General features: G+C 42.2%; 4 protein-coding genes across 8 annotated transcripts; 2 read left to right on the forward strand and 2 right to left on the reverse strand.

The window, feature by feature from the left end:
• Positions 1–15,133: 15,133 nt before the first annotated feature.
• Positions 15,134–53,286, reverse strand: slc39a13 (solute carrier family 39 member 13). Of its 3 annotated transcripts, none has more exons than XM_061670515.1 (10): positions 53,092–53,282; positions 46,194–46,556; positions 35,870–35,977; positions 33,342–33,484; positions 29,031–29,135; positions 25,240–25,329; positions 17,942–17,992; positions 17,649–17,781; positions 17,472–17,571; positions 15,135–17,392 (listed from the first exon to the last, which is right to left on the reverse strand). In XM_061670515.1, the coding sequence occupies exons 2-10, from the start codon at positions 46,516–46,518 to the stop codon at positions 17,317–17,319; spliced, it is 1,131 nt and encodes a 376-aa protein (XP_061526499.1). In that variant the 5' UTR covers positions 46,519–46,556; positions 53,092–53,282; the 3' UTR covers positions 15,135–17,316. The 3 variants fall into 3 exon arrangements, with proteins under 3 accessions (XP_061526502.1, XP_061526499.1, XP_061526498.1); XM_061670514.1 differs by having other exon boundaries at positions 46,194–46,523; positions 53,092–53,281; XM_061670518.1 differs by lacking the exon at positions 29,031–29,135 and having other exon boundaries at positions 15,134–17,392; positions 46,194–46,523; positions 53,092–53,286.
• A 21,617-nt stretch (positions 53,287–74,903) lies between these two features.
• Positions 74,904–79,880, forward strand: spi1b (Spi-1 proto-oncogene b). The gene is made up of 5 exons (XM_061670519.1): positions 74,904–75,069; positions 75,557–75,644; positions 76,662–76,858; positions 77,484–77,634; positions 78,923–79,880. Exons 1-5 carry the CDS (start codon positions 75,028–75,030, stop codon positions 79,234–79,236), a joined length of 792 nt encoding a protein of 263 aa, XP_061526503.1. The 5' UTR covers positions 74,904–75,027; the 3' UTR covers positions 79,237–79,880.
• Positions 79,881–86,222: 6,342 nt separating this feature from the next.
• On the forward strand, positions 86,223–135,717 carry mybpc3 (myosin binding protein C3). Its single transcript, XM_061670520.1, has 31 exons — positions 86,223–86,280; positions 90,072–90,341; positions 91,791–91,925; positions 93,636–93,713; positions 94,416–94,564; positions 94,793–94,910; positions 95,049–95,097; positions 98,831–98,890; positions 99,540–99,563; positions 100,648–100,811; positions 100,890–101,022; positions 101,126–101,128; positions 101,221–101,345; positions 101,436–101,541; positions 106,883–107,049; positions 108,199–108,364; positions 108,437–108,543; positions 108,661–108,690; positions 109,370–109,509; positions 112,953–113,112; positions 113,265–113,369; positions 113,485–113,673; positions 120,405–120,539; positions 124,061–124,228; positions 124,334–124,422; positions 124,606–124,801; positions 125,019–125,158; positions 126,978–127,137; positions 127,272–127,408; positions 131,394–131,580; positions 135,524–135,717. Exons 1-31 carry the CDS (start codon positions 86,256–86,258, stop codon positions 135,550–135,552), a joined length of 3,744 nt encoding a protein of 1,247 aa, XP_061526504.1. The 5' UTR covers positions 86,223–86,255; the 3' UTR covers positions 135,553–135,717.
• Positions 135,718–138,196: 2,479 nt separating this feature from the next.
• On the reverse strand, positions 138,197–223,998 carry lgr4 (leucine-rich repeat containing G protein-coupled receptor 4). Of its 3 annotated transcripts, XM_061670521.1 has the most exons (18): positions 223,261–223,998; positions 200,819–200,890; positions 184,362–184,433; positions 177,326–177,397; positions 167,173–167,388; positions 166,221–166,292; positions 165,495–165,563; positions 160,585–160,656; positions 160,353–160,424; positions 152,739–152,807; positions 152,585–152,656; positions 152,409–152,474; positions 152,210–152,281; positions 152,002–152,073; positions 151,789–151,914; positions 149,587–149,678; positions 143,159–143,212; positions 138,197–143,069 (listed from the first exon to the last, which is right to left on the reverse strand). In XM_061670521.1, exons 1-18 carry the CDS (start codon positions 223,443–223,445, stop codon positions 141,661–141,663), a joined length of 2,934 nt encoding a protein of 977 aa, XP_061526505.1. In that variant the 5' UTR covers positions 223,446–223,998; the 3' UTR covers positions 138,197–141,660. The 3 variants fall into 3 exon arrangements, with proteins under 3 accessions (XP_061526505.1, XP_061526506.1, XP_061526507.1); XM_061670522.1 differs by lacking the exon at positions 184,362–184,433; XM_061670523.1 differs by lacking the exon at positions 167,173–167,388.
• Between the last annotated feature and the right edge of the window lie 64,360 nt (positions 223,999–288,358).

A 288,358-nucleotide genomic window follows, 5' to 3' on the forward strand; every position in this document is an offset into this window, starting at 1 on the left:
GCTGAAGAATGTATCCAGAGTGAAGCCTTGCATGTACTGCACCAAGCAGACCAGGAGAAGGTCATCAATGCTTTTATCTCAATTATCTCAACTGACTGGACTGCCCCAAAACAGCATTAAACAGCTGCAGCTCATTCCGAATGCTGCAGCTCGGGTTATGACTAGAACAAAGATCATAACATTTTACTCTAATTCTCTACACTGGCTCCCAATCAGCTACTGCTGCTACTGATCTATATACCACTAAATGGTTTAGATGCTGAATAAATTAAACACCAATGTCTCTCATCAGTCAGACTGCACACCCATTATGATTTCTAACTTCATAGTTTACGTCATGCTGGATGCAAAAGAGTGAAGTAATATTCAGAGAGTTGCTAGTTTTATTTGGCACGTTTGTTAATTTTATTACAAATGAATCCTAAACTCAGAGAGAGTTTTTTGTGTTTAATTTTGGACTTTAACTCTGTATTGCGAAGGGCTGTTCTGCCTTTTATCAGAAAAGGTATTTTTTTCAAAATTATTTGTAATTGTGTTGATTGAAATTTTTTGTAGTCACTCATGGTCTAGGTGTGCATTCGCCTGACTTCGGTGCAGGCAGGGTGGGTTCAGTTTCCACTCAGTGATGGTGTGAATGTGAGTGCGAGTGGTTGACTGTGTCTACTGTATACGTGCCCTGTGACTGACTGGCGATCAGTTCAGGGAAGCTCATGGGATAGGCTCCCTACACAGGATAAGCGGAATTGAGATTGAATGGATGGATGAAATTGTATGTATCAAAAGTACTAATGGTATTGGTACTTGGTATCGGTAAGTACTCAAGAGTAGAGTACTTGTACTAGTATCAGTCTGAAAAAAAGTGGTGTCGAACATTCCTACTAACAAGAAACTTTGTCATTGTAACAAGAAAGTTTTCTCCCACAAAGTTTCTCATTAGGATGAAAAACTTTTACCTGTGAGCACTCCTACCTGTAGCTTCCTGCATTCGGGTAGCCATAGTTTTCTGTGAACAGTAGCTTATTTACAACTTGTTTCCAGTGCTTGTCAGCTGAAAAATTGGCAGCAGAAGAGGACTAACTTTCTTTCCTCAAAGTAAACCTGATAGTAGTGATTGTGGACTTCATGAGGCATCCTTCGCCACAGCTGACCCTCACACTGTCCAGCTGCCTTGTGTCAACCGTCGAGACTTTCAAGTTCCTGGGAATTACAGTCTCTCACGACTTGAAGTGGGAGTTCAACATCAACTCCATCCTCAAAAAGGCCCAGCAGAGGATGTACTTCCTGCAGCTTCTGAGGAAGCATGGCCTGCCACCGGAGCTGTTGAGGCAGTTCTACACAGCAGTCATCGAATCAGTCCTGTGTTCTTCCATCACTGTCTGGTTTGGTGCTGCTACAAAAAAGGAGAAACTCCGACTGCAATGGACAATCAAAACTGCTGAAAAGATTGTCGGTACCCCCCTACCCACCCTTGAGGACTTGCACGCTGTCAGAACTAAGACAAGAGCATGCAAAATCCTCTTGGACCCTCCACATCCTGGTCATCAGCTCTTCCAGTTCCTTCCCTCAGGTCGGCGCTACCGAACAATGCAAACTAAAACTAGCAGACATTCCAACAGCTTCTTCTTTCTTGCCATTAACTTCTTAAACAGTTAACTTACAATTCCATTGCAACATGCTGCCAATTTTCTGTCTTGAGTTTGTTGTCACATTTCTGTCGGTCCAATTTTACATTACTCGTGCAATCACTGTAGTAGTCTCGCCACGCTGCACTATTTGCATATCTGTTGTTGACCAATACTGGCCACTCATGTGTCTGAGGAGCATCTGCACCATTTGCACGATCGACTGATTAGGATCTGCAACATTTGCACAATCGACATTGTCCCATATTATCGCACTACTAGTCACTTTAAACTGCATAGATTTTTTTAAAATCTCGGCACCCTTTGCACAATGGTCATTGCACCGGACTATTGCTCTATTAGTCATTCAAACTGCTCTAATTGTTAGAGGATTCTGCATCCTTTTGCACAATTGTCAAAATTTTTTAATACAAATTGTACCGGCATTACCAGATTACTAGCAACCTTTTATTGCTCTGTGACTGTTTTTTTCAATGTGACTGTGTTTTTATGTCTCAAAAGTATTCTCTGTCAATTGACTGTCTGTTGTCGTACTCGAGCGACTCCAACTACCAGAGACAAATTCCTTGTGTGTTTTTGACATACTTGGCAAATAAAGATGATTCTGATGGAAATGAGCGTAGCGATGATTGGATTGGACTGTTTTTCCTCATTTGAATATGGAAAACAGCTTTGCTCTGATTGGTCCTTGGTGATATCACGGTGTCTTGTGACTTGTTGCGGTCTAGTGCTCATCGCGACATTGCGCTTGGATCCTTTGATGTGGGGTCTTACTATTATTGTGAAACAGAATTCCTCAAGTGTTGGCCCACTAATAGGGAATGTCAACTGAAAGATGACATTGGTGAAAATAAAGAGAGGGGGATGTTCTGAGGTTAGGCTCGTCCTTCAGTTCCATTCACTTGAATGCAACCGGTGTTGCAGAAAAATCTGTAAAATGTCAGAAATTGTGACCACTCAATGATTTCGGCCATGAACAGGTGGCGCTGTCAGTTGGCAATATTGTATGAGCTGTGGCTGTACCTGCGTGCTTGCATTAAAAATTGCAAGTGCAAATCGATATCTCACTCTCTGTATAAGTCATCTATTTATCTATCCATCCATCCACCCGTCTATACCCATCCATCCATTTTCTTCCGCTTTTCCGGGGTCAGGTCACGGGGCGAGCAGCTCATGCAGGGAAACCCAGACTAACACCGCTGGCTTCTCTGGGCCCGAGCTCATCTAAGATGGACTGATGCAAAGTGCAAAAGTGTTCTGTAGCGGAAAGAGGTGAACTTCACCCCATCTTTGCTTGTGAATGACTGAGCAATACAGGAAAGCTCCTTTTATATCCAATCATGGCACCCACCTGTTCCCAATTAGCCTGTTCACCTGTGGGATGTTCCAAACAGGTGTTTGATGAGCATTCCTCAACTTTCTGAGTCTTTTTTGCCACCTGTCACAGCTTTTTTTGGAACTTGTTGCAGCCATAAAATTCTAAGTTAATGATTATTTGCTAAAAACTAAAGTTTATCAGTTTGAACATTAAATATATTGTCTTTGAAGTGTATTCAATTAAATATAGGTTGAACATGATTTGAAAAGACCCCTAATGATGACGACAAACAATGGACTTCATTTTCCCTTGCCCGGACGCAGTGTCACCGGGGCCCCCCACTGGAGCCAGGCCTGGTGGTGGGGCTCGAAGGCGAGCGCCTGGTGGCCGGGCCTGCACCCATGGGGCCCGGTTGGGCACAGCCCGAAAGGGTAACATGGGTCCCCCTTCCCATGGGCTCACCACCTGTGGGAGGGGCCATAGGGGTCGGGTGCAGTGTGAGCTGGGCGGTGGCCGAAGGCGGGGATCTTAGCGATCCGATCCCCGGCTACAGAAGGTGGCTCTAGGGACGTGGAATGTCACCTCTCTGGCAGGGAAGGAGCCCGAGCTGGTGTGTGAGGTCGAGAAGTTCCGACTAGATATAGTCAGACTCGCCTCCACACACAGCTTGGGCTCTGGTACCAGTCCTCTCGAGAGGGGTTGGACTCTCTTCCACTCTGGAGTTGCCCACGGTGAGAGGCGCCGAGCAGGTGTGGGTATACTTATTGCCCCCTGGCTCGGCGCCTGTACGTTGGGGTTCAACCCGGTGGACGAGAGGGTAGCCTCCCTCCGCCTTCGGGTGGGGGGACGGGTCCTGACTGTTGTTTGTGCCTATGCACCAAACAGCAGTTCAGAGTACCCACCCTTTTTGGAGTCCTTGGAGGGGGTGCTGGAGAGCGCTCCCGCTGGGGACTCCATTGTTCTGTTGGGGGACTTCAATGCTCACGTGGGCAATGACAGTGAGACCTGGAAGGGCGTGATTGGGAGGAACGGCCCCTCCGATCAGAACCCGAGCGGTGTTCTGTTATTGGACTTCTGTGCTCGTCACGGATTGTCCATAACGAACACCATGGTCAAGCATAAGGGTGTCCACACGTGCACTTGGCACCAGGACAGGCTGCCCTTTGTCACTGATTCTGTTCATAACTTTTATGGACAGAATTTCTAGGCGCAGCCAAGGCATAGGGTGGGTCCGGTTTGGTGGCCTCAGTATTGCATCTCTGCTTTTTGCTGATGATGTGGTTCTGTTGGCTTCATCAAGCCGTCTCACTGGAGCAGTTCGCAGCCGAGTGTGAAGCGGCTGGGATGAGAATCAGCACCTCCAAATCAGAGACCATGGTCCTCAGTCGGAAAAGGGTGGCATGCCCTCTCCAGGTCGGGGACGAGATCCTGAGAGATTCAAGTATCTTGGGGTCTTGTTCATGAGTGAGGGAAGAATGGAACGAGAGATCGACAGGCGGATCGGTGCAGCATCTGCAGTGATGCGGACTTTGCATCGGTCCGTTGTGGTAAAGAAGGAGCTAAGCCGAAAGGCGAAGCTCTCAATTTACCGGTCGATCTTCGTTCCTACCCTCACCTATGGTCATGAGCTGTGGGTCGTGACCGAAAGAACAAGATCCCGGATACAAGCGGCCGAAATGAGTTTCCTCCGCAGGGTGTCCGGGCTCTCCCTTAGAGATAGGGTGAGAAGCTCGGTCATCCGGGAGGATCTCAGAGTAGAGCCGCTGCTCCTCCGCATTGATAGGAGCCAGATGAGGTGGCTGGGGCATCTGATTCGGATGCCTCCCTGACGCCTCCCTGGTGAGGTGTTCCAGGCACGTCCCTCCGGGAGGAGACCCCAGGGACGACCCAGGACACGCTGGAGAGACTACGTCCTTCGGCTGGCCTGGGAACGCCTCGGGATCTCCCTGGAAGAGCTGGATGAAGTGGCTGGGGAGAGGGAAGTCTAGGCGTCCATGCTAAAGCTACGGCCCCCGTGACCCGACCCGGATAAGCGATAGAAAATGGATGGATGGATGGATGGATGATTTGCAAATCATTGTATTCTGTTTTTATTTATGTTTAAAACAACTTCATTGTAATTGGGGTTGTATTTAATCATCTTTTTTACTGTAACTACATTAACTCACGGGCCTTGGGTATTGAAGGGACCCCGAGACTGTGGGTGCATGGGATGTTTTGTGTTTGTGTCTTTATCATTTGCCTTGTAAACCATTTTGTGTTGCTTTTTAAGTATGAAATGTTCTACACAAATACAAGTTTGATTGATTGATTGAAGCATTTTTTTTAATATCAAGTTTGTTGTAAATGTAAAAGGATTGGGCAGTGTCTTTTTTTCTTTTCTGTTCGCCTCCAAACTTGTATATGTCAATCTTTTCATTTATTTAATTTCATTGGATGATTCACGTGTACCCCTCCTGGAGCCGTTAACTCATCTTGGTGAGGTGGTTTGTGTGTCCCAATTATCCTCGGAGCTAAGTTGTCAGGGGCTTTATGTCCCTGGCAGGGTCAACCATGGCAAACAGGTCCCTCACGACTACACAAAGCACAGCTCAAAGACCCCATATGAAGATAAACACTATTGAATCTCGTTTTCCCTTGCCCGTACGCAGGCCACTGGGGCCCCCCTCTGGAGCCAGGCCTGGAGGTGGGACTCGATGGTGAGTGGTTGGTGGCTAGGCCTACACCCATGGGACACGACTGGGCACAGCCCAAAAAAGCAACGTGGGTTCCCCTTCCCATGGGCTTACCACCTGTTAGAGGGGCCAAGAGGGTCGGGTGCTGTGTGAGCTGGGCGACCGCTGAAGGCGGAGACCTTAACGATCCGATCCCTGGCTACAGAATCTGGCTCTAGGGATGTGGAACTTCACTTCTCTGACAGGGAAAGAGCCTGAGCTGGTGTGTAAGGTCGAGAAATTCCAACTGGACCTCGTCGGGCTCATCTCAACACACAGCTTGGGCTCCGGTACCAGTCTTCTCGAGAGGGGTTGGACTCTTTTCCACTCTGGAGTTTCCCTTGGTTAGGGAGTGTAGGAGAGCGCTCGCGCTGGGGACTCCCTCATTCTGCTGGGTGACTTCAAGACTCACGTGGGAAATGACAGTGAGACCTGGAAAGGGGTGACTGGAAAGAACAGTCTCCCATTCTTCAGAACCCAAGCGGTGTTCTGTTATTGGACTGTGTCCACATGTGCACTTGGCACCAGGACACCCAAGGCCGCAGTTCGATGATCGACTTTGTGGTTGTGGCATCGGAGATGCGGCCACGTCTTGGTGAAGAGCTTTGGGTCTGCCAGTGGTGAGTTGGCTCAGATGGTGGGGAAGATGCCAGTCTGACCTGGCAGACCCAAACGTATTGTGAGGGTCTGCTGGGAACGTCTGGCAGAATTCCCGTTAGAAGGAGTTTCAACTCCCACCTTCAGCAGAACTTCACCCACGTCCCGGGGGAGGCAGGGAACATTTAGTCCAAGTGGACCATGTTACACACTTCCAGTGTTGAGGCAGCTGACCGAAGATGTGGCCGTAAGGTGGTTGGTAACTGTTGCGGCGGTAATCCCCGAACTCATTGGTGGACACAGCAGAAAGAGATGCTGTCAAGCTGAAGAAGGAGTCCTATTCGGCCTTTTTGACCTGTGGGACTCCTGAGGCAGATAATGGGTATCGGCTGGCCAAGCAGAACGCAGCTTTGGTAGTCGCTGTGGCAAAAAACCCAGATATGGGATGGGTTCCATGAGGCCATGGAAAATGACTTTTGGACGGCTTTGAGGAAATTTTGGTTTTAGGAGGGGGAAGCGGTGCACTATCAACACTGTGTATAGTGAGAACGGGGCGCTGTTGACCTCAACTCGGGATGTTGTGAGTCATGGGCCAAATATTTCCTCCTCAATTCTACTGACACACCTCCCAGGAGGTAGCAGAGTCTGGGGTTGCTGAGATGAAAATCAGCACTTCTAAATCTGAGACCATAGTTCCCAATCAGAAAAGGGTGGAGTGCCCTCTCCGGGTGGAGGAAGATATCCTGCCCCAAGTGGAGGAGTTCGAGTGTCTCGGCGTCTTGTTCACGAGTGAGGGAAGAATGGAGCGGGAGATCGACAGACGGATCAGTGCAGTGTCTGCAGTGATGTGGACTTTGTATCGGTCCGTTGTGGTAAAGAAGGAGCTAAGCCGAAAGGGGTGTCCAGGTTCTTCTATTTTAAAAATAGTTCTCCCCGTGCCTGAGTGGGTTTTCTCCAGGTACTCCGGTTTCCTCCCACGTCCCAAAAACGCTTGACTTGAGATCTCATGCAACGTGACTTGCCAAGTGCCAAACAGTTACTTTATTTTGTAATTTTATGTTATTTTCAAGACATAAATGTAAAGGGGGTGCCAGTGGGTGTCACGATTTTTTTATGACTTTATTTAAATATTTTTTCCAGAGGAGGAGGGCGTTGGCAGTGCGCCCCTCCAACAGATGGCGCCCTAGGGGACCGCCTATGTCGCCTACGCCCAGGGCCGGCCCTGTTGAGACTGTAAGCATATGAGGTAAGCATATGAGGCAAAATGTTTGTTCCTGTAAGCAAAACACTAACTGTGCTATGTGATTGCCGCAAAGAAATAGACTCATCCAAAGTTCCAGCTGAAGTAGTTTTCAAATGAAGAAGGAGCTACATGGACAATAGTTATTACTGAGCAAGAAACAAGTTCTCACCTGTTCTCAGAGAAACCGTACACATTTTTGCAGGAAGAAGGAAAGGCTCATGATGATCTCAAACAACTACGCCATCCTTCCCCTTCATGGAACCAAAATCCAGAGTCAGTCATTTGTGCGGTAAGTGATGCATTGCAACCAAGCAGGATAAACAATAACAATTCACACACACATCTAAGGACATTCTCTTGAGTCAACTCCACTCCATCAAGAGAGGATAAGTAGCAAAGTTCATGACTGAGGAATACAAGTATCCAAACCAGGAGAAAAGAATGAATTGTCTAAAGTATCAAAGGACTAACTTTGGAAATCATTCAGGCTGTACACGTCAAACTCATGTCAACGCAACCCGTCGCAAGTCATATGGATTACATACAAGCCCTGGACAGAACTTCCGGAACTACAGAATCAGGACAAGAACTGTATCTCACATTAAGAGAGCTTCACAAAAGATCAAGTGTATGTCAAACTTTTTGCTCAGAATGGCACACTTAACAAGGTCATGCAAAGAGGAGGCCTACCAGTCAGTGACGCCAATAAAGCAAAACTAGAGCAACTAATCAAAAGGTACAACTGAGTCAGATCTCATGGTACTTCGACCTCAATCTCAGAGAAAGGTGAGACAACCCCCCACCATTCTTAAGCTTGCTCAAATAGATACGGGAAGAAGAAGCACCTGAGGCAGCCAGACAAAAGTTGAAAAGGCCCACAAAACAATACGGATGTGTGGCACAGTGCAATCAACTGATGCACAGTAAAAAAAAAAAAAAAAAGTCAGACAAATGACCTCCAAAGTGAAGTGAAGTTGAAAAGTTCAAAGTAAAGCTAAAAGCCTTGAACAAGGAGTCTACGCAGAAATAAACTGGGAAAAAAAGGCTCCAAAGAAAGGAAAACTGCCAAACAAGATAAAAGTGATGGCTTACGACAGCTGAGAAAAGAGGTTAAAAGCACTTCAAATTCACATAAGTGGGTTGTCAGTCAAGTCAAAAGCTAGTTTTAGAGATACTGGTCATTACCCCAAATACAAAACTGCGTACAGTTCCAAGTCTGCTCAGTTGAAGCCCAAGAATCAAAAAGAGTCTATTTCTGCTACAGATGTGGAGAGAATGAACATAATGGTCCTCAATGTACAGCTCCTAAAAACTTGCAAAAGTCATCCAAAAACTCATGAGACAAGTGTGAGGGGGAAATGAAGAAAAAGAGAGCACAAAAGATAAAAGAAGACAACATTGCCCAATACAGCCAGTGTACCTGAAGAGGCCAAGCCAAAGCTTTAGGCCACTGAGATGCTGAACCGGAGTTTAGTAATTGATGCGCAATTTGTTCCAGATATTGATGAATGACAGTTAGTGACAAACTTGCCCATTGAACACACAGTGCATTTATCATCTTGTACATCCTTCACATTCATCATTCAACTCCAATACGTTTCCAATAACTTAAATGAATGAACATAGAAACGGCAGTGAGAAGCTGTTACAGGTTGACAGCTACAGCGGTCAAAAACTGTTTACTATTTCCGGTTGGAACAGCTGCTGAGGCAAAGAAAGCTTCCTATTGAAATAGAATTTACCACAAATCAACCACTGACACTCAGCACCCTGTGCAACACCATAAACACACATTTTCTGCTCTTACACACAGGCCCTTAATTGTTATGGCAGGAAAACATAATTTAATGCAAAACAATAGGAGCCTAATGTGAACCTTAATTGCCACACAAATAACTTCTAATTAAAATTATTAAATTTAGACCTCCTGTAGCAAAAATACTTTATCTTAGTTATAGGTCTCTTCGTAATGTTTTTTAATCTGTAGCTTGACTGAAGGCACCATGCACTTTCCCGAGAGGCCAGGAACCGCATGGAGCTAAGGAATTCATGATGACAATGACATCTCCAATTGCTCGACTGCACTCCATCATTTAATATCTCAATATCCTGGTCGGGAGTTGTGACTTTCAGGCTCATTGCACAGTCAACTTGTAGAATCCTTTGGGCTTCCTCAGTTTCTTTCAGCTTCTCAGACAGTTCCTCGGGATCCCCTGATAGCAGGAGATAATTGTGCAGCTGAACTCTCAGTGACATTTCTCTCAAATCTGCAGAGCCCCACCTGATAAATTAATCGGCCAGAAGTCTGTGCAGAAAATTGAAACACCCACAGCCTCAGACAACACCAGTGTCGCCTGGTTGTCATTGTTCTTTCTGTGAAGCTCAAGAAATTTCAGCTCACAAAGGTCATTCTGCAGTTCTGTAACTAGCTTCTCCTTGTTGGCTCTTTCAATCAGCCCCTTCTAGGTTGTAGGCTCTTGACAGTTTCCATGTACTCCTCCTTTTCCTGGACACTCTTCTGGATCTGGTCCAAAGTCATCTGATTGACAGTCAAATCAGAAATCTGTGTCCGCAGATTCTGAATCTTTGCCAACAGCGAGATGTTGGTATTGTGCCATGCCATGTTCGTTTTTCTACTTGTTTCGCTGCTCTGTTCGGCATTAAAAAAAAAATTCCAGGCACTTCCTTTGCCACTTCCTCTCAGTGAGTAGCATATGTAGCCCCTCCTGCTGCATCTTGCCGTTGCTGTCCGCCAACTTTATTGTGGCACACTGCTCTTGCGACATAGCTTCCACCCGGCCCATCTTCTGCTTCGAAACCTGGAACTACTGGCTGAGTTGTTTGACTTTATCCATGGCAATGGATGCCTCCTCTTGAAGAATGGTTGGGAGACACGCTTTTTCCTGAGCAGCCGGATCAGATTTAGCAGACAATTTATGCCAGGTATCCAAAGCACTTGGGCTTTTCTCTTGAAGGACAGTCATCAAGGTGACAGCCTCAGCTTCAGACAGGCTGATGGAGGACAGACCTGAGAACAGCTCTTTTAGCTTCACCTTTTTGTTCTCTTTGCCTCATTCTTCTGTGTCTTTCTTATAGAAGGCACATCGTTATTGTGGGCCGCCTGGTGGTTGGTAGAAGCTGCTGTGTCTGTCAGAACATGGGTCAGTCTTCTGATTCTGGTATCTTAAAGGGTAACTGAAAACAATACCTCGTATCCTGTAGAGTTGCAGAGGTTTCCATAAATCAGATTTCTTCTTTTTCCTTTGAAGCCTTTTGATTGAAGTCGTGACTGTACTGATTTTTCAGCTTCAGTTACGAAGTCATACACAGACGTTCTATTTACCATAACAGAAGGAGCTTCATGTCACCAGCTCGTCCCATTTAAACGACCATTGATGACCCAGCCCAAAACTGTTCTTATAGCGAATGGGCCATCTCCACAGCAGTTGACCACTTCCTAAGGCTCAAATATCTTGGGACCTTTTCCATTAAGACTTGACACCTCTAACCCAAATAAAAAGTGTGCCTGAACAACCTTTCCCTGTCCCATTGTTTTTAAGATTTTTAATTGTTTTTAATTGTTTAATTAGATATTCAGAAGCAGAATGTAGCCATGCTACCAGGATCCAAAAGGGCATACATTTGTACAACCTTGTTTTTATTAATGGACTTTACGCGATGATGAATGATCGTTGTACGTTGACGTTTGGGAAAGAGCTGTTAACTGAACAGTGATGAAACTGTGATCAGAAATGCCATTTTAAGTAATGAGCAAAGTAACGCATTGCTTTTCCCGGAAAACTTGGGGCCCATGCTGCTGCATTCAGGACCTGTTTCCTCCTCTTCCCTCTCCCCGGGGTGTGTGGGTCCCCGGCTGACTTGGGCCTCATGGTAGGATCTCGAGCCTCCTGCCTTGGTTGGGTCCACCTTCTGTGCCCTGTTCTGGTCACTGGGCTATAGTTGGTTGGGGCGAGGGTCAGAATTAGCTGTAGGGTGGGGGGTGTAGGGTTTTAGTACTCACACTGTACATACTCCATACATTGGGCACAATCACATCCCGTTCAGGGTCCCCTGGGGGTTTGGCACTTGGCATAGTGGGCTGGGTGCCGGGCCGGGTGCTGGTACATCTGTGCTGGTTTCCGATCTGTCCCCCGGCCCTTCTCTGCTCTGCCGCTTCTCCAGTTTTAATGCATCCTACACCCGTCTGTGGGGGGAGGGCAGGGTCGGGCTGGGGAGGGTACTTGGCCAGGTGTCCTAGCACTCTGGCCTATTCTCTGGCCCACCATGCTATTCCCCGCAGATTTTTAATGCACCACATACATTCGCACATCCTTTGGGGAGCTGGTTGGCCTGTGACCGTCTCGCCTCACCACCACCAGATTCTCCAATTTGAATGCACTATACCCCCACCACACACAATCACGGGACAGGGACAAATGATGGGGATCATGGGGATGCATGTAGTGTATATGGGGGTTAAATCAAAATGTAATTAATCTGGAAAAAGAAAAAGTCCTAATTACGCTTTAACATGAGAATCAAACTAATTTGTCTCGTAAAAAAACAAAAAGTTCCCAGGAAGGGTGGCCGCAACCTCCAAACTTCATTGGAAGTGGGGTTGTATTTTCATTTTATTTTAAACGACATTTTGGAATAAAATGAAAAAGGTAAGTTAAACTCATCATATACCAAGTAATGCTACTTAACAGAATTATAGTTCTGATATGTGAGGCTATTCACGAAGTTTTGAAATTTTAAAAGTATACTTAGAGGCAGAGGGGTAGGAAAGTGCCTTTACTTCTTACCAGAGAGATGAACAAATCGCTTGATTTCCTCATTGAGCAAAGAAGTGAGGAAAATGACATTTTGAAGAGTAAGGTGTATGTCTTTGCAGGACATGATTCTGCACCCCATCTCCAAGGTTCATACTGTTTGAGAAAATATGCAGCTGCATGTGGTGCAAAGCCTGAAACTTTTACATTAACACACTTGAGGAAACTAGTGGCTACAATGAGTCAAATAATGATCCTGAAAGACAATGAGCTAAACCAACTTGCCAAATTCATGGGACATGATATTCGTGTTCATCGTGAATATTAGCGACTAACAGACACGCTTGCAATAAGCAAACTCCTCATGGCAATAGAACTCGGAACTGAGGTCTACAAAGGTGAATCACTTGATGAGATTGATTTAGACTTTGAGGATAAGTATGACCGTCTTCCATTTAGTCGTATTTGTAATTTGAGTATTTGAAACGTACGTATTTGGTGTGGTTTTTTTCAACTATACTTTTGCATCTGTGTTCCATCAAAACATTTCATCTTCAAAAGTGGGAGCAGTGCAAGAGTCACAAGTTGGTGGAAGTGGTGTGGAGGTCTTTGCTAAAGACTTAGATGGAATGAAGTTAGTTGGGCTGTAACTGATTCATTTGCAGATGTTTTTTAAAAAAAATTATTATTATTCAATGATTGTTGTCTCTGAACCTCATTGTGTGGCCTTTTCTTCATTTGGTATTTATGTATTTGACAGTAGGATGAACTGAATTTGATATCTTTTTAAGCAGAAAAATGAGATATTCTGACTCAAAAGACCTCTACTCCTACAACCCCAATTCCAATGAAGTTGGGACGTTGTGTTAAACATGAATAAAAACAGAATACAATGATTTGCAAATCATGTTCAACCTATATTTAATTGAATACACTACAAAGAAAAGATATTTAAATGTTCAAACTTGTAAACTGTATTGTTTTTAGCAAATAATATCATCTTCATGTGGTGATATCCTTTACACATTGATGTCGGTTTTTGATGCAGTGCCGCCTGAGGGACCGAAGGTCACGGGCATTCAATGTTGGTTTTCGGCCTTGCCGCTTACATGTAGTGAATTCTCCAGATTCTCTGAACCTTTTGATGATATTATGGACCGTAGATCAGTAGTCCCCAACCACCGGTCCGCGGACCGGTACTGGGCCGTGAGGCATTTGTTACCGGGCCGCAGAGAAAGAATGACCAGTTTATATAATTTCTGTTGTATTGCAATTCACGTGTCAATGTGTTTTATTCTGAAAATTCTTCTCCGCCGCACCAGCTGCGCGTCTCAATTGACACGTCGAACTCGAACGCTTCAGTTTCTGGTCCGAGCGGGCCTGGCTAACAGCGGGAGAGCTCAAAGAACGAAATCATTTCATAAACCGCCCCCCCCTCCACCCATATCTAATGTGCTAATGTGTCATTGTTTGAGCTTTGTCTTTTGTTGTCTTCTTTTCTCACTCCCATCTAGAAATTTTGTTCTGTTCGACTGATAGACTGATTCTCTTTTTTTTTTTATTTCTTTTTTTTGTCCTGTTCGGCTGTTAGGTCAAGCAGAATGGAAAATCTGTATCCCTTTTATGCCGGAACAGTTTTACTTGGTCACAGTGGAGAGAGACTTAGATTCTCAATAAATAACCATTAAAATATTAAGAAAACCGCAGCGGCATCTTAAAAACTCCACTGTGATACAGTAAAACGGTTCCGGCAAATTAGTTCACTATTACATGTTCAACCGGTTCTACCTTTAACAACTACATTTCCAATGTAATCTTCCCAACACTTAATTATATTATCAATATGTTTCGTTTCTTTATGAACACTATAATTAAAAGGCTGTTTTGCAGTTTGTCTGTGTCCCTGATATTTCATTGGAAAATAAAGTGTTGTTGAGCTAAATACTGTATGTACTGTAAGACAACTAGACTTTAGACCGATTTGATCGGTATCGGCCGATATTTAACATTTTATGCTGATCGGCTTTAATGTCATAATTCGCCGATCTGATCAGTGACATCATTGATCGACTCCGCAAAAGACATTTAGTCCGCGTCGCCGCGTGCACATTATATTTGAATCCAAAAGCTAGTTTATTTTTTAGCCTTGTCACGTGTCTTTTGACGTAGTACTGTAAAATCTGATGGCCAAAGAAGTTATTAAAAAAAAAACAAGAAAAAAAAACAGACAACACGTCGGAGACAGGCAACACGTAATGTCCGGATCAAACTACAAGACACATCTGCTCTTTCACGATTGCACTGTCAGACTACTACAATAAAATATTATATTCCGATACCCCCGCATCCCGTTTTCTACGATCATTGGGCTTTATCTTGTCAACTCAAATGCGACCGGATACACTCGTTACCATGGCGACGACAACAAGAGTGGAGCGAGCCGACGGTATTATAAGGACATGGGGGGACAAAATGGGGGGGAAAAAACGTGTGTTGGTGATCACCGGTGGTCAGGAGAGGAGAAGACGTTCGTTTTAGGTTTGCTGAGGTATGTTCACGTACTTTTAATACGATGCGGCTCACAAGCAGGCAATAAAATGTTATGTAGCCTAGCAAGCTAGTGGTAGCACGAACTGTTGGACGTAAACATACCACCGTTCTGTCGAATCATTTAATTACAGTAACTTAGCACCCATTATTTCTGTCATGTAATGTTGGTTTGACCTGACGGATTAGAATACACAATCTGACTTTTTCAATTTTACAATTGAAAAATCTCACGGCACACCAACAAACAAAAACGTCACAAAAAGTGGATACATTCATTACTGTATTTACTTCCTGCCATCTAATAGAAGACCATTCATTTATTCTGTCTGTCACTATGGCTCATTGGCATAGAGGAACAACGATACATTATTTATTGTAATTAAGTACACAAGTATATACAGTAAATGAACAGGTTATTTAAATAGACACATTCCTCCATCTTGTGATCGGTTATTGGATTTTTAAACTCGCTGATCGGCTCCAAAAATCCTGAGCGTGTAAAGCCTAAAACCTGTACTTGCTATACAGAAGGTTGGAAGTCTTGTACTCAGTAAGCTTGTTTCCTTAATTGCAAGTAACTGATACATTGAATGTGTATTGATAATTCCAGTATTGTCTGAATTTTAATCAATGTAGCGTGCCTTAATTATTCCCTTATTTTATAGTTGACAACTTTATGCACGCTAAGCATGATGTGCCACCACCAAATTACCCCTGGTCTCAATCCGGGCCACACCACCGAATATTCTTTGGCTCCGCCCCTGTGTCAAACTTTAACCAGGTCACAGACGCATTGAAAAACATTGGCTTTTGATGGCATGGGACCTTTGGGGTGGGGGGGTCATTTCCCAGACACTTACAGTATGGATCTAACTTTAATTTGACCAGTCATAGAAAACACCTAAATAGAATATGGTCATTAATGTACAACTGAAAACTTTTCAGCTGAGACAAAGGCATTTGAAGGGGGAAAAATATGTTGTTTTCACATCGCTTGATAGCAAAATTATAACAAGCGTCTACAACTTTACACAATTGTTTTAATAATTACCAGTTAAGACAAATGCTAAACAATGGTTTGGGACAATCATGTTGTAATACAGATAAGGTAGTAACAAAACATTCCTACATCAATTGTTGAGAAAATACATTAGTGCATGATGGGAACAAAGCAACTCGTCATTGCTTATCACTGCTATTATTTTTCATGCTCATTTGGCACCATAATCTCTCATGTTGAGTGTTTGTTTTCCTTGTGTACCGTGACTGAAAAGCCTTCCACAGACAATAGGCACCTCACAACCTGCAGTCGAGTTGTTATGGCAACACATGCTTGCCAAACATGCCGTACAAAAGGGACCAGAGTGAACACACCATCTCAATGTCTCCTCCCTTAATTTCCATATGACACTTTAAACATAGGCTCTTAGTAGCATTGACATATGCTGGACAATAATTTCCACAGCAAACCAGAGTGAATCTAGGTATCAGGTTCTTCACCTTGTGAGCCACACTGCAACTCAGCTTCATACATAGTGTAGGTGGGTGCATATCATAACTGTCTCCAAGCAGTTAATGCCAGAGTGGTATTTTTTCAACATAGCATTATGTTGTAAATAAACAGCAAATTATCTTTATAAAGATTTACAAATTATCACCTCCAAGAACAAATGATGGGTCAGGGGAGTTGGGTGAAGCATGAAATCCTGCATTCATCCATTTTTTACACATTTTTACAGGACACGTTTTAACAAAGAAGAATTCACACTCACATTCACACCAATTTAGTGTCTTCAGTGAACCTAACACGCATGGTTTTTGGAATGTGGAAAGAGGCTAAAGTACCCGGAGAAAACCCATGCAAGCACGGGTGGAACATGCAACCTCCACACAGGAAGGCAGGAGCTTGTATTTGAACTCCCAGTCTCAGAACTGGGAGGCGGATGTGCTAACCATTTGACCGCCGTGCCTTCAAGAAAAAAAAAAAAAAAACACTATAAAAAATCCTCTATAGTTCATCAATAGCCTTTTTAGAAGACTGATAAATCATGCTCAATAGGTGCAATTACAATCTTAATATTATGAGAGTTTGTTGGCATGTAAAGAGATGTTCTTGGGTTAAATACAATTTAAACAAGGCGGACTCTACTGAATTGGACTGTACCAACATTTTATGTGCAAAAGAGGATTGTCTGATATATGTATATTTGATGACAACTTGGTAACAGAAATCCATACAAATCAACTTTCCCTTGGTAATTAGAGCTGGCACATTGTCCAAAATTGTCAAATAAAAATGTCCCATCTCAAGAGTGAGTTCGTCATTGATTCATAAAGTGCAATTTTTGTTCGACATTTGTTTCAGTATACCATGACGCATGACAATATCCAGAGGGGTTAATCTGGCTATCAAGATGGATTGTAAGAATTCATGAAGGTCTCTGTTTGGTACTATAGCAAGAAAAGCCGCTTTCAATGTTCATAAAGCAATAGTTGACAGGAGAGCCATGACTGCCACACCACAGAAAATGAGTAGGGTCTGAAGTATGGAGTGCCTGTAAAACAAAAGCTTTAACACTCAGATTCAGAGACAAATAATTATTCTATTCATGATCAATGTAGTATGTAGCTTGCCTCAAACTGGATTCCTCGAGCAGGTCAGGAACTACATTCACCAAGGCAATGTACAGAAAGCCTCCAGAGGTGAATGGAAGTATCCAGGAAGTTGCATTTTCTGGAAACGGTAGATCACTGCTGTAGTTCACAGGATATTTGATGGTATGGATTCATAAACCAACAAAAGATCGTTACCTGTGCCTTTTGGTGACTGAGCACACAAAGCAAAGCAAGCCCCCAGGACACCAACCAATGCAGTGGACAGCTGCAGACGAGCAGCACTCCACCGGTCGAACCCGGCTCGCAGCAATATGGCAAAGTCACCCACCTGTGAACAATGACGTTTCATATGACTGCAGTGGCTAAATGTTCAGCGACTTCACATTCCAGTTTGGGGCAATCTAAATGCTCCCTCTAAATTTAAGGCAAATGTGAGCTAACAGACAAGACATTCATTTGTCAAATATATTTAGGTCCAAGAAATTCACCTCATGTGGGATTTCATGGAGCAAGATGGCAAAAGTGGTAAGAAACCCAACCTGTAAGAAAAGTATCATTATTAGTGAAATCCCCTTCCCTAATCTGTATATAACAAAAAATAAAGAACATTTAAGATCCATATCATTCATGTATTTGTCATTGAAATAATATGCCCAAGAGCACCAGTAAAATGGCATGTGCGTGCGAATGTATGCTTGTTTGCGACATCTAGCTAACTTCCTCTCTGGCACATACATCCATAGTTCCCGCTGGTAGCCTTATGCCTCACCAGCTGGACCCTCCTTCTTCCTCCTACAATATATAGTCATCTACTTAATGGATACAAGGGCTCGTTTCTGTACAATATTTGCATTTTGTAATTTAAGACTTAAGTACAAGAAGGAATCTGTATTAAATTTGAGTTTAATTTATTTTCAAAAACTTTTTTGTCTCATCTGTGTGTGGATCTCTGTCTGTCGGTCTGTCTGTCTCGCTCTCTGGTGTGTGTGTGTGTTTTTTGTGTCTCTGTCTCCTTCTGTGTCTGTGTCGTGCTACCAATCAGAGCAAAACTGTTTTCTAAATTCAAATTACATGTACTCAAATTAAGGATAACAGCAATCCAATCGGAGCAAAGCTTTTTTACTTATTAAATTTAATGAGAAATCCAGCCATCTCATCTGCCAGGCTTTTTGGAAGAGAAGAATAACTTCAAAAAGGGCATCGCGAGCATATCCAATCCAAATTTACTTGCAAACCTGATAAAAGGACATCAAAGATTATGGAAAATAAGTGTTTCTTGGGACCTTTAAGAAAGAGATACCAATTTTGGCACATGTTAATATCTGAATTTTTTTTTTAGAAACAATCAAAGTTTGAATGTGATCCAAATAAAATAGTGTTCTCCACAAGTCACTGTTGGTTCCACTGACTGAATAAAATCAATATGTCTACGACAGTGTCATTTTAAACAGACCAATTGAATTTATGGTGTGTATTAGATCACAAGGGTGGCATTGTGGCTGATTGGTTATCACATCTGCCTCACACTTCTGAGGACCCGGGTTCAATCCGGCCTCACCTGTGTGGATTTTGCATGTTCTTCCCGTGCCTGCATAGGTTTTCTCTGGGTACTCTGGTTCCCTCCCACATCCCAAAAACATGCATGGTAGGTTAATTGATCCATCTATCCATCCATTTTCTGTACCGCTTATACTCACTAGAGCCGCGGGCATGCTGGAGCCTATCCCAGCTATCTTCGGGCGAGAGGCGGGGTACACCCTGAACTGGTCGCCAGGCAATCGCAGCAGTAGGTTAATTGAAAAGTCTAAATGAGTGCGAATGGTTGTTTGTTTTTATGTGCCCTACGATTGGCTGGTGACCAGTTCTGGGTGTACCCCGTCTCTCGCCCAGAGTCAGCTGCGATGGCTCCAGCTCGCCCGCGTCCTGAGTGAGGATAAACTGTAACTGTACCTTTTTCGAAATCTATGTCCATGTTATCTAATTCTGAAGTTGATCAGATCTTCCATGCTTTTGCCTCCTCACGTCTTGACAACTTCATTTTCTCTTCACCTATCCAATCCATTTTCTGAGCCGCTTCTCCTCACTAGGGTCGCGGGGGTGCTGGAGCCTATCCCAGCTGTCATCGGGCAGGAGGCGGGGTACACCCTGAACTGGCTTGCCAGCCAATCGCAGGGCACATAGGAACAAACAACCATTCACACTCACAGTCATGCCTACGGGCAATTTAGTGCCCACGCAGGCACGGGGAGAACATGCAAACTCCACACAGGCGGGGCCGGGGATTGAACCCGGGTCCTCAGAACTGTGAGGCTGACGCTCTAACCAGTCGTCCACCGTGCCGCCTTCTCTTCACCTATTTCAACAAAACTAGGATACTTCGGATTACGCCAGACCTAGGCAAATTCCACAGTCTGAGCTACCAATGTGACAAGATTTCTCAGAAATGACAGTCTGTGAAAATGCCAAGTGCGCTTGGAATGGCCACTACAACCAGAGTACAATGGACCAAGAATTCTGAAAATGGGATGATGGATGATGGGTTCTGGAGAATTAGTTTTTTGTATGGAAAAAAAAGGGTCTTTTTGAAGAATCTTTTTGTGTGATATTGCCTACAGAAAATCTGTTCAAAAACACCTTCAAATTTGAGTATAACAGTATGACCTGATTCTTCCTCAACATATCTCCTTCACTCCATTGGTGTTTCATCTGCTACTCGGGGAACCCCTTCTCCTATTGGCTGACAGGTTAAGTTAAATGCTGTAAATCCACCTATAAACTCATACGGGCCTAAATTCTAGGGGGTTCTCCTACTCGATGCATCCAAATTACCATGACGTTTCAAACGCCGTCATTGCCCTAAAAACTCAACCTAAATAGTGCAAATGGAGCATTATTCGTGAGAAGAACACTGTGGGCAGTAGAACATTTACTTTAGACAATTGGTTTTTGGGGAATATATTTGTTATGGAGGATTTGAAAGGCCTTTATAGTGCTCATTCCATCCATCCATCCATCCATTTTCTTCCACTCATCTGAGGTCGGGTCGCGGGGGCAGCAGCTTGACAGCAGGGAGGCCCAGACTTCCCTCTCCCCAGCTAATTTGTCCAGCTCTTCCAGGGGAACCCCGAGGCGTTCCCAGGACAGCCATCTCTCCAGCGTGTCCTGGGTCGTCCCCAGGGCCCCCTCCCGGTGGGACGTGTCCGGAACACCTCACCAGGGAGGCGTCCAGGGGGCATCCTAACCACAGATACCTGAGCCACCTCATCTGGTACCTCTCAATGCGGAGGAGGAGTGGCTCTACTCTGAGCCCCTCGCGGATGACTGAGCTTCTCACCCTCTTTCTCAGGAAGAGCTCGGGTGCACCCTGCGGAGGAAACAAATTTTGTCCGCTTGTATCCGCGGTCTTGTTCTTTCAGTAATGACCCACAATGCGTGACCATAGGTGAGGGTAGGAACGTAGATGGATGGGCAAATTGAAAGCTTCGCCTTTCGGCTCAGCTCCTTTTTCACCACGACAGACTGATACAAAGACCACATTACTGCAGACGCTGCACCGATCCATCCATCCATTTTCTGTACCGCTTATCCTCACTAGGGTTGCGGGCATGCTGGAGCCTATCCCAGCTATCTTCGGGCGAGAGGCGGGGCCACTCGTCACGTTGACTGACCAGTCCTCACAGTGTTGATAGTCAAAATAATATGTAAAATATGCAGTACTTTTTATTTTTTTTAAAGCAATTTTTTTCTTTTTTTCCTTTTTAACGTGTACGTGCGGTGCAAATGACCAAGAGCTACAACTCCTGCCTTGCTAACTTAGCGACATTTTCGCTATATTTAGTGAGCAGGGGCGTCGGTGGCAAATGAGTATTTTGGTACAACTCCCGAACGGCCGGTCCATTCCAGGCCTGGCTAAACTTTTTTTTTAAGGATAATTCCAAATACACACAGCCATCTTTTAACAAAACATAATTACAGACGACTATTCAACAAATACAAGACGACCTATAGGTAGCCGTATGTCAACCGATGTGGTCGTGCATGCCAAGCCGATTATCCTGGCCGCCGGCTAGAGTACCGGTATAGATTATAGCTTGCAAGCTGGAGAATGTGTTTGACTGATGACTTCGTCAGACCCTTGCTGTTGTGCCGTGCGCGGTGTGACCAACAATTGGTGTTTAGCTGCAGACAAGCCCTAAGCTGGTTGTCTCCGCCTCCCTACTCCCACACCAGACGTGATGCAAAATGTGCAGAGACTGGAGTCTTTGAAAATTCAACTGACAGCCTGGATGAATATACAGACACTGTGGCATCCAATATCAGTTTCTGTGATGAGGTGTGTGTACCAAAAAAGTCATTTCGCACGTTCAATAACAACAAGCTGTGGTTCACTGCCAAACTTAAGCAACTTCTCCAGGCTAAAGAGGACGCATATCGAAGTGGAGATAGAGCCCTATATAACTGCACTAGAAACCAGCTGAATAAAGAAATTAACATCGCAAAGTGAAATTATGCAGTAAAGTTAGAAAAACAGTTTACTGCTAACGACGCAAAATGAATCTGGTATGCATTACAATCACTAACCAATTACAAGCTGTGAACAATAAAGGACACTTTATTCCTTTGTAACATGCTGCCAATTTTGTCTTGAAATTGTTGTCACATCTCTGCCGGGCCAATTATACATTATTTGTGCACTCACTGCAGTAGTCTCGCCACCCTGCACTACTCTGTTGTTGACCAATCCTGGCCACTCGTGCTTGAGAAGCATCTGCAGCATTTGCACAATTGACATTGTCCGGATTATCGCACTACTAGTCACTTTAAACTACATACATTTCTTGAAGTCTCTGCACCCTTTGCACAGTGGTCATTGCACCAGACTATTGTTCTATTAGTCATTTCAACCTGCTCTAATTGCCACATTACCACATTACTGGTAACCTTTTATTGCTTAGTGACTGTGTTTTTATGTCTCAAAGGTATTCTCTGTCAATTGACTGTCTGTTGTCGTACAAGAGGAGCTCCAACTACCAGAGACAAATTCCTCGTGTGTTTTCTACATACTTGGCAAATAAAGATCATTCGGACTCAGATGGTACATTCCTTCCACACCATGACGTGTGTGTGTGTGTGTTGGAGGGATGGGGGGGAGCTGTCGATTTCAAAGGGCGTTCCAAAGGCAATTAGTTATCTACCAATTGTTACAAAATGGATTGATATTACTGGAATTGATTGCCAGTTTGATTTTCTTGATCAAAAAATACATAAAATCAACATATTAGTGAAATATGGACTATTATGACCCACAGTCCCTTGAATGTCCCTCACACAAAACAAAGAACTGGTGATTATTTAAATAAAATAAAATAAATAAATACAAGTGATACAGCCTTGCAGTCCATTGGCACCAAATTGTGGAATGCACTTCTCTTTGAGCTAAGAGTTGACTCTTTGGTCAATACTGAGGCCACCAAACCGGACCCCCTCTACGCCTCGGCTGCGCCTTGAAGTTCTGTCCATAAAAGTTCTGAACAGAATCGGTGACAAAGGGCAGCCTTGGCAGAGTCCAACCCTTACCGGGAACGAGTCCGACTCACTGCCGGATATGTGGATCAAACTCTGACTCCGGTCGTACAGGGACCGAACAGCCTGTATCAGGGGGTTCGGTAACTCATACTCCCGAAGCACCTCCCACAGGGCTCCCCGAGGGACACGGTCGAACGCCTTCTCCAAGTCCACAAAACACATGTAGACTGGTTGGGCGAACTCCCATCCACCCTCGAGGACCCTGCAGAGGGTGTAGAGCTGGTCCACTGTTCCACGGCCAGGACGAAAACCACACTGCTCCTCCTGAATATGAGATTCAACTTCCCGACAGACCTTCCTCTCCAGCACCCCTGAATAAACCTTACCAGGGAGGTTGAGGAGTGTGATCCCCCTGTAGTTGGAACACACCCTCTGGTCCCCCTTCTTAAAAAGGGGGACCACCACCCCAGTCTGCCTATCCAGAGGCACTGACCCCGATGTCCACGCGATGTTGCAGAGGCGTGTCAACCAGGACAGACCCACAACATCCAAAGCCTTTAGGAACTCCGGGCGAATCACATCCAACCCCGGTGCCTTGCCACCGAAGGAGCTTTTTAAAGACCTCGTGACCTCAACCCCAGAGATAGGAGAGCCCGCCTCAAAGAACAGACTCTGCTTCCTCATGGAAAGGTGTGTTGGTGGAATTGAGGACGTCTTCGACGTATTCTCCTTACCGACACACAACGTCGTGAGTCGAGGTCAGCAGCGCCCCAACCCCACTATACACAGTGTTGGTGGTGCACTGCTTTCCTCTCCTGAGACGCCAGATGGTGGACCAGAATTTCCTGGAAGCCGTCCGGAAGTCTTTCTCCATGGCCTCACGAACTCCTCCCATACCCGAGTTTTTGCTTCACCGGCCACCAAAGCTGCATTTCACTTGGCCAGTCGGTACCCATCAACTGCCTCAGGAGTCCCACAGGCCAAAAAAGCCCGATAAGACTCCTTCTTCAGCTTGACGGCATCCCTCACCATTGGTGTCTACCAACGGGTTCGGGGATTGTCGCCAAGACAGGCAACGACCACCTTACGGCCTCAGCAATGGAGGTACGGACTCAAATTCCCCAGCCTCCACCGGAACATGAGCAAAGTTCTGTCGGAGGTGGGAGTTGAAACTCCTTCTGACAGATGTTCCCAGCAGACCCTCACAATACGTTTGGGTCTGCCACGTCGGACAGGCATGTTCCCCCACCATCGGCGCCAACTCACCACCAGTTGACAGCTCCACCACTCTCTTCAATGAGTGTCCAAGACATGCGGTCGCAAGTCCGATGACACGACCACAAAGTCGATCAAACTGCGACCTCGTGTGTCCTGGTGCCAAGTGCGCATGTGGACACCCTTATGCTTGAACATGGTGTCGTTCGAACATGGGGGCCGTTCCTCCCAATCAGGCCCTTCCAGGTCTCATTGTCATTGCCCACGTGAGCATTGAAGTCCCCCAGCAGAACGATGGAGTCCCCAGCGGGAGCGCGCTCCAGCACCCCCTCCAAGGACTCCAAAAAGGGTGGGTACTCTGAAGTGCTGTTTGGTGCATAGGCACAAACAACAGTCACCCGAAGGCGGAGGGAGGCTACCCTCTCGTCCACCGGGGTGAACCCCAACGTGCAGGCGCCTAAGTATACCCACACCTGCTCGCCGCCTCTCACCGTGGGCAACTCCAGAGAGAGTCCAACCCCTCTCGAGAGGACTGGTACCAGAGCCCAAGCTGTGTGGAGGCGAGTCCGACAATATATAGTCGTAACTTCTCGACCTAACACACCTGCTCGGGCTCCTTCCGTGCCAGAGAGGTGACATTCCATGTACATAGACCCAGCTTCTGTAGCCGGGGATCAGATCGCCAAGGTCCCTGCCTTCGGCCACCGATAATTTAATCTATTATTTTTCTATTTATTCCTTGTATTAACTACAAAATGTGAACCTGTAGGACTGTATTCTTTAAAGCACTGAGTCCTCTCTGAGAAGTGCTATACTTGTATAAATAAAATGGACTTAACATTAAATTATACAAGTGTAGATAATACTGTGACCGACTAGTGTCTATCTAGAATTGTTTACAAGCAGTTTACAAGCATGAGACAAATGACTGTGGGGGGAAGAAGCATCTGGAAACTTGATAATTTCTAAAGCTCTATGTATGTGGCCAAAATAATGCAAGCGGTTAACCTCCATATTTTGGGATAGTATGCACACAGTTACTCACCTTTTTGCTGACAAGAAAGCTCCCTGCAACAGCCAGTCCATGTGTAAAGTTGTCAATGCAATTGGCCAGTAGGTTGAGGTAGCCCCTTGTCTGAAAACATAGTACAGGTATTTAGGTCATATTACTGTATTAGGATATACATTTTTAAACGAGAATTTTTCTCTGAATTAAAATGAACTGCTGACAGTTTTCTGTTCGCTGTTGTGGTGGTAAAGCCATCTCTAAAATGTGACCGGTACACTCTTTATGGCTTGGACAGCAGAAGCTTTAGTTCTAATGAGATGGATTACTTAAGTGATCCATGACACATGGATCTAAGTGCAATCTTGTTTTAACTTAATTTCTCATTAGGCATTTGTGTTAGACTTAATGAATGCTCGTACTAATTATCATTTAACATTTTATTTGTAAATGAGTGCACGGTGGCCGACTGGTTAGCACATTCGCCTCACAGTTCTAAGGACCCGGGTTCGAATCTGGCCTTGCCTGTGTGGAGTGTCTGCATGGGTTTTCGCCATGTACTCCAGTTTCCTCCCCCATTCCAAAAACAGGCATGGTAGGTTAATTGAAGACTCTAAATTGCACGGAGGTGTGAATGTGGGTGCAAATTGGTTGTTTGTTTATATGTGCCCTGTGATTGGCTGGCAACCAGTTCAGGGTGTAACCCGCCTCTCACCCTAAGATAGCTGGGATAGGCTCAAGCACGCCCGCGGGCCTCGTGTGAGTATAAGCAGTACGGAAAATGAATGAATGAGTGCACTCTGGTTAATCCTTGGGTGTGGAATGAGAAAAGTGAAGTTGTATTAAAAAGCACCCTGTATAAATAATAAATAATAACTACCTTTAAATCAAATAAAATGAACTTGGTGCTTAATGTACTGAAGACCAGGTTTTTGCTAGTTTGTTGCTTCAAGACGCAAGCATTTTTGGCTATACCATAGCAGGGTGATGACAATGCGCGTCACTACGCCTCATTTAATGATCAGCACACCTCCAGGTGTGTATTTAAATGACGCCAGGAAATAACTGGGTGAGGCCGAAAAGAGCACTCATTGCTTGCATTTTAAGCTGATGCTCATTGAACAGTTGGTAACTTTGCATTCTTTCTTGACTTTTGTGGCTAACTGGAAATTTAGAGACAGTCGTGTTCTAAACTGTACCTGTATTTGTCTAACGGTGATTCTGTGTCTGTGAACCTTTTCTGTACACTCTCTAAAACGTATTTCAATGCACATTTTTTGCAGATGAAGTCATCACCATTTAAAGTTGGATAAAGTTACACTTTTTCGGTTATTATGTTTTACTTTCAGAAAATCTAGCCATGATGCGTGACGTCATGAGAGATGTCAGCATTATGGTGCGAGACATCAGTTCGAATCAAAGGAATAATTATTTATTTTGCTTTTTCAACACTTAATTCAATAAGATGGAACTTCAACAACATGCAGGACGTCAAAATCTGTAGATCTCAGCGTATATTATGGGAGCTTTAACAAGAAAATAAAATGAGAAGGATATACATTTGAATGTATGTAAAGAAGTGGACTCATTGTTATCAAAGTTGAATAACAGTAAGAATAAAACATTGCCTCTACAGTAAATAAAGGTTTTATGGCGACAGTTTGACTCTGAAACCGATTACAGGAAGTCCTCGAGTTACGACGTACATCCGTGCCTCGTCCGCCATTTTGTCCCCAGCACCATAGTATTTCTGCTTAGCTAGTGCATAGTGCTTGTCTGTGCGCCGGGAGTATTTTTGCCTTTTTCGCCCTCGTTTTTTCACACTCTCACCAGTAATGGTAAGTACAGCAACTTCTTTTTTTATTTTAATGTATTTTAGTTTCTCTATACGGAGTGTTAACCTTTCCTGCAACGGTCACCTGACCGTGGTCGGGAGACACATGGGAAACACCTTCTCCAGGGCCGAGGTTGTCCTCCTCAGGGTTAACTCCCTTCTCTCGTTGCACAGCTGAGCTGGGTGGCGGCAACAATAAAGGCACGAAGCACCAATTTGCTGCTTTAATGGCTTTATTAGCTCCTCTGCACATTCAACGTCAATGGGTCCTCTGCTAATCGCTACTCTTCCCCGGTCGCCATCACTACACTTGCCACTGTACACACTCGCACCTGCGCGCATGCCTTCCTCCTTCACAGTCCCGCCGGAGGACGCCTGCGCAGTCCCATCTCACTCACACATTGATGCACACGCCCACACACACTGAGCTTGCTGTCACAATCACGTGGGACAATACCCGTAACAGAAGTATTTCGACGTAAATTTCGACTTAAACAGTGAAATCCGACTTACGCGGAAATTTGGGTTATGTCGCCAGCGTAGGAACAGAACTCCTTCGTAAATTGAGGACTTCCTGTATTTCCATTTTGATTATTACCGATATGATATTTTGTCTTCAAAACACTAGCAAATCAGAGACACTGACCAGTGTCCCCGGATGGATTGTGTTTGACCTTTGAAGTTCCATCATACAGTATATATATACCAGTTAACTGTAACATACAACCCCAATTCCAATGAAGTTGGGATGTTGTGTTAAATATAAATAAAAACAGAATACAATGATTTACATATCATGTTCAACCTATATTTAATCGAATACACTAAAAAGACAAGATATTTAATGTTTAAACTGATAAACTATTGTTTTTAGCAAATAATCATTAACTTAGAATTTTATGGCTGCAACACATTCCAAAAAAGCTGGGACAGGGTCATGTTTACCACTATTTTACGTCACCTTTTCTTTTAACAACATTCAATAAACGTTTTGGAACTGAGGACACTAACTGTTGAAGCTTTGTAGGTGGAATTCTTTCCCACTCTTGCTTGATGTTCAGCTTCAGCTGTTCATCAGTCCGGGGTCTTCGTTGTCGTATTTTACACCTTATGATGCGCCACACATTTTCAATGGGAGACAGGTCTGGACTGCAGGCAGGCCAGTCTAGTACCTGCACTCTTTTACTACGAAGCCACGCTGTTGTAACACGTGCAGAATGTGCTTTGGCCTTGTCTTGCTGAAATAAGCAGGGGCCCCCACGAAAAAGACGTTTTTTGATGCAGTACCACCTGAGGGATCGAAGGTCACGGGCATTCAATGTTGGTTTTCGGCCTTGCCGCTTACATGCAGTAATTTCTCCAGATTCTCTGAACCTTTTGATAACATTATGGACCGTAGATGTTTAAATCTCTAAATTACTTGCAATTGTACGTTGAGGAACATTGTCCTTAAACTGTTCAACTATTTTCTCACGCACTTGTTCACAAAGAGGTGAACCTCGCCCCAGCTTTGCTTGTGAATGACTGAGCAATTCAGGGAAGCTCCTTGTATACACAATCGTGGCACCCACCTGTTCCCAATTAGCCTGTTCACCTGTGGGATGTTCCAAACAGGTGTTTGATGAGCATTCCTCAACTTTCTCAGTCTTTTTTGCCACCTGTCCCAGCTTTTTTGGAACGTGTTGCAGCCATAAAATTCTAAGTTAATGATTATTTGCTAAAAACAAAGTTTATCAGTTTGAACATTAAAAATATGTATTTGTCTTTGTAGTGTATTCAATTAAATATAGGTTGAAGATGATTTGCAAATCCTTGTATTCTGTTTTTATTTATGTTTAACAACGTTCCAACTTCATTGGAATTGGGGTTGTATTATGATGCAGCATTTGTTCACCTACTGTACCTAAAACACAGGCATAATCTTCATCATTATCATTTGTTTTTAATTTATTGGTTTTATGTACACTGCAAACGTTTGGTTCTCAGAAACGCATACCTTGACTGTTCCCTGCAGACTCCGATGCGTAGAGGATTTCTGTGACTCAGTCTGGGGCCCATTTCCATGTAACACAACAGCCTTTCCACTGCAAAGTGAACTTGACTGTGTGTGTGTATGTGGGGGGAGGGGGGGGGGGAGGGGCAAAATTGATCATACCACCCTTTGTCATAACATCCACCACAATGAGGAAATGAAATGCCATTATTTTGAGGGTAATATTCCATCAGCAACATTGAAAATAACTATCAACTAGTTCGTTTTTGGACCGGTGAGATCAAAGTTTTGAATTATGAACTACGAACTGAACTGGTTTATTTTTGGAATGATGAACTGAACTTAGAACTCGTTTGTGGAGAAAATTAACTCTCTCAACACTGATCCTGTACATACTAGGATTTACACGATCAGGATTTTTGGGGCTGATCACTGATCAGCGAGTTTAAAAAAAAGACCGATCCGATCACATGATAGAGGAATGTGTCTATTTAAATTACCTGTTCATTTACTGTGTGTGTACTTGTGTACCTAATTGCTAAAAAAAAATGTAGTTACAATAAATAATGTATCTTTGTTCCTCTAATTATGCCAGTGAGACATAGTGAGAGACAGAACAAATGAATTGTCGTCTATTAGATGGCAGGAAGTAAATACAGTAATTAATGTATCCACTTTTTGTGACATTTTTGTTTGTTGGTGTGCCGTGAGATTTTTCAATTGTAAAATATGTTCTTTGGCTCCATAAAGGTTGGAAATCACTGCTCTAATCAGATAATGTATTCTAATGAGTCAGGTTAAACCAACATTACAACATGACTTATTGTAATTACTTTTTTTTTGTAATTAAATTACTTCCCCCACACCGAAACTTCAGAGCCTGATTTGACAGAACGGCAGCATGTTTACATCCAACCGTACGTGCTAGCAGTAGCTTGCTAAGCTACATAACGTTTTGTTGCCTGCTTGCGAGCCGTATCGTATTAAAAGTATGTGAACATACCTCAAGCAAGCCTTAAACGAACATCCTCTCCTCTCCTGAGCACCGGTGACCACCAACACACGTTTTTCCCCATTTTGTTTTTACAAACACACGGCGCGATAGACTCTTGTTGGTAACCGCGGTAACGAGTGTATTTGGTCGGATTTGACTTGACAAGATAAAGCCCACCGATCATAAAAAACGGGATGCGGTGGTATCGGAATACAAGGTTTTATTGCAGTAGTCTGACATAGTGCAAGCGTGAAAGAGCAAATTTGGCTTGTAGTCTGATCCGGATATTACGTGTCTGTCTCAGACGTGTTGTCTGTTCCACACCGGCAAATTTATTTTTTTTAAATAACTTTATTGGCCGTCAGATATTTACAGGTCTACGCCGAAAGACATGCAACAAGGCTAACAATAAACTAGCTTTTGGATTCAAATATACTGTGCACGATGGCGACGCAGAGTAAATGTCTTTTGCGGACATTGATCGGATCGGCGAATTATGACATTAAAGCAGATCAGCATAAAATGCTAATTATCGGCCGATACCGATTAGGCTGATAAAATCGGTGTAAAGTCTCGTATATACACTGTATTATATGATCCTGCATCACAATATATATATCACAAGTTTAAAAAAAAAACTGTCATTTTTTTACAATAATGGCAGCCCAAAGAAAACAAATACACTAACCCACAACATGTACAGTGGGTGGAAAAAGAATGTGAACCCTTTGGAATTCCTTAAATTTCTGCATACATTTATTATATAATGTAGTCTGATCATCTAAATCACAAGAATAAACAAACGGAGTATGTTTTAATATTTTTATTAAAAATAATAATTTCACAAAGACGGAGGATAAAGTAAATGAACACTTAGATTTCATAACTGGTTGACCTTCTTTTGGCAGCAATAACCTCAACCAAGCGTTTTTTGTAGTTGCACAATGATCAAGATGAATTTTGGACCACTTGTCTTTATAAAACTGTTGCAGTTCAGCAAGATTTCTGGGATGTCTGTTGTAAATAGCTCTCTTGAGGTCATGACACAGTATCTCAAACCCAGAACACTTCTTTTCTTCTTCTGAAGCGATTCTCTTGTTGATTTGCTCCTCTGTTTTGGACTGTTGTTTTGTTGCAGCAGCAATCCTATTTTGAGCTTCAACTGATGGACAGATAGCCTCAAATTCTTCTACAAAATATCTAGATAAACTTGTGAATTCATTTTTTCAATTGATGAGTGCAAGCTGTCCAGACCCCGAGGTTGAAAGGACACCCATACCATGATCCTCCGTCCATCATGCTTCCAAGTTGGGATAAGGTTTTGATGTTGGTGTGCTATGTCAATTTTCCTCCACACATGGCATTTTGTGCTTTCGTCCCAAACAATTTAACTTTTGTTTTATCCGTCCACAGACTATTTTGACAGTTGTGCTGTGGAACATCAGAGTGCTCTTTAACAAACTTTGAATGTGCAGCAAAGTTTTTTTAGACAGCAACGGCTTCTTCAAAGGTGTTGTCCCATCAACCCTATTCTTGTTTCATGTTTTACATATGGTAGATTTGTCAACAGAGATGTGAGCATGTGCCAGTGATTTTGTGAAGTCTTCAGCTGACACGCTCGGGTTCTTTTTTACCTCCTTAAGCATTCTGCGCTGTGCTCTTGCAGTCTTCTTAACAGGACGCCTGCTCCTTGGAAGAGATGCAACAATGCTGAACTTTCTCCATTGGACAGAGCAGCTTTAAGCCACACCTCCAATCTTGTTTCATTGATAGGACTCCAGGTTGGATCACACCAATTCTTCTTGGAGAATCTATAACCTAGAGGTGTACTTACTTTTTCTCCGTCCTTTGAACATGTGTTATTTTCAATAAAAATATTAAAACATAACTGTTAGTCTCGTATTAGTTTAAAGGTGCCGTTCCATCAGAATACATTTTTTTACTACCGTTTCTTGAATACAATAGGTGAATATTAGTCTGTGACATGGTTTGAATGTAAATTGTATGTAAAGCTGATAAAAACATAAGGCTTCCAAAATGACCGGATCAGATTTTCGTGTATTTGTGAAATCAAAAGTTAAATCATTATTCAAGTACCAGCCTAATTTGTGGTTGGTACCTACCCACTCAACTCAGCTGAACCGCAACACGGCATTTCCGAGTTTTAAGCGAACAAGTTTCAGCTGCTGCCAAGCCATAGAAATAGTCTATAAGGCATACATACGTTGTGTTTTACAAAAACAAGTATATTCATTTTTTAGGATGTAACAGTGGTGGATGAAATAGCAAAGCTTGCATTCATTGTTGGCAGTCATGATCATTGCGGCAGATTCAATTCCAATGAATGGGAGCGGATGATGAGCCTCAACCTCCAACTATCCGCCTCTCTTTTTATTTTTAATCCACTTCCCCTTTTACATCATGTTCCCTATTAGTGGGCCAACAATCCAATGCTCAGTGAATTGTGCTTCACAATAATAGTAACGTTGGACAGGCGCCCGGGGCTGAAAAGGGGATTAAAAACGAGGAATAGAAGAAGAAAAACTAACTAACTAAATAAATAAATAATCAAATGAAGCTAACCGTGGCCACTTCACAGCACATCTTTGCCGGACGCAAATTAGTCGTATACATATCAATGTGGCGCAAATGAAGTGAATCTGCTATCAAACTCTTAAGAGGGACGTGAGTTTGAACGTTGCATCGAAGGACGCGATGTCACTATGAATGCTTGGCTGCCCCAAGCTTCTAGGCTGGCAGACACTGATATGGAACTGTCAGATCCAAGCTGTTTTCCATATTTAAATTTTGGAACATGAGTGATCCAATCAGAGCAAAACTGTCGCAAAACTGTCGCAAAATAATGAGAAATCTGAACGTTTTAAATGCCAGGTGGAAAAGACAAACTACAATAGCTTTAAAAAGGCCATTTTGGGCATTTCCAGCCTAAATTATGCTGCAAACCCAATAAAAGATCATCAAAGATAAAAAATAAAATAAAATAAATGTTTTGAAGTGCACGTTTAAGCAGACTCAGTTTATTCTTGTGATTTAGATGAAGATCAGACTTCATTTTATAACCAATTTATGCAGAAATTTAATGCATTCCAAAGGTTTCACGTACTTCAAAAGAATGAGACTTTGAAAACAATACATTTACCATTGTGGAATGAATTTGCAGTGATGTGATGGAGGGGTAAAATAAAAGCTTTTAGCTAAAATATCAACTCATGGATTTTCTCACATCAGATTGTGTGGGTGAGTGCCTTTGAATGAGTATACTGACGTGCAATGCATTGAGGGGGAGCTACAGAACTTACCGTACAGTTAAAATTTAGGTCTGAATGTGATGGTGAATCTTCGTGTCCATCTTGGTCTGAGAATATCTTCTCTAGGAGAAGGAATGCAAGTAGCCCAGTGATTACCCACAAGCCTTGTGTCATGTAGTGTTTTTCTTTGCTGGCTGCAGAAAGAGATGAGAAACTTTATTTTTAGTAATAGAGTAGCTACAGGTTAACACTAGGGCTGCAACAACAAAATTAAGGCTAGGAAGAATGTATTCGCCAATCGAATCAATTTGAGAATATCAAATTAAAATTTTGACATTCGATTAGAAGCGAATGAACACGCGTATCTTATTCTGACAGGAGTCAGAATGAATAAAGTCAACCGGCCACTTACTGCGCGCAGTTTTACAGTAGCGTATAATACGTAACGTATCATGGAGCAGTCTCCCCTGAGACAAGAATCTCCACGGAACAAAGCGTCCAATGAGGAGAAGCTGCATGAATGTTCATGGCAGACTGCGACCACGGCAGATGAATTGGATAAAGTTATGCAAAATGCATTCAACACATTGTGGCAGATGATTGATGAGCGCTACCGCTAACTAGAACCTAAGCTAAATCGCTGATAATAGAATATGTGGCAAGCCAATGTTGAGTACGCATGGTGGGGGATCATGATGATTAAATGAGGAATGCTCAGGGAGGACTGTGTCATGCGATGCACTCTGCGGTAAAATGATTGATTTAAAAATAAAAAGTTTAGTGTTAGGAATGTTAGACGAGTAGACGAGTCTATGTAGAATCTCAGTCAGCCAAAATCATGATAATCCGCAGAGGTTGAATTGAAGCAACTGGACTGTTCTTGTTTGTTGAAGACAGGCTTCAGTGGGTGTGTTCCCTGGGGGTGGTCAACAAAAGGGTGTTGTTGTTTTTGCCCAATGTGGTTAGTGAACGACCGTCCTGCATACTAATGAGACGACAAGTCAACTAGGGTTTCCACAGGATTTTTGGGGCCAATCACCGATCAGCAAGTTTCAAAAAACCATAACTGATCACCGATCCGATCATAAGATGGAGCAATGTGTCTATTTACATGACTTGTTTGTTTATTGTATATACTTGTGTACTGTATATACTGAGTACCTTAAAGTATTCTCTAGTATAATGTATTCTCATTTTAGACAAAAGTTAAAACATCAATGACCTCTAGGATTGGCATTCGAGGATTGGCCACTGACATAAGTTTAGGTCAAATCAACATTACAGAAATAATGGGTGCTAACTTACTGAAATTAAATGACTTTATTTAAATTAAATTACCTTAACAAATACTGTTAATGCTTACTCCAACTTTCTCACTGTCCCGGCTGTATGGAGGGGTGTTATCCTGAGTTAGCGTCCGTTTTCCTTCTTTTTTTTTTTTTCCTCCCCATGCTGCATTGCTGGAATGCGGCATGCTCCTCCTTGCGTACATTCTTCAGGCAGCCGATCAAATTTGTTGTTTTGAAGCATTTAGATGATGTTCCCCATGACGTGCTTCGGTTGTGCACATACTGCAATTAACTAAATAATCCCACACCGACGACGTGTTTCTTTCACCGACAAGATTGGAAACACTTTATTGGCCGTCAGATAGTTACAGTACTACGCCACAAGACACGTGACAAGGCTAAAAATAAACTAGCTTTTGGATTCATACGCGACAGTCTTTTGCGGAGCCGATCGATGACGTCATTGATCGGCTTGGCGAATTATTACATGAAAGCCGATCATCATAAAATGCCAATTATCGGCCTATAGCGATCAAGCCGATCAGATTGGTGTAAAGTCTAAAGTCAACATTTTGTTATTTTTTTCATTATTTACAATTTATTACTTTAAGTCAGTGATTCTCAACCAGTGTTGTGGGCACATTAGTGTGCCATGAGCGCTCGTCAGGTGGGCCGTGGGAAATTATAAAATTTAATGTAATTGCTCAAAAAATTATTTATTTACTTTGTTCATCTATTTATGCCAGTGAGGCATAGTGACTGACAGAACAAATAAATGCTCTTCTATTAGATGGCAGGAAGGACATAGAGTAATTAATGTATCCACTTTTTGTGACATTTTTGTTTGTTGGTGTGCCGTGAGATTTTTCTAAAATATGTGCCTTGGCTCCATAAAGCTTGGGAATCACTGCTTTAAGGGGGCTGGGATTTTCACACAGCAAACTGTTTGTGCACTGTAGTGCACTGTCAATTTGAAATGTGCTGTTTTTGAGTAACGGGACGGAAATTAGTTTTTTTAAATCTGATTAATCGATGATTGGAAAAAAATATCGACCATCAATCAATTATTAATATAATTGTTGCAGCCCTAGTTTACACTAAAATAAGTATAAAGGGTACTGAAACAAAACAAGAGCTATTTCATTAGGCATTGTTATATGTTAGAAGACATTGATATTAACTTAATATTTTGGCATATGATAGATAAATGATAAAAATCTGATTCAATATTAGGAATGATCGAATGTGTTAAATAGTTGACATACGGGTACTGATGGAAAGGTGACCCACCTGAAGAATCAGATTCCGCCCATGCTTCAGGGAGAAGGTGAAGAAATACATCACCAAGAAGACCACCGATAGCGAAGCTCAAAAGCCTTTTTAGCTTCTGGCGTCCAGCTGAGAATAACAAAAGTGTCAGATTAATTATACAGCAGGATGGTAGGAAAATTAACATAATTTAATTTCATTACCTTTATTCTCATTCATTATCTTTCAAATTAAATCATTATTTTAACTAATAAAATGTGATGCATTTAAGATGAGCATCTCTGGCTCAGCTTTAAAAAATTTAAATGAATGACTGGAAATGGTATTTAATTATGATCTGCACAAGACTACAACAGGTTACAAACCCACTAGTTAGAAGCTTGATTAGATCATCACAACAGCAGATGTTCATGTTTGTAAATGGAATACAAAATAACCATCAATTGCGTCACCTGAGGACAGGAGAAATGAGGGATGAGCAGCATAGAAAACAGGAGGTGCTTACTAGCAGTCTCAAGGGGGTTGGGACTACATAAAATAAGTCATCAAGAGGTCTTTCAGCCTGACACTGACCCTCAACATCTGGCCAAGGCCACAAAGGAGTTTGTCAATAAGAACAGCAATAATGTCCTAAACCTACAAAACACCTCTGGATGGATGTGAAACTTAAAAGGTACCAAGTGACAGCCTTTAAAACATGAAGGATTTATAGAGGAGCTGTAAAAAGGAAGGGACAAACATCGCTCTAGATGTGCAAATCTGGTGAACAACTACAAGAAATGTTTGACCTATGTGCTCGCTAACAAGGCCTTCAGTGTCAAGTACCAAGTAATGTTTTGCTTGGGGCTCAAATACATACTGTATTTCCCTCGATCAAACATGAATTCAAAACCTTCATATAAGGTGATTTTTTTTTGTTGATATTCTGTGTCCCTTAACAGAAGAAATAGACAAATAATTTTTCTGCGGGTAAACCTATTTCCCCACCACTGTATTATCTGTTTGTAGCTCCCCGGGAAATTACTAACTTCCAGTCAGATGTCACTAGAAAACCAAAGGCCAAAAATATATTTGTGGTACTATGGGAGGGGACACTGAAGAGGCCACACGCTTCAGTCTAATTTAGCTTGGGTCTGATGAGGAAATATTGAGGTTGCTGACGGACGCTGATTGGGTGAAACAGTCAGTCATTCGCGTCACAGCTTTGTTTACTTTTCACATTAACAAAGCCGCCATTACCGGGTGGTGCATGCAATTTTACGACACGGCTCAAAATAAGTCGATTTGCATCACAATTTGCGAGTGAAAATGTCCATTTTGCACCTGATAAAAGAATACAATGAAAAGCCAAATATTTTCTGTCGCGCATGGCGGAGCAGGAGCAGGCTGGAGAAATTCGGTGCTCGCCGGACAGCACACCGGCGGCTTGGCCTCAGTCGCCGGGCTGAAGCCAGGCAAGGAGTGGCCGCCGATGAAGTGGCAGGGTCCGCAGGAGTGCGGCCGAGTCTCGGTCTCGCTAAGAAGCGGGCTGGCCGGCTGGAGGGGGGCGACCCCACACAGGCGTGCGTGCTCTCCTCGGCCATGTTGGAGGTGACACCACGGGCCGGAAGAGCCGTCCGATGGCGGATCATCAATGCAATGATTTTTCAGATCCAGCAGTAATGAGCAACACAGGACATCATTAGTTTCATTTGGTTAAGGTACCCTAAACTAATAGGTACGGTAGGAAAAACAAACCACATGGGCCACAGGAACCTTTTGCTTCCAGGAACTCCTGCTACCAGGAACTCAAAGTTCCTGGGTTGGTTGGTGGAAAAGGAGCTTATTTTGACCTAGCTTTACACTGTGCTGGCGTACTGCCATTGTGGACAGGGAAATGCAACCAGCTCAATATCAGCTGATGTTTCATGGTCAATGTGCACAGTTTCCAATGCTATGCACCCATGCTGACAGTAAAAACATGTTTTTAAATGTCTGGAAATATCGCATCCACAAGGACAAAAATAGTGGTAGACAGAATACAAATGGTCATTACGGAAATTTAGAGGCAGCTAAACATAGATAGGGAAGGAGTGCAGGGATTCTTGGGGGTTCAACTATCCTTGAGAATTGTTCTTCCCACTAGAAGGGCAGCTGTGGCTCAGTGGGTAGAGCGGGTCGTCCAGTGACCGAAGGTCGCTGGTTTGAATCCCAGCTCCGACTGTCGCTATGTCGAAGTGTCCTTGGACTAGACACTAAACCCTAATTTGCTCCCAGTGTGCCTGGGACCGCCTTGCATGGCAGCAGCCGCCCACTGGTGTGTGAATGGGTGAATGTGAGGCGTTGTAAAGCGCTTTGGGCACTGTGATAGTGTAGATAAAGCGCAATATAAGTGTAGTCCATTTACCAAGTCATGTTTAAGTGTCACGCAATGTGGATCTATATACCACTGTGCCAGCAGCAGGGTATACAACAATGCAACTAGTTTTGTAACTATTCATGTTTTGGTTTCTATTTGGCATTAAAACCAAATTCTGTTGCGACTCACAGTGCATTAAGTAAATAGAATTAAGCAATGGTTTGACAGGGCTCGAGACAGGCGGCTTTGTGAATGTGAAAAGTAAACTAAGATGTGACGCAAATGACAGACGTCTGTGTCAACCAATCAGCGTTCGTCAGCACAGCCCGCCCCTCGAAACATATTTTGCAATTGGCAGGTGATTGGCAATCCAAACAAATAACAGTTTCATCATGTATGACTAGTAGTGGTGGGTTTTGATCCAAACATCGATAATATTGATACCAACTCAGGATTGGTATCGGATCGATACTAGCTTGAAAATATCAATACAGTGGTTTCAGTTTCGCTCTTGCAAGCACTGCTTCGGTTTCGTCAAACAAGCGATGCCAGACTCCCCGTTTTTATCTCAGCAGGGAGCAGGCACAATTTGCTCTTCCTACCCCCTCTTGTAGTTTGATGTTGTGGCGGCTCATGACTTGGTAGCACAAAGCAAACAAGCAAGCAAACTGCCGGCTCGGGTCGGCCAGCCCACCAGCAATTAATTTTCAAAGTGAAACTGTCCATTTGTCACGTTAACCAATTTAAAAAGTATAAATTATGGTAAAACCTTGATGTAATACATTAATCCCAGGGTTAGGGTTAGTTATCAATGTTATTTCAATAAATACTGGAATTGAATTACTGGAAATGTTTTACAAAACATATCCAGACATGACGATGGGGAAAAATTGTTTTATTACTGTCCTCTTGTTTCTGAATTAAAATAAAGTATTATATCTTTACCAATAAACTTTTTCCTAATTTTGTCCTGGGTTTCAACTATCCATCCATCCATTTTCTGAGCCGCTTATCCTCACAAGGGTCGCGGGAGTGCTGGAGCCTATCCCAGCTATCATCGGGCAGGAGGCGGGGTACACCCTGAACTGGTTGCCAGCCAATCCCAGGGCACATACAAACAAACAACCATTCGCACTCACATTCACACCTACGGGCAATTTAGAGTTGTCAATTAACCTACCATTCATGTTTTTGGGATGTGGGAGGAAAACCGGAGTGCCTGGAGAAAACCCGCACAGGCATGGGGAGAACAAGGAAACTCCACACAGGCGGGGCCAGGGATTGAACCCCGGTCCTCAGAACTGTGAGGTAGTCGGTCACCGTGCCTGATTAAATTTGTATTTAAAACAATTGAAGTTAGCATGTTTGTGTGGCCTTCGACTGTTTCTCACATGGCCCCTTCAAAATATTAATTGCCCCCCTCCCCTGAGTCTGGACTCTGCTTTCGCTAGTAGAAGCAGGCAGAAGAGAAGGCCAAAGGTGCCGCCGGGTTTCAACTATCCATCCATTTTCTTGAACGCTTATCCTCACGGGTCGCGGGCTGCTGGAGCCTATCCCAGTTATCTTCAGGCGCGAGGCGGGGTACACCCTGCACCGGTCGCCAGCCAATCACAGGGCATATAGAAACAAACAACCATTCACACTCACATTGACACCTCCGGCCAATTTAGAGTCTTCAATCAGCCTACCACGCATGTTTTTGGGATGTGGGATGAAACCGGAGGGTTTCAACTATTTAATAATAAAATAGAAAACCTCACAAAAAACACTTAACGGTCGTAAAAATGTATTGAGATTTAGCAATTTGATAATGCATTTACCTTAATTACTGAAAAGTATCGGTATCTTTATTGGCGATACTGTCCCCTGTATCGGATTGATACCAGTATCACACACCACTAATGATTAGTGTTGATCAGGTCGGCATTTTGTTAACAATTCATTAGATTTTAACCATGATTTCACAAACCTCTGTACTTCTCCAAAAGCAAATAATAATCCATCTGTGGTACTCTTCTTAGGCATGAAACCATACTGCTGCTCACAAATACTCACTTTTATCCTGAGTCTAGCCTGCACTACTCTTTCCCATAACTTCATTGTGTGGCTCATCAACTTTATTCCTCTATATTTGCCACAACTCTACACATCGCCCTTATTCTTAAACATGGGCACCAGCACACTTTTCCTCCATTCCTGTGGCATCTCCTCAGTCTCTAGAATTCTGTTGAACAACCTGGTCAAAAACCTCGCAGCCACTTCTCCTAGATGCTTCCACATCTCTATAAGTATGTCATCAGGACCAACTGCCTTTCAATTTTTCCATCCTCTTTAGTGCCTTTCTAACTTCCCCCTTACTAACCACTGCTACTTCCTGGTCCATCACATTTGCTTCTACTTTTCCTTCTCTCTCATTTTCCTCATCCACTTCTCAAAGTATTCTTTCCATCAATCCAACACACTACTGGTTCCAGTCAACACATTTCCATCTCTATCCTGAATCACCCTAACCTGCTGAAAATCCTTCCCATCTCTATCCCTCTGTCTGGCCAAAATGTATAGATCTTTCTCACCTTCTTGACTGTCCAACTTGGCATACATATATCATACTACGCCTCTTTTTTGGCCTTTTGCCACCTTTACCTTCACCCTACGTCGCATCTCAGTGTATTCTTGTCTCCTCAGTCGTCTCAGTGACCCACTTCTCAGCTAACCCATTTCTTTACATGCTTTCATGCACTTTAAAGTTTCACCACCAAGTCTCCTTCTCCCCTCACCCTACCAGAAGACACACAAGGTAAATCTGCCATCTTCTTTTTTTGTTTTTATTAGGGATGCACGATAACCATCGGACCGATAATTATCGACCCGGTATTGGGAAAAAATTGACATCACAATGATCAGTATGATATTGAAAAAACTGTACCGATAACATGAGCCACCTTATGAAGCTCGGTGCTGGTCGGCAGTGGCTGCTGTTGCTGCATTGGTTGTGACAATCACAGATATTGTGACCAAAATTATTCACCTACGACACCAAAAATAGTCAATAGGCACAGTAAATTAGCATCAGAGGTGGGTAGTAACGCGCTACATTTACTCAAGCAACATTTTCCATAAACTGTACTTGTCAGAGTACTTTGAATGCACCATACTTTTTACTTTTACTTGAGTATTTATCTGCAGAAGGCTCGATACTTTTACTCCGTTACAATCAATCATCGACATGCCGTTCGCTACTTTTATTTATTAATTCTTAACTCATTCATACCCTTTACTTGAGTAGTTTTTTCATTAAGTACTTTCTTACTCTTAAGTAAATATTTGGATGACAACTTTTTACTTTTATTTGGTTCATATTATTCTAAAGTAAGAGTACTCTTACTTGAGTAAAATATTTGGCTACGCTACACACCTCTGATTAGCATATGATCGCCAGCACTTGCTAAAATTACAATGATCTGGTGACTTTGTGTTTGTAACTATGATGTTCACGATCGTTTACATCCTTTGGAGCACAGCTCACGGGAAGACTCAGCGGCCTACGAAGCAACAGGCTCACTTAGCAGCTCAGGCCAACAGAGGAGCAAGCGGGGGCGGTTTGTCTGCATGCAGAAACACGGTTGTCACGGTGGTCTAACAGCTAAGGTGAAAGCTAATCCTGCAGAATGCCGCTCTTATACATCCTAATTTCCAACTTTCGCTCACTGGACAATACATTTAATTTACCCACAAATTGAATTTACATAAAACACACTACGGCCCTCCTTCATTTGGCAGGGCATGCGCGAGCATGCATCCAATAATGACGCACGTCTGGCGGCTTTATCAGAACCAACACCCCCTCCTGCCCACAGCATTCTTTGCCCAGCCACAAATTAAAATGTCTTAAAATAATCATTAACATTAATAACCCTTCGGTCTTATATTGTTTAAAATATTTTAAAAAACATGAATAGTTCAAACTGTGTATTATTCAAGTTTTTGGGAAAAAAAGACATTGTTATTCATACCATAGTATTGACTGCACAATAACAGTACATTTATACTTTTTATTTAAGTACATTTATACATCGCATCTCATTTGAATCTCATTGTACTTGTGTATAGAACAATAAAAGGGCATAATTTTACTCTTATTACATTATATATGTTATATATTATATATAATGATAATAAAATAATGATATAATATTACATTTATATGAATAAAAAAGGCATTCTAGTATGTGACGAGTTTGATCCATCCATCCATTTTCTACACCGCTTATCCTCACTACGGTCGCAGGTATGCTGGAACCTATCCCAGCTAACTGCGGATGAGACGCAGAGTACACCCTGAACTGGTCGCCAGCCAATCACAGGGCAAATATAAACAAACAAGTAGTCGCACTCACATTCACACCTACGGGCAATTTAGAGTCTTCAATCAATCAACCTACCATGCATGTTTTTGGGATGTGGGTGCTACACAGGCACGGGGAGAACATGCAAACTGCTTGATTTGAACTCCGGTCCTCAGAACTGTGAGGCAGATGTGCTAACCAGTCATCCACTGTGCTGCCGACCAGTTTCATATAGAACATAATTATATTCAATATAATTAAGTAGGGGCGGCACGGTGGCCGACTGGTTAGAGCGTCAGCCTCACAGTTCTGAGGTGCGGGGTTCAATCCCCGTCCCCGCCTGTGTGGAGTTTGCATGTTCTCCCCGTGCCTGCATGGGTTTTCTCCGGGCACTCCGGTTTCCTCCCACATCCCAAAAACATGCATGAATCGGAGACTCTAAATTGCCCGTAGGCACGACTGTGAGTGCGAATGGTTGTTAGTTTCTATGTTCCCTACGATTGGCTGGCAACCAGTTCAGGGTGTACCCCGCCTCCTGCCCGATGACAGCTGGGATAGGCTCCAGCACGCCCGCGACCCTAGTGAGGAGAAGCGGCTCAGAAAATGGATGGATGGATGTATAATTAAGTAGGGGGCCCCTCGCTCCAGCTTTCCATCAGTTGGGTGGCACTAGGGCTGGAAATTGTTTAAGACCCCTCATATAAACCATAAAAAAATATATATATTGCTTATTGGTATCAGTTTGGAGAAGCAGAAAGTTATCGGAATCGGTGGCAACACACAGTTATCATGCATACCTAGTTTTTATTAGGGATGTCCCGATCCAACTTTTTCACTTCCGATCCAATACCGATAATCATACGTACTTAACTTATTTTGTAGTATGGTACTTTAGAAAAAGCTTGATCAAGTGATATTACTCAGAGAGCAATAATTAGCAACAGTAGGTACGAGAAAAATTTACCCATTTATTATTAACCAATGGGTTACACAAAGTCATTTTAAACATGGGAATGTACTACAATTGAGTAAAACAAATGTAAAAAATATACTAGAAAATCCTGAAAAATAAATTCAAATCCAAAAAAAAAAAAAATTTAAATTGCAACAGAACCACTGCTTAACTTAAAATATTCTAAATTTCAATAGATTGAATAAAAAATAAATTAGAAAACCATGAAAAATAACCTCAATAAATAATAAATACAAATTATACTTTTACAACAATTAAAATTCAATGCAGTTGTTTTTTACTGTCAGTATATGGTGGGAACAGCATTTGCTTTCTCCACATGTGCGGCAATATACTTTTTAACTTCTTGATGCAAATTGGGTTTAGTTTTATTGACAATGTCGTGCTGGCTGGGAATCATGTTATAAGTGAGGTGCTTAGCTGTCTCTAAGTGTGCCTTTTTGGGCGCACAGTTCCTGCTGTGCACGTCTGACCTCTGAGGGGCATGCAAAAAAATACACACAGTGACAAAGAAAGGAGCAGAAGTCACAATCTAATATTGTTAATATAACTTGTTTTTCACAGAGTTTGAAGAAAATATGCGAGAGAGTAGTGTTATTAAGTTTCCCACATAGTTTCCAGGCACGACATGCCCCGCTGCAACTTGACTGGTTCCTGAGTCGCGGGAAGGGCAGGCTACGCAGATGTGACGAGATGACCATCCCAAACGTATCACTTTGTACAAAATAAAAACAAAGTTTGGTATGGTTACTGTAGGTTTAGAGCAAGGGTTGGGGCTTAAAGGTCAGTGGGTCCACCTCCTCCTCATATTCCAACACACAGCTCGCCATTGCATGTAGTGTGTAGCGCGCTGTGTTGGTCGATTGCAATGCCACTTCTAGCAGCCCTTGTGGTGGATATAGTAACCACACCCCGGTGTCTTGAGCTTCGGATATGTTCGGAGTGGGCTCAATATGCGTCATAAAAACCTAGTTTTTAGCTAAACTATGGTTGAAAACTTGCTGGAAGTTACCTGCATGTATTACATGACATATAAACAATGCAAATATGAATTTTAACTGACCCCATAATATCTTTGTCATCTGACCTTTAAGGCGGTTTAGAATGGGTTAAGGTTATGATTAGGATGGGTTACGGTTAGTTTGAAACATTAACCTCGCCACACTTAAGTCACATACTTCTTTTCCCATCTGGAAGTAGTCTGGCGTGTTCTACCGGGATACAGCAGCCAATCATAGTGTAGCAGCGTGTGTCATGGAGCCGGTAATATTGGAGCAGGGCGTGTCCTGCTTGGAAACTATGTGAGAATCCTAATAACGCCAGACAGTATTCATATATTGCCTGTTTGTACTTGCTTGAACGCTGTTTGTGTACCAATATTTATAATTTTGAGAGAGAGAGAGAGATAAGTTCACTGCTAATTTTCGTTAGCTCGTCTATGGTGTTTTTCATTCATTGTGTGTTAGCTTTGAGCTAGCGATTTTTGTGTATAAAAACGAAGAAAGAAAAAGTCTGATGTACAGTATTTGAACATTAGATAGGTGTAATTATTTTGTTGTGTGAGTTTAGTTTTACAGTGAACTTCAACTGGAGTGTCAATAAAATTACTTTAAGCAAGCATTATTCACTCTTACTCCTTGCTTCTTGTGATTACGTGGGATCTGTATTCCGTCGGGGCGCTGCTGGATAAAAGTGCTGGAACACAGCATGGAATGGACTGCTTGTATGAGAGTGGTAAAATCGGAGAGTTTAGATCCAGTCCGATTCGAACCGTTACTTTTGCTGACATCGGACCAATTTCTGATCTCAAAGATCGGACCGGGAACCCCTAGTTTTTATTATTCGTAAACCATCTTGTAGTACCCTTTAAAATCATTCCATAAAATGAATGTGTTACTATTATTATCCATCCATGCACTTTCTGAACCGCTCATCCTCACTAGGGTCGCAGGTATGCTGGCGCCTATCCCAGCTGAGTTCGAGTGAGAGGCGGGGTATACCCTGAACTGGTCGACAGCCAATCACAGAGCACATACAGACAAACAACCTATCATGCATGTTTTTGGAATGTGGGAGGAAACCGGACTAGCCGGAGAACATGCAAACTCTACACAGGCGAGGCCAGATCCACTGTGCCTTATTTTTATTATTTATTATCATTATTATTCAAATAAAGCACATTTTCATCACAATTGCAAGAGGCAATGGTACTTGGTATCGTCGAGTGATCAAATATAAGTAATTGTATCATACTCTAAAAAACCCGGACGCCTCCCTGGTGAGGTGTTCTGGGCACGTCCCACCGGGAGGAGACCCCGGGGACAACCCAGGACACGCTGGAGAGACTACGTCTCTCGGCTGGCCTGGGAACGCCTTGGGATCCTCAGAAGAGCTGGATGAAGTGGCTGGGGAGACGGAAGCCTGGGTGTCCCTGCTAAAGCTACTGCCTCCACGACCCGACCTCGGATAAGCGGTAGAAAATGGATGGACGGATGGATGGACTAAAAAAAAAGTGGTATTGGTGCATTTCACAATTACAGGGCAGATGGAGACAAGAGTGTAACACAGTAAAAACATTGTAGTATCACATGACATATTTTGCAAATGCAGATTATAGAAATCCAGACTATAGAATCATCTTGCTACCTACAGCAAAATAATATAAGTAATTCAGGTTAAAGGTCCTACCTTCAGTTTTAAGGGCTGCTCCAGCTTCAATTGGAATGATGAGCAGGGGGAAAATCCCACTGAGGCCTACAACCACTGAACCCGCAAGGGATAAGAGCCAAACATGACCATGCTCACTAGCTAGGAAGTCTGCTATCGCCTGGAGGCCTTGGAGGTCATCAGTCAATTTAGGGGCTGGTCTTGCAGCCGTGGCTGTAGCATGTGCCATGGCTGTTTGAGTCATCTTCTGGCCTAATACCACCTCGGAGGTCAGCATCAGCAGGGTGACGATGATAAAAAGAGCAGATACAGCCCAGATGGGCCTCTGACAGCCTTCAGCTTTCATCCGTCCTGTGGGCCAAAGAACACATGTAACCGGAAATCCTGTAAAAATAGGAACATATCATATACTATAGGTTAGCAGAATATACAGTATGTAAATTAATTTATCATTCCAAGAATATTCCGGTAAAACATACTTCAGGAAACCAGGTGCTATCGGAAAAAAATAGAAATATGGGAACATCCTGTCATAATGTGGTAAAACAAAATGCATACAAAATATTCTGGTTTATACATTTTGTTCAGGAGCAGAATACAACAGTGCCTGACCTCCCTTTGATGACCATATTGGGGGGGGAAATCATTTGTTTGCAACAAGTTATGTATGCTACATTTAGTTAAAAAAAATATAAAATAAAATAAATTAAAAAAGTAAAATAGTTACCAGTCAGAAAAGACAACTGCAAGGCACCCTGATTACTCAAAAAACACACAGTACATAACAGCATTGCTCAATCGAGCAGCAGGCCAGGTATGTACCAACAAGGAAGGACACTGAGAATGAGCCATGCTATTCAAACAGTCAAAAATGGATTTTTCTGCCCTGCAAAAACTTGTGACACAGACGAAACTGAATGCTCTAATAGGCAGGTGTGTTGCTGTGGACATGCTCTCATTGTCAACTGTTGACTCAAGACTCCTTGCCCTAATTGCTAAAATCAGACATGCAAACACACAAGGCATGAAAAAGGTGACAAAAAATATATATATATTTTTTAACATAAATTAAACAATCTGGAAGACTGAAGAGTACAATAAGGCAAAATCAACACATTTTCTTCACACAGAAAAACATTTACACCACTCAATTACATGTTGAAGGACAAATTTAAAGTAAACTCCGATTGAAATGACAAATACATTTAATTTGACTACTGACCTCTAATATTGAAATACAGTGGTATACATTTATAAATTATTCCTATAAGTTAAAACAATGATTTTGTTGAGACCATAATTTGATCAACTGTCGCCGCCATGTTTAGCGTGCGCAAAGAATTCAGGGAATTATGATGTAGAATGGCTGTTGTAAAATTGTTTCGTTGCTGCTCTCTGCAGAGCTCAGCTAGCCACTTGTGAACAACTATTATCCTCAGTGAAAATAGTAAAAAAAAGAAAACGGTGCGAGGATGTGGCTGGAATTGTTGAGCTGCCGCAAGATCCCCAGTTGTTCGAAGCCTTTGATCACCCCCAGCTCATGAGACAGCTCACCGGTGTGTCTGGGTATAAACTACAGCTTAAATCCAATGCAGTGGCGATGATCTTTCCTCACATGGAGCCTAAACGGCCGCGTGTGACAAGCGATATCCGAGCAAAAAGACACGAAAGACAGGAGGCGCTGGCCGCTTACCTTGATCTGCTCACTTTAGCAGCAGCAGCTGTTGTAAACAAACCATCGCCACCGAATACAGAGTTAGTAGTGAAAAATAGTAAAATAGGTATGCATGTAACTTTACTCTCAGTTATCACTGAATACATTTATAACATCAGGCAAAACGAACAAGTACCATGAGCAGCGGCAAAAATGAAACAGAGCTCTTTTCAACAGATACTCTCTTTCTTAGTCGGTATTGGCAAGCAGTAGCTACAAATACACCACTGAAAATGACCAACGTGTTTCTTCCCACCTATCTTCTTCATCCTCATTTCTTGTTTCTTCCTCTCTCTCCTCATTTTCCTGATCACGCTCTGGTTCGAACTGAAATGGCTGAACTGAATGGCAGCCTATGCTGAAATTACGATTTGTAAAAATATATAAATCTGGAAATGATTATCGAAAGTTGTATCTTATTGTTATGTGCCTCAAGTCGAAAGTGATCATATATACCAAACATGTCATTGTAATCGAAGTTCACTTTAAGATTAAAAAGCTGTGCAACATGAATAACATCTTCCTCTTTAAGCACTCTTATTCTGGAAAAGAATTGACTAAAATCATTGTCTGTTTCATCTCATTTTTCACTATTACCAACTTCAAAAGCTAATCCCAAATGCATCCTCCAGGAAAATATTAAGTACAATATTTTCTATTTTTATTGGACATTTCTGAATTTGAAGGGAGTTCATTCTGTGTTCTGACATAATCCTAAACATCCCTCCGTCGATTAATACATTTAACATTAACATCCGTAAACTAATTAGTTAATAGTAGGTGTGTTTCCTTTTTTTGTTTTGTTTTTAATGTCCCATTAGGTCAAGCAGAATGGAGCAACTGTTTCCCTTTTATTCCGGAACAATTTTACTGTGTCACAGTGGAGTTTTTAAGATGCCACTGTGGTTTCTTAGTATTATCATTGATGTTTATTGAGAATCGGAGTTGATCAGTCGAACGGAACAAAGTTTCTAGAGGGGAGTGAGAGACGAAGACAAGAGACAATGCACTAATTGTAAACAAGATCAGAAAAGTAAAGACAGGACAGGACAAGGACAGGAGAAGAAGCATGCAGGACAAGGGTTGTGAACCCGGCTGGACAACTGAAGTGTGGTGGGAGTGACTATGTAAATTATAAAAGTCTATAGGAGGTGAGTGTGAGTGAGGGGATACCCAAGTAATTCACATATTCATGAGTTACTTGTCACAATAGGTGAGTGGCCCCACACCCAGCGAAAAAGTCCCAGGGGTGTGTGCCTGTAGACACATGCAAGTGAATTGACACCGTTTCGCTTGCATAATGACTGACAGAAGTGTCCCGTAATTGCTGTGCCTGCACCGCGTAGGCTGAGGACTCCACCCAATTAATTCAGGGGCGGGATCGCTTTTTCCAGAAGTGGTGTGTAATTTAGATTGGTTAGCGCTGTGAGTTTTGGCAAAATATTAATACCTAAATACTTAATGTTTCCTATAGCAATGGGGTAATCTGGGATTTGATCTGCAGGAGTCCATGGGTTTGCCATTATTGTGAGTATTGTTGATTTTGTCCAGTTGATAGAGTAATCTAATATTTTTGAAAATGTTTTAATGAGATTGAAGACTGCCTGAAGAAGACTTGGGTTCCTGTAAATAAAGAAGACTATAATCGGCATACATATTGATTTTGTGTTCTGTCACGAGCGAGCAGATACCTTTAATATTAGCATTCTGACGTATAGCGTGTAGGTGTGTACTAGCAGATCAGCTCTTGTCGCCGATGTTACGAGTGCTTCGCGGTTCCGCTGGGACCACAACCAGTGCCACGAGCCGCAGCACCTCAACGCGAATATACAAAAGACCAGTGCGACAAATACGACACTGGCTGATCTAATGAGCAAAAATGTTGCTTCATCGTAAGAGTAGGAGTAGAGGATGTCTGCTCCAGAGGTGAGTAGAGTAGCCAAACATTGTACTCAAGTAAGAGTACTGGTTACTTGACAATAATATGACTCAAGTAAAAGTAAAAAGTAGTCCTCCAAAAAAATATTTGCATGAAAGTAAAAAGTACACAGTGAAATAATTACTCAAGTACTGCCTAAAGAGCACAAACAATATTTAAAAAATATATATAATAATAACATTTGCAATTTACTGTACGGTGTTTTCACAAGTTAGCTGAAATATCCACATTTGGGCAGACAGTGCCAGACAAATCCTAAAATACGTTTTTGTTGTTTTTGTTTGTCTAAATGTAAACAAGAGTAGCGCGCCTTTGCCTTCATGGTCACAATGACCTTTCCAAAACGGTGGCCATTCAGGCACGACGATGAGTCAGGCGGTTTTATCTAGTGTCAATACCTATGCTCGGGAAGCCCAATTGAAGACATTGTGTGAGGTCATGTGACTTTCTTTTGTCGTTTGATTGGTGAACTAGACTGAAACGTCACGAGCGCTTAAATTAGATTGTCACAAACAGCACCCAACGTGGAAGTCAAAGTCATAGTCTCGCGCATTAAATAGTAGATAAATAAGCAATAATTGATAAATAAAAGTAGCGAGCGACAAGTAGAGTTACCACTAGCTGTCAGTGTTCAAGGAGTACGAAAAAGCCTATGATGACAGCGATGGCGACCCCCCCCCCCACCCCCCATGAGGATTTTAGAGGGGAAAAACTTGATCAGATCTATATGATTCACATAAATGGCCTATTTTGAGTTATAAATGGCCATTTTTTAGGTCAAAACGGCAAATTTCGCCAAATGGCGTCTGATTTGCATGTATGTAAAATACCTGTGATAGGTTATTAAAGTTATTTTATGTCTATACTACTGCTGCCAAAGTATGGACGACGCACAACAAAAGATATCTTGGCGTGGGTGCACATTGGATAGACCCACCTAGCATGGAACAAAGGAAAGCAGCCCCAGAGTTTAAACATTTCAAGGGATATCACAATTATAGTAAAATAGATACTAGACAGTACTGCAGCTGAGCTTGACAACATCCTTACACCATAACTCACCAAAAAAAAAAAAAAAAAAACAACATCACCAGTCATATAAAATAGCTTCAATGTCATCAAGATCTTTAAAATGTCCCAGCCGGGGAGGAAGATGAATCTGATGACGGTGAAGTGAAGTTTATGGAAAATTATATTTTTCAAAACAGTGGTGGGAAGGAGGATGATGATCATGATGATGGTGTTGCAATTACTTTGCTACCGCATTGAAGATGTGCATCACACACGCTAAACCTGGTTTTCTGTACTGATGTTGACAAGTGGTTACTGTCAAGACCAAAAGCAAAGCAATACACAAGAAGTGCCACAGCAAAATACACAGCCTTATGGAACAAGGCTGGTTCCTCAACAGTGGCTGCAGAGTCAGTGGATGTAATCGCAAGGAGGTTTCTAGTCCCTTGCACTACCAGATGGAATTTCCAGCTGAATCTCCTCCATGTATTACTTAAAAACCATCACATAAAGGGAGCATTATTTCATTAGGAAGTATTATGCGAGGAGGAAGTCTATAACTGACATGGTCCAGGGAGAAGACCACCGTTTCCACAGCACATTCCTACCGACACTGACACACGAGGCCCTGGAACAGAAGAGTGGCCTGGAAATCCTCGTTGACCTTCTAGAGGCCATTATCACGTTAAGAAATAAATACAGACGCGTAATGGAAAAAAAATATATTCAGAGATGAATTAATTCATTCATTTTCCATACCGCTTATCCTCACCAGGGTCGCGGGCAGGCTGGAGACTATCCCAGCTATCTTCAGGCGAGAGGCAGGGTACACCCTGAACTGATCGCCAGCCAATCGCAGGGCACATATAAACAAACAACCATTTGCACTCACATTCACACCTATGGGCAATTTAGAGTCTTCAACTAACCTACCATGCATGTTTTTGGGATGTAGGAGGAAAACGGAGTACCCGGAGAAAACCAACGAAGGCACGGGGAGAACATGCAAACTCCACACAAGTGTAATATGTAGGCCTAATGATGTGATGTGTGTGTAGAGATGATCAGAAGGCCTATTATATATTTGCATTATGCATCAATTAAGGATGTCGTCTTGGCTGCTCTCCTCAGGCTTAAACTACACTGGCTGCTGACACAGGACAGAAGGACCAGGCCAAAACATGCACTTATTGCTGAAACCTTTAGTCGTGAAGAAAAGATATGAATTAAGGCCTACAGAAAACCATAAAACATTTACTGACTATGTTAATACAATCCACCAGAATGCTCTCAACACTGTCTGAGAGTGTACCGTCAAGGTATAGTTAATTCTGTAATGTTGCAAGGTTAACGAGCAGAAACTAAGAAGTTACTCATCATAAGAATAATGACTAGATGCAGACGTTTTGTAGGGCAGAACGCAGTGATTCCAAAGCAGGGTGCTATGCCACTATTTCGCCGTGAGAAATCCTCAGAGGTGCTGCGGGATACTATCCAGTTACACACAATATTATTTATTTATTAGAAATATATCTTCATTGACATATAGTGACGGGCAGAACAATTAAATTATCTTTGCTAGATGGCAAAAGTTACAATAACTCTATGCATCCACCTGTTACCATAAGTCATGGCTCCCTAAGCGTATACCACCGTTGTGTACTATTAAACAAGCCCAGATTGCATACTAAATTTATGTGTGAGTAAATTGAGTATTCATACCTTTTGTTAGATTATTTTAGTATTCATACCTTTTGTTAGATTTTTGTTTGGTGGTGTGCTGTGAAACTTTTCTCATGTAAAATGGTTGGAAAACACTCTACCTGCCCGAACGCGAATGAAGTTGCTCTAAATTGAAAACTATATTTAGCTTCCATGTGGCATTTGCCTGGAATATAAATGCTCGTTCCTCTTGGAGTTTCAGGAAAAAAATAACATAACACGCTGAAGATTCTTCATCCACCAATACGTAAGAACAACAAATATACATTCATAGTGAGTCAAACATCCACTGCGCCGTGTTTAAGTGTTTATTAGCTTAGTGTCACTTTTCTGTCAGCGTCAGTCTAAACTAGCTCCGACTCATGCACTTAAAAGTTAGCAAGCTAACGCTAGCACCTGGGGGGGGAGGGGGGGGGGAACAAAACACTTGGAAGCAAAAGTCATGTGCGTCGACACATGAAATCAGTACTATCACGAGCATCAGTTTCACTAAGTTAGTGTCGTGGCATAAAGCCCATTTTATAGCTCCATACCTTATGATTTAAGCAGTCTTTGCACCAGAGTGTCCCTGCCATCCAGGCCAGCTTAACGGAGGCTGCCTTGCGCCGCACACTGAAAGGATCCCCAACCGGCAGCCCACGACAGGAATGGTGCGGCTGGAGCTGCCTTCAGTGAGCAGAGCTTTTTTTTTTTTTTCCCCTCTTCCTCCAAGAGCCACGTATGAGGATCCTCGAGGGGAAAAAGCTAGCAAACGAGAAAGGAAGTCAAGTAAGAGACGTGGATGATCACGCCCCACAAAACAAAACACTTCATTACGTAGTTATTAGACAAGGCGTGTGCTGTTTTTAATACGCAAGTAATTATTTTATTAGACACATGGCGCCGGGTTTAAGTACAATATTGTCACGACAACAAAATGAGCAATCAAGTGTTCAGTAAAACCAAAATATCCGTGCGATGGTCGGTTACAAACTTGCACAGATTTAACATCTGCGGAACAGTATGAAATGTACGTTATATTACTTTAGAAATATTTGCAGATCAATTTGCACATTATTTGTATGTACTTTCAGGAATGTCTGCACATTTACCTCTACCATGGTTAGATTGAGATTTAAATTGTTGGATTGTAAGTAAAGAACGAAATGAATGGTTCCGTCTTCACAATTGCCACAAACAAATCAAAGTGTTACATTTCTTATCTCCTTCCAGTTCATAAGCATCAGTGCCTTATATAACACTTGTTCATGGATTGTATATTTAAAACAAAGTATTCAAACACCTTTTAATTACAAGATACTGTATATGCATCGGGCGGCATGGTGGAGGGCTGGTTAGAGCGTCAGCCTCACAGTTCTGAGGACCCGGGTTCAATCCCGGCCCCGCCTGTGTGGAGTTTGCATGTTCTCCCCGTGCCTGCGTGGGTTTTCTCCGGGGATTCCGGTTTCTGTCTCTGGTGAGTAACAGTACAGAAAACCAGGTTTAAAGTGTGTGATGCGCATCTTCAATGCGGTAGCAAAGTAATTGCAACACCATCGTCATGATCATCATCCTCCTTCCCACCACTGTTTTGAAAAATATAATTTTCCATAAACTTCACCTCATCGTCATCAGATTAATCTTCCTCCCCGGCTGGGGCTTTTTAAAGATCTTGATGACATTGGAGCCATTGTATAAGACTGGTGATGTTTTTTTTTTTTTGTTTTTTTTTGTGAGTTATGGTGTAAGGATGTTGTCAAGCTCAGCTGCAGTAATGTCTAGTATCTATTTTACTATAAGTGTGATATCCCTTGAAATGTTTAATCTGCCGTTGAAAAAGACTTGTGAAAAGAGAAATTTTATCTTGCAGTAGGTGTTTTTTTTCCAAGACTATGCAAGGGGCGCTGCCATATTTTTCGTCTTCAGAAATCATGCAATCTCTCGCATTGTCACAACATGCTCTCGCATCTGACTGATTGTCCCGCAAAGACCAGTCATATTAAGATCATGGTCTCTGATAAGATCATTGACTAGCAAAGCCTTTGAGAAAAAGTGCTGTTTGCCAAGAGAGTATTCATAGAAGTAATATTACTAAGATTGAATCGTCTAGACCTGTAATATATTTTGAGTTGCTGTGGGCGCGTCGAGAGATTAATACTGCAGGAATGTGGTAGTTACATGTATATATATACAGTGGGTACGGAAAATATTCACACCCCCTTACATTATTTTCACTCGTTTTTATATTGCAGCCATTTGCTAAAAAAGTTTATTTTTTCCTCATGAATGTACACACAGCACCCCATATTGACAGGGAAAAACGGAATTGTTGAAATCTTTTCAGATTTATTAAAAGAGAAAAACTGAAATATCACACAGCCATAAAAATCCAGACCCTTTGCTCAGTATAAAAGTACCCTTTTATACTGAGCAAAGTCTTTTTGGTAATGATGCAACACGTTTTTTTCAAACTTGGATTTGGGATCCTCTGCCATTCCTCCTTGCAGATCCTCTCCAGTTCTGTCAGGTTGGATGGTAAACTTTGGTGTACAGCCATTTTCAGGTTTTTCCAGAGATGCTCAATTGGGTTTAAGTCAGGGCTCTAGCTGGGCCATTCAAAAAACAGTCACGGAGTTGTTCTGAAGCCACTCCTTTCGTATTTTAGCTGTGTGCTTTGTCATGTGTGTGTGTGTGTCTGTGTGTGTGTGTTCCAGGTTTTGTCATCCTCTTCCTCGTTTCTCACACATCTGCTCCTGTGAGCATCTTCACCACCTGTGCCTCGTTCATACCTAATTACCGATTGTATTTAACCTCGGGTCTCATTCCCTCTCGTCGCCAGTTCGTTGTACCTTGTCGTCACGTTCCAGCATTCCTTGTCGCAGACTCACAGTAAGACTTTGACCCCGTTCCGATTATCAACCTTGCCTCTTTGCCTCATGTTCTTGGATACTGTTGCCTTTCTTGGATTGCCTGCCTGTGTACCGACCTATGCCCGTCTATTAAACCTCTCTTTTTGGAAACTGTCCATTTGTTTTGGAGTCGTGCATTTTTGGGTCCTATCCTCTGTTCCGTTCATGACATGCTTAGGGTCATTGTCCTTTAAGGTGAACCTTCGGCCCACTCTGAGGTTCGGAGCACTCTAGAGAAAGTTTTCGTCCAGGATATCCCTGAACTTGGCTGCATTCATCTTTTCTTCAATTGCAACCAGTCTCCCTCTCCCTGCAGCTGCAAAACAGACCCACAGCATGATGCTGCCACCACCATGCTTCACTGTTGGGACTGTATTTGACAGGTGATGAGCAGTGCCTGGTTTTCTCCACACATGCCACTTAGAATTAAGGCCAACAATGGCTATCTTGGTCTCATCAGACCAGAGAATCTTATTTCTCACCATATTGGAGTCCTTCAGTTGTTGTTTTTTTTAGCAAACTCCATGCGGGCTTTCATGTGTCTTGAACTGAGGAGAGGCTTCCGTCTTGCCACTCTGCCATAAAGCGCCGACTGGTGAGGGCTGCAGTGATAGTTGACTTTCTAGAACTTTGTCCCAGCTCCCGACTCCATCTCTGGAGCTCAGCCACAGTGATATTTGTGTTGTTCTTTACCTCTCTCACCAAGGCTCTTCTCCCCTAATTGCTCAGATTGGCCGGACGGCCAGCTCCAGGAAGGGCTCTGATCGTCCCAAATGTCTTCCATTTCAGGATTATGGAGGACACTGTGCTCCTAGGAACCTTAAGTGTGGCATAATCTTTTTGTAACCTTGGCCAGATCTGTGCCTTGCCACAATTCTGTCTCTGAGCTCTTCAGGCAGTTCCTTTGACCTCATGATTCTCATTTAATCTGACATGCACTGTGAGCTGTAAGGTCTTACATAGACAGGGGTGTGACTTTTCGTGGGAAGTATTCGAGTGAAAAGCATGGCGACCGCGAAAGCAAAGAAGAAGGCGACGGAGGTCTGGCTCATCGGCCAGCCGAATCCCCAGCTGATGATGGGGAAGCAGGTGCCCTCCATGAAGGAAGTGCTGTCTTACACTTCCACAATTAAGAAAAGAAGACGGTTAAGGAGGCGGCGAACCTAGTGGTGTAGGAGGTGTTCTTGTTCTGGGAGAAGGCCAAGATCTCCAGGAAGGAAAAACACCACGCAGCTAAAAAGGTGACAAATGAGTACGATCTGTGGCGTGCGCTGGGAAAACACAAGAGCCGCAAGTCCCCGACGGAGTCAAAAAAGCGTGAAGAATTCGTGACCCGCCTCGACCTCCTCTTCGACGTAGGAAGAATTCCGTACCGGATCGGTCGTGACCCAGGTTAACAGCGCCCCACAAGTTGACGCCGCCGGTGGAAATTCATCTACTGTGGGTCGAAGTCGAAGAAGAAGAAGAGGTGGAAAGCGAGTTCTTCGGCAGAAAGAGAAAAGGAAAGCACAGAGCCTAGAACTGAATGTGGGGACTTTGAATGCTATGACAGGAAGATCTCGGGAGTTGGTTGACATCATGATTAGGAGAAAGGTTGATATATTGTGTGTCCAAGAGACCAGGTGGAAAGGCAGTAAGGCTAGAAGTTTAGGAGCAGGGTTTAAATTATTTTACCATGGTGTAGATGGGAAGAGAAATGGAGTCGGAGTTATTTTAAAAGAAGAGTTGGCTAAGAATATCTTGGAGGTGAAAATAGTATCAGATCGAGTGATGAGGCTGAAACTTTAAATTGAGGGTGTTATGTATAATGTGATTAGTGGCTATGCCCCACAGGTAGGATGTGACCTGGAGGTGAAAGAGAAATTCTGGAAAGGAGCTGGACGACATAGTTCTGAGCATCCCAAACAGAAAGTTGTGATTGGTGAAGATTGTAATGGACATGTTGGTGAAGGAAATAGGGGTGATGAAGAAGTGATGGCTAAGTACGGCGTCCAGGAAAAGAACTTGGAGGGACAGATGGTGGTAGACTTTGCAAAACGAATGCAAATGGCTGTAGTGAACACTTTTTTCCAGAAGACGCAGGAACATAGGGTGACCTACAAGAGCGGCAGTAGAAGCACGCAGGTGGATGACATCTTGTACAGACGATGTAATTTGAAGGAGGTTACCGACTGTAAGGTAGTGGTACAAGGGTGATGTGCAGAACTGTGGGAGGAATAGAGGAATAAAGTTGATGAGCCACACAATGAAGTTATGGGAAAGAGTAGTGAAGGCTAGACTCAGGATAAAAGTGAATATTTGCGAGCAACAGTATGGTTTCATGCCTAGAAAGAGTACCACAGATGCATTATTTGCCTTGAGGATGTTGATGGAAAAGTACAGAGAAGGTCAGAAGGAGCAACATTGTGTCTTTGTAGATCTAGAGAAAGCCTATGACAGAGTACCTAGAGAGGAACTGTGGTACTGTATGCAGAAGTCTGGCATGGCAGAGAAGTATGTTAGATTAATACAGGACATGTACAAGGGCAGCAGAACAGTGGTGAGGTGTGCTATAGGTGTGACAGATGAATTTAAGGTGGAGGTGGTGATGGATAGGCTGACAGATGAGGTTAGACTGGAATCCCCGTGGACCATGATGTTTGCAGATTACATTGTGATTTACATGGAAAGCAGGGAGCATGTGGAGGAACAGTTAGAAAGATGGAGGCATGCACTGGAAAGCAGAGGAATGGAGATTAGCCGAAGTAAGACAAAATATATGTGCATGAATGAAAGGGGTGGTGGGGGAAGAGTGAGGCTACAAGGAGAAGAGATAGCAAGGGTGGAGGACTTTAAATACTTGGGTTCACAAGTCCACAGCAATGGTGAGTGTGGTCAGGAAGTGAAGAAATGGGTCCAACCAGGTAGGAACGGGTGGAGGAAGGTGTCAGGTGTGTTATGTGACAGAAGAGTATATTGGTAGAAGGATGATGAGGATGGAGCTGCCAGGCAAGAGACCTAGAGAAAGACCAAAGAGAATGTTGATGGGTGTCGTGAGGGAAGACATGAGGGCAATTGGTTTTCGAGAGGAGGATGCAGAAGATAGGCTTACATGGAAAAAGGATGAGCGGCACGGTGGACGACTGGTTAGAGCGTCTGCCTCAAAGATCTGAGGACCGGGGTTCAGTCCCCAGCCCCGCCTGTGTGGAGTTTGCATGTTCTCCCCGTGCCTGCGTGGAGTTTCTCCGGGCACTCCGGTTTCCTCCCACATCCCAAAAACATGCATGGTAGGTTAATTGACAACTCTAAATTGCCCGTAGGTGTGAATGTGAGTGTGAATGTTTGTTTGTTTGTATGTGTCCTACGATTGGCTGGCAACCAGTTCAGGGTGTACCCCGCCTCCTGCCCGGTGATAGCTGATATAGCCCGCGACCCTCGTGAGGAGAAGCGGCTCAGAAAATGGATGGATGGATGGACTTCAGATGGTTTCTTATTTGAATGTTTGTTTCAGAAGCACATATCGCTGATTTACTATTGTGTTTGAATTATTATCCCATATAACTGGCCCTGTGAGCAAGTACACAGGGTAATTTGGTCTGGTCATTCACACCACAAGAGAGCCAAGATTGTTGCTTATAATGAAGAAAACGTCAACTCAACTCAGTAAGAACATATTGCAGAAGGCCCATGATGATTGCCGCCATGGTTAATTTGTCTCAGTTTGTCTGGCCACTAGATGGTGTATGCAATAGCACTTCACTGCACTATGTGATCATTGGACTGCAGGCAGACAAGAAAACACCATCATTATGCACAATTTCATTCAAATAAATCATTAAAAAAAAAAAACAAGTAATAGAAACTTTATACAACATAACATGCAACTTACTGTTGTTTTGCCATTGCACTTATACAATACGATACAATATAACAAAATTGAAAACAATAAATCCGTTACATTCTGACTGTTGGCATATATATATATTGTATATATTTATGTGTTTTTAATTGTGGGTGTTTTCAAGAAACTTCTCTTTTTTCAAAAATAGATAACTGCACCTGACTTGGTATAGTGAGATATGAAGATTTAAATAAAAAAAAAAAAAAATCATGATTAATATCTGCACTGAGTCATCCTTGTCTGGCTTAAGCAACATGAAAAAAGAGGAACTTGATTGTTTGGTGGGATAAGGGCTGAAAGCCTTATATGGTATGCATTTCTAAATGTGATTTTTTTATTTTAGTTGTTGCAAGGTGACCATCCAGTAAAAATTAAACAAATGTGTTTAAATAAGTTAAAAAACGTATTGGAACAGAAGTCTATACTTTTTCTACTAAAGTTTTTGATTAATCTCGTTTTGTGTTGTGTGCGTTAGTCATTGTGTTTGTCCATGTGCCTTGTGATTCACGCTTGTCTAATAATACCCACGGCCTTGGCTGAGGGTTGGTGTTGTGGATTCCGGAGAAAATGAGGAATCAGGAATAAGAAGTGAGAGAGCTGGATGGTCCCCGGCACGCATGTCAGGCAACTGTTCCATGTCATTGTGAAACACACAATGGACACTGAAACCTCTGATGACTGTCAGTCAAGAAACAACGGCCTACTTTGTGCACTGTCGGTCTATAGAAATGAAATAATGTATATAATTCTATAATATTTTTGCAAGTCTAAAAAAGAATCATATTTGAACTAAAAGGTATTTTAGTCCATGAACCAAGTCAGTCTTGGTACCATTTTTATGGCAATACAACCTGCTGGATCACTTTGAAAGTTACTACTACTACTTTTACTACTAATAATAATGATACTGGTGAGAATTACATTTACTTTCTTTCTGCTGTATCATTTAATAATTTTTAATTTCTTTATGAACTGGAAAATACGTGCCATATCATGAAACTATCATCTGTTTCACCAAAAAATATTGAAATTTTCAGTTACAAAAATACAAAAACAAATGTTGCATCAAGTGCATTGACAGTATATGCGTATTATATGAAGTTTTGTTTTGGTTTAGTATATGACGCTATTTAAAAATAGAATATACTGTGTATATATATATATATATATATATATGTAGCTCGTGTAATAAAGTTAAAAAAAACAATAATCCTGTCTGAGGTTCAGTGTGGACAGAGAGCTTGAAAAAAACACGTTCTGTCGGACGTTTGTCACCTTCTTGTTTTAATAAGGAAGAAGAAGAAATAAGAGAAGAAGAAGCTTTATGGTGCTCAACCTAAATTGGCAGAATTAAGGAAGTTTTTAGTTCCCCTGCAAATACACAGATATATAGAAAGCTGCATCTTTCAACCACCTTTGGCAATTTGCTTCCAGTTGTTAACAAAGTGACTTTTCTGGGAATGTATCAGCTGTACGCTGGATGATTTACACAGCAAACTGGTAAGACCAAATAACTTTTGTTCATTAAGAGAGACGGTGGGCGTTACCTTGGAGGGACAGACCGATCTTTTAGTAGCTTATTCACTTTACAACCATTTACACTATTTCTCTACACAATTTTATTTTTCATATTATATATATGTTTCATTTGCACATCATACTCTTAGTGACTACTAACACCCTGTTCAAGATTATATGGTTGACAATTTTAGGTACAGTCAGTTTAAAGTCACAGTAGAATTTAATGTTCAATTCGAAAGGAAATGCTAAGTGTATAAATACACTGGTTTGCCAAATACTGTACCGTTGTTCAAAATAAAACAAGAGCTTATTTCATCCTCACACACCGTAGTGGAATAAAACCATACTAAAATGTCACTGCATTAAGATAGTGATAGTGTCACAATGAGCCATTTTTCCAATTGTTTAAATATGTTTGGTGTGGGTACACTAGAACAACTATAAAAGTGTTCTATAAAGGTCTAATGGTAAATTGATGTTAACCCAGTTTTTTACATTTGTAGGTGCATTCAACTGACAAAAGTTTGTTTTTTTCTTTTTTTTTAAACTGTGTTTCTTAAGAAAAAATATAGAGCGAAGGTGATTACGAAATATGTGCACTACCACAGGATTTACAGAGTTTGGACATCAACCAGCACTGAGTCTGGCTAAACTGATGTTCGGCAGAGGAGGAGCGCAACACTTCCTGTTGCGACGTTGCCTGTATCCTGTTTTCCACAGTCAGTGGTCATGCGTGTCATTCCCCTATGCAAACCTGTGTCGGCACTATCTCGTGATCCTGTGCTGTGAGGCTTCTGAAAGTCCAGTACGGGAGACTTCAACTGTCCGTGATAAAAACTGTGGATGTCAGCAACATGGGTTTTGCAACACAACAAATTGTCAGTTGACAATTACACAGTGATGGTTTTGAGAGCCATTACTGCATAAGAGGCCTCAAAAGAAAAAAAATGTAGATAAGTGATGGAAATTAAATGTTTGTATGACAAATGACGTTTCAATTGGTCTGGCTCAAATTGTAATTTGACAAACCACGTCAGCTACTCATCATCACTAAATTTCAAAACTCTGCAGCTTTGTGAGTTATATCAAGGCTCTACTACAATACAGTATATGTAGAAGTGGGACCTGTAAGTCTCATTGACATTGTTCAACCATAGGTGTGAACTCAAATGATTTGAGATTGGTCTCATAATCGTGTTTTCTGTCACATTCCTTCCTGAGATGTTCTAAAAATTAAGGATTTATTGGAATGAAAATGAAATCATTGAAAAGTAGAACCACTCCCCCCCCCCCCTCTACTCTCTGATACCAATTGTTGCATTGGCTACTCTGATTCACCCTCATGCTTTTCGGAACCACCAACCTTCCAATGGAATATGGTGCCTTTAACAAAGGGACGAAAAGTATGGTGGAACCTCTAAAATAGACTACAATTTGCTGTCTGATACTGGTCATTTTCCATTTCTTTCTTATACCAAAACAATTCAAAGTCATCCATTCATCCATCCATCCATTTGGACCACTTGTTAAAATCAGCGTCATGGGTGTGCTGCAACCCATCCCAACTGACTTTGTGGGCGCGGTACCCCTTGTGGTTACCCAGCGTGCATTCGGTCGCGGGCGTGCTGGAGCCTATCCCAGCTGTCATCAGGCAGGAGACGGGGTACACCATGAACTGGTTGCCAGCCAATCGCAGGGCAGAAAGAAACAAACAACCATTCGCACTCATGCCTACGGGCAATTTAGTGTCTCCAATTAATGCATGTTTTTGGGATGTGGGAGGAAACCGGAGTGCCCGGAGAAAACCCACGCAGGCACTGGGAGAACATGCAAACTCCACACATGCTCATCACGGATTGTCCATAACGAACACCATGTTCAAGCATAAGGGTGTCCACACGTGCACTTGGCACCAGGGCACCCTAGGTCGCGGTTTGATGATCGACTTTGGGGTCATGTCATCGGACTTGCGGCCGCATCCCTTGGACACTTGGGTAAAGAGAGGGGCCCAGCTGTCAACCGATGAGTTGGCTCCCATGGTGGGGGAAGATGCGGGTCCAACGTGGCAGGCCCAAACGTATTGTGAGGGTCTGCTGGGAACGTCTCGCAGAGTCCCCTGTCAGAAGGAGTTTCAACTCCCACTTCCGACAGAACTTTACCCACGTCTCGGGGGAGGCGGGGGACATTGAGTCCGAATGGACCATGTTCCGCGCCTCTATTGCCGAGCCGGCCGACCGGACCTGTGCCCTGTCGTGGCGGCAATTCCCGAACCCGGACACAAACGGCAATTCCCGAACCCGGACACAAACGGTGAGGGATGCTGTCAAGCTGAAGAAGGAGTCCTATCGGACCTTTTTGGCCTGTGGGATTCCTGAGGCAGCTGATGGGTACTGGCTGGCCTAGCGGAATGCAGCTTTGGTGGTCGCTGAAACAAAAACTTCGGTGAGGCCAATGAAAAAGACTTCTGGACGGCTTCGAGGAAATTCTGGTCCACCATCCGGCGTCTCAGGAGGGGGAAGCAGTGCACCATCAACACTGTGTATAGTGGAGATGGGGTGCTGCTGACCTCGACTCGGGACATTGTGAGTCGGTGGGTGGAATACTCCAAAGACCTCCTCAACTCCACCTTCCCATGAGGAAGCAGAGTCTGGGTTTTCTGAGGCGGGCTCTCCTATCTCTGGGGTTGAGGTCACCGAGGTCGTTAAAAAGCTCCTTGGTGGCAAGGCGCCCGGAGTTCCTAAAGGCTCTGGATGTTGTGGGGCTGTCCTGGTTGACACGCCTCTGCAACATCGCGTGGACATCGGGGACAGTGCCTCTGGATTGGCAGACTGGGGTGGTGGTCCCTCTTTTTAATAAGGGGGACCGGAGGGTGTGTTCCACCTACAGGGGGATCACCACTCCTCAGTGTCCCTGGTAAGGTGTATTCAGGGGTGCTGGAGGGGGTCTTGTTCACGAGTGAGGGAAGAATGGAACGGGAGATTGACAGGCGGATCGGTGCAGCGTCTGCATTGATGCAGACTTTTTAATGGGTCGTTGTGGTAAAGAAGGAGCTAAGCCGAAAGGCGAAGCTCTTGATTTACCGGTCGATCTACGTTCCTACCCTCACCTATGGTCACAAGTTGTGGGTCGTCACCAAAAGAACAAGATCCCGGATACAAGCGGCCGAAATTAGTTGGACAGGAAGTGCCTGGGGAGACGGAAGTCTGGGCGTCCCTACTAAAGCTACTGCCCTCGCGACCCACCTCGGATAAGCAGTAGAAAATGATGGATGGATGGATAATAATAGTCATTATTATTGTGATCCATCCATCCATTTTCTGAACTGCTTAGCCTCACTAGGGTCGCGGGCGTGCTGGAGACTACCCCGACTGACTCTGGCCGAGAGGCGGGATACACCCTGAACTGGTCGCCAGCCAATCGCAGGGCACATACACTGTAAACAAACAACCACATTCAGACCTACAGGCAATTTTGAGTTTTCAATTAACTGAGCATGGGTGTTTTTGGGATATGAGAGGAAATCGGAGTACCCGGAGAAAACCCACGCAGGCACGGGGAGAGCATGCAAACTCCACACAGGAGAGCCCGTATTTGAACCCGGGTCTCCAGAACTGTGAGGCAGACATGCTAACCAGTCAACCACTGTGCCGCCAATTCTTCTTCTTATTATTATTATCATCTATCTATTCTCTGAACTGTTTATCCTCACGAGGGTCGCAGGTCCGCTGCTGTCTATCCCAGCTGACTTTGGGTGAGAGGCAAGGTACACCGTGAACTGGTCGCCAGCCAATCGCAGGGCATTATTATTATTATTATTAAGAAATTTAAGTCATCCCACAGCTATAGGGGGGCACACAAACAATCAGGGGTGGGGATAGATACATGAAGTCTGCAGACATATTTAAGTTTTCACATTTGTCTGTTGTCACATCGGCCAAGAGCAGTCAAAATATTCCACTCACGCACAGATTATGCATTATAGATATCTAGCATGTCTCCAGATGAGACTTTCATTGCACCACATTTAAAGTAATGAAAGGAGCCTCTATGATTGGCCATGAATGAAGTTGGCTGTACACACACCCACAGTGGCGCAGCCCGCCCACTCTCGGTTCCACCGAGGTGCACTGATGTACAAAATTATCAACACCAGTCTAACCCGCCCCTGGGACACAGTTACACCGCACCAGACTTACGCCGGTCACAAAAATAGGGCCCAAATGTTTTGTCACTCGTCAATACTTACATTTGCTGTATTGCACATTTATTCCTGAGAAGATGTCTGACGAATGGAGGAAAAGTGTACTGGTGGCCATTTTTGAGGAAAAGGGTGATGTGCAGAGCTGTGGGAACTGTAGAGGAATAAAGTTCATGAAGAAACAGGTCCAAGCAGGTTTGAGCAGGTGGAGGAAGGTGTCAGGTGTGTTATGTGACACACCTGACACACCTGTGTTATGTGACAGTAGAGTCTCTGCTAGGATGAAGGGCAAAGTTTATAAGACAGTGGTGAGGCCAGCCATGATGTACGGATTAAAGACAGTGGCACTGAAGAGACAACAGGAAGCAGAGCTGGAGGTGGCAGAAATGAAGATGTTGAGGTTTTCCCTAGGAATGATCAGGTTGGATAGGATTAAAAATGAGCTCATCAGAGGGACAGCCAAGGTTAGATGTTTTGGGGACAAAGTTAGAGAGAGCAGACTTCGATGGTTTGGACACGGCCAGACGAGAGAGAGAGAGAGAGAGAATATAATAGTAGAAGAATGATGATGATGGAGCTGCCAGGCAAGAGAGCTAGGAAAGCCAAAGAGGTTTATAGATGTTAGAGATGGGGATGCAGGAAATGGGCTTTAACTGAAAACGATGACGCGCTGTGGCGTGCCTAAATGGGACAAGCCGAAAGGAAAAGAAGTATTGTGTTTGCATTTTTAAAATCCATGTCTTTTGAAATTGCAAGCACTAGCTACATTTCAATATGTTACCATTCAACAGCAATCTTTTTCTCAGCTGCTAAGTGTTGCTCTGAAATAATGTGAAAATTGGGAGTAGTGAGTCAGTGGACTGAGCTATACAAGAATGCTGCCAGTCTTATGCAAACATTCAGTTGAAATGGTTAAAATTATATGCACTCGTAACATTGCAAGTGGACTGCTTTTTAGCAACAGAGGAGAAACTCCCTAATATATTATCTAACAGGAATAGGCTGTCTTTGTTTCTCAATCCACTGTAGCTTGCTGTTGTACTGAGGGTTAGATGTTGCAAAACTGGCTTATTTTCCATATCTACAGTATCTTTGTGAGATGCAGTGTTGTGGCCCAACTTGAAGACACAAAACAGAGTCCTTCTGAGGTGCAAAAGCCAATGCTACCGTTCACACCACACCGACTGTATGTCAACAGTTGAGTGAAACTAATCAAACACAATCTATTAAGAAAAAATATGTCATGTCATGTTCGTGCAGCAAATGGTCCCACAGGCCACTACTTGCAAGTGGGCCCCACTTTTAGAATCTACTATTAAAAGTAACACATACCATGCATACAGTATGTAACTCGTTTCTTGACAGACACATGGCCTGGAATCAAGACACAATACATACACAAGTAACTACATGTGTATGTATTGTACATACACATGTAGTTACACATGTATGTACTACATTTGTACAACACTGCATAGATAGCTAGATGGATGGATTGATGGATAGATAGACAGAACGTGAAAGTCACGGTTTCAGTTGTATCCACAATTAAATTTATGAGGCAACAAAGGAATGCCAAACTACTAGTAATATTAAAAATAAAAATATATAAATACAAAAAAGTATCTTTACAAACCTTCTTTCTTTTTGGATACAGAAATAAAATGTATAGTTGGACAGAGATGTAGAGGTTGACCATGACTAAAATAGTTTGCTATATTTATCTTGATGTTGATGGCACATGGGCTTGACGAGTTGATGTAGTGGGGTGAAATGGAAACATATTGTTACTTTAAATGTCATTAGCTGTGACCAGTGTTAGGAAGATTACTCTGGATATCTCGTTGGTTACAATTACAAGTTATCCTGTTGAAAATATAATAATAGTGTAACCCAACCCTTCTCAAACTAATATAATTCATGGCATTTGATGACATTTTGATTTTCTTAATTTTGAATGGAAACATCAATAGGACATTTGGATGGAAAAATAGTGGAATAAAACTATACATAAATTTTTTGGAATTAACTGCATATTTGTTCTTTATGCAAATAATATCCATCCATCCATTTTCTGAGCCGCTTCTCCTCACTTGGGTCGCGGGCGTGCTGGAGCCTATCCCAGCTGTCATCGGGCAGGAGGCGGGCTACACCCTGAACTGGTTGCCAGCCAATCGCAGGGCACAGTCATGCCTACGGGCAATTTAGAGTCTCCAATTAATGCATGTTTTTGGGATGTGGGAGGAAACCGGAGTGCCCAGAGAAAACCCACGCAGGCACGGGGAGAACATGCAAACTCCACACAGGCGGGGACGGGGATTGAACCCCGCACCTCAGAACTGTGAGGCTAACGCTCTAACCAGTCGCCCACCGTGCCGCCTATGCAAATAATAAACATGATGAAATTTTAATACATAACAAAAGTTGTTTGTTGCATTATATGTGTACAGCATGTGAAAACCACCCTAGCATACCATACCATTCCATACCATACCATACCATACCATACCATACCATAGCATACCATGTCGACCTAATGACAAATGTGCACAATTTGTTTCATATCACTTCATATGACAAACAGATAAGAGAATGTTCCATAAACACAAAAAGTCCCAAATTATAAAGATGAAACTGTTCAAAAGTCAGTGATCTTTTATGTGTTCGAAAGTGTAGCTGAGTCTAACCTTTTAAAAATCTCAGACAAACTAATATATTACACCACAAGGTGGCACTTGAAAGTAAAACTTTGGAAATGTATGTCATGTTTGAGACTACCGCGAAATGACCTGTGACAGCCAGTCACAATAGTTGGCTTTAGAAGGAAAAAGTCATATGAAAAAGAATGGAAATGTAAAGCTTTTGCGGCTATTTTGCACGTGACTAAAATTGTTACTAAAATTGTTATCATGGAAATTTCCAAAAGCAACTGTAATTTAATTAGACAGTTTCTACTGGTAATGTAATGGATAACAATTAAAAAAATATTAAAATTAAATTACATAATCTAGTTATATGCAATTAGTTACTCCCCAATACTGGCTGTGACTGAACAAATGTGTCTGGACTGTGCTTCTCACTGCATATTATCCATTCATCCGTTTTCTTCCGCTTATCCGAGGTCGGGTCGCGGGGGCGGTAGCTTTAATAGGAAAGGCCAGACTGCCCCCCCCCCCAGCCACTTCAACCAGCTCTTCCGGGGGGATCCCGAGGCATTCCCAGGCCAGTCAGGAGACATAGTCTCTCCAGCGTGTCCTGGGTCTTTCCTGGGGTCTGCTCCCGGTGGGACATGCCCGGAACACCTCACCAGGGAGGCGTCCAGGAGGTATTCTCATCAGATGCCCGAGCCACCTCATCTGGCTCCTCTCAATGCGGTCGAGTAGCAGCTCTACGCTGAGCCCCTTCCAGATGACCGAGCTTCTCACCCTATCTCTAAGGGAGAGCCCGGACAACCTGCGGAGGAAACTCATTTCGGCCGCTTGTATCCAAGATCTTGTTCTTTCGGTCACCAACTGTGGGTCGTAACCATAGGTGAGTTTCGGCTTAGCTCCTTCTTCACCACATCAGTGCAGATGCTGCACTGATCCACCTGTCGTTCTCCTGTTCCATTCTTTCCTCATTGTGGACAAGATCCCATGATACTTGAACTCCTCCACTTGGGGCAGGATTTCATCACCGACCCGGAGAGGGCACTTCACCCTTTTCCGACTGAGAACCATGGTCTCAGATTTGGAGGTGCTGATTTTCATCCCTGCCGCTTCACACTCGGCTGCGAACCGCTCCAGTGAGAGTTGGAGATCACGGCTTGATGAAGCCAACAGAACCACACTGTCTGCAAATACCAGAGATGCAATACTGAGGCCACCAAACCGGTTCCCCTCTACACCTCGGCTGCGCCGAGGAATTCTGTTCATAGAAGTTATGAACAGAATAAGTGACAAAGGGCAGCCTCGGTAGCCTCGGTTTTTGTCCTGAGTCCCACAGGACAAAAAGGCCCGATTGGACTCCTTCTTCAGCTTGACGACATCCCTCACCGTTGGTGTCCACCAACGGGTTCGAGGATTGCCGCCATGACAAGCACCGACCACCTTATGGCCACAGCTCTGGTTGGCCGCCTCAGCAATGGAGGCGCAGAACATGGTCAACTCGGACTCAATGTCCCCCGCCTCCCCCGGGATGTGGGTGAAGTTGTGCCGGTGGGAGTTGGAACGGCTTCTGACAGGGGATTCAGCCAAACGTTCCCAGCAGAGCCTCACAATACATTTGGGTCTGCCAGGTTGGACCGGCATCTTCCCCCACCATCGGAGCCAACACACCACCAGGTGGTGATCAGTTGACAGAAGTCCAATAACAGAACACCACTCGGGTTCTGATCGGGGGGCCGTTCCTCCCAATCATGCCTTGAAGGTCTAACTGTCATTGTCCACGTGAGCATTGACATCCCCCAGCAGAATGATGGAGTCCTCCATCTGGTTTCTCAGGAGTGGGAAGCAGTGCACCTCAACTGGAGGAGCAGTGTGGTTTTTGTCCTGGGCATCAAACAGTGGATCAGCTCTGCACCCTCAGCAGGGTTCTTGAGGGTGCATAGGAGTTCACTTAACCAGTCTACATGTGCTTTGTAGACTGGGAGAGTCCTGTGGGGGGGGGGGGGGGGGGGGGGGGGGGGCGGGGGGGGGGGGGGGGGGGTCCTGTGGAGGGTTCTCTGGGAATATGGGGTTCCGGGTCCCTTAATACAGGCTGTTTTTGTCCCTGTACGATCGGTGTCAGAGTTGGGTCGGCATTGCCGGCAGTCAGTCGACTGAGGGTTGGACTCCGCCAAGGCTACCCTATGTCAACGGTTCTGTTCATTACCTTTATAGACAGAATTTCTATGTGCAGCTGAGGCATTGAGGGGGTCCAGTTTGGTAACCTCAGCATTGCATCTCTGCTTTTTGCAGATAATGTGGTTCTGTTGGCTTCATCTAGCTGTGATCTTCAACTCTCGCTCGAATGGTTTACAGCGAAGTGTGAAGCAGTTGGGATGAAAATCAACAGCTCCAAATCTGAGGTTATGGTCCACAGTCGTAAAAGGGTGGAGTTTCCTCTCCGGGTTGAGGTGAAGATCCTGCTCCAAGTGGAGGAGTTGATGTGGTCTTGTTCACGAGTGAGGGAAGAATGAAGTGCGAGATTGACAGGTGGATCAGTGTAGCGTCTGCAGTGCTGCAGACTATGTATTGGTCTGTTGTGATAAAGGAGCTGAGCCGAAATGCAAAGTGAAGGTCTGGATTTACCGGTTAATTTACGTTCCTACCCTTACCTACGGTCACGAGCTGTGGGTCGTGACTGAAAGAACACAATGGCAGACACAAGCGGCCAAAACGTGTTTCCTTCGCTGGGTGTGTCTGGGCTCTGCCTTAGAAATAGGGTGAGAAGCTCAGTCATCTGGGATTGGCTTAGAGTCAAGCTGCTGCTCTTCTGCATCGAGAGGAACCAGATGAGGTGGCTTGGGCATCTGGTTAGAATGCCCCCTGGACCGGGAGGAGGCCCCCTTGCTCAAGCTGCTGCTCCCACAATAAGCGGAAGAAAATGGATGGATGGATGGATAATATTCTTTATTCTTAATAATCCCATTATTGTTACCTTAAATTATTTGCACACCTAATTATTGACAATGACTGAAGCGCTGTTGAATGTTTTTTGTAAATTCTATTTTCATAAAATGTGAACTCGGTTAAACATTGAATCTAATGTAGTTTGTTTTTGCTTCTTCCCTTCTGTAACAGACAGAGAGAGAGAAAAAACTAACAAGATGCCGAACCTTTATTGAAGTCAGGATTATCCTAACATTGTGACATGTATATGGATTCATTGTAAAACATTCAGAGAACCGAATCCGAAAGAAAGGTTTACAGTTCCTCATTTTGTTTTTATGCCTCTGTTGCTATGCATTGTAATCTGCGCAGCTAACAGACCACATAGAAGACACATAATGCAGTTACAATTGTACTATTTTACATTAAAATTAGAATATTTAGTGCATGTACATGTATATTTTTGTGAAAGTATACTATAATAATGAAGCATTTTCTTCTTTCAGTGACATATTTTTTCTCTCTTATTGTATGTGTTTATAAGCACTATGGAATAAAAATACGTGCTGAAAATGATCTTGTTGTACTTATGATGTATATCACACTCAAAATTCAACCTGTATGCTTTATATCATGTTGGCAACTCTACAAACTAAAAGTTCTCAATTCAATGTAGTTTTTAATCGAGTCACTAGACTTGTTGACAGTTTGGCGCTGCAAAGTGTGTCAGAAGGCATGATGACGCACATCTGTTAATGGAACGCCAACAGAAGTCTTCCATGACTAAGTTCGCCGTTATAGTGACCCTATCATTTGATGCCCTTGTACGGCATATACTAAAACTATTTGTTAATTTATTGTCATCTTCTTTGCATATGTATTTGCTTATTTTTACAAACAAAACAACAGACTAGAGGTAAACAGGCTCTTCTAAAAAAAGAACAGTCCAATAGAAGCAGTCCATTACCGAATGATGCTGCAACTGAACTAATATACAAAGTATTTTAGACATTTAATCAATGTCATTAGTTTTTTCACTAATGTTCTGTTTTTTCAACTTTGTATCTTCAACTCAACATTTTGTTATGAATTTTAATCATAGAAAAGCCATAATTACCAGCATAAAAAATAGTTTTGGAGAATTTGGAGATGAACAATGCCATATTTTTTATGTAAAAGCTTGATTCAGTGGAGTGAGTCACCAAGTTTGTGTGGTTTTAATGATCAAATCTAGAAAACAAAAACTTATGAGCAGAAGTTTGATACGATATGCTTACTGTATGTCCCTTATGACATCAAGCATGATTATGGTTTATCCTGCTCTTTACTGACTTTAGAGATGTATTGTACCCGGTGATTTGTATGCAAACGATTAAAAAGTAAATGGTCCATTATATGTTCCTTTAAAAGTGGTGTCTCTATACAAATAAAAGGCTTGTATCTCATTTGTACATTTTGTTCATAGATGTTGAAAGTTGTACAAGTGAGCATGTCAACTTTGCTGTAAAAATCCATTCAGCTGACTGTTGAGTCTTGTCAACATGCTGATGAGAGTGTGATTATTGCATTGGTGTCCCGTTGGACCCGTTAAAATAAAAGCCGAGCTGGCTTTTGTGTGGGCAGATCTTATTTCAGAGAAGTTGTCAGTACCTCTGACATGCCACCACGCCATCGCAGGTCTGCTACACCAAACATTTGATATAATGCTTTTTTTGTATAGAGTCAGAAACCTTCATCGGGTAAGTGTTTGTTGGCCTAACTGGGGTCTTAACCTGACTGCAGTATGTCAGTGAATCGTGTGGACATACTGTATATTCACCCGCACTTGCCTGTTTCACTTTGGAGGAGTGCTCTCTTCACAGATCAATCCCAGTTCACACAGTACTGGACAGATGGCAGCCAGCAGGTTTGGTATTGCATTGGCAAGGAGCTACTGGATACACAATTCCTGGAGAAAAAATAAATAAATCCTTTCCTTGCTTGGACAGCATATTTACCCCGCATTACCTGCTGAGCATGCTTGCTTATGCTCACGTAACCAATTTCTATTACTTTACATTGTGTCCACTTCACCTGTGTCTGGCCAGACGGGTACAATTCCGCCAAATGTAAATTAGTATACATTGAATGGGTCTCCTCTAACTGGAAATGATTGAGAAGGTTTTTTTTTTTACATTTTGACAAAATTCCTATTCATTCATAACCAGTCTCACTACTACTTGCTGTGCAAATTCTCCCATCGACTTTCTGTCATTCACACACCTTCATGCTAGATACATGCTCTGATTGGAGAAACCCTAAAATGTGGCCATTCCCTACTAAATATGGCCATCCGTGCATTCTCCCGTCGACTTAAGTACGTTTCCTGTTACGCACTTCAGAGGCTGTACTAAGTCAAGTGCCGCCAAAAGGTGAAACATCATATTTCACTATCGCTGCAGTTACAATACCTGTAAACGCCACACATACGAATAGTATTGTAAAATAGAATTCCAGAAAGATATCAAATGTATGCTAAGAGAATGATTACAATATATTTTATTGTGTTTATAAAAGAGGCGCTGCAAGGCAGCTATTCAAGCGCTTTAGCTGTGACATTTATTGGTGGAGAATATTTATGCTAGCTGACTTTTTTTCACAGCTTGTTTATGATGCCCACCCAAACTGCGAGGAGCGATTCTGCTTCAAATAAGTTCGCTGCCAGCGTTAAAATACAAACCTTTATACTTTTTTAAAAGAAAAAAAAAGATGGGAACGGCTCATAGAAGAGAAACATACACAGGGCTCCCACTAATTACGACAATAAAATTCTGTGTATTGGCAAAATAGTGAGTTTTATATATATATAAAATCATTTGTTTGCACTCAATAATAGTTTTAAATATATTATGCAGTAAGAAATAACACATTCAGCTTATTGATTTGTAACAGTGCCTACTTTTCTAACTTGAGTTTCACAAACTTACTGGAAAAAAAAAATTATATATATATATATATATATATATATGTGTGTGTATATTTATTTTTTTTTCTTTTGAAAATTATACTGCTCAAATATTCTTTTTAGCAGAAATTAATGTTGGACAGACATCCTTGTGGAATGTAACAGAAATTTAATGGGAAGCCCTATATGTATAAACAACACAGAGAATTTTGTTGGAGCACAATAAAACCACAGACAGCGACAATTACAAACAGCAAACAGGCTGTTGAATATATAAAATAGTAAAAAACAACAAATATTGCACTTATTTAAACAGTAGAATTGTGGACAGGACAGTAGACCTCTTTATTTTCTGAACCAATTAATGGTCTAATTGGCCATGGTTACAATAATATGGTTGTCAAATGGTGTAACATCCTTCCAAGCCAAGGTTTGTATGTTTCTTTGTTAAAAGGAGGTAGCGAGCAGGGGCTATATCCCCTTTGGCATTTTCTGAAACTCCTGTATCTCCTTTGTGATAATCAGAATCTCCAAAACTGATACTATAGCTTCATCTTATCTTCCAGTCATGTACGGGTATGTGTGTGATTGTATCTGTGTAATTCTAGATTGCAAGCTTGAGGAATGGGACCAAAATTTTGGTTGCAATTAGGTGTAGCTGAATTGTTGGTTTCTTGTTTATATATGAATGTTTTTGATTAAGATTAATTTTGGGATAACTTGAAAAACATTTTCACATTTGTCGAACTGACATGGCCAAACCCATTTAGCCAATCTTGGGCAATGCACACATAGTCATGGTTGTTTGCTATATTGCCGCACAGGTCGGACATGAGTGCAATGATATTGTAAACATGGTAAAAGCACACAAAATAAATCTAATTTTTCAAAGCGGGCACTATTCAATAAATTCCTAATTTTAAATAAATATGTCTTGTCACTCATTGGACACTTTTTAGGTACTGGACGCTTTCACACCAACAGCATCCAGTGTGTTTTATCTGAAGACAAACAAACCAATTTCTGAACGATTGTATTTTACTTCAATCGTCGTAGCAGTTTATTAGCTGATGAAGTGACCCGTGAATGGGAAACGTTTAAGTAGCCACGGTCACTGATGATTGGCCGCCAAGGGAGGTGACAATATAAGACGGTGATAAATGTGAGGCTCCCCCAAAGCAGAAGACATACTCTGTTGCTCCCACCCACACAAATTTACAGAAGTTAAAAACAGTCAGTCTTTGCTTATTTTCTTCTTGTATTTTCTTCTTCTGAAGGCCTCTTGGACTGGTTCAGCTCACAAGAGCAAACTATACAATACGAAAGACAGAGGGACATGTTTTGGTTATCGTTAAATGAGAGGAAATTTTGAAACATTGTGCAATGGTGCTGCAAAAGTTTTGAAAGGTTGTGAGAGCTTTTGGTCTGCGAGGTTTCTTTGAGCCCACTCGTTGGAGAAAAAGCCCCAATGTTGCATCCCTACAGAATGGAAAGTTACCTCATTGCACCTGTAAGTATCTCATCTTTTTTTTATTGTCCTAAGGATCAGGAGACATTGTTAGAGTAAGAAAGATACCCATTCTCACAGATTATTATTATTTTTTTTTTCAACAGTGATTTTTATCTACACCTGCATTTAATGGACACAGAAAAGACATCTTCAGCTCATATTTGATAAATTACCGTGAGCTCTGGATGCCAACAGTCCTTTATACTACAGGCGACATGAAAACGAAACTCCGGTTCTTGAAAGTTTCAGAATAGCAATGGCAAAGAAAAAAAAATCCCAATATATATTTTATTTAACTAATTATATGTACAGGTATATAGTTACCATTTCATCTGATCTGAATATGTAAATATATTTAGTTCATCTGTGATTAATACTATAGACAATGATTAAAATATATTGATGATAAATGTACATTGATGTTTCTGATGTATGTTTCAACTGTTTTTCATCCCTTAATGTGTTATATTTTTATGTGCTATTGTAGTCCTCAGAAGATATGTATGATCCAGAGATCTACAGACAAATTCCAGAATATTATAGTCCATATGTTCTGGATACAGAGATACAGGCAGGTCAGTTTTACTCCAGCATTTTGTATATGAATATTTATAATAATAATGAGAATATTTATTATAATATATAATGTAATATTTTTTGTGTCTTGAATTTTTAAAGGGTATTATGACTTTGTTTGTTGTTTTGAAAGTGTACGAATATGTTTTTATAACAAATGAATTATTATTATATTATTATATATTATTATTCTTAAATGTAATTATTATTTAAAAAACTTTATGAAATGAATTAGAAATAAAACACTGTAACCTGATGAGTAATTGTACTAAGATATATATTTAAATTTATCATTGAAAATGAAGCATGGAGAAAAATATTGTTGGTGATTTCTTTTGGTGCACTTAAGGGGAAGACGATGTGTGCAGCTGAAGCGCACAGGAAACAGATGCTATTTTTTGAGCTGCTGCAACTATAGGCATAGAACAATTTTTGCCCCTTGGGATTTTCTTGACTTTCTCTTGGTAGAAACAGTTTTGAATATTCCACCAAAACAGTCTTAATGGAGAAAATAAAGTGAACAGCAAAAGTACCCCTCGTCACTGTATACTGTAGAAAGAAATGTGATTTCTACTGTACAGAAATACATTTTGAAATTGATTTCCACTAAATTGAGGAAAAACCGCATTCCACAGTGATTTTTAAAGCAATGAGCATGTTGACAATTTATTTTTAGTCTGTTTTTAATTTTATAGTTTGGATATTTAATATTTACATTAAATATCCAGTCAAGAAAAATAATATATATGAAAATGGTTACATTACATTCAACCGAGTAGTTCACAATATTATGTCTGCAAATGTCAAATGTGTCAATTGTTTATGTAAACCCAATCCCTATTTTGATGAGTTCAGTTGCCTTAGATTTGTTTTTGTAATTAAAAGGGCTGGCATATTATTTTGTAATATAATCAAACTGTCCTTGTTCCAGAAAAAAACAACAACACTGCTTCTTTGAATAAGGGTGTGAGTTGTAATAACTCAGTTTGAGGTAATCCCATGTTTCATCTCATTAGATCACTGGGATTATCACCCTCACACTCACGTACACCCTGTTGAGTTTGAAAACCTTCAAGAGACAAACTTCACAGAGTTGCAGAGTGTGCAATCTCTGCACCCGCCCGGTCTAATCCGACATGACGTCATGCGCTACGATGCAGAAAATCTTCTGGATCCAAACCTTGGGTCGCATTCTCATATGTTACAGCAACCAGTAAGTCGCGCAGTCACTAAATCAGTAAAAACATATTCTCATCATAAAATACAAGAAACCAATTCACATACTCAAGTGAAAGAGCTTGAAAAAGAATGTGCTGCAAATGTATCTCCGATGTTTGTATTTATGTAGTAGATTGCAGATTGCTGATATCTGTACATTTGTGCTCATCGATGCCATTTATCTATAAAGCTATTAGTAAAATTGTATTGTTGATAAAATGCTCTCGTCCAAAAGACAAAAATTGGAAGGAATAAAATTGCAAAAGTAAACTCCTTAAGAATCCTGATTTAACACAAGGCTTTCAGTGTTTTTCAGTATATTTTCTTCTGCTACTCCCTCATTCCAAAAACATGCATCCAGTATTAGGTTAGTAGGGACTAAATTGTCTTTAGGAATGAATGCCACCCGAAGTCCCACTCACCTGTGAACATGAACAGGAAAAGCATTAGAAAATGCATGTACAGGATACATGTGGCTTTCCTCAGTATTTTTCTTTCCTGAATACCCTGACCGTTGCGTTGGGAAATATTTATAACTAACAGATCCTTTTATGCCATGTTATTACTTAATGAGACTTATTATAAGATTAATTACTAAAGGGACGTATCCCGTTTTGAAGGTAACATTCTTCCCACGGACTGTGTACCCGACACACATGTCCCAGCACAGCACTGATGATGAAGAGCATGGACGTCAAAGTCCCCCCTTAGAGGTGTCTGATGAGGAGTCTCTTCGAGATCAAGTTCCTTATGTCATACCTGGAGAGATGGGTAAGAAACCGCACTCACAAGTATTTCTATTGAAATACAGTATGAGAGCTATGATGGGGGGGCGAAAAGGTTTAAAATGTGTAAGTATGATCTTTCCACTTCATCCGGACACCTCATGGAGATGATCAGTCCTCCAGCTCATCTTATTTATCATCATTCATTATCCGAAAATTGACTGGTCAAGCAAAACAGTTTGGGGGTATTAGCTCATCAGAGTTGACCCCAGTGGGTATTTTACAAACCTTCTATTTGCCTACATACAAACTTCAAAAATAGAAGAAATAGAATGAAAACTGCACTACTCACTATAGTAGTGTAATCTTCTAAAATTCTTTTTTAGCCCCCCCGCCCATTTTACTTTTATGTTAATCAGTCATAACATAACTGATTAACATAACACATTCACAAAAATTACGCTTAATGATTAGATGTGTCTTTGGTCATCTTTCCATGCCAGTGATGTAAAATGACAGGCAGAAGAATTAAATGCTCTACGATTCGATGACAGAAGGGACAATAAACCTGTGTATCCACTTGTTGCCATTCATACAACAGAATAAGTTGTGGCTATAGGTTGGGAAACACTCATCTAATCCAGTCAACCAGACAGGCAATGAAAGCGATAAAATCCTGCCCTAAACAGCACAGTTAAAAAAAAAAAAAAAAAAAAAAAAATGGGTCCAACATCCAAGCCCTATTAAAAACATTTTTAAGAAACGGTTATTGCAATTACGCTTTGTTGGTGCTGTTAACTTAGATAATGCGAAATAATTTGTGATGTTTGTTGGTTCGGTGACAAGCCTACCAATTGAGACCTGCTGTATCGAGTAAGAATCAACTCATGCCAAAGTAAAGTAAACTTTTAAGTTACATGGATACTTGGATACATGGATTTTTGTAGATGGATGGTTTGTTATATTTACATTTGATGCTCACCACCGGTTTTCATTGTACCAGCCCTTCGTTATCTGCTACAGAATTAACACATTACATCTGGATGTATTGCAAAATACTGTCCGCACAACTTTCAATGTTCCTTGGTATTTTTACGTAGGTACTGTACAGTTCTCTCTAAAATCATGTTAATTTGACTTCGTATTGAGGATTATACATTCAGGACGTGCCAAGCAATTACTCTGCCTCTGCTCACTCTCTTAAGCTATTATTCTCTGAGATTTCCCCCATGTAAATGTTGTGCATACATATACTGTATTTGAGTAGAGATCGAAACCAGTCTTGTATACTGTACAAAATTAGTAATTGTGCAACTTTTTTATGTTTCCCAAAGGCAACAAAAAGAAGATTCGTTTGTATCAGTTCCTGTTGGATCTTTTACGAAACGGCGATATGAAGGACAGTGTCTGGTGGGTGGACAGAGAGAAAGGAATGTTCCAGTTTTCATCCAAACACAAGGAGGCTCTCGCACACCGCTGGGGAATCCAAAAGGGCAACCGCAAAAAAATGACCTATCAAAAGATGGCGCGGGCTTTGCGCAACTACGGCAAAACTGGAGAGGTAAAAAAGATCAAGAAGAAACTGACATACCAGTTCAGTGATGAGGTCCTTGGGAAGAGTCATTTGGAGAGAAAGTCATACATGTAGGCAGAAGACAGAATTATGCGAAATAAATGTTACAATTTGACCTATGGTTCCTGGTGTAACTGCTCACTCGATGTTAACAGTCCTTGTAAATAGTAAAAGCATCATGAAAGCTGTTCGGGGAGAACATACTGGGTTACACTGTGATTATATTATTTCTCACAGCATAGAACTACAGTGTAAAGATTAGTTAATGCAGCGGCCATCCATGTCTCCTGCTTTTGCGATTCAGAGACATGGGACAGTCGGAGCTAGTTATTTGTGTGTACAGCAAAGTATCCTTGTGGAAAGAAGGCCGATCCTATATATGAAACATGTAACCTGTTATTTAAAGACAATAGATTAAGGGACTGATTCACCAAATCATTTGTTCAAAGGGCGATTTTTGTATAATACTATAAAACTGTAGAATCACTGAAAATGCAATAAACATTTATTTCATGACACAATTCAATGTGAATGCCACATTCTTTTTGAAACGTGACTTATGAAGACATTTGTTTTTAAGAATGTTACATGAATGAAGCCCTACACTGTATTTCTTCATTTGAACATGCTCTTTTTAAGATGCCTAAAGCTGGTTACGCAGTGTGTGAGTTTAGGTCTCTGTGAATCATCAGTAATTGTAACTACAATAAAAATTATTCACATATCTCAAATTAAAACAGGACTAAAGATGAAGTATACATCCATCCATCTATCAGTTTTTTTCCCACTTATCCAGGGTCGGGTCACGGGGCAGCAGGTTTAACAGGGAAGCTCAGACTTCCCTCTCCCCAGTCACCTCGTGCCGCTCTTCCGGGAGGGATCCCGAGACTTCCCACCAGCCTCGAGACAAAGACTCTCAGTGGGACGGACCAGGAACACCTAATCAGGGAGGCGTCCAAGGAGCATCCAAACCAGATTCCCTCTCCTGACTACTCTCGATGAGGAGGAGCAGCGGCTCAAATCTGAGTCACTCCCGGTTGACCGAGCTTCTCACCCTATCTCTAAGGGAGACCCCAGACACCCAGCTGAGGAAATTTATTTTGGCCGATTGTCTGAGCGGTCTTGTTCTTTCGGTCACAACCCACAGCGCGTGAACATAGGTGAGGGAAGGAACGAATGGAGAAAATGAAATTGAGAGCGTGACTTTGTATTTCGCCTCAGCTCCTTCTTTACCACGACGGACCAATACAGAATCTGCGTTACTGCAGACGCTGCACCGATCCCACTTCATTCTTCCCTCACTCATGAACAAGCTGATGAACAGAATCGGTGACAAAGGGCAGCCTTGACTGAGTCCAACGCTCACTGAAAATGAATGTCTTATTGCTGGCAATGTGGACCAAACTCTGACATCGGTCATACAGGGACCGAACAGCCCATATTAAGGGGTCCGGTATCCCATACTCTTGGAGCACAGGACTCCCCCGAGGGAGACACAGTCAGATGACTTCTCCAAGTCCACAAAGCACATGTAGACTGGTTGGGCGAACTCCCATGCACCCTCAAGGACCCTGCTGAGGATGTAGCGCTGGGCCACTGTTCCACAGCCAGGTTGAAAACCACACTGCTCCTCATGAATCTGAGATTCGAGTTCGCGATGGACCCTCTTCTCCAGAATCCCTGAATAGACCTTACCAGGGAGGCTGAGGAGTGTGATCCCTCTCTAGTTGGAACACACCTTCTGATCCCGCTTCTTAAAAAGAGGGACCACCACCCCAGTCTGCCAATCCAGAGGCACTTTCCCTGATGTCCATTCAATGTTCCAGACCAGAACAGCCCCACAACATCCAGAGCCTTTAGGAACTCTGGGCAGATCTCATCCTGCCATCGAGGAGCTTTTTAACCATCTCAGTAACCTCAACCCCAGAGAGCCCACTTCAGCGTCCCCAGACTCTGCTTTCTCATAGGAAGGCGTGTCGGTGGAATTGAGGAGGTCTTTGAAGTATTCGCCAAGTGCACCTATGGACACATAGAACATAGAGTTCAGTATGGAGAGTCTGTGATGAGCACAGAAGTCCAATAACAAAGCACTTCTCAAGCAGACATCGGTGCGGCCGTTCCTCTCAATCACACTATTCCACGTTTCACTGTCATTACCCACATGAGCATTGAAGTCCCCCAGCAGAATGAGGGAGTCCCCAGCAGGGGCTTCCTTCAGCACCCCCTCCAAGGACTCCAAAAAGGGTGAGTGCTCTGAGCTGCTGTTTGCTGCAATTCTACTACAACACAGAAAGATGGAATTTGGAGATATGATAAACACAAAAAGACGTGATTGTAGCTGTCCGAAGAATACTACTGGATCTTCTGCCCATGGAGAAAAATGTCACAGAGTAACTGTGACAGTCAGGACCCCCCCCAAGGGCAGATTAAGCAGTTGACCCCCAACATACAGGCACAGAGCCGTGGGGCAATCAGTATACCCACACCTGCTTGGGCCCTCTCAGGTTGGGAAACTCCAGAGTGGAAAAGAGTCCAACCACTCGCAGACTGAAGACTGGTACCGGAGCCCAAGCTCTGTGTTGAGGAGAGCCTGACTACATCTGTCAGAATTTCTTGACTTTGCACACCAGCTCAGGATCTTTCCCTGCCTGAGCGGCGACATTCCACGTCCCTAGAGCTGGCTTCTGTAGCCAGCGATCGGACCACCAAGGTCCCCGCCTTTGGCTTCCACCCAGCTCACACTGCACCCAATCCCCTAAGATCTTCCCAAAGATGGGAAGCCCATGGGAAGAAAGACCCACGTTCCCTCTTTGGGCTCTGGCCCAGCCAACAGGTGCTCGCCATCAAGCCCCACCTCCAGGCCTGGCTCCAGAGGGGGGCCCAGGTAACCCGTGTCCGGGCGAGGGACACCAAGATCCAAATACATTTGTCATCATCCATCCATCCATTTTCTGAGCTGCTTTTCCTCTCTTGGGTCGCGGGCGTGCTGGAGCCTATCCCAGCTGTCATCAGGCAGGAGGCGGGGTACACCCTGAACTGGTTGCCAGCCAATCGCAGGGCACATAGAAACAAACAACCATTCACACTCAAAGTCACACCTACGGGCAATTTTAGAGTCTCCAATTAATGCATGTTTTTGGGATGTGGGAGGAAACCGGAGTGCCCGGAGAAACACCCACGCAGGCACGGGGAGAACATGCAAACTCCACACAGGCGGGGCCAGGGATTGAACCCGTGTCCTCAGAACTGTGAGGCTGACGCTCTAACCAGTTGGCCACCGTGCCTATTTGTCATCATAGGCAAAGAAAATTATTAGGCTAACGAAATGTTTTTGTGACCAAAGACTTCATCTCACAGTGTGTTTTACGCTTGCTGGCACTATGACTGCTCAAAACAAAATAGCCAATAAGGAGATCCTAGGAATTTAAATATCACTAGCTACTATCATCAGCACCAAACAAAGAAGGTGGAAGAGAAACTGAGCTTGTTGTTGTTGTTGTTCTTCTTCTTCTTCTTCTTCATTGCCACAGTGTGTATCAAAGAAATAGTACAATGCAGGAAAATGACACAGGCCGCATCAGTTGTGATTATTAGCAAATCCCGCAAGCCGTGAAGAAATGGACATTGAGCCAAATGGCCACTTGGGTGTAATGTGGACACCACGGCTCTACACATTTCACCTTGTGCAGTGTGGCTCACTTTAATCTTAATAAGAGGATGGCAAGAACAGAAATGACCTCCAAAGGTCTTGCAGTACCATAACAATGAAATGCACAAGAGGTCAGACACAAGGTTACGTGTTATCCATCCAACCAGTCATCTATTGTATTGTACATTGAACATTGTATTGTTTACCACGTGACCATTTGTCGGGTCACGTGTGAGCTGAAGCTTATCGCAGTTTATTTTGGGTGAGAGGCGGGGTACACATTGGATTGGTGGATTGCAGCCAACCATTCACACCCACAAATAATTCAGAGTTTACAATGAACCTATCATGGCTTTTTGTTTGGAATGTGTGCGGGAGATGTGATATTGAGAAAGACCCATGCAAGCATGGGGAGAACACGCAAACTCCACATGGGAAGGCCGAACAAAAAGAAATGTGTGGTGTGGTGTGTTTCACTTCCAAGTGGTGGAGGCGAGTTAACAATGTGATCATGCCAGGGAAATTTGATTTGGATATCTGTTAGTATATTTCCATTGTTTAAAAATATGAAATATACTGTACCACAACTAGTATTAAAAGGCAAACAGCTCCCATCTATGATGAAGATAGAATTGAACCGATAACTAACAGATGAATGTTGGATAATGGGAGTTGTCCAAAACCAATAAAAGAGAAAATGAATCTCAATTGTTAGGAAAGAGCCAAAAACAAAAAAAAATAGTGGAGTGTCAAAACTAAAGCAATTCAGGGATTTGATGGAAGATTACTTCTGTGATCGTTAAGTATGTTCCATGCACTGTCAACTACTGTTTGACTCAGTGGTTACACTGTGGTTGCAAGAACAATCGTAGATTTCCTTTTTAGCTCCACGGCTCCCCCTAAAGTTTTGTGCTTTTGTGTCAAAGGCACAAAGAGCAGAAATGTGGACTATAAGATAAAACGTTGCTCGTTCACTGTCCAAGCACTTTCAAATTGAAAACGAAATGATTGTTCTTTCTTTGTCACGTCTGTATTTTCTTGAATTTTCAGTTTAGTTTTAATTTTCCTTCATTATACAGTATAAATACAACCCCAATTCCAATGAAATCGGGACATTGTGTTAAAAATAAATAAAAACAGAATACAATGATTTTCGAATCATGTTTGACCTATATTTAATTGAATACACTACAAAGACAAGATATTTAATGTTCAAACTGATAAACATTATTGTTTTTTCCAAATAATCATTAACTTAGAATTTTATGGCTGCAACACGTTCCAAAAAAGCTGGTACAGGGTCATGTTTACCACTGTGTTTATCATCTTTTCTTTTAACAACATTCAATAAACATTTGGGAACTGAGGACACAAATTGTTTAAGCTTTGTAGTTGGAATTCTTCCCCATTCTTGCTTGATGTACAGCTCTAGCTGTTCAACAGTCCGGGGTCTCCATTGTCGTATTTTACGCTTCATAATGCGCCACACATTTTCAATGGGAGACAAGTCTGGACTGCAGGCAAGCCAGTCTAGTACCCACACTCTTTTTCTACAAAGCCACGCTGTTGTAACATGTGCAGAATGTGGTTTGGCATTGTCTTGCTGAAATAAGCAGGGGCATCCATGAAAAAGACGTTGCTTGGATGGCAGCATATGTTTCTTCAAAACCAGTATGTACTTTTCAGCATTAATGGTGCTTTCACAGATGTGTAAGTTACCCATGCCATTCGCACTAACACAGCCCCATACCATCACAGATGCTGGCCTTTGAACTTTACGTCCAGAACAGTCTGGATGGTTCTTTTTGGCCCGGAGGACACAACGTCCACAATTTCCAAAAACAATTTGAAATGTGGACTCGTCGGACCACAGAACACTTTTCCACTTTGCATCAGTCCATCGTAGATGAGCTCGGGCCCAGAGAAGCCGGCGGCGTTTCTGGGTGTTGTTGATAAATGGCTTTTGCTTTGCATAGTAGAGTTTCAAGTTGCACTTACGGATGTAGCACCAAACTGTATTTACTGACATTGGTTTTCTGAAGTGTTCCTGAGCTCATGTGGTGATATCCTTTACACACTGATGTCGGTTTTTGATGCAGTGCCGCCTGAGGGATCGAAGGTCACGGGCATTCAATGTTGGTTTTCGGCCTTGCCGCTTACATGTAGTGATTTCTCCAGATTCTCTGAACCTTTTGATGATATTGTGGACTGAAATGATGAAATCCATAAATTCCTTGCAATTGTACGTTGAGGAACAATGTCCTGGGGCAGCCGTGGCCCAATGGTTAAGATCATCACCTACCACCATGGGGGACCTAGGTTCAAGACCCCGACTGGACCATCTGCCAACATCCCCCAGACTCACGGCTGTGGTGTCCTTGAGCAAGACACTGATACCCCGAAATGCTCCCCAGGTGCTTCAGCTGCCCCCTGCTCCAGTGTGTTCCACTAACATGTGCATGTGTTCACTGTGATGGGTTAAATGCAGAGAACAAATTTGACAATAAAAGGTGATTCTACATCTTCTTAAACTGTTTGACAATTCTTCTTCTTAAACTGTTTGACAATTTTCTCACGCACTTGTTCACAAAGAGGTGAACCTCGCCCCATCTTTGCTTGTGAATGACTGAGCAATTCAGGGAAGCTCCTTGTATACACAATCGTGGCACCCACCTGTTCCCAATTAGCCTGTTCACCTGTGGGATGTTCCAAACAGGTGTTTGATTAGCATTCTTCAACATTCTCAGTCTTTTTTGCCAACTGTCCCAGCTTTTTTGGAACGTGTTGCAGCCATAAAACTGTTAATGATTATTTGCTAAAAACAATAAAGAGTATCTGTTTGAACATTAAATATCTTGTATTTGTAGTGTATTCAATTAAATGTAGGTTGAACATGATTTGCAAATCATTGTATTCTGTTTTTATTTATGTTTAACACAACTTCATTGGAATTGGGGTTCTATAAGCGCTGAACCAAGAACCCAAAGTGGACAATGGGTGCTAATTTAATTCAGTTTTAAATGTACAGCACAGACACAGCATCCTTTTTTTGTAAGTTCTAAATTTAACTGGTGCCAAACATCCCTGGCTCCCACTCTCAAGGCCTGTCATTCAGGCGAGGTGTTGGAGGAAATGATGGTTGAAATATAGCCTGTGTGTGTGCCTGTGTGAATGTGTGTTTGTGTGAGTTTAGTGCATACGTGTGTGTGTGTGTGTGTCTGTGTGTGTGTGTGTTGCATATGTGCTGCTGTGATCCTGGGACAGGATGAGCTTTGATGGGACGTGTGTGGGGGGCAGCTGTTGTTCTTTGGCCAACGTATTGGGCCCGGAATGAAGGTGTCTGGAGAGGTGGTGCTGTACGGAGGGAACACTACTATTAAAGGCGAAAGACAATAATAGACAGTAGAGTAAGTCACCAGTGGAGGAGAGAACATCCTTTAGGAAGATGCCAGAGCCAGTCAAAAAAACAAGTGAGTGTGCCACTTAGTACATCTTCTAAATATTTTTTTTAATGTCGTGTAGTTCAATTTTGACTTATATAAAGTGTTAGCTTCACTCCTGAACATGAATATTTCCTCTCTGCCTTAACACAAACCTTTTGAAACATGAGAACAAATGGTGTGACTGTGCTGCCTCACAGGTGTCTTAAGCAATATTAACCACAATCAAACTGCTATCACAGGCCTGATCAGATAAGCGTTTACCACAAAATGTTGTAACGTTTGCATTTTTTAATTTTTTTTTAAAGGTGTTGTTTTTCTACTTGCCCAGCGTGAAAACCTGAAAAAAAAAAGTATTTAAAAGATTATGATGTAATCATAATGAATGCAGCCCTATGGGGGGCACAAGCCAGTGCAAACCGTAGGCTGGTCCGAAGCGTCAGGATGGGCATCCGGCTTAAAACTTTGCCAAACAAATATGAGCGTTCATCCAAAGAATTCCATACCGGATCGGTCGTGGCCCGGGCTAACAGCATCTGCCACCGGCGCCGTTAACCTACAGGGTGCCGGTGGGAAATTAGCTACTATGGGTCGAAGACAAAGGAGAGGTGGAAAGCAGGTTCTTAGGCAGAAAGAGAAGAGAAAAGCACAGAGCCTAGAACTGAATGTGGGGACTTTGAATGTTGGGACAATGACAGGAAAATCTCGGGAGTTGGTGATGATGATTACGAGAAAGGATGATGTATTGTGCATCCAGGAGAGCAGGTGGAAGCCGAGAATTTTTGGGCAGGATTTGAATTGTTATACTATGGTGTAGATGGGAAAGAAATGGAGCAGGGGTTATTTAAAAGGAAGAGTTTGCTAAGAATGTCTTGGAGGTGAAAAGAGTATTAGATCGAGTGATGAGGCTGAAACTTGAAATTGAGGGTGTTATGTAAGGTAGGATTGTGACCTAGAAGTGAAAGATAAATTCTGGAAGGGGCTATAGGAAGAAGTTCTGAGCATCGCAGACAGAGAGCGAGAGAGGCGTGATTGGTGTAATGTAAATGTTGGTGAAGGAAATAGGGGTGATGAAGAAGTGATGGCTAAGCAGGCATCCAGGAAAGGAAATTGGAGGGACAGATGGTGGTAGACTTTGCAAAAAGGATGGAAATGGCTGGAGTGAACACCTTCCAGAAGAGGTATAACATGACCGACAAGAGTGGCGGTAGAAGCACGCAGTCGGATTACATTTTGTGCAGACCATGCAATCTGAAGGGGGTGGCAGGGGAGAGTGTGGCTGGACAGCATAGGATAGCGGTTTGTAAAATGACTCTGGTGGTGGGGAGGAAGATTAAGATGACAAAGGCAGAGTAAAGAACTATGTGGTGGAAGCTGAGAAAATAAGAGTGCTGTGTGGCTTTTTCGAGAAGAGGTGAGACAGGCACTCAGTGGATACAAGGAGCTTCCAGAAGACTGTACTGCTACAGCCAAGGTGATCGGAGAGACAGGAAGCGGGTACTTGGTGTATCTTCTGGTAGGAAAGGGGAGAAGGAGACTTGGTGGTGGAACCTCAAAATACAGGAAATAATACACGGAAAGAGGTGAGCTAAGAATAAGTGGGACACTGAGAGGACTGAGGAGAGGAGAAAGGAATACATGGAGATGTGACGTAGGGTTAAGGTAGAGGTGGGAAAGGCCAAACAAGTGGCATATGATGACATGTATGCCAGGTTGGACACTACAGAAGGAAAACAAAGATCTATACAGGTTGGCCAGACAGCAGGATAGAGATGGGAAGGATGTGCAGCAGGTTAGGGCGGTTAAGGATCGAGATGGAAATGTGTTGACTGGTGCCAGTAGTGTGCTGGATAGATGGAAAGAATACGTTGAGGAGTTGATGAATTAGGAAATTGAGAGAGAAGGAAGAGTAGATGAGGCAAGAGTGGTGGACCAGGAAGTGGCAATGATTAGTAAGGGGAAAGTTAGAAAGGCATTAAAGAGGATGGAAAATGGAAAGGCAGGTGGTCTTGATGACATACCTCTGGAGGTATGGAAGCATCTCGGAGAGGTGGCTATGGAGTTTTTGATCAGGTTGTTCAACAAAATTCTAGGAGTGAGAAGATGCCTGAGGAATGGAGGAAAAGTGAGATGGTGCCCATTTTTAGAACAAAGGTGATGTGCAGATCTGTGGGAACTATAAAGGAATAAAGTTGATGAGCCACACAAGGAAGTTATGGGAAAGAGTAGTGGAGGCTAGACTCAGGAAAGAAGTGAGTATTTGCGAGCAACAGTATGGTTTCATGCCTAGAAAGAGTACCGCAGCTGCATTATTTGCCTTGTGGGTCTTGGTGGAGAAATAGCGAGGTCAGAAGGAGCTACATTTTGTCTTTGTAGCTCTAGACAGAGTACCCAGAACCCTGGTCCTCAGAACTGTGAGGCAGACCCTCTAACCAGTCTAACCACCGTGCTGCCTTCATTGTAAACATGAAAAACTATTACCCTATTTGGCTTAACAGTTTGTAAGGCACTCAATGTTGACTCAATGATGCCCCAAATTAATTTTAGTATAGTACAAGGCTTTTTTTGTTGTTGTTGTGTTTTTTTGTACATTTTGCTTCTTTAGATATGTTTTCTCTTTATCACTACATTTGTAATAATAATGTATCAGTTCAATATACATAGTGGTGCTTTGAAATACAAGTTTAATTTGTTCCGTGACCACACTCGGAACTTAAAACACTCGTCTCTCAAATCATCTTTACCCATTGAAATTAATGGAAGTGCCATTGATCCATTCCATTCTTTCCCCCCAAAAAACGAAAAAGGTTGTAATGTGTAATTTAGTGAGAAAAAGTACAACCCCATATTATTGTACTTCATCAAAACATACAGAAATTCCATCATTAGAAAAGAATTTAACAGTTTTTGTCACACTCCATCAATTGAATGGGCATTGTACTGTTCTTTCTGGTGTGCCCACCTTGGCCACCTTGGGATAATATACTACAGACAGACGGATATACTGTTCATTGAGATGTCTCAACTCCTTACAGCTCATCAGTACGGCACTAATAGTAATTTTTCACAGAGGAAAAATAATATATGACGGAGTACTGTCATAATTTCTGTCTACATCTGTTGCGCCACTGTTTGTGTTCAAATCCATTGATTAAAGGGTTATAGCACCGCAAAATAGATGCTATTTAGTGTTAGCATTAAGCTATGTATTGCATTTCCACATTGGCTGTCCAGAAGTGGTCATGTTGAAAATGTGTTTAGGCTCCTCTTGAGTTGCAGTTAAAGGAGATCACAGTATTAAGGTTGTTGTCATTATTGTTATCTTACCTGATGGAAGTAAACCCCCTGGCTTCAGAAACACTAAGGGTCCACAAGTATTTCAATGACTCCAAAGCTGTAAAAATAGATTCAAGATAATCACACTGCTGTGATACCTGTGCCTCTGGTGCAACTGAAGCCTGCCACACTCATCCATGAGTCCACTATATTTGCATCCTATATTTAAACTCATTGGGGCGGCCACAAGTTAACTTGCTAACAAGGACTATGGAAAAGAATTGAACCCCTTCACCTCATCCACAAAAACTAAAAAGATCGTGTGGTTGACCCAGCCGAAAACTATGAACTGAGCTACCGTAGTTGGTACAATTATTTGAATCTATGCTGTACAGAGCTATATTTTCCATATTTTATATACATTTTAAGGTGCACCTTTGAGAAATGTTACAATTGGAGTTTCTCATTTGTTATGTTGAGAGAGGTTGCTGTTTTGAAGACTGCCGGTACAGTTAAAAGGTCCTAATGTCAGTTTGTCGTTTCAGTTTCAGCCTTCGCCAAGAAGCCAAAGACACAGGAAGCAGAAGAGGGGTCTTCAGTGGTCTTTGAAGCAGAAACGGAGAAGTCTGATGCTAAAATTAAATGGCAGTGCAACACAAAGGATCTTGTCAGCAGCAACAAATACAAGATCACAGCCAATGGAAACAAGCACTCCCTCATGATAAAGACCGTTACCCAGGGAGATGCCAACATCTATGCTGTGATTGCCGGGGGTTCAAAGGTCAAGTTTGAGCTGAAAGTCCTATCAAAGAAAGGTGGGAATATTTGGCGGCGGTCTCTGCCTGTTGACTGACAGGTTGTGCAACCTGAGCACAAAACAGTCAGTACCCACTTTACTCTGCATTAGCTGCAGTATTTGATATCTGTATATATCAACCTTGATTCTAATCACTACAATAGAAACTGTAGATATTTATGGTCTATAAAACAGGCAAGTCTACGTTCTTAAAAACAATATGCATGATGTGTTAACAATAACCCTGAAAGTCAAGTCAATGTTTTGTGTTTTTTAAATATTTGCCTGTTAAAGAGGTTATTTAGAGTTTTACAGTTTTGAATCACAGCTTACTCATTATTTGAATCTGATTGTTGCATACAGTAAATACAATCACTGATTTCATCATTACAAAATATTCTATCAACCCCGTCGCCCCATTGACGAAAACAATCACAGTATCTGTGTCATTAAACCCCGCCTCCCTAAAAGGCTTTTCTTCTAACTGGCCATTTTCCAGAAACCAGCATAGGAGCAGTACATTTTGCCCCTAATTTGGGAGCTTCTGAGTACATATTATAGTTAACTAATATAGTTAATATCTGAAACTTTAGTATTTTTGGAATGAACATGCTACATTTTGGCATGTGAAAAATACAGGAATTATAATAGTCCCCTTTAAGTACAGCCATGAGCAATGCTCGTCTGTTGCTCGGATCAGATGAGGTGGAAACAACTTTCAAAGACATCCACAGTTATGTGTTGCACATGTTGCAGCCCTCCTGACTGTGTGTGTGAAGTGACCTTGACGTTCCACTGGCACATTATTTCGTCATGAGTAAGTAGCACTTCACTGGCTCTCAGGACAGGCCTGAGAGGTGGCTGATAGCGCACGGAAAAAAACAGCCATCCGAGCATAGATAATAAAACATAAGGCTTGCTGTAATAAATAACTCATGAAGAACATTTTCAGTTTCAGAGAGTGCCTTCGCTGAAATGGTTTGTTTTGCTATTAATTTTTAAAATCTCAACTGAGAATGAGAAATTCCCCTTTCAAGAATCACATGCCACTGTCATCATCGTCCTTTTTACACACAAACAACTGTTGAACAATTACCATGTGAACACTGTCTGGTGACGTAATCGAATAAGATTCAATGCCCGAGAGAAGAAAGAAATTCTGCCTTAAAGAAGAAAGAAAGAAGAAAGAAAGAAGAAATTCTGCCTTAAATAAAACTAAAACATGCATTTTTTACAATCTGAGATATACTCACTGATCAGTGTTTATTGTTGTACAGTAATTGTAGTTTACAGGAATGTAGAGCTGCACTGCAGCTCTACAATCATATCAAGAGGTTGGTATTATCATTTGTGCTTCTCATTCCTCTGAATAAGGACACTAAAAAGATCACCTGACATACCTAATTAAGAGGCCTGCAAGTCTACTCTATGTCTGACGTGCTTTGTCTCTATGGTAACACGAACACAGAAACTCCAGCTGAGGCTCCTGTTACTGCGCCAGAAGAGTCAAGTGTAATACAAGAGCAGCCTAATGCTACACCTGCGGCTGCGCCCACAGGAGATGAGGCAACTGCCCCAACACACGATGCCCCTCCATCAGAGGGTGAGCCAGCCAAACCAGCATTATCCAATCAATTCTGCTTCTAGTTAAGATACCTCCAGATTTTTCTGGAAATGTGTGCTTGTTGGTACAGCATGTTGGAGATAGTGGTTAGCATGTGTGGTATTGATCAAGTTTATATTGTAGGATATTTCACTTTTTACACATATTCCTCGGTCAGTGTAATTTTGAAGATATTTTTACGGTGCTAAGTAGGGTAGGTCATCGAAAATCTAGAACGGATTGGAACCGGGGCTAACGTTCCGGTTCTTCCGGAATCGTTCAAATGAAAAAAGTTTGGTTCCCAGTTTCGATGCCTACAGTCCACTGACCCCGAAGAAGAAAGTGGCGAAAAGCAACGAAGAAGAACATACAGGAAGACGTGTTTGTGCCCAACGACAGCGGCGAACAAAACTGTTAATTATGTTAAAATAAATGATCAGTCACCTCAGTGCAACACTTGGATTAAGATTATATTGTGCAAAGGAAGCTTTCACGATGTTTAGAAGTCTGACGCGCACCCTCCCGCTCTGAGTCTCACCCTACACCGAGCCGTACTTCAGTCAAGTCAGTTGGGTGAGTGAAACAATAAAATACGTGCACTTTTGCATTGATGGTTTTTATCATTTATTTTTGTCTTCAAATCAATGTAAGAGCTGATGACACAAAAATAAAATCATAATTATTTTACCATACTGGAAAGAAAATAGAAACAGTCGCATTACAAGCTTGACACTGAGCTAAAACTTCACCAAAGGTCAATCTAGCACAATGAATTAGGATAAAATTCACATAAATGTTGTCTCACAGTATCACAAACGCTAACCCTGCGCCTCATCTGTGGTTAGGTAAATGAATCACCTTTTTAATGTCTTTTCCCCCCCATTCATTACTCTTTTTCTTGCCGTCTAGGTATAGTTTCGTTTTCAAAATTCATCAATGTCATGTGAAGTTATTTTTCGTGCCAAAATGCTGAGCTCCGTTGCGTACCCTTCAAAATAAAAGGCTACAAGCTTAAAAGAGTTTAAACTTGCACATATAAACCATTTGACACGATAAAACAGTCCCATCCATCCATCCATTTTCTGTACTGCTTATTCTCACTAGGGTCGTGGTCATGCTGTAGCCTATCCCTGCAATCTTTGGGAGAGAGGCGGGGTACACCCTAAACTGGTTGGCAGCCAATCGCAGGGCACATAGAACAACCATTTGCACTCAGTCCCAAATAATTTTAACAATGCTCTATTTAACTTTTAGCTGAAACATTAATTAATGAATATTAAGTCAATACGGTTGGTTTCACACATATTGCCTTTTGGTTCATAGGTTTGATATTGATAGTGGTTGTAGAGAACCCCGAGTCAAATGTTCATTTTAGTCTATGCTGCGGGCTGCTAAGAAAATGGATGTAACATAATTTGGAAACCCTTTATTTAAACGATGCAAACTTTTTTTGACCCAGCCCCCTAAAAGAATCGGAATCGAGAGTCATTTTGAACCGGGATCGTAATGACAAACCAGAATCGGGACTGGAATCGCTCAAATTCAAACAATGCCCAACCCTAGTGCTAAGTCTTTTAAAATATAGTAGTCTGGTCGTCACTTTCATTTTCACACTGTATGACCACTGACTTTAGTTTGTGGTTGTTTGCCTTTCCACAGTGATTTTGAACATTACATTTCATGACATCATGTATATTTTGACTTTTGCAGATGGACAGCTTCCAGACACCAGACAGGACCTCACTGGCCTCTTCACAGAGAAACCCAAAAGTGGAGAGGTCACTGTCGGTGAGCAACTTGCTAGTCAGTGTTGAAGAATGAGCACTACTGTGCTCCGCAACCAAGTAAAGACACCCTCGATTTTCTAAGCCGCTTCTCCTCACAAGGGTCGCGGGAGTGCCGGAGCCTATCCCAGCTATCATCGGGCAGGAGACAGGGTACACCCTGAACTGGTTGCCAGCCAATTGCAGGGCACATATAAACAAACAACCATTCACATTCACAGTCACACCTATGGGTAATTTAAAGTCCTCAATTAATCTACCATGCATGTTTTTGGGATGTGGGAGGAAAGCGGAGTGCTGGAAAAACCCCACAGAGGCACGGGGAGAACATGCAAACTCCACACAGGCGGGGGCGGGGATTGAACCCCGGTCCTCAGAACTGTGAGGCAGACGCTCTAACCAGTCGTGCACCGTGCCGCCAGTAAAGACACCACGCATTAAATTAAACTCAACCTTGTGAGAGTATATATATATAATATATATATATATATAGTGCAAAAGCGCTCTTCCAACAGCCTAACTAAAATATTGTCGGAATACATAGAGGATCTACCCTTGAAAACAGTTTTGACATTACAGTGAGATAGATAGCGTTCCTGTATTTTTGTGCTGTTGTGAAAAGAAGTATGGCTAAAACTACCAAATGGAGGCTAACATTTTAAAGTTAATATATGTCCCTGTATATACATTCTACTCCCATGTTCAGGTGGAAACATCACATTTGTGGCCAAAGTCAATGCCGGATCTCTGCTGAAGAAACCAACTATCAAATGGTTTAAAGGGAAGTGGATGGACCTCGCCAGCAAGTCTGGAAATCACCTGCAGCTGAAGGAGTTTTATGACCGCAACACCAAAGTAGACTACCTCATGCTGTTGACTTTTTGCCGCACGACAATGTCATTGTCTATATACTGTATATACTCTATATTCGGCACATTTCATCCAGATTTTCAGAATAAGAAAAAATAAAAGCTGATTAAAAGTAGGCATTGCAAACTGTAAACGTTATCAGGCTTGCATTGTTTTGTCCATGAAGGAGTCGAAAAGAATGGTAATCAAAGTTCTGAATCAACCCTGAAACAGGTCTACACATTTGAGATGCACATCATGGAAGCTAAAGTTAACTTTGGTGGAGCTTACAGATGTGAAGTTTCATCCAGAGACAAGTTTGACAGCTGTAATTTTCAACTGACTGTACATGGTGAGTGTATCACTTCTCTTATTTTATGCTGACATTAGTTTTGATCTTTTCAGTGTTTTCTTTTGATTGATCACAACCATTTTTGTTTTGTTTTGTTTTGTTCAAAATCATTTTTTATGTTCTTTGTCTATACACCAGAGGCTTGTACTGCTGAAGGTTTTGACATAAGAGCAGCTTTCCGACGCACGTAAGTTACTTTTTAAGGTAACACATCTACAGTATATTGGAATGTATTTTCTCCCGAAAACATACTTCTTAGGTTAACCGAGGACTGTAAATTGCCAATGGGTGTGAATGTGAGCAACAATGGTTGTTTGTCGATATGTACCCCAGTTGTACATATGGTAAAGGTGTTAGTGTCACGATTGTGTCAACATTTTATACTCACAATAGGGCACATTCTTACTGGGAAATTTCCATCATACTTTTCTGTGGCACGAATACCTTGACTGACAGGCAAAATGATAAATCAACTGATGTAAATATCCTCTTAAACTGTTTCTAGCATATCTCCGTGCATCTACTGAAGTTGAAACCAAATTGGACATGCTTAAGATTATTGAACAGTGGTTGAGCTGTTTATGTGATTGTATTTCTTATTTTACATTTACCCTCCCCTAATTGTGATAGTTTACTTTTGACCCCTGATACTGTACATCCCCAAATAATATATTTTTGGCAAGCAGGCTGATATTATTGCATCACAACTCTATGTCACACAGCATACTGTAAGAGCTTTGATACCAAACATAAGTAAGACAAATTGTACAATTACTGTGTGGAATAACTGTGGAAATGCTAACCTATTAGGAGCGATGCTGATATGAAGAGAAGTGGAGCATCAATAAGGTAGTAAAGGTTGAATGTTTTATCTGTAGAGGCACAAGGTCAAACCTTCAGGGGTGTTCTCGAAGAAAGAAACAAAGACTGAGATTGAAGAACTTTCAACTCCAGTCACTTTCTTCTCTGATTTCAAATGCAACGTAAGCAGCCTTCTGAATGCTAAATTTGGAAGGAACACGGAAGGCAGACCATGTAAGAGCAAAACGAGACGGTGGAAGGGGCTCAAATTATAGAAATGTTCATGAAAACATTGTGGCAACCATTGAAATCCAGCTCACAGTTGTCTCATAACGTGTTGTCATGGTCTGTTACTACACAACTAATGGACATTTGGTCCCTGGGCCTTCAGTGGGCACTTACCCCACTTAATCCACCACTTAATAATGGCACTGTTGCAATCATAGAAACCATCAATGCTATGCAAAAATGTAATATAACAGCATATGTTTGTATGTATACAGTATATATAATAGCATGCAACTGTGCCAGTCCATCAACTGGAGCAGTTCAAAATCCATATTTATCTCATAACATGAACGTGAAAAATATTCATACAAATTGATAGAATTAAAAAAAATTATCATACTCACCAGAGTGGCTGATTATTAAACGTGTTCATGTGTGCAGATCGCTACAGATGGGTTTTGTACTTTGAACTTTGCTTGCTCTGACAAACCAATCAGAGGACAGAAAAATGCTGTATGATAATGAAGGATGAATTTAAAATCGAACGGGTTTAAGAAACATTCCCATTGAGAATATAGTTTAAATTACATTAGCCTCCACGCCTGATTCTGAAGGCCCTGGTCAGAATAGATCGATATGGCAACACAGATACTGAAATCTGATTGGACAAAAAAACAACAACAACATCAAAACATCCACATACAGTGCGAGTGGTAGTGCAGCAAAGAGAAATGCTATAAAATAAAGATGATAGACCGTTGGGAATGTATGTTATTGACAGGGCAATGTTTCTGGTAGTGTTTAGGCCAGAAGAGAAGGCTTTGCTGGCCTTGACCGTCAGACAGAATGTTGCTTCTGTTGCATTTGTAATCTGCACTACACATTATGAGACAAGCTCTCTGATCTGCTTCTGGGTCTCAGTCAAAACAGCAGTGACAGCTGCACTAACAGCAATCCAACAGAGTGAGCTCTGACGGGAGCTTGGGCCCTACTAAAAGTGCTGGATGTGTTAAGACACACAGGCTTTTCAGTATTCTAGTTCCTCCACTGGGTTAGCACACAGAGGAAGCACAGTTAAGGAGTGTTGTTATTGCACCGCACGTTCGCACAAACCACACATTCTCCTTCTCGACATGCACAAATGCTGATTCGTCTTGTTTTATCTTTCATGCACCTTATTCAAGTGCCACGAGTGTTCTGGTGGTTCTTGAATGCATTCTGATGCTTCTCATGGCCTAAACAAACATCGTGGTGAAATGTTTGGTTCCTGTCCAACATGAGAAGATCAACTCTTGTGTTAATGAATTTACATAGTTGGGAATGGGAATTTATTAGCATGGCAGTGCATGGACTGAAAAAAGTAGTGACCATAACTTTTTTTCCAGTTAAGATTGCATGTGATATAAATGATTCATTAAATCAAAAGAATTAATGTGTAACACAAAATAAATCTGTGCTTTTTCAGAATCTCACCAGAAATTAATAGTCCATGTGCCACATCCCTTTCTACTGCTGTAGGCCTACTGTATGTCAATTTGTCTGCTGTGAAAAAAGGTCATTAAAATAACATAGAGTTTCTAATAATCGTAGCCTTATACTTTTGCACGGTACCATACTGTAAAACATGATGAACAACTGTTCAAGTGTTAATTTATGCATTGATTTTAAGAAAATGTAATGACAATAAACAAGAACAGTTTGAATTTCATACAGTAGGTCAATTACAAACCCCCATTACCAATTACGTTGGGACGTTGTGTAAATCGTAAATAAAACCAGAATACAATGATTTATTAATCCTTTTCAACTTATATTCAATTGAAAACGCCACAAAGACAAGCAATTTAATGTTCAAACTGATAGAATTAATTGTTTTTGTTTGGTTTTTGCAAATATTCACTCATTTTGAATTTGACGCCTGCAACACATTCCCAAAAATCTGGGATAGGGACATTTTTACCTCCGTGTTACATTGCCTTTCCTTTTAACAAAACTCAATAAGCGTTTTGGAACTGAGGACACTAATATGGTATGCACGCAATCTACTTCCACCTTCGGCAAATCAGGTTAAAGCTCTTTCGCCTCGCTTGGGTGAATGGGGAAGGGGACCGATTCAAAGCAACCTTAGGAACTTTAAACGTCCACAATGTCTTTTTATAAACACAATATGTCACCACAGACCCACCAAAGATGACTACAGACGGTGTTTGGGATTTATTCATGTTTACATGCATGATGTCATATTTGCATAAATAAATGATATATATGTATTTAACTTTGTCTGAAGACACCAGCCAAAAAAAACCAACAATCATTTTAGTAACTTCAGCTTCAAAAAAATCATATAATCAATGTTAGCTACGGTCATTAGCAAAGCATATACATGAAATCAGCTATTCTGTGTCCTACGTTGGTCACGTAACGTTCTAAGGGGATCATTGAAGCTTTGTAGGTAAAATTCTTTCCCATTCTTTCGTCTTCGCTGATCCACTCCTCGTCCTCCCTTTGTGACACTTGTAAGAAGAATGGTAAGAAGTGTAGCTTACAGTATTTGCTACCATGGAGGCGATGATCAGTGGCTTACAATGCGTTGACACCGGACGCAAAGAGAACATTCGCCTCCACAGCTTGGCAGCCGTGGGGTGCAAATAAAATAGCAAGGATACCAAGCAGCTATTCAATGTGGAAGATACGTTAATGTCGGACGCTGGATTTTTTTCTTTTCCAATGTCCGGAACATCAGTGTTACGGCTGTAACGAGCCAACTTCAGTGATTTCCGTGACTAAATACAAACGTTCCGTAACATTTGGCAGCTCTGCATATTGGAGTGACTGCACTTAACATATAGGAATGTGAATTAAATGTGTTTCTGTGACTGATATTTCTGCAGTAGCACCGAAGGAAAAGAGGACTCAGGAGAACTGGACTTCAGTACATTGTTAAAGAAAAGGTAAGTATTGAAAATGTTGATTAAGACAATGGCCCGAGCAAATTTACTTGATTTAATCAATGTTATTGTCTCTCTAATTCTGGATCGTTTTACATCTACAGAGAGTAAGCAACATCTGCAAAATACCAAAACCACACCTTTGCTAACCAAAAATAATTTGTCATGCAGCACATGCAATACATGAATTCACTGCATAACAAGGATGAATTGATAGATGACATTAGCCGCCTCTTCATCTCACTGTTAATGCCATGTACTGTAAGTTGCATTCTATTAAACGCAGCACATTTACAATTGCAAACTTTCTAAATGACCCATCACATCCTCCCATTGTAACAATTTATTACCCTTGATTTATTCTCAATAACCAGAACAACGCATGCACGCAAGTTAAATGGCAGTATTTCACTCCCAAATTTGAATTTAATAACCACTAATACTCATCATATATGATTTCAATAAAAACAATGTATTTGATATTTGAACAAAATGAAATGCTCAAATGAAATTTTGATTTGATTTAAAAATTTTAGGATATTTTTTTCCCCCTAAAATGCTTTTAAAATTGCTTTTAAGTTGCTTTTGACATGCTTGTGTTTTAACCTGTCTGGTTTGTTTTGCTGCTTGGGCTCTACTGCTGAATGAGCAGCAGTTTCTTAAAATCCTCCAATCGGTAAGGAACTGCTACTACAGTGTTTTGGCAAAATGTTGTGTTTGCATGTATTTTATTTGTTTATCTAGTCAAAATTAAATTCCACAATTATTCTTACCCTGGACAAATTGTCAATTAAAAAGAAATATTATTGACCAGGTATCTTTTAGCTGGAAATGCCTTTTTTAATTCCCTTATTGACTCATTTTACAAAAAAAATGTATATCTACAATTTAAAAAAACATAATTCAAATTTGGTCAAAGTATTAACAATTTAGTGTTCTACACAATCAGGCATGGTGGAAGACTGGTTAGAGCGTCTGCCTCACAGTTCTGAGGACTGGGGTTCAATCCCCTGCCCCGCCTGTGTGGAGTTTGCATGTTCTCCCCGTGCCTGGGTGGGTTTTCTCCGGGCACTCCGCTTTCCTCCCACATCCCAAAAACATGCATGGTAGGTTGATTGACAACTCTAAATTACCCGTAGGTGTGAATGTGAGTGTGAATGGTTATTTGTTTATGTGTGCCCTGCGATTGGCTGGCAACCAGTTCAGGGTGTACCCTACCTTCTGCCCGAAGATAGCTGGGATAGGCTCCAGCACTCCCCCCTTGTGATGATAAGCGGCTCAGAAAATGGATGGATGGAAGTATTACACAATCAGTCACGTACCTTATTGGGCATATAAGATTTTATACACATACACACTTGAAAAAAATATAAAAATGCTGATACTTCAGGATTTGATCATCTTGGTGGAGGAATAGATATTAGGGGTAAAATTGTAACATCCCACTGAAGATACAAGATCATGTACGTAATGTAGCATGTTGTATTGTTTAATGTAATGAGCTCTTTAAAGAAAACACTATAAATACTTTTTGATTATTGTGAGAAAAATGACATTCATTCACGCAGACCTGCACATTCTATCCTGTTAGAAAAAATGCATTGTCTCAGTTACAGTCTGGACACATGGCAAGATTTTTTATTTATTTATTTAGTTTTTTTGCGGGGGAGGACTATTACGTTTTTTTAAAAAAAGAGCTCTTCATGTGTATGTATGCATTGTGTAATCAGATCATGATTCGTCTGCTTTCTATGTTTTAGAGCTGTGCAGATGAGCACATCGCCTGAAGTGGATGTTTGGGATATTCTCAGCCATGCTCCTGCTTCAGAGTATGAGAAGATAGCTTTTCAGCATGGCATTACTGATTTGAGGGGCATGCTGAAAAGACTGAAGAAGATGAAGAAAGAGGAGAAGAAAAGTGCAGGTCGGTGCAGAGTAACAGAGTAACAATAAACTGCACTGCAAATGATCTAACCTAATACAATTTGATGTCTGTACGCAGCTTTCTTCAAGAAGTTAGATCCTGCCTACCAAGTCACAAAGGGACATAAAATAAAATTAGCAGTTGAGGTAGCTAATCCAGATGTTGATGTCAAATGGTTGAAGAATGGACAAGAAATACAACCAACTGGAAGGTGCAAATGCATAAACTTCAAATAATTTTTGCCCTCAGTTGACAATTAATTAACTCTCTTATATGACTTCCATTCTACGTTTGTCATTCTTCTGCATCACCAGCAAGTAAGTATCACAGACTAAATTAGACTATGTATAATTTACTGATCATTGCTGTGTAATAAAGCATTGTAAACATTACCCTGTAATTGGTACAGATACATTTTTGAGACTGTGGGAAATATGCGCTACCTCACCATCAACCACTGCTCATTGGCTGACGATGCAGCCTACTGCTGTCTGGTGGGAGAGGAGAAATGCACCACAGAGCTTTTTGTCAAAGGTCTGTTGGCTTCATGGTCAATTAAGCATGCTAAGATCATTGGGAAGATTCACTTTGGTTTCATCTACCATTATAACCTGTTTGCTCCAGAGCCTCCTGTTGTGATTGTGAAGAACCTGGAGGATCAGATGGTCATGAAGGGTGAACGTGTGGAGTTACAGTGTGAGGTCTCCGAAGACGGTGCTAATGTGAAATGGTTAGATCCTTTTCTTTTCATCTTAAAGATTAGCTTTACCTTATGTTAATTGGACTTTAATGCATTTGGAGGGGGTAAAAAAGCTAAAGATAAAACTAAAAGAGCAGATTAATGTATTTGTATATTTATAAATAACATACTATTCATATATTTATTTGTAGCAAGGCGCAAAATAGAAACAGCTCTCTGTTTGAGTCCTTACAGTTCTATAGAGCTGCAAACTACAATAATATAGCACGTTTATTATGTGAGAGTAGAGGGAAGACCAAGGTAAAATAAATAAATATATGAATTAAATTAGTTCATATTGAATTACTAAAATAAAATTGACTTGTTCAAATTCAGAATATTTTTTCACATGAATTATTTGTAATTAAAGTTAATGTATTATTCACTAGTTGAAACCAGATGTTTGTGCTGTATACCAGATGTTTGTGCTGTATAAAAAGACACTTTTTTTCCTCACTGTCTGACATGAAATATGGTTAAACCTTTCCTGTTTTTGGTCAATTAGGATTACCTGAATTATTTTGTATTTCCTGAATGCCAGAATAAGGAGATAAGGATTTTTTTCAGGCAAATTTTCATTACTTTCTTAAAGGTCAGAAGTTTACATACAGTACGATTACTACACATTTTAACAATTTGGGAAAACCAGATGATGATGTCATTTCTTTGGAAGCTTCTGATAGGTTTATTGACAACTTCTGAGTTAATTAGAGACACACCTACAGATGTATTTGAACTAGGCACACCTGAAACATACTTCTTTTTGGTGTAACATCATGGGAAAGTCAAAAGAAATCAGCTAAGATATCAGGAAGAAAATTGTGGACTTAATTCTGATTCATCTATTCAAGCAATTATACGCAAGTATAAACTCCATGGGATTGTCCAGCCATCATACCAGTAAGGAAGGAGATGTGAACGTGCTTTGGTCTGAAATGTGCAAAGCTACCCAAGAACAAAAGCAAAAGACCTTGTGAAGATTTTGACTGAAGCTGGAAAGGGAGTGTGAAAATGGGTACTGTACCAATATGGGCTGAAAGGCCACTCTGCCGGAAAGAACTCCAAAATAAACATAAAAAGCCAGATGACAAGTTGAAAATAGACACAGCAACATCCATCCATCCATTTTCAGAGACGCTACTCCTCACGAGGGTCGCGGGCTGCTGGAGCCTACCCCAGCTATCTTCGGCCGGGAGACAAAGTACAGGCTGAACTTGTGCCAAGCAATCGCAAGGCACATACAAACAAACAATCATTCGCACTGACATTCACACCTACAGGCAATTTAAAGTCTTCAATCAACCTACCATGCATGTTTTTGGGATATGGGAGGAAACCGGAATGCCCGGAGAAAACCCACGCAGGCACGGGGAGAACATGCAAACACCACACAGACGGGGCCGGGATTTGAACCCCGGCCCTCAGAACTGTGAGGCAGATGTACTAACCAGTCGCTCACCGTGCTGCCCAGACAGAAAGAAATGTCTTAATTTTTGGAAACATGTCCTGTGGTCTGACAACACTAAAATGTAACTGTTTGTCCATAATGAGCATCGTTACATTAGGAGAAAAAAGAGGGAAGCTTGTATGCATGAAAACAGCATCCCAACTTTGAAATACAGGGGTGGCAACATTATACTGTGGGTTTGTTTTGCTCTAGCAGGGACTGGTGCACTTCACAAAATACATCTATTGATCAATTTTCTGAACCGCTTATCCTCACTAGGGTCGCGGGTGTGCTGGGACGTATCTCAGCTGAGTTAGGGTGGGAGGGGGGTCCACCCTGAACTGGTTGCCAACCAATCGCAGACTTCACAAAATACAAACCCCAATTCCAATGAAGTTGGGATGTTGTGTAAAATGTAAATAAAAACAGAGCACAATAATTTGCAAATCCTTTTCAACCTATATTCAATTGAATACAAACTAATGAACATTATTGTGTTGTTTTGTTTGTTTTGTTTTTAAATATTCACTCATTTTGAGTTTGATGCCTGCAACTCATTCCCAATAACCTGGGACAGGGACAACAAAATACTCCGAAAGCTGAGGAATGCTAAAAAAAATAAAAATAATAACGCTTGGAACATTTTACAGTTGAGCAGGTTAATTGGAAACAAGTGAGTGTCATGATTGGAAATGCTGTAAAAGGAGCATCCCTGAAAGCCTCAGTTGTTCATGAGCAAGAATGGGGCGAGGTTCACCACTTTATGAACAATTGGGTTCAAATCTCGCCCCCCCCCTGTGTGGGGTTTGCATGTTCTCTCCCCCCCACATCTCAAAAACATGCATGGTAATTGAAAAAGAAATTGCCCAGCGGTGTGAATGTGAGTGCGAATGTTTTTTTTTGTTTATATGTGCCCTGCCATTGGCTAGAGACCAGTTCAGGGTGTACCCTGCCTCTCTCACAATGACAGCTGGGATAGGCTCTAGCATGCCCGCGACCCTAGTGAGGATGAGCAGTACGGAAAATGGATGGATCATCTGTGGTCGATAATATCATCAAAAGATTTACAGATTCCGGAAAACTCTCTGCATGTAAGCGGTAAGGCCGAAAACTAACATCGAATTTACAAGTTGTACTTGAAATTGAGAGAACTTTGATCCCTCAGGCAGCAATGCATTAAAAACCAGCATCTTTGTGTAAAGGATATTGCCACGTGGGCTCTTAAAAACTTCAGAAAACCATTGTCAGTTAACACAGTTGGTCGCTACATCTACAAATGCGAATGAAAATGCAACTATGCAAAGCGAGTCTTATACAGTGCTGTGAAAAAGTATTGGGCCCCTTCCCAAATTCTTATATTTTTGCATAGTTTCCTCACGTGAATGTTTAAGATCACCAAACAAATGTAAATATCAGACAAATATAACCCAAGTGAACTGAAAATGGTGTTTTTAAATGATGATTTTATTTATTAAGGAAAAAATAATATTCGTTACCTGTTCCTGTGTGAAAAATTTAATTACCCCCCTTGTTAAATCATGAATTTATTGTGCCAAATCACAATTTTTGGTTAATTTTCACTGATCATACCCAAGCCTGATTATCTCCAGACCTGTTCAATTAAGAAATCACTTAAACAGAATCTGTCCCGACAAAATCAAGCCCAACAAAAGATCTAAAAAAGATGGAACAAAATGACACGATGCAAAGAAATTCCAGAACAGTCAAGAAATGAAGTAATTGACATCTATCAGTCTGGAAGGGGTTACAAAAGCCATTTCTAAAGCTTTTGGATTTCAGCAAACCATAGGGAGAGCCATGGAGAAAACATGGAACAATAGTGAACTTTCCCAGGAGTGGCCAGCCTACAAAAATGACCCCAAGAGAACAGCAATTACTCATCCAGGAGGCCACAAAGGAACTCAGGACAACTTCTAAATAACCGCAGGTCTCTCTTGCCTCAGTTATGGTCAGTGTTCATGACACATCAATAAGAAAGAGAATGGGCAAAAATGGCATCCATGGCAGAGTTCCAAGGTGAAAACCACTGCTGACCAAAAAGAACATAAAGGCTTGTGTCTTACTTTTGCAAAAAAAAGATCTGAATGATTCCCAAGACTTTTGGAGGAATATTATATGGACTGACGAGATGTAGGTTGAGCTTTTTGGAAGGTGTGTGTCTCGTTACATCTGGCATAAATGTAGCACAACATTTCATAAAAAAGAACATCATACCAGCAGTCAAACATGGTGTTGGATGTGTGATGGTCGTGGGCTGCTTTGTTATTTCAGAACCTGGACAACCTGCTGTGATTAATGGAACCAAGAATTCTGCTCTTTAACAGAAAATCCTGACGGAGAATGTTCAGCCATGATTTCATGACCTCAAGCTGAAACACACTTGGGTTCTCCAGCAGGATAACGATCCAAAACACACTTGCAAGTCAACTTCTGAATGGCTTTAAAAAAAACAAAATGAAGGTTTTGGATTGGCCAAGTCAAAGTCCAGACTTGAGTCCAATTGAAATGCAGTGGCACGACCTCAAAAAGGCCGTTCAAGCATTTCTGCTGAATAGAAACAATTCTGCAAGTCAGAGTGGGCCAAAATATCTCCACAAAGATGTGAAAGACTCATTGCCAGTAAAAACGCTTCATTTCAGTTGTTGCTGCTGAGAATGGCTCAGCTAGTTATTAGGTTTCAGGGACCAGGTAACTTTTTTTTTTTTCCTTAATAAAGAAAATCACCATTTAAAAACAGCATATATACGTACACACACACAAACACACACACACCAATACTTTTTCAATGCACTGTATCAACAACACCCAGGAATGTCTTGGGCCTGTCTGAGCCCGAGCTCATCTGAGATGGACTGACGAGTCCACATTCCAAATTGTTTTTCAAAATCATGGCCGTTGTGTCCTCCGGGCCAAACAGGGTTTGCGTGGGTTTTCTCCGGGTACTCCGGTTTCCCCCAACACCCACCGAAAAAAAAAACATGGATGGTAGGTTAATTGAAAACTCTAAATTAAGACTAAAACCCCTCATTATTCTTGCATTTAGTAAATAGAAATAATTTTGGTCATCCTAATTGATCTAAAATATGAAATGATTAGAATCAGAATCAGAATCATATTTATTTGCCAAGTATGTCCAAAAAACACACAAGGAATTTGTCTCCGGTAGTTGGAGCCGCTCTAGTACGACAACAGACAGTCAATTGACAGAGAACACTTTTGAGACATAAAGACATTGACAAAAACAGTCACTGAGCAATAAAGGGTTGCTAGTTATCTGGTAATGCCGGTACAATTATTTATTTATTTATTTATTTTTTTGACAATTGCGCAAAAAGATGCAGAGTCCTCTAGCACTTAGAGCACTTCGAATGACTAATATAGCAATAGTCCGGTGCAATGACCATTGTGCAAAGGGCGCAGAGACTTCAAGCGAGTAGTGCGATAACCTGGGACAATGTTGGTTGTGCAAATGTTGCAGATACTCCTCAATCAGTGTGCAAATGGAGCAGATGCTACTCTGGCATGAGTGGCCAGTATTGGTCAACAACAGATGTGCAAATAGTGCAGCGTGGCGAGACTACTACAGTGAATGCACGAGTACTCTGATTTCATGTCAGACAGTGAGGGGGGAAAAAGCATATGCATGTTTTTATATAGCGGATGTAAACTTAAGTTGTTGGTTTTTTTTTTTGCCTCCATTGTATAAAATAATCCTGTTCACAAATAAAAAAATTGGCAGTGATTTAAAAAAAATAAACTGTTTGGTGGTATTTAATAAACTTTTGTGATAATTAATACACTTTTGACAATGTAAATTACAACTAGGCTTTTTTATTCACGTCAATCCTGCTCATATCTGTACAGGGAGAAGGACGGTGTGGAACTAACTAGAGATGAATCTTTAAAGTATCGCTTCAAGAAAGATAGCTGCAAGCATATTCTGATCATTAATGAGGCCACAAAAGAAGACTGTGGTCATTACAAAGTCAAAACAAATGGTGGCGAGTCTGTGGCTGAGCTCATGGTGCAAGGTGAGTGTTAATTGCATGTTGCTGTGTGCATATGCCATATATTGTATCAGTAACAAGATATGGAACACATGATACTTGTAGGACATCCAGGGGCGGTGACCCCGGGCATCCAGCTCGGGGGTGGGGTGATCGTGTGTGTGTGTGGGAGGGGGTCATCCGAGCGGGTTTGGATGCTTATTAAAGCCCGTCAGCGCCCTCCAACCCCCACCCCAGGCAACAAATGTATTTCTATTGGGCAAATGTCAGCCCCCCGTCGGGAAAACATTCCATCACCAGTCAGAATCAGTCATTCCAGACCTTTTACAGTCAGTCAGTTTTTTTTCCTGTATAACCTAACCTCGTATAACTACTCAAATAATAGTTTATCTTAGCTCCATTAGCTTGAAGCATTGAGAAACTACACTATATGACACTACATTTTACTGCTGCCATCATACGATACATCATCAATGAATATTACTGAGCCTGTACCAGAAGAATCCATGTAAGCTGAAGCCATGACATATCCCTACTAGATGTACAGTATGTTGGGGATAAGGAGCAAATATTTTTTTCTCAAAATGTTGGCATTTCCAACACACCAACGCTTGTGCATAAAACTTGGTCAGTGGCATTTTTAAATGTTTGTCTCAGTATTTTCTGGCAAATTCCTGCCTGGCTGTCCTCTTCTTCTGAAGGAGTACTTTGCATCTTTTAGTGTAGTATATTTACTTTTGTTCGCATTTATTCCCTTCACTCCTACCCTATAGGGGTTGTTGCTGATATCACTAATTGTTGTATTAGTAGCTTTTGTTTCCTCGATTTAATGGTTTCATCTCGGTTACTTAGAACACAAGTGGTTTAGTTCTTCATGACATTCCAAATGGTTTTATTGCCAATGGCCAATGTTTGCAGACAGATGTAAGTACAGTGCCTGGAAATAAAAGCCGAAAGGTTGATCCCTTATAGTCATCTTTTGATGTCAAACCCAGTTTACAGTCTACAGTGAAAACATTTGGCCTCACAGTTCCTTACTTTTGAAAGTGAGTGTGTATTATTCTCATTTTATTGTATTGCCTGTTAATGTGGTTATCTCATTTGGTTCCACCTGGTCCGAAGGCTCCCAGACTCTCTATTATGTACACAGCGGGGTTTGTTTTGACTGTCCAGAGAAAGAGCTGGAGGTCTACCAGAGCATCGCTGACCTCACAGTGAAGGCAAAGGATCAGGCTGTGTTCAAGTGTGAGGTGTCGGATGAGAACGTTAGGGGCATTTGGTACAAGAATGGAGTGGAAGTCAAGCCGGATGCCAGAATAAATATCACACATATTGGCAGGTGAGGTTATTTACATTCATGCCTCGTTCTCCAAATGTATTGCCAGGAGGGCTCAACCTTTGACCCTTTTAGGATCCACAAACTGACCATTGACAATGTCAAACCTGAGGATGAGGCAGACTACACATTTGAACCAGATGGCTACGCTTTCAACCTCTCTGCAAAACTCAATTTCTTGGGTACGAGTGACCACTTTTACTTTTACATTTGAAGCTTCTAATCTGTCAAAACTCCTTATCTCCCCAAAATTTTCAGGGTCTCTGACTAACTCATAAATTATTTTCCCCCTTTTCCAGAGGTGAAGATTGACTTTGTGCCACGTCAAGGTATTTATATTAAGAAGACCTAAATACAACAACCAATCAAACATTAGGTACACGTGCACAAGCTAAATAGATATTTATTTTTCCTTTAATGGGTGTCCTAATGAAATATGTTAGATAACAAAATTATGAGAAATGCTTCTCAGTGTAATTGTCACTCCACATCACTGAAAAGCCCAATAAAAAATATTGTTGAATTCTTGAATCAATACCGTACCTTTTAACGAGTTCTAAATTGATCATAGTTATGAAGATGGAATTATTCCCCTTGTATTGGATCTCATTAGAGATGATACATTTGGCCTCATTCACAAACTGTTTTTAAGAGTAAATTTCACATTTCATGAAGAAGGTGGCATTTACCAATTGTTTTTCTTAAAACCACTCCACAGAATGATACACATTTACAGTGAGTGTCATGATGGAGAAACATAAAATGTTTATTGCATTTAAGTTTGCCTACAGTTGTACAAAAATATTTCTAGGATTTTTAAAAACTTGGTTTTATAGGTCTTTGTCAACGTTTTATAGGTCTTTGAAAGTCAACTTTCTTTAAGAACAAATAAAAAAAAATGTTTTAACACACCGGACTGGTGAATTAGGTCCAACAGTCATATGGGATTTTGATTCATATTTTCTGCCTGTCCCACTTGCTGTGTGTTCTTTTATTTTGCTCCATAAGACCCTCCCAAGATCCACCTGGACTGTAGGGGTCACACAGCTGAGTCAACCATTGTGGTGGTGGCTGGCAATAAACTCCGCCTGGATGTCCCTATCACCGGAGATCCTGCTCCCACTGTTGTCTGGACCAAAGGAGGGAAGGTAAACGTGTAGCCTACATTGATCTGCATTTGTTCAAAATACACGTCATATTGCAATGACATACTTTTAACATGTTCCTCATCTTATCGCAACATTTTGGATATTTGTATCCTTCCATATTTGTGGAAATAGTTTGGAAAAGGATGTTTTCAACATGAGTGTGCTGTAGTGCAAAAACTAAGATGAATGATGGCATGTTTGCATGAGTTTGGTGTGACTTGAGAGCCCTGACCTCAACCCCATCACATACCTATGGAATGGACTACAACAGCTATTGTGACTGTGAGCCAAGCCTCCCAAATGAGTGACTGAATTGTAGTTTAGTAGTTTAGTTTAGTTTTCCAATAAGATGAAAAGCTTTTATAGTTGAGAATGGGGAACTGACTCCATATTCTCTTAAATGGTGCCATCTTGTTGTTCTAATGGCCAGTTTTCCATTTCCTTTAAGAGATAGTGATAGTCTACTTTCAACCTTTCAGAGACAGAAGGCATGACCGACGAGGAGTCAGTCATTTACAATGCACTCTCGGGCACACTCCTGCCATTGGCACATCTGTCAGCTTGGCAACCAACCTGTTAGCTTGGGTTCTAGGATCTTTTTATGGCTATTTTCGATTATCCATCTCAGGAAAATAAAAAATATGTCCATCCCTCATTAGCTAACAGCTGGACAAGATTAGTAAACAGAGGCAGAGTGAAGTGACGTCAGACAGCTGAGCGGATTCAGAAGCGATGCGGAATTGGCAACATTTCTGTTTGACGGGTACGCTTATCACCTGTTTTTTTAAATTTAATTGCACATTCTCAAAAATAAAACCTCATACCAAAATTTCAAACTGATACATTTTGTGTTGTAGTAACACTCTATCACAAGTTGCTGCCAATGTAAGCAGCCATGGCTAATGTTGGCTTGTTTACAGCGCTAATGGTAACTTAGTATTGCTAGCGCTTCATTTTTGTTGAAGCTGGACATCTTACTCTGTGACTGTTTATCACAACTACGCACTACGCATTACGAATAGCCATGTTTGAGATGTCAGTGAGGGGCGTGGCTTTCATCAAACTCTGGCTAGGGGATTAGTGAATGAAGTGAGGCTGAAAACTGCAAACTCCCTTTTCACTATTAAAATTCACAACATTAGTAGTATTTGTACTGTCTCTTGATCTTACAATTCAATTGTTGAACTTAATCAATTGATACTTTCTGGCCTACCAATTTTGAAAAGAGTCAAGGAAAACGGGAGAATCGATTGCAGAGCTTATCCATTCTCGCTGGCTTTTACAGTTTTGTTTTGCTCATAGGCTAGTTCTATTAAACCAGTTATAGAAGAGAAAGATGGCCCAACAGCCTCTTGGAACATGAAGAGTGGGGTAAGTGTCCACGCGTTTTACGTAAGAGTCGGAATTTATGCATGTTGAAGCTATCAGGTTTTATAAAGCTGCCGTCAGTGCTACATGCAGACATTTACAGTCAACCTCTATCCAATTTGGTCACAAGTAAATTTAATGCCAGTGAATTGGTGATAGCTTAAGTATGTTCTGTTAGCCCCTTTTATAAGCCCCTTCCACAATGCCTGTTTTCTTTAAGGCTCTTTCCTGGCTAGCCACCCTTTGTGTAAGAACTGATATGGGATGGAAGGGGATTTGCCAGCTTCCAATGTAGTATCAGAGGTGTGTAAGGTACTCAGCTCAAGTGCAATGTTTAACACCGAGATATCGTCATTGTGTCCCTGCGCAAGACATTTAACCCACATTGACCATGAATGAATGTGGTTGGATGTTTGGTGGGGGGCTGTACGGGCAGAATGGTAGCCATGCTTCCATCAGACTGCACCAGGGCAGCTGTAGTTACACAAGTAGCTTACCACCGCTAGGATGTGACTGTGGATTGAATGAATACATGTGCGCTATATAAGTGGTAGGCATTATTATTGTTATTAATGCACAAAGCCGCAACGGCTGTATGAATGCACAATATTCGGTGGTTCTATCTGAAGGGGATAGGTAAAAAAAAAATGCCTGATGTGCCAGTTTGTCAGGAAGACAGTGTAAAATGGGCTATTGAATAATCATCACACAATGATGAAAACACATTATATATACTATTTCACACACACAGACAGCTATGAAAACAACATTAAGTGCATGCAGTTACTCAAGGTCTAGCCACGAAGGCTATATAAGGTAAAGGCATGTTCTGAAAGAAGCAATAAGGAATCAGGGTGTGTGCAGCTATGAATGGTCCCTCACACCCACTCACTGGACGTAAGACTCAATAAAAATAGACAGGTTTGTGGGCCAACTCAGACTAACGATAACATAACTGTATCCGAGAGGTCTGCAGCCTATTTTGCGGGGCCAGGCTCACAACCGCTACCAAATATAAATTTTCACCGAGATTAGGACATTGCAACATTTGGTGAGTTTCAAGATAATAATAATTCCATTTGTTGATGCTGGTATGCCTGTTGAATTGCTTGCTTATCCATATATGTGGGCACATTTCAACCATGATGAGACACTCAACTCAAATAATAGTTTATCTTAGCTCCATTAGCTTGAAGCATTGAGAAACTACACTATATGACACTACATTTTCCTGCTGCCATCATGTGATACATCATCAATGAATAATACTGAGCATGTACCAGAAGAATCCATGCAAGCTCAAGCCATGACATGATGAGACACTTGTAAAATATTTGATATTTCAGATTGTTTACTGTACACTTGAGTGAGACATGTTTCCAATTTCCTTGTACCAGTGTAGCTAGGAAGCATATCAATGAGACAGACTCACGTTTTTTATTTTCTTCTATCCAAAACCTATGGGACCAAAATTTCTATCTCTCACAGAAATACCTTTTTGACCTACCACAATAATTTTTTAAGGCCCTTCTTGTCTTGCCCTCAGACCGGTCGTATTTCATCCTTTTACAGGCACCTCCAAAACAATGTCTGATAACTTCTATCCATCTACCCATCCTGTCTATTTCGATCCAAACCCTGTTTCTAAGTTCTACTGAGGCAGCGCCAGTCCCAGGTACTGTACCCTCAATACTGGCATCCCACAAGTTTCAGTCCTGGAACATTTGCGCTTGTCTCTAAAATGGTCAAATTCCCCCTCATGTCATGCAAGTCATGGCCAATGACAAGTGACAAAAAGATGGGACTCTCACAGAGCTGTGTGGAACGCCTACTCTCTTGGCATTTAGAGCTTTGCTATCTGTTCAACCAGATGGAATATAGCAACACCATCTGAATGCACCGATTTTAAAATTCAGCAATTTAAGTCGTTTACTTCTCATTTCTTGGGGATAACATACTTTACATAAAGTAAAACACCAGTCTTCCATATTGATGCATATGCATGAAGTATTATTTGATCAAATGGAGGGCTCATACACATGAAAATAGACTCTGCTCTTGTTTTCATGATGCAGGTCATGGCAGAGGGAGATGGCAGAGTCCATGTGGAAACCACCAAAGGCCATTGTATTTTCACTATTGAAGGGACTGAGAGGCAGGATGAAGGAATCTATTCAGTTGTGGTTCGTAACCCTGCTGGGGAGGACACTGCAGATATCAATGTGAAAGTTGTCGGTAAGAACATGAGCAAGTACTGTTCAACATCACAGTTGACAACGAACACCAATGGGGAGTCAGATCACACAATTCATGCAACCATAACCAAGTTGTGATTGGACACTTGCCAGTTATATTATCAAGTTAGAAATTATTATTTTTCCCATCAGATGTTCCAGATCCTCCCCAAGCTCCCAGAATCATCAGCGTGGGAGAAGACTCCTGTGTTGTCCAGTGGGATCCCCCTGTCTTTGATGGAGGACAGCCGATTATTGGTAAAAAAAATAGAAGGAAATGTTCTTTTTCAATACGATGAATGACAAGCCTGCTTAAAAACAGTCGTAAGGAACAGATCCTTAATCAAAACAAAATGCTTTTTGTATTACTCAGGATACGTGTTGGAGCGAAAAAAAAAGAAGAGTTACCGGTGGATGAGATTGAACTTTGACCCATACACTGAAACAACCTACGAGGCTAAAAGGATGATTGAAGGAGTGGAATATGAATTGCGAGTATATGCTGTCAATGGCATTGGCATGTCTCGTCACAGTCCGGCCTCACAACCTTTTGTGCCTGTTGGTGAGTCAAAAACATAAGATGCTGATTTTTTTTTAAATACCCGTGTATTGTACATAATTTAAACTTTCCATTTCCATTGGGCGTTGGCAAAATTATGTATTAATTTTGTTATAAGTGTATAAACCAACCATTCACAACATTCGGTACATAGTATAAGAGCCGTATCAAAGAATAAGTGTATTAAATATTTTATTTATACTCTCAGAGAGATATTACTTTAACAATATGTAGTATGTATGTAATTGATGTTTGGTGTTGTTTATAGAGGGAGCCCAGCTTTCTATTTTTAAGTAGTAATAATCACAAATATATACATATTTTATTATTGGATTGGCCCCTTATGATGACGACAAACAATGGACTTGGTTTTCCCTTGCCCGGACGCGGGTCACCGGGGCCCCCCACTGGAGCCAGGCCTGGTGGTGGGGCTCGAAGGCGAGTGCCTGGTGCCCGGGCCTGCACCCATGGGGCCCGGCCGGGCACAGCCCGAAAGGGTAACGTGGGTCCCCCTTCCCATGGGCTCACCACCAGGGGGAGGAGCCATTGGGGTCGGGTGCAGTGTGAGCTGGGCGGTGGCCGAAGGCGGGGACCTTGGCGATCCGATCCCCGGCTACAGAAGCTGGCTCTAGGGACGTGGAATGTCACTTCTCTGGCAGGGAAGGAGCCCGAGCTGGCGTGTGAGGTCGAGAAGTTCCGACTAGATATAGCGATAGACACAGATTGGGCTCTGGTACCAGTCCTCTCGAGAGGGGTTGGACTCTCTTCACTCTGGAGTAGCCCACGGTGAGAGGCGGCGAGCATGTGTGGGTATACATATTGCCCCCCGGCTTGGCACCTGTATGTTGGGGGTAGCCTCCCTCCGCCTTTGGGTGGGGGGACGGGTCCTGACTGTTGTTTGTGCCTATGCACCAAACAGCAGTTCAGAGTACCCACCATTTTTGGAGTCCTTGGAGTCGGTGCTGGAAAGCGCTCCCGCTGGGGACTCCATTGTTCTGCTGGGGGACTCCAATGCTCACGTGGGCAATGACAGTGAGACCTGGAAGGGCATGATTGGGAGGAACGGCCCCCCCGATCAGAACCCGAGCGGTGTTCTGTTATTGGACTTCAGTGCTCATCACGGATTGTCCATAACGAACCCCATGTTCAAGTATAAGGGTGTCCACACGTGTACTTGGCACCAGGACACCCCAGGTCGCAGTTTGATGATCGACTTTGTGGTCGTGTCATCGGACTTGTGGCCGCATGTCTTGGAAACTCGGGTGAAAAGAGGGGCGGAGCTGTCAACTGATCACCACCTGGTGGTGAGTTGGCTCCGATGGTGGGAAAAGATGCCGGTCCGACGTGGCAGGCCCAAACGTATTGTGAGGGTCTGCTGGGAACGTCTGGCAGAATCCCCTGTCAGAAGGAGCTTCAACTCCCACCTCCGACAGAACTTTGCTCATGTTCCGGCGGAGGCGGGGGACATTGAGTCCGAGTGGACCATGTTCTGCGCCTCCATTGCTGAGGTAGCCGACCGGAGCTGTTGTCGTAAGGTGGAAATCCCCGAACCCGTTGGTGGACACCAACGGTGAGGGATGCCGTCAAGCTGAAGAAGGAGTCCTATCGGGCTTTTTTGGCCAGTTGAACTCCTGAGGCAGCTGATGGGTACCGGCTGGCCAAGCGGAATGCAGCTTTGGTGGTCGCTGAAGCAAAAACTTGGGTATAGGAGGAGTTTGGAGAAAGACTTCTGGACGGCTTTGAGGAAATTCTGGTCCCCCAGGAGAGGAAAACAGTGCACCACCAACACTGTGTATAGTGGGGATGGGCGCTGCTGACCTCAACTCGGGAGGTTGTGAGTCGGTGGGGAGAATACTTCGAAGACCTCCTCAATTCCACTGACACGCCTTCCCATGAGGAAGCAGAGTGTGGGTTCCCTGAGGCGGGCTCTCCTATCTCTGGGTTTGAGGTCACCGAGGTAGTTAAAAAGCTCCTCGGTGGCAAGGCCCCGGGGATGGATGAGATTCGCCCGAAGTTCCTAAAGGCTCTGGATGTTGTGGGGCTGTCCTGGTTGACACGGCTCTGCAACATCGTGTGGACATCGGGGACAGTGCCTCTGTATTGGCAGACCGGGGTGGTGGTCCCCCTTTTTAAGATGGGGGACCGGAGGGTGTGTTCCAACTACAGCGGGATCACACTCCTCAGCCTCCCTGGTAAGGTCTATTCAGGGGTGCTGGAGAGGAGGGTCCGTCGGGAAGTCGAATCTCAGATTCAGGAGGAGCAGTGTGGTTTTCGTCCTGGCCGTGGAACAGTGGACCAGCTCTACACCCTCGGCAGGGTCCTTGAGGGTGCATGGGAGTTTGCCCAACCAGTCTACATGTGTTTTGTGGACTTGGAGAATGCGTTCGACCGTGTCCCTCAGGGAGTCCTGAGAGTTTGGTCCGCATATCCGGCAGTAAGTCGGACTCGTTCCCGGTGAGGGTTGGATTCCGCCAAGGCTGCCCTTTGTCACCGATTCTGTTCAGAACTTTTATGAACAGAATTTCAAGGCGCAGCCGAGGCGTAGAGGAGTGTCTTTGAAAATTCAGCTGGCAGCCTGGATGAATATACGGACACTGTCACATCCTATATCAGTTTCTGTGAAGAGGTTTGTGTACCAACAAAGTAATTTCGCACATTCAATAACAACAAGCCGTGGTTCACTGCCAAACTTAAGCAACTTCGCCATGCTAAGGAGGACGAATATCTAAGCGGGGACAGGGCCCTGTATAATCAAGCTAGAAACCTGCTGACTAAAGAAATTAACATTGCAAAGAGGAACTATGCAGCAAAGTTGGAAAAACAGTTTAGCGCTAACGACCCTAAATCAGTCTGTCATGCATTACAATCGCTGACCAATTACAAGCGACGGTCCCTCCAACCTGAGAACCATAGCACACTAGCCAACTACTTGAATACCTTCTACTGCAGATTTGAAAAGGGCACTTTCACAACCCCACACCCACCCAGCGGCAACACCGACCACTATCACACCTGACTTCTGCGTTGACCATCCACGAACAGGATGTGAGACGCATCTTCAAACAACAAAAGATTAACAAAGCGGCAGGCCCGGACCTTGTGTCCCCATCCTGCCTCAAAGTCTGCGTGGACCAGCTCGCTCCAGTCTTCACTCAGATCTTCAATAGATCTCTGGAACTGTGGGAAGTACCATCCTGTTTCAAACGCTCCACCATCATCCCAGTCCCCAAGAAAACTACAATCTCAGGTCTGAATGACTACAGTCCTGTCACCCTGACATCTGTGATCATGAAGTCCTTTGAACGTCTCATGCTGGACCACCTCAAGAGCATCACAGGTCCCCTGCTGGACCCCCTGCAGTTTGCCTACCGAGCAAAGCAGGTCCGCGGATGATGCAGTCAACATGGGACTGCACTTCATCCTACATCACCTCGACAGTGCAGGGACCTACGCGAGGATCCTGTTCGTGGACTTCAGCTCAGCGTTCAACACCATCATCCCTGAACTCCTTTCCTCCAAGCTTCTCCAGCTCAGCATCTCGCCTGCCATCTGCCAGTGGATTTACAGCTTCCTGACGGGCAGGACACAGCAAGTGAGGCTGGGAGAGACTACCTCATCCACACGAAGCACTAGCACTGGGGCGCCCCAAGGTTGTTTCCGCTCCGCTGCTCTTCTCTCTCTCCACGAACGACTGCACCTCAACGCACCCGGCTGTCAAACTCCTGAGGTTTGCAGATGACACCACTGTCATCGGTCCTCATGAAGGACGGTGACGAGTCTGCATATCGACAGGAAGTGGAGCGGCTGGAGCTGTGGTGCGGCCGACACAACCTGGAGCTGAACACGCTCAAGACTGTAGAGATGATCATGGACTTCAGGAGGCATCCTTCGCCACAGCTGCCCCTCACGCTGTCCAACTGCCTTGTGTCAACCATCGAGACCTTCAAGTTCCTGGGAATTCTCTCAGGACCTGAAATGGGCGATCAACATCAACTCCGTCCTCAAAAAGGCCCAGCACAGGATGTACTTCCTGCGGCTTCTGAGAAAGCACTGCCTGCCACGGGAGCTGCTGAGGCAGTTCTACACAGCGGTCATCGAATCTGTCCTGTGTTCTTCCATCACAGTCTGGTTTGGTTTTGCTACAAAAAAGGACAAACTCCGACTGCAACGGACAAACAAAACTGCTGAAAGGATTGTCGGTACACCCCTACCCACCCTTGAGGACTTGCACGCTGCCAGAACTAAGACAAGAGCGTGCAAAATCCTCTCTGACCCTGCACATCCCGGTCACCGGCTCTTCCGGCTCCTTCCCTCAGGTAGGCGCTACCAATCAATGCAAACTAGAACTAGCAGACATTCCAACAGCTTCTTCCCTCTTGCAATCAACTTCTTAAACAAGTAACTTACAATTCCATTGCAACATTCTGCCAATTTATTTTGTACTGAGTTTGTTGTCACATTTCTGTCGGGCCAATTATATACTACTCGTGCACTCACTGTAGTAGTCTCGCCACGCTGCACTATTTGCATATCTATTGTTGACCAATACTGGCCACTCATGCCAGAATAGCATCTGCCCCATTTGCACACTGACTGAGGAGTATCTGCAACAATTGCTCAATCAGTGTCCCAGATTATCGCACTAGTCGTCACTTTAAACTGCATACACCCCTTGAAGTCTCGGCGCCCTTTGCACAATGGTCATTGCACCGAACTATTCCGAGATTAGTAATTCGAACTGCTCTGGACTCTGCATCTTTTTGCACAATTGTCAAAAACAAAATAATAATGGTACCAGCATTGCCAGATAACTAGCAACCCTTTATTGCTCAGTGACTGTTTTTCTCAATGTCTTTATGTCTCAATAGTGTTCTCTGTCAATTGACTGTCTGTTGTTGTACTAGAGCGGCTCCAACTACCGGAGACAAATTCCTTGTGTGTTTTTTGGAATTGGCAAATAAAGATGATTCTGATTATGTAATTGTTGTACATGGTCACACTGCCACAGGTGTAAGATAAAGTAATGTTAATGTGGTAAAGTGACACAAGTGTGGTGGTTGGTGCATGTTATGATGTTTCTCTTTAACACATTATTGGATATATCAGACTGATGCTCTTCCAACCTAAGTGTCCTACTTCTATAATGTATTGCCATCTTAACTCCTTTTAGAGAAAGAACACTTTTTATTGTAATAGTTTCTTTAATAATATTTTTTTTCTTAAACATTCATGATATAATAATTCAAATGCTTTGAATACAAAACATGCATGTCAATAATTACACTTATTATTGTGTACAGTGGTAGACCTTTGTCAGTTCAGCAGTGTGACGCGTAAATATTTGTAGTCGCTATTGCACGTTATGATTTTACAAAGTTGCTGATATTTACCATGGTGCAGTGATTGCAGAGCAGGCAATGAGATATGAAGAGAGAGTGAATTATTTGGTGAAAAAGGGTAGACAGAGGGAGTACTGCAACATAGTGCGATACAATGAAGATTCCTTTTCAGCATTCTGGCCTCATGCTGGTGTAACCAACGGGGCAACCATGCATTCCTTTGCTCATAGGTGGACATTTTGTAAGTGACAAGAATGGTTTGAGTGTTAAGTCTAGTTCCCCTTACATGATTAAACTGTAAACATTTCCTGCTGCTGTGACCTTCTAACCTTTAACTACTGACAAGCATTCCCGTCATTTCTTGCACAGCTTGTGCTTGGCTTCTCTTCTGTGACAGAAAGTCTTGGCCTTAGTGGTGACCAGGCCATAACTGGGATTTAACACCTTCCAGTTTGAATGCTGTCAACATGTGAGAAATAAAATGTACATGCCGAACTGTCTGTCCACACAAACTGAAAGACAAAAGAAAAAAACAACAACATGGTAGAGAAATAAATTCTTCCATGATTGTTTTTAAAATCAAGCAGCAACGTAGTGTGTAGTTTCATAGGAAAGGTACAGTAAATCACTCCGCGACAGTATTCAGGGATATGACTTTTCGTTTCTGTATAGTATATTTTTTTTGGATGATGCACTGAGATACACATTTGCTCATTATATTTTACAGTACAGTACATATCAATGAACAGTATTTACGAAAGAGGGAAAAAAATGCTCCTTCCTATTCTCTTGCTCATACCAAGGGTAATCCAATGGACAACTAATAACACAGCAAAAAAAAACAAGATGTGGTGCCAAGGAACTGTCTGGAGAGGTTGGAGACGTATGTTTCTTATTCACATAGTGCTGCCAAGAGCCAAAGTGAACAATTGTGGGAGAAGAGTTGTCCTTCACCTGTGGAGACAGGTGAAGGACTCTAAATTGCTCATAGGTGTCAATGGTTGTCTGTCTCAATGTGCCTGTGATTGACAAGGCTGCAACATATATAGTATGATGTGAAAAATGTTAAGTAGGTCTCAGTGCTTTCTGAATATACTGCAGCTGTGGAAACATCTTTGATTCTTCTTATAATTCCCGACATTAATTTGTCAAATATGTCCTGAAGGGATTTGAACATTTGTACTGTTGACTGGATCTCTGTGTGCTTCTGTGGTAGACAGGATAGCAAATGCTAAAGTAGCTTTTATGGGGTCATAGATTCTTTTGAAACATGTCTCGTTGGCAGAAAATTACTCATTAGGTTTAACTCTGTGTTCATTTATTCACCTAATATGATCACTGTAATGTTTTAACTGACAATAGAGCCCTTCAAGATGCCCTGTGTGCCTCTTTCAGCTCCGACAAGTGAGCCCATCGGAGTCTGCGTGGATGACATCAGTGACACTTCCATCACACTCAAGTGGCGAGCGCCTGAAAGGATCGGCTCAGCTGACCTGGAGGGCTATGGGGTTGAGTACTGCAAGGAAGGCAGTAAGTGATGGAGCCAAACCACAACATGATCAAAAATCTCATAAATGTAATGTTCTGAGGATGCTGGATTAAAGAAAAACAAATACACCTGCTGGTACTTTTTCCATCGGTAGGGCACATCCACCCTCGGTCTGCTCTGTTCTGGAAGAGGTGACAGAAAGAACAAAGATTATTATTATTATTTATCAGTAGATAGTAAAGGAGTAAAGTAGATAGTACAGTTGTTGAGATTAAAAAAAAAATATTTCCAAGTACCGTATTTTCACGACCATAAGGCGCACTTAAAAGTCTTAAATTTTATCCAAAATAGATGGGGCTCCTTATAATGCGGCGCACCTTATGTGTGCTCCGAGTTTCAAAATCTGTAAATGCTGTTGTGTGACATTGATGAGCGCTCCGCTTGACTGACTGGGAGGATTTCCTGCCGACACGCTGCTTATATAGAGGAAAGGCGGACGTGACTAAAGGGGGAAGGGTGCGCGTGAAAGAGGACGCTAAAGGCACACCCCCAGTAGGTATATAGTGCCGGTATGTGCAAACAACATCGGTTTGGCTAAGGACCCCTGAAAATGGCCCCTACGGAGAGACACACTTACGAAGCACAGTTTAAACTGCAAGCTATCAGTTACGCGGAGGAACATGGGAATCGAGCAGCCGCGAGAGAATTCAAGATCAACAAATCCATGGTTCGCAAATGGAGGAAGCAGGAAAACGGCGTCATTATTGCTGAACAGCCCCCCGGCAACGAGACTGACTCCGACAATGACGAGAGGGAACCCGGCATGTTTGATGGAGAACTTTCCCAGCTGTTCATTTCGGATACAGAAGATGAGGACTTTGATGGATTTATGGATGAGGATTGAAAAAAAAAATGACGTGAGTACATTGTTAACTACTTCAATAAAGTACAGCCAAACTCCATCCATCCATCCATCTTCTACCGCTTATCCGAGGTCGGGTCGCAGGGGCAGTAGCTTTAGCAGGGACGCCCAGACTTCCCTTTCCCCAGCCACTTCATCCATCTCTTCCGGGGGGATTACGAGGCGTTCCCAGGCCAGCCGAGAGACGTAGTCTCTCCAGCGTGTCCTGGGTCATCCCCGGGGTCTCCTCCTGGTGGGACGTGCCCGGAACACCTCACCGGGGAGGCGTCCGGGAGGCATCCGAATCAGATGGCTCCTCTCGATGTGAAGGAGCAACGGCTCGACTCTGAGATCCTCCCAGATAACCGAGCTTCTCACCCTATCTCTAAGGGAGAGCCAGGACCCCTTGCGGAGGAAACTCATTTCGGCCACTTGTATCCGGGATCTCGTTCTTTCGGTCACGGCCCACAGCTCGTGACCATAGGTGAGGGTAGGAACGTAGATCGACCGGTAAATCGAGAGCTTCGCCTTTCGGCTTGGCTCCTTCTTTACCACAACGGATCGATACAAAGTCCGCATCACTGCAGACGCTGCACTGATCCGCCTGTCGATCTCCCGTTCCATTCTTCCCTCACTCGTGAACAAGACCCCAAGATACTTGAACTCCTCCACTTGGGGCAGGATCTCATCCCCGACCTGGAGAGGGCACGCCACCCTTTACCGACTGAGGACCATGGTCTCACATTTGGAGGTGCTGATTCTCATCCCAGCCGCTTCACACTCAGCTGCGAACTGCTCCAATGAGAGTTGGAGGTCACGGCTTGATGAAGCCAACAGAACCACATCATCTGCAAAAAGCAGAGATGCAATACTGAGGCCACCGAACCGGACCCCCTCTACGCCTCGGCTGCGCTTGTCATGGTCTGTGTTTTGGTTTGGGTTGTGTTTAGTTTTGTTCCATGTTTTCCTGTGTTCCATGTTTGTCGTGTGCTCATTAAATTGTTGTGTCCACCTGTTCTCGTCTGCTTTGTGTCGACCAATCAGCTCTCTCCAGCCACTCATGTCTTGTCCAGGTGTTCCTCGTTGTCTCGTCTATCTGTTTGTATTTAGTTCCGTGGTTTCTTTCAGTTCTTGTCGGTTCATTGTCGTTGTCACATGTCTCTGCCATGTCATAGTCGTCAGTTGTCTTTATCATTGTGGTATGTCATTGTCAGGTGTCATTTTCCCTTTCTATTCCACGTCTTACTCACAGGTCATAGTTTGTTTCCAGTTTTAGATATTTGAGTGTTACTTTGATTTGATTGGTATCTGTTGTGGGACTTTGTTCAGTTTTCCCTTTTCTAAGATTAAATATTATTTTGAGACTCCTGCACTCCTGCCTTGCCTCCCTGCTTCCCTGCAATTGGGTCCACCATGTTCTTACCTTGTGTTACTCGCCCTCGCCCTAACCACGTACGTGACAGCGCCTAGAAATTCTATCCATAAAAGTTATGAACAGAACGTTTCCGGTGAGGGTTGGACTCCGCCAAGGCTGCCCTTTGTCACAGCCGAACTCACTGTTTACATTGTTAAATACTTCAGTAAAGTAAAGCCGAACTCAGTTTTGCTCCCACTGCCTTTTTAAAAACATACGCTGGCATGCATGCTTGCGTATGTTTTAGCCTGCATGCATGCTACCGTATGTTTTAAGCTACCGTATGTTTTACCATGCCTGCGCCCAATAATACAGTGTGCCTTGTGTTAAATAGAGAAATAGACCCCGTAACTGAGACTGCGCCTTTTAAAACGGTGCACCTTATGGTCGCGAAAATACGGTATGTAATTGGATTCAATATTTTTGTAACCTGCCTTTTTCTTTTTGACGGATACAATGACAGAATACCTACACTCATTTAAGCATTCAGTCATTGAGCATATCCATCCATCCATTTTCTGTCCCGCTTATCCTCACTGCGGTCACGGGCGTGATGGAGCCAATCCCAGCTGGAGCCAATCCCAGCTGCCAAGAGGCGGGGAACCCCCTGAACTAGTCGCCATCCAATCGTAGTCATTGAGCATAATAATTAATTGTTCATTGTATTTTCTGTGATTCTACAGTCATATAATACAATGGAATTTAGAATAGATTTTATTCTCAACTGTTTATGAAGCCATTTAGAGCATTTCTTATAAAAGTATTGGTGAATCAGGCCCATTGTTTACCACAAGCTCAGGTCAGTACTACAGAAAGACCACAGTTGGCTTAAAAAGTAATAGAAGTAATTGACAATAAAACTAACAGAAAAAAATACAGGTGAACGTGTTTGTGCTTTTCTAAACAGTTTCCATCAACTCTTGTTTTGTATATTCTCAATGCCGATTGGCTGTCACGATGCAGCATCACATGAATTTTGGCTCGTGAAAAATTTCCACTCGAGTGAATCGGCACAGAAGCAAATTTCCGCATGTTCACCTAACTTGCGTTCTCGTCGAATGTGTTTTTCGTGTTGCGCGGCACAAATTTGCGCATTTGTATTAACTTTCTATGTATTGACATTGCGTGAATAGTTAAATTTGTGTGAGGAGTGAACGCACCATTAGAGGGATTTGTGAAACAGACCTGGCTTTAATTATTTTTAATTTTGAGTGAGTCGTGGTGTGTTGTGTGTCTCCTGAGCACAGCGGATGAGTGGATACCAGCAATTCAGGGTCTGACCGAGAGGACCTCACTGACAATCAGAGAGCTCACTACAGGAGACAAGCTGCAGTTTCGTGTACGGGCATACAACATGGCGGGCCCGAGTGCAGCCGCCACACTGGCTCAGCCCATCACTATCAGAGAGATCATGCGTGAGTGTGGACTTCCTTGGGTGAATGCTCAGGAGTGAAATCATGGAAAATGTTATGTTCATGTTCCATTCATGATTTGTGATTGTGTGTATTTTTCTTGAGTAGAACGGCCTAAAATTTGGCTTCCCCGAAATCTCCGTCAGACTCTAATCAAGAAAGTTGGAGACACTGTCAACCTTGTGATTCCATTCCAGGTGCAGTAGGCTGGATTCTTGCATAATTTATGTTACTTTCTGCTAAATTTAAGTCTACTGAGGTAATCTACAGCTAAATAAATAAAATTAATAGCACATAGAGAAAGAGACGGTGTGTACAGCTCTCATTCAAGTCTGATGGCAGTGTAACTCATCTATGATTTTTTTTTTCTTATTACCCAGGGTAAACCCAGGCCCAAGGTTACGTGGAGTAAAGATGGACAGCCCTTAAATACCACGCTCGTTAGCGTGAGAAATAGTGACACGGACACGATCCTGTTCATCCGCAAGTCAGAGAGGAAACACTCAGGGCAGTATGATCTCCACGTGCAGATTGAGAACGTAGAAGACAAGGCCAAAGTCATGCTGCAGATTGTTGGTGAGTAGTAAAACCACATAAAGGCCCGAGCTCATATAATGCACATATACGACTGCTGTTCAAAAGTCATAGGCCAAAATTAGCTTTGTTGTTTTTGTCAATGCATAAGTGTTCTGCCAAGTTAACGCTTCTCGTCGTTATCGAGATCCTTACCAAGACTGTACTGTGCAGAGTACCATTTGATTTTTAACATGTTTGACATTTTATTGTACTGTAGATGTCCCAGGACCCCCTGAGGCCCTGAAGGTTCTGGATGTCTGGGGCTTCAATGTTGCCCTCGACTGGAAGTCCCCAATAGACGATGGAAACTGTGAAATAGCTGGTTATTGTATTCAGAAAGCCGACAAAAAGACCAAGGTTGGTATTGCGTGAAGTCAAGTGAAGGGCATCTGTCATGATGATGCTGAATGAGCAGTTTAGATATTGCAACCTCTAGTTTGTCATTTTGGTGGTCACTGAAGACGAGAAGAAGAAGAAGAATCCCCTGTCAGAAGGAGTTTCAACTCCCACCTCCGACAGAACTTTGCTCATGTTCCGGGGGAAGCGGGGAAGATCGAGTCCGAGTGGACCATGTTCCACGCCTCCATTGCTGAGGCGGCCGACCGGAGCTGTGGCCATAAGTTGGTTGGTGCCTGTAGTGGCGGCAATCCCCGAACCCGTTGATGGACACCAACAGTGAGGGATGCCGTCAAGCTGAAGAAGGAGTCCTATCAGGCCTTTTTGGCCTGTGGGACTCCTGAGGCAGCTGATGGGTACCGGCTGGCTAAGCGGAAGGCAGCTTTGGTGGTCGCTGAAGCAAAAACCCGGGCATGGGAGGAGTTCAGTGAGGCCATGCAGAAAGGCTTCGAGGAAATTCTGGTCCACCATCCGGCGTCTCAGGAGGGGGAAGCAGTGCACCATCAACACTGTGTATAGTGGGGATGGGGCGCTGGTGACCTCGACTCTGGACGTTGTGAGCCGGTGGGGAGAATACTTCGAAGACCTCCTCGATTCAACCGACACGCCTTCCCATGAAGGAGCAGTGTCTGGGTTCTCTGAGGTGGGCTCTCCTATCTCTGGGGTTGAGGTCACCGAGGTGGTTAAAAAGCTCCTCGGTGGCAGGGCCCTGGGGGTGGATGAGATTCGCCCGGAGCTCCTCCTGATACGGGCCGTTCGGTTCCTGTACGACCGGAGTCAGGGTTTGGTCTGCATATCCGGCAGTAAGTCGGACTCGTTTCCGGTGAGGGTTGGACTCCGCCTAGGCTGCCCTTTGTCACCGATTCTGTTCATAACTTTTATGGACAGAATTTCTAGGCGGAGCCGAGGCGTAGAGGGGGTCCGGTTTGGTGGCCTCAGTATTGCATCTCTGCTTTTTGCAGATGATGTGGTTCTGTTGGCTTAATCAAGCCGTGACCTCCAACTCTAACTAGAACTGAAGCGGCTGGGATGAGAATCAGCACCTCCAAATCTGAGACCATGGTCCACAGTCAGAAAAGGTTGGCATGCCCTCTCCTGGTCGGGGATGATATCCTGCCCCAAGTGGAGGAGTTCAAGTATCTTGGGGTCTTGTTCACGAGTGAGGGAAGAATGGAACGGGAGATCGACAGGCAGATCGGTGCAGCGTCTGCAGTGATGCAGACTTTGTATCGATCCGATGTGGTAAAGAAGGAGCTAAGCCGGTACCTGTATTAAATACAGCATGAGCTGTATTAAATACAGCATGAGCTGGTGGTAAATCCTGGCAGACGGCACAGTGAACAACTAGTTGGCGCATCTGCCTCACAATTCTGAGCACCCGGGCTCAAATATGGCCTCGACTGTGCAGAGTGTGCATGTTCTCCCCGTGCCTGCGTGTGTTTTCTCCGGGTACTCCGATTTCGTCCCATATTTCAAAAACATGCTTGGTAGGTTAATTGAAGACTAAATTGCCCATAGGTGTGAATGTGAGTGCAAATGGTTGTTTGTTTATATGTGCCCTGCGATTGGCTGGCACCAGCACGCCCACGACCCTAGTGACGATAAGCGTTTTGGAAAATGGATAGATAGATGGATGTGCAATGATCCTTGTATTTGCACGAAAATCAGGATCCGCCGGTATGTGCCCCTCGACAAAGAGGCGCTGTCTACAAAAATAGAGCCCAATGTGTTTTAACTCTCTCTAGGAAATGTTTTAATGCTTTTTTTAACAACTTTGAAGGAATGGTTCACAGTCTTCGATCAGTACCGCAGAACCAACTGTGTTGTGTCCGACCTAATCATGGGTAATGAATATATCTTTCGAGTCTTTGCCATCAACCTGGTGGGTCCCAGCCCAGAACCCTGCAACACAGAGGACAGCGTCTACATCCAGAAACCCGGTAGGTGGGACTGGAAAGACACAATAAGGACACTGAGTTATTGCCTTGATTGAATGTAGTCATAAGTGTCATCACTAATGTCAGCGAGAATGTGCAGAAATGTAAACTGCACAACTAATTTCATACATCTGCAGGAATGGACTGGAAGCCTGCCACCTACAAGGAGGTTGACTTCTCACAGGCGCCTAAATTCACACATCCATTAGTGAACCGTTCAGTCATAGCGGGGTACAATGCCACGCTCAGCTGCTCCGTCAGCGGCATACCCAAGGTCAGTGAGTTCATCGCACTGCCGTGAGGTGATTTATAGATTAGATGCCAAATGAGCCATTTGTTTAACAATCTGCTAATTTATCATAGTTGCAGCAGTAATTTTAATTTGTTTTTGTTCGCAGTAAAGGTGAAATAAATACATTTTACTTGCATGTTATTTTATTGGCTCAAAGTTGAAGCACAGAAAACATCCGCTAATCTATCGGAATAAGTAATCATACATAGACTTATTATTGAAAAAAGAATAGAAAATGTGCACCATGCAACACTGAAAAATAACAAAACAAGATTGCAATTAAACAGAAGCATACTGTACCATTACAGTAGTAGTTGTACTTTATTATAACATTCTCTAATCGAACATTAACACAAGAGGTAGGAATTTCTTGCCACCACAGAATTTTTATTTATTTATTTAAACTTTATTTAACCAGGTCGGTCTCATTGGGATTAAAAACCTGGCCAAGACAGGCATCAGCAAAAAACACAAAGAAGTTACAGACATACAGTACAAGAAAATGCACAGTACAAATTAAGCAAACATTTTGGATTTAACCATCTATGAGTGATACCTGCCTCCATTGTTTCAAATAGCTGAACTAAAACATTGACATTCCATTGAAACTGCTTCCATTTCTTTCAACATGGATTTAAAAACACTTAAGGACACCAGTTCCTTGATCTTTAAGTCATTCTGCAACAAATTCCACGCTGTAGATTCAGAGTACCCAAAAGCCCTTCTCCCAATTTCTGTTCGAGCCTTTGGAACAGCCTGATAAAAACACACAGTTAGGGGGGAGGAGCAGACCAAGAATTGCCTAATAAATAAAGGTGTATCAGTGAGTGAGCCTAGCGGATCCCCAACGCAGGCCACCCAATCTGAGAGTACAACTCACAACGGTGAAACCAAGCTTTACAATATGTAATGAACCTCAAAGATGACTGGTAGACAGTCTCAACCAGATGGAGACACTGTCCAGAGGCATACATGTACAACAAATCACGATAATCTAAAACAGGTAAAAAAATGTTGCACAAACAAGCTGCTTTTTTACAGTAAAATAAAAACACAACTTGTTTCTAAAATAAAAACCCAGTTTTAGCCTCAGTCTTTTCACAAGACACAATATATGTGATTTAAAATTTAGGGAGTCATCAATCAGTATGCCCAGGTATTTATAACAGTGTACAACCTCAATCTCCTTTCCATCGAGAGTAGAAAGCACAGTAACATTTTGTCTAGTCTTTGATCTGGTAAAAAAAAAAAAAAAAAAAAAACATAAGCTTGGTCTTATCTGCGTTCAAAACAAGTTTGAGCTCATGCAGTGTATTTTCAATGAGGTATTTTGGAAATTTTCAACAGCTTGTGCAAGAGATGCAGCACAGCAGTACACAATGGCATTACCTGCATAAAGATGAAGTTTTGTATTTGACACCTTTTGACCAAGATAAATCACATGAATGGTAAATAAAAGTGGACCTAACAAAGAACCATGTGGCATACCCTTCTGAACAGACATAATATCTGAGCATACACCATCATATCAAATGCACTGTGAACGACTGCTAAGATAGAAAACCAAGCCACAGCTTCTTTTGAGTGTCAGAAGTCATGGTCAACTGTGTCAAAAGCGTTGTCACAAATAAAAAAAGTGTAGCACAGTGTTGTTTCTTGTCAAGTGCTACAAGAAGGTCATTTACCACTTTCATTGCAGCTGTGACAGTGCTATGCCTTTTTTCTGAAACGTGATTGATAAGGTGATAAAATATCATTGCTGTATAAAAACTCCTTTAGCTGATCACTCACAAGAGATTCAAGAATTGTTGCCAGCGCTGATAAATTTGATACAGATCTATAGTTGTTCAAAATACTAGGGTAACCACCTTTCCATAAAGGGAGGACAAAGACAGACTTTCAAATTTTGGGAATTTCTTTAGTGACCACTGTAAGGTTAAAACGATATGGCTCTGCTATAAAATTGGCTGCTAGCTTCAAGAAATCAGCATCCATCAAATCTGGTCCTGCAGTTTTCTCCCCCCCCTTTTTAGGATCTTGATGTTTTAAGGCCTTACAAACATCTTGCACAGAAAAGAGCACAAAATTGAAAGACTGGCCAGTATACGGAATCAGTTCTGTTTCACAGATGTAGAGCGAGCTGAATCAGTTGCTTCAGGAAAACAATTTTATAACTCTCCCAAACCTCCTTGGGTCATTTAAAAAAAAAAATTATAGCAACAGACAAGTAATACTCAGATTTCTCTCTTAATAAACAAAGAGCATTTGTTTCTTAGTGCTCTAAAAGCAGTCTAATCAATACAAGATCCTGTTGCCCTCATCTTTGCCCAGGCTAGGTTTCCTCCATGAATAGTTTCAGAGAGTTCATGAGTAAACCAAGGGTTAAAACACCCCTTACTCTGTGTCTCCTGAAAGGTGCACGTCTATTTAAAATGTGCATAAAACGGTCATTAAAAAAAGTCCATGCTGTCTCGGCATCAGGGATCTGACAATTCTACTCCAGTTTAAATAAAACAAATCATGATTAAATCCTTGTTCATTAAAATGTTTAAGATCCCTCTTTGAGAGTACATGGGGTTTTGTTTTAGGGATTTTAGTGTTTCGGGTTGCAGCAACAACACAGTGATCACTCAAGTCATTGCAAAAAACACCAACCACAGAAAATTTATGGGGAATATTAGTCAAGATCAAATCAATAAGAGCCGCTCTCTCAGGATTTTTACGATTCGGGCAAGTTGGTGAATTAATCAACTGGGTGACGCTGACAGTTACAAAAAGATCTAAAATCATCAGCTAACTGGCTTGCGCCAGTCCCAGTTCTGATCGCCTCTTAAAACAATTTCGTTATAATTTAGTCCAGATAAAACACACTAGTGATCAGAACTTGTAAGTATTACTGTAAGTAACAGTAAAACAATCAACAATCTAACAACATTACATGCGTAGCCATTCAACTTCTCATACTTCGAGTCTGGCTGTAAGCATTAAATACAAAAAAAGTCATTTACAACCCAAAGACTGAAGGCGGTGTAAGTCTATTGGAGATTTACATAATAAATTTAAGTCCTGTGCCACCCGTTGTGGGGCTTGCACGCATTGATGCATTTCCATAGCGCATGTGCTTCCATACGCAAGATTAGATTATGAGTGCATTTTGATTCCTTTTTTGCTTACTGTGTCTAACCAGTACAGTACTTTTAAAACAGTATTTTTGATGACCATTATTTCCACACAATACATTATATTTACATTTCCCTCCATTATCCTTTATTTCCTTCTGCGTGTATAAGTTGCCATTTCATGGTTGAAATGTATCAGCTGAAAACAAACCAACAAAAGAAGGCCAAATATGTTTAACTGGAATGTACATTGAGGAGTTGAAACATGAATTTAGTGGTGTATTCTAAAAGGAAATGTGGCAAAGGGTTTTTCAATGGCAAGGTTATGGTTTAAAGTGGACAACGGAAACGAATTTGTATTCTTGGAGTCGCTTATGAATGGAAAATCTACTTTTTAATTGCATTTATGCAAATAGTTGGGTCTCCAGAGAGCCTGTTCATCTGTTTATAATAACACACAGACACACACATATATATATATATATATATATATAAAATAAAATATAATTTAAAAAAAAGTTTGCATTTGGGAATGTGTCAGCTGCATTTGCCATATTTGTGGTTCCACACACTAATTGACAAAAGTAGTTTGGTGACTTAATGATGAAGGGTTGAAGATGTCTGTCTTTAGACTCTGGGTTGTTTGAGTAGTAGCAGTCCCTCGCCAAGTTGTAACACTCTAGTTCTACCTCTCATTCATCATAGTAAAAGTAGCTATGGTCGTTGAGCAGCATTACATCCCATGGCGGCTGCATGAAAGTTAGCCGTGTGACACTGAATTAGTCAACCAAAAAAAATGTGTGATGATTGTAGTAGAAAGATCTTCTGACATATATTGTTGTTGGTAGCCTAAAGTGACCTGGTACAAAAACAAGATGGACATCGCAAACGAAGCCAAATACAGGATGCTCAGTAAGCACGGTGTTCTGACCTTGGAGATCCGAAAGCCATGTCCATTCGATGGAGGGGTGTACATGTGCAAAGCAGTCAATGACAGTGGGGAAGACCTTGTGGAGTGTAAGCTGGAGGTTCGCCGTAAGTACGCAGACGGAATCCCTTTACTATACACTATTTTTTTTTTTTTAAATTGTCTTCTTTAATATGATGTGTGTGTGTGTGTGGTCGCCAGTTTAACACAAACCCCAGTTCCAATGAAGTAGGACGTTGAGCACAGCACACTTTTCCACTTTGCTTGAGTCCATCTCAGATGAGCCCGGGCCCAGAGAAGCCAGCTGGCAGCATTTCTGGGTGTTGTTAATTTATGGATTTTGCTCTGCATGGTAGAGTTTTAACTTGCATATGTAGAAGACCAACCGTGTTAACTGAAGTGTTCCTGAGCCCACGTGGCAATATCCTTTACACAACGATGCTGGTTTTTAATGTAGTGCTGCCTGCGAGATCGAAGGTCACTGGCATTCAATGTTGGTTTTCGGCCTGGCTGCTCCTATGCAGAGATCACTCCAGATTCTCTGAATCTTTTGATGATATTCAGACGTGGGTAGTAATGCAATACATTTACTCAAGTGCCCGCTACTCTAGTGAGAAGAAGCGGCTCAGAAATTGGATGGATGGATTTACTCAATTAACATATTGTCATGAACTGAACAGAGGATAGGATCCAAAAATGCACAACTCCAAAACAAATGGACAGTTTAAAAAAAAAAAAAGAGATGTTTAATATACGGGAAGAGGTCGGTACACAGGCAGGCAATCCAAAAAAGGCAACAGTATCCAAAAACATGAGGCAAAAAGGCGACGTCAATAATCAGAACAAGGTCTAGTCTTACTGTGAGTCTTTGACGTGGAAACAAGGAATGCTGGAACGCGACGACAAGGTACAATGAACTGGCGACGAGAAAGAATGAGACACGAGGTTAAATGCAAGGTGTAATTAGGCTGAATGAGGCACAGGTAGTGAAGATGCTCTCAGGAGCAGGTGTGTATGAAACAGGGGGAAGACAAAAACCGGAACACACACCCAAGACACATATTCCATAAACTGTACTTGTCAGAGTACTTTAAATGCACCGTACCTTTTACTTTTACTTTAGTATTTATGTGAAGAAGGATCGATACTTTTACTCCGTTACAATGATCGACATGCCGTTCGCTACATTTATTTATTCATTCTTGCGTGTGCACGTCTATTATCAGACTCCATCTTCGCCGCGTGACTGTGTTTATTTTACAGACTCCAAAAAACAACAGCTGTATCATGCAGCTCTTAAATTGTGACTGTCCAAACTTGGATATGTTACACACGCACACACAATCACGAAGTCTGTTCAACAAACAGCTTCTTCATGAAGTCATTTAAGCAAATAATAATAATAATAATAAAGAAAATAATGTTTCTGTAGGGCCCAATGTATGTGTTGTTGGTGTTTGGGGAGTTAAATATTTAAATGTATTTTATTTGATGATCATGCTCTGATTTAAAAAAAAATAAAAATTAAAATCAGAAGATACAAATTACTCAAGTAGTTTTTCATGGAATACTTTCTTACTCTGTAAGTAAATATTTGGCTACTTTTTACTTGAGTCATATTATTCTACAGTAACTACTCTTACTTGAGTACAATATTTGTTTACTCTACCCAGCTCTGATGATATTATAGACTGTAGATGATCCATCCATCCATCCATTTTCAACACCGCTTACCGGTAGGGTCACGGTGCGCTGGAGCCTATGCCAGCTGACTGGGCGAAAGGCGGACTATACCCTGAACTGGTCGGCAGTCACAGGGCACAGAGACACGAACAACCATTCGCATTCACATTCACGCCGTCACTGAGTGGGCACTGAACCCACGCTGCCCGCACCAAAGTCAGGCGAGTGTTCCACTACACCATCAGTGACCCCAAAGATGATGAAATCTCTGAATTCCTTGCAATTGTACATTGAAGAACGTTAAACTGTTGGACTATTTGTGCATGCAGTTGTTCACAAAGTTTGAACAACTGAGGCTTTCAGGGATGTTCCTTTTATACCCAATCATAAAACTCACCTGTTTCCAATTAACCTGTTCACGTGCGGAAAGTGCCAAACAGGTGTTTTGCGAGCAATCCTCAACTTTCCCAGTCTTTTGTTGCAGAAATGTTGAGACAGAACTTTTCTGGAATGTGTTACAGGAATCAAATTCAAAATGAGGGAATATTTGCAAAAAACAATAATGTTAATCAGTTTGAACATGAAATATCTTGTCTTTGTTGTGTATTCAATTGAATACGTTGAAAAAGATTTGCAAATCATTGCATTCTGTTATTTACATTTTACACAATGTCCCAGCTTCATTGGAATCGGGGTTTGTATATGGCTACATTACATCATGATTTAACAAATAAGGCAAAGAGGGCAAAATAATGGAGACATTTGCAGTTTTTTGTTGCCTGGGTTATGAAAAATACTTCTTACATGTTACCTTATAGCAATTACGGTAAACATAAGCATGTATGTATACTACAACTAGTGACATAAATGTGTACAGGTTAACAGCGCTTCACCACTAGTGCTACTAGTGAAGCGCTAGATGTTAACTTGTCAAATTTTGTCACTGGCAGCACGAGTAGCATGCAATTGTCAGCGAGTGTAGGGTTTTGCTTTACTAGTTGTTCAGCTAGTACATTGAATTGTCTTACTCGTGATGAAAGAGTGTAGCCTACTAGTACATGGACCTCAAGCAGGATACCGAAGGAATGCTCGAACAGCTTGCCATACTCATGTACACATACATATACACTACCAGTGAAATGTTTCAGAAAACACCAAATTTTCATTTTTTTTTTGTAGAAAGTCAAGCAGTTCAAGTCTTCAAATTGTACAAACTAAGTCACCAATGCTGGAGGTGTAAAACAAACAAAAAAATAGTTAAGGTCCCCCAAAACTGATTTTTTTTTATTTCAAACCTACAGAAAAAGGCATAGACTTAAGTCCCCTCAAGCTGGTTTGGGATGAACTGGGCAAGAAAGAGTGAAAGCAAACCAGACTACAAATGCCACACATTTATGGGAACTGCTGCAACAATGTTGAGAACTTTATGAAAAAAAAACAACATTTGATTTCCATAGTAGAAAGAATGCCACAAGTGTGTTCAGCTGTCTGCCTAAGGTGACTACTTGAATAAGTTTAAAGTTTACAATGCATTGATCTTTATAGATTGATTCCATGATTTCTTTTGTAACTTTTTTGTTTGTTCTGTGCTTTCATTTCAGAGTACAATGAGACATTGAACTGCAATAATTTATATGAAAAACAAACAAACACATACTATATATACATACAGTACACCATTTTTAAAAATAGATTCTCTCTTTGATAGAGGTAAAACATTCCTTCACCAACATATCCATTACAATCTGCACCAATCACGACTCTCTCTCTGTCTGGGATGCTCAGAACTACTTCGTCAAGCACCTTCCAGAATTTCTCTTTCACCTCTAGGTCACATTCATATATGTCAGAATCAGAATCAGCTTTATTTGCCAAGTATGTCCAAAAAACACACAAGGAATTTGTCTCCGGTAGTTGAATAATTATTTGAAGTAACTCCTGTCACTTGAATTTAATTTAACGCTGAGCTTGACGCAGACCAATCTACGAAACTGGCCCACATGTTCAGAGAGGGGCGGCACGGTGAACGACTGGTTAGCGCGTCTCCCTCACAGTTCTGTGGACCCAGAATCAAATCCGGCCTCGCCTGTGTGGAGTTTGCATGTTCTCCCCGTGCCTTTGTGGGTTTTCTCCGGGTACTCCGGTTCCCTCCCACATCCCAAAAACATGCACATCATCTTGCTCTTATTGGGATTGCTTATTTAACGACTGCTTCACAGAGATTAACTTTTTTATTATTATTATTTAAAGAACCTAGGTGTTAATGTTTGTATCCACAAGTAGCGACAGACAAATATCAGGTTACCATCTCAGTAAAGTAAGATGTAGAGTGTTAATAGCTCTGTATTTTCTATGCCTTCCTTGCAGCTCAAATTACAAAAGAAGAAAAGAAGTAACCTGGGAGGGTCCAATTTTTGCCAAACTTCTCTCACTGAGTGTTCACATTTTTTGTTGTTGTCATGAGGCGCTTTCCACCTGCATTGCAGTTTCCTCCGCGATCACCTCACACCTGGCCATGTATCCAAACGATGGAACTCATGTCAACTTTTATAACAATGAAAATAAATCTGATTTTTGACAGTCAGTAACACATTTTCCCCTCACATTACTGAGTTGTGTCTTGTTGCTATTTGTTGTTATTTATGAAAAAGGCAAGGTGTGCTGCTAATTCTCAGACATGCACAGAAAGGGATATTTGAGTCGACGGTTCAGTTTTTATTGCAGCAGAGCCTCACTAAAGCCAAAAAGTGTGAGGCATGCATCGCATGTGCGCACCAGTTGGTGTGTGCGTTTGAAATAGCTGACATGTCTTTAATCGCAGCACACATGAGAGAAATTTAAACACATGGTGGTTTTTGTTTAACAGCGAGGGGTTATGCTGTCATAATTATTCTGACGACACATTTAAACGTAACTATTTCCTGTGTTGTTAATGCTGCAAAACATCACAAATGGTAACAGTGCTTCTCTAAATAGAATTGGTTTGGCAAGAAACTAACAATCTGAATGCAAATATGTCTCCAAATACGTTTAAGCCTGATTTTGAGGGGCTGTTAACTTTGACAGCGTTAATGGAACTAATGGTTTCAAAGGTATACTGTATGTAGAGTAACCTAGCAATAAACAGATTAAATGCAAGCTTTAAACAAGTCAAATAGAGATGAAACTATTTGTTTTTAATAGTAAATAAGTGATATTGGGGAAACAAAAATGGCAACAAAAAAAAACAGCTATCAAATGTTGCAATTAATTGTAGTAATATGAGCTTTGGACTCTGCTACTTCAAGCATTTTGGAGCTGCATTCCTCGATCGGTTAAAAATAGTCGCTTGCAGTGTTCTGAAAAAAAAAAAAAACACTCAACATCAGCACATGGGAATCAACACCATGGCCAAGAGAGAGTTGCACAGAGTCTTGGCCCACCAATACCACTAATCCAGCAACCATGAATTTAAGTCGACAGTATGTGCAGTTAACTGGGTACTCGAGCCAAACTAATGCATTATTTGTATAGTTGCTTTAAGTTATGCGTGCTTTCACAGTGACTTAACTCAGTGCAAGTTGTTTAGAAAATAACGCCCGGAAGATGCACATTTTCTATCTGACAGTGTCATTGAAGACTCAACACAATCGACCTACAAACTGTACCATGTTTTAAATACCCATGAAATTGAACTGCCTGTATAAAACTAAAATAAATGCCACACATGCATGCTCTAGCTGTGATTGCCGTATTTTCGCGACCATAAGGTGCACCGTATTAAAAGGCGCAGTCTCAGTTACGGGGTCTATTTCTGTATTTAACACCTACATAAGGCGCACCGTATTATTGGGCGCATGCATGGTAAAACATACACTAGCGTAAAACATACGATAGCATGCATGCTAGCACATGTTTTTAAAAAGGCAGCGGGAGCAAAACTGAGTTCAGTTGTACTGTATTGAAGTATTTAACAATGTACTCATGTTATTTTTTGATCTATCCTCATCCACAAATCCATCAAAGTCCTCATCTTCTGTATCCGAAATGAACAGCTTGACAAGTTCTCATCAAACATGCCGGGTTCCCTCTCGTCATTGTCGGAGTCAGTCCCGTTGCCGGGGGGCTGTTCAGCAATGATGCTGCTTCCTCCACTTACGAACCATGGATTTCGTTGATCTTGAATTCTCTCGCGGCTGCTCGATTCCCATGTTCCTCCGCGTAACTGATAGCTTGCAGTATAAACTGTGCTTCTTAAGCATATCTCTTCGTAGGTGCCATTTTCGGGGTTCTTAGCCAAACTGATGTTGTCTTGCACAATGCACATACTGGCGCTCTATACCTACTGGGGGCGTGCCTTTACCGTCCTCTTTCACGCGCAGCCTTCCCCCTTTAACATCCGGCACGGTGGACGACTGGTTAGAGCGTCTGCCTCACAGTTCTGAGGACCGGGGTTCAATCCCCGGCCCCGCCTGTGTGGAGTTTGCATGTTCTCCCTGTGCCTGCGTGGGTTTTCTCCGGGCACTCCGGTTTACTCCCACACCCCAAAAACATGCATGGTAGGTTAATTGAAGACTCTAAATTGCCCGTAGGTGTGAATGTGAGTGTGAATGGTTGTTTGTTTGTATGTGCCCTGCGCTTGGCTGGCAACCAGTTCAGGGTGTACCCGCTTCCTGCTCGATGATAGCTGGGATAGGCTCCAGCACGCCCGCGACTCTAGTGAGGAGAAGCAGCTCAGAAAATGGATGGATGGATGTATGATTCCGTGGGTTTTATGTGCTGGAAGCCCAAATTATGTAAAAATAAATAAACACTTGAAATTGTTTAGAATGTGGGTACTGAATCTATAATCTATGAAAGTTTAACTTTTTGAATGGAATTATGGAAATAAACTTTTCCATGATAATTGTTATCAAATTCTTTGGGAAGGGTCTGTAATGCACCTGTAATGTGTCCATACAGTTAACAATGCTGCAATATTAAAATACTGTTAAGTATTTTGTGAAGATGTGAAGAGTGGTGATTTGTTCTCGGTACAACAACAAATGTTAATGAAAATGGTTGTTTGTCCAGATTTATTCACATTTTTCTTCTACATGAGCAAATATAACAATACAGCTTGGGAAGATCTCATGAAAAGGACAAGCAATAAACTTTCCATGTATTATTTCTGCACATTGATCTGTAAAACAAACTGTATAGTTTAGTAAAAATAAAAATAAAAATCTAAATCACAGTATACAGTATAGATTCCTCCCACAAGGTCAACATAAAGCCAGGGATGCCAACAAAAGGAATAGAAAAGAAAAAAAGGGTTTTCTTTTATAAAGTACTGCTGCTAACTACAACTGAGGAGGTAGCTTCCTAGAGTAGCATCCCTGTCTTAATATATTTGTTCAAATAATTTATAGAGAGTTATAAAAATAGAAATTAACACCTAGATTTTTTATAAACATCGACCAAACTAAATTTTCACCAGTTGGGCTAGATGTCGAACAATCAAGACATTTTGGCAAGTGCGACAGACAACAACAAGACAGTGAAGACAATGCTGACATGAGTACCCCACAAAGAATTAAAAGAAATTTAAAAAAATGCAAAACAACAACAAGAAAATTCACTTACGGACAAGATCGTCTGATGGTGGAGACAAATGTTCCTTTGGATACATTCCTGAGCACTTGTAGATACATGCTCTGAGGGTGGATCCCACAGTCACATTTGAAGATGCTTGGAAATGAGATTAATATGCAGAACATTGGACCAATGCTGTTCAGACCACTTACACAGCAAGAGACTAGAACAACTGGAAATATGATCAGATATCCTAGAGTACAGTATAACGATGTTGCTGGTACAGTGGATTACATTTGAAGAGCCTTGTTTGACATTATATTATCCCTGTTAATTTTGAACTATTTCCATCCCCAAACAAATATTTAATTAACTTGTTCTGAAATGTAATTAATGTTCAATTAAGTAATAATCTAATTATATGCAGTTCTGAGTGACGGAAGCATTTTAATTGGCTGCAATTTGCGCAAAGCAATTACACTTTGCTTTACTAAAATGGTCTTTTAAATGTCAACTGAGTTCAAAATAAAGTGTGATCATACATGTGCACGTTGCACAGCAAAGCAATGAACGATCCTGCATTAAAGTGACCTGACCTTAAAAAATGTTTTTGAAAAATAAAATAAAATAAAAAAAGTCACCACTTGAGTGGTGTTTTTCTGATCATAATCAACGGCATGACAACAAAGGGTCTTTTTATCAGGCACATAGCATTTGGAACAGTCAGATGAGCAAAAATTACTGGTAATTTACATGTACAGTGGAACCACTAAAAAACAGACATGATATTACATGTCGGATAAAACGGAACCATCGGGACTGAACAATGTGCCCAAAAAGTTTCCATTTCTCAATTAAACTGCCGTTGATAAATTATGTTAGTTCCAGAATTGGCCGCTATTGTTTACTGACGCTGGGACGCAATGCAGGCAGAAAATGGGACTGACGTATTTCCGGATCACAGATATACAATATGACTAGTAGACTTTACACCGATTTGATTGTTCTGATCGGTATCGGCCAATAATGAGCATTTTATGCTGATTGGCTTTAATGTCATAATTCCCTGATCCGATCTATGACGTCTTTGATCGGCTTCGCAAAAGACATTTACTCCATGTCGCCATCGTGTACAGTATATTTGAATCCAAAAGCTGGTTTATTTTTAGCCTTGTCGCATGTCTTTTGACGTAGTCCTGTAAATATCTGACACCCAATAGTTATTTAAAAAAAAAAAAAAAAAAAAAAAAACCGTCGGCAGTGTGGGACAGACAACGCGTAATGCCCGGGATCAGACTACAATACAAATTTGCTCTTTCACAATTGCACTATGTCAGACTACTGCAAAAAAATCTTGTATTCCGATACCACCGCATTCCATTTTTTACAATCACTGGGCTTCATCTTGTCAACTCAAACCCGACCGGATACACTCGTTACCACGGCAACAAAAATCGATCGCGTCGTGTGTATGATAAGAACAACATGGGGAAAACCATGTGCTGGTGGTCACCGGTGCTCGGTAGAGGACTTTAATTCAAGGCTTGCTGGAGGTATGTTCATGTACTTTTAATACGATACGGCTCGCAAGCAGGCAACAAAACGTAATGTAGCCTAGCAACCGAGTGCTAGCACTAACTGTTGTACCGGCGTTCTGTCGAATCATGCTCTCAAGTTTCGGTGTGTGTGAAGTAATTTAATTATTTCCAGGCATTGTATTGACGTGGCAGCCATAATAGCAGGAGTTCTATTGTCGAACAGAGTTCTAGACAGAGAGCGCGCTGCTTTGCGTGAGCGGTATTTTTTTCTTTAAGAGATGTCTCTGCAGCTATAGTGCAGTCTGGGACATGGTATTTTTGCTACGTAACAGTTTATCTGCCACGCCGAACGGCCTATGGCATCTATCTAATCTTACCCGATTTTGGAAATAGAAAGCACACTAATTCCTTGTGGCTCATCAAAGCGACCTGCCCCACTTTCCACTAGTCACTACAACAAGCACACAGGCGTCGAAAGTTTGGTTAAAATGTAAACTTTTCAAAATTTTGTTTCCAAGAACTTTGTACTATACTGGGTGTTTTAGGGCACGGAGAAAACAAATTAAATAAAAAATTCTGTACTGTACAGTAATAGTGGTGCACACACAAAAAATGTGCTTCAATCTAACAGACAATTGGCTATAACGGACGACCCCCCTACCCCCAATTAGTCCATTACATTGAGGTTCCACTATACCAGTTTATGGATTTAAAAAAATACATTTGAACAAAGTTACCTTTCAAACAAATGACACTACCTCCATTTAATCATTGCTGTCGCTCAAACAATAAATAGTTTTGACCAGCACTCAAAACAAGCAAGCGGAGCTGTTGCTCTAAACAGTGATATCTGCTACTTGGATCACATTCTTAGTCTTGGTGACTTAATACAAGTACACGTGTTAAGTAGAAACCGACAACCTCTCATACCATTAACACACTGTTCCGTCACAGTCACAGGCAGGTAGCACATTATTCACCTTTAAGGTGGCAACAAACAGACTCATACATTGACAAACTCTACAATTGTTTGCTACATTGATGTAAAAAAATAAAACGATAGTATAAAATGACGATTTGCTGCAGAGGCTCTTTAACATTTGACATGGCTTACAATGATTCCAACTACATTGAAAAAGCTCTTATTGAGGCTTGTCGAAGGCAAGAAGCAGGCACAGGTGGTGAGATACCTTCTGCAATGTCCGTTCATCAACCAGCTTTTGACAGAATCTTCTCCTCCACAAATAATAAATTCAAAGTTCCCTTTAAATGATTGCTTGCCTCTGTGTACACAGTGAAAACAAACATACAGTAAGTGCTTGCTGTAATCTTTCACCAAAGGTAAATAGTCCCCGTGTGAACTAATGTTACGTAGATCTTTGCACACACATAGAATGGAGTGCTGAGGCGGCCTTAGTCTTTGACTCGAGGTATGCTGTATGAGTAGTGTACTAAAGGGAGGCCTCTGCTCTGACAGAAACAGGCTCTGCCGCATGCCTGAACTTGGTCTGAGCTTTCAGATACAAACGAGTCCTCCTCGTCGGCGTACACCGACTGAGCGGACGACGTACCACTGTCGGGCCAGAATCCTTCAGCGTGCTGGCACGTGGCCACTCCTGTCAAGAGGGTGGGACAGCTGTGAGACTTCACCAAGTGTCTGCACACTGTGGAGGAAGAGGGGGAAGAGCAGGTCTTTCCATGCACCCTGGCCTCACACTCTTCACACACAACCATCTCTCCACAAAGTTGAGAGTAAACACCGCAGTCAAAGTTTAATTGAGCAGAGGAGCTTCCACCCGAGAGCTCAGAGTCACCTCCATCATCTTCGTGACTTCCGCCTCCGGTTTGTTTTGTCTCCCTGGTTAAACGACCACAGCCGCGTAACCTCAGCCAGTCCTCCTTGAAGGCTGGGCTGAAGAAAACATAGAGTACCGGGTTGAGGCACGCGGGCAGAGGGAAGAAAATGAGAATGACGGACTTGGCGATCTCTGGGCCTCCGGCAGTAGATCCTGTTAAGAGGGGGGCGAAGGAGAAAGCAGCCACAGGGCAAAAGAAGATGCAGTTGGTGAAGATGAGCCAAGCTACATGGCGTAGGGCACCCGTCTGTTCCGGGTCAACCAGCTCCACCCTCCCAAGGTGGCAATACAGCTGAGTGTATACGGCTGCCGTGAACAGGTAAGCCAGTGCGTTCAGCAGCACCAGAACAACCGTGATACTCAGTGCTGGACTCTCAGCCCCAGCGAAGGGCAGGCAGAGAGGAGAGGCAGACTGGTCGCTGAACGTCAGTAGAGGCAGACAGGCTGCAGCGGTGGCAAATAGCCCCAGAAGCCACGCTGCCAGGTTGAAGCGGCGATCTCGTCTCCAGCATCCTCTGCGGCCGAGGCTGCTCCTCCTGGGTGAGATCATCTCTTTGCTGAGAATATCCCGCACAGCAACGCTGCGCTCCACTGCTGCCAGTAAGAGCAACAAAACTGCCCACTCTGACGAGAAGACTGCAAGAGAGCCTGTGAACTTGCAGCCAGCTCCCATTTCCCACCACACACCAAACTCGGCGAAGGATCCCCAAGTAGCAACGTCCAGGACAGTTAACACACCCACATAGAGACCTGTCAGCAGGTTTGCCAAGGCGAGAAGCCCCATCAACAACCTGGCTGGAGTGATGGATGGAGGCCACCAGTGGGAGTGACCTAAGGTGCAGTGTGAGGGGGAGAAGGTGGCAACCAGCACTAGACTGTTAAAAACCAGCGACACTAGGCAGATAAACCAGACTGTCAGGCGAATCATCCAGTTGCCGAAAAGATGCGCACAAGGCTTGAAAGCTCCTTAACATGGAAAGAGAAAACAAAAGTTAATCAAAACTTCAGGTAAACATAAGTACATACAGTATAGAAGGAAAAGGTAAAACGCTTGCCTGGTGAGGGAGAGCAATGCATAATCATTGAAATTCGTTCCACCTCCTCTCCACCTAAAAGATGAGTAAGCAATGTTAGACCTGCCCAACTTGAGGTACAATGCCATGAAAAAGTATTTGCCCCTTCTCAAATGCTTTTTTTTAGCATAGTTTCCCCACTTAAATGTTTAAGATAATCAAATAAATGTAAATATCAGACAAATATAACCTTAGTAAACATAAAATGTAGTTTTTAAATCGTGATTTTAATTATTAAGAAAAAATGAAATAAATTCCAAAATTCTAAATTCCAAATTCCCTTTGTGAAAAATTGCACCCTAAACGTAATAACTGGTTGAGCCATCCTCAGCAGCAACAACTGAAATCAAGTGTTTTCTAGAACTGGCAATGAGTCTCTGTAGAGATATTTTGGCCCTCTGTTAATTGCAGAATCGTTTTAATTAAAGTCAAAACCCGAGTGTTTTTGCGCATTAATGGCTTTTTTAAGGTCAAGCCACAGCATTTCAATCGGAATCAAGTCCAGACTTTGACTAAGCTTACTGAAAAACCTTCATTTTGTTTTTTTAAGCCATTCAGAAGTGGACTTGCTGGTGTGTTTTGGATCGTTGTCCTACTGAAGAACCCATGTGCCCTTCAGCTGGAGGTCTCAAACTGAAGGCCTAACATCCTGCTGGTAAAGAGGATAATTCATACTTCTATCAGTCATAGAATGTTGCAGTAGGTTTGGAAACATGTTCCTCCAGAACACACAAAATTGAGTGTGGGGTCAATTTGAGGTCCAATTCTTTTTAATTTATACATGCTTCCCCTTGGAGACGCCATCAGGAGACACGGCAACAGCTTCCACAGTTATGCAGATGACACAGCTGTACATCGCCGTGACTCCTGATGACACAGGGCCAACTGATACCCTTCTTAACTGTGTTTCAGATATTAAGACATGGATGGGAATGAATTTTCTACAGCTCAACCAGGACAAAAGAGAGGATTTAGTTATCGGTCCTGAAGGCAAGAGAGAGAAACCTTTACCAAAGTTACAAGCTTTTAAACTCTCACAATGTGTTAAAAACATGCGTGTCATTTTTGACTCTGAGCTTACTTTTATTCCACATACCAAGAATGTAACTGAGATAGGTTTTTACCATCTGAAGTATATAGCCAGGGTCTGCCCATTTCTCAGGTTAACACAGAAGTGCTGATGCACACTTAGTATCTCCTGTCTTTTAGACTACTGCTATGCCCTGTTCTCTGGTCTTTCCAAAAAGAACATATCCACTTTACAACTACTCCAGAACTCACCTGCTTGTGTGCTGACGAAGACCAGAGGGGGGGAGCACATTACATAGTTTTTTAGATCACTGCATTGTCTCTTCCTGTGTTTCAGGATCAATTTCAAGGTTCCTTTATTAGTTTTTAAACGTCTTAATGGTCTTGGGCCATCATATCTATCTGATATGCTTTTGTCTTATCAACCCTCGTGAGTGCTGAGGTCCTCTGGCAGTGGCCTTTTATCGTTCCAAAAACAATAACAAAAACCCATGGAAAGACTGCATTCAGCCATTACAGCCGGCGCCTCTGGAACAGAGACTGTTGATGTTTTTAAATGCAGGCTCAAGACTCACCTGTTTAGTTTAGCTTTTAACTCATTTTTATTTCACTCATTTCACATTTATCTTTCTATTCATTACTTATTTTACTCATATATCTATCCCTATTGTATTTTATTGTATTTTTTATTGTCCTTTATATTATCTCTTATTGTCCTTTGGTTTTTAGTTTATATCCTGTTCTATTGATTTTTAGTCTCCTTAAATTCTATTCCAGTGTCTCCTCGTGGGAGTGTTCAGTCTGCACATGGGGATGTCATCCTGCGGTCTCCCGAGGCCGGGAGGCCTAGGGGTCTCTGCACAATGTGGGGAGTCCCACCGACTCTGAGCCAGTTGTGGTGGTTTCTGTGGTGGTATTCTCTGTGGTTGCGAGCTGTGGCACCCCTCGGTGTGAATGGCCCCCACAGGTTGTCTTTCCTAGCCTGGATCCTCAGTGCCTTCCCATGTCTCTATACTAGCACTACACTGTTACGCAATAGTTGCTGTGTCTGTGGTGTTTATTTGGGTGTATTTGTATGGGTGTGTCTGCATTTATCTGTGGGACGGGTGGGTTTTTGTATTCATCCTGCTATTTGTCTGATTTTATCTCTGTGAAGCACTTTGGGTTGCATTCTTTGTGTCTGAAAAGTGCTATATAGATAAAAATTGATTGATTGATTGATTGATTGATTGATTGATTGATTGATTGATTGATAGGCAGCACGATGCACATCTGCCTCACAGTTCTGAGGACCCGGGTTAAAATCCGGCCTCGTCTATGTGGGTTTTGCATGTTCTCCCTGTGCCTGGGTGAGTTTTCTCCGGGTACTCCAGTTTCCTCCTAAATTCCAAAAACATGCATGGTAGGTTAAATGAAGACTTTTTAATTGCCCATAGGTATGAATGTGTGTGTAAATGACGTTGTTTGTCTACATGTTCCCTGCGATTGGCTGCCGACCAGTTTGGGGTGTACCCCGCCTCTCGCCTGAAGTCAGCTGAGATAGGCGCCAGCACACCGGCACACTAGTGAGGATAAGCGGTTCTGAAAATGGATGTATGGATGATTGATTGATGATTAGGGTTGTGCATCGAGAATTTAGAACATACAGGAACCGGGACTAACGTTCCGTTTCTCCCGGAATTGGTAAAATTTAAAAATTTCGGTCGACCCCGAATAAGAAGTGGTGAAAACCAACAAAGAAGAACGCGCACAAAGACGTGCTTGTGCCCAATGGCAGCGGCGGCGAACAAAAGTGTGTCTTAACTTTGTTAAAATTAACGACCAGTCGCCTCAGCACAACACTTGGAATAAGATTATATTGTGCAAAGGAGGCTTTCACAATGTGTAGCGTCTGACGCCCTCCGAGCCTCGCGTCAGTGAAGTCCACTCTCAGTCAACTGGGTGAGTGACAGAATAAAATACGTCCATGCCCACATTGAGACAGCTAACAAGGTAAACGGTTGGTTGCACTTTTGCACTGATGCTTTTTAGCGTTTATTTTAGTCTTCAAACTAGACTCTACACCGATTTTATCGGGCTGATCGGTATCGGCAGATATTTAGCATTTTATGCTGATCGGCTTTAATGTCATAATTCGCCGATCTGATCAATGACATCATTGATCGGCTCCACAAAAGACATTTACTCCGCGCGCCGCGTGCACAGCATATCTGAATCCAAAAGCTAGTTTATTTTTAGCCTTGTCGCGTGTCTTTTGACGTAGTACTGTAAATATCTGACGGCCAATTAAGTTATTTATAAAAAAAAAAAAAAAAAAAAAAAAACAACAACATGTCGGCGGTGTGGGACAGACAACACGTAATGCCCGGATCAGACTACAAGACAAATTTGCAGTCAGCCTACTACAATAAAATCTTGTATTCAGATACCACCGCATCCCGTTTTTTACTATCATTGGGCTTTATCTTGTCAACTCAAATGTGACAAAACACGTGTGTTGGTGGTCACCGGTTCTCAGGGCAGGAGAGGCTTGCTCGTTTCAGGCTTGCTTGAGGTATGTTCATGTACTTTTAATACGATACGGCTCACAAACAGGCAATAAAATGTTATGTAGCCTAGCAAGCTAGTCGTAGCACGAACGGTTGGACGTAACCATGCCGCCGTTCTGTCGAATCATGCTCTAAGGTTTCGGTGTGGGTGAAGTAATTTAATTAAAAATAAAGTCATTTAATTAAAGTAAGTTAGCACCCATTATTTTTGTTGTTATAATGTTGGTTTGACCTGACTGATTAGAATACACGTTCTGACTGGAGCAGTGATTTCCAACCTTTATGGAGCCAACGAGCCAAAATGTCACAAAAAGTGGATACATTAATTACTGTATTTACTTCCTGCTATCTAATAGAAGACCATGCATTGTCCTGTCTGCCACTATGCCTCACTGGTATAAATAGAGGAACAAAGATAAATTATTTATTGTAAATATAATTTGTTGAGCAATTAAGTACACAAGTATATACAGTAAATGAACAGGTCATTTAAATAGACACATTCCTCCATCTTGTGATCGGATCGGTGATCGGTTGTCGTTTTTTTAAACTCGCTGATCGGTCCCAAAAATCTTGATCGCATAAAGCCTACTTCAAACCAACGTGAGAGCCGATGACTGAAAAAAAAAAAAAAAGCTTAACATTGAGCTAAAACTTCACCGTAGCAACTTTACATCACAATGAATTGGGACAAAATCCACATAAACGTTGCCTCACAGTATAACAAAAACACTAACCCTGTGCCTCTTCGGTGGGTAAGGAAAGGAATCAACATTTTGTAGGATTTGGTTCCATGCATTAGGGAAAAAAAAGAACCTTACTTTTGTGCCAAAATGCTGAGTTCCTGTGTGTACCCTTCAAAATAAAAGGCTATATACTTAAAACGGAAAGTCAAGTGACAGCTTTCACATGTAAACCATTTGACGTGATAAAACAGTCCCAAATAACAATTTTAACAATACTATATTTAAGATTTAGTTGAAACATTAATTAATTAATGTTAAGTAAATTGGATAAGTTCCACACACATTGCCTTTCAGATCATAGGTTTGATAGTGATACTGGTGATGAAGAACCCCTGAGTCAAATGTTCATTTTAGTCTATGCTGCGGGGTGCTCAGATAATGGATGTACATAATTTGGACACCATTTATTTAAACCATGCAAACCTTTTTTGACCCAGCCCCGTAAAAGAATTGGAATCGAGAATTGTTTGGAATCAGAATTGAAATAAGGAACCGGAATCGCTCAAATTCAAATGATGCCCAACCCTATTGATGATGGTATCTGTAAATGACGTTGTTTGTCTACATGTTCTCTGCGATTGGCTGGCAACCAGTTCAGGGCGTACCCCGCCTCTCACCTAGAGTCAGCTGGGATAGGCTCCAGAATTCTCGCGACCCTAGTGAGGATAAGCGGTATGGAAGATGGATTGATGGATGGTATGATGTTCTTTTTCTGATACATTTACGCCAGCTGTAACGAGACACACACCTTCCAAAAAGTTAAACTTTCATCTAGTCAGTCCATAGAATATTCTCTCACAAGTCTTTGAGAATCCATTCATCCATCCATTTTTTGTACCGCTTATCCTCAGAAGGGTTGGGGGCGTACTGGAGCCTATCCCAGCTATCTTTGGGTGGGAGGCGGGGTAGACCCTGAACTGGTCGACAGTCAATCGCAGGGCACATATAAACAAACAAACCATTCACACTCACATTCACACCTATGGGCAATTTAGAGTATTCAATTAACCTACCATGCATGTTTTTGGATGTGGGAGGAAACCGCAGTGCCCGGAGAAAACCCACGCAGGCACGGAGAGAACATGCAAAGTCCACACAGGAGAGGCCTGGATTTGAACCCCGGTTGTCAGAACTGTGAGGCTGATGTGCTAACCAGTCACCCAACGTACCGCCTCTTTGAGAATCCTTCACATTTTTTGGGGGGCAAAAGTAAGAGGAGCCTTTCTGCTTTCTTTTTGATCAGCAATATTTTCACCTTGGAACATTTTTGCACAGTCTCTTCTTTGTTGTCGAGTCACCTTAACTGAGGCAAGGGAGTCGTGCGGTTCCTTTAGATGTTGTCTTGGGTTCCTTTGTGACTTCCTAGATGAGTCGTTGCTGGGGTCTTGGGGTAATTTTTGTAGGTTAGCCAGTTCTGGGAAGGTTCACTATTGCTCCAGATTTTCTCCATTTGTGGATAATGGCTCTCGCTGTGGCTTCTTGGAGTCCTAAAGTTTTAGAAATGGCTTTGTAACCCTTTCCAGGTTGATAAATGTCAATTACTTTATTTCTCATCTCTTCTTGGATTTATTTGAATCGTGGCATTTTGTTGCAGCTTTTTGAGATCTTTTGGCCTGCTTCATTTTTTCAGACAGGTTCAATTTAAGTGATTTCTTGATTAACAGGTTTGGAGGTAATAAAGCCTGGGTGTGGTCAGTAAAAAGGAACTCAGATTTCCCAAAAAATTTGGATTAGCCACAGTTAATTCATGATCTAACAAGGGGGCAATTCCTTTTTCACACAGGGCCAGCCAGGTAGCCTATGTTTTGAAGCTTTTAAGTTAGTTTAAGGTATCTATGTCTGACATTTACATTTGTATCACTACCTTTAGTATTAAAGTGGGGAAACTGGAGGAAAAAAAAAAAAAAAAAAAAAAAAAAAAAAACGAATGAGAAGGGGGAAGATACTTTTTCACAGCACTGTATATACAGTATTGAGTTCATAGGAATGTCATTAAAAATGTAATGGTTTCAATCAAGATGGCATTGTAAATTTTCAGTTTACATGCCAAATTTCGAAGGGAACAGGGTTTGACCAGCATTCTCACCTCCTGATCGCTTGACGTCACTTTCCTCACAAGAACTTTCCTCACATCCCACAAATGCACAACATTGGTAGGCGTAAGGAAGGGAAATTGATCTACAAGTAGAAATGGCATTTAGTCAGAGAAATGTTTGATACAGTCTTAATAGTCAAGTCTCCATAGTCCCTTAGTGACGCAGACAAACTCACCAAAAGCATTGCTCTGCTAGAATTTTCTAATCGTTTCAAACTGTTACTGTTACAATGGGAGATATCTGGTGCCCAGTGGCATTTCCCGGAGAGGGGGAGTGGGGGTGCGGGGATGTGAGGACATTTCCAAATCTGAAATCTGGATTTATTTTGGGTTTTACACCAAAGACGGAAGCCTGGAATAGGATAAAAGCTACGCCATATGCAAACGATACTCCATATGCAATGCGAAAATCAAATACTGCGGAAACACCACAAACCTTCACGTACATGTTGCAAGGCACCACGATGGAGTGGATGTAAAAGGAAAACAAACGACTACTTCATAACTACTAACTCTTGAACAAGCTCGGTAAAATTTTCTGTAAATTCAACGTGTGCCACCAAAACAACACACCCGTTAACTTATTACATGTGCAAAGACATGCGCCCTCTGAGCTCGGTGGAAAGTGAAGGCTTTCGTTATTTGATGAACACAGTAGAGCCTCGTTATAACGATACCATGCCGCCAATATTTCACTGACACTGCTTTGCCCCATTTGTACAACGTTTAAACACCTAAACAAAGTGATTACTTCTTGTTCTAGACATACCTCTGTTAAATTGCACTAATGTTCAATATATCTAAAGTCATGTTGCACAGCTGTTGGGTTCTAAAATGCCATATTGATTAAAAATATTTGGTAGGCATATTTTTCTCTGATGTTGGAGCTCTTGAAGCCATTTTTGAGAGTAAAAATAGTTTACTTTTTATGACTAAGTATTTATGTGTTTTTACACAGAATGTTGTTTTTTAATGACACATTTAATGCAATAAACTGAATATGCATTTAAGCAGGTTTGAAAATGGATGGCACTTAAAACAGAAGAATGTTGCATTAATAAATGACCCTGAATATTTTTATATGATGCTTATGCATAAAATATGGAGTCCTGCCACCTCCAGTTGGCACAATTACTTGAGTGCTCACTGTTCTGACATTTTAGGCAAATAAAATGTATTTCATACAAGTTTGCGTTTTACTACTTTCCTGAGTAGTTGTATCTAAAGTTGTACATTTAAAAAAATAAAAAATTTTAAAAATTGCAATAATCGTAAAGTTTAAAATCGGGATTAATCGAATAAAATTCCCGTGGCAGTAATAAAAGTTATCTTGTAGTACAAATATTTATTAACAATAATAATATACTTTTAACCTGCCCACGTTGTGAAGTGACATGTGCAGTGACATACAAAATCATTTCCGGCTCAGATGTGGCATCCTGTGTGGACGTGAATTATTTTATATTGATATCTCTAAACACGTATTAATTGGCCTATCTTGTTGTTCAAAGTCAGACCTATGTGACATACTGTATACTGTATCGCCAAATCACTTATTTTGATGTTTTGTGACTGTAACAATATCTTAGCAATTAGCCTTGCTTTGACAATCTTTGCCTATCCAATCTTCGTCCTGTCTTCGTGACACTTTTGTAAGAAGCATGTTAAGAAGTGTAGCTTATTCGCTACCATGGAGGCGATGATTAGTGACTTACAATGCATTGATACTGGACGCAAAAAGAACTTTCGCCTCCGCGGCTTGGCTGCCGGGTGTCATAATAAAATAGCATGTACCAAGCAGCTGTTCAATGTGGACACGCCGGTGATGTCAGATGCTGAATTCCCCCCCCCCCCCCCCACACTAATATCCGGAACAATCAGTGTTATGGCCGTAACGAGTCAATGTTCAGTGATTTCCTGAACAAAATACGGACGTTCCGTAATATTTGGCAGCTCTGACTACAGCCATTATTCCCTCCTGAATCATCATTCTTCTTTATTTGAAGACATTCTGGACAATTGTTTTCCAACTTTGTGGGAACAGTATGGAATAATTGTGTTATTCAAATTGCGCAATTTACTTTTAAGCCACTGTGGTGACTACGCCAGTGGTAAAAATGTATTTGCATACAAGTTGATTGAGGTAACATTTGCTTATTAATTTTGTTAATTAATTCTTCAGTGTTTCCTCACCTGAGTTTGGGTAACTGCCTTACAGTCAGCACATTTTTCATCTGTGGGTTCCCTGAGAGTTTCAGCTGACTGAGGGCCCTCAGTCCAGTCATTGAAAGCACAGTCAGAGAGTTTACACTCAGATCTCTGCAAGGAAAGTTTGTACACAAGCCATTTAATATTATACTACATTACACAGAGTTGCAGTCTGGGTGGTTAATCATTTCTACTTACAGGTTAGTGAGAGCAGCAAGGGTCAGAAATGCATCTCTGTGAATAAATTTGATTTTATTTCTACTCAGGTCTCTGTGGAAAAGCAGAACAATCAAGGTATGCAACGATACAGGGCATCCAGTAAGCATGTGTGCATGAGAGAGTGTGAGAGAGACAGAGAGAGAGAAGGGAGGGATAGAAATCGAGCGACAGAGACTGACTGACTTACAGTAAACGAAGAGCAGTAAGACCTTGAAAATGTTGCCTTCCTATTTGCTCAATTTGGTTGTGCTGAAAGCTTCTGTTGATTGAAAACGAGGCCATTAAGACATACAGTACATTGTTTTCACAAGTTTAAAGATTTAAATACATCTTTCATTTTAAGGGCATTTTAAAGGTATAGCATTACTATCAATATCAAAACTCACATCTCCTGCAGTTGGACACAGCCCTGAAGGGATGGTAACTCCTTGATCTCATTGTAGGACAAATCTCTAATGAGGGGAACATAGACTCTTAATTAGCTCAGTGGTAACATCAGAAATGAAGGCCTGACGACGAAGGCCAGTCAACACGCAAAGAATGGAAAGGAAAAGCTTCTTACAGTGTCCTTAGGAGCTTGAGATTGTCCCACAGAACAGTGGGGACAGACGATATCCTGGTCCCCGACAGTGTCCTGGGAACAAAAAAACATCATCAGCCACCACTGTGACGCACACAATCGAATTAGCAGTGATTATGCATTTAGGTTCCCTCACAGGCTCTCAATGTTGTTTGTCCATGTAAGGATTGGGAAGTCATGCATCATGCCTGCTCCACGCAGCATCCTGGGAAACACATTGCAAGAAAATATACATTGTAGTAACAGACCAAAGATCCAAAAGGGGACAGCAAGGAAATTTGAATCAAAACACACAATGCATCTATGATATATAAATAACACATTGTCCCTGTTGGGCGGAATCCTTGTACAACCCTAATTCCAATGAAGTTGGGACGTTGTGATAAACATAAATAAAAACAGAATACAATGATTTTAAAATCATGTGCAACCTATATTTAATTGAATACACTACAAAGACAAGGCGCCAAGCAGGTGTGGGTATACTTATTGACTCGGCGCCTGTGCGTTTGGGTTCACCATGGTGGACGAGAGGTTAGCCTCCTTCCGCCTTCGGGTGGGGGGACGGGTCCTGACTGTTGTTTGTGCCTATGCACCAAACAGCAGTTCAGAGTACCCACCCTTTTTGGAGTCCTTGGAAGGGGTGCTGGAGAGCACTCCCGCTCCCGCTGGGGACTCCATCGTTCTGCTGGGGGACTTCAATACTCACGTGGGCAATGACAGTGAGTCCTGCTTCATTTCCCAAACAGTGCGTTCACGTTGGTATTAGACCCTATATTGCTATCATATAATACCATTGCACACTCACATCAACACCATATCAGCCAAAATATATGCTCAATCTCTAATTTTATAAGATAAAAACAACAACAACAAAAACACCAATTTATAAAGTAGTCATTGATTTAAAATGGTAGAATACATCGCCGGGCACCAGCCATCATCATCACAATCTGCACTCTTGCCAAGCCTCCAACCGTTCAAAAAGCCTTGAATACTTCACAAAAGCAAATGCCTGTTACGTCATTGCCCCGAACTGTTTTCCAATGATTCAGAGCCATGAAAGATGCAATGAATAAAAAGATGAGCAGACTAACCCAGTGTATTAAAGTGAACTCCGATTGCAATTACATGTTTGGTATATTTTATCTCTTTCGACTTGAGTAACATAACAATAAGATACAACTTTCGATAATTATTTTCACATTTATATGTTTTTAGAAATCATAATTTCAACATAGGCCGCCATTGTTTTTTCATCGCAGTTCATTCTGGGTAGTGACGTCAAATGGGGATGTGCCCGACAAGCGGCGTTTTTAGCAGTAGCCACAGTAGCAGCCCCTGGCAGCGATGAATGCTGGTCAGCCATTTTAGTTCGAGCCAGAGTGTGATCAGGGAAATGAGGAGAGTGAAGAAGACACAAGAAATGAGGATGAAGATAACTGTTCTGAAGAAACTCGAGTTGGTCATATTCAGTAGTATATTTGTAGCTACTGCTAATGTGGGCTGATCAAGGTACGTGGCCAGCGCCTCCTGTCTTTCGTGTCTTTTAGCTTGGCTTTTGCTTGTCACACGTGGCCGTTTAGGCTCCTTGTGAGGAAAGAATAAAAATAGAATCTGGGCTAAAGTGACGAGAACAAAGCCTCTTTCGGCAGCTCAACTCTTCCCGACCGCATCCTCCCACCGTTTCCTCAACTTTCTCTCTTTGGGAAAGCTATGAATGCTTACCTCCTTTTTTTGCATTCCGTCCTGATTGGAAATTGCATCCAAATGTGGCGCAGTATGGCATTTTTAACTCTTTTTGCTGATGATAAATTGTTTGCAAATGGCTAGCAAAGCTCCGCAGACAGCAGCAACGTACCAATTTTACAACAACCATTCTACGTCATCATTCCCAAAATGCTTTGAACACGCTAAAACATGGCGGCAATAGTGTATCAAATTATGGTCTAAAAAAATCTGTTTTTTAACTTATAGGAGTAAATTATAAATATATACCACTATATTTCCATAGTAGCGGTCAGTAGTTGTAAAATTAAATGTATTTGTCATTTCAATCAGAGCTCACTTTAAAACAAACCTTACCTCCAAAGGTGACAAGCATCCTTCCCTCACAAAACATTACAGCGATCGATTTTAACAAAAGAAGCCCACACAAATGCATGTAACATTACTATTTTCAGTCGTTATTGTCTAAAAAACATTCAGACTTTTAAAACAGGCGATTATTACTAGTGATGCACCGAAATGAAAATTCTTTGTCGAAACCGGGGGGGGGGGTCGTTGGTGGGGAGCCAAGCAAGTCAAGTCGAGTCGCCACTAAACTTCAAGAAAGTCGAGTCGAGTCTTTCAAGTAAGTCGCAAGTCAAGTCATACAATCTTGCTCGAGTCACAACATATATTGGAGTGGTAATAAAAGTTCATAATTCTTCTTCCCCATAAATCATAAGATTAAAAAAAGTATTCACACCTTATAAATTAAATGAACAACAACTGAGATTATGAATGATTTAATTTATTGCACTGAATTGCTTTAAAGTTGTATTTCAAACTCAATTTCACTGAACTTTATTTCTAAACAAACTTTGCTGTGTACTTTGTGATGACAGCCTTGTAACTCCTACCGTTCTTAAGAGGACACAATTAAGCAAAAGCCAAGGCTGTTTTCTGTTGGTCAAATATAATTAGATGTGTACCTCATGGGCTAAAGGAAAAGGAGATTCATAATTAAGGGAATAATACATGACATAAAAATGTTGTCATCGTTCAAAAAAAGTAATGTAAACAAAATCTGCATTCCTCCTGTGTCCTCTAATTAAATCACTCAGTCGGGTTTGTTAATTTATTTAGAAGCACTGACTCCGGACAATTGACATTCGATTAAAGGTTATGTTTCATATGCCGTGGTCTCAATTTCAAAAACATAGTGCAGGCAGCGTGTCTGTGACACAAGATTGTTGTGTCACAGACACAGCAGATTTTGACGGTGACGTTTCAATAAAGACTTTCAGTAGTATGAAAATTATATTCACACGTAGCTACTCACAATTTGTACCGTACTTATTAATAGTGGAACGCACCCTTGTCAATGACATTTTTATTGCCGTGATTGTTATGCAGTGATCCCATACAGCAGACCTACAACGCATCTGGCATCTTCTAGCTCTTTCATCACGCCCACAAAAGTCTTCACAATTTTTATTATTATTTTTTTTTAAATCTCCACAACACTAGCAACTTTGGTTCATGAGAAAGAGAGAGAAAAGAGACTTTTGCGTGCCCATGAACCGGTTCGGAGGTTCGGCCAATTATCATAAACCGTCCTACCCCTAGTTACCATACTTAGCGATAGTAAAACATTCACAATCACCTCATTTATATTCTTAATCGTCCCAAACCAGTCTATGAAACTTAATGTTTGACAAGCTAGCTAAAAAAAATCCTCACCGGCTCGGCGCCTGTACGTTGGGGTTCAACGAGAGGTGGACGAGAGGGTAGCCTCCCTCCGCCTTCGAGTGGGGGGACGGGTCCTGACTGTTGTTTGTGCCTATGCATCAAACAGCAGTTCAGAGTACCCACCCTTTTTGGAGTCCTTGGAGGGGGTGCTGGAGAGCGCTCCCGCTGGTGACTCCATCATTCTGCTGGGGGACTTCAATGCTCACGTGGGCAATGACAGTGAGACCTAGAAAAGCGTGATTGTGAGGAACGGCTCCCCAGATCAGAACCCAAGCGGTGTTCTGTTATTGGACTTCTGTGCTCATCACGGATTGTCCATAACGAACACCATGTTCAAGCATAAGGGTGTCCACACGTGCACTTGGCACCAGGACACCCTAGGTCGCAGTTCGATGATCGACTTGGTGGTCGTGTCATCGGACTTGCGGCCGCATGTCTTGGACACTCGGGTGAAGAGAGGGGCGGAGCTGGCAACTGATCACCACCTGGTGTTGAGTTGGCTCCGATGGTGGGGGAAGATGCCGGTCCGACGTGGCAGGCCCAAACATATTGTGAGAGTCTGCTGGGAACGTCTGGCGGAATCCCCTGTCAGACGGAGTTTCAACTCCCTCCTCCGACAGAACTTTGCTCATGGCGGGGGTACATCGAGTCCGAGTAGACCATGTTCCGCACCTCCATTGCTGAGGCGACCAACCGGAGCTGTGGCCGTAAGGTGGTTGGTGCCTGTCGTGGCGGAAATCCCCGAACCCGTTGGTGGACACCAACGGTGAGGGATGCCGTCAAGCTGCAGAAGGAGTCCTATCGGGCCTTTTTGGACTGTGGGACTCTTGAGGCAGCTGATGGGTACTGGCTGGCCAAGCGGAATGCAGCTTTGGTGGTTGCTGAAGCAAAAACTCAGGCACGGGAGGAGTTCGGTGAGGCCATGGAGAAAGACTTCCGGACGGCTTTGAGGAAATTCTGGTCCACCATCCGGCGTCTCAGGAGGGGTAGCAGTCAACACATCAACACTGTGTATAGTGGGGATGGGGCGCTGCTGACCTCGACTCGGGACGTTGTGAGCCGGTGGGGAGAATACTTCAAAGAGATCCTCAATTCCATCGACACGCCTTCCCATGAGGAAGCAAAGTCTCTGAGGCGGGCTCTCCTATCTCTGGGGTTGAGGTCACCGCCCAGAGTTCCTCAAGGCTCTGGATGTTGTAGGGCTGTCCTGGTTAACACGCCTCTGCAACACCGCGTGGACATTGGGGACAGTGCCTCTGGATTGGCAGACTGGGGTGGTGGGGGGGACCGGAGTGTGTGTTCCAACTACAGGGGGATCACACTCCTCAGCCTCTCTGGTAATGTCTATTCAGGTGTGCTGGAGAGGAGGGTCCGTCGGGAAGCTGAATCTCAGATTCAGGAGGAGCAGTGTGGTTTTCGTCCTGGCCGTGGAATAGTGGACCAGCTCTACACCCTTGGCAGGGTCCTCGAGGGTGCAGGCACACATTCAGGCTAAGCCGAAAGGCGAAGCTCTCGATTTACCGATCGATCTAAGTTATTACCCTCACCTATGGTCATTAGCTGAGGGTCGTGACCGAAAGAACAAGATCCCGGATACAAGCGGCCGAAATGAGTTTCCTCCGCAGGTTGTCCGGGCTCTCCCTTAGAGATAGGTTGAGAAGCTCAGTCATCCGGGAGGATCTCAGAGTAGAGCCGCTGCTCCTCCACATCGAGAGGAGCCAGATGAGGTGGCTGGGGCATCTGATTCGGATGCCTCACAGACGCCTCCCTGGTGAGGTGTTCCGGGCACATCCCACCGGGAGGAGACCCTGGGGACGACCCAGGACGGGACTGGAGAGACTACATCCTTCAGCTGGCCTGAGAACGCCTCGGGATCCCCCCGGAAGAGCTGGATGAAGTGGCTGGGGAGAGGGAAGTATGGGCGTCCCTGCTAAAGCTACTGCTCCCGCGACCCGACCTCGGATAAGCGGTAGAAAATGGATGGATGGATGGATAGCTAGCTAAACTGTTAAATTAGCTTACCTGTCTTTGTTTTGTTGTGATGGATGAAGCTCGACATCATTGTTGTGTCTTTAATGCGCGAGTTGCAAGCCATGCAGTTTACCATCCTCTTTTTGCAGACTTTATCGAGAGCACAATCCTTGAATCCAAATAGTATCTTTAGTGCGCCTTTCATCGTTGTTCATGCAGGTGGCTATGTTACACTTGCAAGTGGGCAACAATGCAGACTGGGTTGCCAGTAGACTACACCGATCTGATCGGCCTGATCGGATTCGGCCGATAATTAGTATTTTATGCTGATCGGCTTTAATGTCATAATTCGCAGATCATCCACAAATGACATTTACTCCGCGTCGCCATCGTGTACAGTATATTTGAATGCAAAAGCAGATAGACAACACATAATGCCCAGATCAGACTACAAGACAAATTTGGTCTTTCACGATTTCCCTTTGTCAGACTACTGTAATAAAATCTTGTATTCTTTATCTTGTCAACTCAAACGCGACCGGATACACTCATTACCACGGACACGACAACAACAACCAATCGCATTGTGTGTGTTATAAGAACAAAATGGGGGAAAGAAACTGTGTGCTGGTGGTTACCAGTGCTCAGGAGAGGACTTAAATTCAAGGCTTGCTTGAGGTATGTTCACGAACTGTACTTTTAATATGATAAGGCCCACAATCAGGCAACAAAACAGAATGTAGCCTAGCAAGCTAGTGCTAGCACTAACGGTTGTACCGGCATTCTGTCAAATCATGCTCTAAAGTTTTGGTGTGTGTGAAGTAATTTAATTACGATAAAGCAATTTAATTACAGTAAGTTAGCACCCATTATTTGTGTCATGTTGTAACGTTGGTTTGACCTGACTGATTAGAATACATGACTTGACAAGATATTTTTGAAGATACGCAGTACATAGGACACAATTGTATACAGTAAATGAACAAGTCATTTATATAGACACATTGCTCCATCTTGTGATCGGATCGGTGATTTTTTTTTTTTTTAAACTCGCTGATCGGTCCCAAAAATCCCGATCCTGTAAAGCCTAGTTGCCAGGTTGGCGCGAAGACCCCCCCAAAACTTTTCTCTCTTTTAAAAAGAAAAAAACAAGGCAAACTGTCTTAATTAAAATGCAGATTTCCAACTATAAACAAGATGACTCAAGTCAAGTAGTTCAAGTCAAGTCTCTTGGCTACCAAGTCAAAGTCATGTCAAGTCTTAAGTATTTGACAAGTCGCAAGTCATAAAACTGTCAACTCAAGGCTAACCCCCCCCCCCCCCCCCCCCCCCATCTATGATGATTAGTGACTTTCATGCTGCGCTGAAAACTGACGCGAGGCGCACGTTCTTACGCCTCTGCGGCTCAGCATCGTATTTAGCCGCGTTATCTGTAGCTCGTAGGTAGCTGGGGCAGCGCACATACAGTAGATAGCATGCAACAAGCATTCCACATTAGTAGCCGAACAGCGGAAAGCAGCAACGTTGGGCGATTATAGGGACGCTGCAGTTTGGGTGCTCCGCGACCATAAGGACGGTAAAGCCATGTGGCTCTCACAATTCATTGCGACATGCAAATTTGAATTATTGCCGTAATAAAGACGTTCATGTTTGTTGTTAATTTGTGTTTATGTTACCACTAGTTGAATGTGTGCCTTATTTAACTGTCACATTTATGGTTGATTTATGGTGCACGACTATGTCAGAATCAAACCATGACTGTAGGCTGTATGTAGTGACGTCCCAGTTAATTCAACCACAGCCAAATGGGCACGGCTTGAGAAAAGCAAACATTCTTAACTATGAAGTGTCCAAGCTCCCGTGTCGGCCGTATCAAAGCTATGAGTTCGCAGTAGTAAACGACATGCTATTTCCGCCATTGTTTTTGGTGACAAAGGACAAATGCACCTTTGGGCTATTTTCGGCCGAAACATTTTGGTAGCTGAAATTTCTGTGCATCACTAATTATTACACTGCACGGCTTCTGCAGAACGAGGAAATTTGAGTTTCAGAACACTTCTGAAACATTTTGAGCATTCAAGAGCATCAATAGATTTGCTCTCAAGGACCACTTTAAATTGGTTAATATTGCATAAAAATTACAGACTACGTGATGACATACCAATAGTATCAATTTGTGAAAACATATTAGATTGACCATATTTGGACATACGGAATTTCCCCCCTACAACAACGATATATAAGATACAGTACATAGAAAACCCTCACAGACAGACGTATACTAGATTTTGCAGGGCTTTGTCAGGAAACGTGCATGACTTACAGGGAGTGGAGGTCAGACAAATTCTGGAAAGCCGTAGAACCCACATAGGACAAAGGGTTGTCATAGAAATGTCTGTAATGAGGGACAACGATTTATTTAACAAGAATGGTTCCACCTTTTGGACAATGTATGCAAAAGTAAGCTGATGTGGTATATGCAATAAAAAGAGCACTATGTTGTATGAGGTGTCACTTCTATATGGGAGTGGATCAGGGTGTGTATTTGATCTTACATGGTTCTTAGTAAGGGGTTGTTATGAAAAGCCCCTTCAGGTATGGAAGTTATATCATTGCTATGGAATCCCCTGCAAGAAAAAAGGCCAAATACATTCATTGTAAATGTTGAGAGAGTGGCACACATGACTGCATACATACATATACTGTAGGGCTGCACAATTGTGGCCAAAATGATAATCACAATTATTTTCATCAATATTGTTATTGTGATTATTCCTCATGTTTGGGAAAACATCTGTATTTTTATTGCACTACTTTTCAACAAATGTTTTCAGCGCACAATGAAACTTTAAATAAGAATAAATTACAGATAATTGAACATCTATCCAAGAATTTCAAATTTACCAAGGGCTGACTGAATAAATATGCTATTACAGAGTGGCAATCATGAAGTGTAAGAAGACATTTGGGTTTCAGATCAAAAGATGAATATGAGACAAAAGTTCTGAATTCCAGATTTCATGGTATTTACACCTAGATGTGTTAAACAACTCAGGACAGAGCATCTTTTGTTTGAAGCAACCCTCTTTCCAAGTGAGCAAAATTATTGGAACAGATATTTACTGTAAATTAACTTTAAGTGAATAGCATTTAATATTTGGTGGCATAACCCTTACCAGCAGTAACTGCATCAAGCCTGCGACCTATTGACTTCACCAGACTGTTGCCTTTGGCATTTGAAATGTTTTTCCAGGCCTTTACTGCAGCCTCTTTCAGTTCTTTTTTGTTTCTGGGGGTTTTCCCCTTCAGTCTCCTCTTCAGGAGGTAAAATGCATGCTCTATTGCAGGCTTGGGCAACCCGCGGCTCGCGAGCCGCATGCGGCTCTTACGTTCACGCCCCTCTCTACTGCCCGTTGCCAGGCAACCCGGAAACACTGGGAAGGGACTACACAATTTCCCATAGTCAAGTCAAGTTTATTTGTATAGCCCTTAATCACAAAAGAGTCTCCAAGCAGGAGACGAGGGGGGAGGAAATAGTACAAGCGGCAGTAAAACAGGCTTACATGTCAAATGCCAAATGGTAAATGCCAAAGAATATAAATAAATCTTAGTGAAACGATAAAACGCACCATATAAACACCTCAATTGGAATTAACAGAACGAACCCGGATGGAATTTTGTTTGGTTTCATAGGGGTGGAATATTCCTTTTCCCAAACTGATCAAAAGCATATTTTCATCATGCAAACCGTTAATCCGTATGTCAGGTTGCGCTCTGTCTGCGGATGCTCTGTTTTGACATTTATAAATGCACGGTGACATCATTTACGCAAGCAATATGGTGGCTTCCTACCCGCACTCATATTTGGCGGAGATCTTGTTTATTTTAATTACCTATGTTGTTTTTAAATCAAGCATTCTTTTTAAAAACGTATAAAAACAATCCCAACTACTATGCTAAATAGACAATGGACCTTCAGCTTGATAAATGACGTGATGTTTACAACAATGCGCATGTAAAAACGCAGTCGGAATAGACACGTAAAGGAATTGCTTCGAGTTGCAACAACTGAGTATAAACCAGATTTGAAAAGAATTGTTGAGGGAAAGGAATACCAGAACTCCCATAAAGCAACATGCACGGTGAGAGAAATAATGCTATCGTAAATTATTATATTTTTGTTTGTAGACATAAATTGAACGTTGAACCGAGTTGTTTTTTAATCATAAAGCATAAAAAAAAAATGTTAAAGCTGGTTTGAGAAAGCGTCATAAAGTCCAGTCTCTCTCACACACCCACACACACACACACACACACACACACACACACACACACACACACACACACACACACGTGCTTTGTTACCTCAGGGCCTGGACAGCTTGCTATCGTCAATGTAAAATAAAGTCACAGGTTTATCAAGATATTTTGCAGAAGAACTTGAGCCCATCTGCCCAACAGGTGAACACTTGTGGTCTTAGTTCTGTGGGATACCAATTTTGTCATTTTGTCACTATCATATTAATGTGTGACATTTACAGAAAATCTGGCAGACCAGAGGTCTCTATGTGTAAGAGAGCAAGAGATTGAGTGGAAGAGATGGGAGCCGTTTATGTGTGCCCAGGGGGAAAATTGCTACAACTGTCCTGGGCCCCTGGCTTATTCCACCCTGTGTGTGTCCGTGTGTATGATGTGGTTCTTCGCAGTAACACAGTAAAAAATTGTGGCTCTTAGCCTCTGACTGGTTGACCATCCCTGCTCTATTGGGTTAAGGTCCGGTAACTGACTTAGCCAGTCTAAGACCGTCCATTTTCTTTCCCCTAATGAAGTTCTTTGTTGTGTTGGCAGTGTGTTTGGGTCATCGTCTTGATGCATGATGAAGCTTCTCCTGATTAGCATGGATGCATTTTTCTGTAAATTGCCAGACAAAATGGTTGTGTAGACATCAGAATTCATTCTGCTGCTACCATCATGAGTTACATCATCAATAAAGACGAGTAAGCCCGTTCCAGAAACAGCCATGCAAGCCCAAGCCATGACATTACCTCCACCACGCTTCACAGATGAGCTTGTGTGTGGATCATAAGCAGATCCTCTCTTTCTCCATACTTTGGCCTTTCCATCACTTTGGTAGAGGTTAATCTTGGTCTAATCAGTCCATAAAAAGTTTTTGTTCCAAAACTTTTGTGGCTCATCGATGTATTTCTTTGAAAAATCCAATCTGGTCTTCCGATTATTTTTGCTGATGAGTGGTTTGCATCTTGTTGTATGGCCTGTATGTTTCTTCTCTCGAAGTCTTCTTCGAACAGTGGATTGTGATACCTTCACCCCTGCCCTGTGGAGGTAGGCAGTGATGTCACTGACTGTTGTCTTTGGGTGTTTTTTCACAGCTCTAACAATGTTTCTGTCGTCAACTGCTGTTGATACCCTTGACCGAGATGTCTGTTGCTCAGTACACCAGTAGTTTCTTTTTCAGGACATTCCAAATTGTTGTATTGGCTATGCCCAATGTTTGTGCAATAGCTCTGATTGATTTTCTCTCTTTTCACAGCTTCAAAATAGTTTGCTATTAAATAGTTTGCTTCTCTCCCATAGTTAGTTAAATTGACTGTCTGTTGTACTAGAGCGGCTCCAACTACCGGAGACAAATTCCTTGTGTGTTTTGGACATACTTGGCAAATAAAGATGATTCTGATTCTGATTCATGTTTGCTTAACAGCAAATGCAATTTTCACAGGTGAAACCCTAAGCCAAAAACGAGCACTATGTAATGTTTAAACAATCAATCTAAAAGGCAACACCTGAGCAACTAGAAACACCAATCACTCACATTTACTTATGCTCACTTGAAAAGTGGGTGGGTTCAAACAAAAGGTGCGCTGTCCTGCATTGTTTAACATCTAGATGTAAATACCATTAAATAAAAGCTGGAATTCTGAACTTTTGTCTCATATTCATCTTTTGATCTGAAACCCAATTGTCTTCGGTATACAACAAAAACAAAGGAATTGACCTTGCCATTCCAATACATTTGGAGGAGACTGTATTGGTTGTCCAGTACATTGACAATTTTTCTGCCATTTTTTCAGATGGTTGAACAGATTAATTGTGTTACCTTGCAGGGCAGAAAACTCTGCTGGACTCTTTACTTATGACCTATTTAACGTGACTTTGTTGAACCGAAACATGTCCAGAAAAAAATATCCCTTTCCAAGGCACTAGCTCCTCACCATGATGCTCCTCATTTCCAATTTTTGCTGTACTTTCTTGTCTCAGCATGATTTGCTCCACCGAGTGACTGAGGCTGAGGTCCCACTGCAGGATGCACTTGGCGCCGCTCGTTTGTTATTCAGGCAGCTTAATGAAGCTTTAACCATGTGTTGGCCCCTTGGTGGTTTATTGACTACTGGTTGAGAAAGTGCTTCAAGTTCATATGCAGAAGAACCCGCATTTTAAATGAACAGTCATTTTAAATAAACGATCAGGCTAATTTAATAGTGGCAGCCAAAATCGTGATCACAATTAAAACTTCATTAATTATTATACACGGATGATACCCTATTTAAAAACAAGATGCGTTACAGAAGGCTATTCGTATCTTGAATCATTTGCAAGTTATGCCATTTTTCTATTGCAGCCTGTCTTATTTCCCTAAGCGTGGGTAAACATTTCTGCTGCTTTTTTCTTCATTTGCTGCCTCATCAAAAATTGCCACGTTTCTTAAATGATGAAAAATCACAAAAGAGGTACCAATCATTGACCAATTCATGAGGTCCAACCATGGGGGATAGAGCCTCCCATGCAAAGGAGGGAGCGGACAGTGTTGTCACTATTCCCGGCTCCCCTCTCTAAACAAGAACGATGTAAAGAACCTTTTCTTTACATCGCTCCCCAGGCCAACTGGCCCTCAGGAAAGTCTCTTTTGTAAAGCCAGACCGTAAACGACGTAAACCTGCCACATTTCACTGCAATCTAATTTTCCAATTATGGCAACCTTTTTGTCCATTGAAATTGCTTACCTGTTCTTAGTAATGCCGCAATCATCATTTTGCTTTACGATTGCAATTAACCCTGATAGATGGGCTAATTTTAGTCACAAAAACCACAAAGAAATGTTATGAAGACCTAGAGCACAAGCAAATGCAAATTACAAAATTGACGCTGTGGGGATGGAGTGGCGTGAATTTGGCGTAGTAGACGTCACTGCTACCTGTCATGTGTTGTGGCAAAACGTCATACTACACTGAAGGCATGTAACTAAAAAAAATTATGCTTTTGAAGAAGTATTACCAAGAAATTTTTAACTAACACTGCTGTTTTCATATGTCCGAATGTTCATGAGGAGGGTAGTGTTTGATTACTTAAAGACCTTTAGAGGTCCGTCCGATACTTTACATTTATCAGACTTTGGAACAAATCTGACTGATAATATTTAAAAACAAACAAAACAATTACATATACTTACAGTTCTTTCAGTTTGGGCAGGGCTTCGATTGCTTTGGGAAAAGCAATTAGGTTGTTAAAGTTAAGATCCCTGCAATGAGAAAAGGCATGCAGATGAGTCAACAGTTCCCCAGCATTTTGTACTGACAGATTATTTGTCTCCAAGTGCAAATATATACAAATACAATTTGTCGATAAGCCAACCACACTTCGACTTATTACTATATTATAATATGGTAAGCTGTTAGATGGTAAGTCTAGTGTAATATACATTCCAGTTACATTCTTGAAACACTATTAGCAATAAATCACACGATTAAAAAAAAGTCAGAATTGCAAATGCATTAGATTAAATAAAGGCTGACTTGAGGCCAAGAGAGAATTCTGAACTGATGAGTAGGAAAATGCAGTGAACATCAATAGACACACAAGAAAAGCATTTTGACTTCTCTGTTCACCAGTAAAGGAGTTTGCCTTTCAGTGTGGCTGAAGGATTTTCATGGTTGTGTGGCAGGAAGAAGCAAACAGTGGGAGGGCAGATTTGATAAGAAATCATGTACTTTGGTCTATTTATCCTCAAGCAATTACAAGAGGAAGTGGAGACAATGATGTCTGGAGGACCAGAGCAAAGGTGGGGGTGGGAGGAGTTGTTAACGCATGCAGACGGTTACACACACAAATGCACACACCCACTTATTCACATATGGAACAAATCTGACTGACTCAAATCATTTTACTCGTAACTTACAGTGTTTCCAGGTTCACAAGACCAGTGAAGCATTTGTTGCCAATCTCTGTAATTCTGTTGTTGTGAAGATGCCTGAACAAAAATAAGGAAAAAAAGCTTGACTACTCTGCACTTGGAAATGCAGTACATATTACAAATGTTCTTTTCAACTTGATGTATGTGGTTTATTTATGTGGCTTTGCAATTTCTGGCCCATTGTCTTTTCTTTGCGTTTATATAAATATTTACCATTCAGTGTGACTTTGAGTTTCTATTAAGTGAGCATGATTTTTTTTTAAGTCAGTATAAAAGGGAGTCAACCAGTCAAGATCAGAAAAGCATCATCATATTTAAATAGGTTGGGTTTTCAAAGAAAATTTTTCAAATCCAAGTTATGAAAATAAAATACTATGAAAAGTTTTTTCGCATTGTTTTTCATTGTAACTCACAGTCATGCATCCTTCAACTGCCAGAGGACATTTTAGTAAAGTAAAGAATGTTCTCAGTCTGTCGCCTTAATTAAAGTTAAACAAAGAACACGAGCAGGTTGGGCCTGTTGTGTCTATGTTATCATACACTGACTGGAAAGTTTCCTGGTTCTGCTCGGGATTATTATTATTATTTTTTTAATCAGTGATTACTTAAATTATGTGTCAAGCGTTCTGTGTCACACATTACAATACTACATTTATACATTTACTATATCACTTCTCCACGTTTGGGTCGTGTGGTATTATTATACTACAGAATATGCCATTTACAGAAGGTTAAAATAATTGAACTGCAAATTATTTCATTTATGAACAAATTTGGCTGTGCTGTAAAGTGCTTTAGATTGTTTTTGTCAGATTTCTTTATTAAAGACTTAAAACCCAAGAAAAGGTAAAATGCCATGATAGTCATAACATTAAGCTTTGTTTAGCTTGTACCTCAATTCAAATACCAATTACAACAGTAGCATGATAAAACTTACAGTACTACTAGACTGGTGAGGTTTGCAAAGGCGTTGTCTGGTATGTACAAGATGCGGTTGAGTGCCAACGTTAGCGCTTGTAGGTTTGCTTGGTGCCGCAGAGAACCAACTGGGACCTCTGTAAGGTCGTTGTCATCCAACCACAGATGCCGCAGTTGCTGAAGAACCTCAAAACTGTCATCTGGAACTGCAGTAATATGGTTTGCATCTAGTCGGCTTAAGAACAGAAGGAGATGGGAACAATGAAGGCATTAGGCAAAATATAAATATAATTATTTGGGGTGCTTATTTTGGTCAGTGAAGGCTTTTATATGGTATGAGTAACAATGTTAACTCTTGCTGACATGAAACATGGATTCAGAGGCGTTCACCAGGAATTACACAAATGTAAATATTCCTTCATAGTGGAGTTATTTTTCCCCCCATCAAAAACCCAATTTAAGGTTTATGCTACACTCGTCCTAAAAAAAACACAAAAAAAAACAACAATTACCAAAATTACTTTTGCCCAGTAATGGTATTATACCAGGATGTAGAAGTTCATTTGTCAGAAATCAGAAAATATGTTTGAAGTAAAATATAATAATTATCCAAGACTTTTCAAATCAAAAACTAGAAACAGAAATTTGATTTCTCAAGATGTCAAATTAATGTTATTTTACTTGCATTACTGAACAGAAGAATTAGTTTAACGGTTAATTTCTGATTTCACAGAGAAGTCCAGTGAGTCAGCTCAAATTTGGAATTTGAGATTTCCTAAAGAAATTCTCTTGTATTGAATATGTAAGTGTTCATTACACCATGACCCGAACTGTTTTCTCCCGTTATCCTCCCTCACTATGTGTCTCGCCCTCCCTCAAAATTCCTCAAGTGTCTGGGCTGGAAGAAAAACAGTCTTGATTGGCATTTAGCTCTCTGGGGCTTTATACAAAGTGAGTCCTGGCTCCACAAAAGCATATTACTTCAGCAACAGACCCCAAACCCTCACTGTGAAGACCCTTGTGTAAAAAAATAAAAACAATTAATAAAAAAAGAGGCGGCATGGTGGGCGACTGGTTAGAGCGTCAGCCTCACAGTTCTGAGGTGCGGGGTTCAATCCCTGGCCCCGCCTGTGTCGAGTTTGCATGTTCTCCCAGTGCCTGCGTGGGTCTTCTCCGGGCACTCCGGTTTCCTCCCACATCCCAAAAACATGCATTAATTGGAGACTCTAAATTGCCCGTAGGTGTGAACGTGAGTGTGAATGGTTGTTTATTTGTATGTGCCCTGCGATTGGCTGGCAACCGGTTCAGGGTGTACCCCGCCTCCTGCCCGATGATAGCTGGGATAGGCTCCAGCACGCCCGCGATTCGAGTGAGGAGAAGCGGCTCAGAAAATGGATGGATGGATAAAAAAAAGAAGGAAGAGCCATAAAAAGAAGAGGGGAAACACAGGACAAGGGGACAGTGGAGAGGGCTGGTAATGGTTTCTAGTTAGAATTTCAACATGTTTCTCCTGAAGGACCCATGCCTCCATAAATCAGAGTCAAACTAGAAAACGGGCAGATGGAGGGTGTGGGGGGCAGGAACAAATGAAGTAGTCAAAATAAAGACCATGTTGAAAAGAAGCTCTGGGTTGACAATTTCACACAAATAAACACACAGGTTGCTTGGAATTACACGCGATAGCAAAGAAGTTAGGTAAAACAGAACTGAAGGACACTGACCTACATTTATCAGAATCAGAATCATCTTTATTTGGCAAGTATGTCCGAAAAACACACAAGGAATTTGTCTCCGGTAAGTGGAGCCACTCGAGTACGACAACAGACAGTCAATTGACAGACAAACACTTTTGAGACATAAAGACATTGAGAAAAACAGTCACTGAGCAATAAAGGGTTTATGCAGTGATTTTGCCAGCTAAAACTGCAGCATGGCTAGAGGGTAAGAAAGGAAACTCCCCAATTACAGAACAAGTCTCAGTTAATAACGTTTACACCACATACAGTGTTGGGCAGTAGCAGCGTGACTAGCTAAAGCACATTCTCAGTAGCGTGGTCATAGTGTCGCTGTTTTCAACATCAAGTAGCTTTTCAGTTGTGAATACTTTCATGACCACATAGCAATAGAGACAATAGCAGAGGAGGGGGCAGAGGTGAGTACATCTCATCAACCCCCAAGGGCCATACCTTTACAAATTCATCCTACTTATCCAGTCCTCACAGAACCATGCATTCATGTGGTGACTGTGCAAGCCCAAACAGAAACTCCTATCAACATCCAAGATGACCAACAGAAATTTTAGGACAGGTATGTAGAACTTTCTTGAAGAGCTGGGCTATTATGGAAACAAATAATAATCACAAAATTGATTGATATTGAATTTACAATTATTTACTGCTTTAAAACATTTTAAAATTCAATTTTAAAATACAATTAACATTTACTGTGAAAAATGTTGAAGGCCAGAGTATTGTCTTCAATTTAATTTGCACTATATATATCTATATCTATATATATTACACAGACCCTTTCCGAAAAAAAATTAATATCATGGAACAGTTTATTTCTTTCCATAATTCCATTCAAAAAGTTAAACTTTCATAGATTATAGATTCAGGTCCCACAATTCAAGCAATTTCAGGTATTTGTTTATTTTTACATAATTTGGGCTTCAAATGGAGCAGATGCTACTCTGGCATGAGTGGCCAGTATTGGTCAACAACAGATATGCAAATAGTGCAGCGTGGCGAGACAACTACAGTTGGTGCACGAGTAATGTATAATTGGCACCACAGAAATGTGATGACGAACTCAAGTCAAAAAATTGCCAGCATGTTGTAATGGAAATGTAGGTTAGGTGTTTAAGAAGTTGATCGCAAGAGGGAAGAAGCTGTTGGAATGTCTGCTAATTCTAGTTTGCATTGATCGGTAGCGCCTACTTGAGGGAAGGAGCTGGAAGAGCTAGTGACCGGGATGCGGAGGGTCCGAGAGGATTTTGCACGCTCTTGTCTTAGTTCTGGCAGTGTGCAAGTCCTCAAGGGTGGGTAGGGGGGTACCGACAATCCTTTCAGCAGTTTTGATTGTCCGTTGCAGTCGGAGTTTGTCCTTTTTTGTAGCAGCACCAAACCAGACTGTGATGGAAGAACACAGGACTGATTCGATGACCGCTGTGTAGAACTGTCTCAGCAGCTCCGGTGCCAGGCCGTGCTTTCTCAGAAGCCGCAGGAAGTACATCCTCTGCTGGGCCTTTTTGAGGACGGAGTTGATGTTGGTCGCCCACTTCAGGTCCTGAGAGACTGTAATTACCAGGAACTTGAAGGTCTCGACGGTTGCCACAAGGTAGCTGGACAACGTGAGGGGCAGCTGTGGCGAAGGATGCCTCCTGAAGTCTACGATCATCTCTACAGTCTTGAGCGTGTTCAGCTCCAGGTTGTGTCGGCCGCACCACAGCTCCAGCCGCTCAGCTTCCTGTCGATATGCAGACTCGTCACCGTCCTTGATGAGGCCGATGACAGTGGTGTCATCTGCAAACTTCAGGAGTTTGACAGTCGGGTGCGCTGAGGTGCAGTCATTCGTGTAGAGATTCCTCGGGTCAAGCCACTTCTGAGCCTGAGCCAATGTAGGAAGCGTCTCAACTGGGCCAAGGAGAAGAAGGACTGGACTGTGGGCTAGTGGTCCAAGGTCCTCTTTTATGATTAAAGTGAAGTTTGCCTTTCATTTGAGAATCAAGGTCCAAGGGTTTGGAGGAAGACGGGTGAAGAACAGAACCCAAGCTGCTTGAGGTCCAGTGTGAAATATCCACAGTCAGTCATGATTTGGGTGCAATGTCCACTGCAGGTGTTGGCAAACTGCTTTCTTAAATCCAAGGTCACCGCAACAGTATACCAGAATGTGTTAGAGGACTTCATGATTCCTTCTGCTGAGGATCTGTATGGAGATACAGATTTCATCTACCAGCAGGACCTAGCCCCTGCCCATACTGCTCGAAGCACCAAAACCTGGTTTGATGCACATGCCATCACAGTGCTTGACTTGCCAGCCAACTTGCCGGATCTAAACCCCATTGAAAATCTATGGAGTATTATCAAGAGGAAAATGAGGGGCACCAGACCCAAAAACAACGAAAGACTGACAGCAAGCATCAAGGAAATCTGGGCTTCCATACCTCCCAGACAATGCCACAGGCTGATTGCCTCAATGCCACGGCGCATCGAGGCAGTGATTAAAGCAAAGGGATTTCCAACCAAGTATTGAGGATTAACATATTGTTTGGAAAGTACCATATTTTGATTTAATGTGACCCTAATTTTTTTTTTTACAAAAGCAGAAGTGGTGATTTGTTCACAGTATTAAAATGTTTTGAATTCCTGGTTTTGTGAGTTTTATGAGCTGGAAACCCAAATTATGTAAAATTAATAAATAAATACATGAAATTGATGAAATTGTGGGCCCTCTTTGATCATCGTCATCACGATGTGCACATCACATCACGATGTGCACATGCGCGTCAGATCTCATAGGTCCTGATGATGTAGGGCGAAAAGAACTCTGGTACACAACATGCACGGCACGCATCAGTCCACCAATCACAATCATTGAATCGTGCTCACAAAATATTCTCCAAATAAGAGGGAAAACGTTCCTTCTTCAAGTTGTTTATTTGTCACTGCCAGCTGTTGTTTACTGTAAAACTGTCACGTAAAACATAATTAAACAACGAATATTTGCTAACCTAAGTGCTAGCATAAGGTGATAAGAAAAACTAGACATCCTAATAAGATTAGCACCGATGTCACCATTTACAGTCAATTATAACCCTTCAAACAACACACGGAGCAGCCCAGAGATGTGGTTTCGTCCCCGGGTGCTTCGGAAAACGTTTATTTTAAGCAGTGCAGCATTACAGGCTTTACGGTAGTGACGAACCGTACCAACCAAACATATCAGGCCGTAATCACTGACTGTGCACAGATCAGACAGAGACGAGGACAAACATTGCAGGGGAGAGAGAACGAGGCTCTGTGTGGAAGTTGAGTAGAAAGATCAGAAAATGATCGATAAAGGAAGAGAACATATGGAATAAATGGTGCTTAAAATGGGACGGGGAGAGTCATTTTTGTTTGGACTTCTTAGTGAGAAGTTTCTACTTGGAGCACTTATTAAAAATGCATTTATGTGAAACGCTATTATGACACAAAACATAAATGTTTTTTTCACAAACATAACCTCGAAAACGCGTCAGTTGTTAAGATTTGTTGAATTAAAATATGTAAAATTGTTTGAGACATTGTTGTGTCAAGAACCCCAGCACCCCAAAAAATGGGGGGGACTCAAACATTTTGTTTTTTCTGAAGTTAAGCACTTTATTTGAACACGTAACTTCCTTTTTTCATTTACTTACTCATACTGAAATGCAGTCCTACTTTTATTTAGTAAATGAGAGAACATGATACAGTTGTGCGCATATGTTTGATTACCTGGGCAGAATTTTTTAGATATGTACAATTCTTTAAAGAAAAGGATTAGGCAAACACTTAATTAATTTTTTTTAATGGGACTCACATTAAGCTAAGGCATTTCAGAAAAGCACAATCATTAAACAAAACATAACCATAAAGAAAATAAAAAGATGGTCCTTGTTCAGTAATCAGTCACATTTAAAAAAATAAATAAATAAATACATACGATTTCATAAAAACTGTCAGGATATGTAAACTTATGGGTACAACTGTACATATCAGCACTTATACATATTTCTTTAGTTCTGTGTTATTTAACAATAATAAATGCCAAAAGGTTTTTGAATTTGACTGATATTGATTACAAGCAGATCTAACTACGACTACGCTGCCTACTTAAATATATATCACAATAAATAGACACTAGATGATCTTCCGGACCTTTGCTTCAAGCAATGTTCTTTATCTGGACCTATACGGTTTGTCAAAACAATCAGTTACTATGAAAGCCAAGTAAAATGTTATCACTCTGGATAGAACATAGATCATTTTAAACTTGAGACTATGTGAGTCCCGGGAGCCACATGTCAAAGAAACAATGAGTCCTCAACCCTGGAACAATGAGTCCCTTATCATCACGGAATACAGATACAGTAATCCCCCATTGTGTCACGGTTCTTGCTTCGCAGTCCCGCTATGTTGCAGGTATTTATTGCAGTTGTTACTCTCTTTTATACTGTTTGTACAGTATTTTTGTTTTCCACTGCTCTTGCTCTCTCTCAATATATTACATGTGTTTAGGCCTGTCACGATCGCAAATTTTCCCCAAAATGTTCACAATAAACAATGGTATTGTTGATGGTTTTTCTTATGCCACTTGTATAATGATATTAGAACACAAAGAATTGTACACATCTTTCAAATTCTCCCCTGGTAATCAAACATATGAACACAACTGTGTAATGGTCTCCCATTTACTAAATAAAAGCAGGGCTGCGTGTCAGAATAAGAGCAAGTAAATAAAAAGAGAAAGTTATACTTGTTCAAATAAAGTGCTTAATAAAAATGAAAAAGGTTCGACTACCCTGTTCTGTTTGGCATCATATTTTAATTTATCAAATCTTAACAACTGAACCGTTTTAGTCGTTATGTTTGTTAAGAAACTTTGTTTAGGTTTATAATTGTGTTTCACATAAATGCACTTTTAATAAAAGCTCCCAGTGGGAACTTCCCACTGAGAAGTACAAACAAAACTGACTCTCGCAGTTCAATTTTAAGCACCGTTTGTTCCAAATGTGTTCTTGCTTTATCGGTCATTTTCTGATTTTCTCTGTCTTTTACACAACTTTTTTGGCTCTGGTGCAGGTCCGTATGGGACTGCATGTTATAAACAAGGTCGCCACGATCGAGCGAGCCAGAGCGAGCTGTTTCGCTCCTTAGCTCGCTAGCTAGCTAGCTCCCGGCTAGCGAACGTAATAAATAGTTAACATTCCCTAAAGTGTCCCAGTTGTGTGCATCTACGGATCCAAAGCCGTTCCACCAGCAGCTCGCTGTGTCGAGAGCGGCGCGCCGAGCGTTACCATAACAATGAAAATGTATCGAGTCCGGAAAAGACGACTCCGTTGTACTTATCGAACAATAACCCTCCCTCCTCTCCCTGTGATTGGCTAGCACCAAGACAGGACTCGTTCTCATACTGTTAGTGGATAATGATTCGCGCGCGTATGTAAGCAATGCTGTGAGTCTGTGCATATATGGACGCAGATTGATCATGTTTTAGGCGTCCCTGCTCATTTTTGTGCGTCTCAAATGCGGGACGCACATCAAACAAGATCCCTGATAGAGTATAGCTTTATTTGACAGTCATGCTTTTTTTGCATATCAATCAAGGATGGCGTAAATCAAAAAAATAAAAATAAAATCATAGTTGTTTTCATATTCTACATGTCCATCTAGTCGGCAAGGTGTACTTACACAGTTTTGTAAAGGGTTGCCTCCTTCAGAAGGAGGTAGACCGGTAAGTTAGTCCAGAGCAATATGGGACCAAGGGCCGCTAGGGATAGGCAATGGACACAGCTGGGGGCAGGTGTGAAGACTTCACTCGGGAACAGACAGAGCAGGCTTGGACGAACTCCTGGGTGTCTTGAACAAGGCTGGGCCAGCAGAAATGCTGCCGGATGAACTGAATGGTGCGGGTGATGCCAGGATGACAGGTGAGTTTGGAGGTATGAGCCCACTGAAGAACGTCAGAGCGTTCAGAATCTGGTACGAACAGGCGGTTTGGAGGCCCAGTCTTGGGATCCAGGTGAGTTTTTTGGGCCTCCTTAACCACCAGTTCAATTTGCCAAGTGGCAGCACCAACGAAGCACGAGGAAGGAAGAATGGGTTCCGGTTTGTCAGGGCTGGTGGGGGGTGAGTAAAGTCGATACAGGGCATCAGGTTTGCCGTTTTTGGAGCCAGGACGGAAGGAGAGATTGAAATTAAAACTACTCAAGAAGAGAGCCCAGCGAGCTTGTCGGGGGTTAAGGCGTTTGGCAGGACGTAGGTAAGCGAGATTCTTGTGGTCGGTCCAAATGATAAATGGTTGTTCAGTCCCCTCCAACCAGTGCCTCCACTCTTCCAAGGTCCATATAATGGCCAGTAGCTCTCGGTTGCCGACATCGTAGTTCCTCTCGGCTGGGGACAGACGACGGGAAAAAAGGCACAGGGGTGCAGTTTCTGGGTCGTGGGGTCCCGCTGCAAGAGGACAGCCCCTGCCCCCGTGTCCGAGGCGTCAACCTCGACCACGAACTGGAGGGAGGGGTCGGGGGGGGGCGAAGAATGGGCGCACTGGTGAACAGGGTCTTGAGTCGGTTGAATGCTGGGGATGCTGCAGGGGTCCAACGAAAGAGGGAGCTAGCAGATGTGAGGCTAGTGAGGGGAATAGCGATATATCCGGTTTTCAAGGAGATGCTGAATGACTTGGCGTACATGGAGGCGGTGTTCTTCAGGGGAGCGGGAGAAAATGACGATGTCATCAAGGTATACAAATACAAACAGGTTGAGCATGTCACGGAGGACGTCCGTAATAAATGTCTGGAAAACTGCAGGGGCGTTGGTTAAACCGAATGGCGTGACCAGGTACTCGAAGTGTCCGAGAGGGGTATTGAAGGCGGTCTTCCATTCGTCCCCTTCTCGGATACGGATGAGGTGGTAGGCGTTCCGTAGATCCAATTTGGTGAATACCTGGGCGTCACAGAGGGGTTCAAACGAGGGGTCGATGAGGGGAAGCGGAGATTTATTCTTCACGGTGATATCATTGACGGGGGGAGTGGTAGACAAATGGCCAGGTCTTTACGGAATACCGGAGCGAGATAATTATATTCTCCAGGGACTCCGGAGAGGTCAACGAGCATGGAAGAGGGTGGTGGTGTACCAGAAGGAGGTATAGCTGAGAGCAGGCAGTGTGAGTGGCAGTGAGGGCTCCAGCCGGTGATGGCTAAGTGTGTCCAGTCTATGGTGGGGTTATGTCTTTTAACCCAGGGAATTCCAAGGACTAATGGGGTATCAGGAGAAGGGATAACAAAAAGGGAAACGTTTTCACGTTGATTTCCTGAAATAAGCAATAAGGTGAATGGCACAGTTTGGTGGGTAACAGCGGAGATGATACGGCCATCCAGGGCTGTGACCTTCTTTGGAGACGGAAGCAGTTGGAGAGGAATTTGGAGCTGGTGAATTATGGCTTCATGAATGAAATTGTCATCGGCACCGGAATCAATCAGGCCAGTGATGGGGGTGTTAAGGGCAGGAACTATAATGCAAGCGGGAATGGTCATGCGAGAAGGAGAGCTTGAGGGGATGGAGGTTTGGCTCACCACAACGCTCTTAGGTTGTGGTGAGCCTGGTCTTTTGGCCGGAGGGGACATGAGGAAATAAAGTGACCGGTTTGACCGCAGTAGATACACAGCCGCTGGGCGATACGACGCTGACGCTCCTGTGGATCTAACCACATCCCAAATATATGCATGGTAGGTTAATTGAGGATTTTAAATTGTCTGTAGGTGTAAATGTGAGTTCGAATGGTTGTTTTTATGTGACCTGCGATTGGCTGGCAACCAGTACAGGGTGTACTCTGCCTTTCACATAAAGATAGCTGGGGTAGACTCCAGCACGCCGGCAACCAGAGTAAAGGTAAGCGGTACGGAAATTTAATGAATGAATCTGTTTGTAACAATTTTTTCCCCTTTAGTCTTGCATTTATGTCCTTCCTCTCATAAAGTTCATGATATACAAAGCTTTCCCCATGTTTCACAACACATTTCCTTGTATGCTTCATTTTTGTGTCTGTAGAGATGGTGTCAGCTCCAGTTTTGTATAATCTGTCCAGAGGACATTTTTCCAGAGGTTTTATGTGTAACTCTCAACTCTAAGTAACATTACTTGATGATATAAATGTGTTTTTATTTGCAATTTGCTAGAATATAAATAGTGGAGCAAACAATAGTTGCACATACAGTATAATAGGTTGGTTGGTGTCATGTAGCCCATGACATTTTCTTCCTACTACAAAACAAGACCACCTTAATACAAATGTTAGATCAATAAAATAAAATAAGATTCAACATAAGCAATAAACATTTATAAGAACAATCTAATGAATAAAATAATCCCATCCCTACTGTGTCCATGCATGTACAGTATGTTCATGTAAGTAAAGATGTTTTGGTAACTCACAGAGACTGGAGAAAATGAAGGTTCTTCAGGGCAGCGCTAGGTACTGTCTTAAGTTGATTATTCTGGAGCATCCTAAAGATAAAAAAAAAACATATCCAAGATTTTAATCAATTACTCCAACAACTTGTAATTCAACCAATTGATTCAATAGATACAGCACAACCTATTCTAACTGTATTGCTAAACTTTGTAGGATCTCTTAAATTTATTTGCCATTTGCAATAACTTCATTTTATATGTGCTTTAAAAACTGCATTTATCTGGCCAGCGCATCTAATCTTTCTAACTCTTGAGTCTAGACGAAATTAGTTGCAAACTAACATATACAAGACAAAGAGACACACAATATCTTAAAAATGTTCCATTTTACAACCCCAATTCCAATGAAGTTGGGACGTTGTGTTGAACAAATAAAAACAGAATACAATGATTTGGAAATCATGTTCAACCTATATTTAATTGAATACACTTCAAAGACAAGATATTTAATGTTCAAACTGATAAACTTGATTGTTTTTAACAAATAATCATTAACTTAGAATTTTATGGCTGCAACACGTTCCAAAAAAGCTGGGACAGGGTCATGTTTACCACTGTGTTACATCACCTTTTCTTTTAACAACATTCAATAAATGTTTGGGAACTGAGGACACGAATTGCTGAAGCTTTGTAGGTGGAATTCTTTCCCATTCTTGCTCAATATAGAGCTTCAGCTGTTCAAGTCCGGGGTCTCCGTTGTCGTATTTTACGCTTCATAATGCGCCACATATTTTCAAGACAGGGAGACAGGACTGCAGTCTAGTACCCACACTCTTTTACTACGAAGCCACGCTGTTGTAACACGTGCAGAATGTGGTTTGGCATTAATGGTGCCTTCACAGATGTATAAGTTACCCATGCCATTGGCACTAACACAGCCCCATAACATCACAGATGCTGGCTTTTGAACTTTGTGTCCATAACAGTCTGGATGGTTGTTTTCCTCTTTGGCCCGGAGGACACGACGTCCACAAATTCCGAAAAAATTTGAAATGTGGACTCGTCGGACCACAGAACACTTTTACACTTTGCATCGGTCCATCTTAGATGAGCTCGGGCCCAGAAAAGCCGGCGGCGTTTCTGAGTGTTGTTGATAAATGGATTTTGCTTTGCATAGTAGAGTTTCAAGTTGCACTTACGGATGGAGCGCCGAGCTGTATTTACTGACATTGGTATTCTGAAGTGTTCCTTAGCCTATCCTTTACACAATGATGTCGGTTTTTGATGCAGTCCCGCCTGAGGGATCGAAGGTCACGGGCACTCAATGTTGGTTTACGGCCTTGGTGCTTCCATGCAGTGATTTCTCCAGATGTTCTGAACCTTTTGATGATATTATGGACCGTAGATGATGAAATCCCTAAATTCCTTGCAATTGTACGTTGAGGAACATTGTCTTAAAGTATTTTCTCACGCACTTGTTCACAAAGAGGTAAACCTTGCCCCATCTTTGCTTGTGAATGACTGAGCAATTCAGGGAAGCTCCTTTTATACCCAATCATGGCACCCACCTGTTCCCAATTAGCCTGTTCACCTCTGGGATGTTCAGGTGTTTCATGAGCATTTTTCAACTTTCTCAGTCTTTTTTGCCACCTGTCCCAGCTTTTTTGGACCGTGTTGCAGCCATAAAATTCTTAGTTAATGATTATTTGTTAAAAACAATCAAGTTTATCAGTTTGAACATTAAATATCTTGTCTTTGTAGTGTATTCAAGTAAATATTGGTTGAACATGATGAAATCATTGTATTCCGTTTTTATTTATGTTTAACACAACGTCCCAACTTCATTGGAATTGGGGTTGAATATAAATATTTCGGTTAAACTTGGGGTTTAGAGCTGTGCTATATATAACAATATGTATCGTTGTGGGATATAAAAATAAGGGTTCGCGCTGCCCCTTTGCCAATGGGTAACTGAAACAGGATGTGGCAAAGTCAATATTGCCCACGTTCACAACGCTGGTGAATCAAAATTGCCTCAGTCAAAACTCAAAAGCCCTTCCTGATATTAATTAAAGTGAGTCCACTCATTCTGCCGTGTGTGAACCAATTTAGTTGTTTTGTCCCCCCCCCTTTTTTTATAAAATGCCATCCAGCCACTGCTGGCTATAAGTAGTCAGGTTTACGGGCATTCACAGCTGCGGGGAGCGGCGTACCAGGAAAGGTGACCCGATGCTGCTGGGCGCCAAATTGAAGCATGCATATTTATTACCGCGACGGACATTTGAAGTGTCGATGGTCAATGTGTCCCACAAATAACATTCCTTCTCGCAGCTAGCTAGCTGCCGTCTTCATCAATGCACGAGCCACTAATCCTTCGTCTGTCAATGAAAAGCGGCAGCTGCGGCGCTGGCTCGAACAAAGGCGTAACTAGCTAGTCATTTGGGGGCCCAAGGCAAACATACTCAGGCCCCCAAACCCACCCCCTGTCCCCCTTAATGTAATTCAGACCACTTTGTCGTGCTTTTGAAATCTGTTACAATTATCTGACAGCTAAAGTTAGCCTGCTAATATTTACCACCAAAGATTTAGAATATTGTTTATCTTCAACTAAAAGGTGTGAATATGAGAACATTCTGTACAAAGTCCTAACAAATAAAAATTTTATCTTCAGCTTTTACTTTAATTGAAAAGTACATTAATTAACATTTAACATAGTTTACCAGTCACGGATGGTGTAGTGGTACACTTGGCTGACTTTGGTGCGGGCAGCGTGGGTTCAGTTCCCACTCAGAGACGGTGTGAATGTGAGTGTGAATGGTTCTCCGTGTCTATATGTGGCCTGCAACTGACTGGCGACCAGTTCACGGTGTCGTCCGCCTTTCGGCCGAAATCCAGAGCCCCGCGACACTAACCAGGATAAGCAGTGTTTACCATTTGAACCGTTTTTATATGCACATCTTGGTGATGAAAAGCATCATTCCTGTCACTCTCCACTCGGCTGTCACTGACAGCAATGCTAGTGCTACTGCTACTGAGAACCGCATCATTATCAAGCATTACATTTTTACAAGCCATGAAGTTAACTCAATGTCAATATTCTACTGTGATTCAAGGTTTTTCTTTTTAGAATTCAATTGAAAAATAAAGATTTGTTCTTCATATTAACTTCTTAAACACCTAACCTATAATTCCATTACAACAAGCTGGCAATTTTTTGACTTGAGTTCGTTGTCACATTTCTGTGGGGCCAATTATGTATTACTCGTGCACTCACTGTAGTTGTCTCGCCATGCTGCACTATTTGCATATACTGGCCACTCATGCCAGAGTAGCATCTGCTCCATTTGCACACTGATTGAGGAGTATCTGTAACATTTGCACAACCGACATTGTCCCAGATTATCGCACTACTCGTCACTTTAAACCGCATACACTCCTTGAAGTCTCAGCGCCCTTTGCACAATGGTCATTGCACCGGACTATTGCAATATTAGTCGTTCGAACTGCTCTAAGTGCTAGAGGACTCTGCATCTTTTTGCACAATTGTTTTTTGTCAATGTCTTTATGTCCCCAAAGTGTTCTGTAAATTGACTGTCTGTTGTACTGGAGCGGCTCCAACTACCGGAGACAAATTCCTTGTGTGTTTTGGACATACATGGCAAATAAAGATGATTCTGATTCTGATTCTGATAACATTTAGGCCTGGCTTATAGAAAATAGTTTTTTATTTGTTGGCTATATCCAATGTTGTGTTGGTCATACTATAGAATAATTTATTTTTTGTGTTTAGTGAATAATGCTGAAGATAAACTTCCTCCTGAAAAATTGCATGCTAAATCGCAATCACAGTATTTCTTTAAAAGGGGGGGGGGGGGGGGGGGGGGCGGGGGCAACAACTCACAAATTAAGAGTATTTTGCCAAATCATACAGCCCTACTTTGATTGATGACTCAGTAGTTTTAATTGTGCCCACATCGTCAAAGCTTATCAGCTTAGTTCCAAGTAAAGAGGACTGGCTATGTATGGCTAAAGGTTTAGCCACATAAACACAAGTGATGTTTTGGCTAACTACACACAAGTGTGGCTAAGAGATTTTTATACTGTTTAGTCACATTGGCTAAGAGGTTCCATGACCCAGTGACAACCCTGAAACATGTACCGCACTATTACATCCCACTATCTCTTATATCGTGATTTAACATGTCAATTTCCCTCAGCCCTAATGAGGTATCTCTGTAGTTTATTTTCCTCTTCCTGGTAACATGCTTACAGCGAGTGAGAAGGGGCCACCGCCGCCCGGTCCCTGTGGACTGTGTAGGGACACACTGGTCCACCAGCAGCCACGCTTGACAAAGCGACAAGCTGCACCCGCCATGGGAAGCTGACCATGCATTCGAAGTGTCGATGATCAATGTCTCCTGCAATACTCAGAGTTCTTTGCATTCTTCAACGGCGCAAGATCCAAGTGATCCACTTCAAACACAATTTGGTTGGGTCAAGCCAGTCACCCTGCTGGGCCACGCATTTAGGAAGGTTGGGTTTGGTTGTTGTATTCTCAGGAAATATTTTTATCACCTTTTTATTCACGTTATTTACAGCTAAGCACGCAAAGCTAACGTGACATCCATATACAGTATCTACTTGTATATCCACACGACCCTTTCTTCTTCATTTCTTAATTCTTTTTTGCCTCTTATAGTATCTACAACTCTTATCGAGGTACTCATTGTACATAGTGCCCCTAGTGTTCAGACTGACACAACAGTCGGGTAACATGGGGCCTTCAGAAGAAGCGGACATACTTGCTTTGCTTAAAACACAACCTCTGAAATAGTTCACTTATTAGCACTTTTACTTGTGAAATGGTAGGTGTAGTTAAATGTCACTCGAAGGACTTTGCAAGACCTGGATCAGACTACAAGACAAATTCTGTCACTCACGATTGCAATATGTCTGACTGCTGCCATAAAATCCTACTGTGTCTCTGTGAGAAGACGCAACATAACACGACATTACGATATCACCGTATCCCGTCTTTTACGGTCTATAGGGTAATCTTCTCAAATCAAGCTGTTGGGGGTGGCGGGACCAGAAAACGTATAAACACTACCGAATAAAACTCTCACCATAGCGGCAGCAAAAATAATCATGTAGGAAGAGGCACTAGTTATATTAGCGGCACTAGTTATATTAGCGGCACTAGTTATATTAGCGGCAATATTTTGTGTTGAGAAAAAAATAACAAAGTAAAAAAAAAAGAGAGGATGCTCCAGCGAGGATGGTTTTATGCAGTCATGATAATTGTCACACCCAACATAAAAAGTGCAGGGGTGCTGCTGCCATAAGTACACCAGCTTTTCTTCGATTTTGTTGTTCCACTTATCCCTCTCTCTTTGCCATGGTGTGTGTGAACAAATGTTGACAACGCGACCAAGGGAGCCGAGACACCGTTGCAAGACGCAATCTTATTGGTCAAGGTGCTGTATCGTAGGGTTCTCCTTGATATGTCACACGACTCGGAAGATATATATATATAATATATATATATAATATATATATGCGGCACGGTGGACGACTGGTTAGAGCGTCAGCCTCACAGTTCTGAGGACCCGGGTTCAATCCCCGGCCCCGCCTGTGTGGAGTTTGCATGTTCTCCCCGTGCCTCCGTGGGTTTTCTCCGGGCACTCCGGTTTCCTCCCACATCCCAAAAACATGCATGAATTGGAGACTCTAAATTGCCCGTAGGCATGACTGTGAGTGCGAATGGTTGTTTGTTCCTATGTGCCCTGCGATTGGCTGGCAACCAGTTCAGGGTGTACCCCGCCTCCTGCCCGATGACAGCTGGGATAGGCTCCAGCACGCCCGCGACCCTCGTGAGGAAAAGCGGCTCAGAAAATGGATGGATGGATGGATATAATATTTATATATATGCGGCACGGTGGCCAACTGGTTAGAGCGTCAGCCTCACAGTTCTGAGGACCCGGGTTCAATCCCCGGCCCCGCCTGTGTGGAGTTTGCATGTTCTCCCCGTGCCTGCGTGGGTTTTCTCCGGGCACTTCGGTTTCCTCCCACATCCCAAAAACATGCATGAATTGGAGACTCTAAATTGCCCGTCGGCATGACTGTGAGTGTGAATGGTTGTTTGTTCCTATGTGCCCTGCGATTGGCTGGCAACCAGTTCAGGGTGTACCCCGCCTCCTGCCCGATGACAGCTGGGATTGGCTCCAGCACCCCCGCGACCCTAGTGAGGAGAAGCGGCTCAGAAAATGAATGAATATATATATATATTATATATATTATATATATATCGGGCCAATAGCGGAGCTAAAATCTAGTATTCTGATCCAGGCATTTTTTTATTTTTTTTTTAATTCTTTGCACTTTATTGCATTCTTTGAAAACTGGTTGTACTACCAGATATTTAAAATAATTATTTGGCCGTTGGATATTTGTGTTTCATTTTATTTTGTGTTTTCGATATAAAGAATTGAATTGCTGTTTATTTTATATAATTTTAAGGAAAAATACTATAACAGGCTATATATCGCTAACGGGATATAAAATTACCTATATGGGCATAGAAAATTCCATCCACATTGCATACTACATTGTGCATGTAATCTATTCTTGTGTGTGGTTAAAAGATGCAATGTACTTCAAGAACTACAGGTACACTACTTTTAGGGTCTTGAGCTCACCTGTATATGAACAGGACTTTGTACATGTGTTAAACATTGTGTGCCTTTCAGTGTGAGCTTTTGAAAGCATACTACACTGTGGACCCATATGTGAAGTATGCAGAACTAATCTACACAAGATGTATTGCAATATACCGTTGTTGGGCCAGGGATAGAAAAGAGCATTTTGCTTATTCCAAGTAAAATTATATGTTTTGGGATATCACGAACTAACAGTGTCACAAAGTTGCACCACAAAATAGTGAAATATTTACTTTCCCCCCCACCCCGTGGGTGGAAAACTTCACACTGTCACAGTGTGTGTTTGTATCTACATGAGAGTGTTGACTGTGGTGGTGGCAAGGAGGGTATATGCTTACAGGACTTTGAGCTGATGCAGTCCAGACAAGGCTTCAGGGTGGATGAAGGACAAGTCATTCCCTGCAAGTCTCCTAACAAGACAAAAAAGTATGAATCTACAGTAAAATGAAAAAAATAAATAAATAATGTAGCCACATGCAGTTTATAGTTTATTTCTGAGAGAAAAGTGAAGCCTTAAACTAAAAAGGTCTCTGTGGCAGCACCTCTAATGGTGTTAAACTTATCACACTGAACATAGAGCCAGAGGTGTTAAAGACGTCTGTCATGGCCTGTTGTCACTTTGTCACCCAAACAAGATTAAAACGACTTCCAGATATCCTCTCCCCAAATTCCATTCCTGTCCTCCCATTTCATTTATTTTAGAGAATGAAACAAATGTAGTGTATAGTGCTTAATGATATAGGGTCAGCGTGTGAATATAGCCATTCATTTCCCTGTAACAGTTTTTTTAAACTTATCCTCAGTCGGCCCATAAAAGTGTTGAGGGACACCTCCCTTTCCTGTTGCCAACAGAGGTTTTTCAGAAAGTGTGTGTGTGTGTATGCACAAGGTTGACTGGGACACACAGTCCAAGTATATACCATCAGGCCGAGATTAGCAACAAATTTAACACTCTGCAATATACTGTAAATCTGACCAGACTAAAACCCATGCAACAAGAGCTGCCGGGTGTGAGCCCGGGTGTGAATCAGGGTCGACTGTGTTAGAAGACCACATGCCTTTCCTGTCCCAGAGGAGGGTAATACTTAAAATAAGATATTTTCTTACACATTGCTGGGTTTATTACATTGCTGGGTTTAATAAAAATTATACTGAACAAAAATATAAACGCAACACTTTTTCAAACTTTTTCTACATACACAAAAGGCCATTTCCCTCAAATATTGTTCACAAATCTGTCTACACAAACACACACACACACACTACACATTTTCTCCAAGGTTTACAGTACAGCAGAGTTGATGAGGTGAAATAACTGATAACATATTTGACATGAAACAAGGAAAATTAAGGCACATATGCATATTATATAGATGCAAAATGTCATTTATTGTTTGTGTTCATTCTAGACTGGGCTCATTACACAAAATCTCCCGCATTGCATAAGAATGGCTCAGTCTTTTCCAGTGTTGACCAATTGTGTTATTCTACATGTGTTTACAGGAATTGCCCACACTATCCAGACTCCAGATTTACATAGTTCTTGCAATTTCTCCTCAGAAGCACAGAGCGGCAATTTAGAGAAGGGTATGAAGATTAACGCCTCTTATTACATCCTCCGATATGAAGTTAGAATAGGTTATCAATACGAGGGCTGTGAATGGAAAAACGGTTCTGACTTAGAACCAGGTCCAATTGACCATTTCCACTGGAATAGTACACCTCCAACAATGCCAGTTCTCCACAAAATTTTGCGCGCTGAAAATGGCCTAAAAGCGCATTTTCGAGACAGGTTTTTATGATGACGACAAGCAAAAAACGCAACAAGCGTTTGAAAGAAAAAGGGTGTTAGCCTCAAGTCGATAGCTAAAGCTAACAAAGCTAAAAAAGCTAACAAAGCTAACGCTGACAGCAAGACCACAAGAACAAAAAAGAACCAAAGTGAAACTTCATCGCCAGATCATGTCCAACAATGCGTGAACAAAAACTGTGTGCTAACAAGAGCTTTATTCATCATAAAAGTAAGAAAACGTGCACCAACACATTACGGCACTGTGTCGTTGTCATGTAACACTTATTAGAATAGGGCATACGGCCGTCGTGCGTAAATAATATACAGTGGGTACGGAAAGTATTCAGCCCCCTCAGATTTTTCACTCTTTGTTATATTGCAGGGCGGCACGGTGGCCGACTGGTTAGAGCGTCAGCCTCACAGTTCTGAGGACTTGGGTTCAATCCGCCTGTGTGTGGAGTTTGCATGTTCTCCCCGTGCCTGCGTGGGTTTTCTCCGGGCACTCCGGTTTCCTCCCACATCCCAAAAAACATGCATGGTAGGTTAATTGACAAATCTAAACGATTCTCAATTCAGATTCTTTTAAGGGGCTGGGTCAAAAAGGTTTGCATGGTTTAAATAAAAATCGTCCAAATTATGAACCTCCATTTTCTTAGCAGCCCACAACATTTGACTTGAGGTTCTTTATAACCAGTATCAATATCAAACCTTTGAACTAAAAGCCAATGTGTGTGGCACTAGCCTAATTGACTTACAACCCCAATTCCAATGAAGTTGGGACGTTGTGTTAAACATAAATACAAACAGAATACAATGATTTGCAAATCATGTTCAACCTATATTTAATTGAATACACTACAAAGACAAGATATTTAATGTTCAATCTGATAAGCTATTGTTTTTAGCAAATAATCATTAACTTAGAATTTTATGGCTGCAACACGTTCCAAAAAAGCTGGACAGGGTCATGTTTACCACTGTGTTACATCACCTTTTCTTTTAACAACATTCAATAAACGTTTGGGAACTGAGGACAATAATTGTTGAAGCTTTGTAGGTGGAATTCTTTCCCATTCTTGCTGGATGTACAGCTTCAGCTGTTCAACAGTCCGGGGTCTCCATTGTCGTATTTTACGCTTCATAATGCACCACACATTTTCAATGGGAGACAGTTCTGGGCTGCAGGCAGGCCAGTCTAGTACCCGCACTCTTTTACTACGAAGCCACGCTGTTGTAACACGTGCAGAATGTGGTTTGGCATTGTCTTGCTGAAATAAACAGGGGCGTCCATGAAAAAGACATTGCTTGGATGGCAGCATATGTTTCTCCAAAACCTGTATATACCTTTCAGCATTAATGGTGCCTTCACAGATGTGTAAGTTACCCATGCCATTGGCAATAACACAGCCCCATAACATCACAGATGCTGGCTTTTGAACTTTGCGTCCATAACAGTCCGTATGGTTCTTTTCCTCTTTGACCCAGAGGAGACGACGTCCACAAATTCCCAAAACAATTTGAAATCTGGACTTGTCGGACCACATAACACTTTTCCACTTTCCATCAGTCCATCTTAGATGAGCTCGGGCCCAGAGAAGCCGGCGGCGTTTCTGAGTGTTGTTGATAAATGGCTTTTGCTTTGCATAGTAGAGTTTCAAGTTGCACTTACAGATGTAGCGCCGAACTGTATTTACTGACATTGGATTTCTGAAGTGTTCCTGAGCCCATGTGGTGATATCCTTTACACATTGATGTCAGTTTTTGATGCAGTGCGCCTGAGGTATCGAAGGTCACGGGCATTCAATGTTGGTTTTCGGCCTCGCCGCTTACATGCACTGAGTTCTCCAGATTCTCTGACCCTTTTGATGATATTATGGACGATGATGAAATCCCTGAAGTCCTTGCAATGGTACGTTGAGGAACATTGTCCTTAAACTGTTGAACTATTTTCTCACGCACTTGTTCACAAAGAGGTGAACCTCGCCCCATCTTTGCTTGTCTTGACCGAGCAATTCAGGGAAGCTCCTTTTATACCCAATCATGGCACCCACATGTTCCCAATTAGCCTGTTCACCTGTGGGTTGTTCCAAACAGGTGTTTGATGAGCGTTCCTCAACTTTCTCAGTCTTTTTTGCCACCTGTCCCAGCTTTTTTGGAACATGTTGCAGCCATAAAATTCTAAGTTAATGATTATTTGCTAAAAAAAACAATAAAGTTTATCAGTTTGAACATTAAATATCTTGTCTTTGTAGTGTATGCAATTAAATATAGGTCGAACATGATTTTCAAATCATTGTATTCTGTTTTTATTTATGTTTAACACAACGTCCCAACTTCATTGGAATTGGGGTTGTAATATTCATTCATTTTTCAGCTAAAAGTTAAATATAGCATTGTTAAAATAGTTATTTGGGACTGTTTCATCACGTCAAATGGTTTACATGTACACGTTTTTACTTGACTTGCTGTTTTAAGCTTGTAGCATTTCATTTTGAAGGGTATGCACCGAAACTCAGCATTTTGGCACCTAAAGTAATATCACACGGCACTGGTGATTTATTTATTTATTTTTTTAATGGATGGAACCAAATGCAATAAAATGCTGATTCCTTTCCCTAGCCACCGATGTGGCACAATGTTGATGTGAATTTCATCCCAATTCATTGTGATGTAAAGTTGCTACGGTGACGTTTTAGCCCAATGTTAAAATAAGCTTTTTTTTTTTTTTTTGTCATCGGCGCTTCCATTGGTTTGAAGAGTAAAATAAACGCTAAAAACTATCAGTGCAAAAGTGCAATCAACCGTTTACCTTGTTAGCTGTCTCAATCTTGGCATAGACATTTTATTGTTTCACTCACCCAGTTGACTGAGAGTTGACTTCACTGAAGCTCCGTGCGGTGTACGCTGAGGCTCGGAGCGCCTCTCAGACGCTACACATTGTGAAAGCCTCCTTTGCACAATGTAATCTTATTTCAAGTGTTGCACTGAGGCGACTGGTCATTAATTTAAAAAAAGTTAAGACACACTTTTGTTTGGCACAGCCACTGTTGTGCACAAGCATGTCATCGTGCGTGTACTTCTTTGTTGGTTTAGCCCACTTCATTGTTTTTCACCACTTCTTCACGGCTAGAGGACTAGGCATTGAAACTGGGAATAAAATTTTTTAAATTTGAACGGTTCCAATCGGTTCTCGATTCCCGACCCTAAATATCACAGCCATAAGTATTCAGACATTTTGCTCAGTATTTAGTAGAAGCACCCTTTTGAGCTAAAACAGCCATCAGTCTTTTTGGGAATGATGCAACAAGTTTTAAACACTCACCTCATCCTCTGCCATTCCTCCTTGCAGATCCTCGCCAGTTCTGTTAGCTGTCCACCAACGGTCACCATCCAACCCGTTTTCAGGTCTCTCCAGAGATTCTCAATTGGGTTTAAGTCAGGGCTTTGGCTAGGTCATTCAACAACAGTCACGGAGCTGTTCTGAAGCCACTCCGTTACTTTAGCTGTGTGCTTAGGGTCATTGTCTTTTTAGAAGGTGAACCTTCGGCCCAGTCTGGCGTCCTGAGCACTCTGGAGAAGGTTTTCGTCCAGGATATCCCTGTACCTGCCCGCATTCATCTTTCCTTCTATTGCAACCAGTCGTCCTGTTTCTGCAGCTGAAAAACATCCCACAGCATGATGCTGCCACCACCATGCCTCACTGTTGGGACTGTATTGGACAGGTGATGAGCAGTAACTGGTTTTCTCCACACAAGTGTTCTGTAAATTGACTGTCTGTTGTACTAAAGCAGCTCCAACTACCGGAGACAAATTCCTTGTGTGTTTTGGACATACTTGGCAAATAAAGATAATTCTGATACCACTTAGAATTAAGGCCAAAACGTTCTATCTTGGTCTCATCAGACCATACATCCATTTTCCGCTTATCCGAGGTCGGGTTGCGGGGGCATTAACTTTAAGGGAGAAGCCCAGACTTCCCTCTCCCCAGCAACTTCAACCAGCTCTTCCAGGGGGATCCTGAGGTGTTCCCAGGCCAGCCGGGAGACATAGTCTCTCCAGCGTGTCCTGGGTCGTCCCCGGCGTCTCCTCCCGGTGGAACGGAACACCTCACCAAGAAGGCATCCAGGAGGCATCCTAATCAGATGCCCGAGCCACCTCATCTGACTCCTCTCAATGCGGAGAAGTAACGGCTCTACTATGAGCCCCTCCCGGATGACCAAGCTTCTCACCCTATCTCTAAGGGAGAGCCCGGACACCCTGCGGAAGAAACTAATTTTGGTCGCTTGTATACGGGATCTTGTTCTTTCGGTCACAACCCACAGCTCGTGACCATAGGTGAGGGTAGGAACGTAGCTCGACTGGTAAATTGAGAGCTTAGCTTGATGAAGCCAACAGAACCACATCGTCTGCAAAAAGCAGAGATCCAATATTCATATAGATCCATCAAAGTTACGAACAGATTCAGTGATAAAGGGCACCCCTGGCCTAGTCCAAATCTCACTGGAAACGAATACGACTTACTGCCGGCAATGCGACCCAAACTCTGACACCGGTCATATAGGGACCGAACAACCCATATCAGTGGGTTCGGTACACCATGCTCCCGAAGCACCCCCCACAGCACTCCCCGAGGGACACAGTCGTTTGGGTGAACTCCCATGCACCCTTGAGGACCTTACTGAGGGAGAAGAGCTGGTTCCACGGTCAGGACAAAAACCACAATCCCAATCACGGTCTTCCAGGTCTCACTGTCGTTGCCCACGTGAGCATTGAAGTCTCCCAGCAGAACGATGGAGTCCCCAGCGGGGGCGGGACCGCTCTCCAGCACCCCCTCCAAGGACTTCAAAAAGGGTGGGTACTCTGAACTGCTGTTTGGTGCATAGACACAAACAACAGTCAGGTGACGGCTCAAGGAGGTGCTCATCAGACCAGAGAATCTTATTTATCAACATTTTGGAGTCCTTCAGGTGTTTCTTTTGTTTAGTTTTTTTAGCAAACTCCATGCGGGCTTTCATGCGTCTTGCACTGAGTAGAGGCTTCCGTCGGGCCACTGTGCCATAAAGCGCCGAATGGTGGAGGGCTGCAGTGATGGTTGACTTTCTAGAACTTTCTCCCATCTCCCATCGTCATCTCTAGAGCTCAGCCAAGGTGATGTTTGGGTTCTTCTTTACCTCTCTCACCAAGGCTCTTCTCCCCCAATTGCTCAGTTTGGCCGGACAGCCAGCTCTAGGAAGGGCTCTGGTCGTCCCAAACGTCTTCCATTTAAGGATTATGGAGGCCACTGTGCTCTTAGTGCAGCAGAAATATTTTTGTAAGCTTGGCCAGATCTGTGCCTTGCCACAATTCTGTCTCTGAGCTCTTCTTGCAGTTCCTTTGACCTCATGGTTCTCATTTGCTCTGACATGCACTGTGAGCTGTAAGGTCTTATATAGACAGGTATGTGGCTTTCCTAATCAAGTCCAATCAGTATAATAAAACACAGCTGCACTCCAATGAAAGTGTAGAACCATCTCAAGGATGATCAGAAGAAATGGACAGCACCCGAGTGAAATATATGAGTGTCACAGCAAAGGGTCTGAATACTTATGGCTGTGTGATATTTCAGTTTTTCTTTTTTTAATAAATCTGCAAATATTTAAACAATTCCCTTTTTTCTGTCAACATGGGGTGCTGTGTGTACGTTAATGAGGGGGAAAAAATTTAACTTTAATGATTTTAGCAAATGGTTGCACAATAACAAAGAGTGAAAAATTTAATGGGGTCTGAATACTTTCCGTCCCCACTGTATATCGTATATGAATATAACGTGTTTATCTGTATTAGGGATGCACAATTAATAAAATTTTAATCGTGATCGCAATTTTGGCTGCCACGATTAAATGAGCTTGATCGTCGGTAATGTTTTAGATCAATGCGGGCACTGCTGCATATGAAAAGTGCTTCATTCGCAGCAGTGCCCGTAACCTAGTCAGCAGCCAACAGGAAGCAAACATATGATTATTGCTTCAAAGCGCCACCACCTTGCTCCAGGACCAACTTCAAATAAAAGCCTAAAATGGCACTGATGTCCAATGTAGTAATATATGAAGCTTTATTTTGAAGTGGGCCCTCAGAACGTTGGTGGAGAGGCAGCATGTCACGGTAAGATATACTGTAGTATTAACAATCCTTGTAGCTACAGCCTTGACTTAAACTTTTTGGTTGGCCTCACCGCAGCGAATAAATGCCGGGAGTAAATAGAGAGGGAAATCACAACGTCGAGTTCTTTGCAGTTTGTGACCGTGCATGACTGACCAATGCTCAAGCAGAACAACGGATACATAACCGTCCTTGACAATTCACTATATTGACGATGGGGATTTTCAAATGAAAGGTCGGTGTTTGCATACTCTAATGTCAATTGCATTAACTAAATTTGCAATTCGTGAGTGCACTTTCTAATAGCGTATTTATTCAGTGAGCCCTTGGTAAAGTCGATTTTTTTGTGTACATTTTTCATTACTGTTTATCATTTATTGTTATTTAAAGATTCATTTTACATTGAAAACTGTTACATTGTTTGTTGAAAAGAAGTGCAATAAAAATAAAGATTTTTTTTCCTAACATATGGTGCTCTGTCCTGAGTTGTTTAACACATCTAGATGCAAATACCATGAAATAAAAGCTGGAATTCTGAACTTTTGTCTCATATTCGTCTTTTGATCTGAAATCCAAATGTCTTCAGTATACAACAAAAACAAAGGAATTGACCTTGCCGTTCCAATACCTTTGGAGGGGACAGTAGCTATGCATGCAATTGTACTACGAATTTCTTAAAAGGGGCTCAAATGATACAGGATAAAGATGCTAAATACAAAATAATCACTAAAACTTAATGTATTAAATCATGAATATTCGGAGTCAGGCCCAGGACAGGTTCAGACCGGGCCACCACAACTTGGCTCAGGCCACCACTCAAAAAGGCTTAACGTTGGACCCGACTTTGTTATTTGCGAGAAAAAGTCTAGTACTGACATCATTTTGAAAAAAAATTAATGTCTGCCTTTTGTGAAGACTGAACTACTTTTTTCTCCTCATAAAACTACTCAGGAATCATTAAGAGAATGAATAGGGAATTGGCTCGATAAGCAGAATCAACAATGGTATAGATATTAAGCAAAAATTATCAATTCTCACCCCTAATCAATACTAGGGTTGGGCATCAAGAATTGAGAACCGATTGGGACCGGGACGAACATGCCGGTTGTCTCGGAAAGGTTAAATAAAAAAATTTCGGTTCCAAGTTTAGATGCGTACAGTCCGGCCACCACAAAGAAGAAAGTGGCGAAACCCAACGAAGCTGCAAAAACCAATGAAGAAGAACGGACACGAAGACGTGCTTGTGCCCAATGGCAGCAGCGAACAAAAGTGTTCACTACCGTAATTTCTCGTGTATAATACGCACCCCCAAAGTTGACCTCAAAATTCTGGAAAACCCTTCCAACTATGTATAATACATTTTTACAATGCATGATTTTGCTTCTACCTATATGATCAAAATGAATAATTATCTGTATTCTGTTATTTAAAAAAAAAGAAAAATTCGGAAGTTAAGCACTTTATTTGAACACATAACTTTCATTTGATTTACTTGCTCTGATTTTGAAATTCACAGCCCTACTTTTTAGTAAATGAGAGAAAACACAGTTGTGCTAATATGTTTGATTTCCCAGGCAGAATTTATAAGATGTGTACAATTCTTGAAAGAAAACATGAAGGACCAGGCAAAACGCATTTAAATTTATCCAATGAGATTCAAATTAAACTGTATTTCAAAAATGTATTATCATTAAAGAAAACATAACCATAAATAAATTAAAGTTAAAACTTGCACATATAAACCATTTGCCATGATGAAACAGTCGCAAATAAGTATTGTAACAATTTTATATTTAACTTTTAGCTCAAACAATAATTAATGAATATTAAGTCAATGGGTTAGTCTCACACACATTGCCTTTTAGTTCATCGTTTTGATATTGATACTGGTTATAAAGAACGCAGAGTCAAATGTTCATTTTAGTTTATGCTGGCTGGTAAGAAAATGTATGTCCATAATTTGGATGCCCTTTATTTAAACTACACAAACTTTATTTGACCCAGCTCCCTATAAGAATAGGAATCGAGAATCGTTTAGAACCGGAATCGAAATGAAGAACCGAAATCGGGACCGGAATCAATTCAAACAATGCCCAATCCTCATCAATACACTAATAAACAATCTCGGTTAGTGATAGTATATAAATGTGGTATTCTATTAATTTTAGTATGAATATTTCCAGCACAAAATATCTCCCAGTGTAAATGTAGAGCCATTTAACTTTCTGGGTTGGTAGGCGAATGTTGCCATCGGATACAGCGAAAGGTTCTCGGCTCTCTTTAACAAGTTTATTTATCATGTTAATGCAATGTTTTCAAGCACTGGGGTGTCCAGAAAGGCAGGTTCTGGCACAGAGCAATACATGTAATCATGAGGGAGTTAAACCGCTGGGAAATCCGTGGTTGCTTAAAACGCTGTTGAATTTGGACGACAATGTGTATATTGGAACACAACAATGTTCATGGGATTGCTTATGTTGCTTTTGGAATAACTATTAACCCTTTATTGCTCAGTGACTGTTTTTTGTCAATGTCTTTATGTCTCCAAAGTGTTCTCTGTCAATTGACTGTCTGTTGTCGTACTAGAGCGGCTCCAACTACCGGAGACAAATTCCTTGTGTGTTTTTTGGACATACTTGGCAAATAAAGAAGATTCTGATAATTAAAAAAAATAAATAAAAAAAATAATAATTTTAAATAAAAAAGATAAGGGTAAGCCGTAATAGTTTCAAAGGATAGGATGACAAGGCATTATATGGTTGCAGTGAACTTGACCATAAACCACCAAAACCTAATAACATGACTGAGCTATCGGGAACCATCCCAATTAACCTGCATAAATTCAGCCAATATATTATACATATTGTATACATAACAATGTAATAAGCACAGGCTATGCATTTGTATCTGGCAAAGAAATTACGGATGCAATATAACTTTTTTCCCACCGATAACTGATAAGTTGCTGCTTCTCCAAGCCGATACAGATAAGCGATATCATTTTTTTTTTAAGGTTTATATCAGGAGTCTTCAATGATTTCCAGACCAATGATCCCCTAAACTAATGGAAAGCTGGAGCAGGGACCCCCTTCTTATGTATATTGTAATAATATAATCGTTTTATATCAAACTGTATGTATAATAGAATTCCTTTTTATTCATCCATCCATCCATCCATTTTCTGAGCCGCTTCTCCTCACTAGGATCGTGAGCCTGCTGGACCCTATCCCAGCTATCATCGGGCAGGAGGCAGGGTACACCCTGAACAGGTTGCCAGCCAATCGCAGGGCAAATACAAACAAGCAACCATTCGCACTCACATTCACACCCTCGGGCAATTTAGAGTTGTCAATTAACCTACCATGCATGGGATGTGGGAGGAAACCGGAGTGCCCGGAGAAAACCCACGCAGGCACCGGGGGAACATGCAAACTCCACACAGACGGGGCCGGGGATTGAACCCCGGTCCTCAGAACTGTGAGGCAGACGCTCTAACCAGTCGGCCACCGTGCCGCACACTTTTTATTCATATAAAATATAATTAAAATGAAAATACTATTACACTAATATATCATTGATTATTGTGTATGTGTGCCGAGCTAAGGAACTAAACAGCTCCCTCTGGCTCACACGATAGTGGTGATTTAAAACAGGTCACTAAGTGGTGGACCGCAGTCCCATCCAGACCCACACCATAGCGCAAAAAGGATTAAAACACGGAGAAAGATAAAAAAAATTACAGAACATTTGGAACTAACAGCGCTTAAAATGGAACGATCAGTGTCATTTTTGTTTGTACTTCTAAGTGGGAAGTTCCCACTGGGAGCACTTATTAAAAGTGCATATGTGAAACGCCATAATGAAACAAAAAGGTTTTGAACAAACATATCCTCTAAAAAGGTTCAGTTGTTAAGATCTATCAAATTGAAAGATGTAAAATTGCTTGAGAAATCACTGTTGTGTCCAGATGCAACTTTTGTATTTTTCTTAAGTTTTGCAATTTATTTTATTTACTTGCTCTTATTATGAAATGGAGCCCTACTTTTATTTAATAACTGAGAGAACATTACACAGTTGTGCTCATATGTTTGATTACCAGGGCAGAATTTGTACACAATTCTTTATTGTGGTTGAGCATCGAGAATCCAGCACTGATTGGAACCGGGACTAACGTTCTGGTTCTCCCGTAATCGTTCATATTTAAAAATGTCAGTTCCCATTTTAATGTCTCGTCCACCAACCCCGAAGAAGAAGTGGCAAAAACCAACGAAGAATCCGCACCAAGATCTGCTTGTGCCCAACGGCAGCGAACAAATGTGTCTTTGTTAAAATTAATCACCAGTCGCCTCAGTGCAACACTTAGAATAAGATTATATATGTGTAGCATCTCACGCGCTCCCTCACGCTCCAAGCCTCAGCCTACACCGCGCAGAGCTTCAGTGAAGTCAACTGTCAGTCAATTGGGTGAGTGACACAATAAAATACGTCTATGCCAACATTGAGACAGCTAACAAGGGAAACGGTTGGTTTCACTTTTGCACTTATGGTTTTTAGAGTTTATTTTATTCTTCAAACCAACGTAAGAGCCGATGACACAAAAAAACTGAGCTAAAACGTCACCGTAGCAACTTTATATCACAAATAATTAGGAGAACATTTGCATAAACGTCTCACAGTATCACAAACACTAACCTTGTGGCTCATCGGTGGGTAAGGAAAGGAATCTACTTTTTATAGCATTTGGTTTCATCCTTTAAAAAAAATAAAATAAAAAATAAATCACCGGTGCCGTGTAACGTTCCGGTGCGTCCATCCATCCATCCATTTTCTACCGCTTATCTGAGGGCGGGTCGCGGGGGCAGTAGCTTTAGCAGGGACGCTCAGACATCCCTCTCCCCAGCCACTTCATCAATTTCTTCCGGGGGGATCCCGAGGCGTTGCCAGGCCAGCCGAAGGATGTAGTCTCTCCAGCGTGTCCTGGGTCGTGCCAGGGTCTCCTCCCGGTGGGACGTGCCCGGAACACTTCACCAGGAAGGCGTCCGGGAGGCATCCGAATCAGATGCCCCAGCCACCTCATCTGGCTCCTCTCGATGTGAAGGAGCAGCGGCTCTTCTCTGAGATCCTCCCGGATGACCGAGCTTCTCACCCTATCTCTAAGGGAGAGCCCAGACACCCTGCGGAGGAAACTCATTTCGGCCGCTTGTATCTGGGATCTTGTTCTTTCGGTCACGCCCCACAGCTCGTGACCATAGGTGAGGGTAGGAACGTAGATTGACCGGTAAATCGAGAGCTTCGCCTTTCGGCTTAGCTCCTTCTTTACCACAACAGATCGCTACAAAGTCCGCATCACTGCAGACGCTGCGCCGATCCGCCTGTCGATCTCCCGTTCCATTCTTTCCTTACTCGTGAACAAGACCCCAAGATACTTGAACTCCTCCTCCACTTGGGCCAGGATCTCATCCCCGACCTGGAGAGGGCACGCCACCCTTTTCCGACTGTGGACCATGGTCTCAGATTTGGAGGTGCTGATTCTCATCCCAGCCGCTTCACACTCGGCTGCGAACTGCTCCAGTGAGAGTTGGAGGTCACGGCTTGATGAAGCCAACAGAACCACATCATCTGCAAAAAGCAGAGATGCAATACTGAGGCCACCAAACCGGACCCCCTCTACGCCTCGGCTGCGCTTAGAAATTCTGTCCATAAAAGTTATGAAGTTCCGGTGCGTACACTTCAAAATATATGCATAAAACAGGAAGTCAGGTTAACACTTGCACCATTTGACGTGATAAAACAGTCCCAAATAACGATATGAACTATGCTTTTTTTTTAACTTTTAGCTGAAGCATTAATTAATGACTATTAAGTCAATTGGGGTCATTCCACACACATTGCCTTTTCATTCATAGGTTTGATATTGATACTGGTTATAAAGAACCCCGAGTCAAATGTTCATTTTAGTCTCTGCTGCGGGCTGCTAATAAAATGGATGTTCATAATTTGGACACCCTTTATTTAAACCATGCAATTTTTTTGACCCAGCCCCCTAAAAGAAACAGAATCGAGAATCGTTTGGAACTGGAATCGAAATAAGGAACCGGAATCGGGACCGGAATCGCTCAAATTCAAACAATGCCCAACCCTATTCTTTATTATGTTATATTATATCATCCATCCATTCTCTTAACAGCTTATCCTCGCCGGGGGCGCAGGTGTGCTGGCATAGTAGCTTTAACAAAAAAATAAAAAGTCTACAATACTATCATTTATCATAAAAGTTTTTGACAAAATATATTGTTCTAAAAAATTTGCTATCGTGGCAGGCCTAAGCATATGTTGAGAGAGAGCAAGAGAAAAGGATAACAAAAATATTGTACAAACAGTATAGAAGAGAGTAACAACTGCAATACAAATCTGCAATATAGCAGGACCGTGAAGAAAGGACATGATATAGAGTAGGATTACTATATCTGTATTCCGTGATGATAAGGCACCCATTTTTCCAGGATTGGGGACTCATTGTTTCCATGACGTGCATGCCGGGACTCACGTAGTCTCAAGTGTAAAATGATCTATGATATAATAAGAACAAAACAATGCCTTTTTATTGTTACACAATACACAAGTACAGTATGATTATGATGAGATGATGTAAAAATGTACTTTGTTATTGTGCAAGCAATACTATTGTTATGTCTTTAGGTTAAAAGACTCATAGTTTGTAAGGTTATGTTTGCTGATAAAAATGTTGCTTTCGTAGCGCATATTTCATAGTGCAAAATGTTAAAACAATTGGGGTAAAATTGTCAGAGTGAGACATCTTCTCATTCAGGATTGCTGGGTTTACCAGCTATGTAAGAGTATCTTCCCGCTCATAGACCATCTTTGACATATTCTTCTCTCGGTGGAAGTCAAGCTCGTCGTCGACTCGTCACAGTAAAGGTGAACTCTGAAAGCGGCACATAACACGTTGAATTGTGCTCTAAATGTTTCAGCTTTGGGAAACTTTCGTCTTTTTACTATACTTGTCTAAACTTTTTATCAACACAACATATCTCCATAAAAGCAAGAAAAGAACGCTTTGAGTACAGAGCTTTCTTTATTAGGATGCTGGCTGTCTAGGATTATATAGTTACGTGTCGTGACGACAGCACAACTATAGCATTGATAAGTCAATGAACTCTTTTTTTCTTTTCAAACTTGAATAATTCACAGCTTCAAATATTCACGTTTTTTTATTTAAAACAATATAAGAATGGGTGATCATTCATGTTAATGTTTATTTTAAAAGATTTGCATTTGTGGCTGAGCGAAGAGTGCTGGGGACGAGGAGCTGTCGCTCCTGAGCAAGCCCACTTGTCCCATCGAACACAGGAGGGACTCTGTGTGTTTTAATGTTAATTCCATTTGTAGATGATCTATGATGATGGACTATTATCTGGATGATTGATTATCCAGTGAGCGAACATTGCAAAGGAAGAAGTGTACGAGCAGGGTTAGCATTTACCTTAGTTGTTAGCCCACCGCGACAACATGCTTCTGCATGAGGCCAAACCGCCCACGCTCTGTCCTGTGTCGGCTTGAGCTTCAATGAAAGTCCGTTGCTTCATAGGCCGCCGAGAGCTGCTCTTTGAAGGGGGCATCATAGTTACGAGCTCAAAGTAATTGGATGGTCATAATTTCAGCAAGTGCTGCCGATCATATGCTAATTTATTGCGGTTATTGACTATTATTGGTGTCGTAGTTGAAGAATTTTAGTGAAAAAACCCATGACTGTCCCAAGCTAAGGAAAAAGCAACCGCTGGCAATTAGCATGCCACTGCGTGATATGGCTATTGTTATCCAGCCAGTTTTTCCAGTATCGGACCGATAAGGGTGACATAATTTTTTCAGGTTTGATAGTTATCGGTCCAATAGTTATTGTGCATCCCGAAAATAAATAAATGCCTGCTACAACATGGCTGCTTTATTGTGTACTATTATAATATAGATTACCTTCAACAATAAAAACACACAGCTAAGGAGATGGGGCATAGCTGTGATCATGTCATTTTTAGCTTTATTTGTGCATTTGGCAATAGGGAATAGAATACAGGAAAGTTGCGTGACTACGAACAAGGAAATATTCCTTCCTGGCGTCAGTTCTTGTCTTGCATGGGTATGAACTGCCCTCTTTTCCCTCCCTGATCTCCTTTGCTGTCAGCTATTTGAGCCATTATGGCCGCCGCTCTGGTTCACTGAGACTGCTGCAGCCCTAAAGCAAAGAGGCCCTCCACCAATGTTCATTGAGACACGTCTTCAGATTTGTTCCATGAAAAGGTTAAACAAATACACACACACAAACTGACATGTAAATCAAGATACTTTCTTTCAAAAACACACACCACAACAACTATCTTGACAGTTTAAGCACACCTGCAACCCTAGTGAGGATAAGCGGTTAAGAGGATTGATGGATGATGGATGGATGGATGGATGGATGCAAGTTAAGAAATAAGTACTGACTATAAAGGATAGGTCTTTTTTTTTGTTGTCGTGGAAACATTTTCCAATTCATTTCTCAAGACAGCATGCCACTTTTCCACTTGAAAAACCCAAAGAATACACACAGGATGTCGCATGACTTTATTATGGATTCAAGCCCTCATTTAATCTTTCTAATTGTGTTTTACCTGCTTATCTTCGTTCAGTGAAGTGTATATTTTGAAGTTGCTTTTTTCACCACTCAAGTAAAACACGGTATGCCCCCTATAGTGTGTTGCAGTGTTCACTCAAATAACTAGGTCCATACCATATGGCCCAACCCTCATGTCAACATTGTACTGTGTCAATACACTGCTAATGAAAGAAAAGAAGGCATGAACTCACAGCTCTTCCAGATACGGGAAGTTCTTGAAAACATTTGCTGGAAGCTCAGTGATGTTGTTCATGCTCAGATCTCTGTGGGGAAGAAATTCAAACAATATCAGTTCACTATTTTTATCCGATTCTTTTCAGGGAATGTGGACAAAATGCATTAACATGACTCACCAATGTTTAACATACAAGTAAAACAACCTTATGTGGAGGCCAATACCCCAAAACATTTCCAAATGCATTGCACTAAGGCATTTTGTCCATCTCAATAACAGTCTAATGTTTCTAATGTCTAATGTGACTTGGACTGTCAGACTGTATTAGCAATGTGACAATAGGCAGCCATCAAAAAAATGGAAAATCTCTCTAAAATCCTCCGAAACAAAAAAAAAAATTCAGGGAAATAAAAACATTGATTCAAGAACATGATCCATTCAACTGCCTAAACTGGTCTTTTCACAAATAATGTTCCATTTGCTTTATATAAGTCGAATTTGAAGAACCCGTTTGAAACGTCACTGTCATTTGACACGTCGACTTGGAGAACCCCTTGGAATTTCAGCCTGTCCAAGCTAATTGGTGGATATTTTTAACTGGAACCTGTCAGCCCATCGGAGAAGGTGTTCCCGAGTAGCAGACGAAACACCAAAGGGTCGAGAAGACACATTGAGAAATAATCCAGTTATAGTGTTTAACTCTAATTTGAAGGAGTTTTTGGCCAGATTTTCTACAGCTATATTCAGCGGTTGCAATAAGTATTTAACACGTCACCATTTTTATCACAAAATATACTTCCAAAGGTGCTATTGACTTGAAAATGTCACCAGATGTTGGTAACAACCCAAGTAATCCATACATACCAAGAAAATAGAACAAATAAATTCAGAAATGAAGTTGTGTGTAATTACATGAAATGACACAGGGAAAAAGTATTGCATAAGTATTTAATACTTTGTACAAAAACCTTTGTTTGCAATGACAGGTTCAAGATGCCTCATGTATGGAGAAACTAGTCGCATGCATTGCTCTGATGTAATTTTAGCCCATTCCTCCACACAAGTAGTCTTCAAATCTTGAAGGTTCCATGGCCTTCTTTTATGGACCATGAGTTTTAGTTCTTTCCAGAGACTTTCAATTGGATTCAAATCAGGTGATTGGCTGGGCCATTCTAGCAGTTTTATTTTTTTGTTCTTTGAAACCAATTGAGAATTTCCTTGGCAGTATGTTTTGGATCATTATCCTGCTGAAATATCCACCCTCGTTTCATTTTCATCATCCTCGTAGAGGGCAGCAGATTTTTATCAAGAAAGTCTCTGTACATTTTCCCATTCATTGTTCCTTCAATAATGGGAAGTTTACCAGTACCATTTGCTGAAAAGCAGCCCCACACCATCATGTTCCGACCTCCGAACTATGGTGTTTTTAGGGTGATGTGCATTGCCATTTCTCCTCCAAACGTGGTATGCATTATGGCATCTAAACAGTTAAATTTGCTCTCATCCGACCCGACTATATTCTCCCAGTATTTAACTGGCTTGTCCAAATGTTGTTCAGCAAACTTTAAACAAGCTTTGACATGCTTTTTTTTTTTCAGCAATGGGGTCTTGCGTGCTGAGCGTGCATACAGGCCATGGCAGCGGAGTGCATTCCTCACTGCTTTCCTTGTGACAATAGTACCTGCTAATTCCAGGTCTTTTTTAAGCTCTCCACAGGTGGACCTTGGTAGTGACAGCCCTAGTTGATATTCAAGTTTAATTTACCTGCCACCATCTAATGGAAGAGTATTTAATTGTTCTGACTGTCACTATTCTTTTTTTGTTGTTGTCCTGATCGGCTGTTAGGTCAAGCAGAATGGAAAATCTGTATCCCTTTTATGCCGAAACAGTTTTACTGTGTCACAGTGGAGTTTTTAAGCTTCCGCTGTGGTATTATAATTGAGGTTTATTGAGAATCAGACTTGATCAGTGGAACAGAACAAGGTTTCTAGAAGAGAGAGAGAGAAACAAAGACAAAAGACAAAGCACTAATTGTAAACAGGATGAGTGAAGTAAATCATTACATTATCTACAACAAAGAAACATTAAATATGAGTGTTGCATGGGGCTGTAGTGCTACACCCTGTGAGGGAAGGACAGGACAAGATAGAACAGGACAAGGACAGGAGAAGAAGCATGCAGGACCTGGGTCGTGAACCCGGCTGTACAACTGAAGTGTGGTGGCATTAATTATGTAAATTATAAAAGTGTGCAGGACGAGAGTATAAGTGAGGGGATACACAAGCGATTTACATATTCATGAGTTATTTGTTGCAGTAAGGGGTGTGTGCCTGCGGATACATGCAAGTGAATTGATACCGTTTTACATGCACAAAGACTGACAGAAGTGTCCTGTAATTGCTGTGGCCGCACCGCGGCGGCTGAGGACCCCACCCAATCAATCGAGGCATGTGATCAGGCCCAGGGGTTCACCCGAAAGCAGCCGGGCCAACCTCTAGAAATTCCATTTCAGAACAATTTGCCTGAATTTCCATATTTTTTTTAATTATGTAAAGAACAATATTGCAGTGTATTATTTCATTTCATTTATTTGGATCTCCATTAGCTTTGGCAAAACGCCATCGTTATTCTTCTGGAGTCCACATCCACGTCTAGAGTCCACATCCACGTCCACATTTATGCTTATTTCACGTTTATGGTCGATTGATGACACTATGTCATTATCAAACTGTGAGTGTAGGGTGTGTGTAATAAAGTGACTTCCCAGTCAATTCAACTGGTTATTCAGCAATGCTCTATAGGGCATTGCTTGGTAATAGTAAATTTTTCACTTTGAAGTGTACACACACTTGTGCGCAACGGCCATCAGTGTGTTCAACATGTGACATGTTATGTATGTGACATGTTATTTCAGTCCGAAATCGAAAATTCACTTATTGTCTATTTCATGGACTTCTTGCCAAACTTTTGGTGCATCACTAAAAGCTACAGTATAGTCTCCTGGCACATTAATCACATTTGTCTTATATTGGTTGAAAGGATAATGAACATTTTTCAATCCATTTCTCTTTGAATGCTGATTTTCACCGTCCACTTTTTACCAGGGAACCTGGGACATGCCATTTTTGTGCAATCTAGGCTCCTACACCTGGCAAAGTGTCATAAATATGCTATTTGCTCCAAAATGTAATGTTAAAAATTGCACTCGCAGCAGTGAACCCTGAGTGACCCAATACCAGACTCTCTGTGTTTTGTTGGCATGACAACAAGTTCCGGTATAGACGTGCTGACCCAACCAAAACACATACATCGCGGTATTTGCGGCGCCCCCCTCAGCCTCTGTTGGCAAGAAAGCACACTGTGCTGTGTTTAGTGTGAAAAGGCCTTACAGTTCGAGGGTAACGCTGGCTACACATTGAGGGCTCAGGATCTAAACATCTTGTTTTGTCAAGTCACCAAAAATCTAAGACATGCTGAAAATCCTGGCATGTTGTGGCTTGACTGTTTGTCACGATCAGTATTATCATGGAGAGTATTATATAGCACTAACGCCTTACTTGCACTATTCAAGTGTGTAAATCGATTCATAATTGTCTGCGTTTCAATGCATATACAGTGGAACATCGATTTAAAGGACTAACAGGGAAGGGGGGGGGGGTCGTCTGTTATAGCCAATTGTCTGTTACAATGATGTACTTGTTTTTGTGGCCATATGCATCCATTTTACTGTACAGTTCAAAATTGTTTCGTACTTTTTTTCATGGCCTAAAACGTGCTGTACAGTATAAAGTTATTGTAAGTAAATATAAAAAAGCTTGAAAATGTTTGAAGTTTTACATTTTATCTAAACTTACTACGTTGGTGTACTTGATGGTGACGACGTCGTCATAGGTGAGTCAAGATGTGTCACTTTCATGAGCTGTGAGGAATGTATGTGCTTCCTATTTCCAAATCTGTTAATTAGATGGCATAGACGAACAGGTTGACAAAAAAACTGTTACTGTTGCAAAAATAGCATGCACCAGAAACCAGAGAATTGTGTGTCGTATTCCTCTTAAACACAGTCCCCACATCCACTCTCTCTGCGTAGCACTCTCAATAGATCTCCTGCCATCATGGCCGCCACATCAATACAATGCCTAGAAATGTTGCCACATTCAACATGGCCGCCATATGTCAATGCATTCCCTTTGACGGAATGTCCCAACATTCAACATGGCCACCATGTAGGCACAGGTATGTCTGTTGGCTGAATCTCGTCATATTGTATGTCTGTGACCCGGAAATACGGGTGTAGCAGTCTCTGCCTATATTTTGCCAAAATACCAGTATTCAACAGCGGCCTATTCTGGAAGTAATAGACTTTGCCAACAGCAGTTTAAGTGACAAATGGAAACTATTTTTGGACACATGTACTGTCCAGGCGGTCCGTTACTTCCGATATCCGTTAAATCTGGGTCCGTTAAATCAAGGTTCAACTGTACACATTTTTATTATTGAAATAGCTTTAGTAAAATAAAATGTTTTTCTGGAGACATTTTTTGGTATATTTTGTTTCTACTGTCTGTTTAAGTCAGTGATATAAAGCTCAGGTTTGATAATTAGTTTACCAGGTAAGCCTCCTTAAAAGGAAAGTTACTTGATGTAACTTGTTCCATTATTAAACAGTTTGAGCATGATGGAGAACATGAAGGCTTTCTGCTGATTAAAAACAAGGAATATTCCAATGCCTTGCAAAGGAATGAAAACACCTGTTTAATAATTATCCATTTTAATGTGACTCAGAGATGTAGCAAGCAGGTATTTGAAGCTGTTGGTCTCTTTGGGGTCCTAAGAATCTCTCCATGCAGGATCAACCAATAGCTTGCAGTCATGACTAAAGCTTTATTTCAGCCGCCCTGAACTGATCTTTCGAAGAGAATCTCTTGCAGTGGGCTCAGAAATACTGTGCTTTCTGAATGTTTTGGACTGAAATAATGGTGTGCGAGATGGTAGGCTCATTTAGAGCGCCCGAAGATGTCAAAATGACCTCTACAAAATATGCAGTTTCTAACTCCACATAAATTAATATCATACAAGACAACACACCGACCCACGCTTAAAAAAAATAGCATTGGAGCCTTAGCTGCAATGGGTATAGAGTAAGGATTAAACGATGGCGGGGGCTACAATATTTCAGCAGCGCAACTAGGAGGCCACATATGCCCATTTCCTATTGTACCGGTTCTACCCCCAACCAGCCTCACTCCGCCCCATGTGGTCACTTCTCCATTACACTTTTTCGTGGCTGAGCGGTCACAATGGACAATGGCACCACTTTTCAGAACCTCCTCCGACCTGGATCTAAAACGCAGCCGAGGAGGGCCGTGACGTAACCGTCATCTGATTGGCCAACAGATGTAGGAGTTTCTTTAAGCACGGTGACTTGTCACTTTCACAATCATGGCCGTCTCAAGGCTGCCGCAAACCGAGCGACGCCGCTGAACCAGACTGAACTGTCACGTACTATGCGTGATTAGGAGACTGTTTTCATGAGTGGCCGGTCAGTCTGCCACTGGTTTTACCGCAATTAAAAATTTGAATTGCAGAGTTAACGTCGCCGCAGATACAGTAAGCTTTCCCTCACGGGGAAAACACAATTCTGGGTTTAGCAAGCCGCGCCACATCAAGCCATATAAATAGTATATAAATCATCAAATAGTGTTTTACATCAATACTTGACTACATTCATAATGTATAATGTACCTGTGGTGGAAAAAGCAAAGCTTGTGACGAGAATGTACACAAGCAGCTTTTATTCTGTGGTCGACTGAGGTGGTATGGGCATTTTTGTCCAGATTGTCCAGTGTGTGGATGGTGGATGTGTGGAATAGATCTAGCTGCCAGCATTCAAGGAGCACGAAACAGCCTATGACGACAGCAACAACGACCCCCCTAGCCCCACCCCCCTAGGAAAAACCCATCTGATCTATACGATTCACGTAAATGGTCTATTCTGAGTTCAAAACGGCGAACTTCGCCAAAAGCCGACTGATTTGCATGTATAATGGGACAAATTAATTATTATAATTAATTATAATTATTATTATCCCTCAAACTAATTTTGTGCATTTTTTTCAAAAACTGTAGCATTATACTATGTTGCTGCATGTCACTCAAAATCCCCAAATTAATAGGCCGACTCAATCACTTGTATGACACAGTGTAGTATAGGGCACGAAAGCTCACTGTGCTTTGTTAAAGGAGCCCTGGTGCATCTCCCCTGTCCTGCTGCTTGTCCTAGCAACTATACGCCTTTGCAATATTATTAAACGTGTTAAATATGTCCATGTTTTTGGAGAACACGCAAGACACAACGGCTTAGGGTTAGGGTTAGGCGCTGCCAGGCCCACTTGGAGCAAATTAGGGTTCAGCGTCTTGCCCAAGGCTACGACATTCAGTCGTAGCCGGGATATGAACCAGTGGCCCTTTGGTCACTGGACAACCCGCTCTACCTACTGAGCCACAGCCGCCCACCAAGTGAACAACCTGTGGAAGCGTTACAAAGCGCTGTCTTCTAGTGGTGAATGCATGGTGAAGAAAGCATTTTCATAATGTTCCAAAATCAATCAAGGGGCCACGCCGAGTGTGGGCCGCCAGTTGCACAGCCGTGGTATAGAGGGAGAAAAAATTCTTGTGTATAATGGAAATTTTTTCCCCCCAAAAATTGTAAAATGGAAAAAAACGTTTATAAATGTATGCCGCCATCTACAGGTTATGAAAAAGGTGTACACTTTCATTCTAGTATCCCACTGCCACCTAGAGGTTATGAAAAAGGTGTAGCCTACACTTTCATTCCAATATGACAGGGGTACATATGACTGCATATGTACAGTTGTGCTAAAACATTTACATACCCAGGCAGAATTTGTGAATTTTTTTTTTATTTTATTTTTTTTTATAAATACGACTGATGACTGAACAACAATCATCATTAATTTCTTTATGGTTATGTTTTGTTTAATGATAATGTTTTTCTGAAATCCTTGACAGTTTAATTTGAATCCCATTAAAATACAATTAAATGTGTTTCAACTGGTCCTTCATGTTTTCTTTCAAGAATTGTACACATCTTACAGATTTTGACTGGGTAATCAAACATATGAGCACAACTGTGTGTTTTCTCATTTACCAAATTTCCTAATTTTGTGGGTTTTATGAGCTGGAAGCCCAAATTATGTAAAAATAAACAAATAAATACTTGAAATTGTTTAAATTGTGGGCCCTGAATCAATAATCTATGAAAGTTTAACTTTTTGAATGGAATTATGGAAAAAACCTGATATAGATGATGATATTCTATTTTTTATTTTTTTTGGAGCGGGTCTGTATTCTAGATTTAATTTTGAATGAGGGAAATCACAAAAGCTTGGTTTAAAGAAAGGATTCATTTGACTCCAGCCCCAGGGATGTTCACTTTTCAATCCACCTTCAAGATAAGCATGTAGCAGCATGACAAATATGCACACAGGACTTGATTTGCTTCCGCACAAAAGCTAATATCAAGACATATGTTAAAGCATCACAGATGCATGCAAAAGATCAAGAAAACAAATCACAAGAACTGACAAGACCATGTGCCAGATTTTCACGTTAATAGGTGCAGACTATTAAGAAGGCAAAAATGATCATCTTCATTAGAGATCCACTAAACTGCTTCACAGAAGTCACCTAACATGACATAAAGACAGAAAAAAAGCATCCAGAATTTAGAAATAAAGCAGCACCCTGCCCTCCTCCTCCATTTTCACTCTCAAATTGGTCATCTTACATTTCATTGCCAGATCTCTCTAGGACCTGTGTGGGCCCCTGAAATCCAAAAAGGATCATATTGCCCTTCCTCTGCATTCCCAACTACACTTGCATACACTGCATCATTACATGGCGGATCCATGCCAGAACGCTTAGCGTCCCTATGATCAATGTCCTGTCTACATTTACCCAGTGATTCAGTTACTGTATAGAGAACAGCCTGATATTGCTTTTCCCTACTCAGGTAATGCAACCAGTACTGTGGATCTGCCACCACTTGTACTCGACAGGTCACATTCCTAAGCAAATTTTAGTATGTTCAGCGTGTTAATCTACCGATTTTTGAAATCACACAGAATAGGAGCGTATGGAAAGGCTGCATGACTGTCCCGCTTCCTCCCTCCCTCATTTTCCGGCTGCTTTGCTCATCAATAGACTTCAAATGCAGCTGAATTGCTAAATATCAATCCCATGTGCTGTTTATTCATGTAGAGAGGAATGTGAAAAACAAACAATTAGCAGATCTACTTTGATAAAATGGAAACATCACATTCTTAACATTAAACTAAATTTTAATATCTTAAATCCAGGTATATTAGCTAGCAGATATGGTATTACATAGTTTTAAAATGCACTGTGAGAAACTGTAAAATTGTTGGCACATTGTAATGGTAAAATATGTTCATAACTTAATCCTTGGCAGATAAGGTGTTGAATGTAGCTGCCGTATTCCCGTCAAACACTTGCCACTGTTCTCAAAAACAAAAGGAAGCACTGTGCCTGCGTGGGTTTTCTCCAGGCACTCCGGTTTCCTCCCACATCCCAAAAACATGCATGGTAGGTTAATTGAAGACTCTAAATTGCCCGTAGGTGTGAATGTGAGTGCGAATTTTTGTTTGTTTGTATGTGCCCTGCGATTGGCTGGCAACCAGTTCAGAGTGTACCCTGCCTCCTGCCCGATGATAGCTGGGATAGGCTCCAGCACGCCCGCGACCCTAGTGAGGAGAAGCGGCTCAGGAAAAAGGATGGATGGATGATGTAAAACTTTTTTTGTCCCTTTACCTAACAAAAAGAAAGCAAAAGATTGTGACAAAAACACAAAACTGGACAATTATTCAGTGACAATGCAAACTAAAGGAAAATACGTACAACAATACTACTTGTACAATCAGACGGCAGGTAAGCCAGACAACATGACTTTTTGAAACTTGACATCATGTAAATTTTCACAACCTCTCCCATGCTATTTATCATGTATTTATGAAAAGTGTTGTAAAGTGGTTCTTCCCAGTAGTCTTCAACTACCATAATTTCCCGTGTATAATGCGCACCCCCCCCCCCCAAAAAAAATTGTCAAAAGTCAATAGTGCGCATTATACATGGGTATAGGGCAGTAGTTCTTAACCTGGGTTCGGTGAGGCAGTCGCTAGGGTTCAACGGAGGACTCGACACACACCGTGTGTGCATGCGTGCATGTATCCATAAAACCCTTTTTAGACTGCTTTTGAATGCCGTGTTCATGCGGTTCAAAACGCTGCGTCAAGTTGGGCGCCTCGAGTGGAATGCTTTGTGGTTGTTTTTTTGTTGTTGTTTTTTTTAAAACTATCTTTATTTAACAACATTTTAACAATACACGAGTTGAGAAACACTGCTGTGGCATCAGACAGTGCATCCACTAAAAAACTTATTTTTTTTGTGTGTGTGAAATTCAAGTTTTGTTGGTTTTGTTCTTTTAACAATGATTTTGTGTGCAACTGATGCGTGGTTCATTTTGTGCATGACCTGGATGACTGAGAAACTACACAGACAATAAAATATATACTTGTTTTGAATTTGAAATAAATATTTTATTTTTCAAATTAAGAAGGGTTCCGTAACTCCAACAAGGCTAAGAACCACTGGTACAGGGGAAAATGGAAAAAACTTTCACATTATATAAATGTATGCCACCATCTAGAGATTATGAAAAAGGTGTCGTCTACACTTTCATTCCAATGACCGGTGTACGTTTGACTGCATATATGTATAGTTGTGCTCATAAGTTTACATACCCAGGCAGAATTTGTGAAATGTTTTTTTTTAATAAAACTGATGACTGAATAACAACCATCATTAATTTCTTTAGGGTTACGTTTTGTTTAATGATAATACTTTTGTGAAATGCTTGACAGTTTAATTTGAATCTCATTGAATAAAATTAAATGTGTATCCCCTGGCCCTTCTTGTTTTCTTTAAAGAATTGTACCCATCTTCATTACTGCCTGGGTAATCAAATATAGGAGCATAACTGTGTGTTTTCTCATTTACTAAATAAAAGTTGGGCTGTGCATTTAAAAATAAGAGCAAGTAATTAAAAAGAAAGTATTACGTGTTCAAATGAAGTGCTTAATTATTTGAAAAAACTAACAAAATACAGACAATACTTCATGTTTTGATCATATGGGTAGAAGCAAAATCATCCATTGTAAAAATGCATTATAAATAGAAAGAAGGGTTTTCCAGAATTTTTAGGTCAAATTTGGGGGTGCGTATTATACATGGGTGCGCATTATACACAAGAAATAACGGTAAATTATACACGATGATATAAAACTGTTTTAAATGACTGGCTGACAGTCGCCAAATTTGGCCAGATTGAGAATCTGTACTTCAAAATTAAAGACCTTTGCCTACAGTTTTTAACAAATCTTTCTTGTAAGTGTGACATGACTTCTTACAGACATGAATTAAAACAAAAAAAAGATACTGGCTTTTAATTGTGATAATTGTGTGTATATTCCTTGGGAGGATAGCTTCAAATATCCTTTCATCGATCCATTTTCTGTACCGCTTCTCCTCACTATGGTCATAGGCGTGCTTGAGCCTATCCCAGCTAGCTTCAGGCGAGAGGTAGGGTACACCCTGAACTGGACCCCATCCTATCGCAGGGCACATATAAACAAACAACCATTCACACCTACGGGCAATTTAGAGGCTTCAATCAACCTACCACGCATGTTTTTTGGGATGTGGGAGAAAATCGGCGTACCCGGAGAAAACCCACGCAGGCACGGGGAGAACATGCAAACTCCACATGGGCTGGGCCGGGATTTGAAGCCCAGTCCTCAGAACTGTGAGGCTGACGCTCTAACCAGTCGGCCACCGTGCCGCCTGAAAGCATTTCATCTCCTAAATTTCAAATCTAGCATTTCAAACATTGTCGCCCAAAGGAAACTGCTCACTTTTTCTTAAGCCACACAATACGGCAGTAAATTGCATACAGCATACAGTTGACTATGAGCCACCTTCTTATACAAACTCCTCAATTTGTGGCTGAACAGGAAATAAATTGCTATTATTACAGGCGTTGACACAAAACAAAATGTACACATACAATATAATGTACACACGTTGATGCCTGTTAATGAGTGTTGTTACATTTCAGGTACTAGATCCGAGCAATAGCAACCCGTTTGTGGTGTGCATTTAAAATAAATAAATATATTCTTAGTGGACTGGTAAGTGGTATTTTGTCATAATACAGGTGTCATTAGATTGCAACGATAGCGAGGATTGGGCAGCGAGAATCGAGATTAGAACAGAGACTAACATTCCGGTTCTCCTGGAATCGTTCAAATAAAAAAAATCGGTCCCCAGTTTCGATACCTACAGTCCGCTGACCCCGAAGAAGAAAGTGGCAAAAACCAACGAAGAAGCGGTGAAAACAGACAAAGAACACACACAAAGCCATGCTTGTACCCCATGCCAGCCGCGAAGAAAAGTGTTAACTATGTTAAAATAAATGACCAGTCACCTCAGTGCAACACTTGGATTAAGATTATATTGTGCAAAGGAGGCCTTCACGATGTGTAGAAGTCTGACGCGTTCCTTTTCGTTCCGAGGCTCAGCCTACACCGCGCGGAACTTCAGTCAAGTCAATTGGGTGATTGAAACAATAAACTACATCTATGCCAACATTGAGGCAGTTAACAAGTTTAACGGGTTGCACTCTTGCAGTTTTTAGCGTTTATTTTAGTCTTCAAACCAACGTATATTTTTTATGGCATAAATAGAGGAACAAAGATACATTATTTATTGTAAATATAATGTTTTGAGCAATTAAGTACACAAGTATATACAGTAAATGAACAGGTCATTTAAATAGGCACATTCCTCCATCTTGTGATCGGATCGATGATTGGTTGTTGTTTTTTTAAACTCGCTGATCGATGATCGGCCCCAAAAATCCTGATCGTGTAAAGCCTAGATATAAAGAACACCAATTCAAATGTTCATTTTAGTTTATGCTCAAACTCAAAGTGTGGGAGCTTTTCAGACTGAGCAGAAAAGGCGAACGCAGGTGCTTGTCATATTAAAGGACGATTTTGTTTAGTGTGGGCCAACAGCTAAGCCCTGTGAGACATATGGCCAGTGTACTACTATCTGATCTGCAAGTGGCTACATTGAGTCATCTACTGTAAGTGGAAAAAAAATATTTGCGATTGATGTTTGGTACTGGCACATCAAGTTCCACACAGCAGACACGTTTGTTTGGTTTTGTCACTGCCGCGCACCTGCATAGTGTGAAGGAAGGGGGGAGGGGACACTACAATGCACACATTCTAGGCTGCAAAGTACAAGCTGTGGGCGATCGTTTTTTGTGACCAGCGATGAAGAGCATTGATCGACATATGCCGATCACATAACTTTTGTACAGAAATCGGCTGTCGATCATGATCAATCGGAGCACCAGTAATAAAAACACTGAAAAGATCTCAATTGTTGCTTCTCAGTATCAGCCAGTTTAACAGCAATATAAGGCACTTTGGAGGTTAAAGTCAAAGCAGAACAGAAATAGCTGGCACGAAACTGTCTTAACAGGACGATAGATAAAAAGTGTTCCGACGTCATAGAGGCTAAGACTGTTAATAATTTCCTTTCACAGGTCCTCCTTTTTGACTAACTGACTTTTTTCACCTCTGGTGACCAATAACAAATGTATTAGTCATTTTAAAATGTATCGCGTTCACCAGTGGCGAGGCAGGCAAGCTGCACAGCCAAACTACATGACCCCTGATACCACACCACCTCCCTTCTCCTCAGTCTTAACCTTGGTCAGACAGAGAACACAAAACAGACTGAGATAGGAGTGCTAAGTTTGCCTTTTGATACTTCCAATGCACAAAAGTAGACAGAACTCTAATAAACTAAGTACAGTACATACCTTCTAAAGGAGTGTTTACATCTCAAGTTTCTAATCTGCTTCTCAGTGACATTGTAATTCCTAAAACAAATGCAAGAACGCAATCCTTTTTGGGCTTCAACTCTATTATGATTTATTATAACAATCTACTAACAGACAATAAAAAAGGAGTACCAACATTAAGCGACAACACCTTCTTTAGCAGACCACAGGGGACTATTCCAAGTTTGTAGAAAAACAGACCATTAAGCGCTAAGGATTGTGTGTTGCATGTATGCAGTAATAAGTCAGACTTCTTATGCTCCGTTTACACCAAACGCAAGTAAGAAGTAGTAAGTAACGAAATTTTGCTTCCCCTCGCGTCCCTCTCTTGAGTTTTATCGCGGGAATACAAATGGGCATTTGCTTCATTCGCGCTGTAAACGTGGAAGAGGAAGGGCTTCTCCTCCGGGAGACAAAGACAGCATTTCCTCCTGCCACACGCGAGCAGCAATGAATGACAATTTGACCTGTATTGTGGCTCTGTACTCGTTGGGGAAGTCCAACGTCTTCGGAATGCCAAACACTGTCATGCTTGGTTCCACAACAGCATCCAGAGGTGCACACAGCTTGGTGAATTTCACCGCCTTCTCCAGGAGCTGCTTCTGGATGACTACAGCTTCCAGTGCTACTAACTGTGCCCACTTTGATAACATGTTGGCTCGAATCGGTCCCAGGATTTCCCTACCAACTACTAAACTACACCCGTTCCATCTCAGCTTCGGAGCACCTGTCCATTTGTCTCCGGTGAGTGGCAGTTTCGTGTCGATATTAATTGGTGTGTCACAAAAAAATCATATTCACTATCTACTGAGTCACACACTACAGGTTTTAAATAAATTAAGCAATCTGAAAGACTCTGAAGAGTACAATAAGGCAAAATTAATTTTTCTTCATGCAGAAAAACTTTTATTTACACCGCTCAAGTCCATGTTGATGTACAAATTTAAGATTAAAATTAAATTGTCCGCATTTCTTTGCTTTGGCCTCCAATTTGCGCCAGGCCCATATATACCTGCACCTTATGCTTGCTGCAAGCTGTGCCACATGAATAGAATCATCCTCTTTAAGCACTCTTATTTTGGAAAAGAATTGACTAAAATCAGTCTGTTTCACTATTAACAACTTCAAAGGCTAATCCCAAATGCATCCTCCAGGAAAATATTAAGTACAATATTTTCTGTTATTATTGGCCATTTCTGAATTTGAAGTTAGTTCATTCTGTGTTGTGACAATCTCTAACATCCCACCGTCGCTTAATACATTTAACATTAACATCCGTAAACTAATTAGTTAATTTTAGGTGCGTTTCCTAATTAATACAAGATGTACTAGCGGATCAACTCTTGTCGCCGATGTTATGTGTGGTTCGCGGTTCCGCTGGGACCGCAACCAGGGCCACGATCCGCAACATCTCAACGCGAAAATGCAAAAGACCAGTGCAACAAAACACTGGCTGATCTGATGAGCAGAAATGTTGCTTAAACGTAAGAGTAGCAATAGAGAATGTCCGCTCCAGAGGCGGGTAGAGTAGCCTAACATTGTACTCAAGTAAGAGTACTGTTACTTGACAATAATGTGACTCAAGTAAAAAGTAGTCCTCCAAAGAAATACTTGACTAAGAGTAAACAGTACACAGTGAAATAATAACTCAAGTACTGAGTAAATAGCACAAACAAAAAAATAAAAAAGAAAAGAAAACATTTACAATTTACTGCACAGTGTTTTCTCAAGTTATAAGTGAGCTGAAATATCCACGTTTGGGCAGACAGTGCCAGACAAATACTACAATACATGAAAGCTGTTTTTGTTCATCTAAATGTAAACAAGAGTAGCGCGCCGTTGCCTCAATGGTAACGACGACCTTCCCAAAATGACCATTTAGGCATGACGATCAGCTGGACTGGTTTATCTAGTGTTAATACCTATGCCCGGAAAGCCCAATAGAAGACGTTGTGGGAGGTCATGTGACTTTCTTTTGTCGTTTGATTGGTGAACTAGACTTAAACGGCACTAGCGCTTAAATTATATTGGCGCAAACAACGCCCAATGCGGCAGTCGAAGTCATAGTCTCGCGCACGAAATTGTCAAGCAATAATTGATAAATAAAAGTAGCGAGCGACATTTAGATCATTGTAACCGAGTAAAAGTACCATTACCGCTAGCTGTCAGCGTTCAAGGAGTATGAAACAGCCTGTCACGACGGCAACGCCCCCCTCCCCCCCGAGGAAAAACTCATTGGATCGATACGATTCACATAAATGGCCTATTTTGAGCTCAAAACAGCAAATTTCGCCGAAAGGCGACTGATTTGCATGTATGTATCTGATCAACAGTCATACACATCTATGAATGTATAATAATATTGTGTATAACTAACATTATTTAAGGTTACCAGAATTTATGACATTTATTATTTTGAAAAGCAGCAATATATAGCTCTATCAATAAAATAGTACAACCACTAGCAACACGTTTTATGTATTTGTTTTATGCACTGTATTCAATATATTCTTGATGGACAGTCATGATGTAGTTATTTCAACATAACTTTGACAATATAGCAACACAGTACACTTTAATCCTGACTGTAAATCATGGAATCCTGACTTTTTATTTGCTAAACATAATAATGAGGAGGTTGGTTTTTTTAGATTTTTAAAATAGACAATATAGTCATTGTCCCATGAGGTGCCAGTGTTTTTAGCCACGACTGAATGTCATTGTCATTATTATGTATCTAGACTACTGCAGTATCTTCAATACAACTCTGGTAAATTTAAAGGTTTTATGTGCTGCAGATACAGACCCTTTCCAAAAAAAATTTGAATATCATGGAAAAGTTTATTTCCATATTTCCATTCAAAAAGTTAAACTTTCATAGATTATAGATACAGAGCACACCATAATTTAAATAATTTCAAGTATTATATATGTATTTGTTTATTTTTACATAATTTGGGCTTCCAGCTCATAAAACCCATGAAATCAGGAATTCAGAAAATTTAAATACTGTGAAGAAATTACCATTTACTTAAAAAATAATAGGGTCACATAAAATAAATTTAAATATGGTACTTTCAAAATGATTTATTAATCTTCCATACTTGGTTGGGAATCCCTTTGCGCCGTGGTATTGAGGCAATCAGCCTGTGGCATTGCCTGGGAGTTATGGAAGCCCAATTTCTTCGTTGTTTTTGATCTGGTGCTCATCATTTTCCTCTTGATAATACCCCATAGATTCTCAATGCGGTTTAGATCTGGTGTGTTTGGCTGGCCAGTCAAGCACTGTGATGGCATGTACATCAAACCAGGTTTTGGTGCTTCTGGCAGTATAGGCAGAGGTCAATTCCTGCTGGAAGATTAAATCTGCATCTCCATACAGATCCTCACCAGAAGGAATCATCAAGTCCTCTAAAACATTCTGGTAGACTATTGCGGTGACCTTGGATTTAAGAAAGCAGAGTTTACCAACACCTGCACTGGACAGTTGCACCCCAGATCATGACTGACTGTGGATATTTCACACTGGACCTCAAGCAGTTTGGGTTCTGTTCTTCAACCGTCTTCCTCCAAACCCTTGAACCTTGATTCCCAAATGAAAGGCAGATTTTACTTTCATCAGAAAAGAGGTTCTTGGACCACTGGTCAACAGCCCAGTCCTTCTCCTTGGCCAAGTTGAGACACTTCCCACCTCCCAGATGCATCAGAATGTGGTGGTTTTTTAAGCTGTGACTCCCGCCTCATTCCACTCGTTCTGGAGCTCTGCTTGATTCTTGAATCTTGTCTGTTTGATAATCCGCTGAAACCCACAATCATCTCTTTTCCTGGTGCATCTTCTCCTGCCACATTTTGTCCTTCTACTAGACTTTCCATCGATATGCTTGGACACAGCACTCTGTGAACAGCCAGTCTCCTTAGCTATGAACTTTTGTGGCTTACCCATCCTATGGACGGTATCAATGATGGTCTTCTGGCCAGTTGTCAAGTTTGCAGTCTTCCCCATATTGAACCAACGCAACTGAGACAATTGAACCAAACTGAAGCAGTTTAATGACACCTGGGGAAACCTGTGCTGGTGCTTTGAGTTTAGTAGATGATTAGTGTGTGACACTCAGTTTAAAACATTTATGGTCTGCAAAATTGGGGCTGATTTCTTCACAGTATTCTAAATTTTTGAATTCCTGATTTTGTGGGTTTTATGAGCTGGAAGCCCAAATTATGTAAACATAAACAAATAAATACTTGAAATGTTTTTAAATTGTGGGCCCTGAATCTATAATCTATGCACGTATAACTTTTTGAATGGAATTATGGAAATAAACTTTTCCATGGTATTTTTATTTTTATTTTTTGGAAAGGGTCTGTACTCATTTGTTGGGAGCACCGCGATATTCCCTGATGTGGCAACAACAATTTGGGCTGTCTCGTGGATGACTTCATGGCTGTGCCCACCACAGAGGAGTGGAAGAAAATTGCTGAGAGGTTTGAGGAGCAATGGGATTTTCCTCTCTGCTGTGGAGCACTGGGTGGGAAGTACATGGTCTTCCAAGCCCCTGCCAACTCCGGATCCCAGTTCTACAACTTAAGAGTGCAGCCACACATACTTCACAATTCCTGCAATATTACTTTATCAGCATCAAAATTATTGCATCTGTTTGTATACATGTCAACAATTCATTTGTATATTATAATAAACATTGTCTGCTTATTTATTTTATCCATATGTTGTATTTTATTGATTGTAATATATTGTGAGGCAATAAAGCATCACTTTTGAAATGGCCTCACTGTCAAATGTATGGACGGCATTTAGGAGGTAACCAAACAAAACTAATTGTACACAGCAGTATAATACTGAAATAAACCTGACAATGACGTGACATCATGACATAAGGTAAGGCACATAAGGTTGTTTACGTATGTACTAATTATTTTTGTCTAAACAATGTAAAGGACAAAAAAAAGTAAAGTGGATTTATTGTAAAATATATATAATAACTAAACATTCATCTAGAACAAAATAACAAAAAACTAATAATAATAATAATTTAAGTATAAAAGCCTGAATCCTTCCTGAAAAAGATTGCCAGCCGGACATTACTGATCCAATTGGTCCGAATTTAGAGTAAATGTGCTCTGTTCATACATTAATTTATTAATTTGAAATTTTAGAAATTCCTTCCACTCTCATGGCAATCGTTTCAAGGAAGGAATCATGCTTGTCATGAACAGTGTATCCACGTGGTGAGGTCGTGGTGGAGGAACGTTTGTATGCTCCTTCAGGAGATGAAGAAGATGCTCAATTCCTCAGCTCCTTTTGCATTTTCCTGTATGAAATGGAAATGACATTTTGTGATACAAAACAGCTTGTAAAGGTTATGTTTTTTTAATTATATCAATAATGCATTTTATTTTGGGTGGTTTTCATGTCACCTACACAGGATTAAACCAACAATTCTAAAATGAATACATTAATAATAAAATACAACAACAAGGTACAAAAGACTCAATAATAGATAAGTAGTTAAACCCAAACCAGTTATAATGAATATAACTTAAAATATTGAAATTGAAGCCCAGAGAGAACAAAAATAAATAAAAAATTAACCCAAAAGGAAAAGTATGGATACAGTAAAACCGTTTGCGAAAAGCATACCATAATTTCTTATACAGGTAGTACACTTGTAGCCTATAAAATTCAATCCAAATGTTTTATGTACATACTCCCAGGCAGTCTTTGAGGTGGGGCAGAGGCAGCAGCCTTCTGTTCTCCTCGACACCTCCTCCTGCTCTCCCTCATCTGTCTGATAAAGTTAATCTGTTAATAGAAATAAATAAAGAGTGTGTATCTAGTGTAATTAAGTGGCCGGTGGTTGTGCTAAAGCTTTGCCTAATGCTATTGCTAGTTTGGTTCACAGTTCAACAGCTGTAAACAAGTAAATGAATAAATTCACTTACCAGGTATGCCAGTTTTCTTCCTTCATAATTTTCCAAGCCTGCTCCTTTGCATGGTCCAGGTACTGATAACATGTCACGTCAAACAGCTCAGGGTGTCCACGGACTCCTACAATCACTTCCATTTTCCTCTACTCAACAACTGTACAGGACTCCGTGTGTGACGTAGTCCATTCTCGATGCTGATTGGCTGTCACCACGCAAACGTCGTTTGTTGTTCAACTTTCCCAACTTCGAGCGAACCGGCGAAGGAGGTGAATTTTCACGTGTCCGCAACACTCGTGCCGCGTCATACGCGCCTCCCGGCGCCTCTATTCGTGCGAACTGCATTGGCTTTCTGTGTAATCAAGCCACGTGAAACGCCCAAAACGTATCCGGTGTGAAGGCAGCATTAAGATTCTATACAGGTAACACATAATTTACCAATTCACTGACATCAGTCACAAAGTAAAGCAATCTTAAGATTATAACAAACATCTTTGCTGTAAATACCTACAAATAGTTACAGGCTACAGCACAGTTTTGCTTTTAAGCACAGGGTCAGTTTGTGCAGACGTGTTGCATTACTTAACTCTGTGTACTCTTGTGTACTGCACACAGCTGCACAATATGTTAATACTTTGAAATATTTCAAATTTAGGTGAAGCATATCTGGCAAACAGAAGGAATAAGAACCACATTTTCAAGGGTTCTTCCTGCTGATAATCTCTCAAGAGATAATTTTCAGGGCTAATCATGGGACAACAACCAAGAACAGATTCTTCTTTACTGCGCCAATGTGCTGGTGTGGTGCTTTATTAAAGACTAATCAAAATCGTTGACACGAAGATGCAGATTATGATCCTACTCCATCTGACAGTTTCTATTCATATACACTTCAACTTGCATTACAAGTTAATAATTTACAGAGTTGAATTCTAAAGGCAGCAGACCATGAAATCTGCAAAATAAAATGACAGTCTCAAATTTTTAGAGGCAATTGAAGTTGTCAGAGCTGAATATGGACACTTTTAATAACTCAGAATCCCCGCTTTTCAGTACATTACCTTTTCTACCATCAAGGCATACGGTACAAATTGCCAATCATGTTCTGTGGGTTTATGGTAGACATTTGGATAACTTTGAAATATAACATAACCACACCCACAAAATTGGTACAGCCACAGTATAAGATAACAATCAGAGTGTATGCACTGACATGCAGAAGGCTGAGTAAATCATTTAACACATTGGGTATCACCATGAAGTGAATTGTTTGAATAAGCTTTACTGTGAAAGCAAAAATATAAACTAAAACAAAAAGCTTTAAATCTGAATAGGCCCCAAGACAAGAAATACATCTAAGCTCAGCAGAATCAGAGAAAAAAAAACTTGCATTTTATCCTTCACATGAACAAATGCTTGTTGGAGACATTAGCACTGAGAGAAAGCACTCTTGCAGCTGCAATATGTCTAACTAATCCATCACGATCCCCAAACCCCAGCACTCCACATACAAAAGGCAGAGGGAGTGGTAGAGGACAACTAAAGTTCAAGACACTCGGAGAACAAATGTGGAAAGACAGCGAGTGGGTACAAACAACCTCACATTGCTAAGAGTTTCTGCTGCATATTTAAGTAGCTTAGTGTTAAATCTACCAAAGTGTGGCGAAATAACCATGAGCATGCACATAAGAAGTTCACATAATCATGCAAACAACATCAGCAAGACAAAACAAACAGCCAAGTGCTTGCAAAGACAGTGATATCATGTGAAAACTCTGCTTCTTGTTAAGATTGCAATGCGAGACTGAATAATACACAGGAGCCTTTTCACAAAGCAAAAACTGTGGAGAGAGAAAAAATAAAATAAATGAAAAACTAACTCCAAAGAGTACGCCTAGTGTGACATCATGTCTTGATGGACTGGTATATAAATTCACTTCCTCTGTTTACTTTTCCGAAAACATTCCTAACAATGGTGACTTCAATTAGACTAGTGTTGTTTCTGCTGAAAATGGACGAAAGCTGAATTTCTTTTAAGAATTGAACGCACTGTAAAAGTCTGTCTTCACAATGATTATGATGTTCAGTTTTGATTTACACTGCCATAGTTAATTTGTATTTATGATTGTGGTTGCATGTTGTATACAGCTTACAGTAAGATTGTTGTAGTTTCTGAGCACTGTTATCTTTATAAAAATATATGCTTCATACAGCTCTCCTATTGGATCACATAAAATTTTAGTAAGGCATGTCCAAAGTCCAGCCCACATGGCATATCTAGCTGGCCCACATCCCTGTTTTTACCAGCCAGAAGAATTTTCTGAAGGCAATATAAATACAAATAATTAATTAATAATGGCTCATGCAGTCTTAGATTTTTTTCCCCCTGGTATCAGTGGTGATAATTTTGTGGCCAGCTGGTTTATCATTAGTTTAATTCCTAACAAGGCAGTGCCACTGAAGTGTTCTCAATGTCGGTACCAAGGTGGTTAAACAAGTTAATGATTAAACCCATGAAGTTGTGAAACAAACTGGAAAGCTTCCTTCGTGCCATAATCATAAATAGTATCTGTGGTGTTGTGTAAAACACAACTGCCAATGGTGCTCCTTTTTACAACCATGAGAGACCTATCAAATGACAATGAGTAAAGTTTGAAAAATGACTGGTGGTGAGTGTGTAAGATGGATACAAACTTGAATTTTGGTTGTTAATTCACATGGAACAACAAGGCTGACCCAATTGCTGAATACTGCACTTGCTGAGTTAGATAATCAAAGACCTAAATTAAAAAAGACCTTTGCAGCATTTTTAATGAAGTATAATCAATCATTACTCTAAATCCCATGGTAAATCAAATGACTGTCCCTTAAAAAACACAAGTCAGAAAGATTCTCAATAACAATATGCTTATTAACATGTTTATGGTTTACTATAGCGTAGGACAAACAGATCTGTTTCTCTAGTGTTTACCATCTGGCACAGCTAGTAAGGCAACCACAATATTAGCAAACCCTCTCACTATGCCACAGGGCAGTTCTACATTACCACACTATGTTTAGTAGTTAACATTATTAGCATTATCTTTGCAAAGGTACTGTTTCGAAACAAGTCTTACAAAGAATCACATTAGCTTGTACAAGTGAACCTAATGTGACCAACGAGTGTGTATGGCTGTGGATGCATATTTCCAATACTTTTCCGACAGTTCACGTTTTCCATCATATTCCTCTATATCCCGAAGCACAATCATAGCAAAACGCATATGTAAAACTATTTTCTCAGTGTTGTTGTTGCAATGGAAAGTTGGCAGTTGACCAACCTCGCACAGGAAACCCTGAAGATGTGGGAAAAAAATCGACACATAACTACAAGACACTTGCAAACACCACCACTGGAGCTTTGTGTCAATTGTGTCCTTTATGGTGCGCGTAGCCAGTGCTTTCGGTGTTTATCAGATGTGCTTGGGGCTTGTATTTTGGTGTGGACGTGAGGGCAAACTTACAGGTAGTAGGTGAAAGGACTGAGGGCAGCCGGGACCGTGGTCAGTCCTCTCCCGGAGCAGTCGGCACCTCCATCTTCATCGCAGCTGCATGAGGGGGAACAAACAGCCGGGGTCGACTGTCCTTGACCGGTGGTTCCAGGACGAAGAAAACACCACAGACACATCCAGAACAAACCCGAAGGCATTTCCCCAACGTAGCTTTAGGTGACTCCAATTGAAAAACAAAACAAAAAACAGGAGCCTTTGTTTGTGGTCTTATCGACGTCGACCTCTCATGTGGTGTGAAGCCGTATCAAGTTAAGCTTTCGCGGGCTTTGTAATAATAATAAAAAAAAATAAATGGACGTTATATTGGGAGTCACTGTTAAAAAACCGACATGGTCCTCGAAGACGTGCGATGTGCCTTGCTGAAAGACAATTACACACTGCCTGTGCGTCGCTTTAGTCCGTGAAGAAAATAAAGTTGTAGTGCTGGCGACAGCCGCGGTAGCCTACCTTACTGCCCCATTAACTAACCACAAACCAAGCGGCTCTTGTTCGTGCCAAACAGCTCAAATCAATCGTTTGCCGTCCTGTTTTGCTTTCCACCGCTCGCCGCCGTTTCCTTTCCGTCACGCTCGGCTCCTAATGCTCCTAAATCCTGATATCAACAGCATGCGTGAAGCTCTGCAGGCAGTTTACTGGACAACCTGGAGCAGTGGGCCCTGCCTGCTTGCCTGCCTGCCTGTCTGCCTGTGTTACACTGAAAGCTGCAGCGTGTGCCTTTACGCTCCTTTTAGGCAGCTTCAATCCTAACCTAAATTCACTATTACGAAATACCGTACACATGCCATAATAGGTACTCCCAGTGGTCGTGATCAGATGTAAGGAACTCATTATATTTAAGATTTATTTGTTCTACGTAGATAACTTAATGTGCCAGCAGCTCTTTCTTTCCACTATGTATTTCATATTTAACACATATCTGTGATTCAGTTGTGCTTGTTACGGCTTGTCTCTAAGGTACAGGTGTCAAACTCAAAGTGAAAGCAAATCATGTGTGTCAATGTCCATAATGCTTCTCTTCAACTCTGTACCCAAATTTCAAATTCTCATGTGTATTTAATACTAACATTGAGATCTTGCATGCATTTTTGTCACCAAACCCCCCCGCCCCCCTTTTTATTACAGTAACTTGCACAATAGTTGAACAATCTATTATCCTTATGATTTCAAAACTAGTTATCCATCAATTCGTTATGCATATGTAATACGATGATGAGGCAATTATACATAAGGTTTCACATTCATAAGAGCCCTCTGAGGGAAACCATAACTACAATCTGGCCCGCATCAAAAATGAGTTTGAGACACTTGCTATCAGGGGTCGCCACAGCCAATCACTTGCATAATTTGCACCAGATAGCTTGCTGATACAACCATCCCTTTTCTTTTCTTTTTTTCTTTTTTGTTGTCCGGGCTGCATGAAAGGATGTATGCAGCATGTACATCACTATCAGTGTGTTAACTTGTCTTGTAATTTTTCCGATGCTAAACCCCTAGCCTCTGGCTGTTTACATGATGACTTGGTGCAGTGGTGTCCAAAAGACGGTCCAGGAGCCATTTGTGACCCACTGTCTGTTTTAACTGAAATTAACAACAACGTCCATTTGCCTGCCTTGTACTACTTAATCTCCACACTGGACAAGGCAGTAGAAGAGAAGAACAAATTTGTTCTCATCTCACACTTGTTTTCCACCAATCACATCATTCAACAAGACATGCTTCAGAATGGTGATTGTGTGCTCCAATTTCTGCTCTGTGTCTGGTCAGCTTAGTACAGTGAGCACTTGTTTTGGTTCGGAATTTGGAGATATGGTTCTCCTACTGCTGGGGCAGATTTAATGTGTTGTATTATTTTTGTATTATTATTTTTTTTATGTATCCGTAGCACTTTTCTATTGGGATACGGGGTCACTGGCCACACAAAAATCCTAGACGTTTCACTATATACACTTAGCTGTTTTCTTTTTAAATAAACGTGTAAGAAATATAAAAAGCATATAAAATTGCTTAACCTAGAAGCTTGAGAAAAGATATCCAAAACATTTGACCCAAGTCATACAGTTTAAAGGCAATGGTACCAAATACTAATTAAATGTATGTACACTTCTATGAAGAAAGTAATTAAAAATTGGCCCAAAACGTCCTCTCATTATTCTGGCATTTAGGAAACAGAAATAATTTTGGTAATCCTTACTGGACAAAAACAGGAAAGGTTTAGTCTGATTTGGTGTCAGACATTAAGGGGAAAAAAAGTGGAAACAAACTGGAAAGCTTCCTTCGTGCCATAATCAAGAGTATTTTAACTGTATTTACCCAAAAATTATCATGGCTTGTTTTTGGCATATTAAATAAATTAAAAGTGAAAAATGTCAGTGGCCCTTGCACAAAGACACCACACTTAGAGACAATAAAGAAACAAAAACACCACAGTTTTCTCCGAACTCTAAACCACGCCAAGGTAGTTTTGTACCCCACACTCAAACCCAAAGGCATCTTTGGAGGTCACCAGAACATTACGAGAAAGAAGTCTCCTGCCCAGATGTAATGAAATAAGAACTCTGCTTGTAGGTTCTAATCTCCACTTGTTTTTTAGTAAAACTTGGTTACATGGTCAAATTCTCGCTACTTAGATTGATGTACCGGGGTACAATTGCTTCAGAAAAGATAGCCTTTGGGAAAAGGAAGTGGAGTGCTAATTTACATTAAAGACACTTTTAATACAAGCTAAATGTTCCTGTTCCTTGATTTATAAAATGCTTTTGCAAGTGTCACTTATAATCTAATCAGAATCAGAATCAGAATCAGAATCATCTTTATTTGCCAAGTATGTCCAAAACACACAAGGAATTTGTCTCCGGTAGTTGGAGCCGCTCTAGTACAACAAACAGTCAATTTACAGAACACTTTGGGGACATAAAGACATTGACAAAAAACAATTGTGCAAAAAGATGCAGAGTCCTCTAGCACTTTGAGCAGTTCGAACGACTAATATTGCAATAGTCCGGTGCAATGACCATTGTGCAAAGGGCGCTGAGACTTCAAGGAGTGTATGCGGTTTAAAGTGACGAGTAGTGCGATCATCTGGGACAATGTTGGTTGTGCAAATGTTACAGATACTCCTCAATCAGTGTGCAAATGGAGCAGATGCTACTCTGGCATGAGTGGCCAGTATATGCTAATAGTGCAGCATGGCGAGACAACTACAGTGAGTGCACGAGTAATACATAATTGGCCCCACAGAAATGTGACAACGAACTCAAGTCAAAAAATTGCCAGCTTGTTGTAATGGAATTATAGGTTAGGTGTTTAAGAAGTTGATCGCAAGAGGGAAGAAGCTGTTGGAATGTCTACTAGTTCTAGTTTGCGTTGATCGGTAGCGCCTACCTGAGGGAAGGAGCTGGAAGAGCCGGTGACCGGGGTGCAGACGGTCCGAGAGGATTTTGCACGCCCTTGTCTTAGTTCTGGCAGCGTGCAAGTCCTCAATGGTGGGTAGGGGGGTACCGACAAGCCTTTCAGCAGTTTTGATTGTCCGTTGCAGTCGGAGTTTGTCCTTTTTTGTAGCAGCACCAAACCAGACTGTGATGGAAGAACACAGGACCGATTCGATGACCGCTGTGTAGAACTGTCTCAGCAGCTCCGGTGGCAGGCCGTGCTTTCTCAGAAGCCGCAGGAAGTACATCCTCTGCTGGGCCTTTTTGAGGACGGAGTTGATGTTGTTCGCCCACTTCAGGTCCTGAGAGATTGTAATTCCCAGGAACTTGAAGGTCTCGACGGTTGACACAAGGCAGCTGGACAACGTGAGGGGCAGCTGTGGCGAAGGATGCCTCCTGAAGTCCACGATCATCTCTACCGTCTTGAGCGTGTTCAGCTCCAGGTTGTGTCGGCCGCACCACAGCTCCAGCCGCTCCGCTTCCTGTCGATATGCAGACTCGTCACCGTCCTTGATGAGGCCGATGACAGTGGTGTCATCTGCAAACTTCAGGAGCTTGACAGTCGGGTTCGCTGAGGTGCAGTCGTTCGTGTAGAGAGAGAAGAGCAGCGGAGAGAGGACACAACCTTGGGGCGCCCCAGTGCTGATGCTGCGTGTGGATGAGGTGGCCTCCCCCAGCCTGACCTGCTGTGTCCTGCCCGTCAGAAAGCTGTAAATCCACTGGCAGATGGCAGGTGAGACGCTGAGCTGGAGAAGCTTGGTTGAAAGGAGTTCAGGGATGATGGTGTTGAACGCTGAGCTGAAGTCCACGAACAGGATCCTCGCGTAGGTCCCTGCACTGTCGAGGTGTTCTAGGATGAAGTGCAGTCCCATGTTGACTGCATCATCCGCAGACCTGTTCGCTTGGTAGGCAAACTGCAGGGGGTCCAGCAGGGGACCTGTGACACTCTTGAGGTGGTCCAGCACGAGACGTTCAAAGGACTTCATGACCACAGATGTCAAAGCGACAGGCCTGTAGTCATTCAGACCAGAGATTGGAGGTTTCTTGGGGACTGGAATGATGGTGGAGCGTTTGAAGCAGGATGGAACTTCGCACATTTCCAAAGATCTGTTAAAGATCTGAGTGAAGACTGGAGCGAGCTGGTCCGCGCAGACTTTGAGGCAGGATGGGGACACATGGTCCGGTCCTGTTGCTTTGTTAATCTTCTGTTGTTTGAAGATGCGTCTCACATCCTGTTCATGGATGGTTAACGCAGAAGTCAGAGGTGTGGTTGTGGTCGCGGGTGCGGCCGGGTGGGTGTGTGGAGTGAAACTGTCCTTTTCAAATCTGCAATAGAAGGTATTCAAGTCGTTGGCTAGTGTGCTATTGTTCTCAGCTTGGGGGGATCGTCGCTTGTAATTAGTAATTAATCAAAACTCTAATCCTTTTACTTCTCAAAGCGCTCCGTAATCTGGTTTCAGTCATACAGAATCGAGAACAATGTTGTCATCAATAACTGCAAATGATCCATCCATCCATTTTACCGCTTATCCTTACTAGGGTCACAGGCGAGCTGGAGCCTATCCCAGCTAACTTCTGGCAGGAGGCGAGGTCCACCCTGAACTGGTTGCCAGCGAATCGCAGGGCACTTATAAACAAACAACCATTCACACTCACATTCACACCTACGGGCTATTTAGAGTCTTCAATGAACCTACCATGCATGTTTTTGGGATGTGGGTGGAAACCGAAGTACCCAGAGAAACCCCACGCAGGCACGGGCAGAACATGCAAACTCCACACATGCGAGGCTGGGATTTGAACCATAGTCCTCAGAACTGTGAGGCAGATGGGCTAACCAGTCTCGCACCTTGCCGCCAATTGCAAATCATCCTTTCAGAAAACAGAAATAGGAATTCCTCAAGGTACCACCCTTGGCCCCAGTCTATATATCAATAACCTCCCGGATATCTGTCCAGAAGTCAGTTTGCAAATGTATGTTGACGCGAGAGTTGTTCATGTGTCTGGTACACAGTCACAGTCAGTGAAAACTTGACACAAAGCCCGAAAAAGATTTCCACCTGGGTAAAAGAGACCTGCCTTACTCTTAACACCAAGAAAACCAAGTGTATTTCTTTTTCCATCCAAAAAAACAAAACAAAACAAAAAACAGGTACCCTCCTTCAGGTTCAAATAAATTGAGAACCCATTGACCAGGTACCAGAGGAGAAATATTTAGGAATAATTATAGACTCACAGTTTAATTTCAAAAGTCAATTTGAAAGTGGCGGCATGGTGAACGACTGGTTAGCACATCCGCCTCACAGTTCTGGGGACCGGGGTTCAAATCCCAGCCCCGCCTGTGTGGACTTTGCATGTTCTCCCCGTGCCGGCGTGGGTTTTCTCTGGGTACGTCGGTTTCCTCCCACATCCCAAAGACATGCAGGGTAGGTTAATTGAATACTTGAAATTGCCCGTAGGTGTGAATGTGAGTGCGAATGGTTGTTTGTCTATATGTGAACAGTTCAGGGTGTACCCCGCCTCTCGCCCAAATATAGCTGGGAAAGCCTCCAGCATGCCCATCTAACTAACTAACTAGCAACTAACTAACCCTTAAAAAAGAAACAAATTCTTGGATGCTCCAGCATCAGAACGGAACTCATTTCTAATGTGTCTTCATGCCCATCTCTGTGTCTTCTGTATATATTTTTTCCTTCCTCTGATAGTACTTTGTGCTGCGAATTACATACATGCATCGGGCGACTGTGTTACATTTGGTCTACTTTTTTTTTTGTATCTGGCCCTATTGAAATACACCTATTCATTAAATCATTCATTCTTTGATTTTTCTGTATATGGTGTCACAATTTCAGAATCTGAATCATCTTTATTTGCCAAGTATGTTCAAAAACACACACAAGGAATTTGTCTCCAGTAATTGGGGTCACTCTAGTACGACAACAGACAGTCAATTGACAGAGAACACTTTTGAGACATAAAGAGATTGACAAAAACAGTCACTGAGCAATAAAGGGTTGCTCGTTATCTGGTAATGCCGGTACGATTTTTTATCCATCCATCCATCCATTTTCTGAGCCGCTTCTCCTCACTAGGGTCGCGGGCGTGCTGGAGCCTATCCCAGCTGTCATCGGGCAGGAGGCGGGGTACACCCTGAACTGGTTGCCAGCCAATCGCAGGGCACATAGGAACAAACAACCATTCGCACTCACAGTCATGCCTACGGGTATTTTAAAGTCTCCAATTCATGCATGTTTTTGGGATGTGGGAGGAAACCGTAGTGCCTGGAGAAAACCCACGCAGGCACGGGGAGAACATGCAAACTCCACACAGGCGGGGCCGGGGATTGAACCCGGGTCCTGAGAACTGTGAGGCTGACGCTCTAACCAGTCGGCCACTGTGCCGCCACCATTTTTTATTTATTTATTTGACAATTGTGCAAAAAGATGCAGAGTCCTCTAGCACTTAGAGCAGTTCAAATTACTAATATAGCAATAGTCTGGTGCAATGACCATTGTGCAAAGGGCGCCGAGACTTCAAGCGAGTAGTGCGATAACCTTGGACAATGTTGATTGTGCAAATGTTGCAGATACTCCTCCATCAGTGTGCAAATGGAGCAGATGCTACTCTGGCATGAGTGGCCAGTATTGGCCAGTATATGAGTGGCCAGTATAGTATTATTACAGATATGCAAATAGTGCAGCGTGGCGAGACTACTACAGTGAGTGCACGAGTAATATATAATTGGCCCGGCGGAAATGTGACAGCAAACTCAAACAAAAAAAATTGGCAGCCTGTTGCAATGGAATTGTAGGTTAGCTGTTAAAGAAGTTGATTGCAAGAGGGAAGAAGCTGTTGGAATGTCTAATAGTTCTAGTTTGCATTGATTGGTAGGAAGGAGACGGAAGAGCCGGTGACCGGGATATGGAGGGTCCGAGAGGATTTTTCACGCTCTTGTCTTAGTTCTGGCAGCGTGCAAGTCCTCAAGGGTGGGTAGGGGGTACCGACAATCCTTTCAGCAGTTTTGATTGTCCGTTGCAGTCGGAGTTTGTCCTTTTTTGTAGCAGCACCAAAGCAGACTGCGATGGAAGAACACATGACTGATTCTATGACCGCTGTGTAGAACTGCCTCAGCAGCTCCTGTGGCAGGCCGTGCTTTCTCAGAAGCCGCAGGAAGTACATCCTGTGCTGGGCCTTTTTGAGGACGGAGTTGATGTTGATCGCCCACTTCAGGTAATGAGAGACTGTAATTCCCAGGAACTTGAAAGTCTCGACAGTTGACACAAGGCAGCTGGACAGCGTGAGGGGCAGCTGTGGCGAAGGATGCCTCCTAAAGTCCACGATCATCTCTACAGCCTTGAGCGTTTTCAGCTCCAGGTTGTGTCGGCCGCACCACAGCTCCAGCCGGTCCACTTCCTGTCGAAATGCAGACTCGTCACCGTTCTTGATGAGGCCGATGACAGTGGTGTCATCTGCAAACTTCACGAGTTTGACAGCCGGGTGCGTTGAGGTGTAGTCGTTCGTGTAAAGAGAGAAAAGCAGCGGAGAGAGGACACAACCTTGGGGCGCCCCAGTGCTGATGCTGCGTGTGGATGAGGTGGCCTCCCCCAGCTTCACCTGCTGCTGTGTCCTGCCCGTCAGGAAGCTCTAAATCCACTGGCAGATGGCAGGCGAGACACTGAGCTGGAGAAGCTTGGATTTTTGGATTTGGATTTGGGTTTTTGTGGTGTTGGTGTGGAGACAAAAGGTGGAGGACCCAAATGCAGGGAAGTAGGGAGGTAAGGCAGAAGTGCAGGAGTCTCAAAAAGGTACTTAATTTCAAAAACAAAAAAGTCAAACAAGGATAACACTAAATTAACAAAGTCCAAAACTCTAAATTAAAAGTAACAACAAAGCACATGAAAACAAAACACTCACAACTATGAAACACAACTATCCTAAACAAACATCTGATGACAATGCACCAACACAGACTGAACGAAAGCAGGGAACTAAATACAAGTAAACTGAAGAGACAATGAGCACCTGGACAGGACACGAGTGGTTGGAGGAAGCTGATTGGTAGACACAAGGGAGTGGTGTATGGTACTAGAGGACACAGGGGATTGTGCGCCACAAGTTGTGCTTTGCAACAAGTAGCTCCGCAAACCTCAGAAGTAAACCAGGAAGAAACAATCCGAGCAATTTATTCTTTGCTGTTCCAGCTAGCTAGCCCAAAAAGTTGGTTCTCAGATCAGTTTAAAAATATACTGTATATAATGCTGTTGGGCGTCACAGTGGACAACTGATTAGCACATCTGCCTCACAGTTCTGAGGACCGGGGTTCAAATCCCAGCCCCGCCTGTGTGGAGTTTGCATGTTCTCCCCATGCTGCGTGGGTTTTCTCCGGGCACTGCGGTTTCCTCCCACATCCCAAAAACATGCATTAATTGAAGACTCTAAATTGCCCATAGGTGTGAATGTGAGTGCGAATGGTTGTTTGTTTCTATGTGCCCTGTGATTGGCTGGTGACCAGTTCAGGGTGTACCCCGGCTTTCACCCGAAGATAGCTGGGATAGGCTCCAGTGCCCCTGCAACCCTAGTGAGGATAAGCGGAACGGAAGATGAATGAATGAATAATGCCACGATAAGGTGATGGCTTCAGGAGGCGTTAAACCAGGATATAGGACAAATTTCTTAACTTTTATTTGTCAACACCAGGCCTAAGTTTTACTCCATTTAATCGTAGGTCACTGTCATGTCATTAGGTAGGAGATAGCTGACGTTTTTTCTAGCTAGGCAATGTTACAGGTGGTCAGACAGTACCACACTGTCCTTTTTGAGTTTGGAATCAGAATCATTATTTGCCAAATGTGTCAAAAACAAACAAGGAATTAGTCACCGGTAGTTGGAGCCACTCTAGTACGACTTTTAGGACATAAAAACACACTACGGAGAGTCATTGAGCAATAAAAGGTTGCCAGTAATGTGGTAATGCTGATACAATGACAATTGTGCAAATTATGCAGAGTCCTTAAGCTATTTAGAGCAGTTTGAAGTGACTAATAGTGCAATAATTTGTGACAATTGTCCAAATGGAGTAGAGTCCTCAAGAAATGTATGTAGTTTAAAGTGACTAGGAGTGCGATAATCTGATCACTTTAAACTGGAATGAGAGAAATGAGCCTTTGCCATCTGCATGTGTTAATATTGCCAAGGTGCTACTGACTAGCTAACTGGCTGGATGCCCATAATCATCCATCCATCCATTTTCCGAGCCGCTTATCCTCACAACGGTCGTGGGAGTGCTGGAGCCTATCCCAGCTATCATCGGGCAGGAGGCGGGGTACACCCTGAACTGGTTGCCAGCCAATTGCAGGGCACACATAGTGCAGAGGTGCAGTCGTTCGTGTAGAGAGAGAAGAGCAGTGGAGAGAGGACACAACCTTGGGGTGCCCCAGTGCTGATGCTGCGTGTGGATGAGGTGGTCTCTCCCAGCCTCACCTGCTGTGTCCTGCCCGTCAGGAAGCTGTAAATCCACTGGGACATGGCAGGTGAGATGCTGATCTGGAGAAGCTTGGATGAAAGGAGTTCAGGGATGATGGTGTTGAATGCTGAGCTGAACTCCACGAACAGGATCCTCGCGTAGGTCCCTGCACTGTCGAGGTGTTCAAGGATGAAGTGCAGTCCCATGTTGACTGCATCATCCGCAGACCTGTTCGCTCGGTAGGCAAACTCCAGGGGGTCCAGCAGGGGACCTGTAACGCTCTTGAGGTGGTCCAGCACGAGACGTTCAAAGGACTTCATGACCACAGATGTCAAGGCGATTTAAACCCGTGATTGCAGGTTTCTTGGGGACTGGAATGATGGTGAAGCATTTGAAACAGGATGGTACTTCGCACAGTTCCAGAGATCTATTGAAGATCTGAGTGAAGACTGGCGCGAGCTGGTCCGTGCAGACTTTGAGGCAGGATGGGGACACATGGTCTGGGCCTGCCGCTTTGTTTGTTGTTTGAAGATGCGTCTCACATCCCGTTCGTGGATGGTAAACGCAGAAGTCAGAGGTGTGATTGTGGTCGGTGGTGCGGCTGGGTGGGTGTGGGGTGTGAAAGTGTCCTTTTGAAATCTGCAGTAGAAGGTATTCAAGTCGTTGGCTAGTGTGCTATTGTTCTCAGCTTGGGGGGATCGTCGCTTGTAATTAGTCAGCAATTGGAATGCATGCTAGACTGATTTAGAGTCGTTAGCGCTAAACTGTTTTTCCAACTTTGCTGCATAGTTCCTCTTTGCAATGTTAAATTCTTTATTCAGCAGGTTTCTAGCGCGATTATACACGGCCCTGTCCCCGCTCTGATGTGCGTCCTCCTTAGCTTGGCGAAGCTGTTTAAGTTTCGCAGTGAACCACGGCTTGTTGTTGTTGAAAGTGCAAAATGACTTTGTTGGTACACACACATCTTCACAGAAACTGATATAGGATGTGACAGTGTCCGTATATTCATCCAGGCTGCCAGCTGAATTTTCAAAGACACTCCAGTCTGTGCAGTCTAAACAGCTTTGAAGTTCCATCTTTGCTTCATTGGTCCACCTTTTCACTGTTTTCACTGGAGGCTTCGCACATTTAAGTTCTTGCCTGTATGTCGGTATTATGTGAATTAAGCAGTGATCAGACGAGCCCAGGGCGGCACGAGGTATAGCACAGTATGCGTTTTTTAGCGTAGTATAGCAGTGGTCTAAAATGTTATTTTCCCTGGTAGGACAGTTGATGTGCTGCTTGTATTTAGGGAGTTCGTGGTTGAGTTTAGCTTTGTTAAAGTCCCCGAGAATAATGAGGGGTGAGTCTGGGTGTTTGTTTTCAATTTCGTTGACTTGTTCGGCGAGCGTTAGCAGTGTGGCGTTCGTGTTAGCTTGAGGCGGGATGTACGCTCCAGCGAGGATGAATGATGCGAACTCACGCGGTGAGTAGAATGGCTTACAGTTCAAAAACAGCGACTTCAAATGCGGGATGCAGTGTGTGCTGAGCTCCGTGACGTCCATACACCATTTTTCGTTGATATAAAAGCATATCCTGCCGCCTTTTGTTTGTGCCGATAACTCCGTGATACGATCTGCTCGGTGAAGATGAAAACCCGGAAGCATGACGGCGCCGTCGGGTACAGCGTCGCAAAGCCAGTTCTCCATAAAGCACATGGCAGCGGTACGTCCGAAGTCTTTACTGGTCTTTAACAGAAGATGAAGCTCGTCCATTTTGTTGGGTAGGGAGCATACATTCGCGAAGTGGATTGAAGGGAATGCCAATCTGTATCCTCTCTTGCGGAGTTTCACCTGGATGCTGGCTCGCTTCCCTCTGTGGCGTCACCTCCGTCTCCATGCGCCGAAAACCACGGACGCCACTGCGGTGTGTAACTCGGGGGGAAAAACTCAGCGGATTTGCGATATGATGAGACAGGTGGCCCCACAGTTTGAAGTTCTTATGAAAATGATTCAGAAGAAGGAACCAGTTGGCACAACGCCCGATACCGCCACGGTACCAATGTTTTCATGGGAACCAGTTACCATGCAGCCACCTGCCACCTCCGCTGCTGTCTGCCCACAGCTCTCTCGACTGGAGAGGTTCACTGGAGATTCAGGGAATATTAAGCTGCTCATCACTCAGTGTGAACTCCACTTTGAGCTGCAGGCAGCTGCCTTCCCCACCGAGCGGGCAAAAATCGCTTTTGTCATTTCCCACCTGACTGGTCATGCGGAGTCGTGGGCTACTGCTGAATGGAGCCGCAATTCCGCTGCTTGTCATTCTTGGGCTTCTTTCATAAAGACGATGGAGCAAATTTTCCAGTATTCCACGCCAGATCGTGAGACAGCTCGTTCCCTTGTCACCTTACAACAAGGCAAGCGCAGGGTATCAGATTATGCGATTGAGTTTTGCATTCTAGCATCTGAGAGTCAGTGGAATAACAGGGCACTGCCAAACCAAGGCAGATCCCCTGTTTCCGGTCTCAATCCACTGGCTAGCGTCACCACGGAAGAACCCATGCAACTGGGCAGCTTCCATCTCTCCCCTGAGGAACATCAACACTGGCTGAGAGAAAGGCGGTGCTTCTACTGCGGGCAGTTGGGTCATTCCGTGAGCAACTGTCATGTCAAGGTGACCAGTGCCAGAAGCAAGGGTACAGGAGAGGTGAGTCTGAATTTCATTAAGGAAGACCCTGCCTGGGTTCTTCCTAAAGTGACACGATGCTCTCCTGATCAAGAAATTCTACACCTGTATTAATCGACTCTGGTTCTGACGCAAATTTACTCAACTCCCTCCTTGTTAGACGGATACACCTTAGAACCTTTCAAATAAAACGCCACCGCAACACCTAAGCTGCAGACGGCAGTTTTATGGGCAAGATCACTCACCGCACCCAAACACTCACATTGACATTTCCTGATGAGTTTTCATGTTTTTGATGCCATGAATTATGACCTTATTTTAGGGACCCCATAGTTGAAATTACATAACCCTCACATTGACTGGTCCTCTGGGCATGTTATTTCATGAGGCAGCCCTTGCGCCCAGAACTGTTTCAAGCCTCCATGTGATGTTCAGGGATATGTTTCAAATGAAAATCCGCAGACCCCATAAAGGGTTCCTGACTTATCTCAAGTGCCCACCTGTTACCAGGACATTAAAAACGTTTTTTTCCAAGTCCAAGGTCAAATCCCTTCCACAACACGGACCTTATGACTGTGCAGTTGACTTGCTGCATGGAACCACACCTCCACGAGGGAGGTTGTTCTCTCTTTCAGGGCCGAAACACAAGGCTATGAAGGAATATGTGGATGAATCACTGGCAGCCGGGATTATTCGCCCATCTTCATCCCCTGCGGGAGCCGGATTTTTCTTTGTGGACAAGACTCTGCGACCCTGTATCGCTTAACGGGGTCTCAACGACATATATTTGAAAAACAGGTACCCTCTTCCTCTCATCTCCACCGGCTTTGAGTTCCTGGAGGGAGCCAAGGTTTTCACCAAACTAGACTTAAGAAATGCATAAAATCTAGTCAGGATAAGGGAGGGGGATGAAAACAGCATTCAACACACCAACGGGACATTACGAGTATTTGGTAATGCCTTTTGGACTAACTAACGCTGCAGCTGTTTTCCAGAACTTTGTCAATGATGTCTTGCGTGACATGTTGAATGTGTACGTTTTTGTATATTTGGACGATATTTTGATATTCTCCCCGGATGAGGAGATTCACATCATTCATGTCCTTTCTGTGTTGCAGCAGTTACTGCAGAATGAACTATATGTCAAGGCTGAAAAATGTGAGTTCCACAAGGCGTCCGTTTCTTTTCTGGGGTTCGTGCTGGCTCCAAGTGAAATGAAAATGGACCCTTGCAAAGTTGATGTCGTGACTAATTGGCCCACTCCCACATCACGCAAGGATGTACAAAGGTTCTTAGGGTTCGCTAATTTCTACAGAACGTTCATTAGAAATGTCAGTTCTATAGTCTCGCCTTTGCATGATCTTACCTCACCACACAGACCTTTCCTATGGAACCCGTTTTGTCAGTCAGCTTTTCAGAAAATAAAATCGAGCTTAACCTCCGCTCCCATCCTCACTTTGCCAGATCTCAAACAGCAGTTTGTGGTATAAGTCGATGCATCTGATGCTGGTATAGGAGCAGTGCTCTCCCAGAAATGTCTCAAGGATGTTAATTTACATCCTTGTGCTTATCTGTCTAAAAAACTGACTCCAGGCGAGAGGAATTATGACATAGGTGACTGTGAACTGCTGGCAGTCAAGGTGGCTTTGGTGGAGTGGAGGCACTGGCTAGAGGGGGCACATACTCCATTTTTAGTATGGACAGATCACAAGAACCTGGATTACCTTAAGTCTGCTAAGAGACTAAATGCGAGGCAGGCTAGATGGGCTCTGTTCTTCACAAGATTCAATTTCACATTATCCTACCGACCTGGTTCTAAAAATCGTAAGCCAGATGGTTTATCGCATATTTTCAGCGAAGGGGATTCTTTGTCCGAGCCTAAAACCATGTTTCATTTCTGCTTTTATTTGGGACATTGAGACTGCGGTAAAAGATGCTCTGAAGAACACTCTTAGCCCTGAAAGTTGCCCTGTAAACAGGCTTTATGTAGTTCCAACCTTAAGGGGAAGAGTCATCCACTGGGCTCACACTAACCGGACTGTATGTCACCCAGGCATTGCCAAAACTCAATCTGTGGTTGAACAGCGCTTTTGGTGGCCCAATGTTAGAAGGGATGTTATAAACTATTTCAATCCTTGCCAGGTATGTGCTGCTAACAAGCCCTCTCGTAAACGTCCTTCTGGGGAGTTGCGACCCCTGCCAATACTACAATGTCCTTAGTCAGACATCTCCGTAGATTTTGTGACGGGACTACCGGCCTCGAAAGGAAACACCACCATTCTCACAGTCGTGAACAGGTTCTCTAAGATGGCACACTTCATTGCACTTCCGAAGCTCCCCTCAGCTAAAGACACTGCCGAGTTAATGATACACCAGGTATTGAAGTTTCATGGTTTCCCCAATAATGTGGTATCTGATAGGGGTCCCCAATTCATTTCACGATTTTGGAAGGAGTTTTGCAGTCTGATAGGTGCTACCATCTATCTGTATTCTGGCTTTCATCCTGAAACCAATGGACAAACCGAAAGGCTGAACCAGGACCTGGAGACTGGGCTCCGATGTCTCGCTGCACAGGAGCCACAATCCTGGTCTCAGAAACTGGTTTGGGTCGTGTTTTCTCACAATTCCCTCCCTTCTGCATCCACTAGTCTATCGTCTTTTCACATTGTGCATGGTTACCAACCATCTTTGTTTTCTGCCATAACCCCAGAGTCCACAGTTCCAGCGGCATTGACCTTGGTGAGACGCTGCAGGAGGACCTGGGAGTGAGCCTGCCAGATGCTGCTGCGCCAGGGACGGTCCTAAAAGACCGCAGCTGACCGGAAGAGGACACCGGCCCCGAACTACAAAGTGGGTCAGCGAGTTTGGCTCTCCACCAAGCATATTCCACTCCGGGTGGAGTCCCGGAAGCTCGCTCCCAGATTCGTTGGGCCCTTCCCCATCACAAAGATCATCAACCCTGTCACCGTGAAGCTTAGGCTCCCAAGGTCGATGCGGATCCACCCTGCTTTTCACGTCAGCCTGCTCAAGCCAGCCCGGGAGTCCCCTCTGGTCCCGCCTTCCAGGCCACCTCCTCCCCCCCGGTTCGTGGATGGGGGCCCTGTCTTCACTGTGAGGCGGCTGTTGTCGTCTCGTCGGAGGGGGAGGGGGTTTCAATATCTGGTGGACTAGGAGGGCTACGGGCCTGAGGAACGTTCATGGGTGCCATCTGCGTTTACCGTGGATGACTCACTCGTTCGGGACTTCCACGTTGCGCATCCTGGGGCTTCGGGGCTGTCTGGGGCTGGCCCTTAAGGTGGGGGGGCGGTTACTGTCATGGGTGTGTGTTCTGGTTGTTGTCGTCCCCCTGTCTCATACACACCTGCTCCTGAGAGCATCTTCACCACCTGTGCCTCGTTCACCCTAATTACCCCTTGCATTTAACCTCGTGTCTCATTCTTTCTAGTTGCCAGCTCGTTGTACCTTGTCATCGCGTTCCAGCATTCCTTCTTTCCACGTCACCGACTCACAGTCAGACTAGACCCTGTTCCGATTATTGACCTTGCCTTTTTGCCTCACGTTTTTGGATGCTGTTGCCTTTTTGGATTGCCTGCCTGTGTACCGACCTCTGCCCGCATATTCAACCTCTCTTTTTTTAAACTGTCCATTTGTAGTGGAGTTGTGAATTTTTGGGTCGTATCCTCTGTTCCGTTCATGAAAGTTTCAGTGGGAACCAGTGCAGATGTGGTGGAAACACAAACTGTTTCAAGTTCCCTGTTGAACACTGTTACTCTTGTCCCATTAAAAATACACACATTTATTGCATTTACAGTTCCACAGTTTCTAGATTCCCTCCATTGCCGCCATATTCCTTCATTTAACACACACTGGTAAACCGAATATCCCTTTAAGTAGAAACAAGTCAAGTTTGACTCGGAACAGCCTCAGTGTGTACGAACTTTGCAGCACCTGTACAAAAGAATTATATTTTTAAATATTTGCATTTTTTTGTGTGTATTTTGCATCACTTTTGCACTAATAATCAAATTTAACAATGAAAGAATAACATGTAGGATATTTGAATTGCTGTTAAATGTCAAAATTGACTCAATCAAGGTTAAGATGTCAGAAAGTTTCAGAACGACGTGACAATTCCAACCAAAGGCTTTCCGCTGTGGCATTAACTGATTAATCTAATAGTTACCTTTACTATTCATCCTTTGGAACCGACCAAAAGACTGTCCATAACCAGGAACAAGGCATGCAGGATAGGTGCTGAATCCGCCTAATTTTTCTTATGGGAAGTGGAGAGAAAGTGTCTTTAAATTTGGATTCTCAGTGGTATGAGGTTAAATGGCAGAAAAACATTGAAAAACAACCTTACAAGCCTCTTGGCAGGTCATATAATCCTTTTGTGATTTGTCCAGAAAATAAATGGCTTATACTTCCCCCCGAGCCAATGGCACTACTTCTCTAAGGTGAGTTTACTACCAAAGGTTCAAGGCTGCTTATGTTATGATTTCTTTCTGAAGATGATTGGAAAGAAGAATCTGCAACAGTAAGCATAGAAGCAGAGGTAATCAGACTTTAAGGGCCTTGAGGCAGCACCGGGTCTCCTCCGACCAAAAGTTCAAATCTTGAAAGTGGTGATGGCTGTCAGAGGAGGTTTTTGAGCGGCTTTCAGTTGGTTGAATTGTGGTTGGTTGAAAGTTCTGGTAGCAGGATCAAACTCCATCTGTCCAGAAACTACACAGAAGCCAAGAAAGGAAACTTTGAGAATAGAAATTCAAATTTCTGGCAAAAAGTAAGTCAGAAAAACACCACGATGGACATAATGGATGAGCGTTTTCTGAGATATAGTCCACTGTCCCCATCACAAAACCTTTAGTAACATTACAGCTCCTGTAAAGCCTAAGGCAATGGAACAAACACAGAAAATAGGAAACTATCAAATTAAAACCAGCAACATCACAGATCAAATCATTCTGTCCCCCCACTTGGCACTGGCATGACACTTGAATACCCTGTATTATGCTCAAAAAGGTACACCAGAGTCATTTATGTTTAGAATGTAAATCCAGTGGCTATAGTGGAGGTCTATTTATGTCACGAGTGAGGATCACCAACAGGATACATTAGTGGTTCCACTATTATTGCTTCCGAACTCCTCTACTCCAAGCTTCTCCACCTCAGCGTCTGGCCTGCCATTTGCCAATGGATTTACAGCTTCCTGACAAGCAGGACACAGCATGTGAGACTGTGGGACACCACACCATCCACACGCATCATTAGCATCGGAGCGCCCCATGGATGTATCCTCTCTCCCCTGCTACACGAAAGACTGCACCTCAACGCATCCGGCTGTCAAACACCTGAAGTTTGCAGACAACACCACAGTTATCGGCCTTATCAAAGATGGTGACAAGTCTCCATATTGACGGCAAGTGGAGCGGCTGGAGCTTTGGTGCAGCCAACACAACCTGGAGCTGAACACCCTCAAGACTGGAGAGATGATCGTGGACTTTGGGAAACATCCTTTGGCAAAGCTGCCCCTGAGGCTGTCCAACTGCCCTGTGTCAACCTTCAAGACCTTCAAGTTCCTAGGAATTAGTCTCTCAGAACCTGAAGCGGGAGACCAAAGCCAACTCCATCCTCAAAAACGCCTAGCAGAGGATGTACTTCCTGCGGCTTCTGAGGAAGCACGGCCTGCCACAGGGGCTTTTGAGGCAGTTCTACACAGCAGTCATCGAATCAGTCCTGTGTTCATCCATTGCAGTCTGGTTTGGTGCTGCCACAAAAAAGGACAAACTCTGATGGAAAAAGACAATTAGGACTGCCGGAAAAATTGTCAGTACCCCCCTACCCATCCTTGAGGATTTGCACGCTGCCAGAACTAAGACAAGAGCATGCAAAATCCTCTTGGACCCTCCACATCCTGGTTACCACCTCTTCCAGCTCCCCCAGGTAGGTGCTACCGATCAATGCAAACTAGAACTAGCATAAATTCCAACAGCTTCTTCCCTCTTGCCATTAAACTGCTAGAGGCTCAGTGACTATCTGTAGTGTGTTTATATGTTTTTATGTCTCAAAGTATTTACTGTAAAAATGGCTCTCTATTGTCATACTAGTGCGGCTCCAGCTAAAAGAGACAAATTCCTTGTGTCTATTTGACATTCTTGGCAATAAAGAGAATTCTAATTTTGATTCTCCATAGAGTCACCTGGATCCTCGCTTCTCAACATGGCGGCATGCGTTGGACTTCCAGGTCATGGATGATGCTCAGAGGAGCGAGGAGGGTTATATATAAGAGAAAGGAGATCCACACTAATTGAGATATGCAGCAGGACTTGCCGTCAATATGGAGACTTGTCACCATCTTTGATAAGGCCGATGTTGAAGGAAATCTGGTGGAGAGAGTGAAGTGGTCACAGATTCAGGCTCATGACACACGCCCTTCGATCCCCTTGCAGAAAAAAATCCAATATTTCATCTCTGATAATCAGAGGTAATAAGTAGGCAAGTAAGGTAGTAACACGCTACATTTAATTTACTCAAGTAACATTTTCCATAAACTGTACTTGTCAGAGTACTTAAAATGCACTGTACTGTACTTTTACTTGAGTCATATTCTAAAGTAACAGTAATCTTGCTCTTACTTACTCTTACAATATTTGGCTACTCTACCCACCTCTGTTGATAATTGACATAGTAACTCACTACTCCACCAAGATGAAAAATGTTTTTTCAAGACCAACAATGTTAATTGGTTAAATGCTGGTCTATTAGATTTCACTCAATTATAAATTGCAATTCCTGAGATTTTGCATGTGAATATCATTATTGCTTTCTGTTAGTGGCTTCTGGTCAATAGAGGGTGCTATGGTGCCGCCCTACCACTCAAGACAAATATTAAGTAATGAAAATGACATACCATAATAAAAATATGTTAAAATATATGTGTAGCTATTTTTAGATGAGAAATATAAATGGTATATAGTTAATGATGAGTGACATTGATTTGTTTGTCTCTCTTGCCTCATTTTATGACCTAGTTTGGTGCAACAGACACTTTACCCATTGACTGTCAATAAAAGTTTGATGTCCAGTAGGTCCTCTTGCAATGCAAAATATATGGTCAAGGTAGGGCGTTGAATTCCTGCGCCTACAAAGGAATGCACCTTCCCACCATGGTGCTGACATCACATCCGGTCTGGATATTGCAGATCGACCAGTGGAACGGAATGTCTATCCTCTGTGTCTGTGCACGCAGCACTTGCGCATTCTGTGGTGACATGTAGACTTCCTGGTGGAATACTAAATTCCTTTATTTTTGCACACAACAGTCCTGACGGTCCATTTTATCCGATATCTATTATATCGGGGTCCGTTTTATCGAGGTCCCATTGTATTTCAAGTTTTACATCTCTTCGTACCTCTTGCTATCAGGAATGCTGGCTTTGTGTGGTGCTCACTCGCACACGAGTGGCGTGTGCGTGTGTGTTGATCACTACTGCTCTTGTTTAGAAATTTGAATATGACTAAAATGTTATTCATCCATCTGTTTTCTTCCGCTCAGGTCGAAGAGGCAGCAGCTTAAGCAGGGAAGCTCAGACTTCACTCTCTCCAGCCACTTCAGGGATAAAATGTTATTGATGTCTTTATTTAATGATGTCTTTCTTAGTGTGACTCTTTATTATGCAAAATATACAGAGCCTTTCCAAAAAAAAATTATATCATGGAAAAGTTTATTTATTTCCATAGTTCCATTCAAAAAGTGAAACTTTCATAGATTATAGATAAGGGCCGACAATTTAAACAATTTCAAGTATTTGTTTATTTTTACATACCAATCAGCCTGTACCCCGCCTCTCACCCAGAGTCAGCTGGGATAGGCTCCAGCACGCCTGTGAGCCTGGTGAGGATAAGGTGTAAGGAAAATGGATGGATGTTTTTTTTTTTTTTTTACCAGTTAAGTTTGCTAAATAGATTTCCTTCTGTTTTCATTGAATGATGTTGGGACTACCTGTTGCCCGGTAATTATTTCCCCCTTTTCCTTTTTTCATTCATCAATTTGTCCGATTTTAGTACCTCTTATCCTCATAAAGGTCGCAGGTCAACTGAAGCCTATGCCAGGTGACTTAGGGTGAGAGACGGGGTACACAGTGAACTGGGCGCCAGTCAATCATACTGAACAAAGACAAACAATTTAGAGTCTTCACTTAACCGAAGAAAATTGTTTTTGGAATGTGGGAGGAGCCTGGAGTACCCAGAGAAAACCCACATAAGCATGGCCAGAACATACAAACTCCACACAGGTAGGCCGGAGCCCGGATGTGAACTGTGAGGTGGATATCCTCAGTGCCAGTTGCTGATCTTGGTGATATGGGTAGACCAAGGCGGCATTCTGTGAGGGGTGGCACTGCATTGCAAAGACAAAATAGTATTTTACAAAAACAGTAGTACGCCCAGTATCTTCAAAAGAGTGAAAGGTAAGACAGTACATGGTTGGTATGAAATGCCAGTTTTGAAAGGCAGAATACCAACAAGCAGTAACTAATGTCTAACAAACGCACACTGTGGGATTGCAAACAGGTATATTGCACTATGATATGAGATTAATCAAAAGCTGCCGTTTTGTTTTTGTTGTTTTAAGAAATTTCATTGCCATTTCTTAACACAGTTGTAGCCTTAGCTGGATTTGTATGAAGGGAAACACTACCCCACAGTGGTTATAGTTTCTCAGTGCTTCACACTATTTTTGTCCCTCATGCTCATTTGTATAATGTCCACATGGAGTACTGTAGTTGCGTTTGGGCCTTGTTCTTGAGTGGAGGTTATTAATGTTTTAAATTGTGTTTTTGAATCTCTCTTTTGAACGCTTTCTTGTCCAGCTCTGATACGATATCTATAGTCCTCACCAGGCAATCTGCATCACTTTTAACTGATGGGTAACTAACATTGTAGTGTTTTAGTGCAAATATTGAGTTAGTTTTCTTTGATTTGTCATATTACACAAGAATTTATTCTGCAAGATTACACTTTTAGTAGAACAATAAAATGTTTTTTATATTACTAAGTTTATGAAGGTAACTGTTGGCAGACATTTGTCTTTTTAACACCTTGTACTGTATTATGTAGTTTAAAGTAGTTATTGTAAGGTTGGGTTCATGTGCATGGCTTTTAAATTCTTGTGATGATGTAATCTTCCAGGTGGCACGGTGGCCGACTGGTTAGAGCGTCAGCCTCACAGATCTGAGGACCCGGGTTCAATCCCCGGCCCCGCCTGTGTGGAGTATGCATGTTCTCCCTGTGCCTGTGTGGGTTTTCTCCGGGTACTACGGTACCCTCACCTAGGTGTGAATGTGGATGGTTGTTTGTTTGTATGTGCCCTGCGATTGGCTGGCAACCGATTCAGGGTGTACCCCGCCTCCTGCCCGATGACAGCTGGGATAGGCTCCAGCATGCCCGCGACCCTAGTGAGGAGAAGCGGCTCAGAAAATGGATGGATGGATGGATGTAATCTTCCATTGCAGAGTTAATAATAGAACAGACCTCTAAAAAGAAGCTCATGAATGAAAGAATGAAGCACTCTGTATGGACTCTTGTTATTCAAATGGGATGGGATGCTTCCTTTTTTTTTGCTCTTATTTTGATGAAATTGTGAATATTGCTGCTGTGATCTAATTTCCCTCACGGGAGGAATCAATCAATCAATCTATCGATCTATCTATCCATCCATCCATATAAATCAGCCAACTGGCAGACGCAAAAACTTGCATCCAAAATGAGCAGTTGACAAACACTCAAGGGTTTGGTGACTATTTCACAGTCCTCAAGGGAAATGTTCCTCGATTAGAACCACTCTCAGAGAAGATTGTGTGCAAATGGGACACTCTATTGCTAATGTGATCAGTTATATAAGACCATCTATTCCTTGGCTAGAAATGTCTGCTATTCCTAACTGACACAAATGAAATTGTATACTACTTATAACCTCATTTAAGATCTAAAGGTAAATTTCAAACTGTAAGGTCAACCATATTTTTAAAGAAATCAGTGTTTCTGAGTATAAGAGCAAATATTAAAAATATTTGTCCTCTATTTACCCAGAAAACCTATAATTGACAGTAAATATCTCTTTTACAAGAGTGTCCTGGTCTTACTAATTCATTACTGCAGAATGTGCATAAAGTATGTGGTGTTTTTTGTATTATTATTTTGTATTACTATACAGGGTGGCACGGTGGAGACTGGTTAGCACATCTGCCTCACAGTTCTGAGGACCTCGGTTCAAATTCAGCCTCGCCTGTGTGGACTTTGCATGTTCTCCCTGTGCCTGTGTGGGTTTTCTCCGGGTACTACGGTACCCTCACACATCCCAAAAACATGCATGGTAGGTTAATTGAAGACTGAAATTGCCCATAGGTGTGAATGTGAGTGCGAATGGTTGTTTGTTTATATGTGCCCTGCGATTGGCTGGCGACCAGTTCAGGGTATGCCCCGCCTCTCACCCAGAGTTAGCTGAGATAGGCGTCAGCAAGCTCACGACCCTAGTGAGGATAAACAGTACGGAAAATGGATGGACTGGATGGATGGATGAATTACTATACAGGCATTACGTTTAAATGGTTTTGAGATCAACCCTCAATAAAGAAGTGATTTTCTAGTTATAGAGTTTATTTCTCATCACAAACTGACCACTCTCTCACCATAGGAACTTCACACTGATTTATTTTGACTTTAACAAAATTGAAACTAGCTTCGCACGTGTAAGAACAATCTTTCTTGAGCTGCTGCATCTCCGGTGAAGTCACCTCACAATAAAGTTAGACTACTATTTTCTTTTCCTTTCTCTACCATTTTGCTCCTTTTAGTTTTGATGTTCAGTAAGACAACGAAACTTCATGAACCAATATGATGTTTAAGGATAATACATTTTATTCATTATTAGCCAGTCTGGGATATTTAGACATATTTAGACAGTAATGGCAGATAAAGCTATCCGTCTGTCCCCATGCATGTCTCAGGAGGCACAATGATCACCTTCTTCTCCATCGACCTTGGATAGTTTCCAGACTGTAATAAAGATAATTTTGTCTGATGACAAAAATAAGGAGAATCTCAGGCAAAAACATCATTGTAGCAGAGAGGGCTACAAATGAATGAAAGAAGATAAAGACTTCATTGCCATTTCAGGGGAATTTTTATATTACTGTATATAAATAACCTTTGGATAACACTGTGATCTTGAGCCAGTGAAAGGAGCCTTTGAGGACATACATCATCATGTTGCAATTTCAGTCTAAATGCGCTGTTGTTGCTCATAGGTGTCATTTACACCAATTGCATATCTCTCATATGAGAGCCTCTATAAACCTCTAGCCAAAGCTAAATAGAACTTAATAGAAATTGGATCGGGTTGTACTGACTCAGATAGATGACGATTTTGAACATGGTGACCCAGAAATTTAAACTATTAAGCCCTTCAGCTAACATTCTCATTTTAAAGGTTACTCGTGGTTATATTTTAATTCCTCTGAAGCAATAGAGGACAAATTGCATCGCAGTCTTAAAGCTAAAAGCTACTGTGCTTATTAGAAGTTACTGGAGTTGACGCATTAACAGGAAAAGAGGACAGATGACTCCATGTGTTTAAAATACAACTGCAGTTAGCAATAATTGCATTAAGACACAGAAGATGGCGTATATGCATTTCAGCCATAATTTTTCTTCAGACAAAAGGTCAACAATTTGAGCCACAAATTATCCTTTTGGTCTTGCATTACTGTCCAGTATTGTGCTATTCAGGATGTGGCTCTGTCATTCATTCTTTCTCTCTGTATAAATGCACATTGTGATATTGTGCCCTCGAGTTATATTCTTGTATTAGCAAATGCATCAGCACAGTGCCCACTGTTCTTTCTCAATATTCTGTGACATACGTCTGATGTCCTTCAGATGAACACCAAGTGCCTGACTGTAACCATCTGTCCTCTGTAGCACATTTTCTCTCAGAAAGTACTTTCTCTACAGGAAAGTGCAGAAACCTTGAGAGTTGTTCAGCTTTATATAGACAGTAATCCCTCATTTATCGCGGCGGGAAAAGGTGAAATCTGCAAAGTAGCAACCACATAATTTTGTATTATTTATACATATTGTACAGTTGTATGAACCTACCCAGACTCTTATTAATCTTCCCCACACTCCTATTAACCTCTACCATACTCTGATAAACACTTTCTTTACTCTTAAAAACCTTTCAAACTCTTAAACATACAGTAGTATGCAGTAGTAAAGTACACTATGTACATTTTATTCCTTGTAATATGTGTTTTAAATTTTTTTAAACAGTTTTGTTTTAGGCTAGGGAGTGTTTATTTAAAAAATGATAATAATAATAATTACAGCATGCACTCAAAATTCTGTGATATGGCAAATTGTGCGCAGTATGAATATTAAAAAATAAGGACCAAACAAGAGGGAAAGATTTATTTGCTTCTGTTTGTTCCGCCGTACATGACATAAAATTAAAGTGGAATAAAATCACGGGGATTATTACGGATGGCACACCTGCCATGGTTGGCAAGCACAGTGGATTATCAACCCTAGTGTGTCACAAAGTAAGCGAAGAAGGAGGTAAAGCTATAAAACTCCATTGTATGTTCTATCTAAAAGGTCTATGTGCCAAACCGTTTCCGTGGATCTCAGTGACGTTCCAGCCCACCTGCAGTTGGAGCTCATTGAGCTGCAGTGTGACACAGAGTGTCGCAGTCGGTACCAACAACTCCCTCTTGTCAACTTTTACCAGCAGCTGGATAAAGACAGGTTCCAAGAGATTCGTACATTTGCTAAGAAAATGTTGAGCTTGTTTGGCTCGACATACTTGTGTGAGAAGACATTCTCAGTCATGAACATGAATAAGAACCGTGCGAGGACAAGACTAAGTGACTCCCACCTGCGTGACATCTTGCGCATTAAAGCCATCGCTTTTGAGCCAGACCTGCCCCATTTACTGCAGTCGAGATCTCAGTATCACCCTTCACATTAATGCAAACATGTTGTTTGTTGATTCTGATGAATAAAGTTTGAGTCAAATTTTATAAAAATACTTTATTTTGCATTTCATTAAATTTTATTTTAACCTTCATTTATCCAGGTCAGGCAGTTATAAGATCTACCTAGCTGCAGACAGCATAGTAAAACAGTAAAATAAAAATACAAAACAGCATTCCCCTCGTCGGTAGCATGTAAAATTAATGCTGGCCCGCATGACAATTTTTTTACGGCAATGTGGCCCCTGAGCCAAAAAGTTTGGGCACCCCTGATCTAGAGGAACAATCCTGAAGAAATAATCTTATTGATATCATCGAAGAAACATCAGGAGAAACTTGGGCTGACTCAGAAACAAAAGTCATTCAAATACTGATTGAAAAACTGCAACGGCAAGGGAACATTGAGATCAAACGGATTCACCGAACAGGAAAAGTTAAGCCCAGAAAAGCCACACCCAGACCAATTGTAGTCATATTTGTTGGGAACAAAGATAGAACAAGGATCCTACAAAAGGCCAAACACCTGAAAGGTACAAACATCTACATAGAACAAAGACTATACTGATGCAGATCGCCAAAAATGAAAAGGACTTATGCCATAACTAAAAGTAGCCCATGACAGAGAAGACATTCCATTCCTACGACATGACAAACTGATACTGTACCCCCGTATCAGCAAAAAAGAGAGACCTAACTCCAAAAGACAACCTTCTTTCACTCATTGAGAAAAGTAAATCATTACATATCTACAACAATAAAACCTTAGATATGAGTGTTGCATGGGGCTGTAGTGCTACGCCCTGTGAGGGAAGGACAGGACAAGATGGAACAGGACAAGGACAGAAGAAAAAGCATGCAGGACAAGGGTCGTGAACCCGGCTGTAAAACTGAAGTGTGGTGGGATTGACTATGTAAATTATAAAAGTCTATAGGACGAGAGTATGAGTGAGGGTATACACAAGCAATTCACATATTCATGAGTTATTTGTCGCAATAAGTGAGTGGCCCCACAACCAGCAAAAATGTCCCAGGGGTGTGTGCCTGTGGACAAAATCCAAGTGAATTGACACCGGTTTGCTTGCACAAAGACTGACAGAAGTGTCCTGTAATTGCTGTGCCTGCACTGCGGAGGCTGAGGACCCCACCCAATCAATCGAGGGGGGGGATAGGGACCAGGGGTCCACCCGAGAGCACCCCGGCGGATGGGACACGTCCCATAACGAGGGACCCAGGACGGTCTGCCGGCCCCACCGAAGCGCCCCGACAAATAGCCCCCTTCCACCCCCTGGAGAGCCAGACGCTCCTCCAACCTGCAGGGCCCATGATGCAGCTGGTCACTGTGCTTGACCCACTGTTTAAGGATTTAAAATGTCTTGGCAGGGGAGAGCAAGCAGAGGTTTGGACCCACCTTGAGGCCCTCCTGCAGGAACAGTGTAAGAATACCACCACACAGGAGCCAGCAAAGAAAAAGAGCTTATTTCTGTCTTCAGTTTCTTCAGACAAGAAAGCTGTGTAGCAGGGCCCTGAATTTGTAGAGCGCAGAAGCTACCATCAGCGAAACAGACTGCCCACTCTAGTAATGGTCCAGTTGAGCGGGGACTCATCCACGTCTGTCTGTCCTGGCCCTCAAGTATCTCATTGGCCCTGCCACTTCTGTTCACTGTATAAAACAGATAAATATCTGGATGAGCCAACATTTTCTTCAATTAAACCACAATAAAACTGAGATAATTGTTTTTGGCAATAAAGAAAAGAGGATTGCAGTTAGTAAATACCTGGAGTCACACTCTTTCAAATCCAAAGACCAAGTCCGAAACCTTGGTGTTCTGATAGATTCTGACCTGACTTTCAACAGTCATATCAAATCAATTACTAAAACTGCCTTCTTCCAGCTGAAGAACATATCCAGAGTGAAGGCTTGCATGTGTCAAGCAGACCAGAAGAGGCTCATCCATGCTTTTGTTTCAAGTAGACTTGACTATTGCAGTGGTCTTCTGACTGGACTCTCTAAAAAGGGCATTAAACAGCTGCAGCTCATTCAGAACGCTGCAGCTCGGGTTCTGACCAGAACAAAGAGGTCAGAGCATATTACTCCAATTGTAAAGTCTTTACACTGGCTTCCAGTCAGCTTTAGAATAGAGTTTAAATTTCTGCTACTCGTCTATAAATCACGAAACGGTTTAAGTCCTGAATACATGAACGAAATGCTAATGGAATATAAACCCAGTAGGGCTCTGAGATCGATAGACTCAGGTCAAATAGTGGTGCACAGAGTCCAAAGCTAACATGGTGAAGCAGCATTTAGCTATCATGCTGCACACAAACGGAATAAGTTGCCAACAGAAGTGACGTCAGCCCCAAGTGTGAATGGTTTTAAGTCAAGGTAAAAAACCTCTTCTTTTCCCCCCATGCTTTTTAGAGCATTCCCACTTTTAAATTATACTTTTTGCACTGTACTCTGTTTTAATTGTATTTTTATTTGATTTTCTCTTTGTTTTAAATGTTTATAAGCTGTTTTTTTCTTTGTTTTTAAAAGCTTTTAATCATGTAAAGCACATTGAGTGTGAAATGCGCGATATAAATAAATTTGCTTTGCTTTGTTCCATGTGAGAGGGTGTTCTCCCTTGTAGGTCACATAGTTACAAAAAAGAGAGCTGCCTTGAACTCTGGTAGCTGTGAACAGGCTCGTTTGTCTTTTTCTTGGTCTAGTTTGTTTGCAAATAGCTGAAACAGAGAGAGAGGAAGTAGTCATGGAGGTATTGTGAGGCCAATGGGTTTACTATTTTCATCCATCCATCCATCCATTTTCTGAACCGCTTCTCCTCACTAGGGTCACAGGCGTGCTGGAGCCTCAGAACTGTGAGGCTGACGCTCTAACCCTTCCTTTGCACATTTTTACTGGACTGTCTACGACACAACTGACTAGCTCTGGCAAGAGCTTGTCAGTTCAGCTGGGCGAAAATCCGAGTGGTGGGGACGGCTGGCCAAATTTAGGGAGGCTCGTCTTTATCTGTCTCTTGTACACTGCACAACTAAAACCTTTAAATGAGCATGATTCTAATGTCAGTCATCAATTCGGAATCAGGCTTGAGACAAGCTTCATTTGTTGTGTATGCCGTGCTTGAAGAAGTGACACACAAACAGCAGCACTCACTGCTGGTGGGGCGCTGCCCAATCTGCCCATAATACCCACTGATCCGGAACTATGCAAATAAATAAGACAAATATATTTATATTTATATATTTATATGCCTATAAACTCTGCCATGTTTTGTCAATTAAAAAGATAATAAAGAGCAGCATAATTTTGTGAAATTGAAAAATATATGTTGAAATGTCATACACTGCAGCAAGAGCATTTTGCCCAATCCCTTTTTTATTTACACATATTAAAAAAGACCTTGTGAGAGTGTATGTAATGTACAGTACTTGGTGCACCGCAGTCATTCTCGAATGGTCTTGATATGTATTGCATAAGACAAGTCTTTCTTGTTTCCCAAATAGTACTAATTCGTCTTTTGACCTTGACGAGTTAACGCACTCCCCAGGAAGAAAAAAAAAAAAGAATGGTTTTCTTTCAGTTGTCATGATTCACCATTGGCTTATGAAACACAAAGAGTCACAGTTTCTCAGCTCTGCTCTCCTGTTCTTTCGCTTTGTGTCGCTCGTCTTTCTCTCTCCATTTTCTTCACCATCGTGTAAAGTCTCAAGGGTAAACTGAATGTCCTCTTCCATTTGGCTGCTATTTTGGTCTCCATGTCAACAAGATATGAGTCACTACACCCTCCCAACACATGGGCACAATCACAAAAACATGTTACTATCAATAAAGCAATCAACCAATACAGTTAGAGCTCAACCATTGCTGTGCATAAGTCATCCTCAGTTAAAACTGCTGGCCTGATCTAGGGAAGATGAATACAAATACAGTACATGAAGGGTTTGAACAAAGCCTTACACTGTATGCAAGTTCTTGGCTGATTAAAGATTCTGACTTAAATATTCTGACTCCTTCAAGCCTATTTTTACAGGCTTTCAGCGAACAAAATGACTTGAGTCCATCTGTCAAGTTTAAATACTGTCAGACGAATTAAGTGCAGCTTAATGATTAATATCACATATGTACCTCATTTGCCTTTAAAAAATTCATCTTGAAATTTACAAATGTATTAAACGCATAATGCATTACTATGTAGTTTCTTGTGGCAATTTGCTCTTTATTGTATTCCCAATGAGAGGATTTGCCCCTGAGCTAGTTTTATTTATTTATTTATTTATTTATTTAACTGTTCCTAGTGTTTTTGAAGCAATATCACAATTTGTCGACAGCACAGAGTATACAATGAACATCAATATTTTCATCTTTAGCTAACACAAACTCAAAATAGTGACTATTTCCAGCTTGCAAATGCAAACATCTCCCCTTCCTCCATTGTTGACTGACTGCTTGTACACGTAAATTGTGCTGAAAACCTGATTTGGCGCAAACACGACATCACTCCCCCAAATGGCAGGGTGAGTGACCCCTCCCAAAATGCCTCATGGCTCCGTTTGTAAATATTTTTCCTTTGTTTTTCCTTTGTTCCTCTATTTATGCCAGTGAGGCATAGTGACAGACAGAACACATGAATGGTCTTCTATTAGATGGCAGGAAGTAAATACAGTTATTAATGTGTCCACGTTTTGTGACATTTTTGTTTGTTGGTGTGCCATGAGATTTTTAAATTGTAAAATATGTTCCTTGGCTCCATAAAGTTTGGAAATAACTGCTCTAGTCAGATCGTGTATTCTAATCAGTCAGGTCACACCAACATTAAATGACAGAAATAATGGGTGCTAACTTACTGTAATTAAATTACTTTATTTTTAATTAAATTATTTCATCCACACCGAAACTTAAGAGTATGATTCGAAAGAACGGCGGCATGTTTATGTACAACCGTTCGTGCTACCACTAGCTTGCTATGCTACATAACGTTTTTGTTGCCTGCTTGCGAGCCGTATCGTATTAAAAGTACGTGAACATACCTCAAGCAAGCCTTAAACGAACGTCCTCTCCTCTCCTGACCAGCCCCTGTTTTGTCCTCATAGTACAGTCGGCACGATCCATTCTTGTTGTCGTCGCCACAGTAATGCGTGTATTCGGTTGTATTTGAGTCGACAAGATAACCCCAATGATCGTAAAAAACGGGATGCGGTGGTATCGGAATACAAGATTTTATTGCAGTCGTCTGACAGTGCAGTCGTGAAAGAGCAAATTTGTCTTGTAGTCTGATCCGGCATTACATGTTGTCTGTCTCAGACGTGTTGTCTTTTCCACACTGCCAATGTGTTTTTTTTTTTTTTAATAACTTTATTGGCCGTCAGATATTTCCAATACTACATCACAAGATGCGCGACAAGGCTAAAAATAAACTAGCTTTTGGATTCAAATATACTGTGCACGATGGCGACGCGGAGTAAATGTCTTTTGTGGAGCCGATCAATGACTTCATTGACATCAGCATAAAATGCTAATGATCGGCCGATACCAATCAGCCCGATAACTTTCCAAAATACAAAAACAAACTCTTATGTCCATGCAGATTGGAAGGCCCAAGGTTTTGCCTTTTTAGCAGCCGGTGTTGCTATTATTGACATCTGTTATGCACGTTTCTTTGGGAATGTAGGCGGAACCCTGACGACAGTGCTGCAGGGACTGTGTTTGGGAGCTATCACTCAAGCCCAATAAGTCAGGCCGCACATAAAGCCAAGATCGTCAAAACACCCAGCGTGCTAGTGTTTACGCCTCAGCATGTCACCTGTAGCACCCGTGTCAAAGGTTGCCGACACCTGGTCTTAATATACGATATGCACCCTCAGCGAATGATGTGTCCTGTTTATGGAGCTGCCTGTTGTTACCCTCTACTGCAAGCTAATGGTGACTGTCTGCAATTGCCTCGCAAAGCTAAGTGCATCTCATATGCAATGTAGTAATGCACAATAATGTTAAAAAAATCTGATGACTGATTTATCAATAGTATCGCCTTCCATAGTTGGTTACCTCAAAAAGCAGTGATTTTAGAGTAACATATTACTGGCAGCAGATCGGATCACTCTTGCCAGTGTTGGCTCTGTCCAATAATCCACACTCCTCAGGCTTGCTCCATGTGCAGCGCGCACATTCACACAACAGACACACTTAAAGGAAAGTTAACTGTTTGTTGTGTTCGCTAGCCCGCGAGCTAACGAGGTAGCTCGTGCGCTAAAGAGGTAGAATGCGAGCTAACGAGCTAGTAAGTTAAGAAGCTAAACATCTCGCTCCACAGCGGTGATGTTGTTTAATACATCAGCGCCTCGCTCCGCGTTGTTGTGTGTGTGAGTCCCCATTTAACACAAACACGGGAACGTTAACTGTTTATTAAGCATAACCTCAGTGGCACACACTAATGGGAACAGAAGGCTCCATGTAAATGAGGCTAGTCTTGAAGCTCTTTATTCTTATTTCAGACCCAGGGGGATCCATATCACAGAGTAAAGAAACACAATTGAATAGAGAAAACCAGAGAGGAAATCATAAAAATAAAAACAATAATACAAATTACAATATTGATTTAAAAGCCAAAAATTAAAAATTAAATAAATAATGACAACGGCAGGCCTTATTTTTCATTATCCATCCATCCATTTTCTGAGCCGCTTTGTCCTCACTAGGGTCGCGGGCATGCTGGAGCCTATCCCAGCTGTCATCGGGCAGGAGGCGGGGTGCACCCTGAACTGGTTGACAGCCAATCGCAGGGCACATACAAACAAACAATCATTCGCACTTACATTCACACTTACGGGCAATTTAGAGTTTTCAATTAACCTACCATGCATGTTTTTGGGATGTGGGAGGAAACCGGAGTGCCCGGAGAAAACCCACGCAGGCACGGGGAGAACATGTCTGGACTGCAGGCAGACCAGTCGAGTCTCTTTTACTATGAAGCCACGTGCAGAATGTGGTTTGGCATTGTCTTGCTGAAATAAGCAGGGGCATCCATGAAAAAGATGTTTCTTGGATGGCAGCATATGTTTCTCCAAAACCTCTATGTACCTTTCAACATTAATGGTGCCTTCACAGATGTGTAAGTTACCCATGCCATTGGTACTAACACAGCCCCATACCATCACAGATGCTGGCTTTTGAACTTTGCGTCCATAACAGTCCGGATGGTTCTTTTCCTCTTTGGCCCGGAGGACACAACGTCCACAATTTCCCAAAACAATTTGAAATGTGGACTCGTCGGACCACATAACACTTTTCCACTTTCCATCAGTCCATTTTAGATGAGCTCGGGCCCAGAGAAGCCAGCGCCGTTTCTGGGTGTTGTTAATAAATGGTAGAGTTTCAAGTTGCACTTACGGATGTGGCGCAGAACTGCATTTACTGACATTGGTTTTCTGAAGTGCTCCTAAGCCCATGTGGTGATATCCTTTACACATTGATGTAGGTTTTTGATGCAGTGCCACCTGAGGGATCAAAGGTCACGGGCATTCAATGTTGGTTTTCGGCCTTGCTGCTTACATGCAGTGATTTCTCCACATTCTCTGAACCTTTTGATGATATTATGGACCGTAAATGATGAAATCCCTAAATTCCTTGCAATTGTACGTTGAGGAACATTGTCCTTAAACTGTTTGAGTTTTTGCAAGTTTTTGCACTTGTTCACAAATAGGTGAACCTCGCCCCATCTTAGCTTGTGAATTCAGGGAAGCTCTTTTTATACCCAATCATCGCACCCACCTGTTCCCAATGAGCCTGTTCACCTGTGGGATGTTCCAAACAGGTGTTTGATGAGCATTCCTCAACTTTTTTGCCACCTTCGTTGGGCCATTCTGCCATAAAGCATCATGTTTGAACATCAACCCCAGTCGTACTCCACCGACAATGCTAAAATTGCCTACCTCATTGGCTGTCTCCGGGGTACAGCGCTCTCGTGGGCCACGGCGGAATGGGAGAAACGGTCAGCCGTCTGTGCGTCATACTCTTCTTTTCCATGGAGATGAAGAAGACTTTTGACCACCCGGTGCGCGGGAGGGAGGCTGCTAAATGGCTGATGTCACTCCGACAGGGCTCTCGCAGTGTGGCTGAATCACTTTTCGGACTCTCACTGCAGAGAGTAACTTTAATGATGAGGCGCTACAGGAAGTTTTTCGGGGGGCCCTAAATGGGTCTCTTAAAGACGAGTTGGCCTCCAGGTATGAGCCAAGATCCCTAGATTAGCTGATTGATCTTTCTATCAGACTAGATTGTCGTCTCCGTGAGCGGCGGAGGGGACGCAACTTCGAGGTCACAGAGTCCACCTACCCGGCTTCCTTCTCCACAGCACTCCACTCTCAAATCCGACTTTGAGCCGCAGACTTCGTCACCAGCCCCGCTTCCCGAGATCGGTGAACCCATGCAACTTGGCCGAACAAAACTCAGGTTTGGAGAAAACATGCAGGAGAAACGCTAATCTGTGCTTGTATTGTGGAGAGGTGGGCCAATACATTGCAAACTGTCCCACACATCCATCAAACTGGCAGAATCACCAATAAAGATGATCTGTCTCTGCCCGTTTTAGCCCGAGTAGACTGGAGCTGACTAGAATCTCATTGACCACCGCCTAGTTGTCATGAGAACTGCTTGCGATCTGCTGCGGTGCCCCCAAGTGGCTGAAGTCGGAGTAAATCCCCTGACCTATCAGGTGTCCCCTCAATTTACCATGACCTAGCTCTAGTATTCAGCAAACACCATGCCACCTCTCTTCTCCCACACAGGCCTTACGATTGCACTATTGAACTCCAGCCCGGTGCACCGCTACCTTGCAGCCGTCTTTTTGACATCTCTCGTCCAGAGTGGGAGGCCATGGAGACCTACATCAGCTAGTCATTGGCCGCAGGTATTATCCGGCCCTCCTCTTCATCGGTGGGGGCAGGCTTCTTTTTTGTGGAGAAAAAATGACAAGACCCCCCGTCCATGTGTGGACTATCGTGGCCTTAATAGCATCACCATTATGAATAAGTACTCCTTGCCCCTGATTGACTCTGCCTTTTCCCCCCATCACAGGGCAACAGTTTTCACCAAGTTGGATTTGCGCCAGGCCTACCACCTTGTCCACATTTGCAAGGAAGACAAGTGGAAGACAGCATTTAACACTCATAGAGGGCACTACGAGTACCTCGTAATGCCTTTCAGCCTAACGAATGCCTGTGCTGTATTCCAGGCACTAGTCAATGACGTCCTGCGTGACATGATCAGAAAATGTGTTTTTGTGTACCTGGATGACATCCTGGTTTTCTTCCGTTCCGTCGCAGATCAGGAACGACATGTTCGACAAGTACTTCAGAGACTTCAGAGAACAAGCTCTTTGTTAAAGCAGAAAAGTGTGAGTTCCATGTTCCAAAGACTGCCTTTTTGGGTTACGTCATTGTTGAGGGGCAGCTTCAAATGGACCCAGCCAAGGTAGCTGCAGTCACTGAGTGGCCGACGCCATCCACAAGAAAGGAGCTGCAGCGATTCATTGGCTTCGCCAGCTACTACCGGCGGTTCATTCGGAACTACAGTCATGTGCCAGCACCCCTCACTGCACTCACATCAACCCTAACGTCCTTCCAATGGTCTGAGAAGGCCGACATGGCCTTCTGTGAGCTAAGGAAACTTTTTTTCCTCAGCTCCTATCTTCATTCATTCGGATCCAAAGAGGCAGTTCATAGTTGAGGTCGATGCATCAGAGGTGGGGGTTGGTGCGGTGCTGTCTCAGCGATCCCAGACTGATGGTAAGGTCCACCCTTGCGCCTTGTTTTCTCACAAGTTGTCTCAGGCAGAGAAAAATTATGGGATCAGAGACCGGGAGCTCTTGGCAGTGAAGATGGCGTTGGAGGAATGGCGGCATTTCCTGGAAGGCACCGAACACCCATTCATCACATGAATTTGGAAGACATCCGATCTGCTAAGAGGCTGAGCTCCCGTCAAGCCAGGTGGGCATTGTTTTTTGACCGGTTCACCTTTACCTTGTCCTACCGCCCAGGTGCCCAGAACACCAAGGCGGATGCCCTGTCCCACCAGTTTGTCTCGGAGAGTGTCAAGAATGATCCAGATCCCATCTTGTCTCCCCATTGCTTTCTGGGCTCAATCACATTAGAAATAGAAACGCTGGTAAAGGAGGCCCAGATAGAACAAGCTGATCCTGGAGGGGGTCCCCGGAACTCCCTGTTTGTCCCTGATTCGGTCCGCCCCCAGGTGCTACAATGGGCCCATTCATCGCGACTTACCTGTCACCCTGGAATCTGCAGAACATTGGCCTTCCTCCATCAATGCTTCTGGTGGCCCACCATGGAAGATGACACCCGGTCCTTTGTCTCAATGTATGTGCTCAAAATAAGACATCCTCTCAAAGGATGCTCTGGTTTACTTCGTCGGCTTTCCATTTCCAGATGCCCTTGGTCGCACATCGCCCTGGACTTTGTTTCTGGCCTTCCCCCGTCAAATGGGAACACAGTCATTCTCACTGTGGTGGACAGCAACTGTGGGTTGAAGATGAAGGAGAGGTGGAAAAGTGGCTTCTTAGGCACAAAGAGAAGAGGAAAGCACAGAGCCGAGAATTGAATGTGGATACTTTTAATGTTGGGACTATGACAGGAAAATCTTGGGAGTTGGTTGACATAATGATTAGGAGAAAGGTTGATATATTGTGTGTCCAGGACGCCAGGTGGAAAGGCAGTAAGGCTAGAAGTGTAGGGGAAGGGTTTAAATTATTTTACCACGGTGGAGATGGGAAGAGAAATGGAGTAGGGGTTATTTTAAAGGAAGCTCCTTTAGCTAAGAATGTCTTGGAGGGGAAAAGAGTATCAGATCGAGTGTTGAGGCTGAAACTTGAAATTGAGGGTGTTATGTATTATGTGAATAGCGGCTAGGAGGACCTTTTTAACCACCTCGTAGACCTCAACCCCATACTCTGCTTCCTCATGAGAAGGTGTGCCGGTGGAATTGAGGAGGTCTTCGAAGTATTCTCCTCACCGACTCACAACGTCCCGAGTCGAGGTCAGCAGCACCCCATCCGCACTATATGCAGTGTTGATGATTAACAGCTTCCTCCTCCTGAGACGCCGGATGGTGAGCCAGAATTTCCTCGAAGCCGTCCGGAAGTCTTTCTCCATGGCCTCACCAAATGCCTCCCACATTCGAGTTTTTGCTTCAGCTACCACCAAAGCTGCATTCCGCTTGGCCAGCCGGTACCCATCAGCTGCCTCAGGAGTCCCATAGTCCAAAAAGGCCCAATAGGACTGCTTCTTCAGCTTGACGGCAGCCCTCACAGTCCATCAACGGGTTCGGTTTCCACCATGACAGGCACTGACCACCTTACAACCACAGCTCCGCTCGGCCACCTCAGCAATTGAGGCGCGGAACACAGTCCACTCGGACTCAATGTCCGCCGCCTCCCCCGGACCATGAGCAAAGTTCTGTCGGAGGTGGGAGTTAAAACTTCTTCTGACAGGGGATTCCAAGCAAACCCTCACCCTTCCCTGCACCCCAGTGTCCAAGACATATGGCCGCAAGTCCGACCACAAAGTCGAGCATCGAACTGCGACCTAGGGTGTCCTGGTGCCAACTGCAGGTGTGGGCACGCTTATGCTTGAACATGGTGTTCGTTATGGACAATCCGTGATGAGAACAGAAGTCCAATAACAGAACACCAATCGAGTTCTGATCGGGGGGGGGGGGCGTTCCTCCCAATCACGCGAGCATTGAAGTCCCCCAGCAGAACGATGGATTCTGCAGCGGGAGCTCTCTCCAGCACACCCTCCAAGGACTCCAAAAAGGGTGGGTACTCTGAACTGCTGTTTGGTGCATAAGCACAAACAACAGTCAGGACCCATCCTCCCACCCGAAGGCGGAGGGAGGCTATCCTCTCGTCCACCGGGGTGAACCCCAATGTACAGGCACAGAGCTGGGGGCAATAAGTATACTCACAGCTGCTTGGCGCCTCTCACCTGGTCAACTACAGTGTGGAAGAAAGTCCAACCCCTCTCGAGAGGACTGGTACCAGAGGCTTGGGTGTGTGGTGGCGATCACCACTATATCTAGTCGGAATTTCTCAACCTCACACACCAGCTCAGGCTCCTTCCCTATCAGAGAGGTGACATTCCACGTCCCTAGAGCCAGATTCTGTAGCCGGAGATTGGATCACCAAGGTCCCTGCCTTCGGCCACCGGCCAGCTCACACTGCATCCGACCCCTACAGCCCCTCACACAGGTGGTGAGCCCATGTGAAGGAGGGCCCATGTTACCCTTTTGGGCTGTGCCCGGCCGGGCCCCATAGGTGCAGGCCCGGCCGCCAGGCACTCTTCGATCCTCAACTCCAGGCCTGGCTCCAGAGGGAGTGCCCGATGACCCGTGTCCAGGCAAGGGAAACCTACATCCATTTATATTATTAATCATAGGGGTCTTTTAGCCGTGCTTTGTCTAGTCCCTCACCTAGGACCTGTTTGCCCTGGGTGACGCTACCAGGGGCGTGAAGCCCAAGACAACTTAGCTCCTAGGATCATTGGGACACACAAACCCCTCCACCACGATAAGGTGACAACTCCAGGAGGGGAACATAATAATAATTTGAAAAAAAAAGTCATCTCAAAGCGTGAGTCCGCTTACATACATACTGTGTAACAGTCACGAACATAGAAGCACTAGTTTATAAAAGAGGCACAGTCCGGGACAATGAAAAAGAAAAAAACAGTCCAGTGTTCAGCATGTTTAAAGGCTGTGACGACCAAAGGGAATAGATAGATAGATAGATAGATAGATAGATAGATAGATAGATAGATAGATAGATAGATAGATAGATAGATAGATAGATAGATAGATAGATAGATAGATAGATAGATAGATAGATAGATAGATAGATTAAAAAATACATTGGAAACATTCAACATCACACCTTTGCCTCATGGTCGGATGTGTTTTGGCTGCTTCACACACGCACAACCTTGCCTCTCACCCTAATATCCTTGTACTTCTGTCCATCATTCAACACATAGCTCATGCGTCATCCTCTTTTTCTTCAATTGTCATCTCACAAGCAGTCCGTGTCATGATGACATTTCATCACCAGATCTTGAATAGTTAATTAGACGTCACTTTTTCCAACTATGTTAACACTTCTATAAGGATGTATGGGAAAATGTACAATGTGTACTCTTCAGATTTCTCCTTTTTCAAATGAATATTCATAGTAATATACAAAGTAACATTCTGGCTACCCCTAAATTACAGATATTTAAGTTAAAAAAAAACATAGATTTGTTCATCCAGATATATCTGAAGGCACGCATGCATGTACATATATACATATATATATATACACATATATATATATATATATATATATATATATATATATATATATATATATATATATATATATATATATATATATGTAGGTGTGGATCAGGTGTGGTGTGTAGGTGTGAATGTGAATGGTTGTTTGTTTCTATGTGCCCTGCGATTGGCTGGCAACTAGTTCAGGGTGTACCCCGCCTCCTGCCCAATGATAGCTGGGATAGGCTCCAGCACGCCCGCGACCCTAGTGAGGAGAAGCGACTCAGAAAATGGATGGATGGATATATATAAGGACTTTTTCAACCTGAACCTGAGATGAAAATTTTTTTGTTGAACTGTAGTGTGTCATCAACAACCAATGTCACTCGGCACACTGCAGTCTAGTCAGCTATTAAATGGGTTTATAATTAAAATGACCTTTTCTATCATATTTGAAAATCAAGGCATGTGGGCAAAGACTAAACACAGACATGGAAAATGCTCCTGTCAAGATGGTATTTGGTCGAAGTGGAAGGAATGCAAGAGCCTGTGTTACAAGTAAGGATCATTACTCAGGTTGATAGGATGTATGCTGAAGCAAATTTACATCCATGTTGCTTTGACAACATGCAGGGAAGATTAAAGTCTGTACAGACCCAAATTCCGGATTAAGCAACTGCATCAGTGGTTCTGGATTTGTCTTTATATGGAACAAAACTGCTCATTTAAAAGGTCAGTGGCTTACCTAAAGTTAAACATTTCAAATGGGACAATTAATGGTGTTTTTCTGGAGGTAGGAGCCCTTTTGCATTCTAAGCATTCTTTAACTTTAAGGCTCTCAGGGAAAAATATAAGTAATTTCCCAAAATACAGTGCTCACAATGAAATTTCTCTTTCTCTCTCATGTTTGGGATTTGGCCACAGCTCTGCCTTCCGACTAGCTAAGTATTATTCTCACCTCAGCTCACCAAACTGTCGCTTGGCTGACTCATCCCTGGTCTGACCATTACATTCCTGTCAACACTTGCTGATTAAATCATAAAGGAGCAGTGAAAATGAGTGTGTGAACATACAAGGTTCAATGCACACGCAAGCGGTGATGGACTGAAAATACAGTAAACAGGGCCTCAGCAAACAGCTGTATTTAAAAAAATTGTAATGCCCTCATCTGTGGTCAAGGATGACATAGTCGCTGATGCGCTTCAGTTGCTTTATTACCACGAGCGGTAACAGAATGCACATCCACACAAGAGCTGCTATCGGCTACAACTCACACCCAAGCACTCCATACACACTCCCTGACTTGAGCAAACGTTCAAGCTTCGATGTCCATTGGCTCCTTCATCTTCGTTGACGTCACGACCGCCAATAAACAGGCCCCACACATAACAGCCCACACTCAGAGTTCAGATATTACACTGTACATTATGGAACACGTGTAATAGAAGGGGAGGTAGTTAACCTGAGTTGTGAGCCATGCTGGGATGCCGTCAACGTCGCTGACACTACAGCATATTAGAAAAACAGAATCATGGAATGTCTCTCAAGTTTACAACATTAAGCGAGAGAGTTTGAGCATGACAATGAATTTAGTCCATTTTTGGACACTAGAGGGCAGAGAAGCACTAAAGTATTATCACTTTATAAAACTAAACAGTGAGGCGGGCTGGTGTACAGTACATTCCCTGTCTGAGTTCATCCCAAAGGCATTTCATGGTGGTCATACTGACTAAATGTTCTCCGGTGCTTGTGTGCGTTCTCGGCGAGTACTCCATTTATGCTTATCTGTCTCAACGTGTCAGCCCTGTGATTGACTTATAATGAGCTGAGGTGTAGCCCACCTCTCACCCTAAAATGAAGTGATAATTGAATATTGATGATGCATTAATAATAATGAAAATGTGTAAGAACCAAAATTTTCGACTGAAGGTAAGCAGCATTTGGATTGTTAAAATGTACTTGCAGATCTTCATAAGGCAGCGACCCATATTTAGTAAAAGAAGTGAAAAGAAACCCACTCAACTCACTATAAGGCAATAAAACAAGTGATTTTGATCTGCCAATTAATGAAGAAAGCTAAAACTAATTATAACAAACATTCTATCATAATCAAATCCATAGTAATCGTATAAAGATTGTGTGGTGCTCTACTCGAGTAACAAAATACCACTGGCCATAGCACGCTTGGTCATATATGTTTACAGCAGAATTTTGAGCATTGTGCCGAACATACTAATCCAACTGTGAGACAGCAGTGCAGCCATACACTGTACACACTAATACTGCATTTTGCTACACATTGACTTCAATCTCTAATCAAAACTCAGATTATGCAATGCTGATTCAACTCTTTTTCATGAGAACAATTTCAACCCATGATGTCAAAATGCCACATTGATACATACGTTAAGACAGTTTACAATCAATCTGCTGCCCTCTATATCGTTCACAGCTCCATTTCATTATAAGGTGTGTGCAGCACACACAGAAATCCTGTAGTCCAACAAAGGAGAGTGAGTGTTGCTCGCTCTAATAAGGCATGGAGATGAGTCATCAGCTGAAGTGAGGCTTGGGTATAAGGAAGCTCAGTGATTGCGGCTGAGATGAAAACCTCTGGAAATGGCCAAAACCAGTGACTTGCAAAGGTCTGCTTCCCTTGTTTCATCAGCAAGCCTCAGCTCCGTTACCGTAATATTGTCGTCGTTCCTCGTGGCTTCAACAGAGTGATTCATTTTTGTTTAAAGAACCCCGCCACACTCACAGGTCTGACATTTCAGTGTGATTTTTAAATGAACAATTAAATGAGGAAACACTGAAAACAATGTATCATGATGAATAGGTCATTAAATGTATCTGGACTGTTGCAAGGTTTTAGAAATAAGCAGATTTTACTGCTGGATGTTATTCCTCCACCACCTTCATGACTTTGTCTTTTTCTTGACTTACTGATCTGAATGGACTCACTGCTCCAGTCCGCCAAAAAAATGCTGTTTTCTGTCACCCAGGGACGTTGGCCAAGACTGCAACATGGCTGGTGAATCTCAGTAAAAGGGATGCTGTCTTTTTGTACATCATGCTGAAGAAATGTGGAAGTATGTGAAGTATTAGGCCAGACAGACGTGCTCCGAGTCACCGATTACACTTACATCATTTATGGCAAGAGAATGAAATGATAAACAACCTCCAACCTTTCGACGTGATGGTTTGTGTTTAAAGTAATTTAATAAAGATTTAGTCTAAGGATAAAGAGGTTGGTGAGTCATAGGTCAGTGGTGAGTAGAAGGTGAGAACATTGGAAAGCCTGAGGCATTTAGGGAGTTAATGAGCCTTTGTGCACCTCCCAACTTCCAAGCATTAAGACATATGTCCTCTCTTGCTCTAGCTACAGGGACCTTGTTTTAGTCACGGCTTTAATGCAGCAGCGACAGACCCCTTGCCCAAACAATTATGGCTAACGATATACTGTGACGTACCATGACCAGGCTCTTAACTCAAAACACTCATATCTCAAATCATTAATACGTTTCAGCCTCCACAAAAAGTTTGTACTATTTTTTGTACTGAAGAAACTAGCACTCTGTAATATTTACTTCATTAAAAAAATATAGTAATTAAATAGAATATAAAGAATTAAACAGTCTGTGCATCTTGTTTAATCCATTGCGACTCCTTCTGGTATGCATGCCACCGGGGTGCAGTGAAGTGAAGAAGACTTTCACGACTGTAAATGACTCAGTAAACTGCAATAATATCAGTTGTTTGTCGTAGACAATAAAGAAAATATGCCTGTGAGTATTTTTATATTGTCCGTCTATGTGTTAATGCATCGTTTGCTTAGAGAGTTATAAAGCAGCGACAGTACTTGTTTGTTAGCGTTTTGCACTGAGTCTCAATTAGCCTTAGGCAAGCGAAAGGCAAAGTTGTGTGGTTGTTTTTCATATACAACACGTAGTTCTCTTTGTTTTATGTTTAGTTTGACACTAAACTTAAAATGGGAGTGGCACTAAACAGCTTGAATCCTTTTTCTGAAGAAATGTTCACTATCTGCCAAACTGCTGCTTGTCGTAAGGTGAGTTGAGTTGAGTTCATATTCATGGCTATGGTCGTATCTTGAAATGTTGCTTGGAAGTCAAAGCAAAAATTTTCCGATATGATAGCTTGTATCTCGAAATCAGTGACTTGTATCTCAAGGCACCACTGTAAACTGTCTCATGTCTTTCCTTTCTTACCCAACTTGAAAAATCATAACTTACATAATTTAATTTCCTCATCAACCTTTTTAAAAACTATATACCGTATACACACTGTGGAAAACAAAAGATGAAAAAATAAACAATGGACTTTTTGGGTATTTTGACCATTTTTCACTTTCTGGGGAAAAAAAATGCTCCAAATGACAAAAGTCAGAGACATGACAATGACCATGAGCGATTGCAGTGAGCTGATCCCTAATCAGATTTAGTGGATATAGTCTACACAACCCACCCCTGTTGAAAGGGCAATATAGTTCCGTCCATCATCCAAACCGTTTATCCTCACAAGGGTCACGGCTGTGCTGGAGTCTATCCCAGCTGACTTTGGGCGAGAGGTGAGGTACACCCCGAACTGGTTGCCAGCCAGTCGCATGGCACATACACCATGCATGTTTTTGGATGTGGGAGGAAACCGGAGTACCTGGAAAAAACCCACACAGGCACAGGGGAGAACATGCAAACTCCACACAGGGGAGACCGGATTTGGACCCGGGACCTCAGAACTGTGAAGCAAATGTGCTTGTGTGTGTATGTGTGTGTGTAAAACTATGGGACGAAGTTTAGGCAATCTGCCAACACGCATTGGGCCAGTGTGGCAGATTAGGGCCTATTACCTTCTTCATGGAAGTACAACAAAAAACATGACCCTCGTTCCCTGGAGGCCAAAGAGCCCTTGCCTACGGCAGCGGCAAGCTTGGCGGCAGAGTATGCTAAGAATCAGCGGGTTAATTATGGCTGCTTACGGAAAACGGACTTGGCTATGCTAGACCAGAATACAGTTACTCCGACAAACATTTTAGGTCAAACCGAAGGACAATCTTTAGAAGTAGCAAGAAAGAAGCAAAAAATACATAGTGCACACAATCTTATTTTTGGGACGCTCAACATGCGAATGCTAAAGGACGATTCTCAACTAGCAGAGCTACAGCATGAGCTAGAAGCCATCAAATTGGATATAATTGGACTTTGTGAAATACGTCGGAAAGATGAAGCTATGTTGACTCTCGATAATTTTCTTTATATATATATATTAATACAGAGGATCAGAAAGCGGACGCAATGTTGGAGTTTGTTTCATTATTAATAAACATCGCCAATTACGTTACCTGCTTCAAAAGTATTTCCGACAGAATCGCCACATGTACCATCTATATTAGAAAGCGTTACTCGCTTCAATTGATACAAATTTATGTGTCGACCATCAGCCACATCGATGATGAGGTGGAAGTGTTTTACGAAGATTTATCCCGTCTTTATAGTTAATCAAAGCACAAATTTCAAATAGTCATGGGTGACTTTAACGCCAGGATTGGCCTGTACTCTGGTGAGAAATCAATTGAATCCTACAGAATAAGATCAAGAGACGAAAGAGGAGAACACTTAATAGAATTTGCTGAACAAGAAGACTTATACTTTATCTATGTGTTCTTTAACAAGAAAAGGAACAGAAAGTGGACATGGAAAAACCCCAAAGGTAACACTAGCATCATAGACTACTTCCTGTCCAACGACAAAGGGGTATTTACGGATTGCACCACCCTAAACAAACTTGACGTTGGAAGTGACCACAGATTGTTTCGGATCAAAGTGCAAATCAACTGCCAAATTGAACGAAAGAAACTTCTAAAGAGCAAGCTTACCAATCTAAACTTAATTCAAGAAAGATGCAACGAGATTCAAATACGTTTGGCTAATCGCTTTAAAGCTCTTCTAACACTGGAAGACACAGACTTGTCAACACACAACAATAAAATGTAAATGGCATTGTTCAAACTGCACACAAAGTAGCGCCATCGAGAAAGACGACATCCAGAATATCTAAAGTTACTTTCGACTTAATGAAAAAGCGACGAGAAATTAAGAGAAGGGGCAGAATTATCAATAAAATAAAATTTGTTGAATTGTGCAAGACGATTCGGAAAAAGATATGAAGATTGGAGAATTTACAACGTACGGCTTGTTTAAAAAAGGCTTGAAGCTGGACTTGGAATGAAAAACGTTAAACACATTAATTTGCCACAAGAAAATAATTTTGGTTTTGAAAATGGCAGGATGGAACGATATGTCACAGGTGCCAAGAAATCATACAACGAGTTAAAGAATTTTATACAAACCCTATACAACCTTATACAGACCCTCAACGAATGATTACTGGAAAGCTAGAAGCAAACCCAGTTCCATGTATCCTGAATGAAGAGGTTGGAAACGCTATTATATTAGTTCACTTAAGGCCAGACATGCTTGTGGTCTGGATAAAATTTCTGTTGACATGCTAAAAGCAGGCGGCAACGAACTTAATAAGATCCTTGTAAAACGATTTCAACGCTGCTTGGACTTGCAAGAAGTACCGGCAACATGGAAAGACATAGAAATCATTTTGCTACATAAATCAGTTGATAAAATGGACCTAAGAAATTATCACCCAATAAGCCTACTCTCAATGATCTATAAAGATATTGGACAAACGAATTGGAATCAAACTCAAGGAAGCACAGCTGATAGAACAAGTGGGTTTTCGGAGCAGTTTTAATACTATGGACCACATACAGACAATTCAACAAATAATCGAACGACACAACGAGTACGAAATGCCTCTGTGTGTAGCCTTCATCGACGAAGAAAAAGCGTTTGACTCAGTCACCACCACTTCGATACTGCAAGCACTGGTAAAGCAAGGGGTAGAGCTGACCTATATCAACATTCTACAAACAATAGACAACGATTCTTCTGGTTCAATACGAATTGATGATGAAAGAGTGCAAATAAGTCCAGGAAAAGGTGTCAGGCAAGGCCAAACACTGTCTCCAAAGCTATTTACAGCTCACTTTGAGGAAATATTTCAAAAGCTCAATTGTGAAAAAAAAAAAGGACTAAAAACAAATGGTGCTTATTTGAGCCATCTTCGTTTTGCAGATGACATCATTTTATTCTCCTATGATGCTGAACAACTACAGTGTCGTATTCAGGAATTCGACGCCATCGACAACTCCATCTATTTAAGTTGTAACATCAACTTGTAACAATGGATGGAAATACAAGCACTGAAGTTAAACGCCGCATAAAGCTTGCCTGGCAGGCCTATGGAAGGCTTAGTGTTATAATCAAGAACAATCTTCCCATTTGCTTGAAAAGAAACGTTTTCGATCAATGTATTTTACCATTCCTCACTTACGGTAGTGAAACTTGGACTACGAATGCCAAAGCTATACAAAGGCTCCGTGTAACCCAAAGGAACATGGAACACCAAATGATGATAATAAATATTCGTGACAAAAAAAGATGCAGTTGGATAAGACAGGAGACCAACATCATTCATAAAATAAAAAGCCTTAAAAAGCTGATGATGATATACGTGTGTGTGGGGGGGGGGGGGGATATATATATCCATCCATCCATTTTCTGAGCCGCTTGTCCTCGCTAGGGTCACGGGCGTGCTGGAGCCTATCCCAGCTATCTTTGGCCAGGAGGCGGGGTACACCCTGAACTGGTTGCCAGCCAATCGCAGGGCACATATAAACAAACAACCATTCGCACTCACATTCACACCTACGGGCAATTTAGAGTTGTCAATTAATCTACCATGCATGTTTTTGGGATGTGGGAGGAAACCGGAGTGCCCGGAGAAAACCCACGCAGGCACGGGGAGAACATGCAAACTCCACACAGGATTGAACCCCGGTCCTCAGAACTGTGAGGCAGACGCTCTAACCAGTTGGACCACCGTGCCGCCTGGGTATATATAATATACAGCTATATACACATATACGACAGCTCTTCTATTATATATATATATATATATATATATATATATATATATCTTCTTCTTTCTTCATATATATACAGATGTATACATATGACTATATCAAATTATATAATTTCATAATGAAACGATATCAATTGAAACACATGCAATAGTCATTTGTGCGCACGACATTAAATAATGTGTGTAATAAAATAAGTACATTTTTTCCTCCACCTACCCATGACTGTAGAGTTGTGTCAACGTTTAGTAAACAGAACACAACATCTTTTAAACAATTGCCTCTTGCTCCTGCTGTCTGGGTTTGCCTAACTACCCGTGATCACTCGTTGCAGCACATGCAGTGTTCCTCCCCAAAAAGGTCAAATGTTTCTTACAGATTCAAGATTTACCGAAAGCCCGCTGCTTGACTTCTTTATTTGGGGTTGCTAAATACTCCCTCTGTGCTTCCCATCAGCCAGCCGGTGTAAGATATTTATGTTAAACTCATTCACAAAATGTTTCTCAGATGTCAAATATGTAAACTAACATCCGCTTGCCGGACTCGGCGCTTAGTCCCTCAACGCATTGGGACAAATTTCAATATTTACATTTTTCTATGTCATCAAAAATGCACCAGACTTAACAAAGGATGACTATGCAGCAGAGCTTTGGCTTTGTTCTGTAAAAAGAAGCAATGTTTTATCCTTAAAATATCTGGAGCATTGTCATTTGGAGTCCCTCCATGGAATCAGAGGTATTTACAGGCTCTAGCTTGTAACTGTCACTCTGCTCAGTGATAAAGGTGAGGCTGGTTTGGGCATTCTGTAGGTACATGTTCTCTCAATAAATGTCATTTTAAGGATTTAACATATTACAATACTGTAGTTCAGAAGCAACCTAAGGTAACATTCAGAATAAGGCTACATATAAAAATCAGTCAGTCATGCTCTAATATAGAATGAGGTTGGAGAAAGCAACAAAATGACACGCTGTGATTTATTTTTTATTTATGTATACACCTGGATCACTTTTAATGGGCTAGGGCAAGAGGAGATGTATTATTTTGATGACTGTTTGTTGGTTTGTTTGTTTTTTTATTAGGATTATGCAAAATGACACAACCAATTCTCATGGACATTTGTGGAGGGATGGTACGTGTGCTGATCAAGGAACCATGACATTGTGGGTCCCTATTTACAATTTCAGTTATGATGGAACTGTTTTCCCTGCTCTGAAAAGGAAAAGGTAAAATCCCTCCCATATAATCCTACCAGCAGGTTGATTGAAGATGCTAAATTGCCCGAAGGTGTAAATTTGAGTGCGACTGGTTGTTTGTTTCTATGTGCCCTGCGATTGGCTGGCGACCAGTTCAAGGTGTACCCCACCTCTTGCCCGCATTTAGCTGGGATAAGCTCCAGCACACACGCGACTCTAGTGAGGATAAAGCAGTATGGAAGATTAATGGATGGCTGGATAATCCTACCATATTATCATATCTATAGTCATCACATTGTCCGTGAAAAGAAAGATGCATTTGCAAGATGCAAATAGAGACAGAACCTTTCGTTACAGATTTACTGACTTGTTCTTGTCAGAGCACATTCTGTTGATTGCAGAAACTGATGCCCACAATGTGAACATTTTTGTTGACGTTTATTAACAATTCAACCTCAGCAGAGGTCTGCACTCCACTGAGTGTTTTTTAAGTTGTGCTCTGTGTTTGAATATGAATTCAAATGTACCCATCATATATATTATGATATTACCAACGCAGCAGGCTACACATAATGATATCTCATTTCTCAAACCGAAGTCTGATGCAATACCCATACTGACCTGTAGGAGGCAGACAAAGAATACAAAACGACAACTAGTAGTAGAATAAGAAGACGATTAAGCAACGATAGCGCGTAACAGGTTACGACATTGCAGTTAAAAACTCTTCTCCTTGTCAATGACATGAGAGATGCATTATAGAAACACTCAAATCAACCAGTTGTTCCTCCATTTTTTTTCAAGTCTGGCAACAGCACAAGTTTCACACTGTGCCTGTCCCTCCCCACCTACCCACCCCCTCGCCCCCCATACAGTTACTATGCAGGTACTGAAGTAAGACTTATGTTACATTGCATCACTTGCTGACTTGACTAGTCCCCGGTCAGGTTACAGAATACAATGAAAGGATGTAAAAACAATTACAATTAACTCATACAATAATAATAATAATATACAATTAATAAACACCATGAATAAATCAATTCAGATGCGTGTGCGTGTGTGCGTCTGTGTGCGTGCTTGTGTGAAAAATTGGTCTAGAACCGCCACTGGTTCCGTTTCATACACTGAAAAAAAATTACTCTTTTAATGAAAATCCTGAAAAGAATTTCGATGATTTTTCTTTAAGGATTAATCAATTATCTTAGTCCATCTTAATGTACTTTGGTTGGGTCAACATAATTCAGCACGGTTAATTTAACTGAATTACTAGGATTGAGTCCAACTTAATTTAATTGGGTTGAATAAACTTAATTTATTAAGGGTTGTCCCGTTTATTTACTCTATATAGAGTAGGTTTGGCCAAAAAAAGCTAAGCTGGGTAAAATTCACACCTAGGGACAATTTAGTCTTCATTTCACAGGGAGACTATGAAAACTCCACACAGGAAGGCTGGAGCTTCTATCCTTTTTTTATCCACACACAAAAAGGTTTTTTGATCGTAAGTACTCAACTTTTTAAACATTTACGTCAGTCGGCTATATTTAGGTCAAGGGTCGGGTTCTGGCAACTGTGCTCTTAAGTCAACAGACGTCTGGGCCAAGCATGGGGAGTAATAAAACTGCTGAGTGTTCGGCATTCCAGAAATCCAAATCTTTACTCCTGGCCTTGTTTTATGGGTGTGAGCACTGCATCCGACACGTTTATTTTATTTTTTTAAATCAAGCCATCTGGAAGCCATTTATTTTTCAGGATAATGTTGAAAGATCAGTTTAAAATGACAATAGAGTGTTTTAGTATGAGTTTGACTGTGACTATAGGACATTATAAACATTTTGGTGGGGATGTCAATTATACAGTTTTTTGTTGTTTGCGACAGGCCCCTCCATTCATCCATCCATCCATTTTCCGTACCGCTTTATGCTAGAGCCTATCCCAGCCATCTTCGGGCAAGAGGCGGGGTACACCTTGAACTGGTCGCCAGCCAATCACAGGGCACATAGAAACAAACAACCATTCAATCTTCCATTAACCTACCGTGCATGTTTTTGGGATGTGGGAGGAAACCGGAGTACCCGGAGAAAACCCACGCAGGCACGGGGAGAACATGCAAACTCCACACAGGCAGGGTGACAGGCCCCTATCCACTGCAAATAGTGGATTTCCTGTACACCCCTAAGTCAGCTGTGGGGAGTAATAGGTTAATGTGAAGAAACGCACTTTCCAGGCTTGGATAATAATCTCTCTTTGCACGGTTAACACCACATCAATCATTTTCTATGTGTCAAACTATGTCACACATCAATCAAAGGGTGAATCATTTTACTATAGTTTTGTTTAATCTCATTATTCACTGGTTAACTTTTTAAAACTTGTATACTTGAAAAGAAATATTGAAATAGCACTTACAGTTAACATGAGTTTTACAATGGCAGGGGTTTACTAGAATTAGCTTTACAATTTGAATTCTCATCACAGAAAGGATTTGTCATGTCCCCGTTCTCTACCTCTGCTGTTTTTTCTTTTTCAGTCTCCAGTTTCCTGGATGACTTCTCGTGGGCGGAGTCTCCTGTTACACACCTGATGGCAATGATGATCAGTTGGTTATTTAGGTGCAACAGAAACAGGAGGAGGGCACTGGATTATTGTATAGCATTGCTCTCTTCCATTGGTCCTCATCGGTCCACACCTATGCGTACTACGCTATTGCTTCTTGTACCTTGGTATTAGTTTTGGTACGTTTCGCATCTGACCCAAACCCTGAGTCACTTCTAATCTGGTGTGGATTAGATTCCCTTTAGTTTTTTTTTTTTCTTTTTCTTTTCTTGGCATCATCCTTCTGCTGTGTAAAATGAATTTATGATGTACAGTATATCAATGGATGGATGGATAGAGCAATGTCATTTAGGGTTATTGTAATCACAGTCAATAAAATGTTGACAGTGTATTGTACATACTGTATGTTAACGATTGAAGTACTGTATAAACATACCAAAATGTTTTCTTTCATTAGTCACTGCCTAATTATTGTTCCTCATTCATTCGTCAAGTTGTCAGAGATATTTGTTTTCAGCAGCGTGCCAATAAAAAGTCAGTCTGTTAATGTGCCCTCCTACCACTCTAGACTATGACTCATATCTAAGCCTCACTGCAGAGAGTTTTATGTGCCGTGAATACTTATCAAGGCACTAATCTGAAACGTGTTTCTTCACTTTGGGCTTTAATGAGTAAATCGTGGTGTAAATGTTTGTGCTTTCAGTATGTGAGTCTGGAAGAAACGTAATTCAGGAAATGTGTGGCTCTTTATCAATCCATAGCAACAGAAATGATGCCGAAACATGCTGCAAAATAGAATTAGAAAGGGATTTACGCAAACATATTGGATGTCTATTTAGAGTTTTCTCTTTAGAAGGCGAACATATAGAAATGATACATTCACATTCAGTGACTGGCTATATCATTGGAATATAAAGTTGTAATGCAGTCACATATTAGTCCTTGTATGGCACTTGTTTACTGAGAAACATTTTGATGCTTCTAATTTTTTCACCCTCCAGTCATCGAGTGTGTTTCAAGCAGGGGGGGGGGAGGAGCAAATATTATATGACCAACTGAAATATTGGTTGTTTGACGTCATGACTTTATTTATAGAAGCTAAATAAATGGGTATGGAAGTGCCTTTTCATGTTAGAATCAAAACACAAACGCATGCCGTCACATTGATATGTGTGTGCGTGTGTGTTTGTGTCACGTGTAGTGTCACGTGTTATTGAAATACAGCAGATTTGCTTGCGCAAGTGGTGGCACATGATTGGACCTTTCTTTACAGAATGAATGAATGTTTTTCTCCACCAAATTTGTGTCTTCCACGTTAGCAATGTAATTTATTTTCCCCTACGCATTGCAAAGACTGATGGTGTAGTAATATATTCGTCAGACTTTGGTGCAGACAGCATGGGTTCAGTTCCTGCTCAATGAGAGTGTGAATGTGTGTCTATCTCTATATGTGACCTGCCACCGACTGGCGACAAGTCAAGGTTGCGTCCTGACTTAAATTCTGCCATAGCTTTGTTGATAGAACCCATTGACAGAGCAAATGGTGATGGCCGACTGAAATATACTTCTTGCATCATGGTATAAAAAAAAAAAAAGACATAAAAAAAAAAAACTTTATAAAGAAACGTGAGTTGCACAATTTATTTTTTCCCTACAAACTCTGCAGATACAAGTACATAAATCCTTTCTGACCCTCTCCCAAATTAATACATACCTCAGAAATAGCACCATCTATTTTGCTGTCTGCTATTGTGCAAAATGGCTGCCTGACAAATCCTTCTGGTGTATTGCTACAACATAACGAGACTCTCTCCAGTGGCATTAATGGTAAAGACAGCTTGGGTGAAAAAACAGTACCATTTGTAACAGAAACAAAAAAAAGGAACTCTGAAGACACTGAGAGGCATTTGTGTTAGTTTGCACAGAAAATGCATATTAAGCAGTAAGAGAAAAATGCTATTTATACAAAAATGTAATGAGCGCTATTCATTCATTCTCCGTATCGCTTATCCTCACTAGGGTTGTGGGCATGCTAGAGCCTTTCCCAGCTATATTTGGGCGAGAGGCGGGGTACACCCTGAACTGTTCACATATGAACAAACAACCATTTGCACTCACATTCACACCTACAAGCAATTTAGAGTCTTCAATTAACCTACCATGTATGTTTTGGGGATGTGTGATGAAACCGGAGTACCCGGAGAAAACCCACGCAGGCACGGGGATCCATAAATATGGATTGATACACACATTCATCATTATAACAGACACACTATATGAATCATATCCAATAATCCTATAATGTGTGTGTGTGTGTGTGTATATATATATATATATATATATATATATATATATATATATATATATATATATATATATCCATCCATTTTCAACACCGCTTATCCTGATTAGGGTCGCAGGGCGCTGGAGCCTATCCCAGCTGACTTCGGGCGAAAGGCGGACTACTCCCTGAACTGGTCGCCAGTCAGTCGCAGGGCACATGTGGACGCAGACAACCATTCGCACTCACATTCACACCGTCACTGAGCGGGAAAAGAACCCACACTGCCCGCACCAAAGTCAGGTTAGTGTACGACTACACCATCAGTGACTTTATGTGTGTGGATATATATATATATATATATATATATATATATATATATATATATATATATATATATATATATATATATATATATATATATATATATATATATATATACTGCAAATATATAATATTTGCAGTTTTTATAATAAAAATTATAAAATATGTCACTCTGTGTGTAGTGACACTGTATGAGTTTCATTTTTTTTTTTTTTATTGAATTGCTAAAACAAATGACCTTTTCCATGGTACAGTATCCTAATTATTGGGATGCTTTTTATAACAAAAGCCTTCAAGATAGGTTTTACAGGCTTATTTTAGGTAGTGGTGGTCATCCAAATAACATTGCTGGTATAACAGTCACTTTCTCTCATGATTTTGTCGTATGTCCATCTATCAGATCAGATTCAGCAAAATTTGACTTTTTTTCGGACAATTGGCTAAAAACATGACGTTCATTTTCTTGGATTGATAAAACAAAGTAACAATTTTGGCTCCATGCTTGACTGTGTTGTGACTATTCTTGTTAGATACATAAAGCTACATTCAGCATTCATTTTGATAAGCAGTGTTAACACATAATACATACAATACTGGTACAGTGGAACCTCGATTTAATGGAAACCAATTTAACAGGCTTTGTCCAGTTGGAACTTCAAACTTTTCAAATATTTTAGTTTAAAAAAAATAATTATTGAAGATAATTTTGTACTGTACTGGGTGTTTTCAGGCCACGAAAAAAAAGTACAAAATAACTTTTTGTACTGTAAAAAAGTGATTGATTTAACGGATGACCCCGCCCCCTTATCAATCCCTTAAATTGAGGTTCCACTGAACTAATATTTACATACAATTCAAACCAAGTCATTAAGTGCTTAACTGAAGCAGGTGTACTGACACAGTACAATTCATCTGAGATAATGATATGTCCTAATTAACTGCATCTATACACCACCACCAACTAAAACTGCCTGTATACTCATAAACATTTTAATTGTACCAACGACTCCCTGGTACTGTATGTGCCGTGACAATATCGCACAACTTTTCAGTCAGGAGGGGGAGAAAACACTGCATCCCACTCTCACTCTCAGAGCTCTTGGTCTTATTTCCCTCTCTCACTCGCTCAGCCTCCTGACTTTGCCTCCCCCGCTGTAGGCAACACCATGAGTCAGAGAATGGCACATTGAAGCCAGTGGCCTATCCAGCCTCACTCAGAGTCAAAGATACAGTCTCAACTCTGTTTTACTCGCCAGATGTTGTCAACATAACCTGGAGTTTGAAAGCAGATTCTAAAGCATCTGTATGTCTGGTTATCACTGCATGCAAACAAACGGGTATTGTGCTCCTTCTATTTTTCTTACTACTTGACCTCATTAGTGCCGCAGGGGAGCTGAATAGGAAACGGGGGTACACCATGGACTGGTTTGGAGTTTAGATTCTAACCCTGAACTGAGAAATGTGAGGCATACGTGCGAACCACTACCACTGTGCTGCTCATTTTACACTTATTTGAGTCATGAATGTCACCTTTATTACCCCTTTTCATTCAAGTCAGTAAATCATCATTAAAGTGTAAAGGGTTTAAAGAGTGTTTTATTGTTTTCAAATTTGACATGTAATAATGTTAACATTTTACTCGAAATATCACCTGGACAGTTAATAAAGGTTTTATATGGTGCCAGTTTTGACTCTGGAACTAGGATTAATGACTTTAAACGGAGTTCATTTCAATTTTGTTTTGAAAATACAGTAAACTAAATCAAAGTTCGACCAACATCACAGATTTTGAATGGATTTTGGACAAATGTAAAACCTCAGGCTAACAGAAACTCTGGGCAGAGGACAAAGATAATATCAGAATCTTCCATGACAAGGTCACTGATTTTCCATTGCATCCCTCTGCAACTGCCATGAATAAGTTGTCATATTAACTATTCCTGATTTAGACACGAATTAAGCACTCACGTAAATATACAAATTTCAGGAGTAGAATCTCAGTGATGTTTGCTGAACTGTAAAAGTGACAATCACAGTGTCACAGCTGTGTTTATTTTCATCAAAGTGGGTTTAGATTGGCCTACATGTTATAATGACAGTCATTTTCTCCAAGAAAATGACATTCTCACCACTACAGTTAGCTGTAAACAAGAAGATGAAATTGGACACAGCCCCACTAAATTTGAACAATGAAAAGGTGCTGCCTGTCCCGATCAGTGTGCTGCAAACAAACAAACATGAAAGTAGTGTCCCATCCTGCCTTTTACCAAATAGAGCGGATGCTGACACATATTAGTACGGCACACATTGGGGCCAGAGTACTGAGTGTGTGTTTGTATTTGTGAGCGATTCAGCAGTGACACTGAAGCAAAGCTTACTACCACATCCCGACCATAATAACAACATAACACTTGTAAGAGTATCCAAAACAGTCTTGGGAGTTACACAGGGCAAAGGCTAGGAGCTTTGTGGTACAGCTTAGGTCAGCGGCTGTCCAAAAGAGAACACAAAGGACATGCTTGGAAAGTTAATGAATTTCAAATGTTACACATTGGAGGGTGTGGATTTCGAGCTTGTATGTCCCAACATCACTTATGTGTCAGTTTCTGCTTTTTTCCTGTTCGCTAGATCAGACTCTCATACTCTGGATTTTCATAGGTTTTGATGTATTCAAATCAGGTTTTTCTTTGACAACAAAGGGGACTAAGTTACTGAAAGGAGATCCACCCATCCATCCATTTTCCGTACCGCTTATTTTCACGAGTGTCGTGGGCTGCTGGAGCCTATCCCAGCTATCTTTGGGCGAGAGGCGGGGAAAATCCTGAACTGGTCGTCAGCCAATTGCTGGGCACATATAAGCAAACAACCATTTGCACTCACATTCACACCTATGGGCAATTTAGAGTCTTCAATTAACCTACCATGTATGTTTTTGGGATGTGGGAGGTAACCGGAGTACCCGGAGAAACCCCACGCAGGCACGGGGAGAACTTGCAAACTCCACACAGGCGTGGCCGGATTAGAGCCCAGGGGCCTTATGTACAAAGACTTGCATGGATTTCCTACTGAAACATGGCGTATGCTGAAATCCGGAAAACGTACGCACAAAAATATCTAGATGTATGAATCTGTGCGTACGCATGAATCCAAGCACATTTCCTTCGTACATTCATATCAACGTGGAAATGAGCGCACATGTTGGAGTAGCTGACACATCCGTGTCCTCCACATTTAAATATGCAAATCATATTTAAATGAACCCTGCACCTGAGATCCCGATATCTGCATGATGAGGAAAAAAGGACAATGAGCAAGGTAATGAAGAAAAATATTTTTTCTGAATGTGAAGTTGCTCAACGAAGCGGAGGTGTGCAAGAAAATCATCTTCTGGCACGCTGTCATCTGCCGTTAACAACTCACGAAAGAGGAGTGACAGCGTGTGTGTGGGGTCGGAACAACGCACACACGCTAACGTAAAAAAAGAAGTGGTCAAACATGAAGGTGGATTTGAAGCGAAGGCCAGCTGCCCACCGCCAAAGTGTGGCCAAAACAGGCGGAAGGAGGAGGAGAGAGTCGCTGCAATCATGGGTGACACTACTCTCTCAGGGTTGCTGGGAGCACGTGGCTGACTGATCACCACACAAGGTTAATACCATGTATTTTTATAACTCATAAATGTGTTCATACAGTAACCTACACTCAGCCCTGTGAGATAAAAGTTCATGCTTAAATGTATGTATGGTATTTGTAATAAATCTTTTGAATTCAAATAGAAGCACATCAGCATATCAAAGAGGATATAAAAAAACGTTGAGTCCTTTTTGATTACTTAATTTATTATTTTAATACACAGGAGAGGACACGTACACTGAAAAAAAATCTTACATTTTTTTCGGAGAAGAGGGGTAAATTATGTCATTTCAACACATTTTAATCATGTGCAACCGATGTACATGTTCAAATTAAGTAAATTCAAATGACTTTTTTTTTCCATTGCATGTGCTAGCCACAAGGAGCGATTGAGAGGGCAATAGGCGGCATAAATGAGCACCTTGATCAATTAACAGGTGTCCTCACAAATCAGTGATTCATTGTGCATTTAATACACCGGTTAACAAATTAATTCTGAGTCATTGCCTCTATTACATTGTTGAAGTCAAATGTTGCCGGGCTTGAATTGTTCATCAGTGCTAATTGTTCATGTGTCTCTGATGTGCAGATTTATGATAACAGTTTCCCAGCATCACCTCTAAGTGTCGCCAAAGCACCAACAGCTGCAGAAACGTGCGTACGCCAGCTATGAAGTCGGCGTGAGGCACCGCACATTTGCACGCTCATTTCACTCTTGACACAGCTGAACTTTGCCGTGAAAAAGAACGTACGCCACGTTTTTGTGCGTACGCACCTTTTGTACATGAGACCCTGGTCCTCAGAACTCTGAGGCAGATGTGCTAACCAGTCGTCCACCGTGCCACCTACTGAAAGGAGTAATCCATTTAATTCTCAGTTACTGTACATGCACTGTAGCTCCAGTATCTTCAATTGTAGTTCGTGGGATTTATTTGTTTATTTATTTATTTATTTTGTTCCAAAGTTACATCCAACCTTCCATTTTCGATACTGTTTAATGCTTGTACTTCCCTCAATAGGGTCACGAGTGAGCTGGAGGCTATCCCAGCCGATTTTGGACAAGAGGGAGGGTACACCATGAACTGATCGGAATCCAGTCGCAGGCCACATATATACAAATAATAATTCACACTCATATTCTCGCTCATCTTCAAGAAACCTAACGTGCATGTTTTTTTGCGACTTGTCCACGGAGCTGTTCCAAAGTTACAATTCTTCAAAAATGTTTACATTTGTTTATTTCATGTTATCATATATGCATGCCTGACATGTTCAAAGACATAAGATAACACACTAAAGGAGAAAATGGTTCTACTTAAGTGTCATAGCTCCCTTATCCTTCACATAAATGCAAAGAAAAAACAGAATCATAGTTGTGACGTCAGCCTTTCTGTTATATCCACGAATGCATCCTAAATAACCCAGAATCTATAAATAGAGAAATGGATAAATGCTATCGTGCACAGAACCCAGACATGTTTTGCATCTTAATTGTCTGAGCTTTTGAAGTAATATGTGATTTGTCAATTGATTCTTTTTCTCCCAGGCTATGAATAAAATGCTTTAATTATTGATGCACTGACGTCAAATGTCCGCTTGAATGTTATATGTGGTGCAGACTTGTTTCTCCGGGCAAGCAACAGACCCCCACCCACCCTCTCAACCTGTCGCCACCAATCCCCCTGCCAGACATCCTCATGACCGCCCCCCATTGTGGCCGGGGCCAGAAACTGGCATGAATGGGACATGAACACACTAAAGGCGTCTTGAAGACAAATCTTATAACAGTAGGAGAGCGGTTAGTACAAAGAATTTTTTTTTATTTCTCTACATGTGCAAGGTCTACATGCAATTTCTCTGTTCCCCACTAGGGGCTCCTCTGTGCCACACCATCCAGCACTCTGCCATCCAGCACTCTGCCATCCATCCATGCATCCATTAATTTTCTGTACCGCTTATCCTCACTAGGGTCACGGGCATGCTGGAGCCTTTCCAAGATATCACTGGGCGAGAGGCGGGGTACACCCTGAATTGGTCGCCAGCCAATCGCATGGCACATATAAACGAACAACCATTCACACTCGCATTCACATCTACGGGCACTTTAGAGTCGTCAATCAACCTATCACGCATGTTTTGGGGATGTGGGAGGAAACCGGAGGACCTGGAGAAAACCCACGCAGGGACGGACGGGGAGAACATGCAAACTCCACACAGGCGAGGCCGGGATTTGAATCCCGGTCCTCAGAACTGTGAGGGAGATGTCCTATCCAGTCGTTCACCGAGCTCCCATGCACTCTGCCATATCTGCTTAATTGTGTCTCCAAAGGCATATTTGTTTTAGTGTGCATTGAACTGTAAACAGGTACAAAATGTTGTAAATGTATGCAATTCCTTTCAAGCAACTGCATCCATCCGATACTTGATTGATGCTGTCAGAAAGGTATTTATTCATTTTGTGGTGTGATTTAAAACAAGACATTTTGTCCCTAAAATATGTGACGAAAACTGCCAATGGAACTAGTATGACTTGATAAGATTCTTAAAATAAGGTCTTTTATCTTAAAACAAATATTTTTGTTTTGCTGATAATTAAGAGAAAAAAATTCAAAACGGTCTTAAAATAAGTACAGTAAGATGTTTTCACGAGAAATAATTTTTGCAGTTGTACTACTACTAAATGCGTAAAGCAGCAAACCTAAATGCGTAAAACAGCAAACCTCAATTTTGAAGTGGAAATTGTATTGTTGATAGAGTGAGTGAATGATTTTGTTTTGTTTTGCTTTTTACTTTTATCTTCTATCTTGTGTTGATTATCTTGTGTTTTGTATATGTTCAATTAAGACATTTTTTTTTTACCATCAGTAGGTATTGCTTTTTTATCCATTTTATTCATTAAGTCCCCTATGATGAGAAAAATTATTGGATTGCGTTTTCCATTGCCAGGCCGTGGGTCACCGCGGCCCCGCTCTGGAGCCAGGCCTGGAGGTGGGGCTCGAAGGCGAGCGCCTGGTGCCCGAGCCTGCACTCATGGGGCCCGGCTGGGCACAGCCCGAAAGGGCAACATGGGTCCCCCTTCCCATGGGCCCACCACCTGTGGGAGTGGCCATAGGGGTCGGGTGCATTGTGAGCTGGGCGGTGACCAAAGGCAGGGACCTTGGCGATCCGATCCCCAGCTACAGAAGCTGGCTCTAGGGACGTGGAACGTCACCTCTCTGGGAGGGAAGGAGCCCGAGCTGGTGTGCGAGGTTGAGAAGTTACGACTAGATATAGTCGGGCTTCACCTCCACACACAGCTTGGGCTCTGGTACCAGTCCTCTTGAGAGAGGTTGGACTCTCTTCCACTCTGGAGTTGCCCACGGTGAAAGGTGCAGAGCAGGTGTGGGTATACTTATTGACCCCCGACTCAGCACCTGTACATTGGGGTTCATCCCGGTGGACAGAGGGTAGCCTCCCTCCACCTTCGGGTGGGGGGACAGCTCCTGACTGTTGTTTGTGCCTATGCACCAAACAGCAGTTCAGAGTACCCACCCTTTTTGGAGTCATTGGAATGGGTGCTGGAGAGCTCTCCCGCTGGGAACTCCATCGTTCTGTTGGGGGACTTCAATCCTCACGTGACCAGTGAAAGTGGGACCTGGAGGGGCGTGATCGGGAGGAACCCCCCCCCACCCCATCATAACCCGAGTGGTCTCCTGTTATTGGACTTCTGTGCTCACCACGGATTGTCCATTACGAACACCACGTTCAAGCATAAGGGTGTCCACATGTGCACTTGGCACCAGGACACCCTAGGTCGCAGATGATCGACTTAGTGGTCATGTCATCGGACTTGCGGACGCATGTCTTGGACACTGTGGTGAAGAAAGGGGCTGCTGGGAACGTCTGGCAGAATCCCCTGTCAGAAGGCGTTTCAACTCCCACCGACGGCAGAACTTCACCCACATCTCAGGGGATGGCAGGGGACATTGAGTCTGTGTGGACCATGTTCCCCGCCTCCATTACTGAGGCGGCCGACCGGAGCTGTGGCTGTAAGGTAGACGGTGCCTGCTGCGGCGGCAATCCCTGAACCTGTTGGTAGACACCAACGGTGAAGGATGCCGTCAAGCTGAAGAAGGTGTCCTATCAGGTCTTTTTGGGCTGTGGGACTCCGGAGGCAGCTGATGGGTACCGGCTGGCCAAGTGGAATGCACCTTTGGTGGTTGCTGAGGCAAAAAGTCAGACGTGGGAGGAGTTGAGTGAGGCCATGGAGAACGATTTCCGAACGACTTCGAGGAAATTCCGGTCCACCATCCGGCGTCTCAGGAGGGGGAAACAGTGCACCATCAACACTGTGTATAGTGGGGATGGGGCGCTGCTGACCTTGACTCGAGACGTTGTGAGTCGGTGAGGAGAATACTTCAACGACCTCCTCAATTCCACCGACATGCCTTCCCATGAGGAAGCAGAGTCTGGGGTCTCTGAGGCGAGCTCTTCTATCGCTGGGGTTGAGGTCACCGAGGTGGTTAAAAAGCTCCTTGGTGGCCAGGCCCCGGGGGTGGATGACATTCTCCCGGAGTTCCTAAAAGCTCTCGATGTTGTGGGGCTGTCCTGGTTGACATGCCTCTGTAACATCGTGTGGACATCGGGGACAGTGCCTCTGGATTGGCAGACTGGGGTGGTAGTCCCCCCTTTTAAAAAGGGGGACTGGAGGATGTGTTACAACTACAGGGGGAATCACACTCCTCAGCCTTCCTGGTAAAGTCTATTCAGGGGTGCTGGAGAGGAGGGTCCATCGGGAAGTCAAATCTCAGATTCAGGAGGAGCAGCGTGGTTTTCGTCCAGGCCATGGAACAGTGGACCAGCTCTACACCCTCGGCAGGGTCCTCGACGGTGCATGGGAGTTCGCTAACCAGTCTATATGTGTTTTGTGGACTTGGAGAAGGCATTCGACCGTCCCTCGGGGAGTTCTGTGGTGGGTGCTTCGGGAGTATGGGGTGCCGAACCCCCTGATATGGGCTGTTCGGTCCCTGTACGACCAGTGTCAAAGGTCCGCATTGCTGGCTGTAAGTCAGACTCGTTTCCAGTGAGGTTTGGACTCCGCCAAGGCTGCCCTTTGTCACCGATTTTGTTCATAACTTTTATGGACAGAATTTCTCGGCGCAGCCGAGGCGTAGAGGGAATCCGGCTTGCTGGCTTCAGTATTGCATCTCATCTTTTTGCAGATGATGTGGTTCTGTTGGCTTCATCCATCAAGCCGTGATCTCCAATTCTCACTGTAGCGTTTCGCAGCCGAGTGTGGAGCGGCTGGGATGAGAATCAGCACCTCCAAATCTGACACCATGGTCCTCAGTTGGAAAAGGGTGGCGTGCCCTCTCTGGGTCGGAGATGAGATCCTGCCCCAAGTGGAGGAGTTCAAATATATTGGGGTCTTGTTCACTAGTTAGGGAAGAATGGAACGGGAGATCGACAGGCGGATCGGTGCAGCGTCTGCAGTGATGCGGACTTTGTATCGGTCCGTTGTGGCGAAGAAGGAGCAAAGCCGAAAGTCGAAGCTCTCGATTTACCGGTCGATCTACGTTCCTACCCTCACCTATTGTCATGAGCTGTGGGTCGTGACCGACAGAACAAGATCCCGGATACAAGCGGCGGAAATTAGTTTCCTCCGCAGGGTGTCCGAACTCTCCCTCAGAGTGGAGCCGCTGCTCCTCCGCATTGAGAGGAGGCAGATGAGGTGGCTCGGGCATCTGATTAGGATGCCTCCCGGATGCCTCCCTGGTGAGGTGTTCCGGGCACGTCCCACCGGAAGGAGACCCCATCCATCCAAGTGGATGGATGGATGGATATTCATTAAGTATCATGTGTGGTTACAAAGAGGCTCAGGGGTCGTTTTTTGTTCGAATGGCTTATGCTAGCATACCTTGTGACTAGCAACATCCTTGAAAATGTTAAAAGCGTGGTTCTACCAGTGAAGGGTGAATTATTGCAGCTCAGCTCTTCCATCTCTTGGAGCATATGTTGCATTAAAATATCTGATTCACTGCCAGCCGTCCCAGTTAACATGGATATTCGACTTCTAAAGTCGTCAATGGCAGTGAATATGTTTGAGCTCATTTTCAGCATAAACTGACACAGGCAAGATACAAAAGCTAGTGCTCTTTCAACCGGACATGTTTAGGTCTGCAATATATTATATAGTGTTGTGCTTTCCTGTTGTTCCAGGGTCACCTAAGTAAAGAATTGTTTTTTACTTATAGCACTAATTTGTGTTTTTCCATACATTAACACAATCAGCTCTAATATTTCCCAAATGTATAGGTATCACAAAAATATTTTATTGCTGTTTGTTATCCTTTTATGAATCCCTTGTTATTTTGACACAAATAAATGAAAACCATTCTCATCATTAGTTATAAAATTCAATCTCCTTGCATCCACACCCAAAACAAAGTGGGGAGAGAGAAAAAGACAGACAGACATGCTTTGCTATGACTGGCGTATGCCATGGATGTGAAGAGATCCTCTTGAGGAGGCGGAGGGATGGAGCAGAGGCACATTGAAGCAGATGCAGAGAAATGTGAGAGGGTGTCAGTGAGACTGGTGATGACGCGCTCGTGGCTGCGGAGAGCTGGCGAGGCCGCGGCCCTGGCTCTGACTCACCTCATCCCCATGGGGCCTCCTGCTTGACGTCACTCTGAGCTGCACTGTGGCATTTCTTTGCTTCAACTTCTTTGCGAGCAGCAGCCACACTTGAGCATTTCTCACATCTATCCCTCCATCTTTCTTGCTGTCTTTTTTTCTGTGTATGTTTCTATATATCCCTCTATCTATCCATCTATCAAATCTGTCTCACAGTCATCCTTATCTTTTAGTATGCAAATGAAGGATTCATCGCACTTAAAAACAAAACAAAAGCAAAACTTATCAATACTCGGTATGTTGATGAATTAACGCTATAAGCTGCGATTTCTGGCGCCCCCTACTGCTGAATTCAACTTTACAACAAAGCGGTTTGTCGCTTCAATATGACGCAGGCTGTGCTGAGTCCAACTGTCCCCATCTTCCCCTCTTCAAATCCCTCAGGGGTGAATATACACCAACATAGTGTATAATACTGTTGGAACTTGCAAGGGAAATAAAACGGGCAAGAGAAACTGTCAATAGTTCAATATCCAGTGTACAAATACGTTTTCTATACACTGCGGTGTCAGTACCTGTTAATGTGGAGCCATACACATACATTTACGGGTTCCCCCTAAACCATACAAATAATTTACGTTAGAAAGTAAACATATTATTGTGTGTTGTTATTGGTTAAAATACTTAACGATATATATCATGTACCTGTGAATAAAAAAGTGAAGCCTGTGGCCAAAATGTACATGGGTGGTATACATACGTACGTTTGTGCCTCTCACCGGCCGTTTAAATAAGCGGGATCTTTTAAATTACATTATCACTCCCACATCCTGATTGATATGATCCAATTTTCTCAGACCACGTGCCTGTTTTATTTCAATAATTTCTTTCTTTTCATATGGATAAACCGTGTGCTCCCATCTATATTGATCATATGCTCACATCGTCCACTGCTGCCCAGTTCTCGGCTGCCTTTAAAAATGTCGCCATGAATGACAGAGTGCCCTCCTTCTGTTTTGACACAGAGGAGATAACTTCTCTGTTTTTCTCCTCTTGTCAAAACATCCTTTTTTTTTTTTTTTTGCTTGTAGTGACTTCATTACAAAGTGTGGGAGCTTGACCAATAGCCAAGATGGCGCCTACCAGTGTGGTCGCCTCGGTAACGCGCTCTCTAGTATTGTCTTTGTTTTTGTGTTTTTCGTCCGTCTTTGGAGACCTTACACGACTCACTTACACAAGGGGAGACCTGCTAACCATCAAGGAGGCTACTCCGGACTTTCTGTCACCAACTTTCGAAAATCCGCTCAGTTTTTTCCCCGAGTTACTCACCGGAGCGGCGTCCGTGGTTTTCGGCGCATGGATGCGGAAGCGGCGCCACAGAGGAAAACGAGCCGGCATTCAGGTGAAACTCCGCAAGAGAGGACACAGATTGGCGTTCCCGTCGATCCACCTCGCGAATGTACGCTCCCTACCCAACAAAATGGACGAGCTTCATCTTCTGTTAAAGACCAGTAAAGACTTCGGACGTTC

The sequence above is a fragment of the Phycodurus eques genome, chromosome 2 (genome assembly GCF_024500275.1).
Source record: "Phycodurus eques isolate BA_2022a chromosome 2, UOR_Pequ_1.1, whole genome shotgun sequence".
Taxonomy (NCBI): domain Eukaryota; kingdom Metazoa; phylum Chordata; class Actinopteri; order Syngnathiformes; family Syngnathidae; genus Phycodurus; species Phycodurus eques.

Excerpts from the sequence above, each read along its gene's own strand:
- slc39a13 (XM_061670515.1), bottom strand. The coding sequence starts at position 46,518 with ATGAAAGCTGAAGGCTGTCAGAGGCCCATCTGGGCTGTATCTGCTCTT. Across the intron at positions 33,485-35,869 it reads GGCGGAATCTGATTCTTCAG|CCAGCAAAGAAAAACACTAC; the intron begins GTGGGTCACCTT and ends CTCTTTCTGCAG. Across the intron at positions 17,393-17,471 it reads CTCGAGGAATCCAGTTTGAG|GCACTCCATACTTCAGACCC; the intron begins GCAAGCTACATA and ends TTTGTTTTACAG.
- spi1b (XM_061670519.1), top strand. The coding sequence starts at position 75,028 with ATGTTGCATCCCTACAGAATGGAAAGTTACCTCATTGCACCT. Across the intron at positions 75,645-76,661 it reads GGATACAGAGATACAGGCAG|ATCACTGGGATTATCACCCT; the intron begins GTCAGTTTTACT and ends TCATCTCATTAG. Across the intron at positions 76,859-77,483 it reads CTCATATGTTACAGCAACCA|GTAACATTCTTCCCACGGAC; the intron begins GTAAGTCGCGCA and ends CCCGTTTTGAAG.
- mybpc3 (XM_061670520.1), top strand. The coding sequence starts at position 86,256 with ATGCCAGAGCCAGTCAAAAAAACAA. Across the intron at positions 95,098-98,830 it reads AGAGCAGCTTTCCGACGCAC|TAGCACCGAAGGAAAAGAGG; the intron begins GTAAGTTACTTT and ends ATATTTCTGCAG. Across the intron at positions 125,159-126,977 it reads AAGCCGACAAAAAGACCAAG|GAATGGTTCACAGTCTTCGA; the intron begins GTTGGTATTGCG and ends ACAACTTTGAAG.
- lgr4 (XM_061670521.1), bottom strand. The coding sequence starts at position 223,445 with ATGCCTTCGGGTTTGTTCTGGATGTGTCTGTGGTGTTTTCTTCGTCCT. Across the intron at positions 152,475-152,584 it reads CTCAAGCTCCTAAGGACACT|AGATTTGTCCTACAATGAGA; the intron begins GTAAGAAGCTTT and ends TCCCCTCATTAG. Across the intron at positions 143,070-143,158 it reads GCATTGCTCTCCCTCACCAG|GAGCTTTCAAGCCTTGTGCG; the intron begins GCAAGCGTTTTA and ends TTCCATGTTAAG.